General features: G+C 37.5%; 1 protein-coding gene across 7 annotated transcripts; it reads left to right on the top strand.

Moving 5' to 3' along the window:
• The first annotated feature begins 99,418 nt into the window (after window positions 1-99,418).
• On the top strand, window positions 99,419-250,989 carry PLA2G4A (phospholipase A2 group IVA). 7 transcript variants are annotated; one of them, XM_072733147.1, is made up of 20 exons: window positions 99,433-99,539; window positions 115,713-115,772; window positions 119,006-119,260; window positions 128,052-128,154; window positions 140,146-140,227; window positions 162,173-162,321; window positions 163,040-163,153; window positions 176,254-176,291; window positions 180,847-180,988; window positions 196,202-196,338; window positions 204,046-204,268; window positions 205,018-205,132; window positions 211,236-211,373; window positions 211,462-211,554; window positions 215,395-215,466; window positions 221,149-221,391; window positions 229,037-229,221; window positions 240,177-240,372; window positions 241,853-242,010; window positions 250,377-250,989. In XM_072733147.1, the coding sequence occupies exons 4-20, from the start codon at window positions 128,122-128,124 to the stop codon at window positions 250,506-250,508; spliced, it is 2,250 nt and encodes a 749-aa protein (XP_072589248.1). In that variant the 5' UTR covers window positions 99,433-99,539; window positions 115,713-115,772; window positions 119,006-119,260; window positions 128,052-128,121; the 3' UTR covers window positions 250,509-250,989. The 7 variants fall into 7 exon arrangements, with proteins under 7 accessions (XP_025856994.1, XP_072589248.1, XP_025856995.1 ...); XM_072733148.1 differs by having other exon boundaries at window positions 99,449-99,711; XM_026001209.2 differs by lacking the exon at window positions 115,713-115,772 and having other exon boundaries at window positions 99,419-99,539.
• The last annotated feature ends 37,369 nt before the right edge of the window (window positions 250,990-288,358 follow it).

The following is a 288,358-nucleotide window of genomic DNA, read 5'->3' as shown; positions in this document are numbered from 1 at the left end:
GCTTTCATTTTTAAGACTTGTGGAGGCCCATACATGAAATATAAACTTCAAAAGAAACCTTGAAGTGACAAGTCACTGCCCTGGTGACTTGCTACAGGAACTTACACATCATCTTTTTAACCTCCAATGTCCACACAACCCTGATTCTTGTTTTCACCTATACTTAAGATTTATTCTGTTTTTCCACTATCAGAAATGGGCTTGTGCCATACTCTACCTTCAATCCATAGAAAAGGTTTTGACACTTGATCTACCCCTTCTATTTCTTCAAGCTGAATCCATTCCTCTTTCTGGAATTCCTGTCACCTCTCTATTTCTTGGACAGAAGTTGACAGAATGGGTTAAGATCTCCCCAATTTTCCCCAAACCCTTGGCACATGCCTAGGACCTATACAGGAAAGCACTCCACACAGCTCATGTTAGGCTGCATTCTGAAGGGCCACTGGAAGGCCATTTTCTAGGACATTATTGTTCCAACATGAAGAGCCATTTGGGAAATTTGTTCAGCACTAAGTTCTAGGAAAACACAGTCTAAAAATGCTACTATGTTTTCCCCATTTAATGCAAAAGACCTAAAATGTAGGCTATATCCCTTTCTATTGTGCTACCAGTAGCTTTAAAATCAGATCTGAAAAAGCACCTATGTGTGATCTATGTTTAAACTACGTATTAGGGTTTCTGATTTTTTTTTAAGATTTCATTTGTTTATTCATGAGAGACACACAGAGAGAGGCAGAGACATAGGCAGTAGGAGAAGCAGGCTCCTTGTAGGGAGCCTGATGCAGGACTCGCTCCCAGGACCCAGGATCGTGCCCTGAGCTGAAGGCAGATGCTCAACTGCTAAGCTACCCAGGTGTCCCTGGGTTTCTGATTTTGACACACTAATTCAATTCACATTCACTTGATCTTGATTTTTTAATTTATATTTAAATTTTACTTTTATTCTAAGTTGCTTTTGTTTTTGTCTTTTTCTGAAAACAGCATTTGGTCCCTTACAAGAAGTAGGAGATGACCAAACAAATGAATCCATCCTACTATCATTCTTATTACTCTAATAATAATTTCTAATGTGTTATTTCTTCCACAAGACTTGAATACATCTTTGAGTTAACCTTTACAGTCCCTGAATTACTTATTACAAGTAAATACCAACCACATATTTATTGTATGAAATAATAATAAAGCAGCCCTAATATTGGGAGATGTAGATCCTGGATAGTTATTGCCATTCATTTGTTTATTCATCTAAGCTATTAAGTAACTGCAGTGTATCAGATACTCCTCTAAGTGCTAGAGATATATCAATGTAATGATATATATGAAATGTTATTAGGTGGGGGACCTGGGTGGCTCAGCTGGTTAAGTGTCAGACTCTTGGTTTCAGCTCAGGTCATGATCTCAGGGTCCTGTGATTGAGCTCTGCATCAGGCTCCATGCTCAGTGGGGAGTCTGCTTGAGGTTCTCTCTCTCCCTCTCCCCTTGCCTATCCTTCTGCCCTCTCTCCCTCCTTCTGTGCACTTGTATGCATATTTTCTCTCTCTCTCTCTCAAATAAATAAAAAAATCTTTGTTTTTTAATGTTATTAGGATCTTTAGGACAGGATGAATGTCACTTCATGGTAGGTGACAAATTCATGACAAAAAATTTGGGGAATGGGGGAAAGCCTGATTTAAGCATGTAAAGGTGAGAGTAATCTATCGTTTTTGTGAGAGTGGATCTACTAAGGGATACAGGCAAAATCAAGCCTTCTAGCCTTTTGTATAGAATATAGAATATAGAATATAACTGATAACTAAGGATTACTATCAATAATATACAAAGAATTCCTAAATATCAAAAATAAAAAGACCAACAGCTCAATAAACATATGGATAAACAGACATTTCACAGAAGAAATACAAATGGTTAATAAATATATGAAAATCCCTACCTCTTTAGTTATTAGGTATATGCAAATTATAAACCCAATGCTATACCATTTATATCTACCATGCTGTCAAAAATTTAAAAAGTCAGAGTCTTGAGGGCAAAGACAACCCCTTTCTCTAATTTTGCTAAAAAACTACTGCAACATTGAAAGACAGCAAAGTCTTATGCTTGAAACAATCTTGAAAACATCCTGTTTCTGAGACATTATCCACAAGACTGTTTTTGTCACAAAAATGAGATATAGGTATGTTTTATGTTTGTTTCACTACTTTATCCTTAGCACTTGATATAATCCTTACACATATTGTTGAGTGCTCAATAAATCCTTGTTGAATGATAATGAACAAAAATTAACTTCAAATGAGACAAGTCTAACTTTGTATATTTTCAATGAGAATGCATTGTCTCCAAGAAGAGCCTCTTAATGAATCTGTGTTTTTCCATCCTTATTTGAAGATGGTGAGAACATGGAAAGTGGAAAATTTCAAATCCTCAGAGACAGATTTTTTAAAAATTATTTAATAAAATCATGTGCTTTTAATGATCTCACGATTTACGGCTACCAACATGCTCTAGCAGTTTTTCTTTTTCTTTTTCTTTTTTTTTAAAGATTTTATTTATTTATTCATGAGAGACACACACACACACAGAGAGAAGCAGAGACACAGGGAGAGGGAGAATCAGGCTCCATGCAGGGAGCCTGATGTGGGACTCGATCCCAGGTCTCCAGGACCAGGCCCCAGGCGGGAGGCAGGTGCTAAACCACTCTAGCAGTTTTTCGTTATAAATAGTGCTGGGAAAATTTAAAGCTTAGCACAGTGATTGTAGAAAGAAAATGGTTTTAATGACTCTGCACAATCTTTCCCTCCTGTGATATTTTGATTTATTCAGTCTGGCATGGTAGATGCAACACTGAATTCATGGGCAAGGAAGTGCATCTTAGTAAACATCCCAAGGAAGTGCATCTCACTTCCTTGCCCCTACCACTAAGTCCCGTGCAATTTTATTTATTTAAGTCTTGATGCAAGGTGAGACTCTTGTGACCTTTAAAGTCTCTACAAATGCAAGGAATTGGTTTATCAACAAGGTTGGTTGGTGGAAGGAAACTTATTTATTGTATGGATTGACTTGGGATATTTATAAAAGTCAGGTACAATAAATGTCATTGCAGGAATCAAAAATATCCCAAATCATAATTTAAATAGGAGAATTTTACTGTTAATGGATCCCATTTCTTTCTCAGTCCCCCTCTTCTGGCTTTCTATTCTGTTTTGGATCATTTTTACTTTGGGGCTGTTGGCCAGGCATGTGAGGGATTTTTCTTTCCTAATTTTTCTCTAAAGTCAAAAAAAAATCTGTAATAAAAATCTTACTGGAATCAAAATGTAAATTTCCAGCTTATTATTGGTCTATGATACATCCATGATGCATTTATATGACATCACTCAGTGCCCTTTATCCTATTCCCAACTAATCCCAAACTATTCATCCTTTAAAGCTCAAATGTTATGTTTTGCAAAATACCTGTTTCCTTCTGCTTTCTGCTCTCGTTTTTTCTCTGCCATTCTTTCATGTGCCTCCCTTCTTGTCACCTGACCTGTCAGCTGTCACCTTAGTAGGGTAGATGCCATACATTGTTCACTGTTCAATACCAGATGTGCCCTGACATTCAAAATAGGCTCACAAAATATTGAAACACATTGAGTCTTTATTGTCTGAAGAGGTTTTCCTTCGGTACACTCTCCTTTCCAGATACCCAGCATATCGTTTATTGCTACTAGGCCCTATTACTTATACCTATAGGATAAACAATTCTGCTAAAATTGAAAGGTAAAACTTGTGCTCCGTCCCAGCATGTTTATTGAATGAGTGAATGGTGGAACAATCAGTAAAACCATTTCCTAGATATTTTTGAATCCTTTTAAATTTCTTCTGCATTCTGCTTGTATTTCTGTTACAAGCAAATGATGTTGGGTTGAGAATGGTCTGCTCTAAGTACAATGAAAATTGTGAATTTGTTGTGGTGGATTGCAAGTGTCAATGAATGCTCTGACCTTCAGGAGGGAGTTTAGAGAAACATAAGCTTCTGCTAGGTCTAAAGCTTTTGGTGGGGATAGTAAAGGAATTATAAAGAAAATTTCCCAAATTTCTCTTACACTTCTGTGTCATGAAATTCTTGTGAAATTGTAGGCAACCTATGCATGGGTTCCCATTCAGAGTCACCATTCTTTTTCTTGCAAAACTAGGAAGGGAGGAGTAGTAGAGCTCAAGAGAAATACTGGTTAGATTCATGGTAGTCCAGGTTAACTGGAACAAAACTATATTAGAGTAGAATGAGATTGGGTCTGGGACCCAAGACTTGAGCTAAAAATAAAGAATAAGATACATTTTGTTGCTCTTTATTATATTGTTCTTGCAAGAGAATTAGTCAAGAATTAGTCAAGAATTAGTGGATTTGTCCCTAATTTCCTCTCCCAGAAGATAGAACTATAGTAGGATGTCTTAGTACATTTTTTGGATTAAAGAGTGATGTGATGAGAATGATGTGCTGCAAAAATTAGACTTGTAGCAGTGTTCAGGGACAATTGAATGAAGATGATACTGGAACTGCGAAATTAACCAAGAAGTGGTTGCAGAATGTGGTAATGAGTAATCAAACCAATGAGTTCATGGGAATGGAAATATAAAGTAAATAAAATGGGTCACTTTGATTTCATGAACACAGGAAATAAAGACAAATACTATTTGCTCTAATTTCCCATTATACAACAGACTAGATTATAAGCAGAAAATTCACTTTTGGCTTAAGGAAAAGTTTGAAGAGGTTTTGAAATATATGCCATTTTTAAACCAAATGTATAAAACACACTTTCTTAATTTACCATGTTTCTTAATTTTGCATTCCTTCCATATTTATTTCTTAATTCTTTTATCCAACTTTAAGATAGAGATACATATTAACTTAATTTGAATTTTCAATCAACCATTAGTGAAGATTCACAAAGCTGTAAGCAATCTATCAGAAAATATATATGAAGTACCTGGAATAGAAACTGGTGTAAAGTAGGTGTACAGTAGTAATTGGTAAATGTTAAAAAGCACTATTAAATTGGCACTTGATATGTCTATGTTTAGGCTAAGATTTCAAGCAATAGGAGCCAACTAATCCCAAATTCCAAAATGAGAAGTTAACTTCTTTTATAGGACTTCAAAGAAGATGGTATCAAGTAGTTTTGCTATTCTTAGCTCCTCACCCCCATTCAGATATGAAATGGTGAAAAGTGAAGTGGCTTGGAGTTGCTGGAAATTGAGGGTTTCTCTGAGGAGAATTATTGTGTTATGAGGCCCACCTATGCTAAGAGATAGATGGAGGTCCTTTACTCTCACTTTAAGCACAATAAGAACGAACTTGTGAAGACCATTTGAAGAACTTTCTGTGGATCTCATGGTAAAGGGCCACACAGACTTATATTTGATTTATTCATGAAAAAAAAAAGAAGTTCATAGGATAGAAGCTGGCTAAAACCCTCCATGGCAAAGGAGCCGAGGGGTGTTTGGAAATATATCCTCTTGAGAATGTTAAAGAGTAACAGATATTTTTAGAGATCAGATGTGAAATGTGAAATAGGAATTTTATCCTGGAATTGTTTTGAAAAGGGTCCCATTACAGAATCCACTTATAAGGGGACAGGCAACCTCAGCAGAAAAATCCTAAAGTAAACCTTTGGATGCACAAGGGGGTCACACGTTATTAGCTGAAGACAATTGCCTGAATCAAGGTGCAATATGATAAGTCCTACTACAATGCTCTAGACAGAAGAAACTCTGGCATCAGACAGAAGAAACCAATAGCCACGTATAGTGGTGTGAGTCTAGTAAGACATTTACTACCTCTTATTTCTGCCACCTGTTGATCCCTTCTTCAACCCTGGAGGAATCAGAGGCAGCCTAGTAATGGAAGATGGAAAATGAAAATCCTAGGTGAGATTTCCACTTCCAGTAATGGGACTAGGAAACCAAATCAATCTTCTCATTGACAGCAGGGATAAAGCATGGTAAAAATGTTGTTAAATGATCTGCTTAATAACATGAGAAAGCTGACAAGGCATTGAAGATGTATATGGCCAACACTTGAGGGAAGAAAGCCCATAAAGATATGAGTATATGCATGCTGGGCTATTTGGGGCTGCTCTTTTCTTAGAGATGTCTTCTAATTCCAGAGAAGGCAGCTGAGAGGATGAGAAGATGAAAAGATATTTGGATGGTCTCTCAGAAAGAGCTAGATCTAGATATATAGATAGAGACAGAAGAATAGATATATTGATATATATACCAGCAGACTTCTTAAACAGTATGTCAAGCAGATTCTATCTATCACACATCTATCAATAATTACATTAAATGCAAATCCAGTTAAAGGACAGAGAATGTCAGATAGGATAAAAATACAAAATATAACTATATATTACAATACAAACACGATACAAATATAAACACAAAGATACATAAATATTGGAAGTAAAAGGATGAAATGAAGATAAACTGCAAAAAACCAAAAAGGTCATTAGAGCTGTAGTAATAAATTAAGCTGACTTTAAAGCAAAAATTTACCATAGATGAAGCAGATGATAAAGAAGATAGAGTTACTCTAAGTTTGAATGCACCTCACAACATAACATCAAAAAGTGTAAAGCAATTGGGGCATCAGGGTGGCTTACTCCATTAATGTCCCACTCTTGATTTGGGCTCAGGTCTTGATCCCAGTGTCCTGTGATTGAGCCTCCACATCTGGCTCTATGTTCCCTGCTCAGTGGGGAGTCTACTTATCTCCCTCTCCCTCTTCCCCTCTTCCTACTCATGTACACTCTCTCTAAAATAAATAAATAAATTTACAAAAAAAAATGTATAGAGCCAAAATTTATGGGGGCATAAGGAGAAAAAGGCAAATGTACAATTATAGTTATGACTTTAACACATCTGTATTAATAACCAAAAGAAGAAGTGGACAAAACTGTAGAAATGATATCAAAGATTTGAACAGTTTGATTAAGAAACTCAAACTAATTGACTTTAGGTAGAACACAGTACCTACTGGTTGTAGAATATACATATTTTTTTCTCGTATAGAAAGAACATTTGCAAAAATTGACTTTATCCAGGGCCATTAAACAAATTTCCAGGATTGAAATTATTTATTTTTTTAATTTATTTAAATTTTATTTATTTATTCATGAGAGACACAGAAACAGAGAGAGAGGCAGAGACACAGGCATAGGGAGAAGCAGGCTCCATGCAGGGAGCCCGACATGGGACTCGATCCCAGGTCTCCAGGATCAGGCCCTGGACTGAAGGAAGTGCTAAACCGCTGAGCCACGCGGGCTGCCCCAGGATTGAAATTATTTAGAGAATATTCTCTAAGCACAGTGCAAGTCAGTCAGAAATCAGTAGCACAAAGATAAACTAGAAACACCAGGTAGAGAAACAGAAAGGAAGGGAACCAGCCCCCTCTTCCCTTTTTTTCCCCACTTTCCAGCAGGCTCTTAACAGGAGGCCCAACAGAGGTTAGGGGAAGAAGAAGTCTTAACTTTGAATGCCTTTGGCATCTTATCTGTTCAGTTCTGGACATGTTACTTCAAAAACAAAACCAGTTTAGATGGTAGAAATGACCCTTCTATTTATTAAAAACAAAAAGAAAAATTGTCCTACTTGCTAGATTTCAACTAATGGAGTAGAGCAAAGGAGAGAACAATCTAAAAAGCAAAAATGGGACAAATAGGGGAAAATGAAATGCTGTTTCTTTAACTTAGCACTATTTGAAACCCTCTTGTCCTGACTAACCACCACATTATGGCTCTCTACAGCTTTATCAAAAAATACACTAAGTGGAAAAAAAAGTAATCCAGATATTTTATCTTCCCAGGACTAACAATTCATAGCACTTCGCAAGTAGCCGTCTGATTGCCTAGGTTTAATGCTGTAATCATGGTATTTGGTAATAAACAAAATGTAACAAGTCACATAGAGATTTTAGCAAATCCAACTTTAGCTCAGACAATGGCATATAGAGTTAAGCAGGTAGTGGTTAAGAGGTTGGACTCTTGACTGCCTGTGTCCAGATTCTGGTTCTGCCACTTACTCCATGTGCGACTCTCAGCAAATTTTTTAACCTTTCTGTGCCTCAGTTTCTTAATTTAAAAAGAGATAAATAGCACTAGAATTTGGTTGGGGATTTTAAATAATATATGGAAAACACTGGCAGATACTAAGCTTTTGGTAATTAATTATTAGTATTTGTTACCATATCACTTTGAGGTAATCCCCCTATAGCAATTTGTATAGCTCTAAGTCATTATTTTCAATGGCTGCATAATAGACCATCATATGGATGTACCGTTGTGTAGAACACCCTCTCTTGATGGAAATAATCAGTTATTTGCAATAAAAAATGCACTGATCATGAAATGAGTTGCTATGACTCACGTACTGCATCATTAAGATGAGTCCTATCATGTAGTTACTGCAATGATTTAGGATAATTTTAGTATGAATGTATTCCTGGCGAGAAAAAGAAGACTGATGACAGCCCCTCCCCACCACACCTGCAGCAGCATCTCTTGGGAGATTAGTGACAGTCCTTGTACAGTTGTCTATTGCTTTATAGAATGAAAAGTGGGGGAAGGGATGATGGATTCATAATTAGCTAATAAGAGCAGCTGTATATCTTTAAGGCCAAGACATTGTTTACAAAGTGGAAAAATAACAAAATTCTTGGCATGAAACCCTACTCATTTTCCTTAACTGAATTTGAAGGCTTTTCTCTCTTCAATTACTATTCATTTTCTCTTGCCTAGACCCAGAATTCTATTACTTAGTATTCAGATAATCAATTCTTCAGCTTAACCCTGTCATCCAAATCTTGTATCTTATGTTATGCCCTTGCCAGCCTGGAGTATTTTTTTCCTCTCCCACTATGCTCTTTCCTCAGTTGGGATATCTCTTCACCTACTTCCCTCAGGATCAAGCTCAAAGGCCACTTCTTCAAAGCCTTTTGTTTCCTGCTTCGTTCTCCATAGAGATCTCTTTTCTTGCTGATAAATAAATAAATCTCTCTCATGACTTCTCGTATATTCCATTCGGGCTATGTGGCAATATGGTTGCATGTTATTGCTTCTGTTAAATTATAAGCTTGTTGAAAACAAAGCGTCTCTTACTCTTTAAATTGGATTAGCATCCTGCCTTGCAAATATTTTATTCTCAGTAATGTTTAGTCAAATGAATGAGCTAAAAATGTAAAGTAGTTACACTTTCGGATAAAAAAATAAGTACATAGCCAGGAGGAACATCATCACCCTGCCTAATTGATTGTTAATTCATGGCTAATTAGCTATGCTTACTGGTAACCACAGAAAATATAAATGGTCATTTGAATTTCAGAAGTACAAAAGATACTCAAATTAACTAATTCACTTAGAAAACAAGACATCAAAATAAATGTATTTGATTTAGGTGAGTTAATTGAAATACCTTCCTTTAAATTTAAAAGAGTAAAAAAAAGAAACTTCCAGGAATAGGTTAGAATATTAAGACAATGTGCAGTTGCTTTTAATCTCTGCTGAGAGCATTCTTCTAATGCTTTCTATGTTGCATATTTTAACTGTTTATTAGACATCCTATAGAGATTTGCCTCAATGTATACATTTCTTTTTTAAAAAGAATGTCAATGTCTTTTGATTAATTATACAATTATTGAAAGAGTACCACCCTTTTTTTAAACCTGCTTTCTACATTTGCTTTTTTTAAAGCTGCCTTTGATAAATATTAAAAGATCAGAAAATTTGGAGAATTTTAGTAACCATACAAGGCCAGAGCAATGAATCTTTTAAGTAGAAATTATTTAAATGGCCACTGTCCAGTTGAAATAATTTACACTGGAATGTAAGGCAACCAGACTGGATCGTGAAGAACTTAAAGACAAAGTTCATATCCATATTTATCTGAATTCCCAGTTCCTCGTGTAAAATTGATGTTCAACAAATGTCTGCTGAATCAACAAAGCATGACATGAGTGAATGAGTACATGAATGAATGAATGTCAAGCTTCCTGGCAGCTTTAAAACTGGAAGTGACATATGTGTTAGTAGAAGAAAACAATAAGTTTCATCTTCAATTGTTAGTCAAATGAAGTCCACACTGTGTTAGACCCTGTTTCAATTAATTGTCCAATGACATTTTGTGAAGTATAATGAGTTTTAAGTAGGGAGAATTTCTACTTCATGCTTTATCCATCTTTTAGTCCCACTATGCCAGTTGTTTAGAGACTATTGTTTCTACTTGGGCATAATTTGACTTTTGGTCAATGATGATTCAGATGGGCACCTGAGGTGATTCAGAGATATGTGCTGCACCTAGGTGACCTGGCATTTTCAGAATACCTTTTCCATTTTTGTCTAGAATGGGCAGCTCACTAAGTCACGGGGCTATGGCTATGGGCCAGCAGGAACTTAATCACTGCACATGTAAGATTAATTTATATAATCCTAACCTTTTTGTGGGAACTTCCACAATTGTTAAAAATTTGGAGTGTCAATAATGAGCATTTATTCTCTATTCCTTCATGCATGACACAAAAAATGATGAAGTCTCTCTTATCTTTACTCCAAAACCATCATTATCAAAGTCACTCATTGGTTGACACTTATTGGCCATCAACTATTTATGTAGTCCTGACTTAAAAACCAGCAAAAAGAAATCCCTTCTTTGAGAGGATTCAGATCTAATCAGGAAGGTACAGCACATAATACAAACAAGTGGAAATAGCAATACATTTATTTTTATATTACATTCTAAATGAATGTGTCTCAGGAATTATTCATGAGAAGGTAGTCACTGAGATCTTAGGGGTTCCATTCAACCAGGATCAATCTTGTACATGCTGTGTTCATTTTTATGAGTAGTCTTAATAGGCTGTCACAGTTCTTGTTTCTGGGCCTGTCTAGGAAAGGTCTCACCACCTTGAATTCTGCTACCTGGATGCAAGGGTAATAATTAGATAGGAGCCACTTCAAATTTCTAATATCACACTTATATATATATTTAAATCTACCTACTTTTCCTTTTTCCTTCTCTTTTTTTTTTCTTTTTTAACTTTTCCTTTTTCCCCTTTAGATCAATGGAAGAGAGAACTACCCACATCAATATCCTTCACTGACTGGTACATGAGTCCCAGTCTCTCCGTCCTTCACTGGGAGCTCACTTCTCCACTCCCCTATCGCAGTTCCTTACCATCAACATTTAGGTGTCCTCAAGTCAATGTCTCATCTCTAATAAGAAAATTCCTCTCAGCTTTATAGTGTCATTTATCTATTGCTCGCTTCCTCTTTCTACTCCACTTTAAAGAATAGTTTCATTCTCTTTCTCTTCTTCTCAATAAGCATCTCCTCCCCAACATATACCTTTTTTTTTTTTTAAACAGAATCCCTATTTTTCCCCAAAGATGTGGTGACACTGTATTCAAGGCAAGTTATCCCATTTTCTACTACCAGTGATTGATTTAGGAGAGGACACATTACCTCATTCTGCCGAATAAGGCAGAAAGAGAACTCTGGTGGAGGGCTGTTGGCAAACTCTCCACCCTTGAATGACTTGCTTGAGGAAGTGATGCCTAAAGCTGTGATAGTCATCTCAGGAGTAAGAGGAAAGGCAGTGCAACACAATGGTTGATGGCACGAACTCTGGAATCCAGCATTCAAATTCCAGCTCCTCGGTATGCTGTCTCAGGACTTGGGCAAATTACCGACTGTCTCTGTGCTGACCTTTCCTGTCTGTAAACCAGGAAGGATGATAACTTTAACTACTTGATAGTTAAGGGAGGTTTAAATAAGTTAACCTTTCTAAAACAATGGGACTGGGAGAGGGTTTGTTAGATACACCTGAGAACAAAAGCCAATAGAATGAAGAATGGATAGAGGCGGAAAAATCTGGGTTCTAGAGGCCTCACTGAACCACTGAACTACCTATTTCTGGATAGTTTGTCTGCATTTAGTAAGCTACATTTGGTAAGATATTCTGTTATTTTCAACTAAAAGCATCCTGATGTGTCTCACTCTACTAGTTTGCTTTTTTTTATATATTTCAGGTTTTTTGTTTTGTTTTTATTTTGTCCTGTTTGATGGTGCCAGGAGCACTGTCTATCCCTTTGCTTAAAAAGGGTTTATAGGGCAGCCTGGGTGGCTCAGTGGTTTAGCGCTGCCTTCAGCCCAGGGCGTGATCCTGGAGACCTGGGATCGAGTCCCACATCAGGCTCCCTGCATGGAGCCTGCTTCTCCCTCTACCTGTGTCTCTGCCTCTCTCTCTCCTCTCTGTGTATTCTCATGAATAAATAAATAAAATCTTTTAAAAAAATAAATAAATAAGGTTTGTAACTTCCATTGATTGCTAGGCCCACTCCCCAGTCATCTCATCAAGTTTCATGGCTTCAATTACTATATAAGGACTCCCAAATATAAATATATAATACATATCTCTCTGAGACATTTCAAATATGAAATGATTACTGCATCTCCATAGATATATCAGAGGCAACTCAAATTCACCATTTTCAAAACTATGCTCATTACCTCTCCTCCCATCAACTCTAAAGCAAGTCTTCCATTCATGCTTTCTTCCTTGGTGAATGCATAATCATACCCCTGGTGGCCAAAGCCACATATGTGGATATTATCCTTAATTCCATCTCTCCTGTATCCATTCTATCCAAATTGACCATTAAGTCTTGTCAAAAAAATTCCCACCCCAGAGATCACTAAAGTTGGAGCAAAGTGAGCAAAGGAAAAAGACTAGATGGAGATTAGGTCAGGGAGGTAAAGTATGGCCATAACACAAAGGCTTTCTAGGCCTTTTGCTTTTCACTTGATGAAATGGGAAGCCATGGGAAGAGGAGTGGGTTTTAAATAAAGGCATAATATAATCTGCCTTCTTTTTTGATAATAGACTGAATATTGGCAAAGATTAAAACAGGCAAATTAAAAGGCTATTAAAATAATGCAGATGAGCAATGAAGGTAGTTTGGGCAAGGGTTGCTGTAGATGTTAGTAATAAGTGATTGATTCCATTTTGGATATATTTTAAAGGAAGAGTCAATATGACTTGTTAACAGATTTATGTGAGATGAAAGAAAAAGAGAGGGAGCAGAGATTACATCAAGGTTTTGGTCCTAAGTAGCTGGAAACATGGAGTTATTGTTAACTGAGATTGGGAAAGATTACATAAAGAGCAGATCTGGGGAGGGTGTGTTAGACGTTTATTTTGGAATAGGTTGTTTGAGATGTCTATTAGCAATCTAAGTGGAGTGTTTGAATAGACTATTCAGTAGACAATTCTGGATTCGGGGCTGGAAATATAAATTTGGAAATCATTAGCACATGGACAAAATTTAAGATCATGAACTAGATGCATAATCAAGGCACTGAACATATTAAGAAAAGAGAAATTGTCTAAAGACTGAGCCCAGGAGGATACCAATATTCCTCAGAGCATCTGAGGAACAAAGGAAACTGGGTAAGATAAGACAGGAAAGCTAGGAGAATGCAGTATTCCAGAAGCCAAGTGAGGAAAGCTGCATAAAGATATGGAAGTAAACAACTCTGTAGAGGTTGAAGAAAGGTTAGATAAGGTGATGCTTGAAAATTAACCATCAGAGTTAGCACCATCGAGGACAATGACAATCTGTGCTGGTTATTAAGTCTACTTAAATTAAAATGTCTCATCTAGATCTGTACCTTTTTTTTTTTTTTGGAGATTTTATTTATTCATTCATGAAAGACACAGAGAGAGGCAGAGACATAGGTAGAGGGAGAAGCAGGCTCCCTGTGGAGATTCTGATGCAGGACTCTATCCCAGAACCCCGGGATCATGACCTGAGCCAAAGGCAGATGCCCAACCACTGAGCCAGGCACCCCAGAGTTTTACCCTTTTTTGGGAAGTCCTCTGTGACCCTGCAAAGTTGAGTTAAGAACCCCTCAATGTGCGCCGTATCTCACCTGTCATTTTACACTCATCCCAAGGTTTTGAAATTGCCCTTTTACTTATCCGTCATCACCTCTAAAGCACACATGCCTCAAGGGCAAAGACTTGAGTGTGATCACTGTTGTACCTTGCACAGTAACTGGCAAAAAGAAGGGATAATATTTGCCAAATAAAATTTAATTGCATGGCCTCTCATTTGTGCCAGAGAAGGCCATCCCTGCCAGGTTTAACAAAAAAAAAAAAAAAAAAAAAAAAGGGTGGATAATAGGGAGTAGCCAGATCTAGTAAGTATCAGTGACTCATCCTCGGATGACAAAGACTAAAGTTTTCACCTCATTTGCTTTACTTCCGATTCAGAGATGCTTGTTATGACAATCCAAAATGAGCTTCTAATGGAATATTTAGGTGTGCCGGTTACCTGGGGGCAGGAGAACAGCCCAGAGCCAGCTAAGCAAATTAGTGTCATTAGTCAGCCATGCCTACCTCAAGGATACCTTATCAATGGATGGATAGCTTGTAATTTTCCTAAAGTTTTCATGAAAGAGGGGCTAGCAAAGGGAATGAGATGTGCATAGTTCAATTCTACAGTTTACTAACTGAAAAGTTGGCCAGGGCTTCATTGAAACCAAATGGTTTTGTTGGAATCGAGTATTATGAATTGGTTTCCTTATTATTTCTAGAGATTTATATATTATTTTTCCTATTTCCTTGTAGTGTGGAAATATTCCTAAAAATAGGCTGTAGGACTATTATAATAGTAATTAAATTAGCAATTACATAATAATGTTATTGATAATCAAAGGATTAAATAGTAATTGTAGTAGGTCATTTTGATTTTTAAAAAAGCAAATACAACCCAGCAATTGAATTGCTTGGGATTTACCCCGAAGATACAGATGCAGTGAAACGCCGGGACACCTGCACCCCAATGCTTATAGCAGCAATGTCCACAATAGCCAAACATGAAATGTGCTAAACTAGACAAACTTCTACCTTTCTGATCTCATCTTTGTTACTCTTTTATCTTGCTCATGGTACTCTAGCCACATTATTTCAATCACACTCTTCCTATCCTTTAAACACCCATAGATTTATGCCACAGTACCTTTGCTCTTGCTCCCCCCCCCCGCATAAGAATGCTCGCCTTCCATATTTTTCCTTACCCAGGTCTTAGCTCAACTGTTAGCTCAAGGAGGCCTTCCCTAAATACCATTTTCCTCTACCCTGCCTCCAGGTGTTCTTTGCCACATCATTAAAAATGTTTTATTTATCTTAAAAAAAAATTAATGTTTAAAATTTATTTATTTTTTTGTATGAGTATAGTTGGCACACCATATTACATTAGTTTCAAGTGTAGAACTTAATGATTTGACAAGTTTATGCATTAGGCTATGCTCATCACAAGTGTGGCTAGTACATTGACTATGTGCCTTATACTGTGCCTTTGATTCCTGTGACTTATTTATTCCATAACTGAAAGCCTGTATCTCTCATTCCTCTTCACCCATTTTAGGATTTTTTTTTTTTTAACATCAGCTAATGCTTACTTTTCCCTATCTCCATTCCGAAATACCTCCCCAATTTCATTTTAAGCACTCTAAGTAAAGCATCTCTGGGCACCTGGGTGGCTCAGTGATTGAGCATCTGCCTTTGCCTCAGGTCATGATCCTGGGGTCCTGGTATCAAGTCTTACATCAGACTCCCCACAGGGAACCTGCTTCTCCCTCTGCTTATGTCTCTGTGTCCCTCATGAATAAATAAATAAAATCTTTAAAAGAAAGAAAAAGCATCTCCAACTTACATCAATATCTTACATTATTACATAACTGTGAAAATAAACCAATATCTCAATTTTCTTCTCCTCTTTCTCTTTTTTCTCTCCCTTCCTGAATTCTAACCTCTTCTTGAATCAACCCATCCATCAGTCTGTCTTCTATAGCAGTCAGGAAATTTGTTGTTACAAATGTAATACGGTTATGTAAGATGTTAATAGGGGAAACTGGATATGTTACATATTACTATCTCTGCAACTGTTATATTCATCTAAAACCATTCTAAAATTTTAAGAAAGATTATGTTAATAAAAACTTCTAGGTTCTAGCTTGTTTTCTACAATTTTGCAGAGATATTTGTCAAAATATTATCACCTTTCTTTAACTTGTTTCTATGGTAATCATAATTTAAAAGTCTGCTTCCTGATGCTATAATAACAAATATAAGATATCTGATACACAGGGACACGTGGGTGGCTCAGTGGTTGAGCCTCTGCCTTCAGCTCAGATCATCATCCCGGGGTCCTGGGATCAAGTCCCACATTGGGCTCCCCACAGGGAAGCTGCTTCCCCCTATGCCTGTGTCTCTGCCTCTTTCTGTGTGTCTCTCATGAAGAATAAATTAAAAAAAAAAAAGAATCTGATACACATGGCTCGGTAAATGTCCATGAATAATTAGCAAATTAAAAAAATCTGCAAGGATTAGCATTCATATCATCCCAGGTTTTGCATATTAAGCTAATTGCTGCCCTTTCTCTGGAAACTATTAGAACATTAATAAAATTCCGAGTTAACATGCTATTTTAATATCTTTCTGATACTTTGATATATTAATCCCTAACATGGTTAAGTGAAATATGTTTACTGATGGAAAGCGAATAAGGAGAGCATTGTTAGCTTTCCTATAATTCACTTCTGTGATTTGCTACATGAACTTGTATTCTTAATTGAATATTTTTAATTCAAAAGTTAGTAAAGAATGATTACAGAAATATCAATCTGGACAAAAATGACTCATCATTGATAGATATAATCCTGTTGATGGATGTTAACTATAGTGTGTGACTTAGAGAATTACATATGGAATAAATATTAGAGATGGAAAAAAGACAATTACTGAAAGTTAACATTTATAAAGCTTCATCTGTTAATTAACTGAATAGATTAATATAGTGTCTTGGGATGGGACAAGTTAGTAAGATTTTGAACTTCAATTTTGGCCTTCTTTCATAAGTAATTTTTTGCTATGATAGTTCTTTTTCATTATTTTTTTTCCATTAGTCGGAGCTTTCGGAGGAACAATTATTTATGGTTCTAAAATTGCTGGCTTGCTGCTATTTATATTCATTAACTGCTAAACTCTCAGGGAATATGTGCCTCAGGGAACTGGGTAATGGTCCATGCTAACCAAGAACAGTGATAAAATGTTTGACAAATAAAACTTTCCACTTCTACTTCCCTTGTAGGAAGTTTATTAGCATTTACAACCACCATGATGTTAGGAACCAACACTTATTAGAAACCACTTTGTGTAGAAATACTACTGGCTTCATGCCAACTCTTGAGACTGAAGGGACCAGTTGGCACTAAGCACAAATGGACTTTATTCTCATCTGCTAGAGTCACTTAGAGTAATATAGGAGCGACTAAAGCAGTTACTAGTTCATGAGAAGGCTAAGGCAGCCAATATTTTGTAAACATTTCAGGAGTGTTTGAAAATCTTGGTGAAAGACTTTGCTCATCACAAATTTGTTAAAAAATGAAAGGTATTAATAATATAATAAAGTAGCCAGGCTTTGATCTGAAAGTAAATAGTAATTTGTTTTTGTTGTTATGGAAGGGAAATTAAAACATGTTACCTTCACCCATATATTAAAGCATCTGTTTAAATAATAAATATAAAATTGATTACTATTGAGTTTAAAGTCTGTGGAAGTTTAATCATAATGGCTTTCTGAGTCTCCTTTACTTTATTTCTAGTAAATGGTGAAAAACAAGAGAAGTCTCATAGATCAGTATAAGGAAAATTTCAAAAACAATGCATGTTGAAATGCTTTAAAAAATGTAAAGCACGTGTTGGATTTTCTTCATGATATATTATCTAGTAGATACAGGAGAAGGATGAGGAAATTGGTTTTCATCTTTTTTTTTTCTTGACTACTTTTGCCACCTAACCCATATGAGTAAAATACCAATAAAAAAGATTGCTAAATTGCTTTAATCATGAACAAAACCTCCCATTGTTAGTCTCTTTCAAGAAAACTGAAACAAATGACTCAGTAGAAACCTCTGTGTTTTCATTATTTTCTTTGGTATATACAAGCTGTGGGTTTGCAAAAATATTGGGTACTAAATATTTAGCTTAATACAGGGCATTTGAAATAGTATTTCCTTTCAAACACTTCTGCATAATTAGTGCCAAATTAGGCTTTTTTACATATTCCTTTCTCCATTTGGATTTTAGTATAAAAACTAAAACTCTTCTTTTGGGTGTGTTTTTGTGTGTCTGTGTATGCCCATGTGGGTTTGAGTATTTTACAAATATCCTTGTTTTGCAGATTTCTTTTCCAAGCACATGATCATCAACTACTTTCAAGAATTTGTACTTATCACAATTAAACTAACTTTAAGAACAACATTTAGGGATGAAAAACAGGTATCTTACTGTAAAAAATGTCTCACTAAATTCTTCTTGAAAAATCATAATTTATTTAGTCCTCATGAGAACTTATAGACTCCATAGAAGTTTATGAAAGTCACCGTTTCTGGCATTTATTTAGCAAGAGTTTCAGGTAAGTATAGTTTTTGAATGCTAATTAACTGTATTATGCAATTATAAATGTCCAACTTTTTTCCCCTCAAGTGTTGAATACTGTCCATTCATCAGCCATAGACTGACCAAATCCCTATATTCATTTTGTCTACCTTTTGCCCATCTAATAAGGCATGGGCATTTTTCCTGACTGAGAAACCACCTATTTGTTAGATATTCTAAATTTAAAAATAGGGAAGAGAAATTTCAAAACATCAGAGTCCTACAAAATATATAGCTGAAATATGTATATAAAATCCATCACTAAAATTGTTGTTATTAATAAACACATATCCATTAACTGCTAAGTTACCAAATTCATACTACTCAGCAGCACAGTAATGCTGACTAATAAAAAAAATCAGCATTTTTAATAAGCATTATGGAATTCTATGATCTGGTCGTGAAAATAATCAGGTGTTCACATGCCCAAGGTGAGTGCTAATAGGTGCCTCCCAAATTCTTGCACCACCTTTACTTCTCCTAGGACAATATGAGTTAAGGGTTAGAAAGACAGGACAACAATGCAATCTGAATTTTTAATCTCTTTGCCTTGTCCCTTCATAAACTGAAATCAGCCTGTTGATCTTCCTTTGATAAGTAAGTTGAATTATGCCTTTCAAGGAGCTGGCCATCGTCCATGTGATGTCAGACTCAAGTTCTAGTTTAGGTCAAAGCTTTTAAAACTAGGAAATGGTTGAGAAAATTGGTTACTACAACCCATTGAAACTTTCACAGCAATTTGTTGATCACCTAAGTTCTATTGACTAGTATGTGGCAGGTCTGGATGGAGAAACATGACATTTCAACAAACTCCTATCACTGCCTTTAGTTCCTACCTACGTGGTGTTAGAATTCAGGCCTAGCTGTGTCCTCACCTCTCCCAGGAAGGCAAAGCTATGGAAAGCATAAATCCTGCCCTCAAACACTAGCTTCACAGAGAAAAGCATACACATGGAGGCAAAAAAGAAAATAACTGGGACTAAAATTACTTCTTTCTCTCTTAAGAACAATCAGAATTTAAGAAACTGAATGATCAATGTGGGGAGACCATCAAAGTTCATTGAAAAAAACTGGATTTTAAAGGCTTTAAAGAGTGAGTAAAAATTAGTCAATGATTCTCAACTCTGGCTGTGCATTTGAATTGCCTAAGGATCTTTTTAAAAAACTACCTGGGCCCCACCCTCAAAATTTCTGATTTAACTGGCCTGGGGTGTGGCCCAGGAGAGCTTTACAAAGCTCTCAGGTGATTTTAATGTGCAGGCAGGGTTCAGAACTTTAGACAAAGAAGAAACAAAGGAAGAGGGAAAGTAGAGTGTAAGAACATGTGCCAATCCATTCACCCATTTACTCATTCAATAAAAACATTTATGGAGTGTCTACTCCATGCTAGTCATTGAACTAGGTGGTGGGTCAAAGTCAAATGATTGAGAAATGATGCTTGGAGTTTTCCATCTAGTAAAGAGTTTCATGTATAAACGAGTTATTACAATGTACTGTGACACTTCACAGAACATTACAGGACCATGATTATCTTTTTTTGTTGTTGTTGCTTGGCATGTTGGTTCTCAAACTCGTAGGCAAATCAGAATTGCCTGAGGAGTGTTAAAAGTAATGTTTTCTGCGTCCCACACCCAATCTGACTTGATTGGCTTGGGAATCCAGATTTAAAACAAAACAAAACTAAACTAAACAATACAAAATACTTCCCTGGGTTATTTAAATACACAGTATCAGACGAGAGGAATTGGCCTCTCATTGATACGACTCTCAACATCTTGGCTTATTCACTCCCATGTTCTTATGCTAGAGCATCATTCCTAACGTACAACAGGTACTCCCAAATATCTGTTCGTTAACATAGTAGGATCAATATATTATTAAATGTCATACTCCACAAATTTGAACCATTCTTTGGAGAAAAGTTAGGTCAATGAAGTAAAATTCTGAATAGCCACATTGTTTTAATGAAATTAAATTACTTCTCAAAGAATTCATACTTCCTATAGGTTAAGATACAGATAGGTAAAGACCTTGCAGTTCTTGATAGATCTCAAAGAATTTTCATTACTTTATTCATTCATAATTGACAGTTCCAAAATAGAAATGCCTCAGCAAAAAAACCCCCACATTTCTTGAACTTTGCATTATGAACAAGATTTTGGACATTACAGCATATGCTGTACTTCTCTTTCTGCCAGAGTTGGAAGATATATAAACCCACATTGGCTACACATCTAAAGAAACTTGAAGAATGTAAACTAATCATTCTAAAATCTATGATAACCTTTCTCATAAACTTTTTTTTTAACAGATCCATCTGTTCACATTTAAAATACACTTCCTTTATCTTAAGTATGATCAAACTGAAGATCTGGCTGTTCATTTGTATTTTCCAGGAAGTCCCAAGTTCCAAAGTGCTATTTCAGCTGGGACACTTGTATAAAACCTGTTTCTATTCAAGAAAGAGGAGTATTTGAATTACTTTCAATCTATGAGCTAGTTATTTTTAATTTAGTCCCTAAAGAGGAAGTATATTCACTGTAAAATGGCCCACCACACTTGAATCTTAAAATCAATTGGGCTAGTTTTGCATGTCCAGAAAGTATGCTATTCCTTTTACCAGGATAGCTTTAGGTAAAAGATCATCTCCTCAAAAGAGAAGTTATTAAACTGAGATTGAGAAGGAGAATTTGCTTACTTGAGTTGAGAGTCTTATGGGTCGCTATGGAAAGGTTTGGTGGGGGTGAGGGAATGGATAATGGAAAAATGGATCAGGTGGAAAGACATTGTAAGAAAAAGAGAGGAAGAAAATAGGAAAGATTTGGATGATCCCAAAAAACTACACTTGAACCTTCAGTGTGGCAGGCATGCATGTCATCATGTAATTAATGGATCCTTAGCCTCCAGTGGAAATTTGGTGTCACATCACATCTAGCTGTGAGAAGAGCAAGGTTTTTAAGGCAGAGTTGGAAGAGAGGTTCCAGAGTATTTTCTGAACTGAACTCCAGAGAAGGGAAAGAAGTCCATGACCACAAGAGGCTTCCAGTCTTCTGATAGTGACTACAAGTAAAAATTACCGTGTAGTATGAGGAATGACTCCAACAGAGGCAAGGGAGAGAGTAGGGGCACAGTTTTGTAGTATGAGAAATTAGAGCATTTTTGATGTTAAAGGAAATTATTAACCTTTTGTGTAGGGAATGAAATAGACTCAGAGGGAAGACTTAGAGCTAAGAGACCTTGGAGATCATAATGCCAGCCATCTGATTTTTAGGTGAAAAAAGCAGCATGGTACAGTAATTAAGAATGTTGGCTCTGGAGAGAGTAAAACTGCCTGGGTTCAAATTTTATTTCTACCACTTATTACTTACCCCTTCTGTGTCCAGTTTCTCTAATAGTAGAGCAGAAGTGATACATAGTGTTACTCCTCTGCTGTGAGAACTGATGAACACAACTAAAATGCTTAGGACAGTGGCTGACATGTAATAACTGCTCATTAAATGCTAGCTATAAGGACATAGCAGTTGCATATTTGCAGTTGCAAAAACTTGGCTAGGCATCGGCCAATAGAGACTGGCTTACATCCAGATTTCCATTGTTTTCCCATCTGGCCTTGTTGGTGTTTATACGTTAGGTAGCAGAACTTTATTTTTTATTTTTATTTATTTTATTTTATTTTTTTAAAATATTTTATTTATTTATTCATGAGAGACACAGAGAGAAAGGCAGAGACACAGGCAGAGGGAGAAGTAGGCTCCATGCGGGGAGCCCAACGTGGGACTCGATCCAGGGTCTCCAGGATCAGGCCCTGGGCTGAAGGCGGCTGAGCCATCCGGACTGCCCGGTAACAGAACTTTAACACTTGCTCCTTTTTTTTTTTCTTTTTTGTTTGGTTTAGATATTTTGGTTTGGATGGTTTTCTGATTACTTGTATAACTTTATTAACCCACTTATTAGAGAAGGAATTAATCTTTTATTCAATAAAGTATTTTCCTCTGAAGATTATAAAAGATTATGCTGGTATCAGTGACAAAACTGACTCAAGCCAGCAATGTACTGAAATCTGCATGTTGAAAGGCCATGACTGCTAAGCCTTATTTTGAGACCTCCCAGCAACTGGCAGCTGTAGATCTCCCTGTGGGGCAGCCTGGGCTCAAAAGACCCTCTGCCGAGGCAGAGTCTGGCTGAGAGCAGTTGGCCTGTCAGCTTTTCCCTCAGGCGTCAGAATCTCCTGCCCTTTTAGAAAATGAAGTAGTCAACTGTTGATCTCAAACCCAGGGCCACACACATTTACGTGCATGCACACATACTCCAAAACACACACATACTCACTCTGACACGTGTGAGCTGAACGCTCTGTAGGAATTGTACTAAAGGGCACAATGTCATAATTTGATATTAGCTGGATCCCAGTTAAAAAAAAAAAACTGCACAAAGTGAGTAAGGAGAGCTTCATAAAGGGACTGTTTACAAACATGTGTGCCTTTCTAGGCACAAACAGTTGGTGTAGTACTTTGCCGGAAGTCGCCATCCTTAGGTCTGAAGCGAGGGGTCAAGGCTGGAAGGCATTATCAGGACCCAGAGAGAGTGCTCCATAGGGCAGGCCACACAAGAGAAGCTGTGGCCTTCACTAAAAGAATGCAGTCATCTTAAAATGCAGGAAGGAAAGCTAGAATATTGCAGTAGCTTCCCTTTCCTCATGCTCCTCAAATTGCTGCCAGCATCTCCCATGGGCTCAACCCAGCCAATCCTCAGAGGTCAGATTCCTTGGGCAAAAAAGTAGGGTGGAGATTGTATCTGTAGCGGTGCATTACAACTTCTTGTTGCTCATCATCGATCCTTACATGGGTGAAAAAAACTGCATCCTCAAAACATAGGGAAGGGAAAATCTATTTACTCTCATATCAATTTTATCATATTCTCATTTCAAACCTAAAATGTTAGCCAGGATCAGTGGTGTTCAAATAAAGTCTTAGGAAGGAAAGGAGGGGTATGACAAAATAATTTTCAGATGTCAGGTTGGAAATGTTTTCAGATACAATGAGAGCTAGGAGTGGCAATCTTACAGATTTTCCTTGTTATAGTTCAAATATTCATCATCTTTTTGAGTGGCCAATAGACAACAGACATTCAGATCTATATGTGAGCTATTACAGTGATTTCTCGAAGTTTACATCAAGTCGTTCATATTTAGTTTGTCCTTTATGAAAAGGGGCAGTTTTAGTTCTGAAATGATTCCAACTCAGAAAGATGAGAAAAAAATGGACTCACACCCAAACACTGGAGAAAACTAGAAGAAATAAGGATCTAGTTCAGTTTAAAATGAACAATATTAGAATCTATGGGGTGCCTGGGTGACTCAGTCCATTAAGCATCTGTCTTCCTTTCAGGTCATGATTGCAGAGGGAGATTGAGCCTTGAGCCCTGCCATGTCCCATTAACTGCTCAGTGAAGAGTCTGCTTCTCCCTCACCTTTTCCCTCTTCCCCTTCCCCTGCTCACGCATACACTCTCCCTCTCTCTTTATCTCTCAAATAAATGAAATCCTAAAAAAAACCAATCTAATAACTACACAGATATGTTACTGAAACATAAGTTTTCTCTATATAATCACTCTAATTTCTACAGAAGATAGCTAAATTAATACTGATTTATCTGCAAAGTAAGCCTCGTTATAAAATAACTTGGCCTGATTATTTACATAAATGCAACAAGAATAGCAGTTGACCATGTAGGCTCTTTAAAACCTGTTTTGTTGGGACAATTCTTAACAAAATATTAGCAAGTGGAATCCAATAATACATTAAAAACCATTTACCACAATCAAGTGGGATTTGTTCCTGGGATACAAGGGTGATTCAGTATTCACAAATCAATCAATGTGATACTGACATCAACAACAGAAAGGATAAAAAATATATACTCATTTCAAAAGATACAGAAGAGAGGTGATTTATTTTGCCAACAACTCCATTTTCCATTTCACTGATGAAGAAACTGAGTCATACTGATGAAATGACTTGTACAACAGGCTATTGGAAACTCAGCTGGCAAGTTGCAGAGTTGGATTTGAATATGAGTTTATCTGATGCCAAATCCCTTGATCTCTGCCAATACACTCCCCTGCCTCTCATGGGCAATAGATACTGCTATTTAAAAGGGGGATAGTGGAAAGTTACTACCTTCAGGGTAAATAGATAGATTTACCTTCTAGTTATATATCTTGTATGAGTCTTGATGGTTTTTGTGCTGTACCCTCTGTGGAAGCTTCAAGTGGAAAAAAGAAAATTAAAAATCCTGTATTATGCATTCATAGTTGGTATGATTTATAATTGTTATTAATAGAATGCTTAAATGTTTGCCTACTAAATACTAGACATTATTCTTCATTTTGAGTAAGAAACAATCCACAGATGGTTTTATTTTTACATTGTCTGCTACCTAGATCTGACATTATGTCTAAAAGTACCTGTTGCCAGGTACTAGGAATCAATCACTGATCTGGTCTTTGGTATCTTAAAGTGAAATAATTAATTCTATCAGAACCACAAAACACTAAGACAACTTTGAATGAAACATACAACATGTACATAAATCTACACTTGCTTTGGTTTTGATCATCTCATTTTACTCAAATATGAAATTTCTTATAACCCTAACAACAAACTCTCTTTTATCCTGATGCTTTCTTGGTGTTGTTCTTGCTAGATCAAGTATCAAAATTGGTAGCAGATAATTCTTCATAAACAAATTTTATTACTCCAATATTCTGAAAGTTACTGGACAATATGGTCCATTAATTTTTTTTAAACTATGACTAATACTTAACCTTGTGCTGTTTTCATAGAACTCTTGGTATCTTATTCTGTTTGGATTTGGAAATTTGATCAGTGTTGTCTCCCTCTTGCTGTGAGATGTGACTGTATTTTGAATATTCTATGAACTGCTTGAAAATAGATCCTGTATACCAGGGTTTGACATTTGTCTTGCAGTATCTTTTAAAAGAGTTGATATGCCACGAAATATAAATAGAAAGGTGATGGTTGAGATATGAATTCAGTAAATTATTGAAATTTCTGCTTTATTTTATTTCTTCCATGTTATGGATTCAAATTTAGGCTATCTGTAGTTAGATCTGGAAACAAAGCCTATTTATTCAACCTGTCTGCCACCAGTAGTCACGGAATTTCCTACTGTCCAGACTCATGGTCTAGTGGGGCAACAGTAATATCGTCAAAGGAAATAAGTACAATACAGATTGATAACCTTTAATCTGACAATTTTGCTGAAGTGACCACTTTTAACCCTTTACTATTTTTATTCTATTCTCTCTGCTGAGTGCTTGTGTACTCAATTGTATGTTTGTTTCCTCTTTCGTAAAATAGCTCACAGGTAGAAAAAATGTGGCACTATATTATTCATTCACATTTAATCATATTTAAAACCACTTTAGACTATCTTGTATATCAAGGAAATTCAATTATTTATATGATTCCATAGCAACCCAACATTAAGGAAAATATTGAACTGAGAAGCTTGCACACACAAATAACCTTGCCTCCACAGTGGGAATTCTACAAATTTCCAAACAGGAGTTGATATTTTAGTAACTACAACAATGTTATCAAACACAAACATACAAGGCGTTCTTTTCCAAAGTAAGTCTACAAACATTGGGATTTCCTACCTAAGGCTGTTTTCATTGGAGAGAGCTTTCATAGGGTGAAAAGTTTAAACAGTAGGAAGGGATGCAAAATAAGAGTTTCAAGTCTCAGAATCATATCCTTTGTTTTTCTTTTCTTAGTGTGAGTGACTTCTATAATAAGTCACTTTTCTTACTGTGAGTGACATTATTTTATGACTTAGTGACTCATTTGGCCTCTTCGTGCCTCAGTTTACAAACCCAACTTAGAAGATGATACTGCTATTATTTAGACTTATGCCTTTATTTATTTTTGAGATTCACCCATGGAGAGTAAGTACTAAAAAGCTGTATTTAAAAAAGATGTGGATTTGTTGCTGTAAACGAGTTCCACTTATAAGAAATCCTTAGAGGATTTCTCCACGAATGTCTCCTGAGAAAGAAATCCAAAGGATGAGGTGAAAGAAGAAGAAATGGCCAGTTCTCAGGGACTGCTGACATTCAGGAATGTGGCCCTAGAATACTCTCAGGAGGAGGAGGAGTGGGGATGCCTGACCCTCCTTCAGTGGGGATTGTACAGGGATGTGATGTTAGAGCTACAGAAACCTCTTCTGCTTGGGTCTCATGTCCAAGCCAGACCTGGTTATCTTTTTGGAGCAAAATAAGGAGCTTTGGGATGCAAAGAGAAAAGATGAGAAGCACCCAGGGCTTGCTGTCTCTAAGCTGCATCTGGTCACTTTCTTTGGAAAAGGAAATGACCCTGGCACATGGAGAGAAAGGAGACGTTAGGCGCACACCCAGGTGAAGTGAGGACTGCATTGTCACCAGGAGTTGAGATCACAAAATCACAAACCCAAAGTCTTCAAAAGTGCCGAACGTGGAAAACTGCCAACCAAGAATACCCTATCTGGCATAGTTGTCTTTCAAAATGGAAGGAGAGTGCTTCCTGGACAAGCAGAGGCTGAAGGAGTTCACCAAGATTGGCCTTTTAAGAAATGGTAAAAGGACTTCTTCAAGCTGAAATGAAAGGACACCTGATTAGATTTATAATTCGAGGATGCCTGGGTGCCTCAGTGGTTGAGCCTCTGCCTTCAGCTCAAATCATGATCCTGGTGTCCTGGGATCGTGTCCCACATCACGATCCCTCTGCCTATGTCTCCCTCTGCCTATGTCTCTACCTCTCTCTGTGTGTCTCTCATGAATAAATAAATAAATAAATCTGAAAAAAAGATTTACACTTTCGCATGTTTTCCTGTTACTAACCAGGATATGTCAATATATAGGTTAAATCCAGGATACTTTAATGTTGTGCTGGCGGTGGGTAAATCACATAACTCCAGTATGGAAGTTAAAAGTACTAAAAACAACTATAACTGAAATAATTTGTTAACAGGTCCATAAAATAAAAGTATATAAAGTATGACATCAAACACAAAACATGGTGGGGGAGGGTAATAATGTAAAGCATTCTAGTATGCGTTCGGAGTTGTTTTCTCAGCTTAAAACAAATTAAATAAAACACCTGATATTGAAGAAATCCTTAGAAAAGGCAAAACTATAGAGACAAGAAGCACTTTAATGGTCGCCTGGGGCTCCAGGTGTGAGTGGCAAGGTACTGCCAAAGGGAATAAGAGAACTTTCTGAGGGGATGGAAGTGTTCTCAGACACATCTCAGACAGGGTTGGGATGGTTGCACAGCACACCTGCATAGATTAACTGAAAGCCATTGAACTCCGTACTGCCCGTGGTATCCAAGTTATACCTCCATAAGAGGTAATTTCTTTGTGACTCCCACTTCCCTTGGAGTGAAGGCAGAGTTTTCACTATGCCCCAAAGGGCTGGCCTTAGCTGGCCTCTCTTTGCCTCTCTGATCTTACTTATTTTCCCTCACTTCATCTACTCCAATCATATGGACCTCATTACTGCTCCTTCACCACACCAGACCTCTCCCACCTCAGGGCCTTTGCACTGACTGTTCCTTTAATGTCAAATACTCTTTCCCATGTACCAGTGTGAATTTCACACATCCTTCAGGTCCTTGTTCACATGTTACTTTCTCAGAGAAGTCTTCCTAGACCACCCTTTGTAAATTGCAACCCTCCTACCCATTGGCCTTCACTTCCTATCCTCTTCCTCAACTTTCTTTCTTGCCATGGCACTCATTGCCATCTGACCTGCTATATATTTTTCTTATTCATCTTGTTCATTGTTCATTCCTGTTCCTCCCCCCTACTGTACCTTTGCCTTTTATTAGAACGGAGCTCCACGAGGACAGGGCCTCTGTTCTTTCATAACTGTACTCCAGCCATAACACAGGCCTAAGAGGTAGAGGGCCTCAATACACATTAGTTGAAGGAATGAAGGTCAAGGTGTGGCCTCATGTCTGAGCCGCTGGGTGGGTAATCTGGCTAATGGAGGAGCAAGCTGGCTGGACATGAGATTGGGCCAAGGGTCCTGCTCTGTGCCAGGTCTCTCTCATGTGCAATCCCCAGAAACATCTGTTAAGAGGACTATGAGGGCTGGGCAGGGGCTAGAAAAAGCAAGATTTAACAGCAGAACCTTAATCACTGCTGGCATCCACCATCCACATCAGGGAAGTCCACAGCCTAACCTCTGTTTCAAGATCCATTCATTCCACAAACACTGAGCTCTTGTTTTGTACTTGACCCTGAGCTGGGTAGTGCTGGGAACACTGTGATGAACACTCTATCCTCCTGGGACTCCCAGTCTTGTGGGGAAAACAAGCTGGTCCCCACATAGTGACAATCCCAAGTGTGCAGAGCTGGAATAGAGGAGCCCAAAGGGCTATGGGAGACCAAAGCGGGTACCTGGCCCAGTCTAAGAAAGTCAGAGAGGAGTTTCTGGGGGGAGAGAACTCTGAGATCTATAGGGCTAATAAGGATCAACGAAGTGAAGAAGGGAGAAAAGGTTACATGAGGAAAGAGTAAGGTACATTCCTGGAAATGAAAGAAGTTCAGAATAGCTGCTTCTCCTCTAGTCCAATGGATCTGAAGCAGGGATGATTTGGCCCCCCAGGGGGCAGACCTTTGGCAATGCCTGGAGACATTTTCTGTTGTCACAACTGGAGAGAGGTATGTGTGCTATTGACATCTGGTATGCAGAGGCCAGGGGAGCTGCCTCACATCTGATAGTACATAAGACAACCCCCTCTCCCAATGGAGAATTATCCAACTCCAAATGCCAATAGTACCAAAATTGAGAAATTTCATTCTGACTGTAAAGAGTCAGATCACACAGGCCTTTATCTGCTAAAGAATCTCTACTTTATCCTAAGGACACGGGATGAGCTTGAAATGTTTAAAGCAGAGATGGGTGTGTTTAAAAGCTCAGGGTCATCAGGTCAGCCTGACTCCTAGTCACCCCAATACCCTCCCACACCCTGCCCCAACACATGATAATTTAATAATCAACAGAAACTCGGAGGGAGAAATACTTCCTTTCAGCAAAACTGTGAGACCTCTGAAGACATTTCTTCTTTTTTTTTTTTTTTAAAGATTTTATTTATTTATTCATGAGAAACAGAGAGACAGAGACACAGACAGAGGGAGAAGCAAGCTCCACGCAGGGAGTCCGACATGGGACTCGATCCCAGGTCTCCAGGATCATGCCCTGGGCCAAAGGTGGTGCTAAACCGCTGAGCCACCCAGGCTGCCCTCTGAAGACATTTCTTGAGCTGTCTCCAGGCCAGGCCCAGGTTGGGGTGGTAAAAAGGTTCAGACTGGTTCTATCAAACCAATCTCATCCAAGTGTCCTCCTCAGGTGACATAATTTGCCCCTCGTCTGGGCTCCTTCAGTCGTTGGCACAGACTTTTGCCACCATCCCAGTTACCTAGGATTGTAACTCTGTTTGCACATCAATCTCCTGTTCCACTCCACTGAAGGCAGGGACCAGGCTGGAGTCACGTTTGTGACCCACCCCAGGGCTGGCCCTCCTGGCCAAGCCCTCCAGTTACCACTGGAGAAATCATACCCCAAAGAGAAAAAGAAGGTGCCCAAAGTCTCACGAAGAGAGACTCCCTACCCCCCTCTTCTCCCCTGTACTGGCTCCCACATGGCAGTGACATCCCAGGGAAATGGCTCCACCACATTCCTCTCACTCTATCAACTGCCTGAAACATGGCCATCTGAACTGCCTGGCATGCCCTGCAGCTGCAGTTCAGTGGAGGGGGCAGTGGGTCAGAAGTCATCAGCACTGGACTAACTGCCCCGGAAGACTAGTTTATGCTAAAAGCATGCCCATTCCAGTTTTGACCACCCTGCGTCAGCAATGTCTGGCAACTTCTACATGAGATGGACCTCAGACCTACCTGGGGTGACCTTCTGGAAGCACTTTGCTGTAGTCTCCCAGTTCCTTGACTTCCATCCATCCATCAGCCTCCACAGGCCATGCCCTTAATTACGACAACTGCCTGACTTTTCCAGAGCCAGAAAACCCTAGTTAATCATTGCCTTCACTGCAGGCACTGTGAGAGAGACCTAAGAATGGTCTCTAGAACTGGAATCCTAGAGTCAGGAACCGGGACATTTGGGCACAAGTCTGCGCCCCTCTGAACCACTGTCTCCCAGGCTCAGCAAAGAGCCTGGTGGTCTCAGGCACGAAGGTGCCCTTCTTGTGACAGCATGAGCAACTAGGGCTAGCTGTCAGTATGAAAAGTCTCTCTGGGCAAGGGCCCCCAGTACCCTGGATTCTTCAAAAGGAGGCAGGATACCTATCCTGGGAGGTCATGCCTTCTCATCCCCCGACCCCCAGGAGGGAAGAACCCCCCAGGTCCACCTCTTTCTTGGCACCTGCCCAGAGCTGTTTCTCTGGGTGCCTCCTGCACCACCACTGTCCTCTAGATTTTTCGATATAACACTTTTAATGAAGCTGAGACCCTCACTGTCCCTTGAAACATCACAGAACGGTGGGCAATGCCGTTCTAATTTTTCAAATCTCTCAAAATCAATAGAAAACCACACATAAGACTAAATCTCTGGATAATAACATTAAACATTAACTTTCTTGGTTGGACACTTTTCCATATTATCTACTAAAAACAATCCACATTAAAAATAATTTTTTTCATTTATTAAACTTGTGAGACACAATTCATTAAAAATGAACTCTAAACTTAAAAGCGACTCCTTGAAGCATAGATTTGGCAATATATAACTTTTTAGAAGGTCCTGGCCAGTATCCTGATCTAAAATGTAATTCTCTCTTTGTCATCTACTATTAATAAAGCACCTGATAAATCATTCCCATTTGAACCCCACACTGCCACACAAAAAATCAAAATAGACTTTTTTTTCATTTGAAAAACTGAGAAATTGAGATTATGAAGAAAATGACACCTGTTCAGTCAAGTCATAATGATGGAGCTAGAAGTTCAATCTAGTTTTCTCAGCTTTAGGTTTTATTAACAAAATAAAATAGATAAGATCTTAGTTCTGCAGCTGGAAGAAAATGGGTTAAAATACTGGCTGTGCCATTACATGCTGGAGGGTACTCGACAAGTTAGGTAATCCCTTTATCAGTCATTTTCTTTATCTTTAAAATGGGGATAGCAATCGTGTCCATGTCAGTATTGGTATAAGAATTAAATAATGACCGAAGCAAAGTACTTAATATAGTCCCTGGCTTGTAATAAGCACTCAGTAAATGTTTGCAAATGTAATCAGCCTTGTCTTTTCTCCTCAATAGAGGGAGCCTCAGGGAAGTGGTAAAAGCTTGGCTTTGGTAACAAACAGATGCTACCTGATTTCTGTTTTATCACATGACCTGTAAAGGCATTACTTTAACCCGTTGGCCAGTTTTGTTATGTGTGGAGCCTTAAGGAATATTCTGAAGATTAAAGCTCTGATCTACAGAAGGGAGCATTTAATAAATGTGCAATTTCTTTTATTCTACCTTGAAACTTCTGAAAAAAAAAGTTTATGTACTAAGTACTTATTTCATCCTATGCATTTTGCCCTAGTGCTTACATTAACCATCGTATTGAACACTGTATCACCAGCACCTAGGACAGTGCCTGCATCTTAGTAGGCACCCAACAGATATATGTTGAACTATGTATTTCATGCAATGGGAGACAGAATTTTCTGCAGCTTAGGATGGCCAGAGAAGACTCCATGAAGGAGATAGAATTTAAGTGAGTCTTGAGTAATATTTGGAAAAGATGGTTACCATATAAGAACAGAGAGTGATAGTTGGGTGACTTGCTCCTGAGATCAGCAGCCCACAAAACCTAAACTTCAATTACGGGGAGGAATGATGACCCTTGTAGAAGTCCTAGAGATGATATCTTTCTCTCTCTATTTTTTTTAAAGATTTTATTTATTTATTCATGACAGATGCAGAGAGAGAGACAGAGGCAGAGACACAGGCAAAGGGAGAAGCAGGCTCCATGCAGGGAGCCCGACGCCGGACTCGATCCAGGGATCTCCAAGATCATACCTCAGGGTTAAAGGCAGCACCAAACCACTGGGCCATCGGGGCTGCCCATCTCTCTCTCTCTCTCTCTCTCTCTCTCTCTCAGATTTATGTTTTTATTTGTGTGTGTATGAGAAAGGGGGCTGAGGGGCAGAGGAAGAGGGAGAGAGAGAATCTCAAGCAGACTCCCCGCTGAGCATGGAGCCAGATGTGAGGCTCAATCGTAGGACTCTGAGATCATGACCTGTGCTGAAATCAAGAGTTGGACGCTTAACCAACTGAGCCACCCAGGCACCCGAGAGATAGTATCTTTCAAATCCAAAACAGGAGTCATTCAGCATTCCAAGGCAGGAGCGATACAAATCCTAGAAAGAGCATAGGGAAAAATGAGTGCAGATTGGTAATTTTGGAAACGGAAAAAAGTTAAAGTTATCTTTTCCATCTTTCAAAAGTAGTGGTAGAATGGTTCGTTAGGCTGTGTTCACAATTCTGATTTAATGAAATTTCAAAAAAACAGTTTCTCCTTCATATACTTTCCTTTGACTCTAATTTTTTTTTAAAGATTGTATTTATTTATTCACGATAGACACAGAGAGAGAGAGAGGCAGAGACACAGGCAGAGGGAGAAGCAGGCTCCACGCAGGGAGCTGATGTGGGACTCGATCCCCGGTCTCCAGGAGCACACCCCGGGCCAAAGGCAGGCGCCATACCGCTGCGCCACCCAGGGATCCCCACCTCTAATTTTTCTATATGACTATAATCATCCCATTAATGTTAATGAATATTCTAGGCATACGTAAAAAGGAGCTCTGGGAGCATTGCTATCTTGTAACTATGGGTTGCAACTTTGTTAGGAGGTAAAGTTTTGTTTTAATAATTGGAAAATATTCAAAGGCATTGGGCTCCTACCTGAGGTGGGGGAAAGACAGCTTCAGAAAGTTCATTGAGTTTTCTTCTGCATGGCACCCTCGATTTTGGGTGCAAAGTTATCTCACTGCGAGAGGTAGGCTGTGTTAGGTAAGAGTTCAAAGTGCTAAGGACATGCAAACTATATCAACAGAGGTTTTTGAGAGGCATAGGTACATGCATCTTGGTTTTGAAATTTCCTTTTGAGGCAACCCTGGACTGTGTTAGAAGACTGTCACTGATTTCTCTGTTGAGGTTGGAGGCTCATGCTCTTTTGCCCCTTTCTGAGTCTCCTGGACACACTCCATCTGTATCTGTATCTGCTCTTTCTGTAGCTTTGATAAACTCTGCTTTCACCTCCACCTCCACCCCCTCAAAGAAAAGAACAGAATAATGAGGTTAATCTGAGAACTTCACATTACATTTTGACTGCGTACTCGAAAGACCTTTACCTATTCATTAACTTGTTCATGTCTTTATTTCATTTGTAAAAAACATCTCATTCCCATTCCTATTGACCATAATCTGGAGCTTGTCACCATCCAGAACTGCTATACTTAAAGTCTTCAGTTTTGTCAACTTACTCCCTGGCCCTGTAATTACCCCTCATCATCTGTTCTACAAAGCCCACACAGTTTATAATTCCAGGACACTTCTCCTTTATCTTCACCTATCAATGTTGTCAATAACTCACAGCCTTCCCCTCCAGCCATGATTCCATGCTTCACATTCTAACCTCTCCTCTCCCCAACAATCTAGATTCCAATCTGCTGCCACCACTGCCTCGTAAAACACCAGACATAGAAGAATCTAGTGTTTCCAGCACTGCACCAACAAAGTAAACTTCTACCCAGTGCCTCCCCAATTTCTCCTCTATTCTTAAAACACTTAGTCCTTAAGAAAATGTAGCTATTAGGGACGTCTGGGTGGCTCAGTGTTTGAGCGCCTGCCTTTGGCTCAGGGCGTGATCCTGGGGTTCCAGGATCGAGTCCCATATCGGGCTCCCTGCATGGAGCCTGCTTCTCTCTCTGCCTGTGTCTCTGCCTCTCTCTGTGAGTCTCTCATGAATAAATAAATAAAATCTTAAAAAAGAAAAAAAGAAAATGTAGCCATCAAATAAAAGTCCTCTCTCCACATCTGTCTCTCAATCTAAAGATCCACTTGCTTCCAAACTCACTATTCTCTTATTTCTCCTCTTTTAAAAGAAGGGGTGTCCCTGCTCCTAAAGTTAATCTCTGCCTGAGCTCTTGTGTTTCTATCTCAGCCAATCTCTCAAGGCCTTTACCTATTAGTAAGCCCATCTCCCTCCCGTATTCTCAAACCTATATTTTCCCCCCTTCCTATCAGCATTAAGGTTGCTTGAGTCTCTCCTATCCTAACAACAAAAATTCCCCCCAACTCCACATTGGCCTCCTTCTACTATCATCTTCCTTTCCCATCCGGAATACCTACTCAAAAGGGTTATCTACTCTCACTTCCTTTCCAACAACCCCTTACTCTTCATACTTTTCTATATTGTTTCTGCCTTTACAAGTCTATTACAATAGACATTCTCACTAATTATTACAGTGATTTCTTAGAGTTAAATCCAATGGATCATTATTAGTCCTTGTAATTCTCTGTAGAACTTGACATCATTCTTCTGTTCCTATCTCCCAGAATCTTTCTTTCCTTGGCCTCTGTGACATCATACTCCTCTGCTTTCTTTTGGTACTTTTTCTATTTTTCCTTGCTAAACCCTTTTACTCCGATTTTTCTTGCTAGCTTGTCTTCCTTTGTCTGTTTCTTAAACATTGATGTCTCTATGGGCCTGATTCATCGTCAGCCCTTCTCTTTATTACAGACACTCTTGCCAGTCAATCCCATTAGTTTCCATGGTTCAACTTTCTACCCATAGGTTGATAACTCCCAAATGTATATTTCCATTTCAGTGGCTCTTCTGAGTAACAGGTTCATACTTGCAACTCCTCTTGGACAGGTATGTCTGCCTTAGTTTGCAGAGCTATTGAAAACTATTTTGTAGTTGTTATGGTGATGGTAGAAAGGGACTGTGGAGACCGTGGTGTTGGTGTGGTAATCTGTAATTGAGAACATTTAGTAAATTAGACCTTTTGAGCTAGTGCGCCCTAGATGAATTGCTGTGATATGAAAGAGTTATAGACCTATTAAATCTTGATCCCCTACCCCTAGGGATGTTAGGTGTGATATTAGGCCAATTTCTCTAAACCTAACAAAATACTATATACTGGTTGGTTTAAATTACAGAATTTATTTTTTCACAGTTATGGAGGCTAGAAGTAGTGGAGGCTCCTCCAGATCAGGGTGCCAGTGTGGTTGGGTTCTGATGAGGCCCTCTTGCTGATTTACTGAAGGTCATGTATCTTTTTTTTTCTCTTTTTTTAAATAAATTTATTTTTTATTGGTGTTCAATTTGTCAACATACAGAATAACACCCAGTGCTCATCCCGTCAAGTGCCCATCTCAGTGCCTGCCACCCAGTCCCCCCACCCCCTGCCTCCCTCCCCTTCCACCACCCCTAGTTCGTTTCTCAGGGTTAGGAGTCTTTCATGTTCTGTCTCCCTTTCTGATATTTCCCACTTATTTTTTCTCCTTTCCCCTTTATTCCCTTTCACTATTTTTTATATTCCCCACTGAATGAGACCATATAATTTTTGTCCTTCTCTGATTGATTTATTTCACTCAGCATAATACCCTCCAGTTCCATCCACGTCGAAGCAAATGGTGGGTATTTGTCGTTTCTAATGGCTGAGTAATATTCCATTGTATACATAAACCACATCTTCTTTATCCATTCATCTTTCGATGAAGGTCATGTATCTATCCTCACATGATGGTGGGCTGGGGCGGGGTGAGGAGAGACAGTTTTTTTCTTCCTCTTCCTATAAGGCTACAGTCCTATCAGATAGGACCCTACCCCTTATGATCTCATTTAACTTTAAATATCTTCACAAAATCTCTATCCCCAGAAACAGTCATGTCAGAGGTTAGAGCTTCAACAGGGACATAATTCGGTCCAAGATTGAACTCAACTTCATACTAAAACCAGCTCCATTTGCTGTGTTCTCAATTTTAGGGAGTAGCACCTGAGACAGTGTAACGCACCCAAGTACTAGTAAAGAAAACAGATGCTACAGCCAATCTTCTTCGGCTCAATTCCAGGTTCTAATCTTTGATAATTTGTCCTTGGGATCCACTTCTGTCATCTGTAGATGGGTTTATTATGTAGTATCTATCTCATAGAAATGTTGTTAGAATTAAATGAGTTGATACAATTCTTGAGATGGTGGCATGCCCATAGATAAGAGTATTAAAACAGTGTTTAATAAACATCAGCTGTTCTTATTATCATCCACCTAATTGATTAAACCAAATGCCTGCAAGCCATCCTTGACCCTTACCTTTTGCCCTCCTTACCTTTTAAGTAAAGTTATTTACTTAATTTCCAGGTTCTACATTCCTCCATTCCTTAATCTTTTCCCCAAGCCAGTAACCATAATTCTGAATTGCTAGAATATGTTAACCAATCTCCCTTGCTGTTTGTCTGCCTTCCTTCTGATTTATTCTGTCCCCACATCTAATAGTGGTTTTCCAAAGATGTGAATTTCATTCCAGTTCTATGCCTAAATCCATTCAATGGCTACCTATCATTTTTATAATGGTTTACAAGGCCCTTTGTGATCTTTCCATGGTCGCTTTGTATCCTCATTTTCCTCCCTCACAAATTTTCACTCCGTGTGATAGCCACACCAGCTCTGTGCTTCAAGGTGGTGCTTTCCAAGAAACTTTTCTACTTCATAACACACACAAAGTCATAATACATATACTGCACATGAGGAGAAATCAACAAAGTTGCTTATGTTGAAAAAAACTTGCAATGCCTGGATGGCTCAGTGGTTGAGCATACACCTCCTGCTCAGGGTGTGATCCCAGGATCTGAAATGAAGTCCCACATCGGGCTCCCTGCCTGGAGCCTGCTTCTCCCTCTGCCTATGTCTCTGCCTCTCTCTGTCTCTTGTGAATAAATAAATATATCTTAAAAAAAAAAAAAAAAAAGAACAAAAACTCAACTGAAGAAATTTGGAGATATAATTGGCTTTTACTAAGCAATTCGTGAATCAGGCAGCATTTTGTCTAGCAAGTAGAGGGGAGCTCCAAGGAGTTGTAAAAATGGAAGGGTATTGGGGATCCCTGGGTGGCTCAGCGGTTTAGCGCCTGCCTTTGGCCCAGGGGCGGTCCTGGAGACTACGGATCGAGACCCGCATCGGGCTCCGGGCATGGAGCCTGCTTATGTCTCTGCCTGCGTCTCTGCCTCTCTATCATAAATAAATTTTAAAAATCTTAAAGAAAAAAAAAAAAAAAGGAAGGTTCTTGTATGAAGGACTTTGAGGCAAGAAAGATATGAGCCAATAAAGCAAGGCCCCCTTCCCCTAGGGGGAAGGATAGAAGATTTTATAAGATGGATTATGTCATCTTCCTTGGAGGAATAGAAAGGGTGCCTATGACGGATTACTTTACTGGTGCTGATCAGAAAATTCCTGACTGACTGATTAAGACTTACATTTCTGGAGGAGCTTGACAAGACAATTGGGTTAGGTATTAAGCCCTGGTGTGATGACTTGGCCTAAGAATGACATTTTGGGCCTGTAATTTTCTTTTTAATATTGTGTCTAGGGGCAATTGGCCCCGATTGCATCTAGCCCCCTCTCCCATCAAGAGTTGGTAAATCAAGATTCAAATATATCTGTAACTCACATCATAACACTAGATCTAGGGCACATTAGCTTGAAACCTCCGAATAACAGACCAGATGTTCTGAATTACCAATTATCACACCAGTATCATGATCTCTTCCGCCCGTTTCTACAGTCAGCATAACCATGACCAAAGCTCCTCTAAAATTCAAGCCAATCCTTCACATTTCAGTTTATAGATCACTTACTCTAGAAGACTTCACGTTATTACCCATTGGTCCAGGTCCAATGTTTTTCTTATGTATTCCAAATAGCAGCTTGGGGGCAGCCTGGGTGGCTCGGCGGTTTAGCGCCGCCTTCGGCCCAGACTGTGATCCTAGAGACCCGGGATCGAGTCCCATGTCGGGCTCCTTGCATGGAGCCTGCTTCTCCCTCTGCCTCTCTCTCTCTCTCTCTCTCTCTCTGTGTGTGTGTGTCTCTCACGAATAAATAAAATTTTAAAAAATGTGCAAATAGCAGCTTGTAACTCCCCTTTTGTAGCTTACATAAAAATATGCTCTTGGGGAACATGCTGCGTATATCTATAATGCAGTAATAGATAAATGCCTAGGATCTAGTGGGAGCATAGAAAAATCTGCAAAGTGTACAAGAATCCAGTGTTAATGTAAAGTTAATTCTCAATAGTACCTAAAAATTCTGACCAGTGTTGTCACTTCCTGTACTTAATTAGGTAGATTCTTCATTGACATACTTAAACACTTTTTACATAGTAAACCAACTTCATTTTTTAGCTAATGCAATTGCCTACCTTAAGTACCAGTATAAACTAGCAAGATAATCACTTTCCTTTAATAATCAGGAAGATGTAGCTTGGGATATGCCTGGCTTTTGGCAGCAGCACCAGAGTAAATCTAACTAAATGGTAGATATTTACATGCAGGTTCATTTTGGGAGAAAATCTTTAAATGCTCTCAAACATCAGAATCTCCACATATACATGGAAATTCCACTAAACCTTCCAGAAACAATGTGAATTAAATGCATGATTAATTTATCCTTTTGGATTTTTGACTCAAGTCTATTTCCAGCTGTGTGAATAATTGAGAATTAACTTGACATTTTACCATCTATTCTTGGAAATAACAACAGTTCCACTAATTCCTTAGTGCTTATTAAAGATAAACTAAAAAAAAAAATTAAACTCAGTTTATTTCACTTTTAATATCCTGTTAACATCTTTGGGACTGATTATATATATATATATATATATATATATATACACAGAAACACAAATTAATCCCTGTTCTTCCTTTAAGATAATTTATCTGATTTTGGATTATTATGTATTTTTAAGCAAAACTTTTACATAAGAAAAACATAGCAGATATGAGAAAAGTGGCTAGGGGTTTTGGGGTTTTCTACTAATACAAATCAAAACCATATCATTAACTGACCTACTCATTACACAAATAATGCAAAGGGAAATTTAGGAAAATTGATTAGGTAAGAAATTAAAGCCAGCTGACTAGTTAACAATGTAGCTTTGAAACCCATTATTATGTTTGTGTGTGATCCTTTAAAGAAGAGGGGGTTAACCACATGACATTTTGAGGTTCTCCCAAAATTGTATTGCTATTCATCTCCTGTTAGCTGCCTTTTTGCTAACACATTCATAGCACCCCAATCATCAAGTGAAAAACAATATCCCTTGGCTCTACTTCCTTCTCTGGCCACCAGCTTATTTTCCTTTTTGCCTTAGCCAACCTTAGTTAGATGCCAACATTTCCTTTCCTTGTATATTTCCTTAACTTCTCTTTACTCTTCCACATTGAAGTCTGCCTTCCATTTATCTTTCTGCTGAAACTATGTTCACTGATATAACTGATAACCTTTTATTAGTATTATCTAGGGAGATTATCTCAACCCTCTGTGTGCCCTAGGCAGTACTTGATAACTACTGAGTACATGACAGCATCTCTTCTTCCTTCTTTTGCTCATGAAATGGTAAAACCAAGACAGCGCATCTGGGTTCAGGCCCATCCCAGGATGATGGGATAAACAGTTGCTGGCCAAACAGCACATGAATGGACCGAGGACTGAAGGTCAGTCTGTGGTCAGTGTAGCTGTGCCAGCCACAGCCATAGTCTCTTTCTCAGATTGAGCTCAAGTTCCCAAAGAGAGCTGAAAAAAAAAGAAAGAGGACTTGACAAAGGGAAAGGGATTGAAAAAAACTGAACATGTATGTATAATTTGTAAGGTCATTCTCTACTCTATTTGTAAGACTAGACTGTGAGCCAGGGTATGCTCATGCTTCTGAGGAACGCCACCAGGCTACAGTAGAAGCCCCCATAGTAGCCATTAGAAAATCATTGGAATCATCGAGAAGTTATACTAACTATGGCTGAAAACATCTATTATCTTATGGGCTCCAGAAGCAATAATGAAACTTGATCCAGGGAGGTCTTGGAAAAAGACTGAAAGAGTATCAGGACTGCAGCCAATTGGCAGGTATCCACAATTGACCTTTATCTTGTTTGGCCTCTCCTCAAGAGAACTCTTCCCTCACCTCCAATCTACATGGTATTCCCTGTCTTAATGTTGCAATAGTGTATAGTTGCTTTCCCTCCAGTATGATATCATTCATAAATAGCTTCAGCATATAAGTATTTTATTTTCTATCTTATCTTAATTCCAATATAGTTAACACAGTGTTATATTAGTTTCAGGTGTACAATATAGTGATTCAACACTTCCATACAACACCCAGAGTTAATCATGACAAATGCCTTCCTTGATACCCATCACCTGCATCTACCCTACCACCACCTGGCTCCCGTCTGGTAGCTATCAGTTTGTTCCTTATAGTTAAGAATCTGCTTCTTGGTTTGTCTTTCTTTTTTTATTTTTTTTCTTTTGCTCATTTATTTTATTTCTAAGTTCCATATATGGTAAGCCCACAGTGCCATTGGAAATGTGGTATAGAGTACTGGTATAGAGTCTAATTCTGGACCCATGACACTAGAGTTCAAATCCCAGCTGTACCTTTTATTGTCTGCGTGTCCTTGGGCAAATTACTCAAATTCTCTGTGCTTTAGTTTCCCCGTCTGTTTAAAATTAGGGCCACAGAGGGATGCCTGGGCAGCTCAGTCAGTTGAGCATCTGAGTCTTAATCTCAGGGTCCTGAGTTCAAGCCCCACGTCGACTCCATGCTGGGCATGGGGTCTCCTTAAAAATAAATAAATAAAATTGGAGCCATAGAATTGTTGTGCAGGATAAATAAGCTAATTCTTAGAGAATGCCAGTAGAGATGTTAATTAAAAATTGCTCCCTGATAGGAGACACTCTCAAGATTTTTTCCAGTGTTGAATACTCAGCATAGGTAAGTCTGACTAATGTTGTTTTCTTCGCAGTTGGCAAGTTGATATGTATGTATTTAAATAAACGCTGACATTCCCAATTAAATTGATCATTTTTATTGTTGGAATTTATTAAATTCCAATTAAAGTTATTAAGCTTACTCTAAACAAAGAGAAGCAGCAGAAGGAAATCACCTAATGATTAAACTAGCATTGCATGTATATCTACTCACCCACTCATGAGGAGGCTAGTCTTTGCTTCTAGCAACTGATGTTTTTTTTTTCCTATTCTTGAAATTGATATTTTGGTCTTTGGGGAATTGGATACTTGTAGGTTCTTGCATCCCAGTTTCATTCAGACTGCTCCAGATCTGGTGGTTTTGTTGTTTTTATGATCTCCTCTAATGTGCCAGGTGGGTGAACAGGTCTCTGTTACCTTGAGGGACTAAACATAGATGATAGATAGATAGATAGATAGATAGATAGATAGATAGATAGATAGATAGATGATAGGGTTTCAGCTCTATTATTGAACTAACCTATTTATGACAGTTAAATGCATTCCCCCTTTTCCCTTTCCCACATAGTTTTCCAACCTAAATGTCGAGGGCAAAAATTCTCCTTAGACCCCCTGTTGACTGGGTTGTTCCTACCCTTGGGTCTTCTGTGTAATTTCTCCCTGCTATATGTGTGCTGCAGTGGCTGGTCCCTGCACCTCAGTACAGGCAGAGTTTCTAGGGGTCATCTGGGAATGCAGTGAAGACCTCCTCTGACGTGTAAAAGGTGAGGATGGGGTGACCCGCTATTCCCCATATTTCCCCTTATGATGATCTCTGACTTAACACATGTGCATGAGTCATCCATGGCCCACAATATGTGTTTTCTCCAAAGCTGCTTCATGTATTTTAGAGCATGACACTTACTCTATCTTTTGTAATTGCCTTAAAATGTTATTTACATTACAATCTCATAGGAGAATTGCCACAAAACACAAAACCAAAAATAGAATAGAGGTGACACAATGACAATCCCTTTACATGAGAAAGGGAGGGTATGCTCACCAATGCCATTCCTAACTCAGAGAGGCACCAGAAGTTGGTAGTTAGGAATTTCTTGCTGATTACTTAAGGCTGGTTGCAGCCAGAACTCCGACCTGATGAACTGCATCTTGTCCTATCTTGCTTTTCATGGCTGTGGATAAACATTCTATCCTGAAGACTCTTAGAAACCATATAACTGGGGTGCCTTGGTGGTTCAGTTCGTTGACCGTCTGTCTTTGGCTCAGGTCATGATCCTACGGTCCTGAGATCAAGCCCTGCATTGGGCTCCCTGCTCAGCAAGGAGTCTGCTTTTCCCTTTCCCACTCCTTCTGTGCTCTGTCTCTCTCCCTCTCAAATAAATAAATAAAATCTTAAAAAAAAAAAAAAAAAGAAACCATATAACATACTGGAAAGCAGGCTGAGCCTTCATGGTAAAGAACAAGTACAGTGAGGTTCTGCATTTAGGAGCTAGAAAGGAATCTTAACAGTCATCTAATCAAAGTTCTGATTTTTTCAGATACAGAAACAGATCCAGAGCAGATGGAGAGCTACCCAAGAAAAGCATGTAGCCAGCCGGGGACTAGAGGCCTGCTTTCTTCACTGGAAGCTAGAATTTCTCCCACTTTGCCATCTTGCTTCCCCCATCCTTTGGAAGAATTCATCATCTGGCTTCACGGTTCTGAGAGGCTGAGTTCTAGGATCAGCAGTCAGGAAACTCAGATTTGCAGCCAGGCTGGCATAGTATAATCTACATGGGTTCTAGAGTAAAACCCCAGCTGCTACTTCTCAGCTGCATCAGCTTTACTAAGTCACTTTCTCACTTTTTAGTTTCATTATATATCAAACATAGGAATCAGAGAGTTACTATGTTATACCCAGCCTTGTATACTCAGTATATCTTTTTGCTCCTTCCCTACATTTATTTCCCTCCAAGGGCTCCATGTCTTTGTCATGGCTTTGAAGGAAGGAAGGAAGGAAGGAAGGAAGGAAGGAAGGAAGGAAGGAAGGAAAGAAGGAAACTAGCTAAGTATTATGAATACATCATTTTAAAGGTTGCCCTTGAGTGTAAATCTAAGGAGAATTACTTATAATAATTATTCAATAATTACTGCCCGTTGCAACTTTAGGCTGGCAGGGCTGAAAGAAAGCATTTCAGCTTTCTGTTTTACTCAAGATTATAGTATTAGTAACCCCAGTCTATTTACAAAAGGCAACTGGAATGGCGCAATTATTCAGATAAAAAACCAAGATAAAGACTAAGTTATTTTTCTAATTCTTTTAACTAGAGTCTTTCTTTTGGAAGACCCTATTTCTGTTCTCAGAAAAAAAAGCCAACAGTAAACAAGTTGAAACTAGTCTCTCCTTTCTCTCACATGAAAGCATAGAGCACTTGGTCTCTCCTAGTTCTCAGTTTGAAAGGAACTTACAGAATGCAACCTTTACCTTTTCCTGCCCTGTTTCTGCTTTTTACAAGCCCAGCCCACTCCCTGTGCCCTTGAGGTCTTCCTCCCTCTTGCTCAATGAACTGACCTTTCTGTTTTCATCTCCTTTCTTGTCCTTCATCCATAAACATGTTAATCTTTCTTTCAATCTAAAAAAATAAGATAAAATTAGACCCTGCTTTTTCAGTCACACATCCTTTATACATTATCCCTCTCGTGTCCTTCACAGACAATTTTTAAAAATACCTGTTTCTACCACTCTGAAGTCCATTATATTCTAATTTCAGCTTCAAAGCCTCTACTAAACTATTCCTGTTAAAATACCAGACACATCACTATTGCCCAAGTCAGTAATTCTCCCCAGTCCACAGGTAACTTGGTTTCTGTTAATGCATTTGATACTGTTCCCTTTTCCTTAATACTTTAAAAAAGCTTAAAAAACAAAACAAAACAAGAAATAGACTCCCATTTTGGAAAATTAGAAAGTACAAAGAAGCAAAAAGAAACAAAAATCACCAAGATTTCATGACCTAGGAGGAACAAAAACAGCTGGGTGTGCATCTTTACACTAATAGGTATGCTTAATATGAGCATGCAGGCGTGCACACACACACACACCCCAAGAATATGCTATTTATTGTATTTGAATTTGGTCATAAATGTAGTGTGAACTTTGTCACACTATGTCAAAAGGCATTTTGTCAGTGTTTAGAACTTATTTTTAACTTAACAAGTCCAAGGATATTTCTTTCTTCTTTTTATTTAGATTTTGTTTACTTACTTGAGAGAGAGAGAGAGAGAGAGCACATGAGCAGGAGGCAAGGCAGAGCCACTGAGCAGGGAGCCCAATAGGGGACTCAATCCCAGGACCCTGGGACCATGACCTGAGCCAAAGGCAGATGCTTAACTGACTGAGCCACCCAGGCACCCCTCTGAGGAATATTTCTTATAGATCTTTTCTAACAGTTGAGTATTATGCAAGCAACAAACAAAGCACATATAGCTATATTAATATTACAATAAGTAAAAATTTAAGCTGAAACATTGCTAGAGATTAAAGAACATCATTTTATAATGATTACAGTGAATTTCCTGGTTTAATTCACCAGAAAAACTTAACAATTCTTTATTTGCATGCAAGTAAAATTATAGCCTTAAAATAGATCAAGCAAGCACTGCCAACTCCCAATGCAGAGACATTTTCATTGCTTTGGTTCTCCAAAGATGAAATATTTCCTTCCTCTTTTCCAAACGTGCTCACCAAAGTTTCCTGGTTTCTCTGTCTAGTTGAAATTTCCATATATTACCATAATAATTTCTAATACCGGTATTTTCTATGGATATTGAATAATACAATTAAGAGTTTTCCAGTCCTTTATTACACCCTCAGAGATAATTTTCAAAAGTGAGGGTCTTAAATAATCTGTGTGTATGTGTGTGTGTTTGCATGTGTATGACTGCTTTCATATTTATAGAAGTAGTTAGAATTTCACCTAAATGTGAAATACATACATACACACACAGACACCCCCTTCAAATAAAAGAGAAACAGGGACAACTGGGTGGCTCAGCAGTTGAGCGTCTTCAGCTCAGGTCGTGATCCTGGGGTCCTGTGATCGAGTCCAGCATCGGGTTCCCTGCACAGAGCCTGCTTCTCTCTCCGCCTATATCTCTGCCTCTTTCTCTGTGTCTCTCATGAATAAATAAGTAAAATCTCAAAAAAAAGAAAAGAGAAACAAATTCCTTTTTTAAAGATTTTGTTTATTTTTTAAAGGATTTTATTTAATTTGAGGGAAAAGAGAGCACAAGCAGTGGAGAGAGGTAGAGGGAGAATCAGCCTCCCTGCTCAGCAGGGAGCCCGACTCAGGACTCGATCCCAGGACACCAGGATCATGGTCTGAACCAAAAGCAGATACTTAACTGACTGAGACAGGTGCCCAACAACCTCCTTTTAAAAACATGTGGCAAGACAGAATTTTGTTCCTTCTTACAGCCCAAAGACCCATTGCCAACATCCAGAGCTAGAGTTCTTAGTTTTAAAAGTAGGGGGCTTTTTGTAAAACAGGAAAGGTGAAAATCAAAAAGAAAAAAAATAGAAATTATCATTACTAATGTTATACAAATTCTTGCAGATAATATAATAGAGATACTATTTCCCAGCTCATTTTGTAAAGTCTGTATAATCCTGATACCAAAAGAGCTGGAGACATTACCAAAAAAAAAAAAAAAAAAAGGAAAAGAAAAATTACAAATTAATCTTTCTTATAAATGTGCATACAAAAATCCTTAAGATATAAGCAAATCAAATATTACAACACCAAAAAAGCATAACCCATTGTTGGTTTAATTTGAAAGTTCAACATGATTTAAATATTAAAGAGAAAAGTTATATGATAATTAAGTAGGTGCAGAAAACGCAGTTATCAAATTTAAGCTCCAGATCATGATCAAAAACTCTCTGCAAAATAAGAATGGAAGGAAAAAAATCCCAGTCTAATGAAAAGCATCTATAAAAATACCCGAGTTAGTATCATTCCTCTGCTGAAATACTGAATGCTCTTCCTCAAAGACAGGCAAAAGGCATGACTGTCTACATTTCTTTAATAGATTTACTTTTTAAAACAGTTTTAGGGTAACAGCAGCATTGAGAGGAAAGTAGAGAGTTCCTGTACATCCCTGGCTCTCTCATATGCAGTTTCCCCCTTAGCTACAGAAGGTGGTACATGTGTTATAATCCATGAACCTACATGTACACATCGTCATCATCCAGAGTCCAAAGTTGACATCAGGGTTGGTTCTTGATATTGCACATTCTATAGATTGTGACAAAAGTATAATAACATGTATCCACAGTTGTAGCATCGTCCAGAATGGTTACACTGCATTACATTACATCCTTTGTGTTCTACCTATTGCATCTCTCTCTCTCCCTCCAGTCCCTGGCAACCACTGGTCCTTTAACGTATAATCTTGCTCTTTCTAGAATATCATATAGTTGGAATGATCAAGCCTTTTCAGATTGGCTTCTTTCATTTAATAACATGCATATAAAGTTTTTCCCAGGTCTTTTCGTGGTTTGATAGCTTATGTCTTGTTAGCACTGAATAATACCCAACTGCCTGGAAGTTCTACAGTTTATTTGCTTATTCACCTATGGAGGGTATTTTGGTTGCTTCCAAGTTTTGGCAATAATGAATTAAGGTGCTATAAACATTCCTGTGCTGATTTGCAAAGGGACATAAGTTTTTTATTATTTTGGTAAGTACCGAAGGATGTGATTGCTGGATCATATTAATTTTTAAGAACTTCCCAAATCATATTCCAAAGAGGCTATGCCATTTTGCATTTCTACCAGCAATGAATGAGAGTTCCACTGATACCGCATTCTCATAAACATTTGGAATTGACAGTGTCTTGTATTTTGGCCTTTCTAACGAGTATGTACTGATATCTCATTGTTTTAGTTTGCACTTCCCTAATGACATTTGATGTTGAACATCTTTTTATTTTTTGTATATTTTTTTATTGGAGTTCAATTTGCCAATATATAGCATAACATTAACCCAGTGCTTATCCTGTCAAGTCCTCCCCTCAGTGCCTGTCACCCAGTCACCCCATCCCCCTGCCCACCTCCCCTTCCACCACCCCTTGTTCGTTTCCCAGAGTTAGGAGTCTATCCTATTCTGTCACCCTTTCTGATATTTCCCACTCAGTTTTCTCTCCTTTCCCTTCATTCCCTTTCACTATTATTTATATTCCCCAAATGAATGAGAACATACATTGTTTGTCCTTCTCTGATTGACTTACTTCACTCAGCATAATACCTTCCAGTTCCATCCACGTTGAAGCAAATGGTGGGTATTTGTCATTTCTAATGGCTGAGTAATATTCCATTGTATACATAAACGACATCTTCTTGATCCATTCATCTTTCGATGGACACCGAGGCTCCTTCCACAGTTTCGCTATTGTGGACATTGCTGCTAGAAACATCGGGGTGCAGGTGTCCCAGCATTTCACTGCATCTGTATCTTTGGGGTAAATCCCCAGCAGGCCAATTGCTGGGTCGTAGGGCAGATCTATTTTTAACTCTTTGAGGAACCTCCACACAGTTTTCAGAGTGGCTGCACCAGTTCACATTCCCACCAACAGTGCAAGAGGGTTCCCCTTCCTCCACATCCTCTCCAACATTTGTCATTTCCTGTCTTGTTAATTTTCCCCATTCTCACTGGTATGAGGTGGTATCTCATTGTGGTTTTGTTTTGTTTTGTTTTTTTTTTTAATTTTTTTTATTTATTTATGACAGCCACACAGAGAGAGAGAGAGAGGCAGAGACACAGGCAGAGGGAGAAGCAGGCTCCATGCACCGGGAGCCCGACGTGGGATTCGATCCCGGGTCTCCAGGATCGCGCCCTGGGCCAAAGGCAGGCGCCAAACCGCTGCGCCACCCAGGGATCCCTCATTGTGGTTTTGATTTGTATTTCCCTGATGGCAAGTGATGTGGAGCATTTTCTCATGTGCATGTTGGCCATGTCTATGTCTTCCTCTGTGAGATTTCTGTTCCTGTCTTTTGCCCATTTCACGATTGGATTGTTTGTTTCTTGGGTGTTGAGCTTAATAAGTTCTTTATAGATCTTGGAAACTAGCCCTTTATCTGATTTGTCATTTGCAAATATCTTCTCCCATTCTGTAGGTTGTCTTTTAGTTTTGTTGACTGTTTCTTTTGCTGTGCAGAAGCTTTTGATCCTGATTAAGTCCCAATAATTCATTTTTGCTTTTGTTTCCCTTGCCTTCATGGATGTGTCTTGCAAGAAGTTGCTGTGGCCAAGTTCAAAAAGGGTGTTGCCTGTGTTCTCCTCTAGGATTTTGATGGATTCTTGTCTCACATTTAGATCTTTCATCCATTTTGAGTTTATCTTTGTGTATGGTGCAAGGGAGTGGTCTAGTTTCATTCTTCTGCATGTGGCTGTCCAATTTTCCCAGCACGTTTATTGAAGAGATTGTCCTTTTTCCAGTGGGTAGCCTTTCCTGCTTTGTCAAATATTAGTTGACCATAGAGTGAGGGCTCATCTCTGGATTCTCTATTCTTTTCCATTGATCTATGTGTCTGTTTTTGTGCCAGTACCACACTGTCTTGATAATCACAACTTTGTAGTACAACCTGAAATCTGGCATTATGATGTCCCCGGCTCTGGTTTTCTTTTTTATTTTATTTTTTTTTTTTTTTGGTTTTTTTTTTGGTTTTCTTTTTTAATATTCCCCTGGCTATTTGGGGTCTTTTCTGATTCCACACAGATCTTAAGATGATTTGTTCCAAATCTCTGAAGAAAGTCCATGGTATTTTGATAGGGATTGCATTAAATGTGTAAATTGCCCTGGATAGCATTCACATTTTCACAATATTAATTCTTCCAATCCATGAACATGGAATATTTTTCCATCTCCTTGTGTCTTCCTCAATTTCCTTTAGAAGTGTTCTGTATTTTTTAGGGTATAGATCCTTTACCTCTTTGGTTAGGTTTATTCCTAGGTATCTTATGCTTTTGGGTGTAATTGTAAATGGGATTGACTCCTTAATTTCTCTTTCTTCAGTGTAATTATTAGTGTATAGAAATGCCACTGATTTCTGGGCATTGATTTTTGTATCCTGCCACACTACCGAATTGCTGTATGAGTTCTAGCAATCTTGGGGTGGAGTCTTTTAGGTTTTCTATGTACAGTATCATGTCATCTGTGAAGAGGGAGAGTTTGACTTCTTCTTTGCCAATTTGAATGCCTTTTATTTTTGTTGTTGTTGTTGTTGCCTGGTTGCTGAGGTTAGGACTTCTAGTACTATGTTGAATAGCAGTGGTGAGAGTGGACATCCCTGTCATGTTCCTGATCTTAGGGGAAAGGCTCCCAGTGTTTCCCCATTGAGAATGATATTTGCTGTGGGATTTTTGTAGATGGCTTTTAAGATGCTGAGGAATATTCCCTCTATCCCTACACTCTGAAGAGTTTTGATCAGGAATGGATGCTGTATTTTGTCAAATGCTTTCTCTGCATCTATTGAGAAGATCATATGGTTCTTGTTTTTTCTCTTGTTGATATGATCTATCACATTGATTGTTTTACAAGTGTTGAGCCAGCCTTGCATCCCAGGGATAAATCCAGTTGGTCATGGTGAATAATCTTAATGTATTGTTGGATCCTATTTGCTAGTATCTTGTTGAGAATTTTTGCATCTGTTTTCATCGGGGATATTGGTCTATAATTCTCCTTTTTGGTGGGGTCTTTGTCTGGTTTTGGAATTAAGGTGATGCTGGCCTCATCGAACGAGTTTGGAAGTATTCCATCCCTTTCTATCTTTCAGAACAGCTTTAGTAGAATAGGTGGTGTTTCTTCTTTAAATGTTTGATAGAATTCCCCTGGGAAGCCATCTGGCCCTGGACTTTTGTGTCTTGGGAGGTTTTTGATGACTGCTTCAATTTCCTCCCTGGTTATTGGCCTGTTCAGGTTTTCTATTTCTTCCTGTTCCAGTTTTGGTAGTTTGTGGTCTTCCAGAAATGCGTCCATTTCTTCTAGATTGCCTAATTTATTGGCGTATAGCTGCTCATAATATGTTTTTAAAATCGTTTGTATTTCCTTGGTGTTGGTGGTGATCTCTCCTTTTTCATTCATGATTTTATTAATTAGACTCTTTTTTGTTTTTAATAAGGCTGGCTAATGTTTCATCTACCTTATTAATTCTTGCAAAGAACCAAATCCTGGTTTTGTTGATCTGTTCTACGGTTCTTCTGGTCTCTATTTCATTGAGTTTTGCTCAAATCTTCATTAACTCTCTTCTTCTGCTTGGTGTAGGTTTTATTTGCGGTTCTTTCTTCAGTTCCTTTAGGTGCAAGGTTAGCTTGTGTGTTTGAGTTTTTTCCAGTTTTTTGAGGGATGCTTGTATTGCGATGTATTTCTCTCTTAGGACTGCTTTTGCTGTATCCCAAAGGTTTTGAATAGTTGTATCTTCATTCTCATTAGTTTCCATGAATCTTTTTAATTCTTATCTAATTTCCAGGTTGACCCTTTCATCTTTTAGCAGATGCTCTTTAGCCTCCACATATTTTTCTTCCAAATTTCTTCTTGTGATTGAGTTCAAGTTTCAAAGCATTATGATCTGAAAATATGCAGGGGACAATCCCAATCTTTTGGTATCGGCTAAGACCTAATTTGTGACCCAGTACATGGTCTGTTCTGGAGAAAGTTCCATGTGCACTTGAGAAGAATGTATTTTCAGTTGCATTTGGATGTAAAGTTCTGTAAATATATGCAAAATCCGTCTTGTCAAATGCAAATTTAAAGCTCTTATTTCTTTGGAGATGTTGTGCTTAGAAGATCTGTCATTTGCAGAAAGAGCCCTGTTGAAGTCTCCCAGTATTAGTGTATTATTATCTAAGTATGTCTTTACTTTGGTTATTAATTGATTGATATACTTGGCAGCTCTCACATTAGGGGCATAATTATTCATGATTGTTAGGTACTCTTGTTGAATAGATCCTTTAAGTATGATATAGTGTCCCTCTTTATTTCTTACTGCAGTCTTTGGGATAAACTTTAATTTATCTGATATGAGGATGCTGTATTTTCTCAAATGCATCTATTGTGAGGATTAGATTTAAAAGAGGAAACAATAATGCTGCCTTTCTTTGCAGATGACATATGGTTGTACTTGTAAAAATTCCTAAGTAATCAATATAAAATCTACTAGAACTTCTAGGTAAATTTAGCCATGTTATAATATCAAAGTGACCTTGCAAAAATAAACTATTTTTACTTCCCCAGATTTGAATATAAGATTAAGATAAGGTAGCATTTATAATAACACCCAAAACAAGATACTTAGGAATAAATTTAGGAGGATTTGTGTTAAAACTCTATATTTAAAATTATTAAATATTTTGAGAGAAATTAAAGAAGACCTTGAATATGTGGAGAGACATATCATATTTGTGAATTATGAGACTCAGCACTACTAAATGTTCAGTTGTCCCCAAATTGGGCTATTGATTTTTTGCAATCCCAATCTTAGCAGACTTTTTAAAAGTAGAAGTTGACAATATTATTTTAAAATTTATATAGAAACTCAAAGAACCTAAAAGGAGCAAATTATTTTTTAAGTAATTTTTTCCCCAATAAGTGGTGCTAGAAACAGTAGACCTCTGTATGAGAAAAGAAAAAGATGCTGACCTCTGCCTCAAGTCACACCCAAGTACTAATTTGAGAAGAATAATACACTTAAATGCAAAAGCCAAAACGATAAAGCTTCTAGAAGAAAATATAGAAGACTATATTTGCAAGTTTGTGTTGGGCAAATGTTTCTTAGAAATGAGAAATAAAGGTAAACTTTAAAAAATGAAAAATTGAATGTTAAAATTTAAAACTACTCATCAAGAGACATTACTAAGAAAATGAACACACAGCCGTAGAAAGAGAAGAATATTTGCAACATAAATTTGAGACTAGGAATGGTATTCAGAATATAGAAACAATTTCTACATTTCAATTATAAAAAGATAGCTAGCCCAATATAGACGTGAGTCAGACACTTAACCGACTATGCCACCCAGGCACCCCTCGATGTTGCTAATCATTAGAAAAATGAAAATTAAAACTACCATACAAAATAACTACATAGGCACTAGAGAGGCTGAAATAAAAGCATAGTCAAATGTTGATGAAGGTGTAATGCAAAAAATCAACACCATTGTTGATGGGTGTGTAAATGCTATTTTGGAAAACTTGTAATATTTGAAAGATTTAAATGTATTTCTACCCTATATATACCATATATATATATATATATATAGTTATTGTTATATTTTATATATATATATATATATATATATATCCACAGCAGGTCCATTTTTAGATTTTCATTCAGGACAAATAAAAATATATATCAAAAATAACTTTTACAAGGACATCCACAAGCAGCTTTACTTATAATAGCATACTGAACCTGGAAACATTGTGGGTTTCCATTAACTGAAGAATGAATTCAAAAATATACAATGGAATGACATTCAGCTATAAAATGGAATAAATTACAGCTGCATACAACAGCATTATACAGAGTGAAAGGATCATGGCATAAAGAAATACATACTTAGGGGCACCTGGGTGGCTCAGTCGGTAAAGTGTCTGCCTTTGGCTCAGGTCATGATCTCAGGGTCCTGAGATGGAGTCCCATGTTCCACTGAGAGTCTGCTTCTCCCTCTGCCTCTGTGCTCTCTCTCTCTTTCTCTCTCTCTCTCAAATAAATAAAATCTTTTAAAAAGATACATACTTATATGAATTCCTAGGAAGCCTAATTTATGATGGTGATGAAAATCAGAACAGAGCTATTTCTGGGTGAGAAGAGACTAACTAGAAAGAAGCATAAGAAAATTTTCTGGGACCATAAAAAACGTGCTATATTTTAATAGGGTATAGGTTATATATCCATTTGTCAAAACTGATGATACTGTACCTTTAAGGTCTGTCTACTTCACTGCCATAAAATAGACTTCAAATTCTTTTAAATGGGACAAAGCAAATACTGATAGGAAACTAAAATTCACAACACAAGATACTTAATTTCCTGTGGATATTCTACAAGGCAGGCAGACTGCTATAAAGGCCCGCTTGCACCTCCCCACCCTAAAACCTTCAGGATCTTGTTTTCCTCTTTTCTAATTCAGCAAATGTGTGTAGAGCAGAGGATGACTGACATGCTCACTGGAGGTCCAGATATGGTCTACCTTAGTGAGTCAGTGGAAATGTGGGAATCTCCTCCTTTATACATGTTGCTTTCTGATTCTAAAGTCTACCATTATAGGTTAACCTTGACTCTGACTCAGTACACTTCTATTATATTACAAAATATGATTTCCCAATATTATCCACAGATTGGTCACTCAGTCTGCTAAGATACATTGCTTCCTGGTCCATAGATTACTACTCTTTTCTGGTCACAGGAATCTCTGATGGGACATTTTTTTTCTCCCAGAAATCATAAGACTGATGTATAATTTGTGGTGCAGGTTTTTGTTACAGTTCATTATTGTCACTTTCTCTTTGATTTGGTGGTACACAAGGAGAAATGACAAGCTTTTCATTTTCTAGGTTACAGTAAAAATTCTACTTTGTATCCCATTGCGTTTTGCAAGTTATTGTTTACTCATTGTGTGAGATTGACGAAATAGTACTAATCAGTAACCCGTGGGAGCATAAAAACTGTGCCCCGGCTAATGGTGTATAGGAATTCTGGGATGTACAGTCTAAAACATTTTTTCTTTCGTTTTACACAGATACACTCTATAAGAAAAAATAAAGAATTTTTAAATTTTTTGTTATCATTTCTGAGTATATGCATTGATGAAAGAGACATTTTTTTTTCCCTCACTTGGGAAACTTGAATATAATCACAGAGTGCTGACAACAATTTCCAGAAGGCATTTCTGTTCTGCTTAATGTTATTTAGGTTTGGGTATGTGAGCAAATATTTGGTGACCTGAATCGTATTGTTTACACAGTGAACAACCAAATGAGTGATGTGGGTTTTGCTATCTACTCATTCAATATCCTGTGAGTATAAAACGTTTGAGGGGGTTTTTGTCTCCTGGGCAGTTCTTGTGCTTATGAGTCTTTGTAGAGAGAAAAATACGTCATTGAGTAAACTCAGGTGTAGCCAAAGTGTAGTAATGACCTTCATTAGTGATCTGGCTGTGTAGATTGGATTTGCCTGAAGCTTCGTCCCTTGGGATTTATGTGCTTGAGCGTTTTGAAACATATTTTCCATTCAAAACTAAATGCAATTATTATTCTTTAATATTTATGTATCTGGGCAGCCAAAGCCTGATGGAACTGACCTCCAGTGTGTTGACAGGGAAGGTTGGGTGAAAGACAAGTAATTCAGATTTCACCTCTTCTCGCCTATGAAGCCTTCTTTGTTCCACTCCTTTCCTCCTCATTCGTCATCCCCTTACATTCTGTGTATAGTATTAGATTTGCACTTATTGATATGTATGTTTATTTTTTAACTGTTGAGATGTGATTCATATACCATAAAATTCACTACTTTAATGTGTACACATTGGTGGTTTTCAATACATTCCCAGAGATAGGCAACCACTGTTACAACCTAATTTTCAAACATTTTAAACAGCCCTGAAAGAAACCCCATATCCATTAGCAATTACTCCCCATTTCTCCCTGACCCGAGCCTTTAGAACCACTCAGCTAATTTTGGTCTCTATGGACTTACCTATTTGGACATTTCTTACAAGTAGAACCAAATAATATGTGGTATTTTGCAGTTGGCTTCTTTCATGTAACATAGTATTTTAAAGAATCATCCATATTGTAGCATGTGTCAGCACTGCAGTCCTTTTTATTATCATATAATATTCCATTGTGTTGATATACTACATTTTATTTATCTAAGTATCAGCTGATGGACATCTGTTTTTTTCCCCCACAGTTCCAAGTGTTTATTTTTAAATTTTATTTAAATTCAGTTAATTAACATATAGTGTATTATTTGTTTCAGAAGTAGAGGTCAGTGATTCATCAGTCTTATATAACACCCAGGGCTCATTACATCCTGAGCCCTCCTTTTAATGTCCATCACCCAGTTAGCCCATCCCTCCTCATCGCCAGTGACTCTCAGTTTGTTTCCTATGATTAAGAGTCTCTTATAGCTTGTTTCCCTCTCTGAATTAATCTTGTTTCATTTTCTCCTCTCTTCCCCTATGAGTGTCTCTTTTGTTTCTTAAATTCTATATGAGTGATATGATAATTGTCTTTCTCTAATTAACTTATTCCACTTAGTATAATATCCTCTAGTTCCAGTTGATGGGCATTTGAGTTATTTTCGCTTTTGACTATAATGAATAATACTACTATGGATATCTGTGTACCAGTCTTCTTGTGAACATATGTTCACGTATGTTTTTATTTCTCTTGGATAGACACCTAGGAATGAAATCGGTGAGTAATATAGCTCCATTTAACATTTTGAGTAACTGCCAAACTGTTCTCCAAAGTCACTGCATCATTTAACATTTCTACCAGCAGTGTATGAGAGGTGTGGATTTTTGCACATCCTTGTCAACTCTTATTATTGTCTGTCATTTTGAATAGAGTCATCCTATTGTGTGTGAAGTGGTATGTCATTTCATTTTGATTTGCATTGCCCTAATGACTAATGATTTTGAGCCTCTTTACATGAACCTATTGTCTGTCTAGCTTCTCTGGAGAAATGTCTATTCAAATCCTTTGCCCATTTTTAATTTGAGTTATTTATTTATTTATTTTTGTTATTGAATTGAAAGATATACACGCCCACAAAACCATACTATGGAGGAAAAATATATCCCCCCTGCCCCCTGCAAAAGAGGATGCCCTTTTATGAAAGGGAACAAATTCCAAATAGCAAAAGTAACTGTAAATATGCTCTGTTATTCACTTCTCATTCTCTATCCCATTGCATTAAATGCCATTCTCTTGGGATCTCTCTTCCAGGAAGATGATAAAACTCTACAATAAATTGATTTAAAAAATAATAAATTGAAAAAAAAATAAAAAAAATAAAAAATAATAAATTGGTTTAATGATTTTAGGTATTTGACATCTGAAGATAGTGATCTTTCAGCCATCTATTCATCCATTCATCCATCCATCAGTTCAGCCATTTACACATTCATTCATTCCACAATACTTGAGAACCCAGTACTTGCTCATTGTTGGGCTGAGTAGTCAGAAAAGGGCCAGTGAAAACAGACATGGTCCCTGCCTCATGAAGCTCATTGCGTGGGAGGTAGACAGTGATCATCTAAGTACACAAATCAAAAATAGTGATAAGTAGCTGCACCTGGTTGGTTCAGTTTGTTAAGCATCTGCCTCTTGATCTTGGCTCAGGTCATGATCTCAGCGTGGTGAGATCGAGTCCTGTGACAAGGCTTTATGCTGGGCTTGGAGCCTGCTTAAGATTCTTTTTCTCCTTCTCCCTCTGCCCTTTCTAGCCCCCTCTAAAATAAAAAATAGTGATAAGTGCCATGAAAGATGTAGGGATCTGATCCAATTTGTCAAATTAGAGCAGGATTTCCTGAGGAAGATATTTGGGTAATTTGAAGGAAAAGAAAAAATTATTAAGTGAAAGTACATGTGAGAGGTGTTTCAGGGAGAGGAAATGGTAAGTGGAATGGCTGTGCAGTGAGGACAGGGTACATCCAGAATTGGAAAGAAGCCAGGAAGTTTGAATAAAGAGTGAGAAAGAAAGCAGCAGGTGAGGAGGCTGGGGCTGAGGTGATCTGGGATTTAAGCAGTCAGAGCATCATAGGACATGTTAAGGAGCCTCTTATTTATCTTAAGAGCACTGTGTTACTTTTGAAGAGTCTTAAGAAGGAAGAGAATATGGTGAGACCTATTTTAGTCAGCTCACACAGTCTCTTGTATGGGAGAATCAACTGGAAGAGGCAAGTGTTGTACCAGAAAACCAGGCCAAGAGCTTACTATAGGAGACCTTGTTATTTGAATTAGGAGTGGCAACAAAGGAGAGAAAGAGAGAGGGATATGCATAGATTTGAAGATACTTTAAAGATGGTATCAGTGGAACTGGTGATGGGCCACTGTCCTTATAAAGGGATAAGATGTCAAGGATGACAATGATATGTATATACTATTTACAGGAAGAGGTGACACCAGGAGAGGACCAGATATGAGATAAAGGTGACAAGTTTTAAGTGTTGGTCATGTTGAGTTTGAGGTCTCTTTAAGACATGTAGGCAGAGATGTCAGATAGAGAGATGGATACATATGTCTAGAGCTTGGAATTTTAGGTAACCTGAAAAGTTAATGAGGGGAAAGACTTTTAGCCTACTACATCCCATGAAGAGAAAAAAAAAAAAATCTGTCTATTACAATGAGTAATTATCAATGTTAAATACAAGATTAACTATAAACACTTACATATAATAAGCATCCCAGACTTTCCCATAAAAATGTTAGAATAACATTGTATCCTGAATTAGTATCCACCTCCTTCATGAAGCCTGGTCAGACCCATCCCTCTGCTCAGTACTTTCAGGCACTAGAGCAAAGGACTCTCTCAGCTTCCGTTCCAAGTCTACTAGTCTTTTCCTTTTCTGATCAGAAGGTCTTTTTATGGTGCACTTCAGAGCTTTATCTATTCACAAGTTTATACTTCGGTAGGATGTGTTTCTATATTTTTGTGTTTTTCTACACTTTTTCCCTATAAACTTTTTATAGAGCAGCAGAGGTTGTCATTATTTACTAAAGAAATTGCATAATTGTAAGTAGATAACAAACCCCTGAGTAAAAAATTAGAGTTCTGCAAGCAGAGTAAAACAAGCAAACAAAATCCAATAAGTCATGTATCTCAAAAGCCTTAATAGTCACATTACGATCAATATGCTTATGCTAAGTCTACCCACTCACTAGGCTGTTTGTTTCCTGGTTTCCAAAACATCAGTAAATATTTACTTATCTTATTCATCTTTGTTAGGCTGTAAATCCTGTGGAAGGAGGAATAGCCCCTTTCAAGCCATTCTTTATCAGTGCAGAGCTCTTGAGGGAGTTTGCACAGGAAATCATAACTCATTTTAAATAATGACATTTGGATTTACAAATGGAACTCTTGACAGCGTTCGAGAAGGTTAGTCTCAGAAGCCAACGTTTTAATTCAAATAAGAGGTACAAGCCTAGTGTTCTGTTAAATTTGGATATTTGGTCTTTTGGAAGGATCCCTTTATTTTATTGCAGCACACTCTACCTGAATTTCTACAGGCTTTTTGTTTTTGTTTCTGTTTACACAGTTAAAAGAACTCACAGGTGCTATGGGAATGAAGTAATAAATAACCTGGTCTGGATCACACAAATATGGCCAGAGCTAGAACTGCATGCCGGGTCTCCTCACTCTTAATCTAAAGCTCTTTGTGGGTTTGATCATGAGGAAGAATGTGGTAGAAGGACTAGGGGCTGTGTATACACGTGTTAGTTGTCATCTCCATGCAGTGCATCAGGAGACCCCACTTAGAATCTTCTCTTCCCCCCTGCCCCTGCTTCTCCCTGCTTCCAAACCCTTTTCCCCAATGATGCTGATGTTGCACTATTAGTATTTCCTTTCTTTATTTTAAAGGTTATATTTCTTGACACAAATACCTCTAGGAATGGTAGTTAGTAAAACATAATCCCTCAGGTACACTTTAGTGAGAGAGTCTGTGAACCAGATAATTTACTAATAGGTGTGTTTGACTACTAGATGATAAAAAGGAGCCTACTGGGGTGGTGAGGAAGCCAGGTCAGAGAGGGCACCAAGGATGAGGAAAAGGAAAAAGAGGCTCCCAGTGACTGGAGATAAGCTTTATATCTGATAGAAGCTTTGTATCAAACCAGACTTCCGCTTTCTCATTCAAAACACTCATCACAAGTGTTTTCATCATTTTTTTTTCACTTACAGATTCCAGTAATCCGGGACCTCCAATTCAAGACCAGTGTCACTGATAACTCAATTGATAAAACAGAGGCAGATACACTCTGTACAAACATTTCTCAGTATGACCTTGTAGATAATTAGGGGTGAAACATATTTTCCATTTTAAAAATACAGGACATTTTGAACATATTGTTTATTATGAGGGGAAATCATAGAGAACCAGAGTTCTTACCCTTTGTTCTGTTTCCATAACTGATTTGATAATGGTAGAAATGTCTTTTCAGCTAGTGAGATTTTGTATGCTTGTACTATGATTTAGCTCTGCTTCCACGACAGGACAAACACTGTTAGAAGAAGGATGAAATAGAATGGAAAGTGGAACAAATAAAAAATATTAATCTGGAATCATTGATTATATTACTTGTAAATAATTAAAATAATGCCAAACGATACCAATAATTCCTGAGCTGGAATATTCAGGAGTTGCCTAATTCCTTTTCAGTTCTCAAAGTTTATCTTAGTCCCTGAGTAAATAATACATTTTTATTTATTAGTGTTATAAAGTTAATAACACTGTAATTTGTAGTATTAGGAAGTTACTGCCCTTTTAAAATGATCCTTGTTGATTGTTTCTGGATTGTTTGATTCTTCTTTTCCTCACTTTTCCTCCTTCTCTTCCCGTCTTTCCCTCCACCCCCATCTCCTGAACCGATTTACAATCACCATAAGTCAAGTTATTTGTCTACTCATAGACACCTGTTCAGGTTTTCTGCCTACATTTTCCCTTCCCATACTTAGAAAATATCATGTGTGAAAGACACTAAAGATTTTTTTTTTGTATTCCAGCTTTTCCCTTAGTAAAAAAAAAAATCACAAATATTCTTATTTGATGTGTCTTCATGTTATAATGCAAGCAAGAACATTATCACCTAATGAGCTTATCAGTTAGCATAATCTATATATATATATATATTAGGTATTTTATAAATAGTACGTGATTGATGAAGAATATATTTTTTAAATTATAGGACTACTGTGATTGTAATATTATGTAATCTTGATATGTAAAGCATAGCAACGTACATCATCATGGACACATACCTGCAAATCTCTGTCACATATCAAAGCATGGCAAAGGCTGTTTCACTGCAATTGCTGCCACTATTACCAAGTTACTGCTTTGAAGACAATTAGAATGCAGGAAAAGTGTAGAAACTTATGGTGCAAATGAGATGCCATTGTTGTGTTCCTCCAATCTTTATTCATATCCTTCAGCTCTCCTTCATGTTGGTTTTAGGATTGCAGGCATCCACATTACTAATTGACACTGTTGGCTCCAAACTGATGTTTGAAAATGTTAACACACTGTGTTCAGTTAAACCTATTTTTTAAATGATATCTCTCATATTTTTCTTGTTCCTGCCAGACAAGATTTTATTACTTGCTGACTGTTAACTTGTACTTTTTTGGCTGATGGCATTTTGATGGGGGGAGATCTGGGTAAACAGCTTTAACGTGGTGGCCTTACAACAAGATGCTATGTCCTACCTTCCTCTACCTTACAAACTCCTTTCCTCCTTAACTCTGGGTGAAAGCAGACAATATTTCAGGGTAGGATTAGAAGCAGATAGCAAAGAATGAGCTCCTAAAATCACAGTTGCATTAACTTTGGTCTTGTAGAGATTTAGAAAGATATTTGATTTTTGAATTAGTTGCATGGATACTCCAGACCTTGAAGATTATTGCATTAATTTTGTTTAATCAGCATTTTAAAATATCTCATTTTTATAAGATGTAAAGGTGATTTTATTAAACTCTATAAAAATAATAAATATCTATTATCGTGTATAAAGATATATGTTACATATATATGTGACAAGTACATATCAGATACTTGCATCTGAGATAACCAAAGCAAAATTTGGGATTAAAACACCAGTATTGCGATGCCTGCATGGCTCAGTGCTTGATCATCTGCCTCTGGCTCAGGGTGTGATCCCAGGGTCCCGGATCGAGTCCCACATCAGGCTCCTTGCAGGGAGACTGCTTCTCCCTCTGCCTGTGTCTCTGCTTCTCCCTCTCTGTGTCTCTCATGAATAGATAAAGTCTTAAAAAAAAAACAGTATTATATTTTAATATAAAAATCAATATACTATAAAACATTAAAATTATCTGTTGCAACTTATTCTTTGGTCACCTTTCTGGAGTTTGACCAAGCCCATTGTTGAACAATGGCATAAAACACAAAAGAATATAAATAAATGAGAAAATTTTAATTAATAGTTTCCAAAGTTAAAAATTAAAAATATATCAGTGATCAGTGACCAATGAGGTTGGATCCACATTGTCAATCAATTTTGTTTTCTTCCTTTTACTACTGTGCTACTCACAGGATAAAAAATTTGAATGGGTAAATTATTAGAGGCAAAACAGAGACACAAACAAGAAATGCCTAAATCAGGTAACCTCATGACCTTGATTTCAAAATGCCAAAAGTTACTGATGATGCATTTTCTTTTGATTCTTCACTTGGCTTAGTAGATCAAAAGCAAACTTGTGACGCATTCTAAACTTGCTTTTAAATGCAATATTTGGTGAAAGATCAGGAGAGAATCCCATCTCCTAACTGAAACCAAGGGAACTTATTTGCTTTTTTAAGATAACAAAATATTAAGAACATCAAGGAAAAGATATTAAACAAAAATACTTTTCACCATTGTGAAAATAGTCTATAAATTGAAGTACTTGTGAAAGCACATCAGAGACCCCACTCAGAATAATGAAGCTGCATGCACAGCAATTACTCTGAGTGAGTGAGGCTTTAATATCCAGTATGTGTGTCAGAGGCCTGGGTCTCCCTGACAGGATATTGCAATTTGGTAATTCCCTTGGGGAAAGGGAAATAATCATGTTGTTACTCTTTAACCATAGACAAGGTTTGAAATGATTGAATAGGGTATTCAGAAACCTAATGAACTATGATGTTTCGAGGCAGGACACGGTTATTACGCATTTTCTGAAGGGCATACAAGGTTATTCATACTACTCCCTCTTGATTACCAACCACCCCAACCCCTAAATATTATTTTTAACCAGTTTCCACATTGAAGATGCATAACAGGGGAGATACTTAGGGCAATATCAATGCTTTGGAATAACTATGTTCCAGCAATGCAGACATCAATGGCTTACTCTTGGAGCCTACTCTGGCAGCACAGAATATTGAAATGTCTCCAAGTACCCGATATTTATACTTCACTGTCTTTCAGATCTTTATGTATATTACTTACATAGGCCATATGCATATAGGTGAATTATTGGATGCAGAACTAGCTTAAACAAACAGAAACTCCTACTTTCTTTCCATACTTAGATTCCTTTCCTTTAGAAAATTGACCTTTATTCAAAAGTTTATTAACTGTCCTAACCTGTCACCCAGATCCAGATTGCCTGACCCACTTGATGAGTAAAATAACCAAGCTGATGAAAACTACTTCCGTGCTCATGATAGGTCACGAATGGGTCAGAGCTCTGTTTACCTATTAATGCAAAAGGCCTTATATAATTAGTTTATTTTCTACAACCTCTTAAACACACGAGTTGCTGAAATCAATTGAGTTGTAATCATCTGCGGAATCAGTAGTAGGGGAGGACAAGTCTCTAGATCTGAGGTATGAGAGCTTCCTAGTTTCCATTGTATACAAAGAGAATGAGAAGAATGCAGGCTTTCCCTCTCTTATGCTCCTTGGAGTAAGGTTTGTTTGTTTTCCTCCACAGTGTAGTCCTCCATTATCAGCAGATTTCGCTTTTCAGGTTTTAATTACCAGCGCCACTGTAGTCTGGAAGCAGGTGATTCTCCTTCTGATGTATAATCAGAAGGTCAATAGTAACCTAAGGCTACATCACAAAACCTGTGTCATTCACCTCACTTCGTCTCATCACCTAAGCATTTTATCAGCTCACATCCACACAAGAAGGGTGAGTACAGTAAGATAATTTGAGAGAGAAAGCAAGATCACAATCACATGACTTTTATTACAGAATATTGGTATCATTGTGCTAGTCTGTTATTGTTTATGAACAATAGTTCATTTCTTATTGTGCCTAGTGTAGAAATTAAACTCTTACAGGCATGTGTGTTTAAGAAAAACACAGTCTCTAGAGGGTTCAGCGCTATCCACAGTTTCAGGCTTCCACTGGGGGTCTTGGAACGTATCCCTCATGAGTAAGGGGGGGACTACCGTCATTTTTTTCAGCTTTTAAAAAAATGAACTGCCAGTTGTTTTATCTTTTTCTCCAGCTAAGCATTTTTCATTTGTTCTTAATTTTGTTTTACAGTTAAGATGAAAAAAGTTCCTACAGCCTTAGTTAGTTTCTTTCTCTTCCCTCGCCACCACCTCTGTTGTCTCCGCATACCTGGATTTTCTTGGTATACTTGCCCTGATTGTGTGAGACCTTGCCAGCATCCCATATGTCATGCCAGGGATCCTGGGTGGCTCAGCCATTGAGCATCTGCCTTTGGCTCAGGTCATGATCCCAGAGTCTTGGGATCAAGTCCCACGTTGTACTCCCCATTGGGAGCTTGCTTCTCCTTCCGTCTATGTCTCTGCCTCTGTGTGTCTCTCATGAATAAATAAATAAAATCTTAAAAAAATATGTCATGCCAAGAGGCAACTGCAGAGTATCAATTGTATTTCTTACTACATGATTTGAGTTTCATAGAGGAAAACCTTTCCTATTTGTTAGTACTATAACGCCTTTTCTTAAAGTTCATATTATCATTACACTCTGCAGTGCTCAGAAACTAGATTCAATCATATTTTTAAATGAGTTGATTTTTTTCTGACAGTGATAAACAAATAAGGACATGTTTGTAAAATATAAGCTAAGCAGTTTTACTATATTTATTACAATATTGTGCTTTATTAAGAAATATATATTTAAGTTTTTGTTTTATCAAGAAATATATATACTTGGTCTGCATCACAGCTCAGAGCTCCCCAAACTCTTGGAATTTCCTGAGCCACAGGAGCTGTGGAAGCCCCTTTTGTCATAATATTTGGTCTCTTGTCCTCAGTTGCTTTAGAACCATAAAGGTAAAATGAGTGTCTTGTTATTCACAACATTCAAGCCCTTTCCAACACAGCTGCCTTTATGTTAATGAAGATGACTTTTGCAAAACACCTAAGGTTGGAGGGTGGTTGCCAAAGGAACCAACCAGAAATAGAGGGTTGAAACTTCCAATCTTACCTTCTGATTTCTAGGGAGGTGAGGGAGACTTAAGGTTGAATCAATGGCAAATGAGTCAATAACCATAATGAAGCCTTCATTAAGAATCCAAAACTATGAGGTTGGGTTGGGGGGTTTTTATTTTGGGGTACCAGAATGCTTCCACATGCCACAATGCTGGGCCTCAAGCTCCATGAGGGCAGAGGCTCCTTTGTTCTGGACCTTGACTTATGTATTTCTTCATTTGGTTGTTGATTTGTATCTTTTGAGATAAGTCAGTAATCTAGTGAGTAAATGGGTTTTCCTTAGTTCTGTGAGCAATTCTAGCAAATTAATCAACCCCCGCAGGAGGCATTGTTGGAGCCTCAATCTGTAGCCTATAGATCCGAAGCATGGCTAACAACCTGGTGTGTGTGTGGGGGGGGGGATCTTGTGGGACTGGGTTCTTTACAAGTAGAGTCTGATTCTGTCTCCAGGTAGATAATGTCAGAATTGAGTTGAATTCTCAGACACCCTGACAGTGTCCTAGACTTGCTTGTTGGTGTGGGGAAGTCTACACACATGCGCGTGCGCGCGCGCGCACAGACACACACACACACCAGAATTGAGTCCAGGAACCTAATTCATTTATGTGGCAATGTATTAATTTTCTACAGATGTCTAGGAAAGTAGCTCTGGAAATCAAAACAAAACATGAAATAAATGGAAGGAAATGAAGTCAGAGTCACAGTTGTCATGGAACAATTTCATTTGAATGCTTGGTTCATTTAAAGATTTCTTCTGCAAGTGCAATTTATGATTAGAGCAAGACTGGTGGCCTGACACCCCCTGCTGACCTGTGAGAGAATGCTGTGTCGTCGCCCTTCAACATTTACTGAAGGGACACATTCTCTAGGCCTTTTTCCGTTGGTCATTATAATGACTGCTGACACATTATATTACTTCATCCCAGATTACAGTAAAAATTGGTAATTTGGAGTGATCTTAGAAGCTGATTTGAGGCCCTTGCGTATTCTCATCCTTTGCTTTTAGATTTGGTGACACCAAAACTGTCCTGTAAATTAACTAGTTGTAGCCATGAGCATGCTATCTTTGAACTATACCATAAGCTAGGTCTGGATAATCCTAAATTATTAGGCCAATTTTATCTGACCAACTTTACCGATATGAAAACTGAGTTTAGTAAACAAGGGAGATAAGATGATATAGTGCTAAGTCTGGAGAAACTAGTGTTTCATTTGTTGGTTTTTAGTTCATTGGTTAGACCATTCAGATCAGTGTGACTGGCGCACATAGATGTCTCCATAGTGTCTAAAAGTTTTTTCTATATTCCAATGCCTATCACTTGGTACCAAAGGCCTACTTACTAGCTATTTCCACAAAAGAAACATCTAACCCAACAGGCCTTCCAAATAACTCTTGGCTTAGAATTTGAGCCAGCTTTAGGTTTTCTTTTAATGGACACTGACTGGAGGTCATTTTGTGCATGTGAAAATTCTTTAATTCTTTAGAGCCCCCAAAAGTTAGTGGTTTATATTATGCAGCAACACTTAAAGAAAATAGCAATGCTGGGATTAGAATTTGATTCTAAGGGCAGCCCCGGTGGCTCAGCGGTTTAGCGCCGCCTTCAGCCCGGGCATGATCCTGGAGACCCAGGATCGAGTCCCACATCGGGCTCCCTGCATGGAGCCTGCTCCTCCCTCAGCTTGTGTCTCTGCCTCTCTCTCTCTCTCTCTCTCTCTCTGTCTCTCATGAATAAATAAATAAAATCTTAAAAAAAAAAAAGAATTTGATTCTAAGCTTGTATAATCTTCTGGAAGATAGAAACTACATTCTCCTAAAATGGCTATACCACCAAGTAGGCATTATATCCTCTAAGGCCTTTCCAATTGGAACAATTAGTATTAAGAATTGGGGAAATCTTTTTCTGTTTACAGTCCCATAGAAATGTTGACTTTTTCATAGTTTACCACTGCATATCATTTAAAATACATACAGTTGAACTTTGAACAACATGAGTTTGAACTGTGTAGGTCCACTTAATATGTGGATTTTTTCAATAAATACAGTGCAGTACTATAAATATATTTTGTTTCTTAAGATTTTCTTTTTTTACGATTTTATTTTTTGGCAGAGAGAGAGCACATGAGCACAAGCAGGGGATTAGCAGAGGGAGAAGGAGAAGCAGGCTTTCCACTGAGAAGGGAACCTGATGTGGGGCTCAATCCCAGCCCCCTGGGATCATGACCCAAACAAAGGCAGACGCTTACCTGGCTGAGTCACCTAGGTGCCTCCTATAATTTGCTTAATAGCATTTTTTCTCTAGCTTACTTTATTGTAAGAATACAGTATGTAATGCATATAACTTACAAAATAGATGTTAACTGACTATGTTATCAGTAAGGCTTCCAGTCAACAATAGGCTATTAGGTTAAGTTTTTGGGGAGTCAAAGTCATCCATGGCTAGAGTTATAAAGTGCCCCCATTCAACCTGTCCTACTCAGCAGGACAAAGCAGTGCCTGATGTATCTCATTCTGCAACAGTGGACAGCACTGCTCTAAAGTTACTCTTGGGGACGCTCAGTGATTGAGTGTCTGCCTTCAGCTCAGGGCATGATCCTAGTCTAAGGATCTAGTCACTCATCAGGCTCCCTGCAAGGAACCTGCTTTTTCCTCTGCTTATGTCTCTGCCTCTCTCTCTGTGTGTCTCTCATGAATATCATGAATAAATAAATAAAATCTTAAAAAATAAAAGTTACTCTTGCCCTGGGGAAAAGGGTCTATAACCATATATACCAGTTAGACTGCAGCCCCATCAGGTGCCTGGGTGGCCAATAGGTTAAGCATCCATCTTTCACTCAGGTCATGATCTCAGGGTCCTGGGATCAAGCCCCACATTGGGCTCCCTGCTCAGCAGAGAGTCCACTTCTCCTTCTTTCCTGCCCCTCCTCATGTTCTCTCTCACTATCTCTCTCTCTATCTCAAATAAATAAATGAAATCTTAAAAAAAAAAAAAAAAAAAAAAGACTTCAGCACCAGCAGTGGGCTGCGGACAGACATCTACTCTGACTGTTGGTCCCACCCACCATCAAAAACTGACAAGAGGCAGCATAGAGAGCCCTCTTGTTCAAGGTCATTGCAACCCAAAAGACAGACTGGGGACAGACATCTGCTCTGACTGCCCGCCCTGCCCATGAAAGTCTCTTAACGGACAATGCAGGGAGACTGCCCTACACTTTCATGTAACCATAGTTCCAGTAAACAGGCTGAAGGCAGGCATCTGATCTAACCCAACTACAAGCACAAGGTGGCCCCAGACCAGCCCCTTAATACACAGGGACCAAACCCTGCTCACAACAGGCAAAGAGGGCCATTGCTGCTGGCTGGACTGAAGGTATGTGGGGCTCATTTGCAACAGTAGGGCACACAATATAGATAGGGGACACTACTGAAGCTCCAGGTTCTAGGAAACAGGGGACATTGCACTACAAGGCACTACAGGACCTATTCTTCATAAGGCCACTACTTTCAAGATCAAGAGATATAGCTGACTTTCCTAATACAGAAAAACAGAGAGTTAGACAAAATTGGGGGACAGAGGAATATGTCCCAAATAAAAGAAGAGTAAAAAAGTCACAACAAAAGAACTAAATAAAATGGAGATAAGCAATATACCTGCTGGAGAATTCAAAGTAATGGTCATAAAGATACTTACTGTATTTGAGAAAAGAGTGAAGGATCTCAGTGAAATGTTCAGTGAAAAGAGAGAAAATATTAAAAAGAAACAATCAAAGATGAAGAGCTTAATAACCAAAATTTAAAATACACAAGAGGGGATAAGTAGTAGTTTAAGAGAAAGCAGAAGAACAAATCAGCAAGCTGGAAAGCAACAAGCTAAATAGCAAAAAGAAAAGAGAATATTAAAAAATGAGAGTAGGTTAAAGGAACTCAGTGACATCATGCAACATAATAACACTCACATTATAGGAATTCTGGAAGGAGAAGAGATAGAAAAGAGAGGGAAAAATTGTTGGAATAAATAAAAACTTCCCTAATAGGAAAGATACAGACCTCAGATCCAGATGGCACAGAGTGCCCCAAGAAAACCAACCAAGGAGGTCCACACTAAGACACATAACAATGAAAATGACAAAAAGTAGTGATAAAGAGAATTTTAAAAGCAGCAAAAGAAAATAGTTATAGGGTGAAAATAGTTATATACAAGGGAAATAAGGCTGTCAGCTGATTTTTCAGCAGAAACTTTTCAGGCAAGAAAGAGTGCATATATTCCAAGTACTGAAAGGAAAAAAACCTACAGTCAAGAATACCCAGCAAGGTTACCATTCAGAATAGAAGGAGAGATAGAGTTTCTCAGACAAACAAAGGTTAAAGAAACTCATCACCAATAAAAGCCCTAAAAGAAATGTTAAAGAAATTCTTTAGGTGTAAAGAAAAGGCCATAATTAGGAGGAAGAAAATTAGGAAAGGAAAAAAATTCACAAATACATACATAGTAAAGGTAATGCCTTAATACATATAAAACCAGCAGAGAGTTTAAAGCACAAAAGCAGTAAAATCAATTTTATCTATAAAAATTAGTCAAAGAATTCACAAAATAAAACGATGTCAGTTATGACATCATGTATATATAAAACCTGGGAGGTAGGGAGAGTAAAAATATAGTGCTTTAAAAATGAGTTCAAACTTAAGTAACCACCAATCTAATATAGACTGCTAGATGCCTAAGCTAATTATATATGAGTCTAATGGTGAACCACACTAAAGGTAGCCACAAATCAAAAACCCGTAAAATATATGCAAAATATAAAGAAAAAGGAATCCAAGTATATCCTAAAGAAAACCCTCAAACCACAAGGGAAGAGACCAAAAATAGAAAGGGATGGAGAAGAACTACCAAAACACCTGGAAAACAAGGAATAAAATGGCAATAAACACATATCTTTCAATAATTACTTTGAATGCAAATGGACTAAATGCTCCAATCAAAAGACATAGGATGACTGATTGGATAAAAAGGTTAAGACCCATCTATGTAGTGCCTGCAAGCGACCCAATTTAGACCTACAGACACACGCAGATTGAAAGTGAAGGAATGGAAAAACGTTTATAGCGCAACTAGAAAAGAAAACCAGGGTAGCAATAATTACATTGGACAAAATAGACTCTGAAAGAAAGACTGTAACAAGAGACAAAGACACTACATAATCGAAAGGGAATAATTCAACAAGAAGATATAATAACAATTGTAAATATTTATACACTCCACATGGGAGCACCCAAATACATAAAACAACTATTAACAAACATAAAGGAAGTAATCAATAATAATACAATAATAGTAGGGGACTGTAACATTCCTCTGACATCAATGGATAGACCACTCAGAAAATTGACAAGAAAACAGTGGCTTTGAATGACACATTGGCCCAAATGGATCTAATACACATATTCAGAACATTCTACGCAAAAGTAGCAGAATGCACATTATTTCAGGTGTACATGGAACATTCTCCAGAATAGATCACATGTCAGGCCACAAAACAAGTTTCAACAAATGTAAAAAGATTGCAATCAGATCATGCAACTTTTCTGATCACAACAATATGAAACTAAAAATCAACTACAAGAAAAAATCTGGGAAGACCACAAACATGTGGAAGTTAAATATCATGCTACTAAACAATGAATGAGTCAACCAGAAATCAAATAGGAAATTAAAAAATACATGGAGACAAATGAACATGAGAACACAACAGTCTGAAATCTTTGGGATGCAGCAAAAATCTTTCCTCTTAGGAAAGAGGAAAGATTATAGAAATACAGGCCTACCTCAAGAAGCAGGAAAAAATCTCAAACAACCAAACTTAAACCTAAATGAGAGAGAAAAAGAACAAACAAAACCAGCAGAAGGAAGGAAATAGTAAAGATTAGAGCAGAAAAAAAATGATATAGAAACTAAAAGAAAAAAAAGCACAATACAACAGATCAATGGAACCAGGAGCTTGTTCTTTGAAAGAGCAACAAAATTGATAAAACTCCAGCAAGGATTATTAAAGAGAGAGAAAGAGAGAGAACCCAAATAAATGAAATCACAAATGAAAGAGAAGAAATAACAACCAACACCACCGAAATACAAACAATTATAAGAGAATATTATGAAAAATTATATGCCAGTATGTTGGACAACCTAGAAGAATGGATAAATTTCTGGAAACATAACTTCTCAAAGTTGAATCAGGAAGAAATAGAAAGTTTGAACAATCTGAGTACCAGCAATTGAAATCAATGAGATTGAATCAGTAATCAAAAAGCTCCCAACAAACAAAAGTCCAGGACCAGATGGCTTCACAGGTGAATTCTATCAAACATTTAAAGGGGAGTCTTTGAATGCAAAGGGGAGACCAAAAGTGATAAAGTACCAGAGAAAATCTCCAGAAGCAAAGAGAAAACAAGTAATAAAATAACAATAAATACATATCCATCAATAATTCTTTGAATGTAAATGAACTAAACACTCTAATCAAGACACAGCATGTCAGAATGAATTAAAAAAAAAAAAAAAAAAGACCCACCTCTATGCAGCCTACAAGAGACTCATTTTAGATCTAAAGACATCTTTAGGTTGAAAGTGAAGGGATAGACTAACATTTATCATGGAAATTAATGTCAAGAGAAAGTTCGAGTAGCAATATTTATATCAGACAAACTAGACTTTTTTGTTCTTGTATTGTTTTCATCCTGTTTCAGTGTCACGATAGTACTGGCCTCATGGAATGATTTTAAATGTTCCTTCTACTTTATTATAAGATTTTGATAAAAGCATTCATTAACTTTTTTTTAAAGATTTTATTTAATTCCTGAGAGACACAGAGAGAGAGGCAGAGACACAGGCAGAGGGAGAAGCAGGTTCCATGCAGGAAGCCCGATGCGGAACTCCATCCCAGGACTCTTGGATCAGGCCCTGAGCCAAAGGCAGAGGCTCAACTGCTAAGCCACTCAGATGTCCCTGTTTTTTTTGTTTTTTTGTTTTTTTGTCTTTTTTTTTAATTTAAATGTTTGGTCGAATTCACCAGTGAAACCATGTGGACTTAGCTTTCTTGTGCTGGAAGATTTTTGATTTCTAATTTAACTTTCATTCTTGTTATTGTCTAAGAAGATTTCCTGTTTCTTGAATTTAAGATTCATGATTCAGTCTTGGTAACTTCTGTATTTTTAGTAATTATCTGGGTTTTTTTTTTTTTCTAAGTTATCCTACTTGTTAGTGTATAATTGTTTATAATCTATTATCACACTATGGATTTCTGTGGTTATCTGTTGTATTGTTTTCTCTTCCGTTTCTCATTTTGGGTTTTGAAACTTTTCTTTTTTTCTCAGTTAATGTAGTTAAAGCATTACCAATTTTGTTTACTTTTTGGGAAAACCTGTTCATTACTTTCAATGTTATGTTCTTGTTTATTCTGGGCTCCATTTTACTTATTGTTTTTCTTTGTACAAATTTCCTTCCTCTACTACATTTTAGCTAAGCCTCTTCTTTTCCTAGTTCCTTGTAATGTTGTTTGTTTGAACTTTTTTCTTAATATAAACATTTATAGCATAAATTTCACTCTAACATCTGCTTTTGCTGCATCCCATAAGTTTTAGAACATCATGTTTTTCTATTGTTTTGAGCCATACATTGCTTGTGTGGTAGTGTGTCATTTAATATTTATATATTAAGTATTTAATATTTACATTATAGATTCTTCCAGCTTTGTTTTACTGTTGATTTTTAGTTTTGCACCATTGTGGTTGGAAATATATTTGGTATGTCTTCTTAAACTTGTAATATTTGTTATATTATATTACATTTTTTATCTGACTAAACCAGGGGACTCTTCTGTGTGTACTTGAAGAAAATGTGTATTCTATTTTTTCTTGGATGGAATGTTTTGTATACATCTTTTAGAACCAGGTATTCTGAGGTATGCTTCAATTAAAAAATGTTCTTGTTGAAAAAAATTACTTTTACTGAAGGTACTCATTTAACATAAAACATATTAGAGGGGAGGTGGGTGGGAGGATGGGTGAAATTACCAAAGGAGATGAAGGGTACACTTCTCATAATGAGCAATGTGTCACGTATAGAATTGTTGACTCATTAGACTATACACCTAAAATGAATATAATACTGTATGTTAACTATACTGGAATTAAAGTTTTAAAGCTTAATAAAAAATAGTTAATACTTATTTTTTCCAAACCGTTCCAAAAGATGGAAGAGGAAAGAAAGCTTCCAAATCCATTCTACAAGACCAGCATTATTCTGATACCACAACCAGATGAAGACAAGCAAAAGCTTGAAGAAAAAAAGCAAAGAACTACAGGCCAATATCCCTGATGAACATAGATGTGAAAAACCTCCACAAACTGTTAACAAACCAAATCCAACAATACATTGAAAAAAATCATTCACCATGATCAAGTGAGATTTATTCCAGGGATGCAAGTGGGGTACAATATTTGCTAATCAATCAATGTGATACATCACATCAAAAAAAAAAAACTACACCTGAATGTTCAACTCTGTGGAGGGTCAGCACCCCAAACCCTTAATTTTTTAAGGGTCAACTGTACTTTAGATTTCAAGTTACTTAGAGCATTTACTCAATGTATTCTGTTGGAAAGTACCATGTTATAGTCTACCTCTTCTTCCACTATGGTACGTTTACATTTCTTCTCATTAAAGTAAAAAAGACGTTCAATTCAGATTTTAAATAATTCAGTGTTTAGAATAAGATCTGGCACATAGGAAGAGACCATCAGCATTAACTATTACCAGAATGCTCTAGAGCAACGGTAGCAGGAATGTTATACATGGATACCCAAGGGTCCCTAAGATCCTATCAGGAGATCTACAAGCAAAATATACTCATAACAGTCCTGAGGTATTATTTGTATATTATTTATGTAACCATTACTATAAGTCATTGTCCTCTTCACTATTAGTACTGGTGCTAGTGCTACCGTCGCTGAATACTTTGCCACCATGCAATCTCAGTCAAAACAAAACAAAAAAAAGTCAGTGTAACTTAAGAATGCCCTTTATGAAGTATTAAGACTTAGTAATTTTATTAAATCTCAACTCTTGAGTATATATCTTTTTATTATTTTGCATGATGCAAAGAGAAGTATACATATACATAAAAGACTTCTACACCCTGCATGAAGTATGACGGTCCTGAGAAAAATCACACGTGCAATTATTTGAGTTTTGAGTTAAACTACCCACATTTTCTATGATATACCATTCATACAGAAATTTTAAAAAAAGATTTTATTTATTTGACAGAGAAAGAGAGCTAGCACACAAGCAGGAGGAGTGGCAGGCAGAGGGAGAGGAAGAAGCAGGCTCCCCACAGAGTAGGACCAGGGACTCGATCCCAGGACTCCAGAATCATAACTTGAGCTGAAGGCAGATACTTAATGGACTGAGCAACCCAGGTGCCCCACGAAATACCATTTTTAATTCAAAGACCTAATTACAGATTAATTATGGTTATTTAGACTTTAATATTTGACATTCATTTTCTTAAAAATGAATGGAGTGAGCCTGTCACTTCAGAAAATATAACCAAATGTTTGTTACCAATAGTAGCATTTGAATTTTCACATGAAAATTAGAATTTGGAAAAAATTCACCATGAGCTTCCAAATACTTAAAGACTCTTCTGCTGAGATTGGTAATAATAGTAACAAATGTGCTGTTTTATTTTCTGTAATGAAATGTGTTGGCATTTTAACGAGCTGCATAATTTCAATGAGCCTATATTTTCCAAATGACAAACAAGTATGCTACAAAGTCCTGCATAGATTTAAAAAAATCTGGGTAGGACAGACCAATGGGTTTATTTGAAGATAAAAGAGTAGGTTTATTGATATTTGGTTTCAGCTTTCACATTTCAGCTCACCTTTAAGAAATTACCACTTGTTATCAATACCATGGGTGGTATCAAAGGTAATTTTTTAGAAGACTATTGAAATAGCTCTTTTTTTCCGGTAGCACACTTGCTTGTGGCTGTATTTTCCTCATAAACTTTAGCTGAAATGTATATTTCAATAGACTTATGATAGAAGTAGTATGAGAATCCAGCTACTTCTCTTCAGCCAGACATAAAAGAAATCTGCAAAAGTGTCCAATAATCGCACTTTTCTCTCTAAAATTTTTTGGTTGGGGAATGTTATTTTTCATTTCAATATATATTTACCTTAATTTATAATGAATTTATTATTATTTAATTTTTTATAAGATTTTATTTATTTATGATAGAGAGAGAGAGGCAGAGAGAGAAGCAGGCTCCATGCTGGGAGCCCAACGCGGGACTCGATCCTGAGTCTCCAGGATCATGTCCTGGGCTGAAGGCAGGTGCTAAACCGCTGAGCCACCCAGGGATCCCTTATTATTTAACTTTTTATAAAGATTTATCTATTTATTTTTAGAGAGAGAAAGAGTACACGAGCAGGAGGGGCCGAGAGAGAGAGACAGAATCCTAAGCAGCCTCTGCCCTGACATGGGGCTCAACCCTGAGATAACCACCTGAGCTGAAACCAAGAGTCCAACGCTTAGCCAACTCTTATTCTCCCACCCAGGCACCTCTATTATTATCATTTTAAAATGAATATATAGATAATTGTTCCAAACATTTCTTTTTGATTTCAAGTGCAGTAGATATTAGTAAGCCATTTCATCAAAAACTTTCTTGGGTCCTCAATTATTTTTAAGAATATAAAGAATTCCTGAGACAAAAAAGTTTAAGAAACACTAGTGTAGAATAAATGTCTGTTGTGTGGCATCTTCACACCATAGAATCCCTTCAGTCAAGGGCTTTAGAAGATAGAATAAGGACTATAATTCTGTACATAAAATAAACTGGAATAAAGCAATAATATGTAATCAGGCATGACTCTAGAAATTCCTTTAAGATAAAGAGAAAGGAACACATTTTTGTGACTAAAGGTATACCACAATTAATGAATAAAATGTTTTTTGAGAAGTTATTTATGAATTGAGAGATTTATGAATTGATTGCAACTGGAAAGTTTTCAGGCTGCTGTTTATTATTCTTGTCAATACGAGGGTAGTAATAATATTACCAAATGCCCAAGATGAAATTCTTATTATCTGGTGACTTGGAGATACCGATAGAGGGACAGTGGACTTCAGTAAGTTTGTACTTTTTTTTTTTTTTTAATGTGCTTGAAAGCATGTGCTTGATTCCTGCTAGTTTCATAATGATTATTTCTTAGATTTCCTTCTTCACTCTACAAGTGAGAGTGGCTTTACGGTAGTCTTTCTGTGTAATGAGAGACTTTACCCGACTTGAAAGCTCAGTGAGGTCTTTGACTATTTTTCTACTTTATTTGTAACCAGCTGCCAAATTGTACTGTCTCTTCTCTTCAAATCCATCCCCATTGTCCTCTTCTAATCCAGATGATCATTACCAAGACCTGGCTTTTTAGAGGGAGATCTTAGCTGATCTCTCTGCTGCTAGGAGCATTAAATATCTGACTAGAGCAGTGATTTGATCTTGTCACTTTTGAGCATAAAACGCTCCAGAGGCTCATGATTGCCTATAAAATACTTCCTCAGCCCAGCATTCAAGGGCATGCAATACTATTAATTGTCTCCAGACATTTGTATTCAGAATGTCTTTCACTATAGCTCATCAGGGAAGGAAGATTTCCCAATGTCCTGCATAAGACATGCCTACAATTGAAACCAGAGCTTGACTTTTGTAACCCTACAGACAAAAATGTCCCCCTCCTCTTCCAGTTACAGATCCCATTGTCCAGAGTCCAGGTCCCAACTTTTCCAGAAATACTCTTCCCTTTCTTGTAGAATTTAGAAATAAAAATATTAATAATACAATTACAGTGCTTCCTCTGTGCCTCAAATCCTAATGCTACATGATATGGGTGACCTACAGCAGGGAACGATGTCCTATTTTTTTATCATTGGCAAGGTGGTGAGCCATACTCTTTGGAGTTAGAAGATCAACTTCAAACTCTAATTATGGTTAAAGAAATTTGGACAAGTCATATCAACCTTTTGTACTTGGTTTTCTCACGTGTAAAATGGGGATGATAATAATATATACTTTACAGGATCATTAAAGAATCAAATCAGAGAATGTCTCTTGAAAATGACAAGGCTCCATAAAGTTTATTATTACTATTACTGCTGCTATTATTACTACTCTGATTATTGTTATTATTGTTGCTATTATTGCTTTTTTATGTATGTAGGTATTTTCTTTATTTTTTTAGAAGATTCTATTTATTTATTTATTTGAGAGAGAAAGAGAGAGGTAAAGAGAGCAGGGAGAGGAACAAGCAGACTTCATGCTGAACACAGAGCCCCACTTGTGGCTCGATCTCATAACCCTGAGATCACCACCCGAGTGAAAACCAAGAAGCAGAGGCTTAACTGACTGAGCCAACCAGATACCCCTAATGTGTGTATGTGTTTTTATGCCCTTAATTAGGATATAGTTTTGAAAGGGAAGTATTGAGCCATTCTTTACTTTTTAATCCCCCCTTGGTAACTAAAGTTCTGAATATAAGAATGAATGTTTACAAAAAGAGAAGTAGACTGTGGTAACCCACAAATAAATTTTTTGTTTTGCTAAGAAAAAAAAATATGAACTGGGAGATTAGCAACGTGGAGCTTAATTCTGCTTTTATTGAGGGATTGTCTCATAGTGATGAGAATAGTCTTACTACTAAAAAATTTTGAACCGCAAGAATTTTTAAAAGATTCCAAGATAAATAATTTATAGCTTCTCAAGGGAGAATGAGGTTAAAATTCTGTAGGGAAGGAATGAACCAAAACAGAGGAGACTTAAGCATGAATCAACATGAAAAATAAAACTGTAATAGAATATATGGTTGGCTAAATTCTGGGAAGGTGGCTTACCTCTTACACACAATAACTTATTACAGAGATTAAAGCTTAAGTCATCTACATAGTTCAATTTCTAGTGTTCAATCAGCTCAGTGGTCGGCAACCTATATGATAGATTATGGTGTCATAAGGAAACTAATGTAAAATTAATAAATTTTCAGTGCTTCCAGAATTATAAGAAATGCTATTAAACTTTTAATAACCACATGCTGATTTGAGAGTTACCACATACTATAACTTAAATGAAATCCTGAGCCAATGAGAATGTTCAAGGTTAGGAATAGCTGGTAAGAAGAGGTGTGGAGCACCATGCAAGTGCATATATGCAAATATGAAGCAAATAGCTTCATAAACAGAGGGATCAGCGAGTATGATAAAGGTAGGAGGGCATGTAAGGGATAACATCCTGCTTGTCTTCTGCTCACTGCTCTTCTCCAGCCTTTATAGGGTAGGTCAGCACCTACCTGTCCCCTCTGTGCAGTGCTCAGCTCTGCGTTAGACTCTGGAACCAAATCAAGGGAAATTGGCTTCAAATAAATGATGTTACTAATCCCTCTGATTTTGAGTCTTGCCTGCTTCTCACCTTCTGCCTCTTATGTGATCAAAGAAATTCCCCCTTTTGCTTCCTTTGTTCCCAAGCCCTGGTTAAATTGGCATCTACTCAGTAATGCACTACTTTTCATCACCTCTCTTTGTCACCAACACCAATTGCTTCTTCTTAGTTTGGCGCCCTTGTTGCCTTTTCTACACAATGGGGGTGAATAAAATTTAGGACTATAAAGCAGATAGTTTGAAGAAGTACCTAAAATATGATAAATTTAATTTTCTTCCCATTGAAGAAAGAAAGGACTTTCCGTAGTAACAAGTGAAAGAAAATTAAGAGTAAAAGAAGCTAACAAGTAAAAGAAAGTTACATATTGGCACTGAAGCACAGGTCCCACAGACAGCCATTTGCACTCAACCCATTGAGCAAGTGGAGTCAAACTCTGTGATGACCCCCATGGAAGCCACAGCAGTAGAGTTTGTATTTCAGGATCATGTTCTGAGCTATTGGTGGAGTGAAGGATCTGAACGATGCTTCACAACAACGTCTGGAAATATGATTACTTTACTTTGGTCTTCAGTGAAGTTTTCTTGAACTTCTATTATATGCCAAACAATATGCTAGCTAGTAGGGGTTCATAGATGAAAGAGACTGGTTTTTGCCTTCAAGAAACTCACTGTTTTGATAGATGAGGCAAGAGGTTGTGATACATTAAAAAGAAAATCATTGGGGATGCCTGGGTGGTTTCGGCTCAGGGCGTGTTCCCGGGGTCCTGGGATCAAGTTCCACATTGGGCTCCCCACAGGGAGCCTGCTTCTCCCTCTCCCTATGTCTCTGCCTCTCTCTGTGTGTCTCTCATGAATAAATAAATGAAATCTTTAAAAAATCAATAAAAAGAAAAATCACTGAGGTGAGAAGATTTGGGATTTGGTGAAATTGAGCCATACCGAAGAGTCACCACAACAAACAAAATTGTGTGGTGTCAGTAATAATTAGGACACAATTTTATTTGAAATTCTTTACTTTTTATCTCCTGAGGAGAAATCAAGAAACTGTGATGGGACACAAACACAAGGATTGAAAAAGAGAGATAAATGACAACTAGTTTAAAACACTTCAAGTGTAGCAAGGGAAAAATACATGTGAATGTTCAGTGATACAAAAAATTAACATCAACACTAAAAATTGCAATGTGGTACAGCTTGAATAAACTAATAATGAACATGATTATAGGGAGATCTCATCTGAAGGTGATTGGAGAAGACTTTGAGAGTAGTTTTTGGGCACCCCGGGTGGATCAGCGGTTTAGCACCACCTTCAGCCCAGGGCATGATCCTGGAGACTCTGTATAGAGTCCCGCGTTGGGCTCCCTGCATGGAGCCTGCTTCTCCCTCTGCCTGTGTCTCTGCCTCTCTCTGTCTCTCATGAATAAATAAATAAATAACCTTAAAAGAGAGAGAGAGAGAGTAGTTTTCAACCAGAACCTGAAGATAATGATAGAAACTCTTATCCCATGGCTAAGTCTAGGTAATGACTTGTCCCAAAGCACAAGGACAAACATTAGCAAGTTTGGTTGAAGGATAACAATGAAATGTTGTTGGCCAAAGTAGAGGGTTCAAATTGCTAATTAATAAAATATGAGTTAAGGGTTGAGCTGAGGAAGAAAATGGGTGACCCTGAATTATAGACTCATGTGGACACATGTGAACTTAGGTAGATCTATAATATCTCAAGAGTTTAGAACTAACAATTTGCTGAAAACAAAGGAATCCAGTGGGTCTGAGAGTCTGGGGAGCAGGAATTTATAGTCACCTGGCAGAGTAGAGATATCCATTCATTCATTTACTCATTCATTAATCTAATATTTATTGACAACTTACTGTGTTCCAAGAAATGTTCTAAGCATTTGGAGGAGCTCTGAAGCTTTATGAAACTTACGTCCTTATGGAAGAAGTCAGAAACAAACAGATAAACAAACAAATGAAGAAATTGCCAGATAATAATTGCAATTATTATTGCAAATTATTGGAAATTAAAAGGAATCATATGAAGAGAGACTCATTTTTCTCTTAAATTTGGGCACAGGGAAGGAATGGTAGTAAAGGAGAGCTCTTTGAAAATGTGACATTTAAACAATGACCTGGAGTCAAGAAGGAGATACACATTTACACAGGGATGTGTGGCTGCGATGAGCATAGTCTGATGGAGCAATTCCCAGCAGACAGACTAAATTCAAAACCCTGGGAGGCCAATGTGGTCAAGAAGGAGTAGTCAAGGAACAAATGGCTTAAGTAAGCAAGCTGGGTAAGGGAGGATGAGGATCCTGTGAGGAAGGATCTCAGGAACTTAAACCACAATTCTGAGGTATAGAGAAGCCAAGAGCTAGTTCAAAGAGGAGAGGTCCAAGGGCTGGGTGTGGGCATGTGTGCGAGATTCAGTCATGGATAAACTGAGCAATGTTAGAATTCGGTACAGTTGGGGCATCTAGGTGGCTCAGTCAGTTAAGCATCTGAGTCTTGATTTTGTCTCAGGTCATGATCTCAGGGTCCTGGGATTGAGCCCCATGTCAGGCTCTGTGCTCAGCGTGGTAGTCTGCTTATCCTTCTCCCTTTGCTCCTCCCCTCACTCACATTCTTTCTCTCTCAAATAAATAAATAAATAAAATCTAAAAAAAAAAAAAAAAAGAATATAGTACAGTTTGCTGTAGTAAGGAACCAGAAATTAGCTTGGGTCTGAGGCAGTGTTTTCTCATGAAAGACTTTGTAATAATAATAATAAAAATAATAACCACAGTAATTGTTCTAGTGCTCTACCACCTACTTGTGACAACCTTCTGTTTCCTCTTTGCCTTTATAACTTTTACTCATTTTTGCCTCTTGGTTGAAATCAGGTGTCTCATTCTCCTTGATCCAACTCCCCAGTCTTGGTAGAGTTTAGAAGTTCTTACTCAGGGATCTGTGAATACCCTATTACTATTTCCATATAGGTACATTACTTTATGTTTGCATTTCTGCTACTATGTGAGGGTTTTCAGGGCAAAGGACTAAATCTTATTCTTCACATCTCAAGTTATTAACATAGTGCCTCGCACCAGGATGTATTCAATATATATTTTTGATTGAATAAATTAATGAAAAAAATGAGTAAATGATAGCTTATTAAAATCCTTTTAGAAATTAAGGCAAAAATATAAAATAAGAGTAAACTATATGAGTATGTCTCATACACACTGGGTTCTTTACTTAAACCATGTCTGTTAGTTCTCACAGCAAGAAGTCAGTGTGGTGGAGAGTGAAATCATCCATCCTTTAGAGTCAAAGAAACTGCACTTCAGAATCCATAAAGCCCAGCAACAAAGTGGAATATCTAGTGATGGGCAAGGCTGGGAAACGACGCGGGGCTCTTTCTAGTTTGCCTAGGATCACAGCATGGATGGTGTTGAACTCACAGATATGTGCACAAGAAGGAAAGTTTTCTGCCAGAGGGCACATAGTTCCTGATGGCTGTGTTGCTGTGAACTTTTTTGACTATTAGGCAATGGAGAACAATTTAAGTTTCTGAGTGAGTAATAGGATAAAATGTATTATGCTATCTATGATGGACATGGTCTTTGAGATAATTATTCTCACTACTCTGGGTACTCTGTATAGGCTGAATTACAGAGAGACCAGTTAGGGGTTAATTATAGTCCCCGGCTGTGGAGTTGTGAAGAATGACAATTGTGTGTGTCCCTAGAACTAGAAAAGAAAGAAAAAATAAATTAGGAGATATTGGATAGGAAAAAAATAACAGGACTTAAAAATCTCATTAGATGTGAGATAACAAGGAGAGAGTTCATTTAAGTATGGGGTTTCAAGTCCACAGATCTTAAGAGCATCCTGGAGTTTTGGATGGCATCTCATTTAAGGGATGTGCTGGATGCTGCTTGAATGAAATTCATTACATTTTTAAAATATCCAATGTTCCACTAAAAAATCATGGAGTGGGTGGATGCAAATCAGTGTGCAATTCATGTCTCATTGTTCCTCATCTAAAAACTAGTAAGAGATTTCTTAGATGATTTTAAGGGTCAATGTCCTCTCTAAATTTATAAAATTCTTGAATTGGAACAGTTTCTTTCTTTTATGTGCCCTTCCTTTTCCTTCCCTCTTCTTATTTCAAAATGATGGCCCTGAAAGTGATCATTATCTGGATGAACAAATATGTTTAAAACAAGCATATAATTAGAAATCTTTCCCAGGTTTTGTACACACGAAGTACATTTTTTGGTTTGCCAGTGCTGGAAATGTTTGTGATGGCTTCTTGGCTTTTAGTAAGGATTACTCAGCACAACCACCTGCTTTTTTCTTTCTTTTCTTTTTTAATTGCTTGGGATGAAGCTGACTGTTTTCTATCATGGTGTTTTCCATTTGATAAAACTCTTCTGTTTACCTTACTTTCAAACATTTCTCTGTAGCACACCCTTGGAGATGGCTAAGAAATCCTGCTGTCATCAGTCATCTACGTTAAGTATGTTGCAGAGTCTTAAACATTTCTAGAATTTCAATATGGGCAGTAGCAGCAAACAGTTTGTGTCAATCATGCCTCAGGATTCACTGTACCTTACCAAAAAAAAAAAAGCTGAACCAGAATTTGAGAAGCATGATTTGGTAGCACAAAGGAGAAACATAGGAAAAACACATTATTATTATATATTAAATCCAGAGCAGTGGGGCCTTGGAAATTGGAATGTTGATTTGCAACATCATCTTCTGAAATAATTAAGATGTGTTGCTGAAACTAATAGCCAGAATAAAGAAAGTAACAAGAGAAAAGGGCTCAGAAGACAAAGCAGAAGGAATTCATTAATTTGAAAATATTTATCGAATACCAATTATTAAGATATGGAGGCATCATGTTAGACATTGGTCATACAGCAGAACACAAAAGAGACAGTCCCTGCCTTTCCAGAGCTTACAGCACATAGAGTGTGAAGCTATAGGGAATGTAGGTATTGCATAAACTATTAGAAATTTTAAAATGAAGAACTCCAAGTGAAATGGAAGGAAAAGGAACTTGACTTTGGGCAGAGAAAGAGGGGATATTGTTGGCCTGGTAAGATCTTTTTAGGAAAAGGCAATCTTTAAGATTAAAATTAAAGGTTAGGTAAGTGTTAGCAAGGCAGAAATGTTGGGAAAGGAATGGGATGGGATAAGTATGAAGGCTAATTAGACCCTCAGGAGCTGAGATATTCTTGGAATTGAAAAAAATCCATTTCTTCGTTCAGAACAGATAAGATTTGGTCAAGATTCTTTGAGACCATATCAAAAAGAATAGGTAGCAAACCAAAGGAAGTGGGGAACCATTGAAGGGAGGTGACAAAAGATCTGTGTATTGAAATGATCATGTTAACAGCTGTTGGAAGTACAAGTAAGTAATACTTATGTGTCTAAGTGTGGCTCACAGAAAATAATGTCTATTTGCTCTAAATCTAGGCAGTAAGGAAATGCTATTTGTCATATTGCATTAACTGAAGGAAGAGCAAGAAGTTTAGGATAATGGTTTATCACATTATTAGGCAGCCTAGTTAAGTTTTCCTTTTTGATGGCAACCCTTGCTATAAGATTACAAACATTTGTACTGCTGGAACAGTGTCAAGAGCCAGGTTCCCTAGCCTTTCTTAAAAAGCTTTCTAAATATCACAGATCAGGAAATCACTCCACTCTTTCCTTAAAAATCAAAACAAAACCCAAACAAACCCAAAAACCTAAATATAAATTTGGAATGCCGTTTTAACATCATGATTTAAAAAGAATATAATTTCACAATAAATGGTAAGCCTTCTAATTCCTCTGTAAGAATAGTTAAAATTTTTTGTGCATATGATTCTTTATTTTTCTAGTTTGTCCACAAAGCTATAACATTTTGTCACATCCACGATGTCCCAGAGCTTGAATTTTGTAAACCTTAATTCTACCTTTCACAGAGACAGGATAAAAACTGGTGCCACCTTTACCCTTGAACCAATTATATCCAAGGTCACTTAAGAGTTGAAATACACTTTAATTCCACAGCTGTGCCTTTTAGGATAGACCAGAAGGAGGCTTAACCTCTCTTACTGACAAAGCATGATTAGTTGCTTATTCATTGAAGGGGAGCAAAAGTTTCTCAGAATATTCCTTTTGCTTGATGGGTACTAGCTTTGTAAATATACCCCTGGAAGAGACAACACAATTGTGATGAGTCATCATGGTTTCATATAAGGATGCTGAAATGTAACCTCAGAATAGGAATAGAAACTGAAAACTTATTTTAAGACTTCTCTGATTTGTAACATTTTTTAAAGGAACAAACACAGGAAATAAATTCGATGCATATATATTAATTTAAATTGAATATATTTAGAAAATAAAGACCCAGTGAACAACCCTAAAAATGTTTCAAATCATGGACATTATGTTTTTAGTTTTACAATTAAGAGGGTGAAGTAATAAGCAATGAAAAACGCTGATGGGTAATGAGTTCTTTTTTATTTTATTCTTAATAATAATAGGTCTTCTGGTGGAAGAGAGCTTTGGTAAGAGGAAAATGTAATTTCCACTCTGGATAAAGTAGGCATAAGGAAGTTTGTGAGTGAGTTGAGTTAAAAATAGATCTGGCCTACGACCCAGCAATTGCACTGCTGGGGATTTATCCCAAAGATACAGATGCAATGAAACACCGGGACACCTGCACCCCGATATTTACAGCAGCAATGTCCACAATAGCCAGACTGTGGAAGGAGCCTCGGTGTCCATCGAAAGATGAATGGATAAAGAAGATGTGGTTTATGTATACAATGGAATATTACTCAGCAATTAGAAACGACAAATACCCACCATTTGCTTCAACGTGGATGGAACTGGAGGGTATTATGCTGAGTGAATAAATCAATCCGAGAAGGACAAACATTATATGGTCTCATTCATTTGGGGAACATAAAAAATAGTGAAAGGGAATAAAGGGGAAAGAAGAAAAAATGAGTGGGAAAAATCAGAAAGGGAGACAGAACATGAGAGACTCCTAACTCTGGGAAACAACTAGGGGTGGTGGAAGGGGAGGGTGCGGGGGTTGGGGGTGACTGGGTGACGGGCAATGAGGTGGACACTTGAGGGGATGAGCACTGGGTGTTATTCTATATGTTAGCAAATTGAACACCAATAAAATATAAATTTATATTTTTTTAAAAAAAAAGTAGGCATAAGGAAGTTGTGAGTGAGTTTGTGAGTTTGTGAGTGCCTGGGTGGCTTAGTTGGTTAAGCAACTGCCTTTCTGCTCAGGTCATGATCTCAGGGTCCTGGAATTGAGTCCTGCATGGGGTTCCCTGCTTGGCAGGTAGTCTGCTTCTCCCTCAATCCCTCCCCCTTGCTTGTGATCTCTCTCTCTTTCTCTGTCTCTCAAATAAATAAATAAGATCTTAGAGAAAAAAAAAGTTTGTGAGTTTAGTCTTAACCTGCAGAGGAGTGACACTGCATACCTACTAGCATATCAAGAAGATTTTTTCCAAAATACACAAATGGAAATGCATCAAATTAAAAGCTGCAGGGGGCGGGGGTCCCTGGGTGGCTCAGCGGTTTAGCGCCTGCCTTTGGCCCAGGGCGCGATCCTGGAGTCCCGGGATCAAGTCCCACGTCAGTCTCCTGCATGGAGCCTGCTTCTCCCTCCTCCTGTGTCTCTGCCTCTCTCTCTCTCTCTATGTCTATCATAAATAAATCTTTAAAAAAATAAAAATAAAAAAAAAGCTGCACAACAAAAGAAATGAGTAGCAAAATGAAAAGACAACTTATGGTTTATTTGCAAATCACATATCTGATAAGGGCTTAATATATAAAGAATTCATATAACTTGATAGCAAAAAATTCTAGTTAAAAAATGGACCAAGGACCTGAATAAACCAAGAAGGCATGCAAATGGCCAATAGGTCAATGAAAAAGTGCTCAGCATCACTAATCATTAGAGAAATGCCAGTCAAAATCGCAATGAGCTATCACCTCTCGTCTGTTAGAATGGCTACCAACAAAAAGACAAGCAATAACAAATGTTGGTGAGAATGTGGAGAAAAGAGAACCCTTGTGCACTGTTCATGGGATTTTAAATTGGTCTAGCCACTATGGAAAACAGTAAGGAAGTTCCTGAAAAAAAAAAAAAAAAAGAATGACCCTATGATCCAGTAAATTCTGAGTCTGAGTATTTATCTGAAGGAAACAGAAATACTATGTCAAAGAAATATCTGTACTTCCATGTTTGTAGCAACATTATCCTCACTAGTCAAGATAGAGAACCTAGGTTGTCTATCAACAGATGAATGGATAAACAAGTTGTGAATTTTATGTATATAATGGAATATGTTTCAGTTATAAAAAATGAAACCCTGCCATTTGTGACAACACAGATGGAACTTGAGAGCATTATGCTCAGTGAAATAAGTCAGAGAAACACAAATACTGTGTATTCTCACTTATATGTGAAATCAAAAAATCCCCCGGAACCCAATTCATAGGAAAAGAGATCAGATTTGTGGTTACTGGAGGCAAGGGGTGGAGGGAATTGGATGAAAGGAGTCAAAAGGTGTAAAATTCCAGCTATAAGAGAAATAAGTGCTGGGGATGTAAGTACAACATGATGACTAGAGTTAACACTGCTGTATGCCGTATGTGCAAGTTGCTAAGAGAGTAAGTCCTAGAAGTTCTCATCCAAAGGAAAAAACAGCATAATCTTGTCTTGCTTGTTTGATATCTGTCTGAGATGATTATGGATGTTAACTAAATTTATTGTGGTAATGTCACATTTTAGAAAAATCAAGTCATGATTGCTATACGCACAAGCTTATACACTGCTGTACGTGAATTATAGCCCCATAAAACTGGAAAACAAACAAACGAAAACAAATAAACAAAACAAAACAAAAGATGTTTCTCCAGAAACTTGAATGCCTTGCTTTCTTTCTCATTCCTTACATATTTGAGAGCAGAATAAATGCTATTATCATTGGGTGGTTTTGCTTATGCAAAATGGTAATGTCAGCTAAACTTGTTTTAAATTATGTATGAAAAAAAAAAACCTTGTAAAAAAGCCATGGTCCTTAAAATCAGGAAGACTTGAGTTTGCTCTCTGCTCTAACACTTAGTAATTTACCTTGGGCAATTTAATCATATGTCTTAGTTTCCCATTTATAAAATGTAGATAATGCCCTTCGATAGTGTAGCTGAAAAAAAATTTTTTAATAATAAATTTATTTTTTATTGGTGTTCAATTTGCCAACATACAGAATAACACCCAGTGAGTGTAGCTGAAAATTAAATGAAACAGTATAACTGTTTTTCTGGACCCTTGCTAAATGGTCACTGTTCTCCTCCTATGTTCATTCTTCTGTGCCAGGATCCAGTCTTTTCTGTGTACTTACCTCCCTTTGGGTGAGGATACTTTCTATCCATCTGCCTGGTCCAGACTGTTTTCCCCAAGGAAACATACAAATGTTAACTTTCCCATTACTTCTCATATCAAAATGCGCCTCTTCAATTAATTGTATATTTGAGCCAAGATTTATTTACAAAAATGTTTATCAAAGTTTGTTTATAATAGTAAAGAAATTGGAAACAGCATAATATCTTGAAATAAGTTATCCTTTAATAATAAATTATAGTGTCCCAATACATTGTAATATTATACCATTATTAAAATATCTTATTGATATGGAAAAATATTTCCAGCATACTTCAGCAAGTAAAAATAAAGATTACGAAGTAGTTATATTACAAAGGAATTAAAAAATACGTATAGAGTACATATACATGTACAAAATAAAAAATAGTGATATACAACAAAATGCTAGCCAGTGTTATTTGTAGGTGGTGATTTTTATTCTCTTTCTTCTATAGAATTAGGTACGGTGGCTACAAATTCTGTAACACAGGATCTAAGTCATTTATTTTCCTAAGTCAAACTTGAACTGTTCCTAGCCCCTATCTGGCTAGAACATTTAATTTCAAGCATTATTGAAACTTCTTTGCACTTAAAATTGTCCAAGTTTATGCAAGTGTTCTGTGGATCTCGTAAAATTCAAGACATACATTTATTTTAAAGATTTTATTTATTTATTTATTCATGGGGGGGGGGTGGGGAGGCAGACAGAGACACAGGCGGAGGGAGAAGCAGGCTTCTCACAGAGAGCCTGATGTGGAACCTGATCCTTGGACCCCGGGATCATGCCCTGAGTTGAAGGCAGAGGCTCAACTGCTGAGCCACCCAGGCATCCTAAGTTCCAGACAGTTAAATAGAATCCCCTGATTTTGATATATTCTGATTACTAGTGATAAGCCCATGCCCAAGCTGCATCATGTTTTGAAATTTAAGAGCTGTTTTCCTGGGGATCCCTGGATGGCTCAGTGGTTTGGAGCCTGCCTTTGGCCCAGGGCGCCATCCTGGAGTCCTAGGATTGAGTCTCACGTCAGGCTCCCTGCATGGAGCCTGCTTCTCCCTCCGCCTGTGTCTCTGCCTCTCTCTTTCTCTATGTCTATCATAAATAAATAAATATTAAAAAAAAAAAAAAAAAAGAAAGAGCTGTTTTCCTGCCTCTGCACCAAACTTGAGTTCTGGGAACTCCTACCAATCTTGTAATCCCAATCCTTTACTTTCTTCTTCAACTTGTTTTTCAATTTTTCATATAGCAAGGCTGTTTCCTACAAAGAATAAACTGGTTTTCTTTTTCCATGTATTAATTCTTGAAGTAAAAGGCAATTAGAAGATTAATTTTTTTTAATTTGGACTTTATTTTTTTTAAGATTTTATTTATTCATGAGAGAGAGAGAGAGAGAGAGAGAGAGAGAGGCAGAGACACAGGCAGAGGGAGGAGCAGGCTCCATGCAGGGAGCCCGATGTGGGATTTGATCCTGGGACTCCAGGATCATGCCCTGAGCCCAAGGCAGACGCTTAACCACTGAGCCACCCAGGCATCCCAGAAGATTAAATTTTAATAAGTATTCTTAAGTACTTAATATGTATCTCCCTGTATTACTTATGTATTACTACATAGTACTATGTATCACATACTATGTATAAGGCACAGAAGTCCCTAATTTTAAATGGAGTCCCGGAATCATCAATCTTTTTTATGCATTTAGTAATTTTTTAAAAGATTGAAGTACAACTGTCACACAATGTTGCATTAGTTTTAGGTGTACAACATAGTGATATGAAATTCTATGTGTTATGCTGTGCTCACCACAAGGGAAGCTACCATCTGTCACCATACAACGCTATTACAACACCCACTGACAACATTCCCAATTGTGAATTTTGGGATGGAGCCTGGTGTGGGGCTCTGCGCTCAGCACAGAGTCGGCTTACCCCCTCCCTCAGCTCCTCCCCCTGCTCTCTCTCAAATAAATAAAATCTTTAAAAAAGAAAAAAAAGTAGGATTTGGGCTTTGCAAGCATACCTGGGAGGGGAGATGGAAGTAAGTAAGGAGTTGAGGTTAGCAATCTTTTCCATACTTTGTACCGGCTGCTTTAGTAGTCCTACAACTTAAAATATTCTTTGTGAATGGAAGACAAAGTCATGATTTGGAGTGGAGAAGAGAAAAATACCTACAGCAGGAGAACAAAACACACCAGAATGACATGTACATTATCAGAATGTTTAACAATGAGTTTGTTACTTACCTCATATAAATTAAAAAAAAACCCCACAATAATTTAGCAGGAAAGAAAACAAAGCATGTGTATATTAAAACTCCAAACTTTCTCATTTCCTATTTACTTGGGAACTTTTTCTCTGACTTCTCAGGCTCAATTAATTTATCTGTGAATAAGCAAAGCAAAGGGAAATGACTATAAAAAGATGTACATATTTTGAGGTTAAAGGTTTGGTTTAAACTCTTTTTTTTTTTAAGATTTGTTTATTTATTCATGAGAGACACAAAGAGAGAGGCAGAGACATAGGCAGAGGGAGAAGCAGGCTCCCTGCAGAGAGCCTGATGAGGGACTCAATCCCAGGACCCTGGGATCATGACCTGAGCCTAAGACAGATGCTCAACCACTGAGCCACCCAGGTGCCCCTAAACTCTGACTTTGCTGTTCAATTGTGGGTAAATCACCTACTCTCCAAGAGTCTTTGATGTTCTATTCTTTCAGTGGAATGATAACAAGAAAGTTGGGGGCAAGGCTGTCAGGACCCCAGTTCATCCCAGAGGTCACTTGCAGCTCCCATATGCTGGGAAGACTTTCTTCCTTAAGCACTCATGTCTGCCTCTCTAGGGATTTAGAAACAGAGGACATGTTTTGTAATCCCAATCTCTTTGTTTCCCAAGTTGTTTTTCCCAACTTTCAGATGGCAAAACTGATTCCAACTAAGAATAAACTGATTTGTTCAGATGTAAGTTCAGGAGGTAAGCAGCAGTTTGAAGATTAACTCTTAAATTTCAATTCAACATTATCAAATACATACTATGTATAAAACATTGAGTCTCTAACTTTGAATTGAGTCTCTGAATCATCAATCTTATATAAATTATTTTGCCCTACCATGTGTCATGGGCTGGTTTATTCATGCCGTTGACTTTTGTCAATTTTTTTCAACCTTCCACTTCCATCCTTTCCATCTTGACAGGCCTCCTCTTGTTCAGGGAGTACACCACATCTTCTTGGCACAGTAATCACTTTGGCTTCCCCTTCCCCACATCAACACCTCTATTCTTCAGTCTATCCTGCTATCTTCCAGAATATTAGTTTAACAGTGTCATTCCCCGACTAAGATTCAAAAAACCAACACCCATCTGTGACAAAGAACCAACTACCAAAATTAAAATAAAATGGCACAACTAACCACTGCCATCTCTGATACCTGGGAAGTTTCTTATTCACTGCAGGAAAATGTCTAAATTTCCCTATTATTAAGGAACTGTGAAAGCCAGACCCCCAATGTACATTTCTAAGTTTACCTTCTACTGCTCTCCCCACAAACTCTCCTCATCTAGAATTGCCTTTGTACTTCCTCCCAACCATGAATGCTGGCCTTTGCCTTTTCTACTCAAATTTATGATGATCCATCAAATTATAATCCAAGTTTCATGGCCCAATTTGGATTTTCAGATTTAATTTTGTACTCCCTTGTTGCTATTTCCTCCCTCCAGGACTTCTTGTTCAAGACATTTGTAATGGCTTTCAGTCATACATATCTTTTATATTTCATGCGTCAATACAGGTTTCTGAGCTTGTACATTTCTCCTACACTCAGTTTCATGGCTGATTGGCTTATTTTCACCCTTCAAGTCTCAGTTGACATGTATCCTCAGAGAGGCCTTCCCTGGACATGTTGAATTATTAAGTCATTATCTTATTTATTCTGTTCCTTGCCTCTCCTGTCCAAGGAGGATATAGTCTCCATGCAAATATGAACCTTGTCTATCCCTTTTGTTCTCTCTGGTTGCTAACAACATGCTAGGCACATGATGAGTAGGCAAGACTGCAGGAGAATGGCTACATTAAGTCCTTGGTAAAGCTAGATTATGTTTTAAGGTCTTCCCAGGAGCCAATCTTATCACAAAAGCAACAGATAGACTTCTTACTTTCAAAGGATGAAGGCACTTGGCCAATGGATTTATCAGTTAGTAACCTGTGCTTTCTGAGTTTGACTTTTGCCTCCCCAAGTAAATTATGGATTTTTAAAAGGATCTCTCAGTATAAGTATTTAAAAATCATAAATGAGTGATCAAATGAATGAATCATATTATTGGGTGAATGAATGCTATTTATTAAATATATATTACACCCAAAGAGAATGCTGTGTAATATTTGGTAGAACATTCCAAAATGAAACGACCCCATATAACTTAAACTATGAATTTATAACAAATATCAGAATGGGTGTTAAGGAAAATAGAAATATCTATAGAACCAAATGAAAGGGAAATTGGTTTTTCTAGAACTACTAGTTTTTTAAAGTTTTTATTTATTTATTCATGAGAAACAGAGAGAGAGAGAGAGAGAGAGAGGCAGAGACACAGGCAGAGAGAGAAGCAGGTTCCCGAGCCCAATGCGGGACTCGATCCCAGGACTCCAGGATCATGCCCTGGGCTGAAGGCAGACACTTAACCACTGAGCAACCCAAGTGCCCCTAGAACTACTATTTACAATAAAATAGTCCCACCCTTTTCTTCTTATTTTAGTGATATATGAAAATATTATTTGATATTATGGTGCTTTCTTTAACTGTAGCAAATGATAAACAAGAATGGACATACAATTAGTTAGGGTACTAATTTTTTTTTATTCAGATTTTGGACCAGTCTATTTTCAGGACAGTTAAAATACCTCAATAGGATATTAATTAAGAAATACTTAATTTTTGTGTGTCAGCAATATTTTCCTCAATGGTCCTATCTATATAAGTAAAACAGTTGGATCATTTTGCTAACTTGGAATGGATTTGATTATTATGAGTGTTTTGGGTTTTTTTCATAGCAGTTTTTGGATTTTTGCCTTAGTTGTTGTGAGTTATCTTAAATTTCATCCTATCCTAAAAAACAGATTTGGGACAAACTGAGATTAGAGGCTAGATTAAATGTAATGAAATTAAATTCTAGTATGTGATTCTCTTTGTTAGCTGGATGAAGGTTAAGAGTTACTTGCTTTTCTTTGCTGTGCTTTCAGTCAGACAACAATGACCTATATATATTGGGAATGAAGAAAGACAGATTTTCCAATGAGAAATTGTTGGGCCTGACAACATATTTGGACAATCAGATAACAAAAGTGCTTTTGAAGATGTTTAGTCACTGGTTTTACAGACATAAATACGGGAAAGCTATTACTCTTATAAAAACAGGACTCACATCTATCAGAGCTCAGTCACTTGATGAACTCTGGACATTCACTTAGCCGTAATTCTTCCCACTCAAATGAAAATGTCAGAGAGGGTGGCAAAACATGAGAGACTCCTCACTCTGGGAAACAAACAAGGGGTAGTGGAAGGGGAGGTGGGCGGGAGGTTGGGGTGACTGGGTGACGGGCACTGAGGGGGGCACTTGACGGGATGAGCACTGGGTGTTATGCTAAATGTTGGCAAATTGAACTCCAATAAAAAAAATAAAAAATAAATTCTTCCCATTCAGAATTACTTTCAAAGAAAAGGACAGATTCTCTCATGGTCATCAGCACAGCTAAATTCCAGGAGTACAAATATTTAAAAAATTCTATCAAGTGCCGGCAAGTCAGTTTCTGAGCTGTGTAATTGGGCTGGTGCCTATTCTGACAAAATTCCTAAAACTAGACATGCACTTGCTTTACCAAATTTAGAGGGATCTTGGAGAGTAGAAAACAACTAGCTAAATTATTTCCATGAGTAGGTAAAATGCACGAGGACAATTCAGCTTCCTCAAAAGTTCCTGAACATGGTTTGTCTATAGTCAAGATTTTTTACTGTGTATAAAGTCATATTAATTGCTGACTGTAGGGATCCCTGGGTGGCTCAGTGGTTTGGCGCCTGCCTTCCACCTGGGGCCTGATCCTGGAGATCCGGGATCGAGTCCCATGTTGGGTTCCCTGCGTGGAGCCTGCTTCTCCCTCTGCCTGTGTCTCTGCCTCTCTCTCTCTCCCTGTGTCTCTCATGAATAAATAAATGGGGTCTTTAAAAAAAATAAAAAAATAATTGCTGACTGTATGACCTGTTCCACTTGTACAATATAAACGTGCAATTTGTGATAGAATCTGAAGGGATCCTGATTTGATTTTCACCTCTACTTTATCTACAAAAGAAGAAGAAATGTTTTTAAGGTACAGTAATATAAGTTGAGGGGCAGTGTAGAAAACTTCATGGTATAAGTCTGATAGTAAAATGATCTGACTTGTAGGAAAGTTTTTCTGGGAATGAAATCTAGGATGAGTTTATGAGGGGAAAGGAGATGAAAGAGTGAATCCCATATGATAGCACATGTAACAGTAATAAAAGGGTGTAAATTAATATTTTCAAGGCAAAATGAAAAGGAAAATGTAGATATAAAAATTTTGAATCTAGAAACCTAAAGATGAACGAAGGACTTGGGGTAGGAAGGATAGGCAAGAAAGTAAGCATTGCTGATGAGGAAGAGAATGATGGAAGTTTCTAACCTGAAACTAGAAATTAGGAGCCTAATTTCATGATTGTAGTGATTAATTATACCACAAATGTAGTAAGATATAAACAACCTGGCTCCTTACAGACTCTATCTAAAGAATAACCGTGATATTGCCAGTGCTTTATTTGCTATAATCCTCTTACTGTATTTAAAAAGAAATTAACAAGGAAAACATTTTAAAAATGTAGTGATAATCTGCCTAATACGCTCAATTAGAAAGCAATAATTAAGAAAAAATTATTGTTTCCACTTATCAAGTTAAAGTATTGATGTAAATGTATGGGTGTGGTAAATGTATATGAAGAGTACAGGTGATTACTAGTAGATATTTAACGATTAAAATATAGTTCTTATTGTTCATAAATACTCTTCTTAAATCTGTGCTTTCATCATGACATTTAATTTTTAAATGCATTATAAATATATCTTTTAAAAATAATTTATTTATTTAAAAAGAGAGAGTGCGTGAGCAGGGGAAGGAGCAGAGGGAAAGGAGCAGAGGGAGAGAGAATCTCAAGCAGACTCTCAGCTGAGACCGAACCTCATGTCCAGATCAATCTCAGGACTCCAGGATCATGACCTGAGCCTAAATCAAGAGTCCAACATTCAACCAGCTTAGCCACCCAGGAGCCCCACATTATAAATATATCTTAATTAGAGTTCACTCCACCCTAAATCTCTGATTAGCTTTATATCACCAAGAATTTTACCAGTAGAGGGGAGGGGAGTAGAAAAACTAAACTTTCTCCTCTTCTTCTTCTTTTTCTTCTTCTTCTTCTTCTTCTTCTTCTTCTTCTTCTTCTTCTTCTTCTTTTTAAGATTATTTGCTTAAGAGAGGGATAGTGAGAGAGAGCATGAGCAGGGGGTAGTGGCAGAGGAGATGGAGAAGCAGGCTCCCCAGTGAGCAGAAAGCCAGATGGAATGCAGGGCTCTATCCCATGACCCTCGGATCATGACCTGAGCCAAAGGCAGACACTTAACCCACTGAGCTACTCAGGTACCCCAAACATTCTCTTCTTTAATAATGATGAAAATAGCAGTTGGCAAGCAGAATGTTACCAGGTTTAAGATACCTCTGAACCCACTATCATAGAAAACAAATTCAACAAATATCCTTTGAGTTCCTGGTGTAATATACATTTGGGGAGTGGGTTGACTAGAATGAAGAAGGCTTGCTTCCTGTCATCGTAAAGCATAACATATATTTCCTTTTACAACCAAATATAATACAAGTTGATTAGTGCTTGAATGAATTGTTTTATGCTGAAAAGGGGATTGGGTGTAAAAATTTTCCAGACAAAGTGGTAATTGAGTTAACCCTTTCAGGATGAAGATTATTTCAGTGGCACTTAAGGGCGAGGTGTACAGGAAGAATTAGTTTCTGTGTTGAAAGAAAGGTGAGGGTCTATTAGTTGGAGGCCAAAAATTTCACAGGCAAGAATGACTTTGATTTTCTTTGATTAATATTTGGAAGAAAGGGATGACTGGGGGCCCCTGGGTGGCTCAGATGGTTAAGCATCCAACTCTTGATTTTGGCTCAGGTCATGATCTTAGGGTTGTGGGATGGAGCTCCACATGGGGCTCCACACTCAGTGCAAACTCTCCTTGAGATTCTCTCTCTCTCCCTCTGCTCCTTCCTCGCTCGTGTGCCCTCTAAATAAATAAAATCTTAAAAAAGAGAAATGAATAACTCATATGAATGATATTCACACACAGATAAATAGTAAGAATACCAACTCATTATTTTACTATAAACATGGTCACAATATGGACCAGAATACTCAAGCATGGCAGTGCATAAAAGGGACATATTATTACAAGCAAATTTGTTACTGGTGGACATTTAGAATCTTCTCTGTGTCTATCTGCAGTATGAACTGGATTTTCCTATTCAACTCTGTTAGTGTTCTTTTTTTAATAGTAAAAAATTTTAATAAGAAATAGGTACACATAACTCTAGTATTCCCACTCCTCCCCTGTAGTGAAGTTCAGGAAGAAGGTGAAGAAGGTGGCCTGATGTTGGCAGGACCAGGTTTTTATCTCTGAAGCCATCTCTGATCATAAAACTGACTGATCGGATCTAACTTGAAATTTGCAATGGACAATTTTGCCTTTACGTTTTCCACGGTAATTATTACACTGGTATTTTAAGTTCATCATAATAGTGACATGCAATGTTAGGCACACAGAAATATGTCCAAGCATACAATTAGAACTTCTGGAGCAATACATGGACATTGTGACTCCCTCTAAGTAGCACAAAGCATATCCACCTGTATCAAATGTGGAGAAAAGGACTTCTTTACAGATGACTTGGTCTCAACTTTGACCAAAAGGCCAGTTTCACTGAATTTGTTTCTTGGTTGAGAAACACAAATCAGGCCAGAAGAAGACCTAGACTATGAGAAATATCTTTGAAATAAAGAAGGCAAGTTTGAAAATTTTTGAAGGCATACCTGTGTTTATCTATCATCTATCTATCATCTATCTATCTATCTATCTATCTATCTATCTATCTATCTATCATCTATCTAACTATTTAAAGAAGGTATCCATTGGCATACTGGCTAATTGTTTTCATTGAATGTATAGATTTTACTACAAATAGTATCTCATTCCTCATGCCCAAGTTTCCAGGAGGCAAATCACTTTCATGCAGTTAGAGCACAGGATAGGTGAAGCAGAAGTTGTAAAAAGAGAACGGAAAGCAACTTCATGTAAAAGAAGAAAAATCCATCAAAAACATCAAGTTCTTCTTTTCCATTTTTTGAGCCATGGATTTTGACAAGTATGTACTTCCTTCTTAATTAATTCAGCCACTTTTAGGACTGTTCTATTTGCTTGCTTATCCAATGCTAATTATTATTAGGGCTCATCATTCTCAGTCTAAAATGTTCAGGTGTTGATAAGTAACAAATGGTATGAAACTCATTGACTAGTAATAATGCAAAAGGAGGGACTGTGTTTAAGGAGGCAGCTACCATACCACTCAGTTTCAGATGGGTTTTACCAGTAGTCCTCCTAAAAGACCTTCACTGATCACCAGCCCAGGAAGAGGAGTCTTCAGATGTAATTGATAGCACAGCCTGAAGCAGGCTCTGAAAGCAGTGTCTCTCTTAACCTAAGGTGCAGGCAGAGGTCCTTGGAGCCAGTAGATATAATTTTGGAGAAAATGGGATAAAGATAGTAAATCTGAATGTGTACTATCCATTTAAAGGTCTATCTGAATAGTGAAATCGGGTAGGGAGCCAAAATGGATGCGGACATGGAAGCCATGGAATAGGGCAATGAGAGGTAGTCTACATCAATTATAGATAATTGATATCTATATTAATATATAGCAGTATTGAAAGCTACAATTTTTTATTATCAAACTAGAACACTACGAAGCTCATGAAAAGGAAATCTTTGTCAGAGTCTTAGGATGAGCATACCTTGCAAAACATAATCTTTGACCATTTGTACCTAGGGAAGGGGAGAAAATAGTAGTATGCTCTCAGTTTTTCTCTTCCACACACATTGCCTCTCAAGAAATTTGGGGCCTCCAAAGATACAGATGCAATGAAATGCCGGGACACTTGCACCCCGATGTTTATAGCAGCAATGCCCACAATAGCCAAACTGTGGAAGGAGCCTCGGTGTCCATCGAAAGATGAATGGATCAAGAAGATGTGGTTTATGTATACAGTGGAATATTACTCAGCCATTAGAAATGACAAATATCCACCATTTGCTTTGACGTGGATGGAACTGGAGTGAAATCAGTCAATCGGAGAAGGACAAACATTATATGGTCTCATTCATTTGGGGAATATAAAAAATAGTGAAAGGGAATAAAGGGGAAAGGAGAAAAAATGAGTGGGAAATATCAGAAAGGGAGATAGAACATGAAAGACTCCTAACTCTGGGAAACGAACTAGGGGTGGTGGAAGGGGAGGTGGGTGGATGGTGGGAGTGACTGGGTGACGGGCACTGAGGTGGGCACTTGATGGGATGAGCACTGGGCGTTATTCTATATGTTAGCAAATTGAACACCAATAAAAAATAAATTTATAAAAATTTTTTAAAAAGAAATTTGGGGTCTTCTTGATAACTAAAAAGATCTTGATCTTATGAGACACTACAGGCCTTTTTTAGGAAGGAGAGATTTATAATATGCCATGTTGAATTTATGGGAAAAAATAAAAACAAAAAGGAGTTGATATTTGGGCTGCAGAAGGCAGATAATCCAGCAGACTTAATGATGGAGTCTGCAGAAAATATATTCTTTGACAATGCTAAAAGAGAGCTAGGAGAGTGTGCCCCCTATTTGATTAGGGCCAAAACTAGAAGATCCTGTGTTTGAAAACAAGCTATACAAAATGAACCTCTCAATCTTTAAAGACAGGGATCCATTCTTGTGGGCTTTGGATAAACTTAAACAGTACACTTTCTTTATTACAGTGACAGAGGGTATTTAAATTTGTATTACCCATTTGTGATTCTACGTGATGAGATTTTTTCCCCTCTATATCTCAAAATATACATTAGAGTCTTTGGTATGTCTTTAATATTAAATTTCCAAACAGTCGGGTAGGTTATCAACTCAGGTGTTTTGAGTTTGGGGAGGAACTATTTGAATAGATCATTTAAAGTGGGCTTACATCGTTCATCTCCTAAAGGTACACATTTGATATTTTGGGTCTGTCTTAAACTTTCCTTGTATAAAGAATGCAGATGCTATTTAGCTCTTCAATTTTGTTCTGACTTGTTTGGGCACTTGGGAGGTGGGAAGAGGAAGCAGTAACTGCTTGAGCAAATAGGTGCTTCCAGACACACACACACACACACACACACACACACACACATCCATGAGGTTTAGGACCAGGTAACTTACGCATTATTTTAAGCACGTTTTGTGACTTCAGCCTGGCAAGTAAACATTTACGTTTAAGATATCTGCTTCTGCGAGAACACAGCTTTCCCTCTCTTCCTCTTTCATTCCACCTTAAACAGCTTGCAGAAGCTAAAGGAAACCAGCCCACATTTTAGCTCCTCCTACCAAGGATCAGACTTGAACTTCACCGCAGTCCCCGCCGAAAAAGGATCCTGACTGAAAGCTAGAGGCCAAAAGGAGCCAGAAGAATCTCATGTAACTCGGGGAACAGTAAGCAATATATTTACTCTCGCCCCGCTCCACTTCCCCCCCTCCCCTCCACCTCCTTAGCTTGAGGTCTGTATCTTACTCGGAAGGGAGAAAGGACGGAGGCAAACCTGGGATCCACTGCCTTACAAAGTCTGCGTCTTCTCTCTCTCTGCCTTTTGGAAACCAGACACAGGTCAGGGAATTTAATTTCTTTCTAACAAGTGCCAGCTTGCTTCCCGGGGTCTGAAAGGTGCAGGGGAGTGGGACCAGGAGGGGATTCCCTCATCCAGAGCCCGGACGGAAAGCGCACGTTCCCCTGGGCAGAGGTGGCTCTGGTTGGGCTCCACGTGACGCTGCGCCCTGGCGCCCCATCCTCGCTGTGCTCCTAAGCGGGGAGACTTGGGGGGCTCCGTCTCGTTGCAGTGAAAAAAAGAAAAGAAAAGAAAACAAGTCATTGCCATAACTTAAGCAAAAGCATCCCTGGGGTTTTCATATGCTGCGGGGTTAGGCGAAAAGAAAGACGATGTTGAAAAAGAGAATCGTCTGCAAGACGCCTGGTACTCTAACTCGCCCTTCCTAAGTTATTGGACCTGCCAGGAGAACCAAGCTCAAACCTAGATGCTGGGAAAGACTTGACAGAACAAGAAGTAAGGTTAAGTTTTGAGCGCGAAAACTCTTTTGGTCATTTCGTTTTAGACAAAGAAGTTTAAAAGGGCATTTGGATCTGAAAGAAGAGTGGCTTAACATATCTAAAGCTCTTACAACTCATAATGGTAGCTGTAAAAATAATGATTTTCATCTCAAAAACTAGAACAGGACATGCTCTTCACATTAGTTGATGATGTAAGCATTTATTCAGCTAAGGTGGATGGATGAAGTCTACACTCAGAAGCATCTCTTTTGGATGGGTGTCAATTCTCATTTATGATATTTGCATATATGACCCTTTGAGCTCGAGGAGGATTTGTGTTGTGTTTTGTTTCTGTTTGTTGCAGGAATTTGGAATCGTAGCCCAAGAGATATTTGCAGGGAATTTAGTGATGCAAACCCTGTTAAGAATTTTTAAATTTTACTCCAGAAGTCCTTAGACCCTGACAATCAAGTTTGATGGTGGGATAAGAAACAAGTATTTACTTCTTTCATTGAGCCAAGGAAGAGTTAAATTTTAAATTAAGCAATAATTGTGAAATGCACAGAGAAGTGTGTATTCTGCCTTTGCTCAAAGCAGCTTTACAAACTTCCTGAAAAGGCAGCACAATTTGTGGGTCAAGAAACTAAGAAAACTATTTAATAATTTTCCTTTTCCTACTTAAACACAAATGCAAAATATCCCATTAGGGACTTACAATGATACATTTTAACATTTTAAGTCCTTATTGGGGTATTTTGCATTTATGTTTAATTAGGGAAGGAAAATTGTTTAATAGGTTTCCTAGGACCTGATAAAGTTCATTCCATAGAAATAATTTGGCCTGATGGTTTTTAACCCATCAATATCTTTCTTTCCTGGTGTCACTGCTTAGAAAGCAAAATCATGAGACCAAATCATTTTCATATTAAAACATATGTTCCAGGAATAAAAAAGAGGAAGACACAGTTGCTGTGGTTCCTTTTCCTCTCTCATAAGCCTTTCATTTGCCTTCAGTTTATTTCCCTCCTCTTGCTTGTAGACTTTATAGCTTTAATTATTCTCAACTTTTTTTTTTAACCCACAGAACCTTTTGCACATCTTATGAAAGCTATAGACTCCCCTCCCCAGAATAATGTGTGTGTGCTTCTCCAACATGCACAAATTTGGAGACACCATTAGGATGATCACAAACCCTTCAAAACAATTCATGTCACATGAACATGTAGTAGTTTTTTGAACTTTGGAGTTTTCTACTAATATTAAATAATAAATCATTTAACTTATAGGAACTATTGAACAATGAATATTGCAGTGCCCTTGTTGCCATTTATTCAATTAGCATTCTGGAACTTCTCTAAGCAATTTGGTGTAATGGAAAAAAACTACTTGCCTGAAAACCAAGTGACCTAGATTCTTGACTCAACCCTTAGAACTAACTGTATGATGTTGAGCTTGCCTTTTTCTGTAGCATCTGATATTTTTTATTGCTGAATGCAGTAAGTAAAACAAACAGGAAAATAAGATACAAGTTATATTTTATTGGATTATGGGATGTCTGTATTTCTTGCTTTTATTCCAAAATTCCTGACAATGTTTCCCAGGAGGATTCTTTTATGATATCCTTGTTTTTTACAAAGGTAACTCCTGGTCACTTTAAATTTCATTAGATACAGAAAATTGCAAAGGAAGAAAGGAAAAAATGACCTATAATCTCCTCAAGGGATAACTCTTAAAAATGTCATTCATTCATTTATTCAGTCAACAGATTTATGGACTATTATACATAAGTACAGAGACAAAGAGACACAAATTCATGAATATACATCTGTTTTTACTTCTAGACATTTTTCTATACATACTTTCACATGTAAATTTTACAGAATTGTTATTACATTTTTAAAAGGTAAAGTGAGGCATGTCAAAAATTTTAAGAGTTTGTTTGAATAAAACTTGATTGGATAGGGACAGTACCAAAGGGAAGTGGATAGAAGCGCTTTCCCAACAGGATCTCCAAGGAGAGACTTCTAATAAGAAAGAGTGGAGTCAACATAACAAAATTATTGATTGCCCATAGTTTAAAGCCTACTTGGCTGTTTGTGATTGGTTGTCCTTACGTTTCAATTCTGTAGGTTTAGTTTTTAGAGCAGTTTAGATTTTGGTTTGCTTATGTAGGCCATCGAGGCATTAGAGCCACCTCGTCTAATGGCCTCCTTGTTTCATTAGTTTAACACACAGTTGCTATTTTATAACATGCTTAGTCCTCAGTCATGAAGTTTTCTGTTAACATATGATTTTTTTATACTCGTGTATAATTTTGTATTCATTCGTATCTGAAACAAATATTATTGAGTCCCTACTATGTGTTAGGTGCTGTGCAAGTAATGGCAGTCTATCCATGAGCAAGAGTGGTTCCCACCGTGATTTAGTTTGTAGCCTGTGGAAATATTATATTGGTTGATTATAAATTGTTGGATATTTAGGTGGATTAGTTTTCTATTCTAAATAATGTTTCAGCTCTTTTTATAAGTGTTTGTACACATCTTTGTACTTCCTTTGGATAGATTTTTAAAAGTGCATACCAGGTTTTAACTTACAAAGTTGTGAGATCATAAGCCATTTTTTTAATCAAAACACTCTTTTTCAACTGTGAAATCAGAATAATCATAACAACAATTGAGTGTTTGGAGGATTCTCAAAAATATTTAACAAAATATCATGGAATTATTTTTGCCATTTTGCTCTTGGGAAAAATTATATCAATTTATAAGCAGTATAGAAGAGTAGAATTCTATATGCTAACACGGTGTAATCACTCAAACAGAACAAACAACTACAGATTCAAAAACTTAGTCAATGGTTGTATAAAAGGGTATCTTGTTTAAATTTATACTTTTTTTCAGAAATAAGGTTGGCTAATTTTATAGTGGCCACTCATGTCTATATTTATGAATTGCCTCTTTCAATGTGATTTTTAAATATTTTATTTTTCAGTTTTAATTCCTAAGATGGTAAATTTCAATAGAAATAACTCATATAATCCAAGTCCCTTTAAGGTCCTCAATAATTTTGAAGTGTTTGGGGGCCTTAATATCAAAAGCTAAATGTTAAACTGGAAGTAGAAAATTCTCTACTGCTTTTCTCAATTTTGGAAGATAGTTCTTATTTTAATGAATTCAAATGACTTCAGTGAGACTCAGCAAGCTGTTAAGTGATCCTTATCTGAGTTTGACAGCTGCTGGGATAAAGAGGAGAGATTGCACCATTTTCTTCTTTATTCCTTCTCAGCACACACATTTGTGAAGCCCTGGTCCCTCTTTCTTAATCTACTTAATCTACCCCATTTTCTTGACTTCTGGAGTGTGCAGGGAAATTTAGGCATTTCAGGTAATGGTAGATTTTGAATGAGAAAGCAAATGTCCATCATATGGGTAATTTCATGATCTTATAATACATAAAACTCATATATATATATAATATAAAACTCATATATATACATATATAATAATGAGCTTATCTTGCTTAGGTTTTGATTTTACTATTTAATTTATAATTTGTTTTTTTGATTACTCAGTTGGAAAAAATATCAGGGGGCCAATAATACCTTTCATTTGCATAGCATTTTGTGGCTTATAAAGGGGTTGCTTAATAACTTCATTCCCACAATAACCATGTAAGTTAGCAGAGTACATATTCCCATTTCAAAGATGTGAAAAGAGAGAGATTGAAAAGTCAAATCATTTGTTTAATGCCCAAGCCTTACAATTTCTGTTTTCATGCATTTTATGTTCCAAGTGATTGAGTTATATTTCCAATTTTGATGCATACTATTAAGGCTGTCAACTTCTTCCAATTTTTATTAACATCAGAAAAATTATAGGAGAAGAACCAGAAAATATGCATCCTAATTCTGTATTAACTCCATTGTTCTGTGCTTATATCTGGGCTACTGATTAACATAATAGGGAAGTTACACAAGCATTTAAAAATTGATTGAAAAAGTAGTGTATGATTTAGAATTTTTTTGTCTTAGAGGTATGTAGTATTTTACATAGATATATGCCACTTGGAGAAAACAAAGAATATGAAGTTTTAGCCAAAAGTACAAAAATAGACACATTATGAGTTATATAAGTACCAATTTTACCAAAGATTTTACTTCCATGTGGTAGTGGAGCATTCTCTTAGAATGTTCTAAGTATAACCTACAGAGCCTATTGCTCTTTTTAGTTCTTATTAATCCTGGAAGTTGACCTAAAGTGTTTGTGTCAAAATGGTTACTCTGACCTTGGATTTATCATTATTGACCTTTCCGAACAATCCAGGAGCTTATGGTAAACCAGATACTCCTTTTCAGCAGTGAAAACCAACTTTTGTTCCAAGATGGTGTATCATGCCTATGTGTAACTTCTTAGGAACTGATGTAGAGTGGGTCAGGTTTGGTTGCTGGATGCCGCTATGCCACTAGAAACCAAGGTCAGTGAACAGCTTCTGCATTTTAGTCAGTAAATTGACATACTTTCAATTTGCTCCATACTCTACTGCCCATAGCATTACAAGATAAGCAGGTTGAGTGCAATACATGGACTGTAAACTGTGATGTTAGACCCCTTATGGAAGGAGGTATTCTTGCTGGATTCTGGATTCATAGTTGTAGAAGAGATCATGTCTGTCTGGGATAGGCTGGGGGCAAATAAATAAATGGTATCTTTTGTTTTCTTTGGGTTCTCACTTTTAATTTATTGAAATGAAAGAGTAATCCATCTTGTAGACTTTTTTTTACGTGTTTTTGGTTCCATATTATGAAAGTATTGAGAAAAGTAATTTAAAGCAATTATGTAAGAATTTATAGAAAAGCAGTTTGGGGAACAGTGCCTAAAGGTGCATGTAGTTATGAGAACCTGCCATATAGACACCTGCATCTGTAATTCAGATTTCTTAATATCCGTCAGTCCCTTGTTATATATATCACAAACATCAAACAGGTATTAAATTCCTTTCCATTCAACTGTCAAGAAGAAAAGGCAGATGAATTTAAAATTGATTGAGGTCATGGACTTCGGCCTTAATGAGATAACACTAGAACAATTCCATCATTCACAACACAGTCTTCTAAATCACTACTTTTTTTTTTTATTACTTTCAATTTTTCAATTTATGATGGGAATTCATGTTCAGTTAAAGACTTCAAAGTCTTTGTTGGGTCCTTGATCCTTAGAAAAAGATACTAATAACATATTTTAGGAAGATTTCACATAACAAAAATTTTAATTTAAAGAGATTTCCTGGTTAAAAATTGCACACTCTTAAGATGGTTACTTATAGTCTAATACTTGGTACTTATTTTTTTTTAAGATTCTTTATTTAGAGGGAGAGAGAGTGTGTGTGTATGTGTTTGTGCACGCACACATGCATGAGCGGGGAGTTGGGGGGAAGGGGCAGAGAGAGATCCTAAGTAGACTTTGTGTAGGCTGGACACAGGACTCGCTCCCATGACCCTGAGATTCTGACCTAAGCTGAAACCAAGAGTCAGAGTCGGAGGCTGAACTGATTGAACCCACCAGGTGCCCCTACTTAGTTTTCTTTCTTTCTTTTCTTTTCTTTTTTCTTTTCTTTTTTTTTTTTTTTTTGGTGATGATCTCCAAGGAAGGATTTTTTTATATTTAAAATACATAAAAGTTCACAATAGTTACCTGGGATTTTTTTCCTTATCTGCATCACAAACAATGCCCCTGCTGTCAAGGAAAAGCAATAAAAGAATCCATTTTGTGAGACTCATTCAGTGTTTGCAAAAGCTCTTACTGTTTAAATTATGTTTTAGATTGACAGATTGATTAGGTTGAGTAATACCTTGTGAATTACTGTCAGAGTAAAAACACTCTTGTATAAATTATGATTTTCCGTGAGTAAAATAATTTCCAGCTTTTTATTAATATACTACATAGTGTGCCTAGGAAAACAGTAGGAAAAAATGTATCTTTTTAATACTTGGAAAAAGAATAGGTTTTATAGGAAGCAATTTAGAAAATCTGTGCTCTCTCACTTAAGAATCTTACCTGTTGGATTAAAAAAAAAATCTGGGTCTTAACCAGGAATGGTTGATCACAGGGCTGGGTGCATATATATTCCTTCACCAGTTCAGGAAGTTTTCATTCATACATACATACTGCTAGGCACAGTGCTACCTTTCAGCATACCTGGGTGAATAAAACAGGTATGATTAATTCCCTCTCGGAAGAGAGAAGCAATAGTTAAGCAGATGGTAAACAGATAATAAAGGAAGCAACCAGGTTGCAACAGCTGAGAATAACCTGGGGAGGGGAAGGATGGAAGGCTTTTGCTGAGGTGAAAGGTAAATGGAGCTGCTGAAAGATGGGAAGCCATGAGTGGGAGGTGAATGAGTGAGTGGGAGTGAGCAAGGTGTGGCTCAAGCTGGGTCTCTAGGCAGAGCATCTATACCTGAGCCAGAAAAAACAAAACAAAACAAACAAAACAAAACAAAAAACCAAGGGAGCTGGGTGGAAAACCAGGGATTTGGGAGATGTCATGGCTGCAAAGAACTTGGTTCCAGGGAAACAGAAGATAGAAAAGTGACTTCGTTTGAATACTGCAAGGTTATTAGTGATCTTAATAGCAGTTTCAGTGGAGTGGTGGGGACAGAGTGTGAAGGAAGTGCAAATGAGGTGGCACAGGGATGGGAGGTGAGGGCCCCCCCATGGCGCGGGTGGGGGGGTGGGAAGGGGACATGGATACCCTGTGAACACTGGCCCTCTAGCGATGTCTGTCAGTAAACTGGGCAGAAACATGGAAGCATGGCAGGGGAAAAAGAATGTGGAGAGCGACTTTCGTGGGGTGGCCAGTCAGGTCATCCAGGAGAAAGTCCTTTTGACTGTTCAGAAAAGAAAAGCATGACTGTCTTGTACTTTCAGAGGAAGAGAGGGAATTTGTGTCCTAAGAGCCACATGTGCGGCCAGGTCTCTAACAAGAGGAGAACCCAAAAGTACAGGGTGTTTGCTGATTTGGTGGTAGAAAGGTAGGAAACTTCCCTCTGGTGCAGTTTTCTCAGTGAAGGGAGGTGTGGTCCCCAGCTCAGACAGGGTTTGGGGGATGGTGAGAGATGAGCAGGAGAAGGAAGCGATTTTCTAGAATGGGAATGCAAGCGCAGAGAAACTTAGAAAGATGCTGTGGAGTGTCCAGGGCCTCTTCTGAGTGTTGAGAGCTTGAAGCGAAAATAAAACCAGTCTGCCAGGTTATGTGGTTGTTCTCTAGCTACAGGCTAGGAGCAAACCAGAGAAGCTAGAATGGCTGGGTTCTTCTGGAGTGGAAGTTTTGCAAGCAAGCGAGTCTGGAAATCTTTAAGATGAACAACCAATGTCCTAAGCAAAAATCACAAAAGAAAAACAAAACACCTAAAACAAGAATACGTAGAAATTTGTGAGCTTATAGAATACAGATATATAAAGATATATAAATACCTTTTATCTAAGGTAATTATTAACTAGCAGGGAGTAGTTACAAGTTGGCTTGATTTCCATCAGGTGGTAGGAAGGGATTTGGTCTTTGTTGCTTTCACTCCTGTTGGATTTTTACCATACTGGTTCCTGCCCTCGTTCTATATATCAGTGAACCTGCTCTAGGAGCCATTGTGCTGGTTTTTTGTTTGTTTTTTCCTTCTTGTCCTACTTGCTAGAATTGTTGTCCTTCTGAGCTTGGATTAAGAGTGCGCCTGCCTTTATTGGGTGCCTAGCTAAATCCAGTGTCTGCCTTCTATCACCTCTGCCTCTGCTCTTCTTAACATTTGCTTACTTCTCCAGGCTCCTGGAAGCCATCAGTACTCCCTCAAGATAACGCTGGCTAGAATTTGAAGCATTGTAGCTCTAGAGTAGAGAGATAGCTAAAACATGTAGTTGTAGGGGTAGAAAATGACTATCAGAAGAGAAGGTTTTTCTTTTATAGCCTTGCTTTCAGGATGTTCTTTCTTTAACCTGACATAAACCCTTCATTTTGCAATGAAAAGTCATTTCCTTCTCTTTTCTTTTCAATCCTTCGAGCTTTGGAGAACAGCTGGTTACTATAATTGAAATGGTTTTCTTCAGGAATGAAAATAATATTCTTGAAATATTGACTCTTAACATTTTTTCGAGGTTTAAAAGAAAATCTTGTTGTTGCTTCGATTCGTTAGACATTTTTCATAAATCCTCTTAACATCAAAGTGCTTTAGTTTTATTCAAAGGATGGCCAGGCACTTTCATGAGTGGAAGCAATGAGCCTGTGTGGGTCAAGCCAGGCAGTATGGTGAGGAGGGAAAGCTCTTTGTGGCCTGATCCTGATTTAGGTTCACTTCTGGCAAACCTTTCCCAGTTGCGCTACCTGGCACTCAAGTTTCTTTTCTGTCCTCCTTTCCTCCTACCTCTGTGAGACATGCCATGAATTAGAAAGTCATTCTGTACTTTATTCCTGCTTTTGCCCATATCTGTTCGGCTACGGTTTAGATATAGTTCTCTAACTTTTTCCTGTCCAAAATGAAGGAAACATTTGCAAACTGAATGGGAGAGTATGGCACTGTTTTCGTTAATTTCATATTTTTACAAACCCACTGGAACACTTTTTTTTTTAAAGCTTTTATTTATTTATTTGATGGAGAGAGAGTGAGCATAAGCATAGCAAGTGGTCAACAGAGGGAGAGGGAGAAGCAGGCTTCCTGCAGAGCAGGGAGCCCGGTGTGGAGCTCAATGATTCCAGGATCTGGGATTATGACCTGAGTATAAGGCAGATGTTTAACCAACTGAGCCACCCAGGTGTCACCCCTGGGACATTTTATTATGTCACCAGCAGAAGTGCAACATAGGCATTCTTATAGATTTTATTAATATCCTTGGTACTGTTCTCTAGCTGGCTGATCAAAGGTGGAGAAAATGTAAATTTCATATTTTGAAGCAAATGACAATGTTTCTAATTTATTCCAACCTGTATTTATTTCATGTAACATCTAAATATTCACATTGGGCTTACACGTTCATCCTGGTGCTGGCAGAGGTGGATAGTACAAAAAAAGCGCTTAGTTTTGTATCATTTTACCTTTTATTGTGCTGTTAGTTCTTTCGTCCTCAAAAATGTCACACTGAACTTGAAAACTATATAGCTACACTCCACAGACGTAGAGAAAACGTGCTTGCAAGGCTCTAAAGCATATATAAATATCGTATAAGGGGTTTTCTAGACCGAATGGTCTTCATGTATTTCAACATAATGGGTTTTCTTTACAATCCGATGTTTCTATTTCATGAATTTTATAACGTCCTACTGTATCAGGGGGTCCCTGCAGCTTTCCCAGACTTCCAGACTGGTCTGGTCGTGACACAAAAAGAATTCCTGAGGCTATTCCTTTCAAATGCTTACTTGCACAGCTCTTAATCCTGCAAAAGGCAGGGTTTCCTGTTTAGTTCAAAAGTGAATTGCCATTCACAGTATCTAGAAACACATTTCGAAAGCTTCTTACAACCTGAGAAAAGAACAGGGAGATGAGCATTCTACACGTCCTGGATTGTGTTACACGGGACTGGAGTGGAAATTCACTGTTCTTTTCTTTTTTTGTCATTTAATTTCCGATAATGCTTGGAATGGGTGGGTGTACAGCTCCTCTGATCCTCCACAATCCTGCTATATTGATTTGTCCTCTTTTTCCACTTTTAAGATCATAGTCAATGTCCATATTTTAACTGCAAGGTCAATCTCACTAGCTGCCTGAAATAGTTATTGTGTTAGTTGAAAAAAAAAGTAAAACAAACCCAAAATGTTGATAATTTCATTCAGTAATAAAAGGGTTCTCATGAAATGTTTAAGTCAGTATGACGATTTTCCTGGGGGTTTTCCCTGGACTGTTTAGAAGAAAAGATATGGCTTTCCCTCCTGTGGCAATCTTGAGTACGTCATGAGAAAAAAGCAGCAATTAAGGAGGGAGTGGAACCCTCGACAAAACGCAAATACTCCCTAGGGGAGGATTTTTGCAAACTGTCTGGGCTAGAGAGAGAAAGCTGTAGAAGTAAATACGCCTCTCAAAACATTCTCTTTTTTTCTAGCATTTTGTGTCACATCGTTAGGTATATTAAAAAAGTAACACCAAGTCATCATTGTTATCCTTTTTTTTTTTTTAAAGTAAAAGAACATTATTCTACATTTTCTGAAAATGAACATGGTATTAGTTAATACTTGGGGTGCCTGGATGGCTCAGTTGGTTGAGCATCTGCCTTCAGCTCAGGTCACCATCCCAGGATTCTGGGATCAAAGAGCCCTGCATGGGGTTCTTTGGAGCTGCTTCTCCCTCCCCTTCAGCCCCTCCCCACTGCTTGTGCATGCTTTCTCAATCTATTTCTCTCTCTCTTTCAAATAAATAACATCTTTGAAAAAATTTTTAAAATATAGTTAACACTTGTCAATGTAGTGGTATTCCACAATTGCCTATGTGGGAAGAGGAATTTTTAAAACAGTCCATCTACTATTTGTGAGTAAACATCTTACAAGTATAATTCAAACCTAGAAAAGGGTGAAAGATGAAAATGACTCTTTTAAAGTTTGATTTGAGCAAACATAAATTCAGTTTTTCATTTCTCTCTAATTTTTATCTTGAATCTACTCTGTACCACCAAACAATAACTTTGCAACTTCAAATTTTGGTCAAACTAATATATATATATATATATATATATATATATATATATATCCTTTTTATTTTGGCTTTATTTCCTTTTTAGCTTGAGTATGTAAGGGGCAGGAGAGAGGAAGACATGTGGTAGGATAAAGAGAAAGAGTACCTGGTTCAGCCCTTTCTCCTACAGGGTGAACTTGGCTATTGTAGGAAAGGAAAAATTTCTTTCTACCCTTCAAGGTTCTTCCAGCTAGCCTAAGAATTAAATTATCATGAGGCAGATTAACAGGAGAAAAAACCCAGAGTTTAACTCTGTGTACATGGAAGCAAGACCTAAAGAAATGACCAAGACAGGCAATTTTTGTATTTTTTTGGACAGAGACAATAAGTCTGTGAGGAATTGACAAGACAGATAAATTACTGTTTGGTGCTTCATTTAGTAGGGAATCCTAAACTAACTTGGGCTGGGGTACTAATTTAGTAAAAGTAACAAGGGTCATTCATACAGCCTTTTCAGCTTTGAATTCCCTATCTTTGGTGATAAGGATGTCTCTTTAACTTCTGGTACAGGGAGGGTACCTTTTGCATGGGAGATTTATTTTCTCCTTTGTGGAGACAAAGGTGGGCTGGGAGGGTGGGATGTGGGGGGTGGTCAGAGTGTTCTTTTTGCACTGGCTGTTTCTTAAGTAACTTTTATTTAAAATAATCAGCATGCCAAAGGGGCACATTTTGGAGCAGTCTGTCCTTGGCCCCTACACTATGTTTGTTAACATCTTTTGGCTCAGCTTATATATTTGCACAATGAAGTTCTGCCTGGGTGATGGTTGTGAATATTTCTTCCAATTTCAAATTTTGTGAACTTAAAATAGTGAGGATGGTGGCTTGGTTTTGGCCACCAAGGAAACAATGGAAAATAGCAGCTAACTAGATAGTCAAGGAAAGAAAAGCCAAAAACTGGCTCAGGGATGAGGAGACATTCTTGCTTTGTTTATAATGCAGCATGTGAAACTGGGCCAGCCAGTTTCCTAGCCCTTAAAATAGACAGGTTCACCTGGATTAGTACTTCCCAATTGTGAAGGGGTTGAATAAACTGTTATGTATTGTGTTTTATTTATAGAGTGTGTGTGTGTGTGCACACATATGCATGCTCTTTTTAAATAACCCGACAAAGGAGACTAGCCCATCTAAAAGATGCTGTAGTCTATCCTCTTTATCTTATCCACAATTCTAGTTTAGACGCATTTCCTATCACATTTGAACCTCTCTGGCTGGTTGTGTCCCTTCCTTCTAAAGCACCGCATTTCTCCATGAACAATTGTATGCTTCTTTGTTTGACTGCTATGTTTATATTACTGATGTGTTTTAGGCAGAATTGTGCTCGCCCTGCATCATATGTTGAAGCTCTATCCTCCGTATCTTAGAATATGTCTGCATTCAGAAATGGGGCCATTAAAGAGGTGATAAAGCTAAAATGATGCCCTTAAGATGGTTCTTAATCTAATCTGACTGGGTTCATTATAAGAAGAAGAAATTTGGACACAGAGACACCAGGGATGAGTGGGCACAGAGGAAAGACTGTGAGGCCATGGAGAGAAGGGGACCATCTGTAAGCCAATGAGAGGCCTTAGAAAAAAAAGCAAATCTGCCATTGCATGCATTTTAGACTTCCAGCCTCTAGAACAATAAGAAAATAGTGTCTGTTTAAGTCACCTACTCTGTTTTTTTTTTTTTTAATTCAAATTCAATTAACCAACATATAGTGCATCGTTAGTTTGGCGTTTTATTATAGCAGCCCTAGCAAACTAATACAAAGTGTCACTTCCATCATGCCATCTCTATGCTGAGATCCTCTCATATGCTGTTGCTCAGTGTATAATGTCTCTGAATCTCTGCCTGTCCTTCAGGGTCTCATGTGACAGGACACTAGAGAAAAAAAGAATTTGGTATGAGGCCGAGGGTCAGGATTCCAGGGCCTTCTCAACCCCTGTTAACCCAGATGACCTGGGAAAGTTTCTTAGTCTTCCTGGAAGACAGTGCTTCCTCCTAGAACGTGGTAAGGGAGACTTTGCCAATTAGGCAAATCACTTAACCTTTCTAAAGGTTAAGTTTTTTTTTTTAATCTCTAAAATGGTAATAATCTCTCTCATTATGAACATGAAATGAGGTGGTATGTATAAATCACTTAGCACGGTACTTGGCACCTAGGAAATGTTTAATGAAGGTGAACTTTTAAAGTTAAGTAATCAAATTAGCAATTGCTAAGATATCTTCCAGTTTGTCATTCTAGAGTCTATTAATAGGCTTTGCTTCCCCTTGATTATTTCTCAATACAAGACCTCATCTGTGGTTTTCCCCCTGGCACACCATACAAATTCCCAAGTTTGTTCATTCATCTTTTCAGTTAATAGTAATTGAGTGATCATCTGGGGCCCAACAGGAATACAGGGAGAAGGAGATGGAACTTGCCTCATGTTGCACACAGTGAGGGGAAGCATACACTGTGTATAATGAGATTGTAATGTGTGACAGTGTGGCAAGAGATATCAAGAAGATATATGAGGGTCCTAACCTAGTAGATAAAGAGATAGTTTGAGTTTACAGTGGAACCCTGCAGGACAGGTAAAGACTGTCCTGTAGAGAAGGTGTGAGGACAGGAGAACAGCACCAGGGAAGCTGGAGGTTGGACAAAGCATCTTCAGTGAGAGTGTGGCTCACTGCTCCTGTCTTTTTTTAGAGGAAGTGTTTTTCATTTCCCCTCTCTATATATTTAAGCTTGATCATGATTTCAAATATCAGCTTAGTTATTCTCCTTTTCTATCAAGCCTTTTTCCTATTTGAAACCACCTGACTCTTACTTCTCTGAAACTCTAGTAGATACTCTATATACTTGTCTGTTTAAATAACAAACTCTCAATAATAGAAATTTGAGAGATAAAGAAGCAGTGCCAGAGACCTAAGAATAAAAACAGCAGGACAAGCCAAAAGAAGTAGCATGGACATTAGCCACAGGGATGGGGTATCTGCCTGCAGGATATGGAAGGCAAGTTCCATTCCATTGGGTTCCTGGCTTGGGAAACACACTTAGTTAATTGATGTGCATCTTTGGTGGCATGCCTTTAGATTTCCTTGGGAATAGGGAAGTTCTCTTAACAGGTTTTCCATACTAAACTGAGACTACGGCTTGAGAGACATTTCTAATAAAGAGCAGCTCATTTGCCTATCTTAATTCCTGTTGTTCATTTCTCTCTTCTGTTGATGATAGCAAACTCTTTGCTTAGCCCAGTTTTAAAAAAATGTCCAGCAAAATAATCCAAGAATTAAAAACAGTTGCGCCATTATGACTATATACCTATGCAAGGATGAAGATGGTGGGAACAAAAGTGCACTGCTTTTTGCCTTTGGAACATCTTTCTATCTCCAGCATAATGGAGAAAGTTTTGAGTTTGGAAGCAGACAAGTCAGTGGCCCAGGATTTTTTTATTTTTAAAATCTCAACAAATCAGAAACAGGAGAATTTCTTCATTTCTGTTACAACTCATTGTTGAGTATGGAAAAAGTACACAGTCTTTAAAAGAGGTGCTTAGCAAATTTGCCTACTTGAATTTCTTAGAAATTTCCAAAGAGCCAAATAAATCTCAGGAAATTGGAGCAATCTGGGGGAAAAGCACCAGTTTCATAAGCAACCACAATAACAACAAATGATAATTTTGTGTATTTATGACTGGCTAGGTACTGTGCTTGATGATAGACATATTTTCTTTCATTTCATCATCCCACTGCCTCTGTGATGTGTGGGGGCCATTTCCTCCATTTTACAGATAAGGAGACTGAGGATCAGGCTCCTATAGTCAGAGAAAGGAAGAGACAAGCTTGAACTGAGGTCTGGCTCCAGCAGGGAGCTTTTGTGTTGAGCCCCTTATTAAACTAATCTGTTCTGTTATACAGTGAAATGAAAGGAAAGAGGGGCACCTGGGTGGTTCAGTGGTTGAGCATCTGCATTTGGCTCAGGTCGTGATCTCAGGGTTCTGGGATTGAGTCCTGCATTGGGCTCCCCATAGGGAGCCTGCTTCTCCCTCTGCCTATGTCTTTGCCTCTCTCTGTCTCTCTCATGAATAAATATATAAAATCTAAAAAAAAAAGAAAAAAAAAAAAAAGGAAAGAGGAATGCATCCTTGGCTTACCTATCTTTCTTTCTTCCTGATGCCACAGCCCCTTCTCTTCCTGTTGTCCTATCGCTCTATGCAGGGAAAGAGAATTGACAAAGCAGCCCACTCTATGTTTCTGGTTCTTGTTCACTTTTCCCAGAGAAGCCTGTCTTGCTCTGACAACATGACTAAAAGGGTTTTGGATAGACCATACACTATTCAGCATTCATGGAAAGCCAAAAGTTACATTGCACGGGCAAGTATGTTACAAAGCGTATCCAAATTTCCCCTCTCATTAGTGTTCAGAAAGTTTCTAATGACAGGGCAGCCAAAAGAAAAAAAAAAAGTAAAGAAATTAAAGAAAATCTGAGCTTTCTATCTCTTGCTTCAGACTTAAAAGACTGTATACTCACCAAGGCTGGTCATTCAGCTTAGTTATAAGAAAACAAAACACAAAACCCCCCAAACTCGTGTCTTATGAGCATTCATGACAATGGTTGTGCAACCTAGTTGCAGTAAGATTTCCAGGACTGAGCCAGTTGTGGGGAAAAAAACATTTTCCCAGTGTTTAATGTGGCTAGCTGGACAGAATGCCTTAATTTCATAAAAACCTAAAATATCTACTACTACTAGGGGGGGAAAAAGGATAAAAGGATGCCTATTTGTAACTGGAATTGAAAATGCTGTCACTGTCTTGACAATAATGACCAGTAATTTTACCCTGAAGAACATAAACCTTAGTCAGATCCCATATGACTGTTTTCTTTCTTCTTCAGAACTTACTTTGGAATGGAAATTGCACATGTAAATTAGACCCATACACATGTATTGGATTTGTAAGTAACTTTTTAATTTTGAAATAATTTAAGATAAGAAACTGCAGAAATATCACTGAGTTCCCATATCCCTTTAGCTAGATTTCCCCAGTGTAACAGTTTACATAATCATTAGGATATTATCAACATCAGGAAATTGACAACAGCATAAGTCTATTAACTAAACTACAAATCTTATTTGGATTTCATTGTTATTTTGTATATATTAGATTTTACCCAGTCTGACAATCTCTGCCTTTTGACTGGAGTATTAAATCCGCTCACATTTAATGTTGTTATAGTTATGGCTGTATTTCCAACTGCCGTTTTGCTTTCAGTTTTCTCTATGTCTCACGTCTTTGTTGTTCCTCTATTCCTGTGTTCAGTTCATAGTTTCCAGTGGACCATTTCAGTTCCTTTGTTGATGTGTTAACTATATTTTTGAGTGATTTTTATAGTGCTTTCTTTCTAGGAATTATTTCTAGATATGCCTTCATTTACTATAATCTACTCTATGTAAATAATAACTTAATTTGAGTAAAATATGGAAACTTTGCTCTAGTGTAGTTCCAGTCCTCCTTTGTGCAATTACTGTTATACCTATTAAGTCTATATATGTTATAAATCTAATAATTCAGTACTGTAACTGATTGTTTTAGGCTTTCAGTGTCTTTTAAAGAAGCTGTGAGAAAAAAAGAAAAACTATATAGAATATTTTATATCAAATACCATCTGGTATTATATCCTTACTCCATTACAGCTCCATATCCTTCCTATCTTTTGGACTATTATTTTCATATCTATGATATCTTTAAGTAAGCCCCAAAATACAATTTTATAATTATTATTTGAATGCAATTGACTTCTAAATCTGTAAGAGAAGAAAGTAGAAAGCTATATTTTTGCTATCTTATAAAATTGTTTTTATATAATCTATTGGCTCTCGGTTTCTTTGTATGGCTTTGAGTTACTGTTTGGTGTCACTTCCTCCCAGCCAAAGCTTTCCTCATTATTCCAGTGAATGCTTCTCTCCTGGCAAAAAATTCTTTCAGGCTTTATTGATGTGAGAATGTCTTTATTTCTCCTTCACTTGGAGGATAATTTGTTGGATATAATATTCTTGGTTAATAGTTTTGTTCTTTCAGCATTTTGAATATGTCCTCCCACTACCTTCAAGCCTCTGTTCTGACGAGAGGTGAGATTTTAATCTTATTGTGGTTACCTTACACAGAATGAACTTTTTTTTCTCTTGTGACTTCCAAGACTTGGTCTTGGATTTTCAGCAGATGGACTATGATGTGTATAGATTTGAATCTCTTTGTATTTATCCCACTTGAAATTGGTTGAGCTTTTTGATATGGTTTTAATCAAATTTGGGGAATCTTTAGACATTGTTTCTTCAAATATTCGTTCTTTCCTTTTTTTCCTCTCTTTTCTGCTGAGATTCCATTTACACAGCCTATTAGTATACTTGATGTTGTCTCCCGGGCCTTAAGGCTTAGTTAAATTTTCTTCATTCTTTTTATTTTTCTTTCTGTTCTTCAGATTGAATCATCTCTATTCCCATATATAAATCCACTGATTTTTCTGAAAGTTTAAATGTGCTGTTATCCTCTGTAGCAAATTTTTCATTTCAATTATGGTTTAACGCCAGAATTTCCATTTGGTTATTTTTTCTATTGTCTATACCTCTTTATTGCTATGTTACTGTGTCATACTTTCCTCCAATTCTTTCTGGTTTTCTTTAGTTCTGTGACCATGTGTATAACAGATGCTATGAAATATTTGTCTGTTATGTTCATAATCAGGAGTCCTGCAGAGATAGTTATTATTGGTTGCCTTTCCTTCCTGTGTCTGGCTTACATTTTCCTGGGTTTGTTTATTTTGTTTCTATTGTTGAACAGTGAAACTTTTAAGTTAGGTATTGTAGCAACCATAGAATCTCATCCTTCTCCCGGGAGGGTTACTCTTTGCTCTTTGTCTTAGTGGCTTCTTCTGCTTGTTCTATGGAGTCTTAACCCACAGTGTTCAGACTCTGACACTCTGATGTGTCAGCACAGTTTTCACTTTTCATTCTTATTTTGAAGCCTAGTTCCCCTAGGTGCTGCCCTTGGGTCAGCATATTTCTGTTGTTAGCTAGTGATTGGCAAATGTTTGCTTAGACATCTTGAGCAAGTAAGTCTACCTTGTGCTGTTTAATCAGCATGTGGCCTGGAGAATTTCAAATACAAGGAAATTATGAGTTCTCCCTGGTTTTTACTTTCTGCATTTGCAAGGCCTCACTCTTAGTGGGTATTTTGCTAAGTCCTCTGAGCTTTCTTCATAGGGGGTATAGTATTGCATATACACACAGCCTTCCAGACTAGGAATAAGTGGGCTTTAGCAACCGTGCTCTTTGCTTATCTCCTCCTCCGAAACTTGCTATTAAATTTCTAAAATGGTCTGCAGTTTTTGTAGTTCTTCCAACCAATATGGACTCGATGCTAGTATTAAACTTCCCACATTGTTTGCTGCTGTGTCTCTATTTTTTTTAAGATTTTATTCATTTATTCATGAGAGACACACACACAGACACACACACAGAGAGAGAGAGAGAGAGAGAGAGAGAGAGAGAGAGGCAGAGACACAGGCAGAGGGAGAAGCAGGCCCCATTCAAGGAGCCCGATGCCGGACTCAATCCCGGGACCCCAGGATCATGCCCTGGGCCGAAGGCAGGCACTAAACCACTGAGCCACCCAAGGATCCCCTCTCTATTGCTTTCGATAATATCCCTGGGCATGGAACTTTCTATACTTTGTTCCAAATACAGTTATTTCCTTCACCCTCAAACAGAAAGGCAACAAAGCTGTAAATCCACAGGACTGCTCTATCTTCCCAGCTAGAACTTCTATGCTGAAGAACTGGAGGATGGTAGATGCAGTTTCTTGCTAAAATATCATAGATTCTCATTGCTCTTACTGAAATTTAATAGATTTAAAAAAAAAATTGAAGTGTGGTTGATACACAATGTTATATTAGTCTCAGGTATATAACATAGTGATTCAACAAGTTTATATGTTATGGTATATGCTATGCTCACCACCATGTGGCTACCACCTGTCCTAATATATCACCATTACAATGTATAATTATAAGGCACAATTATATGCCTTAGCAGACTTCTAAAAAATAAGTGCTTTTGAGGTGTTCCATGCCCTTTGATTAGTTTCCAGAATTGATGTTTATAACTCTGACCAATTTTATCTGCTTTTTAGAAAGAAGATTTCCTAAGTTCCTCATTCTGCCATTTTGGAAGTTGGCACACCTACATGTTAAATTTCAAAGTGAAACTTGAAAGTGGAAGCTTTGGTCAAGACTCTATGATAAAAGAACGACGAAATCAAATACTAAAGTAGTTTGTGATACAGCCTGTCCTTTTACATTTTGAGTAAAGCAGGTGGACAAGAACAGTATTTAACTCTCAAATTACATGCCACCTACTTCACCAGTCTTAAGGCTCAGAATAGCAGGTATGTGGGGAGGACTTTAAGAGGGTTTTGTGTTGTTGTTTGTTCATTTGGGAGATAACTGATTGGAGTAGAATCCTTTTGGAATCCTTCCTTGGTGAGGAGATCTGGAAGAAATATACCTCCTAACCCCTAATCAAGAGAGGGGCCTTTAAAGAGACTACTCAGGGGATCCCTGGGTGGCGCAGCGGTTTAGCGCCTGCCTTTGGCCCAGGGCGCGATCCTGGAGACCCGGGATCGAATCCCACGTCGGGCTCCCGGCGCATGGAGCCTGCTTCTCCCTCTGCCTATGTCTCTGCCTCTCTCTCTCTCTGTGACTATCATAAATAAATAAAAAAAATTAAAAAAATAAATAAATAAAGAGACTACTCAGAGTCTATCAGAGAGTTTAATATGCATGTCCTACATAGGCTGGTGTCTAGTTGGGCCTGAGAAACATAAAGGGCACAAGTAGCTGAATGGAGAGTTTCATTTGGGAAGCAGTTGTACTCTCTCTGTTGAGTATTCTCTGCAGACTGAAGAGAACTGAGTGAAAGGATCTTAAATCCTATACAGAGGTTTTGCCTGGTAGGGTGAAAGAACCACAGAAGAAGACCTGTGGACATAGACCACAGGGTGCATGGGGGCTTAGAAGAAAGTATAAGCCTCCAGCTATAATAGAGATGCATTGCTACATTCCAGAAAATACAAGGAAGAGATCTCAAAAGTAGAGTGTCCTAGAATAATTTGCAAAAGCATCTATTTATGAGAAAAAGAATCAGCTTTAATATATACCAGGCCCAGGGTTCACAAAACCTGCTTATGATAGTATAGTGAAGTAGTAACTTTCTTGCTCCTGTATCTTTCTCCAGCTCGGAGGTGTTAAAAACCAGAGTTCATGAGTTAGAAGGGTTAGGCTGTAGACAGAGGCAGAGAGAAGGGTTAGGCTGTAGACAGAGGCAGAGAGAAGGGTTAGGCTGTAGACAGAGGCAGAGAGAAGGGTTAGGCTGTAGACAGAGGCAGAGAGAAGCCAATGACCTTATCTTTCCCTGCTATAGTTGCAGAGGAGAAAAATTTCAACTCTAAATCAAGTTGAATTTTGGATGAATACATGGGCCTAGCATTTTAATTTCTAAATAGGCATATTTAGAAATTATATATATTAGAAATCAAATTAGAGATTAAATATATGTATATATATAAATTAAATATATATAAATATATATGTGTGTGTATATGTATATATATCTCCAATTTTTTAGAAACATTCTGAGGCTGACCAAGGTTTCACCAAAGTAGGAGAAGACATAGCCTTGAGTGGATTTAAAGAGCAAAAGAATGTTTCTCTAGGATTAAATGCCATGAATTATATATGTTTACTATCTACCTTTTATTTTATTTTTTAAGATTTTATTTATTTATTCATGAGAGAGAAGGCAGAGGCATTGGCAGAGGGAGACGCAGGCTCCTCGCAGGGAGCCCGACGTGGGACTCGATCCCAGAACTAACTCCGGGATGATGCCCTGAGCCAAAGGCAGACGCTCAACTGCTGAGCCACCCAGGCGTCCCTGTCTATTTACCTTTTCATTTCTAACCTAATAGACATGGACAGTTAGCTATCATAAACATATCTCCTGCTTTTAGCTTAATATTTGGGCTGTCTCTGTTCAGATCTTCCTGCAGGATACAGTAGTAACCGTGGTGGTGAATAGGTAGGTGGTGAGCGCAGTGATTATGAATGGGGTTGCTGGAAATAAGAAGAGGAAATAAAGCTGCTGACACCAAACTTTGGGTGCTAGCAACACATTTCCTCTAAACATTTTGAGTACTAGTCTCATCTCTTCTGAAATATATCAGTTCTGCTTTTTTAAGAGAGAGAGAGAGAGAGAGATTTAACATCCATGGACATTAGGAATGAAAGAGAGAGACCTCAAAAGAGAGTGCCAGTACTATTTTCTAAATTTCCTTCATACAGAAACCTGACCGTGTGTAATATTCATCCATTCATCCATCCATCCAACAATATTTATTCTGAACCTACTACATTTTAGGCTCTGGGCATTAGGGATAACTCTATGAATAAGACAAATGTGATCCCTGACTTTATGCATCCCTTAGTTCTCTCAGGAAAGGCAGACCTTATGTAAGTTGAGTGAAAGACTTGAGCCGGAGTGCAAAGTGCAAATGGAATCAGTAATAGGCAGATCAGACATACTTTGAAGATCATGGAAGGTTTCTCTGTGGAAATGACACTTAAGCTGAGTCCTGAAGAAAGGGTGATTGGGCTTCTCCTCTATTTCCAACCTCACCATTCATGAGTCCCTCATCTCTCAGTTTTTCAAACAACCTGCCTGGAACACAACATTCTGAACCCACTCCCTCCTGTCCCTCCAAAGCTAGCTATTTTCCAGAGCCCAGACCTCAGATTACTCTGTAGTTCTGCTTTTTTGCTCACTTCTCCCATTTTATATATCTCTATTTCTAATTGTTTTCTTTATTTCTCAGATTACTTGTTGTCTGACTGCCCTCTAGAAATGAGGAAAGGGAATGTATCTAACTTATTTCACTTTTGCCTCTCCAGACACTGGAATAGTTTTTGATACATAGGAGTTATGCCTTAAATATTTGTTGAATAAATGGATGGAGAGAAGTGGTAGGTTACAGCCGTGAGTGAGCAAGAGTATGGCACCACTGAAGAAAGAAAACAGTATGGCCATAACATAGAAAGAAAAGGGAAGGATGGAGGGATAAGACTGAGGGAGTTGATAGAAATCATCTTGAAGTCATGAGACCATTAATTTCAAACTTCCATTGGCGGGCCATGAAATGAATTTAGTGAGCTACTATCATATTTAAACACATGAAATAGAATAGATAGATATAATAGAATAGATAAACACATGAATAGAACTGGATATACTCTTAGGATATACTTTCTTAGGATATACAGTTCTTTGTAAAACTGTCAAATCAAATTTGTTTCATTATTTTGTTTATGTGTGTGTGTGTTGTGATATGAAAAGGTTTTCCTACTTTGGATGGCATAAATAGGTATGAAAGCCACACAATAGATATGAAATAGAAAGATTTCTAATTTTAGAATAAAGGAATAAGAAACCACTGGAAATATTTTTGTAGGGGAGTGAGTTTCAAGATTCCTTTCCAACTCTCGACATTAATTATAGTGTTGTTGCTTTTGCAACATGTGAGTGTGAAGTACCAGGCTAGGCTGTAGTTATTGCCACCTCAAGGTTACTTTATGCTTATCCTACATGTATCCTTTCTGACCACAACACTAGGATACTAGAAGTCAACCACAAGAAAAAAAATCTGAAAAGACCACAAATACATGGAAGTTAAATAACATGCTATTAAACAATGAATGGGTCAACCAGGAAATAAAAGAAGAAATTAAAAAAGTACATGGAAACAAATGAAAATAAAAGCACAATGTTTCAAAACTTTTGGGATGCAGCAAGAGTGGTTCTAAGAGAGAAGTTTATAGCAATTCAGGCCTACCTCAAGAAGCAAGAAAAATCTCAAGCAACCTAACCTTGTACCTAAAAAGCTAGAATAAAGAGCAACAAACCAAATCTAAAACTAACAGAAGGAAGTACATAGTAAAGATTAGAGCAGAAATCAATGATACAGAAACTAAGAAAACAATAGAACAGATCAATGAAACCAGGAGATGGTTCTCTGAAAAAAATCAATAAAATTGATAAACCTCATCAAGGTTTACACAGACACCAGACTCATCAAGGAGAAAAGAGAAGGGACCCAAATAAACAAAAAGCACAAATGAGAGGAGAAATAACCAGCACCACAGAATTATAAACAATTAGCATACAGTTTTTCATAATATTGTAACATATTGGACAACCTAAAAGAAATGGATGAATACCTAGAAACATAAATGACCAAAACTGAACCAGGAAGAAACAGAAAATTTGAAAAGACTGATAGCCAGCAAGGAAACTTAATCAGTAATCAAAAACTCCCAACAAACAAAAGTCTAGGATCAGATGGCTTCACAGGCAAATTTTACCAAAAATTTCACCTAACTTTTAAAGAATTAATACTTATTTTCAAACTATTCCAAAAAATAGAAGAGGAAGGAAAACTTCCAAACATTATCCTGCCAACATTATCCTAATAGAAAAACCAGATACAATTTTTTAGTACAAGGCAATATCCCCATGGAGCAAAAATACAAAAATCCTCAACAAAATACTAACAGACCAAATCCAACATTATATTAAACATTATATTAACATTATATTAAACATTATATTAAAATATTAAAATATTAATATTAATATAAAATATTAAAATAAATAAAAAACATTATATTAAAAAATTTACCACAAGGAAAGGATAATCTCAAATCAATCAGTGTGATCACATCAATAAGGAAAGGATAAGAATCATGTGATCATTTCAATAGCTACAGAAAAAGTACAAAATCCATTCGTAATAAAAACCCTCAACAAAGTAGGTTTAGGGATCCCTGGGTGGCGCAGCGGTTTAGTGCCTGCCTTTGGCCCAGGGCACGATCCTGGAGACCCGGGATCAGATCCCACGTTGGGCTCCCAGTGCATGGAGCCTGCTTCTCCCTCTGCCTGTGTCTCTGCCTCTCTCTCTCTGTGTGTGACTATCATAAATAAATTTAAAAAAATTTTTTTTAAAAAACAAAGTAGGTTTAGAGGGAACATACCACAACATAATAAAGGCCATATATGAAAAACCCACAGGAAGGAGTATCCCATAGGAAAAGGATAGTAAATGGTGCTGGGAAAACTGGACCACTTTCTTACACCAGACACAAAAATAAATTCAAAATGGATTAAGGGCCTAAATGTGAGACCTGAAACCATAAAAATCCCAGAGAAGAACACATGCAATAACTCTTTGACCTTGGCCATAGCAACTTCTTTCTAGATAAGTCTCCTGAGGCAAGGGAAACAAAAGCAAAAACTACTGGGACTTCATCAAAATAAAAAGCTTGTACATAGCTCAGCAAACAATCAACAAAACTAAAAGGTACCCTACAGAATGGGAGAAGAAATTTGCAAATGACATATGCTACAAAGGGTTAGTATCCAAAATACATAAAGAACTTCTCAGGGTGCCTGAGTGGCTCAATTGGTTAAGCATCTGACTTTAGATCTTGGCTCAAGTCATGATCTTAGGGAAGGGGCAGAGAGACAAGGAGAGAGAGAATCTTAAGAAGGCTCCATACCTAGAGCAGAACCCACTGTGGGGCTTCATCTCATGCCCTGAGAAGGGATGCATGTGCCCCCATTTTTATTGCATTTACAATAGCCAAGATATGGAAGCAGCCCATGTGTCCATCAATTTTTGAATGGATAAAGAAGTTGGTGTGTGTGTGTGTGTGTGTGTATACACACATACACACAATGGAATATTCAGCTATGAAAAAGGATGAAATAATTTGCAATTACATGGATGGAGCTAGAGGGTATAATGCTAAGCAAAATAAGTCAGAGACAAATACCGTATGATTTCACTCATATGTGGAATTTGAGAAATAAAACAAATGAGTAAAGGGGAGAAAGAGGGAGAGGAAGACAATCCAAAAAACAGACTTAACTATAGAAAACAAACTGTTGGTCCCCAAAGGGGAGGTGGGGTAGTGGATGGGTAAAATAGGTGATGGAGATTAAGGTGTAGACTTGTGGTGATGAGGACCTGGTGATGTATGGAATTGCCAAATCACTTTGTTGTAAACTTGAAACTAATATAACACTGCATGTTAACCAACTGAAATTAAAACAGAACTTAAAAAAATTTTTAAAGAAGGAAGGCCTGCATGCATTGAGTATTTACTATGTTACAGGCACCTTTCACCATAATTAATTCATTAGTCCTCACTACAACATACAGTACATTCATAGTACTATTCCCATTTATGGTGGAATACACTGGATCTTAAAATGTGAAACTGAAGTTTGAATTGAGGTCTTTCTAATCCCATATCCAGTGGTATTTTGACCAAATTATACTGCTTCGATGAAGAAAATAATATGATTTTCCCTCAGGCATTGTATCCCTGATAGTATCTTGGCATTACTGTACAAGCATATGGACTTTTCAGCTTCTGGAAAGGGAATTCTCAGGAATCACCAGTGATGCAGCAACATAAAGGCTTCCTGCTCTTGGGTCTAGGAGTTTCATATGGCCTATCATGTACTTGAAAGAAGAATTCTGTTAAGAAATTGCTTCACTTCTAAAGGGTGGTAATATAGGGGAAATGTACATTTTCATCAAGATGGAACAGTACATTATAAGAAGATAGAAATCAACTTTTAGTAATTACAAAGTAAGTGATTAAAAGAAATGTTTTATTTAAAAAATATTTTTTTCTAGTAAAATTAATGATTCTTGATGAACCAGAACAAGGAAGAAAGGAGATTTTCATTTTATACAATTTTTAAATAGAGAACTATGAGTGATTTTTATCTTTCTTATAATATAGCTTCATGGTTTTCATATTACAAATAATGAAGCCAGAGTGGTAGAAAAAATGCAAAAGACACATGTGAAAAAGGACTATTATCCAAAATATACAGAACTCTTAATATTTAACAGAAGACAAACAGCCTGATTTTTAAAATGGACAAAAGACCTTAACAGACACTTCACCAAAGAAGATAGATAGGTGGCAAATAAACATATGAAAAGGAAATCACATCATATGTCATCAGGGAAATGCAAATTAAAACAACAGTGAGATTCCACTGTATACCTATTAGAATGGCCAAAATCTAGACTGCTGACAACATACACTGTAGGTGAGGATGTGAGCAACAGAACTGCTGAGTATTGCCGGTGGGAATGCAAAATGGTACAGACACCCTGAAAGATAGTTTGGTGGTTTCTTATAAAATGAAACATATTCTTCTATTTGATTCAGCATATAGAAGAATATATTTGGCACTTGATATTTACCCAAAGGAAATGAAATCAATCTTATGTCCACAGAAAAAGTTGTACATAGATGTTTATAGCAGATTCATTCACAATTGCTAAAATTTGGAAACATCCAAGATGTTCTTCAGTAGGTGAATGGATAAACTGTGGTACATCCAGACCATGTAATATTATGCAGATCTAAAAAAAAAAGAGAGTTATCAAGCCATGAAAAGACATGGAGAAAATGTATTAAATACATATTACTAAGTGAAAGAACCCAATCTGAAAATCTGAAAAAGCCAATGTGAAAAATCACATACTATGTGATTGCCACTATGTGACATTCTGAAAAAAAGCAAAACAATGGAGACAAGTAGAAAGATAGGTGATTGCCAGGGGTTGAAAGATAAGGAGGAAAGAATAGACAAAGATTTTTCACGGTGTGAAAATACTCTTATGATACCATAATAATGGATACATGTCATTATATATTTGTCAAAACCCATAGAATGTAGAACAGGAAGAGTGAACTCTAAGATAAACTATGGTCTCTGTGTGATGATGATGTATTAGTGCAGGTTTATCAGTTGTAACAAACGTCCCACTATAGTAGGGGATGTTGGTAAGGAGAGAGACACTGCATGTGGGGCTGAAGGGCAGAGAGTATATGGGGAGATCTCTGTACCTTCCTCTCAATTTTGCTGTGAATTTAAAATTGCTCTAAAAAATATTAAGCCTTTAAAAATAAAGGCAGGAATAAATAAATAGATGCTATTCTTTTTGCTTAGAAAATGATGAAGTGAATTTAAAAATTCAAAGGCACTTCATGAGATCGCATTTGTGTAAAAACAAAATTCAAATCCTTTCTTTTCCTTTTTACTTTAAATATATGAATATGCATTGGATAGTCTGGAAAGCTACACATCAAAATAAAATCGTGATTATATTTTATTCTTGATTTGTTTCCATGGTTCATATTTGTAAAATTAACCATGAGTTATTTTATATAACTTTAGAAATGTGATGTTTAAAAAGAAAAGAAACATTTGAAAAATTTTTAATACATTTTATTCTGAAATAAAAATGTTTTAGAATTTATGTATTTATCATAAACAACAAAGACATTTGAAAAGGTGTTCCAAATTAGATGTGACACATATAGAATACTAACATTTAGGTATATGTTGGGGGGGAAATATCTATGATGGAAGAACAAAATGTTTATTGAATATTTTTTAAAAATTTTAAATACTATAGAATAATTGTAGAAGAAAGCAAAGTATATAAAGTATTTTTTCATATTTTTCATTCCTTTTTAACTGCTTCCAGATTAAACTGGTATTTTAGAATGAGTAAACTTTTTAAAATATATCAGCGCTGAAGTGGAAATTCAACATGAATGTATCTTTAAAGTTCTTAACAAATAGCTAAGGTAAAAAATGTTCCTTTCTTATGAATTTGTGTAACACTGGCCCAATTGAGAAAACAATGACATGTGGCTTTTTAATGAGAAACAGTACAAAAAAAAAAAAAAAAAAAAAAGAAACAGTACAAAAATAATTTTAATTTTTTTGTAAGTTCAAGGAATGTCTCATGAAATACTTGGCCAATGCAAAAAAAAAAAAATCTGGAGTTTCCTAATAACTACTAACAGAATAAATTTGAACAAATAAATATGGAAATTTAGCTGTACTATCAAAATATGTTTACCCTTTCCCTAAGTTATGTGTGTATACTCGGTCATGTAAACAATTGGGAACTCAGTCTATCTGGTTCCCTTGGGTGGACTTTTACTTCCTAAGATTCATATTTATCATAATTTAAATCTTAGAACTGCATCCAAGAGGAAGCTTAACAATAGTGATTGTTTATTTTGTAGGTTTTAAAGAAGCTTGAGTGCCAGAGAAGACCTTTGAAGTGTGAAGAGATTTCCTGTAATTAAAACCAAAATGTCATTTATAGATCCTTATCAGCACATTATAGTAAGTCACTTACTGTTTATATGTCCTTTCTGGGAGGGAGGGAGATATACTTCTGTGCATGAGTATTGGTAGCATTGGCTAATAAAGTAAAAGTCTATGACAAATCCAGAACCAGAGATACTTGGAGGGGAAAAAAATGCCAAAACATGTGTAACAATACAGAACTTCCATGGAACGATAAAAAACGAGGTTACCACTTAGCAATGATCTGTCTATGGATGTTCTACCCTTACTACTAATAAAAGAATTATTGAATTGAAGGCTATATTTTGATATGTGTTGCCAGGGTAAAGCATTCTGTAAACTTTCTCTTTGCTATGCTTAAACCAATAGATGGTTAGTTTATAGTCAAGAGTAACTTCAAATTTTAGTATGTATTTTTCAAAACTTAATTGGAAGTATACACCTTCTTTTCTGATTGAAAAAGCAGGGATTTCTCTGCTGAATTCGACTTGAGATCTAGTTAGATTTTTGGACTGGAAATAGTTTTTATGGATATTAAGGAACAATCCAGAGTCTTATTATTACTTAAAATGAAGCACTTGTTCTCTTACCCTACATCCTCCTCTAGCTACCATCCTTTCTCTGTCCCTGCATGGAGAGCAAGGATTAACATACTACAGTTGTTTTCTAGTGTTTTCTTGTGCTCTATTCATAACTCATATCATTAAAAACTGGACTCAGCTTTTCCAATTCACAAAAATAGCCTCCTCAGGGGCCTCTTTTGGTGCTGAATTCAAAGGACCCTTCAGTAACCACCACAACCCGCCCATCAACACCCCACCCCAACCTTCCCCAACCTCCACTGGTCATTCTCTTCTTAAAACTCTTCTCAATTTTCAGATTTCTCTGTTTCTGTTTCCTGTTTTCTTGCAATTGGTTCCTTCTCAAGAACTTTTCTTTGTAAGCTGCTCTTTCTTTTGGACCTTTTTTTTTTTTTTAATTGAGGTATAACATATATAAAGTGCATAAATCTTAGTTGTTCAGCTTGATGGATGAACCTATGTATTCCGCTCATGAAACCATCATCCAGATAAAAATACACAGCATTAAAAGTAACCCAGAAGAGTTGCTTATGTCCTTTCCAATCAATAGATTCCACAAGGTAACCAATATTTGACTTCTTTTACCATAGATAAGCGCTGCCTGTTTTTGGCCTTCATGTAGATAATCCATGAGATTCATTCATGTTGTTATAAAGCAGCAGAATTCTACCCTTTTACATTGCCATGTGATATTTCCTTATCCGAATATACTACAAGCTATCTAGTCCCCTGATAACTTATCATCTCCTCACTGAATGGCAGTGGTGCCCCTACTGTAAATCAAGCAGCCTTATGTGTGTAGCTTGATTTCTATACTGTTCTGTTGGTCTTTTAGGCTTTGTTATATAATGTCGATTGTATAATAGGTCTACCTTAATTTCTGTAGCTTTGAGATGTATCATATATTTCATAATCAGTTTGTCAATTTACACACACACATACACAAAACTACTGAAATTTTTATTGGCACTATAATGATTTTATAGACCAACTGAGGGAGAGATGATATGATAATGTTGAATCTTCCCACCCATTAATATCCCATGAATCTAATCCAAAACTAATGTTATTTAGATTATCTTTAATTCTCTTAGGAGTGTAATGTAGTTTTCAGTATGAAATCTTTTATAGTATTCCCCACCCCCACCCCCACACCTGCAATTTCAGTGACTCGTGGTCAGACTTTATACAGAAGCAGATGATCCTCCTTCTGACATATCTTCAGAAGGTCAATAGTAACCTAACACTACTACCTCACAAAGCCTGTGTCGTTCACTCACTTCATCTCATCACCTAGGCATTTTATCATCTCATATCACCACAAGAAGGAGTGTGAGTACAATACAAGATACTTTGAGAGAGAGAGCACATTCACTTAACCTTTATCACAGTATATTGTTATAGTTGTTCTATTTTATTATTAGTTATTTAATTTCTTACTGTGTCTAATATAGAAATTAAATTTTATCATAGGTATGCGTGTATAGGAAAAAAACAGTATACAGGGAGTTTGTACTATCCACAGTTTCAGGCATTCAGGCATTCATGGTGGGGTGGCAGGGAGGTTACTTGGAATGTATCCCCTGAGGCTAAAGAGGGATTACTATATATCTTTTTTTAACTGTATTTCCTGATAGTTGATGTTTTAGTGTCATTATTTATAGATTTTATTTTCCAATTAGTTTGCATTCATATCAAGATACAATTGATTTTTGTAGATCCAGTAAATTTACTGAATTTCTTTATTAATTTTAATAGTTTGAGAATAGAATAGATTCTTTTGGATTTTCAACTTATACATTACTGTTATCTGTGAATAATGCCAATTTTATTTCTTCCTTTTAAATTTTTAAATATTTATCTTTCAAGCTTTATTAATTGTAGACCATCTATTTTAGGTGTAGCACATAGGTTTGGAAATACCATATTTTCATAATTGCTAACTGAAAAATATTTTTATTTCATCTGTCTTTTGACTCATGGGATACTTAGACACGTTGTATATTAATTTTCAAACAATTGTCTTTGATTTCTAATCTAATACCAGTACATTCAGAAAACATACTCTGCATGATTTTCTGTTGTTTGTAATATATTTATACATAATTTTGGCCTAGCATATTGTCTATTTTGCTAAGTGTTCCATGTACAACAATATGTTTCATTTTCAACCTTTGCTTTATGGATTTTGAAGATATGTTATTAGTTCATATAACTTCTGGATGATATATTTTTCTGTCTAATTGATGTTTTATCATTGTAAGTCCTTTTTTTATCTCTAATAACAACTTTTGTTACTAGATTAAATTTTACTTTGTCTTTTATTATTTTGACCCTTTCCAATTTCTTTGATTAGTGTGAGCATCTTTTTATGTTCAAATTTATACTTTTCCTTATATTTAAGGTGTGATGTTTGTGAAAAGCATATAATCAGAGTTTAAAATGAGATGATCTTTGTTTTTTGAAACAATATCCTACTTTCCACAATTATGGTTTTCTATACATGCATTTAAACAATGAAATAAAATTGTTTTTTGATATAAATGAAGTTTCTATATGTTATGTGCAGATTAATTTCTTTCTCACCCCACCACCTCAAGACAAGTTATGAATTTCTATAACTCTCAGAGAATTTAATCAATGTGTGCATTCTTAAACTTTAGCATGAAATTCAGCACTAAGAACTGAAAAGGAAGAAGAAGGTAAGGTTAAGGTCTATAACCCTGAGCTTAAGACAAAGACCAACAATAATTTTGAATGCTAACATTTGGACTTTCAATTCATTCTGCCTATAAAAATATTTTATTTTATTTTTTCCCTGAGCACTTAAAATTATTCATTGTTTGCCCATTGTGTACCACTCCCTGTCAGTTGTGAATAGGTACTGGGGTTGCAAAATTGTGTCAGACATATTCCCTGAACTGACCTTATGGCTAGCAGAAAAACCATTTATCTAACACTAACCATACTTTTAGAAAGGGCTCTGATTAGAGACAATGAAGATTATTCTGGGAATATACAACATGAATAATTAATAATAGGAATCCTCCTGAAATTCCTAGTGGGAGTGACGTATAAGCATAGACCTGACGATTTAGTACAAGTTAAGTGGAGAGGGAGAACATTACTTCTTTTCTGGATTGGAAAAAAGCAAATGTGAGGTAGTCTGGAGATGAGAAAGCTCACTTAAGAAAATGAAAGAAGTTCAGTATGGTTGGAGTATAATACACTTCAAAGAATATCCTCATTTCAAATGTCCTTCACTCTCCTACCTAAATCTGACCAGGTCTTATTAGTGACCACTGTACAGTCCCCACACATCACTTGTCAGATGACCTTGTGAACTGGCCATTTAATTTCTCCTTTTAACATGGCAGAGTTTATTTAAAAATCAAACTGCTTCTGGATATGTTAAAACTCATTGCTGTCACCTTTTCTATCAAATTTGAGCTAGAGCTAAATATTTAGGACATAGTAATTGCCTATGTGGCATCGTGATATGATGAAGCATGCAAACCACAGATCTGTATCACAGGTTTTGTTACCTTTCCCAGCGTCAGAGTGGGACATTTATAGCACTTTTAATTGGGGATCCCTAAGAGTTTGTTTTTTTTTTTGTGCCTCAAGGCACACAAGATAGGCCTTATTTTCACTACACCTGCGATGCAGTGACATGTTGGGGAATCCCATGGGCTGATGCAGCAATTGACAGCCAGCAGGTTCTCTTTCTTCCAGGGCTGGCTTTTAGGAACTTGGTACAAAATGGAGTGATAAACATATCTCAGAATTCAGTTTCCATATGATTAGAGTCACTGTGAATAACTTCTTAGCCTGGAGGATGTTTATGTCTCCAGGATTTATTGAAATTCTCTTGGACCAATTTTACAAGGATAGGTCAAGTATAAATCATTTATAAAAATTTCCATCTTTTTGCTCTGCAAATGAGTCACTTCCCTGGAGTGAAAAAGAATCCACACCTCTTCCCACCACTTATTAGCAATGGAGGGCCACTGTCCCACATCCACAGAAACTAAGGTTGTCTTCACATTAGACAGCCAACCACATGGGTAGGCTAACATGAATGCCTGCTAAAATACAGGAGCCTTTTGAAAAAACATCTTTGTGGGGTGACTGGAAATTTTACCAAGAAGGTAGAAATATACTATTCTTGATTATTACAGTAACATAGTGGGGGGTGAGCAACACTGGGTAAGTAATCAAAGAACTAGTATTCTAGTGGTAGTTCCTGTCTTCAGTTACGTGCTCATGAGCACTTAAACTGAGTTTTAGCTCCTTCTTGTGGAAAACAGGGTATGAATAGTACCTGCTGTGTCTGCTTCACAAGGTTCTTAGAAATAATAAGTTATTATGTGTATAAAGTATTCTCTAGACACAGTAAAGAAAGTTGTTTCCAGCCAAGGGACATCTGCTATTGAGAAATAAACAACAACAACAACAACAACAACAACAACAACAAAAAACATAAAGGTGGCAAACTCCTATAGCAAAAGCCTAGCACTGTGCAAAACTAATAATGAGTTTTTATGGCAAATAGCGTATTTGTTGTTGTTTTGTACAAAAGTGGAAAAGAGGATGGTTAGTGATAAGCTTCTAACCTTTCCCTGATACCAGTTATTCTTTAAGGTGCAGTCTATGGAATTTTCGACTTAAAACAGGAGGGTGGTTTACTAGGATCCTAATCCTTAGAAGGCTCACACTCTCTCAAGGCTGCTCAGTCTCAGCTACCTCGTCTCTGGATCACGAAATGCTCCTGCAGCAAAACTGTGCTTACCACTCTAGGTTTTTTGTGCTTTCTTTGGCTTTTTGATCTCTTCCCTGGTACTTAAGGCCTTTCTATTGTGTTAGTTCTTTGCTGCTATGTTATTCTGTGTTCTCTAGGGACACAGAATCAAGAGGAAATAGAGAGGGAGATAGACAGAATCTTAATTTAGCTTCTAAACAACAGAAATTTATTGCTCAGAGTTCTGGAGGCTGGGAAGTCCAAGATCAAGGCACCAGCATAGTTGCATTTGGTGAGGGCTTTCTTCCCTGGTTTGCAGCCACTCTGTCCTCACAAGGTAGAAGAGGCAAGGAGTCTGTCTAGATTCTCTTTAATAAAGGCACTAATCCATTCCTGAGAGTTCCTTACACTTACCAGAGCTCTCATCTTGTAATCTTTGAGGGGTGAGGATTCCGACATACGAATTTAGAAGAACACAAACATTCAGACCATAGCAGGTCAATCTAGACATGGAGATTTATTTTGAAGACTTGTCTCAAATGGTTATGAAGGCTGCAAAGTCATACAGTCTTCCATCTGCAGACTGGAGACCCAGGAAAGACAGGGGTATAATTCAGTCCACTACAGGAAGCTTGAGAACCCAGGGGGCTAATGGTATAAATAGAATAGCCATCCAACATCAGAAGGTGAAATGAGGCAGTTCAGTTTGAGCAGTAAGACTGGAAGAAAAGAGGCAAATCCCTCTTGTTCTATTCAGGCCCTAGACAAATTGGAGGGTGCCAGTCCACACTGGGGAATGCCATCTGCTTTTCTGAGTCACTGATTCAAATTTAATCTCGTTGGGAAAGACCCTCACAGACTCACACCCAGAAGTAATGTTTGATCTGAGCACCCTGAGGTCAGTCATAGTCACTTTTTAGAAAATCTTTATTTATTTTGTAAAAACTTACTCAGTTTTTAGTTACTTTTTGTGAGAAGTATTTATGTAGGAAGTATCTTATGACTGTTTAATCTACCATTATTACAAGTGGAATTCCCCCTGGGATGCCTGCCTTTGGCTTAGGTCATCATCCCAGGGTCCAGGGATCAAGCCCCACATCAGGCTCCCGGCTCAGCAGAGTGTCTGCTTCTTCTTCTTCCTCTGCATGTCTGCCTCCCCCTGCTTGTGTTCTGTCTTTCAAATAATAAAATATTTTTAGAAAATAAGATTTAGGTGCTAAAAATTTGAGTGACTTGAATTTTAGGTATCTTGGAGATGTTGTAGTCACTATAAGTTTATGGTGAATATGCCATTAAGTGACTATTTTAGATGCAAACTATGTCACTATCAAATTTTTTCTGTACTAGTTTTCTGCTAAAGCAGTCTCAGTAATCATTTATTATGATATGTTATTACTGTATTTGATATATATTTGTTGTGTAAGTGGGGAAAGCTTCCTGTTCACTAGAGAGAAGAAACCCAAGTCTTATTTCTGATTATGATTTTCTTTTAATAAAGAAAAATCTAGGAATCCCTGGGTGGCGCAGCGGTTGGCGCCTGCCTTTGGCCCAGGGCGCGATCCTGGGGACCCGGGATCGAATCCCATGTCCGGCTCCCTGTGCATGGAGCCTGCTTCTCCCTCTGCCTGTGTCTCTGCCTCTCTCTCTCTCTCTCACTGTGTGCCTATCATAAATAAAAAAAAAAAGAAAGAAAGAAAGAAAGAAAAATCTAGCTCTGCTAGAGCTAACAAATTCTGTTGACAAATTACGTGTTTGGGACATTAGGATAATTTGTGCTTATGGCAATCCATGACTGAGAATTCTCAAAGCAAGTTTAGGTAGCATTATAGATTTTTAGTAGATAAATTGGACGCTCTTAAAAAAAAAAAAAAAAGAGTAACACAATACCTGTGCCTCTCAAAGTTTTAGAATGAAACTCCACACCAGGAAATGAAACTAAAAATAGGTATCTTATCTAAAAAAAACCAAAAAAACCAAAAAAAACAAAAAACTATCCTAACTCTTAGATGACATCCGTGCAGCAATTCTTTTAAAAACATTTCTGAGATCTGTCTGAAATTGTCTGTTGCTGATAGTGATGATTGCAATCTCTGGGTTCAGTAAATGAGATTCTCCAGTCTTTATCATACTAACAGACTGGTTTTAGTTTGAGTTAAAGTTAGGCAATGGCAGTTAAGAAGAGAAAGAAAGATATTTATTTGCATGCAGAATCTTCCTCCTCTTCCATCAGATTTATTTTATGATTGTTTCTTTGGTTCTTCTTTGTAACAGCAGAACTTTCAACAGGTTAGAACAATCATCAAATTGATTTTGTACAAGCTGACTGGTTCTTTTTGCCAAAGCCCAATCATTTTAGTTATAGATGGTAATATAATTCTCCAGAATGAATTTAATGCAGTAGCTATTTTCCTAATGACTGGGAAATTGTAATTGTGAAAAGAAAAAGGGTTGTGATTTTCACTGTGGAAAAGATTAGGGATGAAAAAAAGACACTCAAAGAAAGGTAATCCAAGACCTGAAGGCAAAGCTTAATCTTGTGGCTGAGTCAGTGTATTGAGCTAATATTTGACATCTCAATTGAAATATGGCATCTCTTTTTTGCCAGCTACCATTGTGCTGAGTCATTAGTTTCCTCAGAGAACAATGGTTGTGGAGTCAATAATATCATTTCCTTTGGTACCACCTCTGAGACATAACCAAAAGTCTCCTATCCAAGTTGAAAGCTAGCCTCATCCATGCTAGTTTGAATTTATATGTGATACTGGCCCCAGGAAACAAGAGAATTATCAAAAGATATTTGTATAGTTCTTGATTAACACTAAATATTTTACTCCAAGAGTTTGTACTTACTTTATAGATACTATGATCTTAACAGCTCTTAGAGCGTGATTTTGACGCTCCTGTTCTGAAAAATAATTTACAGATAATCTGAAGATTTATGGTTTCCAAAATTAACTTATAAAAACCAAGAAGGTTGAATTGCCAGTTATTTCCTGTGAAGAGTATGCAAGTATTTCATTCATTATAGTTAAGACAGGGTTGAGGCTAATGGAAATAAAAGCAGATTAAAACAGAGCTGAATGATAGAGGAAGTAACTCAGTTACCAGAGGAACTTCAGATCAACTACAGATATAATAGACTGATTATAACTACTCACTTTGATAAATGGAAACAACTTTTTTTCACTATTAAGGTATTGATGTTTGGTGTTAGTCTCTGTGTAAGTAAAGGAATATACAGAGTAAGGACAATGACGACAAGAATGGATTCTAATATAACTTTAATTTTTACTATCTATGAGATGCTGGGAAATTATTTAACCTCTCAGAATCTCACTTTAGTCTTATATAACTACAAATAATGCCTACTATATAGGATTGTTGCAAAAATTAAATGAGAATTCGCATCTAGAAGAATATGTAACATACTCAGTGAATCCTTATGACATTATCATCTCTCTGTATGTTATTTTTTTTTATAGTGTGGACATTTTTTAAAGGATTTTATTTTAATTAATCACTCCACTCAGTGTGGGGCTCAAATCCACAACCCCAGAGATCAAGAGTTGCATGCTCCACTGACTGAGCAAGCCAGGCACCCCTCGGTATATGTTATAAATAAACATTTGACATAAATACACTTGCAGTAATTTAAAAAATCATGTTAAATAATAGTGAATATTATTGCTAATAATTTTTTGTCATTAGGGAATTTGTAGGCCTTTGAAAACTCATGTGGTATTAGAAGTTCTAGGATATGAAAAGAAGAGTATAGATGATTTGGGGAGGATGTGTACATATAATATTTATTACTGAAGAGTTCACTTTAGTAGAGAAAGCTAAGCTCTAAGTTGGTTTTTCAAGAGCACTTATTCTCTTTTTAGGGGCAAGTATCATTTTGTCTAGAATTTATTATTTTATTTATTTCTTTGCAGGTGAATGTCTAGTTCTAGCACCATTTGTTAAAAGATTATCTTTTTTCCGTCATATTGCCTCTTTGCTCCTTTGTTAAAGATCAGTTGACTATATTTGTGTTAGTCTATTTCTAGGGTCTTTATTCTGTGTTGTTGATCTACTTGTCTATTTTTTCACCAATACTATACTGTTTTGTTTACTGTAGCTTTATAGTAAATCTTAAAGTCAGGTAGCATCAGTTTTCCCATTTGGTTCTTCAGTATTGTGTTGGCTCTTTTGGGTCTTTTGACTGTCCATATAAACTTTAGAATTAGTATATTGATATGCACGAAATAACTTGCTGGGATTTGGATTGGAATTGTACTGAATTTATATATCAATTTGTGAAGAACTGACATTTTGACAATATTTTGTCTTCTATCCATCAACATAGGATATCTCTCTATTTCTTCATTGCTTTCCATTCATCAGGGTTTTATAGTCTTCCTCATGTAGATTTTGTACATTTAACAAAATTTATACCTAAATTTTCATTTCATCAAATAAGTTAGGTACTATTTCTTCTGCTTCTCTCTTCTAGGAGAGATTGGAGAGTATTGGTGTAATTTCTTTCTTAAGTAGTAGAATTTAGCAGTGAATCCATCTGGGCCTGGTGCTTTCTGTTTTGGAAGGTTAAGTATTGACTCAGTTTCTTTATAGGCCTATTCAGATTGCCTGTTTCCACTAGTGTGAGTTTTGGCAGATAATGTCTTTCAAGGAATTGGCCCATTCCATCTAGATTATTAAATATGGGCTTAGAGTTGCTCATAGTATTTCTTTATTATCCCTTTGCTGTCCAGAAGCTGGAGTGAGCTTCTCACATTTATTTATGATATTTATAATTTGTGCTCTCTTTATCCTTATTTAGTCTGGTTAGAGGCTTATCAATTTTGTTGTTCTATTCAAATAACTAATTTTTAGTGTCATTGATTTTCTCTATTGATTTTCCACTTTCATTTTTATTCATTCCTGCTCTAATTTTTACTATTTTTCTTCTGCTTATTTTGAATTTAATTTGCTTTTATTTTTCTAGTAGACACTTAGATGATTGATTTTAGATCTTCTTTGGATAAATGCATATAACGAAATAATATATGAAACATCCATATGTATGAAATAATATGTCAGCATATGTATTACTTAATTTCCTTCTAAGCACTACTTTCACTGCATCCCTCAAATTTTGGTAGGTTATAGTTTCATTTCCATTTAGTTGCAGATATTTAAAAATTTCTCCTGAGACTTCTTCATTGAATATGTGTTATTTAAAAGTGTGTTATTGGGCAGCTGGGGTGGCTCAGCAGTTTAGCGCCACCTTCAGCCCAAGGCCTGATCCTGTTGACCCAGGATCGAATCCCACTTCGGGCTCCCTGCATGGAGCCCGCTTCTCCCTCTGCCTGTGTCTCTGCCTCTCTGTGTGTCTCTCATGAGTGAATAAACACAATCTTGAAAAGAAAAAAAGAAAAAAAAAAAAAAGAAATAAACCATTTCATTCTCATGGTACCTCGTGTTAATTTACTGGTATATGTGTGTATGTCCTTTAAAGGGAAAGTCCAGGGCAGCCCTGGTGGCCCAGCAGTTTAGTGCCGCCTTCAGCCCAGGGTGTGATCCTGGAGACCTGGGATGGAGTCCCACGTCGGGCTCCCTGCATGGAGCCTGCTTCTCCCTCTGCCTGTGTCTCTGCCTCTCTCTCTCTCTCTCTGTGTGTGTGTGTGTGTGTGTGTGACTATCATAAAAAAAAAATAATAATAATAATAAACTTGAATAAGAATTATCTTGAAACATTTTACATGCTTCTCTGCCTTTTTAAACAAAGTATGCTCATCTTTCGTGACCCCACTTCCTGATGTTGTGTTATAAATCTGAACATAAATTATTCTATTGACAGAGTAATAGCTTCAGAAACTGTTGAATGCTGTACAACTGTTGAGCCTGTATCTCACTACTCATTTGTCAGTATTGCCAGTATCTTAGCTCTTTAAAATCAATTATGGACTTCTAAATCAGTTAAGCAAGTCTGTTGAAGTTAGGAAAGGTAGGAGTAATCTCTTCTAAGATTAAACAGGTTTGAGCTTTAGATAAGGACTTTGTAATTTTCACTTGCTCAGAGAACTTTGTGAGTTCCTGCTTCCTTATTCTGTTTTGGTTGATAGGGTTGTTTGGTAACTACTTTCTCCTTTAGGTGAAGTATTTAATAGTCTTCTAGAATCTTTTAACATTGCTGCATATGACTTATAACAAATGCATTACAATTAATGTAAGTAGTTCACCGGTTATTGCCTTAGGTCCAAAGGATTTTGGATACTGCTCTGGAACTGTCTTGCCAAAGAAAACTTTCATTGAACAGTAACAATAAAAACAAACAAATCTGAATAATGCAAACATCTTTCTCTCTGACTTTGCCTTTCTAAGCCAGGGCTTCCTTGTCATTCAATACAAAGCCTGATTGTCTTCCTAGAAGGCCTGCAGTCCTGATTTACATTTTCCCTCAAGCTTGGTAAACCTGTCAGCAAAGAAGTTGCCGGTAGTTGTAGTAACATTTTAAAGCATGATCTAAACTTCTCAATAATTCCGTGGTGGGAGCGAGGAGAGACTCAAATAAGAAGCAGCCCTAGGATCAAAGGATGTTTCTGGTATGAATGTTACTTCCCTTCAACTGAATATTTAACTAGTCTCAAGGAAACAAGGAGAACAGTTTGCCTGGATTCTATATTGGAAGCTTGGTTTTAATTTACTGTTATTTATTTCCAGGTGGAGCACCAGTATTCCCACAAATTCACGGTAGTGGTGTTACGTGCCACCAAAGTGACAAAAGGTGCTTTCGGTGATATGCGTAAGTATCCTTATTTGCCTTTCTGTTGAAAATGAATAATAATAGTTCACTCTTTAGTTGCTCTAATTCTCAGATATAAGGGGGGGGGGGCTGTCCCTCTTTCAAATGTGGTTATCTTTCTCTAGATCTTTAAATGATAACGTTTTGAACGATTCCCTGATTCTCTGTTATCTGTTGGAATAGTGTTTTATATTGACTTTACATTAATTGAGAGTACTTGGAGTCAGGCAAAATTACAGTCTCATGACATACAGATTTTTGGAGTTAAAATAAATTCTATTTAATTCTATTTTGGAAAGAGTGCTGAGTCAAGACTTCAAACAAGCTGCCTCCAAGGCACTGTGCCTACAGGATTAAAAAATGCAGTTTCTCTAGTTCTTATGCCTTTAAGTGTGTTTACTGTGTATGGAAATAGCTATAGAAACTGGTGTAGCACAGCTCGACAGGACCTGAACCACACACAGCCTGAGGAATTTGAATTAACTTGCTGGCAGTATCCTTCTCCATGCTTTGAAAAGCAGTGTTTCTGGCTCATCTCCCTACTCAAATGGCTGGATGTCACCAAGGTGGGAATAGAAAGAATGATAAGGATTTTGATGAGGAGTTTGACAAAGTTTTAGATTATTGCTAAAACATGGGCATGGGCAATTGAGCCCTCGGCACAGGTTTTCAAGAAAGTACAGAGATTGCAGTTAATGGGGCTGGGGAACTAGGACGAGTGCCCTGACTTTGAAACTGGTGCTCAGAGGAAGGAAATGTCAGCCATGAGAGTGCAGAGCGGTCCCAGGCTGAGCAAACTGCATATTCAAGAGTGAGAGAAGAACAAGAGGAGAGGAGTGCTCATGAGGACTTAGCACAGGTTCAGCAATATTAGAAAACAGATAGCAAAGGACAAGGGGGACAGGTACTGATAGGACAAAGGCCAGGACTGAGATTTCATCAGCAATGCAATGGGAAAACTTGATGGCCTTTGAGTTACAAGGCACATGGTTGGATTTACATTTTTAAAAATGTTTGTCCTGGCCATAATAGGTTAAAAATATTAGAGAGAAATGTGGGATATACTTTTTATTTTTGAGAATAAAAATTAATAGTGAATAGAGAAATAAAAATAATACTGAACACAAGAATAAAACTCATGCTGAAAATGGGCCAACATAGAAAAGTTAAATACTTAGAAAAGAAAAATGCAAGCTCAGTGTTCAAGCCTTCAATGAATGAAAAAGAGTATGTGGGAAGTGGTTAAAAGAAGTAAAATGGGAAACAGGGCGGAGAATCTAATGGCAAGAGTTTTGGATGAGCAAAGAGGTTTTCATGAAAGGTGGAGGAACAAGGACCATTTCTTCAACTCTTCTCTGGACCAGGAATTTATATATATTAAATTTTATCCCCTACCTCAGCCCAACCCATTTAGTCACTCTCTGGTCAATGTTCTTCTGAAGTGATTCTTATTTTGCTTTTTAAAAAATAATTCTTCGCATTTTCATCATTTAAATAAGAGTTCCCTGGGAGAAAGAGAAGTCAGATCAGAAGCTATATTTAAGAACTGGTATAGTCCCCATGCCCTGGAGAAAAGGCACAGGCTCTCCAGTTCAAGAGGTTGACTCTTAGAAAAGCTGTTCTCAATTCACCCGAAGCCTATGTCAGGAACTTGCCAGGCATGCAAGTTACAGACCTAATTTGACTTTTAAAAACATATAGTTATATACAAAGCAGCAGCAACTCTTTCCCATAGTGCTGGACTCTGCCAAGCAGAGACAATGGGTGTCACTGTGTTTAAGATGAGCCCAAGAGCAGTTCAAACCCCATACTCTGTGAGTCGTCTTCAACTGCTGTGGATTTGATTTCCTAGCTGCTTCCCCCAAAGGCACAGGCACTTGGAATTTATTTAGAATTAAGGCAGGGGAGGGGTGCCTGAGTGGCACAGTCAGTTAAGTGTCTGCCTTCTGCTCAGGTCATGATCCCAGGGTCCTGGAATCCAGTCCTGAGTCAGGCTCCCTGCCCATTGGGGGGTCCTGTTTCTCCCTCTGCCTCTGCCCCTCCCCCACCCACTGTGTTCTTTGTCTTTCTCACTCAAATAAATAAAATTTTTTTAAAAAGAAAAGAATTAAGGCAGGGGAGACAGTGGTGCAGCAAATGTTATTTGAAACCTACATAAGTGACACTGATAATATACGAATGAACGGGAGGTAGTAACTTGTCTCATGAAACAAGGAAAAAGGTGCATTTTGGGTTCCCCACAGTGTGTATAGCACAGGTTAGACCCATGGTCTTTAGAAGTTTTCTTTGGAAAATGAAGGACCCATGGAAGGAATAATCACTGGCGATTAGTCACTAGAGGAGATAGGGCAGTGTTACAACATTCTGCTAATGTTTTTATTCAGCATTTGTAATTTGATTTTATTTCACTTGAATTATTACATGATTTTTGGGGGAGTGTGGAGGAGGGAATTGTTGCCAAGTCTTTGTATCAACTTATTGAGTTTATAGAAAGTCAGGAGCAGGAAAGAAGGAAAAACAAGAGAAAGTCTTAGAGAAATGAGTTTAGCAAGAACGTTAGTATGAAAAAGTGAAGGGATGATACATAGTGCCAAGCACTTTATTTTTGAGCAGTTGTAGGAGATTATCACAGTGAGGAAAGGTATTGGCATTAATTGTCACTTTTCTAAGAGGGATTTTGATGATATTGGTTGGTGAGCTGGATCAATATGAATTACCAAGTAAACTGAATTTGGGATCTTTATATGTGGAAGTTCTTTCAATATGGACAAGGATAAAGCTACAAAAAATATTGTAAGGTCTGTGAAGACCATCATAACAGAAACTTACACTCTCTTCTGCTCTTGATAGTATCTGTATTTATTTAAAAAGGCAAATTTCCATAAAGTTTTACATGTTGGTAAAGAGAAATGACAGATTACTATTGGGTTTTTTGGTTTTCTTTGTATGTGGGGGCTTTCTCAAGGGTGCCACACAAATCAAATAAAGTATTGATTCCTGGTAAAATGTCTGTATCTACCTTTTTCTTTTTATGAGATAATACTAAGATGATATCAATTTTTTATTTTGTCCCTTGATAAATCATCTAGTTCTAATTATCACCACTTAAAAATAATGTATTAAATTGCTAAACCAGCATAATAAAATTAGCAGCACCCCATGAACTGTCTTCTGAGGGGTCGGAGCTGACCTTGTAATCATAACATCTGACATATTTCCTTGTTTTCACCTGAGGGCCTTGGGCCAGCCAAGAACAGGACAGCTGCTTCCCAGACCTGGTTGCTAATCTTACTTGTGTGCTCAAATGTATCATTTATACCTGTATCCCCAGGCTAACCCTTCCTTGTATTCTTATGCTCATGTCATATGAAAAGGTAGTTTGAAGTTCATATTTGCACTTGATTCACCATAGTCTAATTTTTAAAATAAGTACTTTGCATTAATTTGACAATATTAACATAACTCTTTTAAAGCTATAGGAAGGCAGTCCCGGTGGCTCAGGGGTTTAGCGCCGCCTTCAGCCTGGGGTGTGATCCTGGAGGCCCTGGATCGAGTCCCACATCAGGTTCCCTGCATGGAGCCTGCTTCTCTCTCTCTGTCTCTCTCTTTCTCTGTCTCTCATGCATAAATAAATAAAATCTTTTTTAAAAAAAATAGCTCTGCCTTATTAAAAAAATAATAATAAAAATAAATAAATAAATAAAGCTGTAGGAAGTTGTAGTTAGATCTAACATGTAGCCAGGAGCATATTAACATTGCACCAGGTGCAAGTGTTGGATGGATATCTGATTAAACTTTGCATTAGTTATTGTTCCTTTCTTCTTCTAATAGAAGTTACATATTTGAAAATGACTACAGTGACCATAAAATTTCAGTTGGTAATACACTTTGTGCATATGTGAAACAAAAAGCATACACCCCTGGCCTCAAACCTGATTTTAAAATGGAATGAGAGAGCTGGCAAAAATGTTTTAGCTACCTCACTGAGTTTCTGCTCCTTTTAAAAAGTGTTGAGGAAAACACTGATCATATATCATAAGGGAGGCTAGTCTCAGAATCCAGAACTAGTCATGTTTCATTCTCTAAGATGAAATCAGAAAATGGATACCATAGTGTTTTTGTTTACCTCTTTTTTATTTTATTTTATTTTTTTTTTAAAGATTATTATTTTTTTTTTATTTTTTTTTTATTTATTTATGATAGTCACAGAGAGAGAGAGAGAGGCAGAGATACAGGCAGAGGGAGAAGCAGGCTCCATGCACCGGGAGCCTGACGTGGGATTCGATCCCGGGTCTCCAGGATCGCGCCCTGGGCCAAAGGCAGGCGCCAAACCGCTGCGCCACCCAGGGATCCCGTTTACCTCTTTTTTAAAGATGTATTTACTTGCAGGAGAAAGAGAGAGCGAGCAGGGGGTGGTGAGGGGAGGAACAGAGAGAGAGAATCTCCAGCAGACTTCCCGCTGAGTGAAGGGCCCAACCCAGAGTGCCATCCCCCTACCCTGAGATCATGACCTGAGCCAAGAACTAGAGTTGGACGCTCAACCTACTAAGCCACGCAGGAGCCCCACCAGTGTTAAATATTTTTAATATCCTAATTAAGCATATATACTAAAGATTCCTGTCTGGTCTTAATGGACACTGAACTCTTTCTCTTTACAGAACTATCATCATCAACATTAGGGTTTTCAAGGACAGTTGTAGGATTGCGGATGGATCGACTTGCCTTAAGTATTTAGGAGAACACAGAGCTTAATTCCAACATTTAAACTTTAAGAAAAAATAAATATACTCGGGAGAATTATGAACTCATTGTATTGAAACCAATTTTTATAAAGTTGTATTGCTTAATATCCTAAGGTACTCTTTGAAGGTTTTCTTAAGAACCTCAAGCTTTTGTTTTCCATAATGTCTGTGTCTATGGGTAAATGGTGTTTTATTGGAGAGAAACTCATAGCAAGATCTAGACGAAGTTCCTGATTTTTAAACAGCTGTGCCATTTGCAGGTCCAAGGCTGACCTAATCTCCCCAAGTAGTGCTTTTCAAAAATTAATGTTTTTATGAATCACCAGGGGTTCTCAGTCAAAGTGCAGATTCTATTCAGTAGATATGGGAAAGGTCTCCCTGGTTCCTCCAGTCTTGCTCTCACAAGGAGTAGCCTTGACCCCTCACATCAAGAAACACCGAGAGGATTTAGCCTCTTCAAGGGACATGACTCTCAACACATAGTGTCAATAATTCCCTGGGAAAGGAGCTTAGAATTCAACCTTTCTATTTGTAAATGTTAGCCTGGGAGACAGGGTGTTGGGTGTGTATGTGCAGAAACATTACTTAATTTTTTGAGAATCTTCATCAGCACCAAGAGCAATGTAGAAGTTACTTTGAAAATATATTATTGGGGCACCTGGATGGCTCAGTTGGTTAAGTGTCTGCCTTCATCTCAGGTCATGATCCCGGGGTCCTGGGATGGAGCCCCACATCGGGCTCCATGCTCAGTGAGGAGTCTGCTTCTCCCTTTCCGTCTGCCCCTCCTCCCCACTCATGCTTGCTCTCTCTCTCTCTCTCTCTCTCTCTCTCTCTCTCAAATAAATAAATAATTAAAATCTTTTTTTTTTTTTTTTAAGAAAATATATTATCCCTCCTGGTAGACACTCTTGATTATCACAGTGATCAAATTTCTAAGGAGGAGGCAGAGTGTATGTATGAAAGAACATGGTCTCCAGAGGCAAAACACTACTCACTAGTCCCATGTCCTAGCGCAAATTTTCTGTCTCCTTTTTTCAGCATAGAAATGTTATGAGAATTCAATGATTGAATTCTTAGCACTCACATACCTGAAGCATAGTACACCCTCAATAATTACCTATTGTTGTTAAAATTATTTCAGATACCAACATCAGAAGACTTTCTTTATTTCTTTCTTTTTAATGGTTTTATATTATTTATTCATGAGAGACACAGAGAGAGGCAGGGACATAGGCAGAGGGAGAAGCAGGCTCCCTGTGGGGAGCCTGATACGGGACTTGATCCCAGGACCCTGGGATCACGCCTTGAGCCGAAGGCAGATGCTCAACCACTGAACCAATGAGGTATCCCAGAAGACATTTATTTCTTAAATAAAATCCATAAATTCCACTGTGAATTTTTGTGTTGAGCATGTTGCTGGATCTTTGTTTTTTTCAGCTTGAAAGAAATAGATGGAGGAATGGTACTTCGGTTATCTTTTCTGATACACTTTGGCACAGTTCATTCCTGTGCTCCTCTGATAGCTGTTCAGACTTCTGTTTAACACCTGTCACATAGGTATCTAATCGTGCATTTGTAAAACTGTGGCCTGTGTCTTACTCACTTTTTAGAAAATCAGTGCTTAACTTTAAGTCTGGCATAGTAGTAAGATGTCAGAGAATTTTGGATTAACGAATAGAATACACAAATGGGTGTAATTTTACCTTTCTTCTTGGATATTGCTTCCTTTTTGCCTCACTCAAGAGAATTTTAAAAATGATTTTAGGGGCACTTGGGTGGCTTAGTCGGTTGAGCATCTGTCTCTTGATTTTGGCTCAGGTCATGATCTTAGGGTCATGAGATCGACCCCCTTGTCAGGCTCTACAGTGAGCATCGGGCCTACTTGGGATTCTTTCTCTCCCTCTGCCCTTCCCCCCTAAAATATAATAATTTTATACTCCATCTTTTTTTGGAAATTATAAGTACTGCTGTTATCTCTATAGTAATCTAGAATTTTCCTGGGTTTCAGTGTACAGAAGCTCTATAACACTTTTTGGATTACTATAATCAATCTTTTCTTAGATTATGGTGTTTCAAATATATATTTATAAATTATAAATGGCACTGTTGTTGGCCTATAGCAGCCTGCTACCCTTAAATATATTTTTCCAGAATCAAACATTTCCCTAGCATTAGTCCTTAAGTTAATGATGAACATGAGTTCTGGTTTGCTAATATTTTTGGAATGTTTTTGAGTATCCACCCAGGATTTAAAAAATTTTATGTATAATGAAACTGTTTCCCAGTGGAATTTTTATGAAAGATAATTTCAAGATGAATAAAGTGTTCCAGAACATGCCTGTCTCTGATCTCTTATCTTGTCTTTTCTGTGAAGTTGGGAAATACGTTGTGTTAGGAGGGCACTACTGTTGTTCTTTCATTTAGAATGTCATGTAGTTTATTAAATGACCAAATGTTTTAGGAGTACAGTTAGTCCTTCTTATCTTTATTTAAATGTCATAAGATTTCGTGTGTGTGTGTGTGTGTGTGTGTCTTATATGTATATATTTGTGTGTCTAGGTCTGATGAGTACAGTAAATAATGTCCTATGATATTTTGATAATATCAATCGGTCCTTCTGTGGATTTTCACCATATTTATTCAATAAGATTAACAGCTATACTTCGGTTGTATATTTGGTAACGATGCTTTTGAGAGATAATAAAAGCAGGTTCCAGGCAGCCTGGGTGGCTCAGTGATTTAGCACTGCCTTCAGCCCAGGGCCTGATCCTGGAGACCTGGGATTGAGTCCCATGTTGAGTTCCCTGCATGGAGCCTGCTTCTCCCTCTGCCTGTGTCTCTGCCTCTCTCTCTGTGTGTCTCTCATGAATAATAAATAAAATCCTTTAAAAAATAAAATAAAATAAAGCAGGTCCCCATCAAAATGAAGAGTATGTTACCAGTACTAATAGGGACAAAATCCACATGCTCCCTCCCTCTCTCCCTACTTTTAAAGACATCACTAATAGAGCCTACTTAGTCTTTTTTTTTTTTTTATCATATATGTCTTGTACCTGAGCTTCTTTGTATTAAAATACTTCATACACTTTTCATGTGTATACTTTAACATGTTAATGTTCTACCAAGTGAAAGAAAGCCTTCATTCTAAAAACTTTTTAAAAACTGAATGATATGCAACCTTCTTTACATATGCTAAGTAAATTCTCCTTGCCAAAAATCTATATCACTTCTGTATTGAAAAGGTGTGATATAATATCTTTTGGAATTAAATTTAAAAATAGTTAAACGTTTCTTAAATTTCCTCAGAAAAGCTTACTCCTAAACTTTTTATATCAAAGAGAATAACTTTGCTGCTCTCAGTTTAAACATTTATGTGAAAACATTTATCATATGTTATTTTAGTATATTTTCGTATTTTAAAATTTTTCTTAAAAATAAAAATTATATAACATAGATAGAAATTGAAATGAATAGTGACCTTAGCCAAAGGATAGTATGGGGATTTTTGTAAATCTTACTCCTTAGAAATACTCTTCTATTCTTGCTCCTCTGGATGCATCAATACATATTTTATGAAATATTTTAGATAAAATTCTAGACAAAATTATTTTAAGTTGACATACAAGGTTAACCCAAATCTGCAGATGCAAAATGAAAGAACAGCCTTGAACTTTTACCTTTGCAAAAGAAATGTTAAAGAAATATATAACCCATTATTAATGTCCATTATTAACATCTTCATCAATAAATGCTGAGCATCTGCTGTTTATATTTCATACTCACCCAGTGCCTCGAGAAGTACAAAAATAATAAACATAATACTTGTGGTAGATAACTTTATTGAGTGCCTGTCCCATACCCAAAGGGAAGCATGGGTTAGACATTGGAGCAAGCATTCTGGAACTGGCTTGCCTGGATTCACATCTCCTTTCTATTTATTAACTCCATGATTTTGGGTAAGTTACTTAACTTTTCTAAGCCTCAATTGCCTCAGTGGTTAGATGGGGCATAATAATAATACTTTCCTCATAGGCTTTTAAAAATGAGGTTTAAATAAGATTACAGAGTGTTTAGAAAGGTTCTTGATGAATAGTATACACAATATGTGTTAAATAAACAAAAATGCTGAGTAGCGTTCTTAGAACTTAACATTCTTCATTTATTCAGTTTAGTAATATGAGAAGTTATATGCTGTTTTTATTTTAATTTTACATTTTTAAAAAGACATTAAGTAAATAATCCAAAAATCACACAGCTATTATATTTTATGACTTGAACCTAAACTTATCTCACTGTGATCCTTATTTGTACAGCAGCTTTGCCTTTGACCTGTTTGTTGCCTAAATGAAAAGATGAAGTAGGTCTGAATAACTGTGGAAACCCAACCAAACCAAAAAGGTGTACTCTCACTAATTGTGTATTTTGGCCATATGATGTTACTGATTTTGAAAAGTGTTGGCAGGAAGCTTCACAGAAGACTTCACAGCTTGAATGGAGATTGAGATAGGTTTGATAAGGAAGTAGAATTTTAATATGTTATTATTACATCATTTTGACATTTCAATTTAGAAAAAAAATCATAAAAGGTTTCAAACATGGGACTGACATAATATGTATAGTATACACTATTAGGGAATCTGGCCATTTTTTAACAGTTTATGCTAGTGAAAAAATGTCAGGTAGCAAGGATGATGCCTTGTTTGAGTTTAGTGGTTCTAAACAGGGGCAGGAGAGTGGTTTTGCTGCACAGGGTACATTAGGCAATAACATCTAGAGACATTTTTAATTGTTACAATTGGAGGGGGGGTCCTACCGACATCAAAAGCAGTTGGTGGGTAGAGCCCAGGGACAGCATCCCAGAGCAAAGAATGATCTGACCCAAAATGTCAGTAATGTCAAGATTGAGAACTCCTTCTTTGATGAAAAATAAAATTATTCTTATGTAGGATAGAATGCATATATACAGCTAAATCCATATAGCTAGCATTAATAATATAAATAAATATATTTTATAATAATTTTTTGCAGAACTACACTTTCTCTCCAAACTAAGCAGATGCCAAGAAACATTCCTAGATTCTAAATGTTTAAAAACATTCCAAACATAGATACTGATAACAAAGGTATTTTTGTTTCCTTCCAAAGAAGTATCACAGAGATTTAAGTAAAAAGGCAATGCAAGTAACAACAAAAATTTCAGTTCTGTTATAGATTGACATTTCACTGGCTTTGGGTTGTTTTGAGTTTATCTTCCTGTTTTCTCTCGTGAATATCAACTTTCTTTACAGTAATGTATTGTTTTTGTTTGTTTTGTTTTTTACTATATGCCAGATGGTAGCCCATTTCATTAATGTACTAAGTCAATTGTCAGTTCAAGCTGTACCAAGTCAGTTGTGCATAGATGCTGCTGGGCTTTCTTCCTGGTATCCATTTGGCTGATGCTCCATTCTGATGGTTTCGTGTCCCTTTACAAAAGGAAACATGTGACCTGAGAAAGTACTTTTATAGATCTGAGGGTGTGAGAAGAAGATGAAAAAATAGAGTTCAAATTGGAGACCCTGCCTGATAAAGGGATTTAAAAATTGTGTTAATAAAACTGCTTTGTAATTTCAAATGAAGGAAAGGTAGTCTATGATTATTTTGAGTTAGACAATGTTGGTCTTGTTGGAAGTTCTTTGCTCTTCTTTCTCCAGTGTATCCAGAATCACTACCAAAGTTCAGTTTGTAAAACTACATTGAATTCTTCACTAACATTTCCAGCTTCTGCATTTCCAGCAATTTGCAGGGACTGCCCTTCAGCATCTACAGCTGTAACAACTCCCACTTTGAGCCTGTGCTAGAGGAAGCAGGGGCTACTAGCTATAAATAAGTCCTCTGACACTCTACCTTATTCCTTGGAGTTGTTAAGGGAAACATGCTGGGATTCACAGGTTTAATATTATTTTTGCATTCGGAACTTGAAAATAAAGGTTAAATGCAAATATACTTGGAAGAAATAACTGGCAGTGACTTATATTAAAATACAAATGAATGGGGGACACCTGGGTGGCTCAGTGGTTGAGCATCTGCCTTCATTCGGCTCAAGGCATGATCCCAGGGTTCTGGGATCGAGTCCCGTGGCAGGGTCCCTGTGGGGAGCCTGCTTCTCCCTCTGCCTATATCTCTGCCCACCCTTGTCTCTCATGAATAAATAAATAAAATCTTAAAAATATATATATAAAATATATATGTGGGGCAGAGCTCCAGGAAGGTTGAGACATGTTAGCCAAGAGTAGAGAGAAGTTAGAAATGGAAGACAGTTGCACCTTTTCTGCAGTATTGCTTGGGGCTAGTCCATCATCCAGTACTCCAATATTTATATGTTCCTATAATGTTTCAGACTTTATGCTGGACTTTTAGACATAGTAGTGAATAGAAAGGCTGTGATTCCTGCCATGATGGAGCTTGCAGTTTAATAGAGGCAAAAATAGGTAAGAGTTATTAGTGTTGGTATATTTGAAAGAGCAAGGAGCTTGGCTTCAGAAAGTCTAGGTTAAAATCTAGTTTCTGAATGACCTCGCTCAACTTACTAAATATCTTGGAGCTTCAGTTTCCTCATTTCAAGATGGAAATAATGCCTAAGTCAGCAAGTTGAAACTTTATGTGGAATTATTTTTATTTTATGCAGATGTGTGTAGATGCAGCCTCTAGGAACATGATTTATAGTGGCCAATTTTACCTGAAAAGAAAACAGAACAATTGACTTAGGGATGTGTGAGATGGATAAGGGAAAAACAGAGAGAACATCTCATTCCACTCATCCTTTATGTGTACAGTATTTGGACCCTTGAATATTCTTGAGACAAAGACAACAACATAATAATGTTTAGTTATTAGCTAAAATGCCCAAAGAGAGCTTAAGACTATGCACAAATAAAAGAGAAGCTCTGTTTTCTTACTCAGAACAGATGCTTTTGCTATCAATGTGACTGTGTGGAATGTGCGAAGGAAATGTGTGGATTCCAGAGATGCCTCATGGCCTAAATGTTGACTCATGAGGGTGATGCTGCAGTGCATGGTGGAGGAGAATCATTGACTGGAAGGAGAACCTGCGGTCCAGTGTGTGTGTGTGGGGGGCCCTACAGGCCTTTCTCACCACACTTAGGCCTGCCCCTGCAGTCTTAGTTAGTGAAGGACAAAAGTGTGGTTTACAAAGAAAATTGTGGCATTATAGTGGAGGTGTTATGAAGAGTGGTTTGGACGTGGGGAAAATAAACAACTATGGGATTATATGAATAGTCCAGGTGAAGGTATTGGGGCAGTGATATTTTGAGTGGGCTTGAGGAACACGAAGTGGTAGCCACATTAGGGATGGAATAGCTGGAACTCTGAGAGAGATTAGATACAGGAGCTGTGAGGAAAAAAGAATGACTCTTGTGTTTCCAGTGCTAATGGCTGTAAATGATGGCTCCTGGTAAAATAGGAAAGTCAGAAAAAATACCAAGTTTTTATTATTAGGTTTTTGGTTTATTTTGGTTTGTTTTTCTTTTGCCTTGCAGGTAAGGAAAGAAAGATGGAAAGAAAATAAATTTGCGTTGTACATGTGGGGTTTGAGGTATTTTCAAGGCATTTAAGAACAGTTTCAAAATCTCAGAGTGGAGAGAGCTCAGAAATGTAGATTATGGAGAAGACCCTATTTATATACAAGGTAGAGTCAAGAGAGGATGGAAGGACTTCCAGAATGGATTCAGAATGGTTTTTAAAAAAATGGAAGCCTTTAAAAATATGTTACTCAGCAATAGGACATGTGATGAAGATACTCACATTTGTCATGTTTATACCACTTCCTCCTTGCAGCCTTGAGGAAGTGAATGAATGCATCATGACCACCATTTAAACCTTGAAGACAATCAACATAAAGGATCTGAGATTAATCAAACTGCAGGATTCATGTGTGTTCTCATGATCTGAGGGGTTCATACTGACTGTTTTTTTAAGACTGTATCTATAAGATAATTCCTTTACAAGTTGGTTGTGACTATGTGAGCATTAATTTTTTTGAGGGAGGTCACCTCATTTTGAAGGACTTTTTTGAAGGATTTGTAAGAGATGTGAAATGAAAGCCCACAATTTAGTGGTGAGCTGAGGGGGAAAATGTTGGAGACAGATATACTGAGAGAATATTTACAGAACTAGGTAGGAAATCACAAATAATGATATCTTTTATTTGCACAAAAAGCATTGCATTAAGAAAAGTTCATTGAGTTATATACTGAAGCTATAATAGGGGCAGATAGTTGCCAGGACCTAGGGGATGGGAGGCAGGACTAGAGAGATGTCTATCAAAGGATACAAACTTCTAGTTATTTTTTTTTAATTATTATTATTTATTTTTTTTTTTTTACAAACTTCTAGTTATAAGATGAATAAGTTCCGGGGATCTTATAACAACATGGTAATTATAGTTAACAATACTGTATTATATATTTGGAAGTTACTAAGAAAGTATATCTTTAATGTTTTCATCACAAAAAGAAATGCCATTTATGTGAGATGATAGAGGTGTTAACTAACCCTACTGTGATAGTCATTTGGGAATATGTGCATCAAATCATCATGTTGTCTACCTTAAACTTACACAGTGTTATATGTCAATAACATCTTGATACAGCCAAGAAAAAAGCTACAATAAGGAGAATAACTGATTATGTAATAGAACAAGGTGGAGCACGATAGGTCGGAATTTTATAAGATATGGGATTGGAAGCAGTAAGTATAGACTACATTTTTTTAAAAGATGTAAATGTATTTATTTATTTGAGAGAGAGAGCACAGTGGGAAGGGCAGGAAGAGGGAGAGAGAGAAGCTCAAGTGGGCTCCATGTTGATCACAGAGCCTGACACAGGGCTCCATCTCAGGACATGACCTGAGCCAAGACCAAGAGTTAGACTCTTAACTCATTGTGCCACTCAGGTGCCCCCATGTAGACTACATTGATTTTTCTAAACTCTTTGCTAAGGATAGGAAAGATCTTGAGGAATTGGCAAAATTAATGAAGTTGTTTTTGTTTATAGGTTGGGAAGATGTGGCCAGGGCAAAGCAAATATTTAGAGATTAAATTTGGGGCTAGGGTAGGTGACTTGAGAACTGCAGGAAATTTTTGGATAGTCATATGAAGAGTGGAAATAAAAGGAATAGGGATTAGTATATATTTGGTCAAGTTAATGACTCAATGGTCATTGGACTATGCTGAAGTAAATTACAGAAGAGAATTCATTTCCCCTAAGTGCAACTTAGAAAACACAGAGTCAATTAATTTAAAAAAATATCTGAAGGATTGAAAAGCCACTGAGTCAACTAGGATTTGAAGGACCAATATCCCAGAGAAGAGAAGTCATTGAAGTAAGCCCAGGATTCTGTAAGCCATTTCCTCTATCAATCCACTGCTGGATCTAGGTGGTTTGGGGGTGACAGGGAGATAGGGATATAGGAAGTAGCCAAGCAGTGAAGAGGCAGAGAATCCAACAGAGCTTTGGCAATCCTGAAGGACTCGGGGATGAAAAAACTGTATTTCACAACTAAGCCAGTTAGAATTTGAGGGTCAAGATCTCTGATAGAAGGGAAGCACAGAGAAGCTGAAAAGAGAGTGCCTTCACCATATGCACTAACTAAAGTCAATTTGTGTAGGGCGACAGGCTGAGAAACAGAGATATTGGCAGCCTCACAGTGCTAATAGGGAAAAAATTGAAGATCAGAACTTCCAAACATAAGCCTACTAAGCAGTGGGAATGAACAAGAGGTAGGCTGAACCTTATCAAGATTTGAATCCATTCCATTTTTGATTAAATTGAGGAGATCCATCCTATTCTCACTGCCTGCCAGAAGATAAAATGTGTCCTCTGTGGAGATAGGTCTATCTCCCATGCAAATTTTCATTAAAAAAATCTGGCATTCAGCCAAGAATTGCCAGACATATCAAAAAACAAGCTCAAGAAAAATAAGTAGATCTACACATAATATTTAAAATAGCTAAGATTAACATGTTCAAGAAAATAGATGGCAAGATGGAGAATTTTTACCAGAGAACCAGATATATAAGAAAGAATCAAATGGAAAAATTACAACTAAAACCACGGTAAGTAAAATTAAAGACTCTGGGGATCCCTGGGTGGCTCAGCGGTTTAGTGCCTGCCTTTGGCCCAAGGCACAATCTGGGAGTCCCAGGATTGAGTCCCGTGTCGGGCTCCCTGCAGGGAGCCTGCTTCTCTCTCTGCCTCTCTCTCTCTCTCTATGTCTATCATGAATATATAAATAAAATCTTTCAAAAAATAAAAAAAAAATTAAAGACTCTGTAGACAGGTGGAATGTAGTTTGGACACAGTTGAAGAGAGGAAATTAATTAACTGAGTAGGTTAGTGGAAAATATCCAGACTGAAACATGTAGAACAAAAAGGGAAATAAACTATAGAACAAAAGCAGAAGGAACATCCAGGGCATGATAAAAAGCACTGGGAAGGAGAAAGTACGTGTGTGTGTGTGTGTGTGTGTGTGTGTGATGAACCAAGGATAAATACAAAGAATACCAATCTTAGGTGTATTGCAGTAAAATTTCTGGAAACTAAAGAGAAAGAAAAAAAATTCTAAAGGCATCCAGAGGGGAAAAAAAGACATTCAAAAAAGCAAAAGAATGAGAATGGATTCCTCAACAGAGTATATAGAAACCACAAGCTAACAGAATGACATCTTTGAAGTGTTGAAATAAAATGCTTGCCAAAATAATCATGAAGAAGCTGAAGAAAGATGATTTATACTACCTGACATCAAGATCTCTTATAAAACTCTGGTAATTAAGACTGTGGCATTAGTGTAAGTTTCAATGAATAAACTAATGGACTGGTAGACCAATAAAAGTCCAGAAACAGACTTGCATTCATAAGACCACTTCATTAGTGCAAAAGTTATATTGCAATGCAAGGATTAAAGGTGGTATTTCCAGTAAATGCTGCCGAGTCCATTGGTTGTACATATGAAAAAAATAATAATGCCCTCCTCACACAACACACAGAAATTAATTCTAATTGGATTTTAAATCTAAAAAGTAAAACAACTGAGATTTTTTGAAGAAATCCGTGCAAACACTGGTATAGCTAAAGTTTTCTTAAAAGACAAAAAGCATGAATAATAACAAAACAGATGAACATGCTTGACTCTTAGGCATTTATTTTGATCAAAAGACATCATTAAAGAAAAGAAAAGATAAACCCTAAATCAGGAAAATATATTTGCAATGTATGTCTGTCAAAGGACTCATATCTAGAATATGTAAGGTAATCTATAAATCAATACAAAAAGGCAACCCAATAGAAAAAAAATTGACAAAGGATTTGAGTATGGCCTTCATTCAAAAGACTATCCAGCTGACCAATAAAAACATATGAATAAGTATCAACCTCATAGTCATCAAAGATGTGTGAAATAAATCCATATTGAGATATCCTTATACAGCCGCAAGATGTTTAAAATTACAAGACCGACAATATTAAGTACTGGAAGGATGTGCTGCCGTGTGACTCTTAACATTAGGGTGTACATACTGTGGCATAACAATTTCATACCTAAGTAATTCCATTCTTAGGAATCTTGCAAAAGAAACATACATATGTATGTAAACATGTATTCAACAAAAGCCATGTCCAAGGATATCCATGGCAGCACCATTGGTAATATCCCAAATTGGAAACAATCCAAATGTCCATCAACAGTGAAATGGATAAACATATTATGGAATATGCATTCGATGGAGAAGTTTACATCAATAATAATATTGTACATGTGTCAATGTGAATGAATCTCACAAACTTAATGGTGAACATAAGAAGCCAGACCCAGTAGTACATATTGTATCTATTTATATAAATATAAAAAGTGGATAAAAATATTCTCTGGTGATAGAAGGTAGGGTAGTGGTCACTTTTCTGGAGGGAGTTGAGCGAGGTTTCTGGAGTCCTGCTAATGTTCTATATCTTGATCTGAAAACTCAACAGACTACAGTTGTAATCTTCTAACTCTTTGGCCTGTATAGTATCCTTCAACAAAAAACTATACATTAAAAAAAGAACCAACTGCATTTACAATTTTTACATTTATCATTAGGCTAATAATCTCTTTCCTGGCCAGCCACTTGGCCAGTATAGTATGGAGAAAGTGAAGAGGTTGTCAATCACTCTAAGTTTTTAAACCTTTAAGTCAAAAAGCTTTAAGTTCTCCACATAATTAGCATTATCACAAAATCATAAATATTTCAAAGGAGGGACATTTGAGGACAGTATTCAGAGGCATTTACTTAAATTATTTTTTTATTTTTTGGTCTTACTGCAGTATTCCTATTTTGGTGGCAATAGAAGCAGAATGCTTCCATATCAGCCTGTAGCCTTATATAGATTGCCAACTGACCTACCTCATGTACTTTATTCTTGGATTTGTTTTCATGTGGCCACTTGGAAATGTCTTTAAAGACTGGAAAGAAATGGAAGTGAATTACTGGATTGTCCTTAATATAGTCTATGGGCAGAATAAGTCCATGACCAAAGGCCAGTAAGCCTGTTGACTTTTCAATGCCAAACGTTTCTACTTTGCTGTGGGTGTGTTATTTGTATCATTGTTCGTCAATTCTAAGAATATATGCTTTAAACCATGTTTTTCAAACTTGTGGACCTAAGGATCACCTGGTCAAGTGTTAAAAAGGCAGATTTCCAAGCCTAGGCTCTGACTGAAGATGCAAGGTGTTTGCATTTTTGACACTCCAGATGATTCTATGAAGATACTGTAAAGGACTGCATTTTGAGAAACCTACTTTAAATTTACCATTAGCGGTAATAGCTATTTGAAAAGTGATATTTTAGCTGTGAATTTGGGAGGACTATTCCTTCTGGGATTTTTTTTTTTTTTTTTGCTGTTCATTGCAAGAATTATAATAGGTTATGGGTCATCTTTATTTAAAGCAGGGTTTATTTAAAGAGGGTTTAAGTTGCTGAGCACAGTGGATATGAGAAAGCAAATGGAGGACATCTAAATAGAACTTACAGAGTATAGAAGCTGCCATCAGCCTCTATCATGAATCACATAATATTTTGCTCAGACAAAGCCGAAATGACAGATGGACCTGTTATTAATTTAGACAGGCACTCCTTAAACTACTAAAGTTTATGAGAGGTTTTACAACCCGGGAATTCTGAAGCTATTTCGGGTGCATGTAGTTTCATGCCATCTTTATGGGAGCAAAAGAGATCTGTATCCCACACCCCCAACATTTTTGTTTGTCAAGATTTAGATAAAAGGATGAGATGGAAGAAAGTCTTTGCCCACACATTACATCTTGGCTTTACCACCTGTTTGGCTGGAACTAATCAAGGTGAAGCTGAATCAGTGAGCCAACATCCAGTTACCCCCTAGGCATTAATTGACAAAACCATGAAATAAATATACAGGAGAAAAAAGCCCCAAACATTTCTTTTCCTGCATTTGCCTTTTTTCCCCCTTCATGCATATCTCTAAAGCACTGGGCTTAGTTTTGCTGTCAAAATGGACTGCTTTCTCTTTTCAAAGCTTCCAAGAAGCTTTCCCTTTCCAAAGCCAAAGAAGATTATAGATTATGTAAAGAAAGTGAGCTATGTGATTATCGTAATCTGATTTTAAACTTGTGTCCCCAAACTCCCTTTTCATCCTGCAGTGTCTACCACTGCTACAGATGTTTCTCGGCTTGCAAAGATTAGCCGTGATGCTGATTGCAGTATCAGAGTTTGCAGCTGTCAGTGGTTTTCCACTGTCCAGCACCCTTTGACATCTTAACGTTGAGGTCTCTTGCTCATGAAGCAAGGGAAGAAGCTAAATCAACGACCACTCTTGACAGGAGTTGTAGAATATTGATTGTATTTAAAAGTGAAAAGAAGAACCCAAAATGACAGCATTGAACTGGATTCTAATTTTCTTTTAAAAGTCCGTTGATGTTTTGATGTATAAGTGTAGTGTTGGTATCTTGTTGCATGCTCTTTTCTTTATCATTTTTGTCAGAGTTAGAATTTGCTAAAGTGTATAACCTGGATTGAGCATCCAGAATGGCTTAGAAGATGCTTATCTCCCTTCAGCTTACTGCTTCTTTTCCTACATGGTTTCTTCCAAGGAACTTAGCTTTCTGCTTCCTCCTCCTTGTTTGGCCCAAGAAAACCTTTCCCTCCTTTCCTCAGATTCAAATGAGAACCAAGCCTTAAAGGCAACTTCTCCACCTACGATTTGACTTTATTTGTGTGTAATAATCTGAGTGACTGAGTTACTAGTCACTGGCGTGGTGTATCTGCTTGTCTCCTATTTACCCTGGCCTCTAAAATTAGGCCGTTAGCATTTGACTCACTTCCATAGTTCAAATCTGCAGTTTCGTGTTCGGCTGCCTGTTAAAGCCAAACTGCTTCTTGACAGGTAGTTCCTGGCATAGAGCAGGTGTTCAAATATTTGTTGAATGAATGAGTGATATTTAACATTTGCATGTCTCCTCTTCCCAGGCACTTTTTGTTTTCTAGATTGCTTTTTTTTTTTCTTGGTTTGGGGTTTTCTAGTGTTTGGGGGAAACAGAAAAAAAGCATTAGCCCCATGAGAAAGAACCTACCCTATGGGATGACGGGCTACATTTTTATACATTTAATGTGAAGTACAATTGAATCTCTTCCTTTAAATCACATGTTGACTTCTACTCAAAAGAGGAAAAATACTTTTCTTTATGATCTTCCATCACTCACTATTCTAAATATGAAGTTTTATTTCTGATTTGCAGTTTTGAGCTCTGGCGTCATGGCAGAAACGCAGTTAAGGAAAAGGAACATTTGGTTGAGGAGATGGGAAGAGTCACCATGTAGAATGCCCTTCTCTTCTTTGGCCCATTTCCCCTTACCTTCCTTCCTGTTCAGCCTTTTTGTTTTCTAGTTTGTCTTCCATGGTCCTGTTGAGAGAGATCAGCATTGAGTTGGAGATTGCAATATGTAAATATATCAAGTCAACACACTGGGTGCCTTACACAATTCTATATACCAATTATATTTCCATAAAAATAAATAATAAGTAAAATTCCAATAGCTGCCTATTTCCTTTTCTCTAAAATAGGGTATCAAAAATGTGAACAGAAGATGACCTACATCAGTATCAGCTAGAATATTTGTTTAAAAATGCATATTCCTTGGGCCGCTGCAGATCTACTGATCATGGGTCTTAGGCAAGGAGGGTCAAGGGTCTGCATTTTTAATCCAAACCCCAGGCATTTATGTTGTACCTCTTTTGAGACTCAGCTGCCTTTGACCAATGATGCATAAAGTACACGTGAGAAAATTTAATAAAAGACAATTCCAAATGCTTATACTTCATTTGTAGATCTTTCCACTTTACAATAAAAAGGCACACTTAAAAATATATATATATATATATTTTTTAATTTTTCTTTGAAAAACAATCATTTGAGAACTATTATTTTTGCTTTTCCTTTATTTTCAATTCTTATATCTTTTTTAAAAAAATATTTTATTTTATTTATTCATGAGAGACACAGAGAGAGACAGAGACATAGGCAGAGAGAGAAGCAGGCTCCCTCCGGGGAGCCTGATGCAGGACTCAATCCCAGGACCCTGAGATCATGACTGGAGCCAAAGGCAGCCACTCAACCATTGAGCCACCCAGGCGTCCCAATTTTAAATCTTTTTGTATGGATCTCTGCGCCACCTCTCTCTCTCTTTCTCTCCCCCGTCCCTCCCTCTTTACCTCTTCTCCCTCTCTCCCTCTCTCTCTCTCTCTCTCTCTCCCTTCCTCCCTCTATCCTTTCCTCCTCTTTTCCATAACTCTAAGTCCCAACTCCTCTTTCAATAGCAATGCTTACCTTATGATTTTGTTTTTAGCACTTAAGAGCATGATGTCATTAAAACAATGTGGCAGCCAGATCTTCCTCTGAGACTTACTAGCTGGATATTAGATTGCTTAACATCTCTCAGTTCCTGATACCTCAACACCAAAACAGAGCACCTACCTTGGAGTGCCTTTAGGAGATTTGAACGTGACTAAAGTGTATAAAGTGCTTGACAGAGATCCTAGCAGTCATTGCTCAACTGTTGGTTTTTGTGGTTATGAATTACAATGGTCACATGGGAGAGGATGTGTTAAAGAGAAAAACTGACTCCTTACATTAGGAGACCTTTAAATATTGTGATAGTTGTTAGGTTCTGAAGAGATAAAAAATGAGTAAGACTTGATCACTCCCCTCAAGTTGTTGAATCTTGTAGGAAAAGACAGATAAATGTGTAATTACATCTATAAAATGTAGTGTGTGGAATGTTGTAAGATGGTGAAGGGTTCAATGGAACCACTAAGGAGGGACTGATGAGTGTTTCTACTGCTTAGTGTCAGTTGCCTTATTGATATGTGTATATATATATATATATATATATATATATATATATATATATAGAAGAAATTTAAATACTTCCTTTATTTGCAATTGATTATTTCTATTTAAAATGGCACCCACGTCATGCCCTGACTCCAGCAGGCCTTTATGTACAAGAAAAAGCTGTTACATTCCTTAAGATGTCCACTTCCATCTGATTGAATACTTCTATAATAAATACAGAAACATATGTGGATTACTAATATAAATACCAGCCCTTAAGAGCTGTTCAGTGCACAACCTGTACAGCTACCCAAGGCAACCCCATAACTACAATATTTATCTCACACTGAGTTTCATGATTTTGTTTGGCAAAGAAAGTAATTAGGATCATTTTTCTAATGTAGACAAGCACCGTGATCCTGAACCCATTATCTTGTCACCATCATAGTCCCGGAGTGAAGGTTATACTGTAGTTTGCTGGGTAAGATTGTTCTCATTGTTAAGCAGTTCCACTGAAGTGTTGACTGAACATGTCCTTTAGGTGGATAGAGGAATTCTGAGTAAATTCATAGGAATTCATAGGAATTCATAGTCACCTCATAAATGATTCCTTATGTTAGGACTGTTAGGGTGGGCAAGAAGTATCAAACCTATGATGTTCTTCCATTCTGGAGTATGTTGTCTCAGACATTGTAAATATGTTACTGCATATTCATTAAAAATAATCTGAAAACACATATTAATAAAAATAGGAATTATGAATCACATTTTTGCCTCCTTCTCACCTGTGTTTACTGTCTACAGTTGATACTCCAGATCCGTATGTGGAACTTTTTATCTCCTCAACTCCTGACAGCAGGAAGAGAACAAGACACTTCAATAATGACATAAACCCTGTGTGGAATGAGACGTTCGAATTTATTTTGGATCCTAATCAAGAAAATGTTTTGGAGGTCAGTGAATCATTTGTGGACTGTTAGATGGTCATCATCCATGTGGAAGTTGCTGCTTGAGCTTGTCCCTTTCATGCCTTCTTTCTCCTTGGTTAGGTGTAGTTGGAGTCCAGCTGGGCAGCCTGCTACACTGGGTGCTAGCTGGTGTACAACAAGTGATGTGAATATCCAGTGGGAAACACAAGAGTCTGATAGAGCTGGGAAGTATCTTTTATCTTCCTCATGTGTTTTAGAGAAAACATATTTTCTATTATGAAGAGGAGGGTTCAAGGACAACAGAATAACAGTATCATCAAGGGATTATGACTTTAAAACAAGTTAACTTTATTCACTTAAAGTTTCTAACTGAAAATAATTAACTTTAAAAGGAATTAAAATAGATCTTTCCCAAAATGGTTGCATGGATTTTCTACATTAATTTACTTCTCATACTCCAAAATAGCATTTCCTCTGAGGGAGTGGTTAAGGTTCCATTTTTGAAAACATGATAATGAATAAGTCAATCAGGAAAATGAAAAAGTTTTTAATGATCATTTTAGTAGCAAATGTGTCAGAAAGAAAAGAGAAGACAAAGTATAACCCTTTGAGTATTGAGGTCTCAAGCTATTAAATATCATTCAAGAGCTTTCATTTTTTTAATGTGGTAGAAACTTTAGATATAATTTCCAAAAATTCAAGAGAAACCGTTTTCTCATAGTCTACCTTTTAATCTATACAGGTCACATTAATGGATGCTAATTATGTCATGGATGAAACTCTAGGGACAGCAACGTTTCCCATATCATCTATGAGAGTGGGAGACAAGAAAGAGGTTCCTTTTATTTTCAACCAGGTAAGCAACACAACAGGATTATTTCTCAACCTTATGTCAGATAAAAATCTATTCTGGAATTTATTTTATTTATTTGTTTACTTGAATGTTGGGCTTTTTAAAATAAGATTTTACTTTTTTTTTTGAGAGAATGAGCATGAGAAGGAGGAGGGTCAGAGGGAGAAGCAGACACCCCACTGAGCAGGGAGCTTGATGCAAAGCTTGATCCCAAGACCCTGGGATCATGAACTGAGTTGAAGCCATATGCTTAACTGGACTGGGCCACCCAAGTGCCCTTAAGTGTTTGTTTTAAAGAGAAAATTTTGTTTGCCCTTTTACTTCTTGTCCAAATCTTTTTTTTTTTTTTAAGATTTTATTTATTCATGAGAGACACACACACACAGAGAGAGAGAGGGAGAGAGAGAGAGAGAGAGAGAGGCAGAGACACAGGCAGAGGGAGAAGCCGGTTCCATGCAGGGAGCCTCACGTGGGACTTGATCCCGGGTCTCCAGGGTCACGCCCTGTGCTGAAGTCAGCGCTAAACCACTGAGCCACCTGGGCTGCCCTTGTCCAAATCTTTTTATTGTTCTGATATTTATAAACTTTGGTTGAGGTAATACACTAAATAATACAGAGACATTAATCTCTGTGGTTGTTTCAAGTGAGGCAATGGCTTTAACTTCCCCCCTCCCCCCACAACCTCCACCCAAGCAGGTCTAGCAAAACTTTTGGGAGGATAAAGGAATATGTAAAATTTGAGAGAAATGGCAGAGAGAGAGAGAGAGAGAGAGAGAGAGAGAGAATGAATGAGTGAGCTCAAAAAGAAAACTGTTGGAGGGCGCTCGGGCAGTTAAGCATCTGATTCTTCATTTCAGGGCTCAGGTCATGATCTCAGGGTCATGGGATCAATACCTGCATCAGGCTCCTCTCTCAGTGGGGAATCTGCTTTGGATTCGCCCTCTCCTTTTGGCCCTCCTCCTGCTCACATGCTCGTGTTCTCTCTTTCTCTCAAATAAATACTTCTTTAAAGAAAACTGTTGGAACATCCAAAGTGTTCCAGGGTTACATGTTTAGAAATAGATTAAGCCTCTGTGGAGGGATATTTCTACCTCAGATAATCCTCAAATAATTAGGGCTGCATCAGTGAAAGGTGAGCAGGAATTGTTGTGTTTGTTTTCTTTACACTTCTAGGTTTGCTATATGTATGAAATTTCAAAAATTAAGAAACAACAAAGCCCTAGAAAAATTATTCATGCAGCACAAACAATGAAGTTTGAATTTTATAAGAAACTACTTTAGTAGTTTACAATAAGAAATGTAGGTAACTGATGGATCAGTATCCAGAAGGCTGGTTAATGTATTAATTTCTTGTTGGGAGAGGCTCTGTATTTTTGCTCATCCTTGGAATGACTTCAGATTGCTGTCTTCACCCAAACTGCCTATTCCTTAACTCTCACCTCCTTTCTTAACTGTTATTATCTCAGGTGACCTCCTTTTTCTCTGAAGCCCTAAGGTAATGTCTGTGCTATTCATTGGGCATGAGTCATTTAAATCGTTCGATTTCTTATCTCCCTCCTTTTGCCCATAAACTAAAATCCTATAGGTCAGGAATACTGGTTATGCATACCTAATTACAGAGTTAATTCATAGCTTATATTTATTAAAAGGTTATATATACCTATTCAGGAACCAACTTAACCCCAAAGGGCTACCTGACCAGTTCATGCAAGCAGAGCTGCCCGGGTGCCTTGAGGACACTCTAGTCACACACTCTCTGCTGACTCCTTCGGCTGCTCCGGGAAGCCTGTCTTCTACATGTCTTACTCCGGTGCCAAGAGATACACTCCCATAGTCCTCTTAACTTTTTTAAAAGTTATTTCATTCATCCCTCTTGCATATGTTTATTGAAGTCCACCATGTACCCTCCACTGTGTTTTGTGTAAGGAATATAAAGAATAAGACACAGGAAGCTCTTCCCTCGGTTACCTATATGTGGGGTAGAGGTGAGGTAGGGACTGGAAGAGGAAGTGGGCATAGGAGATATAAACATGTGAGAAATGAAACCACCACACGGTGAGATAAGCAGCAATCAGGAATGTGTGGTAGGAAGACAGAATAAAGACAGACTGTGTTGTAAGAGGAAGCCAGGGACCACTGTATATGGGTAATGTCAGTTCCGTCCCTCGCTATCTATTTCATCCTGATGAATAGCTCTTCTGTGCCTTGATTTACTCATCTGTAAAATGGAGATAATATCTCATAGGAGAGTTTATGATAACTCATTTATAATTGAGTTAATTTTATTTATATATAATATATCCATGTAAAAATATATAGTATAATGTATATTACCTCTACATACATTATAAATATATTAGGTGTAATTATTTAATTATACTTTAATGCAGTTTATTATAGAAGATATAGATTCTATGTTAATTTATATATTAAGTATAAAATGTATTACATATGAAATATATAATGATGCTTGGTTGTAGAAATACATACAATACTGTATGCACAGTTGGGCTCTGTGCAGCGTCTATGAAGGTTTCTCTCTTTCTCTCCCTTTGAACCCTCCCCGCTCTCTCTCTCTCAAATAAATTAATTAATTAAAAAATATTGTATGCACATGGACGTATACATACATAATTATACTTTTATATATGCTTTTTAAAAAAAGATTTTATTTATTTATTTGAGAGACAGTGAGAAAGAGAAAGAGAGCACAAGTGAGGGGGAGGGTCGGGGGAGAGGAAGAAGCAGACTCCGATGCAGGGCTCGATCGCAGGACCCTGGGATCATGACCTGAGCCAAAGGCACTTAACGAACTGAGCCACTCAGACACCCCTAGATAGACTTTTATGTCTTATTACATAAGATACAATGTATTGCTTTGTTTATGTATTTATTATGTAATTTATTACATATTAAACATATAACAATGCTTTGTTATAGAAATATATATCACTCCTATATGCACATGGATGTATACATCCATACATATAGTACTTAGAACATCTTAAGCACTATATAAATGCAAAGGCATGGAGTCTTGAAAGAAGAAAGCAAGTTGGGGCCTGGCAAGTTACTAGGCTTTGTTGGTACAAGTTGATGAGCGGAGGGTGGGGGTAAAGTTTAGAGATGGTCGAAGGCTAACATTCTGCAGCCTTCCGAAGACATGCTGCTAGGATTGGTTCTCCATCAATGGTTGTTGAGAGCTTTGTAAGCATGGATTGGCCTTTCCAAAATATGTTTTTCTCCCTCTTCAGTCTGATGATAAAGAAGATATTGTAGGGAAACATGCATTTCCTCTCTTCCTGTCATTTCCTATGGTTAGCTGTGTAACCTCCGGGCTCTAAAAAAGATGTTCTACATTCCTGAATTTAAAGTAGCTTACATAATTAGTTTCTTTAGTGTGCCTGAGAAAACAGTTGGCCAAACAGCATTTTTTTCTTCCCTGTGTTCTTAAGAGTCCTATCTGAAGGACAATTGTTTGTTTTGGTGACCTGTGATGGTAGAGGGGAGGAAGGTGCATACAGCTGGGTGGAGAGCCCCTGGCATTCCCCAGATCACGTGGTGGGCCCTATGCAAGCTCTCCAGGCTTGCCTCACCCTTGAACCCCATCTTTCAGAGGAGTATGGGCTTCTTTCCACAGTGTTCACAGAGATGAGAGAGAACAGACTGTGAGGGAATAATGTGAGAAAAGAAGTTTTTAAACTATTCTTGAAGATGATTATAGCAGTCTGAAACAGTAAAAAAAAAAAAAAAAAAAAAAAAAGCACTCGGATTTGGCAAAGAGAGAACACGTTGCCAGCCAAGACATTATTAGCAAAAAATTCATCAAAATTTTGTCATCCAAAAGTCAATACTGAGTCAACATAGAGTGATTTCTGTGGCCAGCAGCCAGATAGAGAAAGAACAGGAGTCTCCAACTGGAGATTGCCAGATTCCCACGGGGCTTGCTCTACCCACTCAGAGAATTGGGAATTGGGAGATCCATTCTCTCATTTTGTCTGGGTCACTAATCTCCCTCTTGAATGTTTGATTTATCGCTCTTTCTGTCTTATTTTATCTCTAAAATAAAAGTTTTGGGATCCCTGGGTGGCGCAGCGGTTTGGCGCCTGCCTTTGGCCCAGGGCGCGATCCTGGAGACCCAAGATCGAATCCCACGTCAGGCTCCCGGTGCATGGAGCCTGCTTCTCCCTCTGCCTGTGTCTCTGCCTCTCTCTCTCTCTGTGTGACTATCATAATTTAAAAAAATAAAAAAATAAATAAAAAATAAAATAAAAGTTTTGATGAACTTATTTCTAAGATCCTTTCTAATTTATAAAATTCCATGATTTAGAAAAAATATATTTTTTCATATGACCATTTTCATTCAAAAAAAGTTTAATTCTTTCCATTTTACAGATATGGAAACAAAAATAATAATAATGCAATAATAAAAATATTTCATTTTGTGCCCACCCAGGGACTCAAAAAAAAAAATTCTTTATTATGTGATTTTAAAATACTGACCTAGGGGATCCCTGGGTGGCTCAGCGGTTTAGCGCCTGCCTTTGGCCCAGGGCATGATTCTGGAGTCCCGGACTGAGTTCCACATCAGGCTCCTGCATGGAAGCCTGCTTCTCGTTCTGCCTGTGTTTCTGCCTCTGTCTCTCTCTCTCTCTCTCTCTGTCTCTCATGAATAAATAAATAAAATCAAATAAATAAATAAAATACTGACCTATTATTTTTTAATATGAGAATTTGAGCAACTAAATTTTTGCAGCTAAAACTTTGCAAAATGTTAAGAAAGCTACAAAAAGTTCATTTTCAAGGAACTAATAATCTGTTTGGAAAGGAGTAGGCATTCATGTGTAAGCCAATAAGTAATACAATAAGCAGTGTCATGAGGCATGTTCATTAATTTACTTAGGAGTTATTAAACACTTGTTATGTTCTAGGCAGTATTCTAGGTGATTAGCAAAAAAGTAGAGGATATGATAGATGATGTTCTGGTTCCCAGAGAGCTTGCATTCTAATGGGTAGGGTAAATAGGAACAGAAAACAAAGGATAATCAATACAACATGAGCTATAGATAACTACTGTGAAGAAAATACAACAGAGGGATGTGATAGGTAATAGTTGGTGGGCAACTAAAGTTTACGTAGTCAGGGAAGCATTATAAAGCATTATATTTTTCTCTAAATTTTATTATAAAAATTTTCAAGCATAAAAAAACTTGAAGGATTTGTATTACTGCCATAGAGATTCTACAATTAAAATTTTTACTATATTTTACTTTGCCACACATTTCTCCATCTACCTATCCATCAGACCATCTTACTTTTGAAATATTTATTTATTTATTTTAGAGAAAGAGAGGGAGAGAACATAAGCGGGAGGGGTAGGAAGAGAGAATCTCAAGCAGACTCCTCGCTGAGCACGGAGCCTGACTCTGGGCTTGATCTCACGACCCTAAGATCAGATCTGAGCTGAAACCAAGGGTTGGCTGCCTAACCAACCATACCCCCCCAGGCGCCCCAAACTGTGTTACTTTTTTTATGCATTTAAAAACAAATTGGGAGGGGGCACCTGGGTGGCTCAGTGGTTGAGCATCTGCCTTTGGCTCAGGTCATCATCCCAGGGTCCTGGGATCGAGTCCCACATTGGGTTCCCCGCAGGAAGCCTGCTTCTCCCTCTGCCTATGTCTCTGCCTCTCTCTCTCTGTGTCTCTCATGAATTAATAAATAAAATCTTTAAAGAAAATAAATAAATAAATAAATAAATAAATAAATAAATAATAAAATAAAAACAAATTGCAGGGGCACCTGGGTGGCTCAGTCAGTTGGGTATCTGACTCTTGGTTTCTGCAAGGGTAGTGATGTCGAGGTCATCCAGCCCTTCCTTGGGCTCCACATGCAGCAGGGAGTCTGCTTAAGATTAGCTCTCTTCCTCTCCCTCTGCCCTTCTCCCCGCTCATGTGCTTTCTCTAAGTAAGTAAGTAAATAAATAAATAAAATCTTTAAAAAAAACAAAAACAAAAACAAATTGCAGACAACACTGTGCTTCATACCTAAACCCTTTAACATATCGTTCACTAGAGTTTAGTACTTATATAGTATAATTTTAAGTGCCAAATAGTGTAGATAATATATACAATGAGAGTTATAAGAAGGAATTATTCATTCATTCATTTCACAAATAAGTATTGAACACCTACTGCGTGACAGACAGCCTTCAGGAACTACCTGTTTAGCAGTGAACAAAACAATAAGAATCCTTATCCTCATGGAACTTATATTTTATTTAGTAAGAGACAAGAAGCAAGATAAATAAGTAAAGCTTACTTATGTTAGTTAGTGATAGCAATAAGTGCCAAATAAACCAGGGAAGGAGGAAAGAGGTGTTTGTATATGTATGTAAAGGGGTTGCAAATGCAATTCCAAAAATGTGGCTAGGAGCATCTCCAATGATGGGGGAGGGGCAGAAGTCTCTCTGAGTAGGAAAGTCCTGAAATGGAAGTTTGCCTGGCATGTTGAGTGACAGCATATGGCTGGAACACACAGAGAAAGAGTAGTAGGGATTGTGGTAGGAGATGAGGACAGGACGGTGAAGGGGGATGGGGTTTCAGGGAGTTAGAGTGGCTATCAATGGTTTAGGCTTGTCCTTAAAGGAAGGATGTGGTTGGATCACTAATGGGGTGGAAGGCCATTCTGGTGAAGAGAATAGCCGGAGCCTTTGCTCATAGTCATGGGACTTGGAAGGGCAAGTGTGTTCAGGAAACGGGCCTAGAGCAGTGTGATGGGAGCAGAGCACGGGCATAAAGGAAGGTTGGGTACACTGGGATCAAACTACAGCAGAGCTCAAATTTCAGATGTTAGAATTTAGATGTTTTCTTACCGATAGCAGTGAATCATGGAAGATTTTTGCCTGGGTAACAGGGAATTTTGAGCAAACAGGATCTGGCTTCTTCCTCAGGTGTATTTATTAGTAAGCAACAAGTTAGTAGGCAAAGAAACAGTGTTTCCTAGTGAAAACCAAAAGGTTGATGCAGCTTTAGCAGACCACTTCTGTGGCAAGGGACAAGGATGAGGAGCTCAGGGTGACTTGAGCTAAGTCAGTGTGGCAGCAGCTTTCCTGTGTCTGCTGTGTGAGAGCTGAGTGGAATGATTGCTGGTGGCAGCGAGGACCAGCTGGAGCTGCAGAGTGGGAATTTACAGTAGACCTGGCTCTTTCTGAGACTGCGAGTGATCATTCAGTTTTTGAACTTTTTTTGTTGTTTATCATTATTTGTTGTTTTTAGGAGAAAGCCATTCTTAGGGCTGGATCCACATTTTTTTTTTTTCTAGCTGACATTTAAGGTTAGGTTGTGTTTATTGCAGTCACAAAGTGAGAGAGCTTCAGAGTTGTCATTTGAAAGAAATAGGCAGGACCTGCTATTTTGGACTCCAGGCTCAGAGTCAGCCAGCCAACTGCCTGGGTTGGAATCATGATTCTGCTACTTATTCCCCATGTTAATGTTGAACAGATTATTTTTTTCTTTTCCTCTTTGCCGTGCATCCTCATTTGTGAAACAAGGTTGTATATAGTACTACCTCTTAACGTTGTGGTTTAGTTAAATTAGTCAATAAATGGAAAGTTTTAGAACAGTGCCTGGCCCAGTAAGCACTAAATAAATATTAGATATTCTCATTCTAATTGTAACTGGCCAGATTTAACTATTTGCCATGCTTCATGAAACGGACTTAACTATTAAACTTAGTTATTTGTTGGAACTTACCAGAGTGAAGTTAGATGTAGAGCCTATAAGGTTAGTGATCGTTTAGCACACTCCAAAAATATTTCAGTCATCCATCACTGAATATATCACATGTGGCTGTGGCTTATAGAATAAGATATGGAGAGATAACAGCTTTCGAATTTGGCGTGTTTTGGGTAAACAAAGTGACCCACTTCAGAGAATCTTAAAAATGCAGAGGTTTTAAAGTACGATAAGTAAGAGTACACTTCTTTATTCTTTAGATGAAATTAGTTTGTTTTGGCCAATTCTTTGAGGGAGGTATAGCCTCTAAAGTTTACATGGCACAGTGCTTTTATTTGCCCTCTTTATTTAGATGTTGGTGGTATTGGTTAAAAATAGCCTTGTCTCATGGCTTCTGTGACATCTGATTCTGGCTGATTGCTTTCTTTGGTTATTGCTTATCCATGACTGCAAATTTGAAAATTAATGAGGTTCTATAGAAGAGAGAGTGGCAAAGCTTTAAAAAGATGGTAGTTTTGATGCTGAATTCAGAATGTGAAGTGTCAGGATGATTTTCTTTGGGAAACTGTATTGACCTATGAAGACTAAGGCTACAATTTAGTTAAGTGAATGAGACAAAACAGAGCTTGGAAGGGAAACAAGAGAACTGTATACTTTTATGAGAATTCTGGGGGATGTTTGGCTAAGATGTGAGTGCCAGCAGATGGATGCAGGTCAGAGTTCAGACATAGGTCAGGCATTCCTGGCTTTAAGAGAGAACACATTTTTATTTGGGGGTGCCAGCAATGAAAACCTAAGTGAGTCTTTTTTTGACACTTTCCTAATTTATAACTTTTAAATTATAGGGCATTTTAGAATGTTATGTCTCCTTGGGTCCTCTACTAGACCTAACGCCCATCAAGGAACAGAATATGTTCACTTTAATTACTATTGCATACCTAGCCTGATACACCTGAGGTGCTTGAATCGTTTTTGGATAAATGGATAAATGACTACACTTATGGGAAATACAAAAAACCTGGGAAGTGCTCAGACAGGAGTAATGAAGGTAAATTAAGAGGAGAAACTAGAGTCTGAGAACTTCCCATTTGTAGAAAAAGAAGTAGCATTTTGGTTTGATAATATTGCTCTAGGAAATCTGGTTTAGAATTTCCAATGTCTACATACGGAAAAGGGACCTTATGTCAAGGAGAAAGAGATCATCCTCAAATGTAAGAAGGAAACCTGCATGAGAGAGTGGAACATGACTATAGGGCAAATAATGTATTTTTTTAATCTTTCAAATCTTTTAAGACCATTTGGGATATTTAGGGGGCCACAATTCTTGGATGAATGGATTAGATGATTCCTGGTAGTAAATACAAATTTTTTTTTAATTAACAAATCATACATGTTGACTAGAGTTACTGTGGTGATCATTTTGCAATGTATAAAAAAGTTAAATCATTGTGTTATATACCTGAAATTAATATAATGTTAAATGTTACGTCTCAATTAAAAAAAAATAAACATCATATATATTTTAAAAAGTGACTTTAGCAGTATCTCATTGAATTTTAAACTTGCAAAATTTGCCTAGATGTGATCTGGTTTGTCTTGGTGGAATTGTGATTTCCACCCTACACTTGAATTGCCTCTTGTTCAGATCCATCTCCACTTCCTTCTTCACTGGATAGAGTTGCAGTGTATGGAAACATGATTTTTAGTAAAAGTGGCCCTTATTTTTAAATACAACTTTAATTTTATCATGTACAGGTCAGGTATATACAAATAAAGCAGAAAATATTCTGTAATTCACTCAAAAGATATAAATGATTATTGAACCTGCATGGTGATAAGTTTCTCTTTTTGTCCATCAAGGAGGGGAAAAGAGGACATTAAGTCAGGAGGGATCAGAATTCAAAATAATGTTTTATTGATGGTAAAGTTTGTAAATGCTGGAGTATACTGATCAGCAAAGGCATAACATACTTGAAGAGCTCTTTACTAATAGGACAGGTTCTCAAGTTTAAAATCATTTGTGTGCTTCTTTTTGTAATAATAATTTTAAATGACCTCCTCAATGCCAGTCACTATGCTTGTTGCTTTATCTTTATCATTTCAAAATGATCTTGAAAAGTTTGCGAGAGAATTAGTGGATTAAATACTTTAAAAATTATTTTTAAATCTAAAGTGGCTTCTTTTATATAGTTTCTTTCTTCTAGGTCCTCACCTTCTCCCTTCCAGGTGTACAGCTTCCATTGTAAGCATCTCAAATTGCTTTCCGCTGTGGAATTCAAAGATGAGATTGTTGTTTTTCGCAAGAATGTACAATGAGTACAGTCTGCTTCTCACATTTATAATTCCTAGAAGAGGTGGAGTTCTTCTCATTTGTCTGGCTTCTAGCTAAGCATTATGGGGGTGGGGGAGAGAGCCAGAGAGACTTGGTCACCTTTCCTTCAAACTGCTTTGATACTGCAAGCAATGTGGAAGACCATGATGCCGTGTGTGGGAAGGAATTTACAATACTTGTTTAATGCCTCACAGGAAGTACATATTTTTGTGGCTATTGTATCTGAACTACAAGTTTCGGGTCAAAGGGTGTGGAGGGATTGTAAATGTCAATCTTCATCGCATGTCTAAGTATAGCACATCAAGTGGGAGAATTTAAAATTTCCTCCAGATGGTGGGTGATCCACTTGGGCAACACGTGGAAGTGAGGATCCCGTCTGACAAGTCCCATCACAACACATTCTGTAGTGCTCCACATGGTGGGGAAATCCCGTGTCTTCCCTTCTCTTATCCTGCCTTCATTTAGAAAGTCTTATCAATCAGTGTAGGATTATGAATGTCTTAGCCAAGAAGCACTGTGGGTAGATGTAGACATTCTATGCAGAAGGCAAATATGACCACGAACATAGCACAGTTGCTTTTCCTTTTATTTATTAAGTTGTCAGGACAGGTAGACATTAGATATATCTAGACATTGAATATCTTAAGATCTAAATTGTTTAGGGACCTGCCAGTTGGGGGAGCCATCTTTTTCTCAAGTGTGTCACGACGCAGTACCTTGGACTAGGAAGCCCATTTCAGCCTTGAATCTTTCCATTTGTTAGAAAACTTCACAAAGGGTTGCAACATTGTTCTTTTAGTTTCCATTCTTCTGTGATATGTTTGCCCTCTGGAGATAGAAACAATAAATCTAGTCTCATTTAACCCCAGCTTTTATATATATATTTTTTGGGAAAAAAACAGACCATGTTTTACCCATGTCTTGTTTTTCTCCCTAAATATCCAAAGCAACCTCATTCACTATAAAGTTTTCCGAGCCCTCTTTGGGAAAGATTCTATTTGAAATTTAGAAATAGGGAGTAGACATGATATTCTGGGACATGGTCTGAGCAGTGCTGCACTGGTAGAAAGCAGTTATGTTAATTGTTTAGAAGCCAGTCACCTTTTTGACTTAAAACTGAACTCTGATTCATCTGGGCATGTGTAATTCTATTTGTACCAGGATTCTTGAATATTTTGTTAACTTAAAAGTAATTTGATATGCTGCCTTGATACATAAAGGTCATAGGATTTCATTGGAACCGCCGTCTGTGTTAGACCAACCCATGATTTTATATTTAGCAGCAATGAAATGTTTCTTGACAAGGAAATATTGCCTTGTGTGCTCCCCTCATGCACACATGCGCAGTAATTCAATAGGTATTTATTGATTATGTGTTATTTACCAAACTGTGTAGTGAACTATTAATAGAGATTTGTGTAAGATAAAGTTTACAGTTTAGTGGGAGAGGCAAATTCTTGTACAGATGATTTCAGTACCTTTTTCTTACTCATAAAATGCAGTCCTGAGAATTAGCCATGAACTTACTTTAACCTTTTGGAAAGCTTCTAATTTGTTTTTTTCCATCCTCTGAAACTAAAAAGAACACAAAGCCAATAATCTATACCATTTTGTGTTGCTTCTAAAAACATCCTCTTCACCTTTTAAGAGGCATGTCTGAGTTCCATCTGAAGGTATTGGACAGATTCACTCTAACTATATTCTATGCTAACTGATAAAATAAAAATTATAGCACCTTTTTACAATTAGGCAGCAGCCTTTAAAACATTTTCTCATTTGGTTCTCATAACAATCTAAAATTACAACAGCCAAACTATGGAAAGATCCCAGATGTCCATCAACAGATGAGTGGATACAGAAGATGTGGTATATACATACAGTGGAATACTACTCAGCCATTAAAAATGAAATCTTGCTATTTGCAACAACGTGGATGGAACTAGAGGATATTAGCTAAGCAAAATAGGTCAATCAGAGAAAGACAATTATCATGTGATCTCACTCATGTGTGGAATTTAAGAAACAAAATAGAGGATCATGGGGAAGAGAGGAAAAAATAAAATAAGACGAAATCAGAGAAGGAGACAAACCAGAAGAGATTCTTAATCATAGGAAACAAACTGATGGTTCCTGGAGGGGAGGTGAGTGGGGGAATGGGCTAACTGGGTGATAGACATTAAGAAGGGCACAGGATGTAATGAGCACTGGGTATTATATAAGACTGATTAATCACTGAATTCTACTTCTGAAATCAATAATATATTATATGTTAATTGCATTTAAATAATTTTTTTAAAAAATATAAAATTATATTATTCCTAACTAATGACAGGGATAATACTGAGAGGATCTTTCCATACAACAGATATATAGTCTCTGGAAAGACACCGTTTAATACACCTTTTTCTCTGTAGATATTAATCACTGTCTTTTCCATTAATCCAAAATTGGCCTGTTGGCAGAACTGGGTACTCCCATAAACTTGGGTGGCTCACACAGTGTTGAAAAATAAAAACCTGAGACCCACCTCCCATTTGAAGATGCTTCCTGAGCTGGCCACAGGAGCTGGCTTCTGGTCCTGCTGCCACTTTGGATAGGTGTTCTGTCTCCAGTTTATTACAGCCCACACTTGTCATAAATGCACAAATGCTAGGCTTTCTTGACCCACGGGGAGTTCCTGAAAAATAGGCACAACATCTTCATAGTTTTTAGCATTCAGGCAGTTTTTATGTTTCATGCATAATGATTGTAGAACTCAACTACTTCATTTTAACAAAGGAGGAAAAACTAACCAGAGGCAATTCTTATGTTTACTAAAATGACCAATTAAATAGATTTATATCACAAAATATAGCTATATATATATTTATTGAAATGCATTCATAATTTAGGGTCTTCATGAAACTTTATTACTTTTAATTTTAGGATTCTTTTAGGTTAAAAATAACCTGGCACTCAAAAATTGTTTTGACCTTGTTTGCATTATATGTAACACACATCCATTTTATGACCTAATCTGATTAATACATCTGTTCTAGGTCACTGAAATGTTTCTGGAAATGTCTCTTGAAGTTTGGTAAGTGCATTATATTTCATTGGGTGGAAAATACTGTGAGTGATCTGCTGACTTATTTTAATTGTTAAAGGGTAAAGTTTGAAAATATGAAATAATTCTGACAGCTTTGAACATAAAAAACACATTATACTTTTCTTTAACTCCTCCCTAATGATTACTGCACTAAAAACTAAAAAATTGAATATCTTTACTTAATTTTCCTGTAGTTTGGTCTTTAAATAATAAAGTTTAGGGCTTAGAAGGTCAATAATAAGGGCTTTTAGAAAGAGTCCTCCTTCAGGTTCATTTCCCGTAGAAATGAACAGATATGGTTATTTAAGCCTATTCTTCATTGTTGTTTCAGATATATATTCAAAAACATGAAAGTAAACTAAACAGGAAGCTATAAAAATGAAAAACTGAAAATTGAAACTGTTTTTGTTCATGGAGATCAGTAGGACTACAAATAGTAAAGTTCCATGAAGCATGTTGCTCTTTCAAAGTGGTCTCCAAAACAAATGTTGGAAAATTGTTTATTTATTTTCAAATGGTGCATCTTAGGAGAGTCAAGCCTGCCTGGAAAATTAGCAGGATCTAACACTGAGTTCATTACATCTCACCTCCCTCAAACTCTCTGAGTCTCCTTGAACTTCCCCTGTTGAAGTGGGTTTTACCAAAGTAAATAGTACACATTTATTTTACCCTAATACATAACATTCTTCTTTCATGTGATTTGCCAAATGAATGAAGATGGCTGCATTGATATTGGTTAGTATTTCTTTCTCTTATTTTGTTTCTAGTAACATGTTGATTCAACTTAGTAAATTATTACATAAGTTACCACTGTCCCTCAAGATATGTCAGGAAGTATCAAAAGGCAGTCCTAGTAATTGAGTTGTGTTAGTCTGCATTGTATTGATTCTTGCTTAAAAGTGGTATATTTTAGGGATCCCTGGGTGGCGCAGCGGTTTAGCGCCTGCCTTTGGCCCAGGGCACGATCCTGGAGACCCGGGATCGAATCCCACGTCGGGCTCCCGGTGCATGGAGCCTGCTTCTCCCTCTGCCTGTGTCTCTGCTTCTCTCTCTGCCTGTGTCTCTGCTTCTCTCTCTCACTGTGTGCCTATCATAAATAAATAAAATTTAAAAAAAAAATTAAAAAAAAAGTGGTATATTTTAGCATGAGATTAGAAAAAATTTTTATCTGACAAGGAAGTCATGCTGTTTGTCTTAATGGAAAATTATCTTCATTGCTGTAATTAGGACTAATTATGTAAAAGAAATTTGCTGTAACAAAGCATAGTTATCAAAAAATGTAGGAAAAAACTCAACTAAATAAGGTACATGTGTCCAGAAGCAATTTACTGTATGTTTATAATGAATTTTAATCAAACTCTATTTTTATGTGTTTGTCTTGACGCTGAAATGGAAATGTTCTTTAAAGAAAAAACTTTCAATGGAATGTCTTCCATTAGATATAAAATAATCAAGAAAGAAAATTAGATAAAGGGAAAAGCAGAGAAAATGAGTGGGAAATATCAGTGAGGGTGACAGAATAAGAGGGACTCCTAACTCTGGGAAACAAATAAGGAGTGGTGGAAGGGGAGGTGGGCGGGGGGATGGGGTGACTGGGTGATGGGCACTGAGGGGGGCACTTGATGGGATGAGCTCTGGGTGTTATGCTATATATTGGCAAATACAAAAAAAAAAAAAGAAAATTAGAGATAATACACAAAAGAAGAAATAAATGAACCAAACTTCTCTTACTATATTTATAAAATTACTCAACATTTTAAAATTTTCTTTTACATATTTTTGCTAATATCTTTAAACATCTTTGTTCATTGCTCTGTTCACAGATTCTTTTTTAAATCATACTCCTTGTGCTTAATATAAGAGAGTGATCATCATAGTATATTATAAGGAGCATGAGTTCCAGAATAAGAATCCCTGGTTTTAAATCTGCCTCTTGCTAATTATGTTAACAGTTGAAACATTTTTAATCACTTTTTTACTCATTTGTAAAATAAGAAAACAGTGCATTATAAGCATATGGTGATGATTTAATGAGATCTCCTTTAGAAAAAGTATTATTTTATTTAATACGAAACAGAAAAATTTTCCACATGTGTAACACATATTCATAGTAAAACTGTTTGTAATAGTTTACAGAAATTAGAAGCAACCTCAATATGCATGGATAAATAAATTATACTATAATCATATAATGGAAATACTCCACAGTAGTAAAAATGTTTGAATTATTTCTATTTCTTTTTAATTTAATTTATTTATTCATGAGAGACACATAGAGAGAGGCAGAGACAGGAAGAGGGAGGAGAAGCAGGCTCCATGCAGAGAGCCTGATACGATACGGGACTCAATCCCAGGACTCATGGAACACGCCTGAGCCAAAGGCAGATGCTCAACACTGAGCCACTCAGGCATCTCAGAATTTTTTCTATTTCTATATCTATTTATATGAATCTCAAAAACAAAATGTTCCATGGAAAAGAAATTGCAGAATACATACAGTTGATAGCATTTATAAAAAAATTAGAAACATGTAAAATGACTCTATATATTACTTAGCGATGTAAATATATACTATAAAATTATAAATAAACACACTGGAATAGTAAAGAGCAAGTCTAAGGTAATGGTTACTCTAAGGAGCAGAAAAGGAAACACAATTGAGGTAGATTAACAGAGACAACTGTGCTAATGAGATTTTTATTTCTTAAAGTGGTTAGAAGGTACTCAATCTAATATATTATAATAAATAATGGAGAGTTTACCCTAAGACTTGACTTAAAAAATGCTCATTCACTCTTACCTCTTTTCCTCCTTGTTACCTAAGCCTCAATAATCAAATTTAATAACTGTGTAATCCAATGTTTTAATATATACTGACCATGTTTTTAATTATTGGATGATATGGTTAAATGATCTTTTCAAAATTTACAGTTAATTTTTTAAAGATTTTTATTTATTTATTTACTTGAGAGAGACATAGAGAGAAAGAGAGAGCATGAGCAGGAGAAGCAGAGAGAGAAGCAGACTCCTCTCTGAGCAGGAAGCCCAACACGGGGGCTCAATCCAGAGCCTCAGAATCACAAACTGAGTGGAAGGCAGATGCTTGACTGACTGAGCCACCCAGGAGCCCTACAGTTAATTTTTTTAAAGTAGATGTCCAAAAATAGAGTTACTTAGTCAAAAGGAATACACATTTTTATTATTTTTGGTGCTCATCACAAAAGCACTTCCAAAGTGTTTTTGCAGATTTATATTCCCAAATGAACTTATGATAACATTGTTACTTTGCCTTTCACCCAAGTACTGGAAAATAGATACTTCAAATATTTCATAAAAATTATTAATAATACATTTGAAACTAATGATGTACTATTATTGGCTAATTGAGTTTAAATTTAAAAATTATTAACAATAGCAGTATTTTTAAAATTTGCTAATGAAGCTAAATATTCTACTGGTTTTCATTTTTAATCATATATGCTCTTTTGTGAGTTACCCATATTTGTCCTTTGAGAATTAAAATATTATTTGTAATGATCAAATATCATTACAGAGTACATAGCCCAGAGGCAATGAAGTCTCTTCTTTTGGTCTACATTTCACAAGGAAGAAATACACTGAATTAATAGAAATGATGCTTCAACTTAATTGATTCTGAAGGGAAGGACTTTTATGAATAGTAAGGAGGCAGTATTCTATTAGTGAAATTCTTGCTTCCTATGTTTGGATTTATCACATTACAACATAGATTTCTAGGTTTTCTTGTTCTGGTTTGTTTTTTTTACTATTTTTAAATTCAGTAGCTGATTTTAGAGTTCAGTATTGGACCTGTCTCATTTGTGAGGCATTGCTGCTGCATTGTGGAAAATACATCACGTATTTGCTCTGTGCTCCTAATCAATAAGAACTTCAGTGTTTTTGATCTGTAATATGGAGTCATAAAAATAATGTATTGTATAATAATGTATAAGATCCATTCCCATAATTTCTGCAGTGATACATAACTATATATCTAATGTGGTTTCTGGCATAGTATAGGTTTCTGAGAAGTTGCTGCTGCCATTCTTAGAAAGGAAGGGTTATATATACATGTAAGGGTTCTGAAATCCTCCAGCCATAACTTATTTGGGGGGGGGGCATCTTGTTGACAAGGCAATTCATTAAGATTGGAATGTTAGTGTTTTGTCATGAAGAAGTGAGGGATGAAGGGCCCAGGGAAGGAATTCTTGGTCAAGGAAATGTGGGAAATACTGTGCCAAACAGATCTAAAAGATAAAGTCTTTACCATGATAAGATGAATTTATTGGGGGCTGTTTGCTTGTTTTTTTGTTTGTTTTTTAAACATCTCATACTCTATTTTTGGGAAACATGCCTTGGAACATGAGGCTTAAGACTGCCATGATTTTATCCCCTTATTTCGGGTCCCTTTCTAGGAAATGGCTTGAGGGGAGCAATGAGCATGTATCAGTAGCTACTTGGGACTGATTGATTTATAACAGGGTTACTGGGGATGTTGGCTCATGACTGTCTGTTTTATGTACAGTTCATCCCCAGACCTCCGATTCAGTATGGCTCTGTGTGATCAGGAGAAAGCTTTCAGACAACAGAGAAAAGAAAACATAAAGGAAAACATGAAGAAACTCTTGGGTCCAGAGAATAGTGAAGGCTTATGTTCTACACGCGATGTGAGTTGGAAACATTTCAAATGTTATTATAATTTAATAATAATGTTGTTTGTACTCTCTCCCAAATTTCACCCAAATATGGACATATTAAGATGGATTGAGCATTGTATCTTCAGTTTTTTTTTAATTTATATTTATTTATGATAGTCACACACAGAGAGAGAGAGAGGCAGAGACATAGGCAGAGGGAGAAGCAGGCTCCATGCACCGGGAGCCCAACGTGGGATTCGATCCCGGGTCTCCAGGATCGCGCCCTGGGCCAAAGGCAGGCGCCAAACCGCTGCGCCACCCAGGGATCCCAGTATCTTCAGTTTTTTAAGATAAGATGTTTCATAAATACAAATTCTTTGAGGAAGATCATCACAAATGCTGCCTGTATTTAGTAATATTAATCAGATCCAGTTTTAAAAAGTTGCAGAGACATACTTATGCACAAACAAGATACTTATTAGTTTGAAAAGTTTAGCCTCAGATGGAAAAGTCTCATTGAATTTATTTTATTTTTATTATTTTTTAATTGAAGTATAGCTGGCAGTGTTACATTAGTTTCTGCTGTACAGGATAGTGATTCAGCGAGTCTGTTGGTTATGCTGTGCTTATCGTAAGTGTGGCTACTATGTGTTACCATACAACGTATCACAATACCATTGACGATATTCCCTGTGCTGTACCTTTCATTTCTGTGATTTATTCATTCCATAACTGGAAACTTATATCTCCTACCCCCTTCATCCCTTTTGCCCCAACCTCTTCCTTTCTGGGATCATTGAATTAACTTTAATATAGACTAAGATGAAACAATTGTGGGGATGGTCATTACCAAGCCAGAAGAAAGTGTTACCAAACTTGTCAATGATAAAAAAATTAACAAAAATAGGTAGATGTGAATAAGGAAGATGAAATGTTTCAGACTCTTAATATTTCATAGCAGGGAGTTAAAAGCTATCATCTCGGATTGACCAAATAATTAAGAATAATGACCTCCACATTTAATGTTTTTTGTAATCCTAATTATAAGGAAATCTTAAAATATTTTTGTGAACAAATTATGGAAGTACAATCCTTCATTTGTACTTCTTTTTCTTCCCTTAAGTACCAGTAAAATAAATACCATTTATTATTCAATATCTTGTAACATAAAAAACATTTTTGGCTACTTATCTGTTCATTTGTGCCTTCACTGATCACCTATCTACCTACTTATACATCCATCCAACCATCCATCCATCCATCCATCCATCCATCCATCCATCCGTTTATCCATTGGTCTATCCTTCTGTCTGAAATCTATAAAAATAAATTGCTGCTATAGTTAATACTACTGTATTACATATTTGTAAGTTGCCAACAGAGTAGATCTTTAAGTATCACAAAATATAACCATGTATGAGGATGGATGTCAAGTAGACTTATTGTGGTGATCATTTCACTATACATAATCATTATATTGTACACACCAAAACTAATGAAATGTTATATGCCAATTATACCTAAAAAAATTTTTTTAATTGGTGCAGTGATGCTCAACAGATGATAATGATGAAATTTCTTCTTAGTGCCATGTTGTGTAATTTTTTACTTACTTTTTTGAGCTTCTCTGTTAACTAAATATTTTAAATAAATTATTTTAGAAAGATAATATTTTTATTAAATGCATAAGTAAATATATGCATTAATACATGCATGTAAATGGACATACACATATATTTACATGTATATGTATATGTACACACTCCATACATGCACATATAAACCAGGGATTCAAGATTCTTGTAATTTAAGGGCAAAATATAATTGGAAATGAGACATAAAGTATGAGTGAGGGAGCCAGTTGGCCACCCCTATCCCATATGTGACTGTGAATTTCCAATTGTGTTATTAGGTGGGTACAGAGGTGTTTGAAAGCCAATCTGCTACTGCTGGAATTGCTTTTTTTTTTGTTACAAGAGCAGACTTTATGATAAAGGGTTGCCTATAGGGAAATTTTGCTAAAAGGAAGCTTGGAGGAGATGCAAAACCTCTATTGAAATTTCTATTTTAAAAAAACCAGACTTACAGATTTCATATCAGCTATCCATCTTGCTTGCCACTATACAGATCCCTCATAGCACTTGTGGTTGATTATTTATTGTCTCAGGTTAATTTGAAGACACTTCCTTCTCTACATATTATTCAGAAGTTTCTAGCTCCCTGGAAAATGTCTGCTTTTTGTTGTTAATGTAAAGTAAACCTTTCAGCAACACTTATATATCCTTCTTTTTATCCCCATCATTGTTTGATATTGTTAATACCCTTGGAACAGAGAAATGACATTTCAATTTTTTTTTTTCATTGCTGCCATTTGTCATTTGTTGAGATACTGCTAAAATCTGGCAATGAGCAAAGCTGAGCAGTTACTTTCCTTGGTGAGTTTAAAGCCTAGCTGAGGAGAAAAACACTTGAGCAGATAACACAGTGATGTGTTAAGTTCTTTTTTTTTTTTTTTTTCTTAAGAGTCATGAATGGAAGGATATAAGAGCTTACAATAGAGTGACCCACTCTTTCTTTGTGGTAGAGAGATGGTGATGGGGTTCAGGACTCACCTGCCCAGTATATGGCACCCCAGCATATTGAATATCTCAAGCTGAAGGAGTTTGAGAAGACTGCAGAAGCAGGAAGCTCTCTCCGACCTCCCACTCTTCTCCCCTGCAGCAGGTCTTAAGACCCTCATGCAAGAGGTGCTCTCCCCAAACCTGTACAAAAAGAGCATCCTTATCTCCAAAGATATAGAGATTCCAAGAAGAATCTGAACAGACAGGTCTTGCTAAATATCCTCCAGTTCTCTACACTTAAATTCATACACTGACTTATCTGATTTCTATATGATCACCCATTCTTCATCAAACCTAGCTTTAAAAATACTCAGATGTAACTATTTCTTTTGGGTATTCATTCCCTTAACTTACCTTAAATAAATATGTATGCTTTTCTCCCATTAATGTCTCCTGTTAGTTTAATTTTCAGACCCAGCCAGGGACCTAAAGAGAGTCGAGGAAAACCTTTTCTTCCCCTACAATGGCAAGTCCTCCTAGAATGAAAGACTATTGGTCAAGCCTTGAGGAATGAGTTTGCTAGAAAAGAAAAAAAAGCAGGAAATGGATACATCTGTTAATTCCCAGATGTCAGCTTCATTTGAGAGACTCTGTCTTGCAATCTCAGTTTTTCCTTGCCTAGCTGCTTTTCAGTTGTTTCCAACAATTATTTCTTTCACTCCCAGCCACTGATTTACCCTCTGTTCCCCTCACACCTGTTTGACTTGCTTCCTAATCAAAGAGAGATCAACAGACGTTAAATGACCAAGCCTTCCTTTCTTGCCAGAAGATTGCCATATTCCACAAGCTATGCTATCCTTTGTTTCTTCCCTCTTGAATTCCATGGAGCGAACGGCCCCTTGTCTTTCAAATGCAGATCCACATCAGAAATGGATTGCCAGCCCCAACTAGGAGCCCTAGTATGTCAATCATCCAGTCTTCCCAGGACCACTCTTGTCCCCTGAACTTCTCTGCCTCTATCTCTATATGAAGTTTTACTGTAAAAATATAAACTCTGACATGAAGGAGAAAAAAGGAACAATCACAAAATCTCCCTGGAATGTACCTTCCCATCTCTCCTGCCTCTCCACTTCTCAATCCTTATGTTCACAGACTTCTCCAAGTTTCCTACACCATCTTATCCTCTTCCCTTCCTTTCTCAGGCTTCTGACCTCGTTATTCTAATGTAGCTACCCCACCAATCGCTCATACTAATAAGTGCAAAAGATCTGGCTCTGTCTCCCCCAGCTCTGTGGGTGCCAACCACATATTTCCCTACTTTGTGAAACATTCTCTATCCTTCACCTACTGCTTTGCCACCTGCCTCCCTGGTGCCCTGTGGCAGATCTCCCCTTGTGCATTCTTTAAATATACAAGTTCTTCACCATAGGCCCTCTTCCTCTTCATTATGCGTTCTTCTTAAGAATTTTCTCTCCCTTCCATGATGTCACCCAGCACCCACGTCCAAAGAACTTTCTGTGTCTATCAACAACTTAGAACCCCCTTCTGAGCTTCGGGCCTGAATGTCTGTGCACCTACTTGATTTCTTCACTGGTATCCCTCACATCTCAAACTCTGCATGTCTAGAGCTGGACACAGCACCTTGGTTTCTGTCAGTCCACTTATGCCTGTCCCTCTAACCCCCACCTTCTGTTCACTCTCAAACCAGAGCTTAAAACCCTTCCACTGCTCACCAGCATCTGTCTCAACTCAGTTTTTGCCAGATCATTCCCAGGTCACCACACTCCTTCAGTGGGTGCCTCTTAGCTCCATATCTCCTCAGAACCCTTGCCCAGTTGGTGCCTTTCCCCACACTGTTTCTCCTCCCTGTAGCATGCTTCCCCTGTGCTCACCCTCTCCCCATTCCACCTGCTTTTCAGGTAACCAGCACCCTCCCTCCTATGCTTTGAGCAGTACATATGTAGCTGCTTCTGAGACTGTCACCCTGACCAACTGCTCCCTCTTCTCCCCCCCATGTCTGTTAAGTCTCAGTTATATTCTCTGTGGCATAAATATGCACATTATCTTCTCAGCATTGACAACACTAGTACTTAAAAAAACTTGGCCAGGTATTCATTTAATATCGGTTTTCTGCAGCAGATTATAAGCTTCATGAAGATCAGGACAGTGTCTGGTTTTTTACTTTTATATCCCTGGCAGCTGGCATAGCTGCTGGCACATGGTAGACCCTCAGTAGATCTTGTGTTGAGTGAGTCAGGGCACAGATTCGGGTGGGGGCTTGGCGCTGCTTCCAGGGAATGAATTAGCTAGAGAGAGGGATGAGGAACTCAGAACTGAGAAATACAGTATCGGGTTGGTAGGGAGAAGACACAGGTTGAGGAGAAAAGTTTGGATGAAAAGATCCCAGTTTGAACTGTTCCACTCGAAATGTCTGTGTGGGTACCCGAGTGGCTTAGTAGGTAAAACATCTGCCTTCAGCTCAGGTTATGATCTCAAGGTCCTGAGACAGGACCTTGGCTCAGCAAGCAGCCCACTACTCCCTGTCCCTCTGCCTGCTGCTCCTCCTCTTGTGCTTTCTTTCTCTCTGTCAAATAATTGAAATCTTAAAAAAAAAAAAAAAAAAAAAGAACTGTATGTGGGATACATTGATGTAGATGTCCAGTTGGCCTTTGTCCTTAGGTTCTCCTTTTGCAAAGGGAAAGTTGCTGCTGCAACACGCCCACCCCTCCAGCCCCCCACAATGCACTCCTTGTTTTGTGGAAAAAGGAGTCTTCCTGGGAAAATGAAACTTGGCCTAATAGTCATACAAATTGGCTTTTCTGCACTAGATGAAAGATGAAGTAATTATGTTTCTATCTGGAATATTCTTCAAAAATATTAAATTCATGTTTTTGGAAGTCATTCTTGGAATTAAAACTTTCACTGTAGTTGTTTTAGTTTGGTCTAGAGTTTTTCTGTCTTGTCCAAAATAGTTTAGATATATTCAGAACCACCCATTCCCACAACACAAGTGACTTTTTTAAAAAGTTTTTTTTGTTATTCCTCAGTCAAGGGTCTCTTAAGCTCTCAAGTCCCTTGCTCTCTGATGAGACTTCACTTTCTAGTTAGTTCTGGCTAATCATCCTCCTTAAGGAATGCAGGACAGGCTGTCATGGCGGCTCGACAAAGAAGAACAGTCCTATTTAATTCTCAATGCACAGACTGTCTTTCTCTTGTTCCCAGTGTTCAACCAACAGACAGCATCCAGCCTAGGACTTCAGTGTACAATTAAAATGTTGCATACAGGGATGCTTGCATGGCTCAGTGGTTGAGCGTCTGCCTTTGGCTCAGGTCATGATGCCTGGGTCCTGGGATCTAGTTCCTCATTGGGCTCCCCACAGGGAGCCTGTTTCTCCCTCTATCTATATATATCCCTCTGTGTGTGTGTGTCTTTCATGAGTAAACAAATAAAATCTTTTAAAAAATAAAATAATGTCGAATACATTTGGGCAGCATAAACTTGGACTCCTTCACTTCTGTGCTTCACTTGTAAAATGGAGACTGTGTCTCTTATTATGTAAAAGAATAAGTACTAGTGCTTGTAAGCATCCAGCTCAATGTGTAAGAGCATGTAGTAGTTGCCCGAAAGAGTAGGAACTATTCTACTTGAGTGTTGCTGTTCTACTGCATAATACCTGAGGGTAATCATTGTCAAATGTAATAAAACCTTGCCTAATAGCCCAAGACCTTATTCTCTTAGGTCCTAAGACTTTTAAAAAATGTATTCTCCATAATAAAAAAAAAAAAGTTTTAAGAATTTATCAATTTGAATCATTTGGAGGGAGGTGTTTCTAAAATATGTCATTCCTTGCTCAGATTGAACTGATTTGAGTGTTCTCATGTCTGTTTCATTTGTGATCAACTGCCATTTCCCCATGCTTTACATGTTTCCTTGAAGTAATTTCTTCAAACCACTCCTTTCTCTTTCAGCTTTATTGTTGTGGAATTCAAATCTGATAAGCAAGATTGTTGTTAGAACAGTGTCTCTGATTAGTGTAATTTCTCTATGAATAAAGGCCTGGAATCTTTCCCATAAGTAAGATCTGTAAGACTGTGTACATGGGGATTTTTGGCATAGCTGGATTGTTCAGAGGCCATTCTTATAAATTTTCTGGTCTGAAAATAGTTTTGGTCAGACGAAACTTCCAGATTATAGTCTTATGGGAAGGGAAGTGCTACTCTATGGTTTTTGTGTTCCCTAGTAACTGACCATAACAAACCAAAACTGGCTGGGGTGTGTGTGTGGGGGTGTGTGTCCAAAATATGGACTTGGAATAGTGGGGAAGCAAGAGAAGAGAATTCCACTGTAGCCTTCATCTGAGACTAAAAGAGAAAGTGTTTCCTCTCAAGTCAGGATATATTACATAACTTCAGTTTAAACAGATAGATGGCTTTGGGTAAAGTATAAAGTGGATCATAAATAATACATTCTGTGAGTGCTATTCTGTACTGAAGTCTGTCGTATAAATTCAGTGAAAGACTAGAGAAAACAGAGCCATCTGGTGACAGAGGAGGAGGCAAATCAAAATAGTTTGTGGAGGAGATGTGATAGAAGTCAGCCTTGAGTTATCAATAAGAATTTGTATTCCTTGGGTATGGTGTTTCCATCATCTGGAATATTCTCCCTCTTGCTTCTTACCTTCATGGTGATGGCAGCACTGTGTACTATCAGTTCTTATTCGCGTCTTAGATTGTGAAGATGGCAGGGCAGACTGTGTGGAATTCCCAATAGTGGAGGCCAGGGAGATGTACTGCACAGATGTGAGTTTCCAAGGATCCAGTTTCAGGATTCAGGAGGTGGACTCGGAGTTTTTCTCATCTGACATAGTGTTGGGATGTGAACAGCCAAGAAATAAGAGAGCTGGAGTCGGTCTAGGAAGTACTTGTCCAAGAGGCCCAGACTCTACTATGAGGCGGGTGACAACTGAAGACTGCAGAGCTCCTGAGGAGACAGGCTCAGGGGGAGGCATGCACCAACACATGTGTCCAAGCAAGGAGGGAGGAGGTAGATGGGGACAGGTGCTGGGTGTGCTGCAGGTTTCAATTTGTTTTATAAATCACATGGGCATTATGTGAGGAAGCTTCCAGGGTTTAAAGGACCAGGGGCTGGATGAAAACCAAGTTTCAATTTCATGTAAACTCACTTTTAAAATTTTGCATGTGAAATTATGGCTATGCTGGAAAAAATTGTACATAGATTAAAATGAGATCATATATACTACTTTTTGTATATTTTGTGATGCAAACCAAGTCAGTGACTTCATTCCCTTTATATACAAAGGTGTTGCCTAAGTTTCTGACTAGAAATGGCCTGGACATCACTTTGGGAGGACTGGTACTGGGCACAGGATGTTGGGGAGGCAAAGCCCACTGTGGGAATTACCATTTACCAAGTACCGACAGCCATGTCCGCTCCTACCATTGCTAATACTGTGGAGGTGCACTGGTAAATCAGATTCAGTAATTGTCATCTTTGCTTCTATCCTCTAATTAATAATAATAACAACAACAAATAAGTAAAGACCTAGGATGCACAGTCTAAAGCCTGAACAATTTTAATATTGTAATAATCACTGTGATATGCTCGTTCAGTCTTTAAAAAAAAAAATCAATGCTATTTTTAAAAAATTTTCCTTTATGCTTGTAGGGTTGGCTTTCTCATTTTCAATACAGCTTCTTTGACCCCTTTTATAAGTTGGTGGGGAGTCATCAGTTGAAGGTTACAAAACTAGGGCGTGGCTACCTCCTTGAATGTATGTTCAAGCGTCTTGACTTGTGCTTTGGGGAACTGGGGGCTCAGGTGGTGGTTGACACTTTGGAAAATTGACTTTCAGCGAAAGCAGAGGAAGAAAGTGTTCTGATTTGACATTCATACCATATTTTTCTCCAAACTGGCCAGAACAGAGAGATGATTTGGGGCAAATCAGAGGGTAAGGAAACAAGTTTCAATAGTGTGGAGTTTGTGGCATCTTCAGGCATCTTTGCCTGATTTTACCTGCAAAAAAAGAAAAAGGAATAATTTGTGAATGATCATTACTAACAAATACCAAACCCAAATACATAACAGTTCAAATGGTTATAACTATTTATGATTCTAGTAAGAAACTGGCATAGGAAATTCTAATACTTAAATTTTTTGACTTATAGTCCTCTTTCATACTATTCAGTAAAATATAAACTCTCTTAGAAATTAAAAAATATTTAATCAACTGGACTGCGTGTTTTAAAAGGTACTATCAGAAAAATATCTTAAGTCTCTATTTTACTAAACATAATGAACTGAATTTTCATATAATATCACTAGTTATATATTAAAACACCTTCTTCCCACTTAACACGTGAAAAGTGTCTTAAATAATTTACCAAGGGGCAGCCAGGGTGGCTCAGCGGTTTAGCGCCACCTTCAGCCCACGGCGTGATCCTGGAGACCTGGGATCGAGTCCCCCGTCGGGCTCCCTGTGTGGAGCCTGCTTCTCCCTCTGCCTGTGTCTCTGCCTCTCTCTATCTCTGTGTCTCTCATGAATGAATAAATAAGATCTTTAAAAAAAAATAAGATAAATAAAAAATAAATTAAAAAAATAATTTACCAAGGAAAAGATTTTTTCTTTGAGTTTTTCATAATTTTGAGTATCCAAATTAACAATTTTGTTAAGACCTGATAGTTTTGGTACAGAGGTGGTTACTTTTCTTTAAGACATGAAATGGGGTGATTTTAGATGAGATTAGCACTCAGTTGAGTGAACTTTGAATAAATTAATTGCCCTCTGTAATGTGGGTGGGCCCTCTGTCCAATCATTTGAAGGCCTGAATAGGACAAAAAAGATCAGCTTCCTTGAGCAAGAGAGAATTCTCCAGCAGACCGCCTTTCTCTCCATCTGCACCATTGGCTCTCCTGGGTCTCTGCATGCTGGTCTTCAGACTAGAACTGCATTATTGACTCTCCTGGTTTTGGAGCCTTCATTCTAATTTCATGATCCAATTCTATATCAAAAATCTCTTTCTTGATAGGTAGACAGATAAATACATCTTGTTGATTCTGTGTCTCTGTAGAACTCTGACTAATACAGGAGCCAGGGAGGAAAAAGCCCTTAGATAATTTTCAGACCTTAAAAATCTATGAAAATATAAACCAAAAAAATCTTTAAACACTTGAGAATTTTCTTTTGCAAGAGAAGAAATTAATAACATCCATAAGCCTGTGCATCAAGGTAATTTAATCACAACCACAGGATTTTTGGTAAATGAAAATTCATTTCCTGTTATCATATGAGAGAAGCATGAGAAATATTCATTGATATCATTTATGCACAAATACTGATGCTATAAGGTCTAAATATAACCTAAAACCTGTCAACAATATTTATCTCTTTGCTTCTTTTAGATTTTAAGCCAGGACTAACAGCTGCTTCTTGTAACTCCTCAGTTATTTCTTTGAAAGTTATTTCAGTATGACCAAGGCTATTAAAACATCCAAAGTTAGCCTTCATTTATTACGTAAAATTGGGCTGAAATCATCGAAGTGACACATGAATCTGAAATGCAAATTAGCTAAATATCAAATGGTTTCTTTTACTAAAGTTTTCTCTTTCTTTCTGAAGATGAGTAAAAAGAGTGACTTATGATGTCGGTGAGACCTTAGGTCACGTCATGGTTTTATGACCAATTAGCCGCGTCTGTACGCAGACAGGGTGTTCGCATACATTGAATATGTTTTCATGTGAATAATGGAAATGACACTCTCCTTTCGAGAGCTGGGAAAATTAGATGAAATAAATTGAATGCAAGTGCCCATACTTGTGCCAGACACACAGTATTTTCTTGATAAAGCCTAATCTCCCCTTTTTTATGTTAATAAAAATTTAGATTTTTGTAGTTTTTATAATTCCTATTCTGTATGAGTTATAGGATCTAGTGTGTTCTAGGAGCTAAAGGCCTCAAGGTTATTAATTCTACGCAGTATTTCTACATGTAAGGAAACGGAGTCCAAGGATTTTTTTTTGCCTCAGGTCACAAAGTTAGTTGTAGGGAAAGCTTTCAGAGACAGTGGACCATAAAAGCTTTAGAAAAAGGGGATCCCTGGGTGGCTCAGTGGTTTAGTGCCTGCCTTTGGCCTAGGGCATGATCCTGGAGTCCCGGGATTGAGTCCCCACATCGGGCTCCCTGCATGGAGCCTCCTTCTCCCTCTGCCTGTGTCTCTGCCTCTCGCTCTCTCTCTGTGTCTCTCATGAATAAATAAATAAAATCTTAAAAAAAAAAAAAAGCTTTAGAAAAAGAAAAATAAAATAAATAAGTAAAAGCTTTAGAGTCTGACAGATCCACTTTTAAGTCCACAAGACATCACTTTCTAGCATTGTAATATGGAAAAATCAACTTCTTTGTATTTCAATTATTTTATCTTTAACATGTAGGTTATATCTCAGAGTTGTGAAATTTAAATGAGATACATAAAAACATTAATTCATGTGTAGTAAATGAAGATGGGAATTATAATCTCCATAGTCATTCAATTATTTGATCATTCAATTTTCATGTACAAATATCTGACATTTGTTTCATCTGATAGCACCTCAGATACTTGACTTTAAAATCTTACCTGAAAACTCTAAGAATTTACTGTAAAGCAGTAATGAAAACAGCGGGTTATATAACAACCAATTCCAGTTTAATAAGTGACTACTTCCAGAAAATTCCTAACAACATAAAATAAACATCCCTAAGTATGTGTTGGTTACTGGCTTATGAAGAAGGACATATGGAGAGCTGTTTTCTCAGGATTAGAGAAAGTCTTATATTCAGTTTTCCAACTTTTCATATTAATCTGACCCTGAAAAACAGTTCAGGTTGTGTGTTTTGTGTTGAACGGTATAACTTCTTACTAAGAATTTTCTTTCTCTAAACTATCTGATTTGTATTAGGTTTAATGTTATTTTCAATAATGCAGTGTTACAAGTAACCAAAAGGCTCAAAGGCCTCTAAATGATTTTTGAATATAAACAATCTTCCTTCTTCTACAATATCAACTCTAGTACTTTTTTTTTTCCTTAAAGGCCTTCTTAATCTTATTTTTCCCGACTCTCTCGTAAACTCCTGCTACAATAAGAAGACTGGTCCTTTGGTCCTCAAATCACGTACCTTTCCTGCTTATGACTGTCTTGGCTTGACCTTGGAACCTGTGCTTGGCACATGGCAACAGTAACTGTTCACTGTTATTATTACATTGCCCATAAACTCAACTCTTTTTTCAAGGCCTAATTCCAATCCTTCCTCCTAACTTCTTATCTGGTCTGCTTACAAATACTGTATTGTGCTCCATTCACTCACTTTATATAACCCACTTTTGTTTCCTATCTTAGCTTTCTTTTCCCTCCACAAAGTTTTTAAGAACTTACATATTTTGCTTTATTTACAATTTAAACATTTATATTTGAAAGCATTCTGTGAATCTAAACATACGCAGGTTCAGGGCAGCCCGGATGGCTCAGCGCTCTAGCGCCACCTTCAGCCCAGGGTGTGATCCTGGAGACCTGGGATCGAGTCCCCTGTCGGGTTCCCTGCCTGGAGCCTGCTTCTCCCTTTGCCTGTGTCTCTGCCTCTCTCTGTGTGTTTCTCATGAATAAATAAAATCTTAAAAAATAATAAATAAACATACACAGGTTTAGAGTCATTTAAATTGCTCCATTTCACCAAACTAGTGAAGTGTATTTTCATGAATGAGGTCTCGAACCTGCACCTAATTAGGATGACTAGAGTCTTTCAGTTTAGGGCCACTTGGTATCAGAAAAGAGCCCTGGATTGGGAAATTAGTCCTGGGTGTCCTGCTCTTAATTGTCCTACGTCGACTAAGACCTAACCTCTACAGACTTCCCATTCCATATGCAAGAATTCCATAATCTTTTTGGTCCTTCTGGTTCTAAAACAATAATTCCATGAATATATGTATTTGTCACATTGGTCAGTAAATACCCAAGAATCAGGATCCAGGTGCTCAGAACACAATGCATTCGTGTCATATATTCTGTATTTCTGAGATTGAGTGCAGTATTTCCCCTTCAGCTGGCCCCATGCCCTGGAATTTTCCTCCTGGGTCATGACAACATCATCTGCTGCAAGCAAAGCTAGAAACCCTAATGGTCTGACCACGTTCCTTCCCCTCTTATGCCCGACAGCAGATTGGTCATCAGATTTTCTTTGTAAATATGCCTTGATTCTATTTCTCTCCTAAGCTTCACTCTAGAGATTGAAGAAAGGAGGATTGCTGTCTCCCATTCATGCCTCAGAAGAAAAGAAAACCATGACTATTAGAGATAAGATGGAACTATCAAAAGTGGAGCATCTGGGTGGCTCAGTTGGTTGAGCATCTGACTCATGATCTCGGGGTCATGAGTTCAAGCCCCACATTAGGCTCCACACTGGGTGTGGAGGACACTTAAAAAAAGAGCTGGCACAAGTACATGAGCTCATCTCTGCACATGCACTCCATGATGTGTACATTTATTCTGCAAATGAGACTTCATCACAAATATAGAAAATAAAACCTGAGAACAGTATGACAAATTTGATTTCACTCCAGTCAGATACTCCAATCAGAACATCCCTACTCACTTATGTTCTGTTCTTCCACCCACTGGGATTTCATCCTTCACTTCATTTCTTATAAAGCTTTGAATTCCTTCATGATCTAATATCTCTGCTCCATGAATTGCTCAGTCTTCTATCTATAATTTTTCTCTGATAATAGTTATTATTGGGAAACAATGTCAAGCAAAAGACAGCCCTTTCCCCAGTAAATATTTCCATCCATTCCCTCTTCCCTTGTCTGTCTCGCCCCACCCCTACCTTCTCCTGCACCCTACCTTATCCTCAGTAGGCTCAGAATTTTCCTGGAAGATGTTGGATTATACTCACCATGTGCCTGATATTCTGGAGCAGTGGTTGTTAAATTTTTTTGGTCTCAGAAATCCATTATACTCAAAAAATATCAAAAGCTTCTAGGAGACTTATTTATATGGGTTATACCTATGAATATTTACCATACAAAAAAACTAAAACTGAGAAAACTTATTAGAATATGTATTTTAGATAAGTCCTTGTCTTGTTAATATAAATGACATTTTATGAAAATAACCATATTTTCAAGAACAAAAAAAAGTGAGAAGAGCAGCATTGTTTTACATTTTTACAAGTATCTTTATTGTATGATTTAACAGAAAACAGCTGGATTCTCATATCTGCTCTCGAATTTAATGTCTCTATATCACACATCCTGTAATTTCTAGAAAACTCCATCATACATTCATGAAGTCATGAGAATGAAAAAAGGCAAATAACATATTACTGTTTTCATGAAAATAGTTTTGGCCTTGTGGACACCCTGACAGCTGTGTATACTTTGAGAACTGTGCCCGAGGGTAAAGAGAAACCACCAGCTCTCTTAAGCAGTAAGGGTTCAGATCACAAAGAAAATGACAATCTCTCCCTCTCCAAAGACTTGTAATTCAATCATGTTGCAGACAGCCTTTGCTTCTCTATTGCAAAAACTCATGGTTGACTCATGCTGCTTCCATTTTCGGAACAGCCTCCCCTCCTTTTCTGCCCTCATACCTCCCATAGCGAAGAACTGTGCATCTTTAAAATGAACCTCAGGTTTCTTTTTTATTTATGAAGCTTTCTCCACCACTTCAATTTCTCTGATTGGCATTGACCACACTTTCAGGACCTCATGTCCTCCTAGCCTGTAGCACTTTATTTTAGTAAGGCATATTAGCATGAGCCTGGAAACAGGAGTTTGGGATTTAACTTCTGACTGTATTTGCTGGTTGCATGATCCTGAATGAGTCTTCAAGATCTTGTTTCCAAGTGCTTTGGTTCCTGACCTATAAAACAGATGCTTCATATGGATTTTGTGAAGATTAAATGAGATAATTTCTATAAAGTGCTAAGAACAGTTCCTACCACATACTAAGAGCTCAATAAATGTCAATCTATCCCTATTTTTATTATCATAATTGTTATTACATTTATGCCTCACTTAAATAAATGATATTCCTATATCTACATGTAATGACCAAGAGATAGAGATCGCTCAATCAGATTTATTTAATAAATAGATTTAATATATAGATTTTGTAGACCTTGTCTTTTTTTAATCATTTGAATAATAGCATATATTTTGAAATGAGTCAGCATAAAGGAGCAGTAAGAATTCTGGACCAAGAGGGCACAGTGCTTACTTAACTACACATTACCAGCTAATAGATCTTACACAGGAAATCAGCATTTTAGAACTTCCATCTACAAAATGAGCAAAGATGTTTTTGCTCACTTCCCAGGATTTTTGAGAGGATCATAAGAAAAAAAAGTGCACTCAAAGCAAGCCAAAAACTGCAAAGGGTCAAGCAAATACAGAGACTTACGGTTGCTATTATTTTTTAATAGAATTAGTTGATAGTTTAGTAATGTCTACTTTCTAATAGACATTCTTAATTTTCTTACGTGAAGCATTTGCTTTATTAAAAAATTAGATATATCAAGGTATGAGTGAACTTAAAATTCTTTATTACCAAATGTGGAACATAAAAAAAATTGAAACCAAAAGGGAGTGTGTTTTATGATTTGCAAATGATCTGTGTTTCATCCCTTGCAGGTGCCTGTGGTGGCCATATTGGGCTCAGGTGGAGGGTTCCGAGCCATGGTCGGCTTCTCAGGTGTGATCAAGGCGCTGTATGAATCAGGGATTTTAGATTGTGCTACCTACGTTGCTGGTCTTTCTGGCTCCACATGGTTAGTATACATTTTAAATCTTAGTTATATTGTGCTAAGTGCTTACCATTTATCTACTGAAACTTTAGAAAAGAAAGGAAGACTTAGAAAATTGAATGTTAACTTCAAATTACTGAAGTGTTCCAGCTGAATGCAATAATTTGCTTCTTAAAAATGTTTTTTGGGGTGTCTGGGTGATTCATTCAGTTAAGTGGCTGTCTTCAGCTCAGGTCATGATCTTGGGGTCCTGAGATTGAGCCCTGTGTTGGCTCTGCTCAGCAGGAAGGCTGCTTTTTCCTCTCCCTCTCTGCTGTCTCTTTCTCAAATAAATAAGTTAATTTTTTTAAAAAAATGGTTTTTTTAAGGCGAATTCACAACTAATGATGACTTTCTTCATAAATTTACTCCTTTTAAGCCTCTTTGTAACTTAAAATGTAGTTAAACATAAAATTAGAAAATAGATCAATTGAAATTCTATATAAAGATCACAGAGGTGGAATAACATGCTCCACCCATAATTAATTTAATCTTCCTATAATTTGCTGATTTGTAATCTTTCAGCAATCATGTCTAAGTCTACATGATTCACTAGGTATTCATTTTCTTCTCTAGGGCAAATAGAATGAAATGCAAGATGTCTTAGTATATAGAAGAATAAAAACAACTTTTGAATGCAAAAACGGAATAAGTTTCACTGATTGGCATCTAATTATGAAATTAATCCTTTAAATGTATTTAAGCTCAGTTAAATTTGGATAGAGATGTAAAACGTCTGTACATATAATATTTGTACACTGTAGATTTGCCTTTTTACAAACATTTGTAAAACATGTTCAAAGAACCTCCTATGTACTTTTTGGTTTGCCTAACCCACAGATGCACATTGAAAATCAAATATTAGTTCTTCCTCTGATGTCTCAACTATGAGTGTCACCTTATTACAAAATGTCTGACTTTGACTTACAAGGCTTTTTAATCATTCAGCCATAGTAAAGTTCATCTAGCATACTATACTATATGTGTCTAGCATTTTAAGATTTCTGTACCTTCTCATCCTGAGATGGATCTGAGTTTTTTCTTTTTTAACTAAAAAAAATTTGACTTAGAAGCCAAGGGATTTGTCTAATATTGCTAGCAGAATCAACACATAGAGTCAGGCTTTTGATCTTTTAGTCTAGGATTCTTGAACTTAAACCATAGCCTTCTCTTGGACAGCCCTATGTTTTGCATAGAGGTTCATATATAAAGAATCTATAGTTTCTTAAATATTTTTAATCAAATTCTTTAGCTAAGAAACAAAAATTAAAAAAAAGAAACAAAAATTTACAACTATATTTGCCACCTTCTTTGTATGTACCCTCAAAATGATTTATCTCTTTTGAAAGAAGGGTGTAGCCCATCATTATTCTTTCCCTTGAAGGAAAGAGCAGGCACCTGCCTGTTTAATGAGTAATATGATGGAAAAACTTGGACCCTTAGATTAATTGGCCTCCTCAAACATTTCATTATTACTCTCTGAGTGGTTTTCTTTCTCCGAATTCACATTTGTTAGATCCCTGTGGTCATTCACTGACTAGTACATTGCAAGAAGCTTGCTTTCTTAAACTCATCTAATAAAGACAGAGCAGGTATGATTTGGGTTGCTGATCTGAGGATATAAAAGTGTGTTTTTAGGCTTAATTAGAGCTGCACTCATTGCTTTGGTTATGAATTGGGGGCAGCATCTTATATTCTCCTGTCAGAGTTCTAAAAACAAGTCCTGCAAAATGTAATTAAGAGCATTTGAAATGTTACAGGCCAATCATTTAACTATCAGAGGCCACATGTTGATATGTACATAAACTTCTGCTCTATCCTTCACTGTCTAATTTCCTCAAGTTAGCCTTCTCTTATTTATTCCATTTCCTTGAAAGCCACTCTATCCTAAAATCCTTTCAATTGATTTTCACCTAGCAACCACCTAATTTCCAAATATAATGATGTATTTTGAAGTTCTTTTCCTCCTTGACGTTTTGGTGAAGTCAGGGAAGATGAGGTTGGGGGTTGAGACATTACACACGGTACCTGTCCCTCTTTCAAATCCCCCTCCTATGCTTCTTGGTTTGTATTTCATCCTCTCTAATTGCTCTGTCCGCCATACTGTCTTTACTACTTTCACGTCTTTACTCCTTAATGTGAGCTTTCCTCCAGGACCTCCCTTTTGTTCTGTTCTAGCTACACACCTCTCCCTTGGGAATTTCACCAACTTCTACCATTTCAGTTATTACCACCAATAATTTAGTTCATGGGACTCTAGAACATCCCAAAAGCCAATGAACCAGAAAAGGAAAGAAATCTCTTCTGGACAAGACAAATAGCTGTCAGAGAATCGATTAAAAGATGACCCAGAGGTCAAGGATGGAGAGAAGTAGTGGATCTTTTAATAGGGTGAAACATCTGTGAACAGCTTAGCTTAGAACTGGGTTTGGAAATCTTTAGTGATTTTGGCAAGAATCACTGAGGTAAATAAAGAGCACTTTTGAACATGAAATTGCAAATAGAAGTGAATAGAAAATGAAAAAGGGTAGGTGGGTAAACCTATTGGAAACTGTTATTTCAAGAAAGGGAATATAGGATTCATATAACTAAGTGTCTTAGTTTTGTTTTCAGAATTTAAGAAACGTATATTTTTGTAGAAGTCTGAGTTAAAGGAAACAGTCTTGAAGGTTGGATGGAAGATAAAGAAATAGAGGGTTCATGGATAGAAAGAGATTCAGACAGAGGACAAGACAAGATAAAAAGCACAGGTGAAAGCTCTTCATCATGGAGAGAAGAGATATTTCCTGAGACAGAAGAAAAGATGGTCAGGATGATTCATGTTAGTTTTCTCTTGAAAAGTATAGGTGAGATGGTAAAAAAGTTCAAAGGAAGGAATTCGGAAGGACTTGGATAAACAAATTACACTCTTGTGTTGTGTAAGTTTTTATATTCTACTGACACATGACCATTAGTTGGCACAAATGAGGTAATACGGAAATATTTGGAGAAACCCTGGACCTCCCAAAAAGTTTTCTGTGATCACAAAAGAGAATTTTATGTAGGACAAAGGCTTCCCTTGTAATGACCACTACCTTTATGGTGATTACCTCTTAAATTATTTTTGGATGATACTTGTTATTCATTGCATGTAAGTATTAGCCAACTAGTCAACACAACTTCTCCAGTACAGGTCCCCCAATACAGCTTCATTTGCAGAATCATAAGGTACTATGGGATCTTAACTGCCACTGTGCTCAAATGGTGTTGCCATCCAAAGAGAAATAAGAGCAGCTCTACATCTATAACAGGGTTCAATTCATTAAACTGACTAAAATGGAATTCAATAATGAGAACTTCCAGTTCAATGGTCTGAAGAATTCCTGCAGCACTGAAAAATGAAACAATTTTAGGAGACATTGCCACTTTAGAGGTGATAGACCAAAAGATCAAGATGTAAGTTAGAGAAAATCTGTTGTTTGAGGTGGGAACTGTGTTTGTCTTGTTCACTAGGGAGTATCACACATCTAATGACTAAATGAGGATTTGTATAAGTATCTGCATTTTGAGGAGAAAATTAATCTAGAGATTTCTTTAGCCTTATAGGCTCTTCGCCTCACAAATGTCAAGGGTCTTCTCAAGTCATTCCAAATTTTAGTTGCTTTTGAGACTTGCTTTTGACACTTTTTTAAGCATAGAACTTCTATATGTTTACCCCTAAGGATGCTGAGTTGCCAAGGCCTTGGAAGTCAGGCACCAGATATTTTAAAATATTGGCTATGTGATTTGGAAGAAGGGATTGCACTGAGAATTCCTTGTGGAATTTTTTAAAGATTTTATTTATTTGAGAGCATGCATGAGAGAGTGACCGCATGAGTTGGGGGAAGGACAAGAGAAGTGGGTGGAGAGGGACAAGCAGACCCTGTACTGAGCATGGAACCGACACAGGCCCTCAATTTCATGATCCTGAGATCATGATCTGAGCCGAAACCAAGAGTCAGATGTTGCTCAACCACCTGAGCCACCCAGGCACCCCTCCTGGTGGGCTTTTTTTTTTTTTTAAGATTTATTTATTTATTCATGAAAGACAGAGAGAAAGACAAAGAGAGAGAGAGACAGAGACACAGGCAGAGGGAGAAGCAGGCTCCTCACAGGGAGCCTGATATGGGACTCAGTCCTGGATCCTGGGATCAGACCCTGAGCTGAAGGCAGATGCTCAACCACTGAGCCACCCAGGCATCCCTCTCCTTGTGGACTTTTGATATGATTTAGCTGTTAAAATTTCACACTTAGCCTAACATGCATCATATGGAGAGAATGATGTGTCCCATCATATAAATATGTTGAAAAATTAGAGCCAGATATTTTCTGATTTATAGAGAAATAATGTTGAGGACCCTTTCATTTAACTACCTATAGAGACTCTGGTATGTCTAAGACCCTTCATTTTAGCAACTTAATTGGTATAATTAGTAGTCATGTATTGGTAAAGAGATGAAAATTAAGGCTTAACTACAGAGTTGCAAATTGGAGTGATGTTTGCGTGCTTTAGAAGATAGTGTGTCCACAGAAACCAGTCATAGCTGAATCTTTCCTTGGTGAAACCAAGGTAATGAAGAAAGTTATTTGGGGAAAACTGGCCACTGCCTACCACTCCATCTTTAGCTTCACCAAAGCTAAAACTCAGATATTAGATGTCACCACAATGACATCATAAAAGGTCTGTCCAACTCACACTCGCGAATTCTAAGGAATATGGTGTCATTAAATGCTAAGCAAGTGGAGAACATTAGGCTAGTGCCAATGGCTGAAGTATTCTAGGTCTTTCTGTCTCTGACTAGGGCTTGTATCCTCGAACCAGCCAATTGCTTCATGATAGGGAAAGGATGAGAGAGGGAAAATGGGAGAAAAAGATTCCCCAAAATTAATGAGTTCACTTAAACCTTTAGAGGGCAGAAATGGACTGGCATCCATATACATTTTGACCACTTAAAAAAATCTACCTCTGAAACTGTGGCACAAGTCTTAGCTTTTGAGCAATCCTCCAACCCCAGAGAGAGGATTTGCTTGATCTAAAGCTGATGGCTAACATTGGGAGGAAGGGAAGAGAGGGGAAGGGACTTCAGATCTTGCTGGAGGCAATTCATGGGGTATAGGTAGTTAGTAGAATCATAAATTAATTCATTTAAAGACCAGCTAAATATAGATAAGAAAGGAAGTCTTAAATAATGTCTGTGGGATTTGAGTAATTGCATTATTCTGCTGAATATTTGGAAATGACAGCTTCCAAAAGCAGAATGATCATATTATTTCCTTTTTACCTACCTTTTAAAAAAATCATTCTGCAGCTAAATTGATTTCTACTGACATAGTTTGGTTCTTTTCCTTATTTTTTCTAGCTTCTTTAAGGAAGGGATTTAATATATCTTATTATAAAGTAAAACTGGAATGAATCCGATAAAGTAAGTATATATGTAACTAGAAATTCAATTAAAAATTCTTGCTATAACTTATAGCTCTGAGAAGTGTGAAACAGAGGATTGGGTTTAAGCTTTCCAAAATCCAAGACAAAATCCAAATTATATACAATGACATAATACAATTTTTAATAAGTTAAGGACAGGTCAATGGCCCATGCAGGTAGAAATTATTCTTGTTAGTAAGACCAGTAAAGAACTTCTTAATGTTCTCAAAGAATGAAGCATATCCTGAAGAGTTCCAGAACCAGCCACTCAGAGGCTCAAAATGATGTTTTATTTTCGTACTTTTATTATGTTCCTAAGTGTAAAGCAATACATTCCATCAATGTGTACAATTATTGAATAGTATAATGAGGTCCAGAAAATCAAGTCTTTGTTGTCTATCTGGATGAATCATGTGATAGACCTTGGAATAACTACAGGAATGGACAAACCATGTATTTCTCAAACATCCTAAGCTATATTTTTTTATAGATATTTGGTGATTATGCCACACTCAAGTTCAGAGTAAATATTTTTGATTTCTCTTTATCACATGTTTCTGGGAAATATTAGGAATCTAATTTATGTATAAAGATCTTCTAAGAATTTTTATTACAGGCAGCCTGGGTGGCTCAGTGGTTTAGCGCCGCCTTCAGCCCAGGGCATGATCCTGGAGTCCCAGGATCGAGTCCCACGTCGGGCTCTCTGCATGGAGCCTGCTGTTCCCTCTGCCTGTGCCTCTGTCTCTTTCTGTGTCTCTCATGAATAAATAAAAATCTTTTTTAAAAGAAAGAATTTTTATTAAAAAAATTTTTTTCAGAGCATGTGTTCCATTTTAGGTCTCTCATCATCCTCCATCTGTTAACTTATAATTATTTTCAATTTGTCTCTAAAGAACTCTGAATCCAATACAAAATTCTAATTTAATGTAAAGAGGAAGTTGTTTGGTGTCTAAGAACTGAAATCTTATTTAGAAGATTTTTTAAAATAAGAAAACCTATCAGAGGAGAGGGCATATTTTAAATTCTAATTCTGTTATTAATTGGAGAACTGTGAACATTATTTATTTAGATTCATCAATCCTCTCTTCATCTTTAAAATAGAAGAATTGAAAGCTATTGTAGGTCTTCAAGGCAACAACTTATGTACAGTTAAGCAGCACATGTCTTGAGCATGGCAGGGACTCATCAAGGGTTACTTGTTTCCCCCTCCATGAAGGAAAGATAAATCATTATAGTAGGCATTTTGATTTGAATGTCAAGGAAACAAGAGATTAAATTATGTGCTATTTTCTCTTTGGTTGGATGATGTGATAGATATTTATTTTTTATTCTGTTCTCTCAGTTCAATAGTTCAAAAAACCGTGCTTTCCAAGTGCCAGGCATTGAGGCCAGAAAAAGAGGAATAAGTAAAGTTTTCCCTGCAGGAGTTGATAACTTAGTAAGTGAGGCAGATGAGTAAGGCATACTTCATATTCGGTATGGAGAGCTATAATACTAGAGATATTGGCACACAGGAAGGAGAGTGGTAACTGAATGTTTACTATCTAAATATCAAACACCAAGGTAGTATCTACTGATTTCCAGTATTACTAGAAGTGGTCAGATGGCTGGTGACCAAGAATTTCCATAAGAAAGCATTTACCTTAAAGACTCATTTCTCTCTAGGATTTCACCATCAGATTTGGATGCTCAGAAATTCTGGGATCTAAAATTGGCAAAGCTTAGGATTCTGTCCAAATCACAGTGGACAAAACAAACAAACACACAAAAACACATTTGTCAGGAAAACTAGGCATTCATAATAGGTTAGAAAGCACATTTTCTGCCTGTAGATAATCATTAGGGAAAATCAAATTTTCAGATTACTTGAGTAGGATTATATAGTAAATCAGTTTATTTACGTGACTCAAATGTGTTCACCAGTCTCTGATAGTCTAATAGGTATTACCCATTTCCAGAGGCTATACAGTGAACAGTAAGCCCAGTGTGGCATCCTCCTCAGTGGACTGGGCATGGGAAATCCACTGTTTCCTCTGAGACCTCTCTTTTACTTTGCTTCCATTGTAGACCAACTCCTTTCTGATTGATACATTCTTTCCTTTAACGGATTAATATCTTCAATCAGATAATTAACCAACTCTCTCTTCCTTCCTTCCTTTATGTATTTATGACAGAGAGTACCTGCCTTCTTTGGAGACCACTATGTAATGTCCTTTCTCTTCATGAATCATCTTTTGTTTTCTTTACAGGTACATGTCAACCTTATATTCTCACCCTGATTTTCCAGAGAAAGGGCCAGAGGAGATTAATGAAGAGCTAATGAAAAATGTTAGCCACAACCCCCTTTTGCTTCTCACACCACAGAAAGTTAAAAGATATGTTGAGTCTCTATGGAAGAAGAAAAGTTCTGGACAACCTGTCACCTTTACCGATATCTTTGGGATGTTAATAGGAGAAACATTAATTCACAATGTAAGCTATGATTCAACCTTCAGTCCTTCTGATACAAATAGACTTTGTATATCATAATATTTTAATAAAACAAAATGATACATCTTATAAAAGTCACTTGACTCACCTGATCCTATCAACAATGTGTAGTGAGCACATACTCCCTGCCAGACATAACATTTCTACATTTCCAACTAGTTCTTACTCATTCTGTGTAATAGTTTTGATGTAGTGAGGTACTTTTGTGTTCTTTTTCTTTGGAAAAATACACATTTTAACCCTTAACTGCCCACCCCCACGCCCAATGGCAGTCTTTTTAAATAAGGAGATGAAAACAAGTAATAATGGTAGAGGAAAAATAGAGGTTGCTGAAAAGAGAGTCAGAAAAGGGAGTGAGTCACAAGAAACAAGCCCATTTGACATATGACGACAGTGTGACCCTTCAACTGAAGATAAAGTTGGGGGAGATAAAGTCTGTGCCAGAGAATCTGGGGTCCAGACTCTTTCTTCTTCATAGCTTCATAGCTGCCAAGTTGTTCTTCATTTCAAATGTAGACATAGCCTTTAAACTTGTGGTTGTTTTTAGAGTGAAGATAATTACCTCCCTAGAGCATACTTTTGTTGTATATTAGGACCCAGAGATTTCTAGAAAAAAATAAGACTTATTTTTATTATAAAAGTTTTAAGTGTCTTGATTGCAAGTACTATTTTAAGTAGCTTCCTATCTGTATCTGTTACTATTTAAAACCATGTATTTCTTCTGTGGACAGAGAATGAACACTACTTTGAGTAGTCTGAAGGAAAAAGTCAGTTCTGGTCAGTGTCCTCTACCTCTCTTCACCTGTCTCCATGTCAAACCTGATGTTTCAGAGCTAATGTTTGCAGGTACGAAATCTCCTCTTTCAAAACGTTTCCTCGAACCTTTGAACTGTTGGTTTGTCATGATTGTCATTAGAGGAAGCTCATAAGCAATTTTAGTTGTCTGTTTTTGTATATTATCTGTACCATAAAAACAGTCAAAGATACAAGAAAATATTAAGCTAGATGATTTTCTGATGGTAGAGAATATTCCATGAAATTAGGTACTACTATATCTTCATTTAAATTAGTGAAATAGAAATTATAAAAAAAAGTCCTGACTGTAATCTCAATTTTCATTACTCAGTTCTCAAGTACTTTTAACAAAATAGTGTGTCTCGTGCTTTTAGGCAATGCATATTCTTTTGCTTACTGCTTATATTTTCATTAAATTGGATAACATATGTGATTATCATTAAAAGCACTTTTATAATTTTTGTAATACAGTACTTAAAAAGTACAACTCTACTTGTGGCAGATGAGGAACAAAATGCCCCATTTTGTTAATTCTCAAATGTAAATATTTGTTTCTTCTACAGAAGCTTTGCCTCTTGCTGGGTGCTCTAAAACATGTAACATCATGTTTCTGGGGGCTTTGGCAGTCCTAGTCTGCAGTATGGAAGCATTTCTGACTATAGCTAGTAGGGTTCGTTGTAATTTTAGGAAAAGTACCTCAAGAAAACCAGTCACACCATAAGAAAAAAAAAAGTCGTTGTGAATGGCATGAAATTAACAGATTTATTTCCAGAAACATTTTGCAATTTTACAAAGTCTTACTTTCTTCAACTGACTACTCTGAGGCAAGAATTTTGAATTATTTATAAAAAGCAGTGCACCCGCAATTCATTCATTCAAATGTTTACCAGTTACATTGACTAAAATATTCATTACGCTTATGGCTCAGAAATCACTTATCATATTTATTATCCTATTCAATTTTGCTACAACTCAGGAAGTGAGGTCTTTTCAGCTGTGCTTCATAGAAGAAAAAAACAAAACCTCAGAAAGATCAAATGATTTGTACATTGCCACACAGAAGTAAGTAGCAGAGCTGAGACTTGTTTTCAAAAATCCTTTGTGTTTTTTTTTAACATTTTATTTATTTATTTATTTGACAGAGAGAGAGAGAGAGAGAGAGAGAGAGCCTGCACATGCGCACAAGCAGGGAGAGTAGCAAACAGAGGGAGAGGGAGCAGGGAGCCCAATGCTGGGCTCGATCCCAAGAACCAGGTATCATCACCTGAGCCAAAGGCAGGCACTTAACTGACTGAGCCACCCAGGCACCCTTCCTTTGTTCTTTTTATTAAAATATTGGCTTCTCTGGTTACTGACTATCGAAAATATAGTATGCCAGGTGCTAAGCATGAACTCCCCTCCCCCACCACAGTATATTGCCTCTGTTCTATCAGACCTTATAATCTAGGAAATTTACCATAATTATTAAAGAAGTTAAGGCACAAGGAAGAAGTTACTATGCATTATTCCTGTGACTAAGTTACATGACATCTGTTAGTCCGTTTCCACATCTGTTAAATAAGGATGAGACTGTCATAGTGTTTCTATAGTGTTTCTATAGATAAATGATATGAAGTATGCAAAGTACATAAAACACTGGCAGGCCCGAATTAAGGTTAAGTAAATCTTAAAAATTTAGTGCTCTATGAAATCTATATGAGAAATCAGAGGTCTGGATCTTAACTACAAATAGGTTTCCTATATAAAAGGCAAATTTAATTATTGGATGAGGATAAGGCGTAGATTAGGAGTCTAGGATAACCATGGCATGCTCAGCAGTAATAAAGAGCAAGATCTTGATTGTAATGTTTTTAGAGAGAATTGAAATTTTTGCATACAAGAAAAGTAAGTGCCATGAGGAAATTGACTTTGTTTTGTTTTTGCTTTCCTATAGCTATTGTTTTGTGAGGTCTTGGAATGTTTGCAGATAGGTTGATAAATCCTACTAGTATGCTTGTCAAATATGTGCATAGCCAAATAAGCCATTTTACCCCAAAAGCATTATGATATGGTCAAACAAGCCCTAGACTAATTTGAAAGTCTTGTTTTAAAGCTGAAATACCTTAGGTAGGCCATTTAATCTCTCTGATTTTTATTTTCTTCGTTATTTAAAAAAAAAGATGGTATTAGTAAATATCAGATTTATCTTACAAAACTATTAAGACAATCACATGAAGTAGGCAGAAGGTGGCACATCATAAAGAGACAAAATATGATAGTGTCACTACTATCGTTAAGATTGTTAGGACATTTTCATAGTCACCTTTTTTTATTCTTTATTCTGAACTTTGAGGCCAGTAGCCTATTCTCAATGGAAAATCTGATCATAATCATTAAGGAACAAGTCATTTTAGATTCCCCTAGAGTGGGAAAGGCTGTTTTATGTTTAGCTAGTAACCTTCTGACCTCGATGTGTCTGATTTGGGCCATCTGCCTAACTACGATATTGTTACTGAGATGAGAGATACACCATTAACCTTCATTGTGAAGCTTTTACGATAAGGAGGTTCAAAGCTCTGTCTTCCAACAGAGTTGGACAAAGCCATCAAGCATTAGTTATATGGATCTTGTACCCAGATAAGATATTCAAAGGTGTTATGTTATGAAGGTTCAAGTAGCTTGGGTTATTGAGGGGAGGTGGGGGAAGAGCCATGTCTATACTTCATTCCTTTAAAGTTTGCTCAGATTAAAAATAGATATTCAGGGGGAAAATAGCTGCAATATTATCTGAATAATATTTTTAAATGTCAAAGAACCAAATTATCTTAGCTTACAGAAGTTTTATCAACTTTGTTTCACAATATCAGAGAATGTTTTTCTTCCCTTCAGAATAGTTTTAAACATTTTCTTCTTTTGAAGATTTTAAACAAATAAACATTAGATGTTTAAACTGTCAAATTTTTGCCTCCTTCACTTACTACATTGCTTTCATTTTTACGTTTCCATTGGTCTGTAAATTGCATTTACTGAGCCCAACTTAGAGAACTCCACATCATGTTAAATTCTTTGACATCCTATAAGAGTAGATATATAGTATTATATAGTATTGTATACATAGTATTCAGGAAAGTTATAATCCCATTAACAAGACAAAAATAAAACATGAAAAATGAATGAGCCATACACATAGCATATTATGATCTATTAAAGTGTGTAGAACCGACATGAGAGTAAGATATCATAGACATTTAGTCCAGTCATAAAGACTTCACATGGATAATGGAACTCAGATTTCATTTGAACATACACGGGTCTATCAAGAGAGATGAATAGTTCTTGTTGTGTGAAATACCATGAGAAAATACTCAGAAGGGGAGCCCAAAGTATGTTTTTGAGAACAGTAAAAAGAAACTGGCCTTATTATGAGTGGGTGAAGGTGGATGGTGCATTTGGGAAAATTATTAGTGCCAAGTTATAAAAAGATCTGAATTCCAGGGAGAAATCTTTTTATTCAGTTATAATGAAAATGGGAAATATTTTGATATTTGGGGGCAGGACAATAAATTTTTTAAGTAGTGTTTTGGGAGGAAAAAAAAGCACTTTGGTGATTCATATGGGTAGATTAGCAAGGAAAGAAGCTGGAAGCACCGCTATAACTCTGCTTTTGTTAGTGAGGGAGTGATGTGATGTCAGTTTTAAAAATTCCTTTTTGGGGCTCTAATAGTGTGGCTTACGGAAATAGGTAAGATAGACTGGGAGGAAGGGTGAGGAGTTCCTTTCCAGATAAGCATAGTGGGATGTGATGACATTGTGTCTAAGCTTAAATGCGCAACAGGAAGTTGGAAATGAGTAGATGGAGGTACAGGAGAGAGGTTCAAGTTTGAAATGTACGAGTCAACAGCAAAAGGAATAGTCACATACTCGTATGGTGAGTCCTTCAGTAAAGACTAGAGAGCAATCTCACCTTGAGAATGTCTGTAATTACTGTGTGCACGCACCATAGCATTAATAAGGAAGAGATTACTAGAGAAATTATTGTTTCAGTACCCAAGATAAGGGGATGAAATTCAGAGATGGGAAATTACTTGTAGTGATACAGAAATTTTCCTAGCAGCCTCTGATTCATTGCTAGTCATGTCTCACTACCTCCATGTAAATTATTATAAAGCATACCACTTTCCGATGAAAGGTATGTGTGCCACTTGGCTTTGATTTGAAATGAATTATAATGTGTTCTCATCCCAACTGTGATTTCATAACTTCCTTCACGAAAGTAGAATGTTATGATCTGCCACTGAGTAAACAATAAATAGACACCCACAATCCCTTTTCTAAAACGTTGGGGATAGGTGTTTTGGAATTCAGAATATTTTAGATTTTAAAGCTTTGTTATATATTATATAATACCCTCCCGCTCAGATTTCATAGTCAAATAGAGTAATTTCCTTAATAGAATGTGTCAATATTCATATTTAGTGAGATAAATAAAACCTAAGTCTTGCATCATTTCAAGACTCTTTCTTTTCCTGCTGAATGAAGTCAGGTCAGATTTTACCGCCAAATGAATAGCACAAAAAAGCTAGGGGAATTTCAAGTCATTTGGATTTTGGATTGTTTGGATAGACATGCAGTAATTTCAGAAGGGAAGGGGGGGGATAAAGGAGAGCAGAGAGTTATGGGTTAGGCAAGAGTGGATGGTGGTGAGACTTTACAGAGGGTGGCCAACAAAACTGGATCTTGAACTAAAGGTTGAGAAGGAGCAAGCCTTGTGATCACATAAGGTAATAGAGAGCATAAAAGCATGGAGGTATCGTTGAACTTTCTCTTTGAGGAACATTAAGAAGACTTGTGTGGCTCAAGGGGAAAGAAGAGCAAGACCAACATTATGGGAGATTGGTTAGGATGTGAGGCCAGGGAGCACCAGCCGGACCATCTTGAAGCCTTGTTGACCATATTTTTATGTTCAGTGTAATGGGAAGTCATCAGAAATCTTTCAGCTGGCATTAGTGTGCTGTGATTTCTATTTTTAAAAATTCATTCTTTCTCCGAGTATCAAAAATATAGGGAAATAGAGAAAAGATGTTTTAGAAGACTATGGCGGAGATCCAGGGAAGAAAGTATGGCACTTGTGCCAGTAGGGTACAAATGGCTGGTTGGTCCATGGTGGAGAAATGGGTAAGCAGCCTGTTTCTAACCATATCTGCTAAGAAAGTCTATAGAACTTGAGTTTTTGTATGGAGGATAAAAAGGGAAAAGAACTGTCAAGAATAAAGTCTGAATAGGGGTATAACTATCTGCAAAGTAGTACCATTTATGAGGCAAGGGGGACTGAGAGTAGCAAGTGTAGGACGTGGGAATCAGAAACTGGGAATTCTTTTTGGATGCCTAATTAGATGTAGTGATAGCCATGGATATACATGAAATCTAATAGTAGCTACCATTTGTAGACTGATTAAAATGTGCTATGCCCTCTTCTGAGTTGTTTACATTTCTTAACTCATTAGATTTTCAAAACAATTCTACAATCTCCTGATTTTATTCATACTCTGTAGATTAGAGGACTAAAACTTGGAGAACACAAGTAATCTAACGAAGGTTGCATAGTTGGTAAGCAGCAAAATGGGATTTGAACCCAGGGCTCTGGCTCTATAGCCTCTACTTCTAGAACGTATGCCTTTTGACCCTATTGCAGGTAGTTCTTAAGACACTCAGCATACGAACTTTGCATTATAATCTTGAGTCAGGATAATGGTTAATAAGCAAAATTAAAGAAAGATGAAGAAAAGGCAAATGTTGGAGAACACTTTCTTCCATTTTCATAGTCTGCTTGCATTATCATAGTTTAACTTCTATCTCCTTCATGGATTTTACAATTGAATTAGCAGTTTTCTGTTTTCCATTCTTTAGAATTAAGATGGACTTCATGAAAGAAGCTTTTAAATGCAAAAGATGTTCAGTTTGTACAAATTGGAAGGGATCCTTTTGCATTTTCATCTCAATAAGCTCTTTTCCCCCAGCCTCTATACAGTGCTATATACATAAAAGACATTTGGTTAATTTTTTAAAAATATTTTAAATAAATGAAAATAATCAAGGCATTGTTGGAAGTGATCTTTGGGTGCATTTCTGTAGTATTTTCCTACTAATGGATTGCACTTTTTAAAAATGTTTTCAGATTGGGTTGAATTCAGTCCGTATGAGATCGGCATGGCTAAATATGGTACTTTTATGGCTCCTGACTTATTTGGAAGCAAATTTTTTATGGGAACAGTTGTGAAGAAATATGAAGAAAACCCCTTGCATTTCTTAATGGGTAAGTCATCAAAAACTACCATTTGTTTGCTTGACTGTTTTAAATCTTGGTGCAGTCTAAGTTATTCTCCATTCTTGCTTGGTTTTAGGTGTGTGGGGCAGTGCCTTTTCTATATTGTTCAACAGAGTCTTGGGAGTGTCTGGCTCACAAAATAAAGGTTCTACAATGGAAGAAGAATTAGGTATTGTAAAAACATGTTTCTATTGATCATATTTGTGCTAAACTGATAAATTTTAACATGCCTGATTTTAATTAGTAAATTAAATCATCATTAAGATTGCAATTGTACTAAAGTTACCAATAACTTGGTTAAGTCAACTTAAATATTTCCTAGGAATCATCTGTATATTACTTCTTAAGTATTATTCTGACACTGAGGTTTTGAAATTCATAAAAACTATTGATTCCTAAGAATTTTTAACTAGAGCATCTTCATTCCCCTTAGTCATCATATATATAAACATGCTATCTGTATTCAAGAATATTCCTTTTATCAAATAGAATTTGCTTTTCAAAGATTAGATTCATCAGCAGTTGAACACAGGATGACACCTAAATTCATGCTTGCCTGCTCATTTACCCCTTAAATACTAGCTTGTTAGAATTCTGTTGGCTTCCTATAGCTAAGTCATACCAAAAAGGAGGAAAGAGTATTTCAAATTCCATCTAGTAAATGAACACTAATGATTTTCTTTAAGTCAAACTCAATGGCCCATAATAAATTAAAAAATAATATTTACAAAACTTGAAAAAGTAGACAGACTGAACTGAGGACCAGCAGTTTTCATTCATTGTAAGATGAATGACAGGAACGTCAGTTTTCATGGTTGAGTAAATTTGACTCAAAGCAAACAAAATGAAACACATGTTCGGTGTCTTCCAAATGCCTTGCCAGCTGCTTCCTTATGGCTATTTTGACTGGCTGTGGGAAGAAGCAGTGATTGCTAAATCTGAATTTGGAACCAACCCAGCAGTGACTGAGGACAGGTCCTGTAGATAATCAGCACATGACCTACCAACTACCTCCCGTCTGTCTGTGAAGCATCACACGTCTGTGTGAGGAGAGTTCACAGAATAGTATCAGTGACATTTTCAACAATCAATTCAGTTGAAGAATACTTGCATGTAAAAAACTTAATGTAGACTTTTCTTTCTGACAAGGTGCCCTTAGTTTTTTCAGGAAGTGACAATTGATTTAAGTAAGCTTTATATGAAAAAAAAAACACACACAATTGTAACATTAATTAATACACTACAAAGTGGCTATAAGTAGTGTTATCATTCCTCCTTTAAAAGCCATTTTAGCTATTGCACATTAAGCAAACAGCAGTTTTCCATAGTCCTTAATATTTTCTTCAATAGTATCAATTGTATTTTGGGGGGGTTGTTCTTCATAAAGTAGTGAAGAAGTGATCTTCCGAATGCCTTAGAGCCAAAGATTTTAAAATAAAAATAAAAACAGTAAAGAAAGCACTTTGTGCTTGAAATTTCTCCTGTCCTCTGAGTGGCACCTCCGTTAACAAGCAGCCAAGGCAGATGGAACTCTGGAGCCTGCTCCAGCCGGAGCTACAGAGCCCCATTCTCAGGAGGAGCTATGAGGCCAAGAGTATATTGCTGAAATGCTCTGACTTGACCTTTTGTAATGAACGTTACACCCCACATGAATAAATACCCTGTTCTCCATTCTAATTTTATGGAAATCACTAACTCTTCTCAAAATTTTGTAAAGATTTCAGAAGAAAAGGGATAAAGAACAGACGGAGCACTTGTTACGGGACTTGTTTCTCTGTGATTCCTCTCTGTTGAATAATCCAGATAAACCTGGGGCTTGTTATTTTTTCCTCCTATGGCAGGAAGAGAATAGGGCTGAAATAACAGATCTGAGGTGGGCGAGACAATGGCCGAAGGCCAAGGAAAAGGAGAGTGTTTATACTAAATAATCTTCAGAATATTCTTTGTTGTGAGATGTTTCCTTTGGGGCCCGTGGTTTGGCAGCTTATTCACTTGTCCTGTGTGTCAGACTAAGGGGGAATATTGTGCACTTGAGACCCAGCAGCCAGAAGGATCCATGTTACCTCAGATGAGGTAAGGGTTTCCAGAAATGAGACCAGAGAGGTGACTGAGGGGAATGTGAAGATGCCTGGTGACTCTTTTCATCCATCAGCTCCCCAAAGTCTACCTTTTAAAGGGAGGCTCAAAGGTGGTTTCTGTATGTGCTTCCTCCCTTCTGAAGAAAGACATTATAGTATATTGGACCATAATCCGATAACTCTAAATGAAATTCTTTACATTCTCAAGGAATTCTGAATATGAGCAATCTGTGCTCTTGAACAGATGAAGTCAAATGTTATACCATAGGGATGGAAAATAAATACATTCAAATGTTTAGCTATCTCTTGAAAATATCTTTATAAAAGAATATTTTGGTGAACCTTGTTTTTTGTGAACCATTTTCTTAAATGATAGTATCAAAAATGACCCAAAAAGAGAGAGAGAAGAAAAACTTACTTGCAGAAAGAGAATTTTGTTCTGCTAAATACATACAGGACCAGACACATCTACTGTATAGGAAACCTAGAGCAGATCATTTCTTAACACCACCCCTCTTCTACACAACAAAACTACTTTCTGTAATAGTCATGAAATTAAATGAAGATTAAGCCAAGAACATGATCTTTTATTGAATTTCATACGTGTAACCATGCCAGTAAAATTAAATAAATCTAAAAATTAAAATGACTACCTCAAGCATTTAAAACCCTTTCATAAAAAAAATAAAAATAAAAATAAAACCCTTTCATTATATACCCTCAGTCATTCATATATATGACATTTACGCAAGTATGATAAATATATGCAGAGTAATATGGGGGAACTAAGTGTTATACATGTATTTCTCTAAGTTTGGAGCCCTCAAATTACTGTGTCACTGAAAATTATAAATTTAGAGTCCGTTTCTCTGAGTTCAGAGCCTTAAAATGACTCTATCAGTGAAAATTATAAATTTAGAGTCAGTGTTTTTAAGACCAAAATAAATTCTATTGCCTAATCAAAGAAAAAATTCATTGTAGAGAAAGTGGTTTCATGTAAGTATCCAAAGAAAGTTTGATTTTTCTACAAATGCTGATGTTAAGAATGATCTGTATGCTCCTTAGTTTAGGTAATTTTTACTTGAAAAAAAAAAACGAGTTATTATGTGGATTTTACTCTTATCTTTGTTTTAAGTGTTAAGGATCTGTGGTTTCTATTTTGGTTTTTGTAGTTACCCTTTTAATATATTCTGAGGAAGTACAAATTCTTTTTTTTTTTTTAAGATTTATTTATTTATTTATGATAGACACAGAGAGAGAGAGAGAGAGACAGACAGAGAGAGAGAGAGAGAGAGAGAGACAGGCAGAGGGAGAAGCAGGCTCCATGCTGGGAGCCTGACGTGGGACTCGATCCCGGGACTCCAGGATCGCGCCCTGGGCCAAAGGCAGGCGCTAAACTGCTGAGCCACCCAGGGATCCCCGGAAGTACAAATTCTTGATTCCAATAGGCACATTTCAACAACTTTCAGGATTATTGAAAATCAAAAGATACCTTATATTAGTAGCTTTCATTCATTTTGAAGGAATTGTTCTGTAGTTCCCCTATGGATTTTGGTTTTACCCTACATTTACCCTCCTAAACACCACTTAAACATATTTAATTGAAGAAATATATACCTTTTTGATATAAAAAGGAGCCTCCTATAATCAAGTTATTTTGTCAGGATTAAGATAAACATTTTTTCCCTTTAAATCATGAATGAATAGCTTTAAACTAATTTTTCCTGTCCTAAGACATTTTGTTTTTCAATGAGAAATTTGAAAATACTAGTGAAACTATGAATTTCGGGACTAAATTGTTCAAAATTAACACTAGTGAACTTGGTAGATCTCACTTGGTGGTTTTTTCTGAGATTACTTCCTTACAGTAAATTTAATTGTGAGTCTTGACACCTGAAATCCTTCAACTGTTTTGATTTTTTTCCCCACAGAAAATATTACCGCAGAGCATATTGTGAGTAATGACAGCTCAGATAGCGATGATGAAACACAAGAACCCAAAGGTAAGAGGATCTGCTCTGGCAGAAGTCCATTTGTGTAGAAATGCATGTTGTGTCTGATTCTCTCACTCAAGGTGCTAATGGTAATCTCTGCTCTCCGAGCAATATAGAACTGTAGCTTTCTGTTCACTGAAAGAATTGATACTATGTGTGTAATAAAATATGCAACACATAAATATCCCTTATGTTTTTCTTTTTAAGACCTCAAACTATTATCCGTGGAACAAATGGAGAATAAACTGGAATGGTAGCAATAACGAATTCTAAGTCCAGTTAGAGCGCCAGGCTTCTTGGCATGAAAATTGTGACATGGGAGCATTTTTCTTTGGCTTTAAAACTTAAAATCTCATCCTTAAAAATCCTATTATTGATGAAGTATCATGTGAAAAATTATTCTCACTTCATTACTGAGCCTTATCCCATTGTCAGCAATCCACCTCTTAGGAAGAGATCAGTGATGAAGTGGGGTAGAATTATGAAGAACTTTTATTGTATATGTTATTTATAAGTGTGAATGAGTTCTTTCACATTCTGACAAGGCAGTTTTTGGCTTGGTGTGGATCACCGTATCAGGGATGAAGCCTGGGCAGGGATAAGGTGAGGATCAGGGGGATATTTGTAGCAAATGTTAGGTGGTCAAATTAACCCCTGGGTAAACATCCTGTGACAGTTTGAATATGATTATCTAGATTTTAGAAGACACTAGATGCTTTCTTGCTCTAAATTTCATGAATCCCTCCAGCCATGGTGTAGATATTGGAAAAGCCTGTTTTATCCTTGCTGAATCAACATTAAAATTAAAATTCTCTTTTCACAGCTGGGCTGTGACTCCCTCACAAGATAAGTTTGTATAAACTAGAGGGAAGGTACCTTCTCTGGGAAATGCAGCTACACAAGCTCACAGCATGGCTAGCGTGTAGTTTCTTGTAAAATTAATAATAGTAATAATAATAACCCTTCCCTGGGCACAAAATTTTCGACCAGGCACAAGATTTGAGCATTGCTCATGGTCTCCTCTTCAGTCCCTGTTGGCCCACTGTCCTGCTGTTTCATGCTGGAAAGTCAGTCCTAATTCTGGCTCCTTCTTATTTTTAACTTTAATTTTTTTAGTTATTCAGGTCTTTTTTTTTTTTTAATTTCCTTTTAATGAAGGGTGCCAGCCAGTACAAAGGGGATAGACAGTATATGCCTAACATTTCTAGAATTAATATGTGTTGACATAGGGACTGTCAAGTGGGTATAATAATGGCTTGTTAATTATTAAGGAAATTGCTATAGATGGTCAGTACATTTGATCACTTCTGGTTATCTTAAGGCTAAGAAATTCAAAGGCCCTTTGAACATACATACCTATTTTGGTTTTAATACCACCCTAGATTGGAAAATTATATTTAGGATGTTCTTGGGATTTCTTATTAGCTCTTAATATTCTTTTTTTTTTTCTCTTAAATAAAAATTTTTGGAGTAGTTTTAGATTCTCAACAAAATTGAGCAAAAAGACCAGAGAGTTCCCGTAGATTTCCTGCACACTCCCACCCACACTCAGAGCCTCCTCCACCTCAACATCTTATATCAGAATTGTGCGTTTATTATAATCCATGAAACTACATCGACACATCCTTGTCACCCAAGGTCCAAACTTTAGGGTTTACTCTTGGCATCATATATTCTATAGGTTTTCACAAATGTAGAGTAACCTTTATCTACCATTATAGCTTCATACAGAGTAGTTTCACTGCCAGAAGCATCCCTCTGTGCTGTTTATTTATTCCTCTATCCCTCCCATCCCAAACTCTAGCAACCACTGATCTTTTTACTGTCTCCACAGTTTTGTCTTTTCCAGAATGTCAGATTGTTGGTATCATACGGTATATATAGCATTATCAGATTGGCTTCTTTTACTTAGTAATATGCATTTGAGTTTCCTCCATGTCTTTTCATGGCTTGATAGCCACCCCCTCCTTTTTTTTCTTCTTCTTCTTTTTTTTTTTTTTTAGCATTGAATAACATTCCATTGTCTAAATGTACCAATTTATTTATCCGTTCACCTATTGAAGGGCATCTTATTTGCTTCCAAGTTTTGTCAATTATGAATAAAGCTGCTATTGGTAAAAACTAAAAAACATGATTGTTGGATCATATGATGGAAGTAAAATTTAGTTTTGCAAGAAACTTCCAAAGTGGCTGTACTATTTTGCATTCCCATGAGCATGTATGAATATTTTTGTTGCTTCATATCCGCACCAGCATTCAGTGATGTCATTGCTTAGGATTTGGCATTTCTAATTGGTGTGTAGTGTTATCTCATTGTTGTTCTAATTTCTATTTCCCTGGTGACACATGATGTGGAGCATCTTTGCTTACTTGCCATTGCTATGTCCTCTTTGGTGAGATATCTGTTAAGTTCTTTTGCCCATTTTTTAATTGGTTTGTTTGTTGTCTTATTGTTGAATTCTGAGGGGTCTTTGTATATTTTGGATGACAGTCTTTTATTGGATGTGTCTTTTACAAATATTTTCTCCCAGTTTGTGGCTTGTCTCCTCATTCTCTTTTGAAGCTTCTTCATTTTTCATCATATGATTTTGAGCAAGGTCTTTAGGAATTTTTAACTTTAGCTTTTTTCAAATCTATGCTGGCATCATTTTACCTGCTCTCACAAAATTGTTATAATTATCAACTTGCAAATGCATACAAAGGGCTTTAAGTTGTAAAAATCTATGCAAATGGAAATGTACTTATATTATTACTAAAAAAGAATCAATTATCATTTATCTATTGACTGCTGGGTTTGTCCCACAAATGGTGCCATTTCCAAATATCTTGTAAGGAAAGATCTCTGTCTAGGACAGAAGTGGGGTTTATTTAATAATAATAACAAAAATTATGATGATAATGGTAATTATGTTGGTGATAAAGAAGGAAGAGGAGGAAGAGGAAGAAGAAAGAAAAAGAAGAGGAGAGGGAGTTGGAGGAATAGGAGGAAGCTCCAAATTTTTGGAAAATAATTGGTATCTTTGTATCCTTTGTGACTGGAGGATATAAATCATTCACTTTATTTTTTTAAAAAGATTTATTTATTAATATATAGAGAGAGTGCATGGGTGCGCACACATCTGGGGAGGACCAGAGGGCGAGAAAGGAAGAGTCCCACGCAGGGGCTATGTTAAGTGTGGAACTTGATGCTAGGCTCAATCTCATGACCCTGACATTACAACCTGAGCTGAAACCAAGAATCAGCCACTTAACCAAATGAGCTCCCCTGGTGCCCCCAAATCATTCACTTTAAAGCCCAACTTGTCCTTTGAGAGTTTTTCTTTGTCATATTTGGCTTTAGAGAAGTGTGAGGTAGAAAAATGTATGTTTTTTTTGTGAGTATGTAGTCACCTGAATTGGTTACTGAAAGGTCCATTCATTTCCTCAGCTCATTAAGCTAATCCTTATGAAGCTAAAAAAATCAGTATTTAGTATGATTTTATGTATGTCTAGTTAATATTTATGAGAAATTATGAAGTTTGAACATAGACTTTCTTTTTCTCAGATGCATATATATATATATACATATCTATTTATATAGAGTTGCCAGAAATCTGAAGAGAGGGATGCAGGCAAGTGGAATTATACTATACCACACAACCTTCCTCAACTTGGATTATGAATGAATAGTATTGATCATGATGATACAGCTATCACTGCCACCACCATCTCTACTGTTACCTGGTTTTTATTATGAATTTAATACAGGCCAGGCATTTTTGTAAGAGATAGACGTGAATGCATTATCTCGATTAATCTTCACAACAGCACCATGAGGTGTCCATGAAAGCTGAGAAGAGTTACTAAGAAGCAGTGGAAAGAGGATTGAAATCCAGGCAGTCTGATTCTGGAGCCAGTGTTCTAAAAAACTGCACGATGCCGCTTCCCAGTGGTCATGATGTGTGCACAGGTTTTAGGGGAGAAGTCATTTAAAACTGCTTCTTTTGGAAGATTGTTGGATTTCAAGACATTTTAAAGCATGTGTTTAAATTACACGGTTTTAAATTCCAAACTTTATAAGCAAGGATGAAATGACTGTTTCTAGAGTGTTTACTGAGCAGCAAATATGTGTGTTGAGCCCTTCAGTTGTCTGTTCTCAGTTTGCATGATTTCTGATGTTTACTAAACAGGAGAGGGAAGAAAACTTAGTAATAAAGAAGGAAGGATTAGCTACTGTGGAATTTCCCTGTGTGTGTGTGTGTGTGTGTGTGTGTGGCCAGAGAAAAAAAAGAAAAGGTCTAGGAAAGGACAGAAAGGGGAAAGTAGTTTGCCTGGAAATGTAAGAATAGACCAAGTAACACATCAAGAACACAACCTGTAGGGGTGCCTGTGTGGCTCAGTCGATTAAGTGTCTGTCTTGGGCTCAGATCATGATCCTGGGGTCCTGGGATCAAGCCCCACATCCGGCTTCCTGCTCAGCAAGGAGTCTGCTTCTCCCTCTCCCTCTGCCTTCCACTACCCCTGCTTCTGCACTCAATCTGTGTCAAATAAATAAATAAAATCTTAAAAAAAAAAAAAAGAACACAACCTGTAGACTGATGGTGGGTAAAGGATAAAGTAATAACGATTTAAGAAAAAAAATGATTAACTGAAATATTACTGTATTAATTTATACAAATATTTGTTAAATCAAAAGACATAGAGCGTCACTATTAACCTTAATATTCAATTACCTAGAGATTTTTTAAAAATTTTTTTATTTAAATTCAATTTAGTTAACATATAGTGTATTATTAGTTTCAGAGGTAGAATTAGTGATTCATCAGTTGCAAATAACACCCAGTGCTCATTACATCACATGCTCTCCTTAATGCCCATCCCCCAGTTACCCCATCCCCAATTGCCTCTCCCCTCCAGTGACCCTCAGTTTGTTTCCTGTAGTTAAGAGTCACTTATTATTTGCGTCCCTCTGTATCTTATTTTATTTTTTCCTTCCTTTCCCCTATGTTCCTCTGTTTCACTTCTTAAATTCCACATATGAGTGAAATCATATGGTATTTGTCTTTCTCTGACTTGTCTTTCTCTGACTTATTTTGCTTAGCATAATACCCTCTAGTTCCATCCACGTTGTTGCAAATGGCAAGATTTCATTCTTTTGATGACTGAGTAATATTGTATTGTGTATGTGTATACACACACACACACACACACACACACACATACTCAGACACATCTTCTTTATCCATTCATCTGTCAGTGGACATCTGGACTCTTTCTGTAGTTCACCTATTGCGAACATTGCTGCTATAAACATTGGTAAACATTGGGGTGCAGCTGCCCCTTAGAGTGGCCAACAGACACATGAAAAAATGCTTAACATTTTTCATCATCAGGGAAATACAAATCAAAACCATAATGAGATAGCACCTCATACCGGTCAGAATGGCCAAAATTAACAATTCGGGAAACAATAGGTGTTGGCGAAGATGCGGGGAAAGGGGAACCATCTTATACCATCAGTGGGAATGCAAAGTGGTGCAGCCACTCTGGAAAACAGTATGGAGGTTCCTTAAAAAGTTAAAAATAGAGCTACCCTACGATCCAGCAATTGCACTACTAGGTATTTATCCAAAGTTTTTGTTGTTGTTGTTGTTGTTGTTGTTGTTTTTTAATGGATTTGGGAATCTATATGCTCTGGTTCTTTTTCCTTAGGCACTGAAAATGAAGATGCTAAAAGGGAATATCACAATGATAATCAAGCAAGTTGGGTCCATCGTATGATAATGGCTTTGGTGAGTGATTCAACTTTATTCAATACCAGAGAAGGACGTGCTGGGAAGGTGCACAACTTCATGTTGGGCTTGAATCTCAATACATCCTATCCAATGTCTCCTCTGAAAGACTTGATGACACAGGAATCGTTGGATGAAGATGAATTGGATATGGCTGTAGCAGGTAAGCACATAAAACATAATCCATGGAAGCTAATTCAGGAGATCTTTATTCCTTTCGAGTGAGAAGCCTTTTGATTCTTAGCAATGCTTATCCATTTATGCTCAGGTACGGCAACATCTATTTAGTGTGTGAAGGGCTTCAAATTACTGGGAGTTTTTTTGGGGAAGAAAAACATTCATTGGACAGGAAATGGCATAGTTATGTCAGCATAGAAATTTTTCACTGAACCACTAAGGGGGGATGTTAGATCTTCTCTGTATTGGACAAGGTTCACTCAGAAAACAGGAAGCCTTCTCCCTTGCTTAACTGAGAGGGATTCGAAGTAGGGAATCAGGTGTTGACAAAGTTGTTCCAAGGCTTGGAAGAGCAAGCTCTGGGCTGATCTTCCAGGAAGGATTCCAAAAACACTTCAGAATCACCCCCACAAACGCCCCCACAACCGTGCCTGGCAGTGGAAATGGCAGAAATGTAGCCTCTGTCTCATTTCCTCCTTTGAATTTTCTGTGGGCGTTTCTCCTCTTGGCAGAGGGCAGGTCTTAGCAGACCCAGCACTTTTCAGAATCCTGGTTGATGTGGTCCTCAGCCCGACTCTCTGCCACAGCACAGGAGTTGTCTGCATTCCAGGGTTCCGAGGGGAGGTGACTTCACCAGCCTCAGAGTCTGTGAGGCTACTGAGTCTGTCCCTCTAGCTCTCAGAAAGGTTAGGTCACTTTCTTAAGGCCAGCTGGTAGGAGCCCACTCACTGCTGTGTCTGTTACGTTGCCAAATTCCAACGAATCATTCCCTTTCCTCTTCAGTTCCCTGCATATTTCAAATTAAAAGTTAAATTTGCCATGGTGACTAATCAATACATAATAATCTTTCTTATAATGATCCTACATTTTTTTACATCTAAATCTTTCTACTTCATCATACCATCATTTTTATGTTCACTGCCCAGATATCATTTCTCATTTATTTCTGCTTCAGCGCATCAAAAGCAGGATGCTCTAGAAATGTAAGTGGGATTTTTCCAAAAACCTTTCTTCTACTTTTTGGTGGAGCATCGTGCCTCTAAAATATTTGGAAAAATTAGGACGTGGCTTTAGGTTTGGTGGTGTTTCTGGTAGTGCTGTTCCCATTCGTTGTCTGAACTTAGGGGACATTGCAAAAACAGGTTACCTTGTTTAAACAAGAGGAGTAGAAACTCACTATACTTTGCATTATGTTTATGGCATCCAAGTCTAGGATATGAGGTATGGTATGATTATTTACCTGCAAATGACACCCTTTCATATTAGCAGTGATAAAAGTCCATTTGTGATAAAGTCAATATCTGTTTTAAAATTCATCCAAAATTTAAAAAAAAAAAAGACAAAACACTTGCCCATTAATCAATGACCTTATTTGTCTTGTGTCACGTGATTATACTTACTGCGATTAGAATATGCATTAAATGTATATTCCTTAGAAACTGAGCCTTCATTGATGAATGATGATGGCTGTTAAAAAAACTTGGTCTCAAAGATCATTTAGAACTGAAAAGAATCTTTAGTTATTTTACTTTAGAAAAAAGAATGATCAAAGAGAGTCATTCTCACTGCCTACAATTTCTTAGCTGAGCTAGAATGGGGTCACAGACCTCAGTGTTGCTCCGAAGCTTTTCCTTTCTGCTACACTCCCTTCCCCAAAGCTTTGTTAGTCATTGTTTTGCTGATGTCAAATGGAAGTTTCCTTTCTGTGTACTATATTACATCTGTTTTATGTTATTACTTTGATCGAATTACCCAGCATAGCTCCTGTGATTTGCACAGCATGCATTCTGCACTCCACAGTTTAACAACTCCCTGGTGGTTTTGCAATACTTTATGTAGGTTCAGAGGTGTTTGAGTTGCTAGATCAAATACAGCAGGCCTAGTTAAATTTGAATTCTAAGCCATATACATGTGAGTATATATGTAGTGTGAGAAGACTCATGGACAGTTCTCATAAAGTAAAATGAGCAAGTAGAAAATGTAATCGTCTCAAAATACGGTATTACATCAATTAAAAATTCTTTTGTTGACCTATTTCAGAATGCATGAACTTAAAATTGTTGGAAAGAACCTTAAATTTTATTTCCTAGTGTTATAGCTCATAAAAATTCTATTTCACTCACTCTGTATTTATCTAGTTGAAAAAAATGTATATGGGATATTGATTTTAGTCAAGAATTTACTAAAATCGATTTAGTCAAGAATCCAGCCAGGTCAGTGATGAGTTCATTCAGATATATAATTTACAAACTAACATTGCCAAAAATGACTGCATCTTAGACCAGATTTACTAAATCAATTAGTGCTCTCTCAGACAGTTGTTTACTTAGACGCTGTCTCCTGATTATTTCCAAGTTTTAGATTAACCATGTATATGTAGTTAAAAGTTAAAAGATTTATCATAAACTTTAATCATTATGGTTCATAAAATCTTCATCAAAACTGTTTATTATAAAGGGGTGCCTAGGTGGCTCAGTCGGTTGAGCCAGGTCACAATCTCAGGGTCCTGGGGTAGACCCCCCACATCAGGTTCCACACTGAGCAGAGAGTCAGCCTCTCTCCCTCTGCTTCTGCCCCACCCCCTACTTGTGTGCTCTTTCTCTTTCTCTCTCTCACTAAAATAAATAAATAAATAAATAAATAAATAAATAAATAAATAAATAATCTGTTTTAAAAACTTGATTTATTATACAGTTGAAAATACTGCAATTTAATTAAAATGTTAAGGTTATATCTCTTATTTTGGTACCCCCATTGAAAATAGAAATAGAGATTTTTATCTTATCTAGATATTAAGAAAATCTTACATTTTAGTGTAGGAAAATCTTACATTTTAGTTGACCCTATGGTGATTTCATTTGTACCAAGTAAAATTTGAGTATTTTAGAATTAAAACAATCTCTCAACCTAAAATGAGAAAAAAATAGTGCAGTCATTGTGCCTACTATGCACACCTTGCAGACAATCGTTTGAAAATAAGAAGAATAGTAAGATGAGGGAATTCCTCTTGTTTGTTTATTTCAAAATAGTTGTATACCTTTAGAAACTAGGAGGCGCTGTCTATTATTTATGTGACTTCTTTCCTGTTTACTTTTGTGTTTACGTTACTTACTGTGACACATAACATCTGGAATTTTAAAAATCGAGGCATGCGTTGATTTAGGCCAGAGTTCAATACACAAACATCCAAACATTTTGTACATCATATATTGAATCTGTGTGAGGTATTTATATAAAATGACCATTGCAAATGCCCACAGGGGAGCTGCTTTAAGGAGATGGTACATCATTATAAAACACAACATGTTTCCACACCTACCAAAGAACCTGATTAACTCATTTACAGGTTTAGAAACCCTGTATGTTTTGAGCTATGGGAGGATGTTCTTCCGTAGTGTCATTTATCAAACTCTCTCTGACATTCTAGTAGATGTTCAATTGGGTTCAAGTTCAAATAAATTTGGAAAAACTAACAACTCCATCTCCCTCTTCACAATCGATGGGATACTCTAATGAATTTAAGGAGCCCTACTCAATGTGCCTACTTGAAAAGCAGACTGGCTTACATTCAAATCCTAACTGGGCCACTATTAATGAGATGGTCTTAAATAGTTATTCTGTATGTTGGCAAATTGAACACCAATAAAAAATAAATTTATTATTAAAAAAATAAATAAATAAATAGTTACTTAGCATAATCCTCAGTTAACAGTGTTAGAAAAACTAGAGCCAAAAAAAAAAAAAAAAGAAAAGAAAAGAAAAACTAGAGCCAAACTAAAAACCAACACCCCTGATCCCCATGCAACCTGCAACCTCAGGGCAGCGAGGTTGCAACAATGCTCACTGTTTTCCCCAAATAGAAAGAATAGTACCTGTCTTATACACTTCCTGGGAAGATTAAATAGGAAACCCACAATCTAACATGGTCATTACATTAAGCTGTCGATCTATTTCTCAAACCCATTTGATCATGAAACTTTTATTTTGTGTAGAGAACATCTGTTAATATCTTGCAAAACTACTGTGTTTGCAACACAATTAAGAAACACTGCTTCCTTTCAATTTATTTGGAAGGGTGGAACCATGGTGTTTAGCTACATGCCAGAGCTGGAACTTGGTCACATAATGACCTCTCAGACATCATCTTGGATATAAAAGAGGAAAAGAGAGACTACCATTTTTGCGACAAGAAGGAGCATATCAAACAGAATATGAGAGAAGTGATCTGTCTTGGTTAATCTTTTAGCTGAAATTCAGAAGAGCACTAAGTATATGAAGCCAAAGAAAAATATTTGTAAACTATCATTTTACTTTATTATATTAGGGGAAATCACTGCACTGTAAAAAACATTGCCCACTAATGTGTTTTGCAAACATTTGTATTTACTTGTGATTAAAGACACATATTAGTGTGGTTTTAATGATTGACAGATGCATGTGTAGTTAGCCTCTCTACATTGTAATTACTGCTTTTTAAGCCATTTCAGTTTTATGGCCAGCCACCTACTGAAGTAGCAATGTGACACACTGGGTCTAACAAGGGGACTAAGCAGAGGGCTGAGACCTGGGCCTGCCTTGGAATCCTATCACTGTGTGAAACCGGACCTCTTGGGCCTTAGTTTCCTTATCTTTATGTATTTTTTAAGATTTTATTTATTTATTCATGAGAGACACACGGAGAGAGGCAGAGACATAGGTAGAGGGAGAAGCAGGCTCCCTGTGGGGATCCTGATGCAGGACTCGATCCCAGGATCCCAGGATCACGGCCTGAGCCAAAGGCAGATGCTCAACCACTGAGCCACCCAGGTGCCCCAGTTTCCTGATCTTTAAAATGACACTAATAATGGCTTTTCTGTAAGAGTCTCAAAGGATGATAAATCTCATATATGAAATTTCTAATGCATTAGAGAAACTCAAAATAAATGAAGCTATTTTGAAGAGAAACAAAAGTACCCAAATACTGAACTTCCAGCCTCTTAGGAAAATATTTTAAAACGAATATAAGACAAGGACCCACAATTGTTCACCTTTAAAAAGCTTAAGCAGGGGATCCCTGGGTGGCGCAGCGGTTTGGCGCCTGCCTTTGGCCCAGGGCGCGATCCTGGAGACCGGGATTGAATCCCACATCGGGCTCCCGGTGCATGGAGCCTGCTTCTCCCTCTGCCTGTGTCTCTGCCTCTCTCTCTCTCTCTCTGTGACTATCATAAATAAATAAAAAAAAATAATTAAAAAAAAATAAAATAAAAAGCTTAAGCAAAAGTTTTTAAGCAATAAAAATTTCAGAGAAAAAATATTAAAATCGTGTTTGATGATATATGTATTTTTCAATGTTACAATTCTTAGGTTCGTGTTTCTGTGACAGAATTTTAGAATTTTGGCTAGTAGCAAAGTACTTTGTCACTACAAACCATAAGTACTTGATAGGAAAGGAGACTTCATCTGGAGGTAATTATTTACAGAATAATTTCTCTTTTCTCTCCTTGTTGGCCTAGTATTCAACTCAGACATAGCAAGACTTTTTTTGTTGTTGTTTTTAACTTGGCCTGCCTTTTCATTTAGTCACATGACCTTATTCTTATCTAAAACCCTCTCCCTATTGCTTTTTTTTTTTTTTTTTTTTTTTTTAGCATTTTTATTTTTTTGTTTAAGACCATTCATTCACACCTTGTCTCATTCACCAGTTCTGGACAGTACAAATCACCTCAGCTGTAAACTCTTTTTCTCTTCATTCATAAGCACACTAGTATATGTTTATAGCATTTGCTTGTTAGTATTCTAGGGATGAGAAATTTTAATAAATAGGAGAGAAGAAAACACATGACTCTCTGTTACCTGTAGAAACTTAGAACAAGGGGGTGCCTGGGTGGCTCAGTGGTTGAGTGTCTGCCTTCGGCTCAAGGCATGATCCTGAGGTCCTGGGATCAAGTCCCACATTGGGCTCCACATAGGGAGCCTGCTTCTCCTTCTGCCTATGCCTCTGCCTCTCTCTGTGTGTCTCTCATGAATAAATAAAGTCTTAAGAAAAATAAAAAGAAACTTAGAAGAATAATTATGTTTTCTTGAGTAACTAAGTCCAAACCTAATTTAGAACTGTTTCAATTCACATTGAATAAACCTCAAACCTAATTGTGTTCACTGGTGCTCTTCAGATTTTAATGATGATGAAGATTGTGGATTTAATGGGACAGTAAGAATTTAAAGATTTGCCTTTCTCTGGGATCCCTTGCTCTTGAAACATAATGATAAAATTCACCATGAGAGGGTTATAGTCAGTATCATTCTTATTTAGAAAAGAGGGAGGAAACGAACATGCAGTGGGTTCCCACCACGTGAATATTTTTCTGGATAATAGGTAGTAACTACCTTGGATAGGTGATTCTATAAACACAGGTCAGTCTGACCCTCTAGGTTTTATTGTTACCTCTTTGAAAAGACTTGCCAAGTGGAAGTTACAAGCTTTCTCAGAGATCATAATCCCTGTCTAGTATGAACATCCTCATGCTGTTCTGGAGCTTTCCAGCCTTCTTCTTAATAGAACAAGTGTGAGGATTTGGAGACAGACCAAAACAATTGCATGTCATTTCATTCAACTCAAATCAGTTCAATTCTGATCACATCTCTTTTCCTGGGAAATGAATGAGGAGCCCCATGCGTAAATGTGAAATGACATGCTCATGTCACCATTTTTTCTTAAAAACAAATGATTTCTAGATCCTCTCATCACCCCATACTACTCTCCTCCAGTACTGTAGCTACAGTGGGCTTCTTGCTGTTCCTCAGATATACTGAGTCAGATTCCGTCTCAGGGCTCTTTCCTCTCCCTGGAAAAAGTAACCCCCCAAATATTTGGATGGACTGTTCCAGATTCTTAATCTGGCCTCAGCTCAAGGCCTTCTTCTCAAAGAGGTCTCTCCTGATTATCCAACTGAAGTTACTCCCCATTCTATGACCCCCTATCATTTTCTACCATGTATTTAATACTGCCTGAACTGTTTACTGATTTGTCAGTCACGTACTCTGTTAGAGCAGAGTTTGCGTCTTGTTTAGCACCTAGAATAGAGCCCAAATAGTAACAGACAACAACACGTCTGCTGAATGTGTTGGCTGGATTATTTCCTTGGACTCCCCTCACTTTGGGAGATGCAGCGTGGGATCCATTCAGACTCTGCTGCTGCCTCATTCTGTCACTGCAGGGATTAATTTATTTCATCCTCCACTAACAGATATGGTCGTACCTCACATGTCTGTTATGACAAAACAAGATAATGTGTGAGGAAATGTTTTTAAGCCAGTAAAGACCTCCTAGATGAGGTGAGGTAAGGCTGATAAAGCCATCATGATCGCAGTTAGACTTCATGCCAGGGCCTAAGCTAAGTACTTTCCATACATTGTCCCACTTAACTTTCACAGAACCCTTATTTCATTCTTTTACCCAGACAGCACAGAAATTGAAACTGAGTCAAAGACAATGACTCATTTACAGAATCCATGCCCAGCTCTGTTTGATTTCAAAGCCTGAGGCCCTAATCCTAAGAAATTCTACTTACAAATTTACATGAAAAATATCTTTATGTTCTAGATAATGTTAAGTGGTCATTTAATTCATTCTTTTGTCTCTTTCCTTTTTAAAGATCCTGATGAATTTGAGCAAATATATGAGCCCCTGGATGTCAAAAGTAAAAAGATTCATGTAGTGGACAGTGGCCTCACATTTAACCTGCCATACCCCTTGATCCTGAGACCCCAGAGGGGAGTTGATCTGATTATCTCCTTTGACTTTTCTGCACGACCAAGTGACTCTAGTCCTCCGTTCAAGGTAAGGAGAACTTACATAGCATTCCATTATCTAGCATGTTCTTTCTCATGCCTGGATATATCTTAGTCCTCTTTGCTCCAGTTTCTCATCCCTTGAGCCTATTTTTCTACGTGATTATGAGTCCTATTTTAAAAACACAGATGTGATTCAGTTGCTTCCCTTCTTAAAGAAGCTTATGAAAAGAAAATGAGAAAAATAGAAAAAGGAGAAACTTGTAAATGGTTCCCATGGCCCACATTAATAAAGTTCACAGTCTTAGGCAGAACAAGAATGATGCAACATATCTGAAGTTCAAGGAAATTAGGCTGAGATTTGGATGTTAGCAAGAAAAAGATAATTAAAACCATGCATGGGAAGGGATACTCAGAGAAGAGGACATAAAATGCTATTTTGAAGATCCAACAGCAATCATCAGGGGAAAATAACGAGAATCAAGGAAGTGTACAGTGTTGTAAAAAACAATTGAAGGTATTTAACAACAAGGAAGTCTTTGGTAAACTGGAGAAAGCAGTTTCAATAATGTTGTGAGGGCAGAAATTATACTGCAAAGACTTGAAGGAGGAGTGGAAGATAAGAAAATGGAGATAGGGCACCTGGGTGGCTCAGTCAGTTAAGTGTCTGCCTTCGGTTCAGGTCATGATCCCAGGGTACTGGGATTGAGCCCTGTGTCGTGCTCCCTGCTCAGCAGGGAATCTTCTCCTCCCTCTCCCTCTGCCGCTCCCCACTGCTCATGCTCTCTCTCTTGCTCTCTCTCTCTCAAATAAATAAACAAAATCTTTTTTAAAATTGAGATAATCCTGTAGACTGTCCAGGAAAGAAGGAGATGTGCCGTGTCTGTAAGAGGAGGTGAGGAACAGGAAAACCGTGTACGTGGAGAGGTGGGTTGTTAATAGAAGAGATTTGAACGTGTTTAAATGCTGATGTCTGGGGGTCATTAACGAAGATGTTATTGGAGAATGGAGAGATGACATATCTGATAGGGTCACAGCCCTGGGAAGGTTACAGGGGTGAGGAGTGCAAAGGAGATATAAAAATACAGGTGGAGAGTAGTATAGAAACATCTATATTAGGGCAAGAGAGGAGGGAGAAGATGATGGCTGCGGGTGGAAGTTCACTGTTTACCTAACAGTGAGAGGAGAAGTTAACAAAGTACTCATCTGATGACTTTTCACCCTTGTAGAAATTAGAAGTCATTATTATCTTTTGAGGGTGAGAAGGTAGAGGTGGTGAAGCCAGGATTGTGGGGAGAATAAAAGTCTGCCTCTGAAGAAATAAGAACAAATTCAGAATAGGCCAATATATTGCTTAGCAGCACTGTGGCCTCACCCATGTGAGACCGTAAATGTTACTCTTTCCTCCTCCTGGAACACCTCAAACTTTCTTTAGATCATCTCAACTGTTACCTTTCCTGACCTCCACAGCTAGAGTTTCAGTACAAAGGACTTAGTAGATTCTTCTAACATGGCAATGTTCGTGGTGTATGGTCTATATTTGTTTACAATACATATATCTCTTCCACTGTCTGCGAGCTCCTTGGGCACTAGGACACTATTCTGAATGTATGTTTTGTTTTAATCACTTGGTTTTAATTGTATTATAAGTGCCAGCCGAAGTATGAGTAAGTCATGTTTTGTGAGTGAATGAATGAAATGCTGTAAGAGTGATAGAGTTATTAACCCTATTTCATAGAGTAAGAAATGGAAATTCATAGAGATTAAGTGAAACTGTCCATGATCTCCCAACCAGGAAGAGCCAGTGATAACCCAGGACCTCTGACACCTCCTTTCCTTCCCATTATACTGTGATCAAACTGCTCTCAAGATTAAGAGTGGCTATCACAACAACTCTTTAATATATATAAAGTCTCATATTTTAAAAATGCTTTCATGTTTGATTTTTTTTTTTTGAGGCAGTTAATCACTAGAAAACAAGGATTGGTGAAATAGGCAATTTCATCATATCAACAACTTAAGTAAGATAATGGGTGAACAGAACATAGCCCAGGACCTGGCTGGGAAAGTGCTAGCTATGAAGTGGTCAAGCTGGACCAGATTCGAAGACTCCAGAATGGCAATCTAAGGATCTTTCCCCTTCACTAGCTGCCTCCTTTGAATACATTGTACATGTACTTTTTTTCTGTGCAGTGTGCTGTGTACAGCAGTTAATGATAAACCATGGTTCTTGATCTCCATAACATTTTAGCTTTCTTAGGGGAAAGACTTTTATATACAAGAGTCGTTTGGAAGGAAAATAAGAAAAATATTGATAAATAGTTACTTGACTTTATATAAGCATGTGTATTATGGGCAATCCATATAAGAATAGATTGGTGTGTCCTGGAGCAGATGAGCAGGGAAATAATTAGAATAGGATGAAAATGGCACATGGATGGCAGTAGACCAATCTGAAGAAATGGAGCAATCTGGTTAGAAGTGATAAATACTAAGCTCCCATCAGGAGGGCTTTAGGGCTGGATGATGGGAAATAGAGAATCAGTGATGGGTTTGCAGCTGACAAATGACTTCATGAAATTGGAATTTTAGGATGATTAATCCCACAGTGGAAAGTAGGATGAATTGGAGAATGAAGAGCAAAGATTAAAATTAAGAAGGATTATACTGCAGAGCACCTGAGTGGCTTGGTCAGCAAAGCATCCGACTCTTGATCTTGGCTCAGGTCCTGATCTCCACATCGTGAGCTTAATCCCTGCATTTTTTTTATTTTTTAAAGATTTTATTTATTTATTCATGAGAGACACAGAGAGAGAGGCAGAGACACAGGCAGAGAGAGAAGCAGACTCCACACAGGGAGCCCCATGTGGAACTCTATCCTGGGACTCCAGGTTGCACTCTGGGCCAAAGGCAGGCACGAAACTGCTGAGCCACCCAGGCATCCCACAAGCCCTGCATTAAAAGAAAAGTTAAGGGATCCCTGGGTGGCGCAGCGGTTTGGCGCCTGCCTTTGGCCCAGGGCGCGATCCTGGAGACCCGGGATCGAATCCCACATCAGGCTCCCAGTGCCTGCTTCTCCCTCTGCCTGTGTCTCTGCCTCTCTCTCTCTCCCTCTCTCTCTCTCTCTCTCTCACTGTGTGCCTATCATAAGTAAATAAAAAAAAAATTTAAAAAAAAAGAAAAGTTAATTTTTTTTTAAAAAAAAGAGGGATTTACTATAATCCAAGCATAGGATAATGAAGTACTGTCCAGGTGAGGTGACCAAGAAAGCCAAAAGCAGGATTTGATGACCCATGAGCAGCAGTGGGGAGGTGAGTTCCAGTGGATGACTCTAAGATGATATCTTAGAAACTGGTTCTGGAGGTGGAAGAAACTGTATTATTCATTTCACCAATGGGAGTGTAAAATGTCAAAGCCATCATTTTATATATGAATCACAGCTCTACTACTTCATGAGTTAACATTGGGAAGGTTTTAGAATATCACTTTGTACCTCTCAAAAGAACCATTGTATTTTGTCGTGGTTTTTAAATGCACTCTCATTCATTATTTCTAATTAAGAATATGTACTTACTGTAAAAAAATTTGGAAATTTGGAATATATATCATTTCTATTATTCATAGACAACAGCTGCTGGTATTTTACTGTTTTCCTTTAGTCTTTCTTGTGTGTGTGTGTGTATGTGTGTGTGTATGTGTGTGTGTGTGTGTGTGTGAACACCAGGATCATACTGCTTTGCATTCTGCTTCTTTCTACTTAAAATTATATTATGAGCATCTTCCCATATTGTTAAATATTTTTAAACATAATTATAAATACAGCATGGTATGTAAATATCCAAGAATGTTTTAACAATGCTCTGTTTTCGACTTTCAGATTATTGCTATCTTGTCATTTTCTTTCTAGTGATCATCCTCACATGTGAATCTTTAATCACACTTTTTATTAATTGCTTGGCTTCTTAGATATGGATTAGTTTAGGATTTTAATAAATATTTTAAGATTGCTTTCTCATAGAGTTGCACCAAATTACATTACTATATCAGATTGTATATGCAAGTCCTTGTTTTACATTGCTGTGCTGGCTGAAAAATATTAAAGACAAAGTTAAAAAAAATTTACAATATGACAGAAAGAAAAATACATTTTGCTTCAATTTTTCTGCTTTGCCTGTGAGAGTAAATAGTTTGCCATGACTATTATATGCTCATGTTTTTAAACTATTTTTAATTAAATAATTAGTATTACTGCTATTAAGTATTATTTTATAGCTTAAGGATATTAAAGTTTATTTTATTTTTGCAAATATGATCAATGAGTCTTTTGTATAGGGTTTTTTATTTCTGATGATTTTAACATTTTAAATATTTATGTAGTCACTTCTCTCACTGGTTTTATTCTTGAAATTCATATTTAACAAGACCAGTTGCATACAGATTGATATTTTTCCTTTTATGATATACTTTTAAAGTATTCTAACTCATTAATGCATTTTTCAAGCTCATTTGGAATATTAAAAATGATTTTTTCAACTTATGAACGTTATAATTGTCATTATAAAATATGCATTTCTTTGTGGATCTAAAAGATTACCCAAATATAATAATAATTATTATTATATTATTTTTTAGAGAGAGGAGGGGGTGGAGGGGCAGTGAGAGGGAGAGATAAAAAGAATTTTAAGCAGGCTTCATGCCCAACCCAGAGCCTGATGCAGGGCTCTATCTGATAACCCTGAGATCATGACCTGAGCCAAAACCAAGAGTCAGACACTTAACTGACTGAGCCACTTAGGTGCCCCTGAAAGATAATTTTTAAATTGATATAAATACTACACTATTAATGCTGAAGTAGGACACTTATTTTTTTTATTATTTTCAGGATATTATTTTAGATATAATATAGTAAGTTTTAAAAATTGATGAGGAATCTACATGAAGGTTTTTGACAGGAGGGGGAAAGAAGCTCCAGTGTAATAACAGGATTTTATTATATCAGTTAAATAGTGAGTAGTTTTCTGTTTTTGAGATTGAAATATGAATGCCATTTATAATAAATAGCAGAGCAAAAATACTGAGGCAGGAATTAAAATTGTAAACTTTATTTCACAATTATTGATAAAAGCATTTCATACGTATAGTTAAGTGTCAGATTTTGTGAGGGAGATATGAATGGTAGATATCACGGCTTTTGATAGAGGCAATCACAGTTATTTTATCTATGTTGTAACTGGCCTTGGAAACTGATGATGTCAGTATCAGTAATAGTAGAGGCTTTTTTTTTAAGATTTGTAGTCACACACCCTAATGGTCTGGTTATAAAAAGCCTCATGATTCTAAATAAGATTCTTATCAATGGATTTAAGAAAAGCAGCTCTAGGTTTCATTTTCATCAAGTTTTTTTTTTGTTGTTGTTGTTGTTAACCCTTTAATAGCTTAGATAAATGCCATGCAAATTTATTTCACCATTAGGGCCAATCCAAGGAGAATTCTAATAGCATTTGTCTTTAATATTGGTCATGAAAATAAGCCAGGGTCTTCCTATTCAAGTCTGCAAAAGAAACACACTGTGACATTAGAAAAAAAAAATTTTTTTTTAAGAAAGTTTGGCTTGAGGAGAAAGCAAGGAGTATAAGAAAATTCAGTTTGCTCCTAGAGATTTTTTTTTTGCCTTACTAATTTTTTTAGAGACTACTAGATTAGAATTACTATGCCATAAATTATGTTATTTTATATTATGCTGCTATATATTGGACATAAATCTAACTCAGTTTTTCAGTGCCCTTTGAAATGCTTAGTGAACAGAAACCAGAACAATGGATTCATTTTCTTAAAAATAAAGGAAAGAAGGAAGGAGAAAAGGAAGGAGGAGGCAATAGGGAAGGCAAAGAGGAGGAGGGAAAGAAGGAAAATTGGAGATAAGCCAGTCTCCACAAATGACAGAAGTAATGTATCTAAACTGACTTTATCTTTCTGTTTTTCACTCAAGGCCAAAATTCCATCAAACTCCCCCCCCACACACACACACACAAATAAAACAAAAACAGAAAAAGAATTGTATTTTTCCATACTAACCTGATTTATTTGTTAACATTAAGGAATGATCCTTGTTTTAGAACCTCTGCATATGATTTACTTAAGACTTGTATTTTGGGTTGCAACGTCATGGCAACATCATGGTCCAAGTGTTAGCTTTCCGGGCATTGATCCACTGTGGCTGATAAAAAGAACTGCCTGTTGTTAAATGTACCATTTATGGTTTTACCTTAACTATTAGTTTCTAAGGGCTACCATCATAAATGACCACAAATGCATGCTTAAAAACACAGAAATGTATTCTCTCACAGTTCGGAGGACAGAAATTGAAATCAAAGTTTCCCTCTGGGCCACACTCCCTCCAAAGGCTCCAGTGGAGAATCTGTCCTTGCCTTTTCCAGCTTCTGGAAGCACTAGACTTTCCTTGGCTTGTGTCTGCATAATTTCAGTGACAGCCTCCACCTCCAATGGCCCCTCCTGTATGTTGTGTCTTCTTAAAAGGACATTTGTCATTGGCTCTATGGCCCACTCAGAACCCATGATGATCTTATCTTCAGGCCCTTAGCTTAATTACCTTTGCGAAAACCCCCATCATTCAAATAAGGTCACATTCACATGTCCTGGGGCTGGATGGAGGGTTAGAGAATGGACTTATCTTTTGGAGGGCCACCACTGAACCCGCCACGTCTGTTTTGGTCATTAAGGATCAGATGCCTTGGGATGAGTAGATACACCCAACATTAAGTTCTCTACATATTTTTGTGAAGTTATAGTGACATCTTGATGAAGAACTAATGAGAACTGTAAAGTACTACACATGATTAAATGTACGAAATTATTTTCATGCTATTATAAAGCTCTTGGATCTTAAATACCAGCATGCTTTTTATTGGAAGTGTTGATGACCATACCCACAAAATATTGAATTCTAAATTGTAGCTTCTGTCCATTGTATCTTCTATTACTTACTTCATTCATCTTTTTAAGATTCAACTTATTTACATATTTACATGCATATTTATACTTCTACCTCTTCCCAATCCAAAAATAGATTTTAAATATTGAGAATCATCATAGAAAGCACATGTCTTAGGTGTGTGCAGAGAAAAAGCTCATTTCCTCTTGAGAGAAGCTAATTTATTATATATAAATATGTATTTATATATTTAAGAATACATAAAAATATATATTTATCCACATATAAAAATAAATAAAATGGCATATATATGCCACTCATGCTCTAGTTTGAATATATTTCTGTGTTAGACTGTATTTCTTATCCTTCATGTCTTAATACTCAAAATTAGAATATCTTACAAGTATCACTTTGAAGGGTACTGTCAAATTTTTATCTCCATAGAAAATCATTTTATTTTATTTTATTTATAAAGATTTTATTTATTCATGAGAGACGCAGAAACATAGGCAGAGGGAGAAGTAGGCTCCCTGCTGGGTGCCCACTGCAGTACTCGATCCCAGGACCCTGGAGCCCCTGATCATGACCTGAGCTGAAGGCAGATGCTCAACCACTGAGCCACCCAGGTCCCCTGAAAAATCATTTTAGTACTATGTAAATTACCATGAATTAGTCTATGGAAATCTGAAGCATATGAGGGGTCCAACAAACAAAATGGATACTTACTATAGAAAACACTTCTGGCATGTTGCCTAATTTATGAAGCAGCAATATTCTGGCTCATGGCATTCTTCTAAAATACTCTTTTCAAACTCTGCTCTACTCATAGTCTGGGTCATTGTTTCTCAGTCTTTACAAACAGGGGAACGAGACATCAGAGAGGAGATCATTTTTCCATCCTGTAATCACCGTCTTTATAGTCATCAGTTTTTAACCTTTTCCACAGAAGGATCATATCAGGAAAGGGAAAGTTTCAATTGCTTCCCGATTCCAGCATGAAATATCTATCTAAAAATAGCTTGGTCTTTTACCTCACGCAGTTCCCTTTTCCTCTTTCTCCACACATCCACACACATCATTAGTCATCCTGAGTCATGTTTGTAAACACTAGAAAGCTGCTCTTTTTTGCCTCATTCTCACGCAATTGATCCACAGTATGAACTTCTGGTTTTATTTTGGTGTTGAATAGTCTTGAATGAATAATTGTGAAAGTGCCAGACAAGAAATAAACTGAGTAATTCAACTGAACAGAGGGTAAAAAGGCTGGTGATAAACGTTCCCTCAAATTTCAAACTATATATATATAGTTTGAAGAAAAATATACACACACACACATACTATATATATATATAGGATTTTCAGTAAAATATCATATTTTGTCTGTGAGTTTATGCAACAACTGCTTTAATATACATGAAATCCTGTGTTCGCCCAGGTGTTATTGTAAATGGCATTGAGAGTTGATCAGCTTAAAATTCACAACATTTCAGAAATATCAAGAACAGTGAAAGTTCAGGGCACCTGGGTAGCTCAGTCAGTTAAGCATCTGCCTTCAGCTTAGATCATGGTTGTAGGGTCCTGGGATCAAGCCCCACATTGGGCTCCATGCTCAGCAGGGAGTCTGTTCTTCCTCTCCCTCTGTGTGCTTGCTCTTGCTCTCTCTCTCAAATAAATTAATCTTAAAAAAAAAAGAAAAGAAAAGAACAGTAGAAGTTCAATGTATATTTTTCTATAAATTTAAGGTACTATTTCAAATGTAAATATAAATATTTTAAATATAAATTATATTGTTAAATATAAATTACTGAGTTTTTGAAAATACATTATCTCGTTTAATCCTCAGCAATCTTGAGGAAGATAATGGTATTAACTTTACATACAATGTTAGAAAATGAGTTGCTGAGAAATAAGAAACAGGTGGAATGTAAGTGAAATCAGATTGGGAACCTACTAATTCAGTGATAGTGAACAACCTGTTTGTTTGGATGATTGATTGGTTCTTATGATTCCAATGGTGCCATTAGCGGTATATCACTACATATACACCACAAAATAATTTCTTCCCTGTTGACTTTGTGGTGGCTACAGAGTATGTCTCAGACTACCTGGCTAGCAAATTAAGGTGCCTGTGTTTGAGGTGGGCTTTTTAGACTGCACAGCCCAGGCATGAAGCCATCCATCATATCCTCTGTCTCTGTTATACTGCACTATAACATCTATTATTTATCTTTCCCATTATTTATGATCTTCAAGGATTCAAAGACAGCCAAGTTATGCCTAGAACATTAGCAGGTGCTCAATAATAATTGTTGAGTGAATTAATGTAACACTCTGAGAAAATAGTCCACATACCCTGCAAATCCCATGGTGAATACTTTTTACATGGAATTTACTACAGTTTTAAACCAAAGGAGTTATTTGATTATTATCTCTCACTCACCAGGCTATAAATCCCATAATGACAAGAGTTTCACTCACTATGATGTCCCCACCTCCTAGCATGGACCTTTGATTTGTAGCTAATAGTTATTGATGAATAAATTGATGCGATGACAAAGAATAGTTTAAATAACTTAATATTGTAATGGTCATTTCCATAAAACCTCATCTCCATGGGGAATTTCTCTAATATTGTACCTCTCTTTTTCTTTTTCTTTCCTTACTTTCCTCCTTCCACCCCTTTTCCTCTCTTTATTGACATTTATTTATCAAACTTTTGTCAGGCACTTCTAAATACTATACACACATTCTTTTATTCTTTTTTTTTTAAGATTTTATTTATTTATTCATGAGAGACACACACACACAGAGAGGCAGAGACACAGGCAGAGGGAAGAAACAGGCTCCATGCAGGGAGCCCGACATGGGACTCAATCCTGGGTCCCCAGGATCACACCCTGGGCTGAAGGCGGCGCTAAACCACCAAGCCACCCAGGCTGCCTGACATTCTTTTATTCTAATGCAATCATGAGATATATATTTTTATTATCATATTTATTTTATATTTGGGGATATTGAGTGTGGAGACATTAGGAAACATGCCCATGGGCCCAGAGCTTGCACTTGACCTTAGGCAATTGGGTCCCAAAGTCTGAGCTGTTGACACTGAGAGTCTGCTGCTTATTTTCCCACTACACCTCAAGCTGTGTATAAATATAACTAAGCTGTATTTATGGCATCTCTCCATATTGATTTATACTTTCTAGTTTAAATCTAATACTGCACATGTCTGCTTACCCACTCCATTAGTCAGCCTTGATGCAGAAACAAACCTAAAATCTCAGTGGCCAACAATAAACGTGTATTTCTTGGTCATGTTTCATGTCAGCAGCTACAATTCAACTGCTGTGGCTCTGTCTACATGTCTTCTCATTCTGATGGGGATGTTTAATTCTCTTACCGGGAAGGAAGCTAATATGTGGAAACAGTCACACAATCTGCCATGTCCATTAACTAAACTCTTGGTTTCCCTGTCTGGCCCCTTCTTGGCCACTACACTTATAACATTCTGAGTCCAGAAGTTAAATTCTTTTTATAAACAGAAGAAGAAAAAAAAAAAGCTGACTCAAAGTAACTCAAATATGTTTGCATACATAAAATTTATTAATTTTAGTTGACTGTTTTGAGAAGGTACAGGTAAAAATTCAGTACCAGAGTGTTCCTCATTTTGCTTCATTGGATTCTTTGACTCTGAAGGGTTTAAAAATGTTCACATGGCTTATAAATAACCAGAGCCCTAATGTTTTTTTTTTCCTATAGTCATTACATCACTATAGTTTCATTCATTTCACTTCATCAGTAAATTTTTAAAAGCCTCCTATGGAGCTAGCCCTATGCCAAAAATTAACCTAATAGCGAGCTTGTTTATAGAGTGCTTTAGTATTTTGTTTTTAGATTAATGAGCTTCTTGAGAACAGGGTCATTATTCATCTTAGCAAGGAGCACATTGCAAGCACACAGTTAACACCTGATGGATATTGAATGGCCAGACCAACATTCTGAATAAGTGAAAACTGAAAATCTCTAAATGCATCTTTACTTTTCCTCCATAGGAACTCCTCCTTGCAGAAAAGTGGGCCAAAATGAACAAGCTCCCCTTTCCGAAGATTGATCCTCATGTGTTTGATCGAGAAGGACTGAAGGAGTGCTATGTCTTTAAACCAAAGAATCCTGATATGGAGAAAGATTGCCCAACTATCATCCACTTTGTTCTGGCCAACATCAACTTCAGAAAGTACAAGGCTCCTGGTATGTTGAGAATAAATTATATTCTGTAAAGTAGAAATCTGGTAACAGAACAAGACTGGTATTAAGCAGGTTTATAGTGGCACTTGCAATACTAGCTATTACAATTTTGAATGCTTCCCTTACCTTGATAGAGAACTATTATCCTGAGACTCCAAGTACTTCCCCTCTTTCTCACTCCAAGATTCCCTGAGTTCCTCATAATTCAGAAACTGATGTGTTAACAACTCCCTTGATAAAAATCTCTGGGGCTTTACCCAAAACCTGGACTTATGTTGGTTCTGATTGATTGACACCTTTGTTATAGGGATTATTAAATATTCTGAAAATCATTCTTGCAAGGGAGCTCTTGTTTCAAAACAAATCATGCAAAAACTCTGGGAACTCTAAGTGACCACAGGACTAGTATAATCTAGCAGTACAGCATAGATAGTTATTTCAGGTTGCTTTTATTATATGCCATAGAAAAAGAGAATCAAGTTCAAGGCACAGTTGTCCTGTTTTACTACATCCAGAATCTATAGCCTCTTCTATATCCTGGAAAATATTGATTAACAAAAGGAGAGCTAGAGATTGGCATGCAGGATGCTCAAGGCCTAAGAACATATTACCCTTGGACCAGAAAGTGCAGTTGGTATAGGAAAGATATAAGAGATAATCATGGAAGATTTGGCACAGGATGACAGAGAAGAGATGGTGGAGGGAGACAAAGAAAGGATCAGTAGGGAGGGAAGTTATTACAAGTCATACTTCAAAACAAGAGAAGGAAGAATTGGCTGATATTTTTAGTTATTGGGAGTAGAGTACTTGAAACCTTCTATGACTGTTATTTCTCAAGGAGAAACTACGTAGGGGATTCCTGTGGCATGGACACACTTAGTTAATGTTTTGGTTTGGATTTCCCCAGAAGCAGATTCTAAGAAAAGAATTCAAGTGCAGATGGTTTATTTGAGTGGACTAGGGAACTTTAGTAAGGACGTAGGGAAGTAATAAAGGTAGACAACAAAAGATGTGTCAGTAAGCCAAATACCATGAAGAGAACTTGACCCTGTTGGGAAAGTCTAGGAAATGGAATAGAACCTATTCTCCAGAATCATCCTTCATATTCATACAACAAGAGGCAAGGGAACTGGGGTATTTTATAGCCTAACTTCCTAGAGTCTCTGGTTGACTGATGCCTGGGGCAGAGTGTTATTTATCAGAATTTACATTCTGCTGCTAGAGAGCAAAGCAGCCTTCCTCTGTTGCAGGATGGTGTAGAAAGAGGCAGATGCGGGCAATTGGAAGTTACCTAAAGCAGAACGCTTAGATATCCCAACCCAAGAAATCTGGGTGGGAGCATAAAGGTGTGTACTACAGATTCCATGACCCCACTGGGGGCTCCCAATGTTATGTTTACAGGTATTTGTATGTTTTCTTTCTTCAGTTTTAGAGATATTTTGCTGTTTTCAAAATTACCATTTGAGACCCTTCCAATATTTAGGTGTTCCAAGAGAAACTAAGGAAGAGAAAGAAATAGCTGATTTTGATATTTTTGATGACCCTGAATCACCATTTTCAACCTTCAACTTTCAATATCCAAATCAAGCGTTCAAAAGGCTGCATGATCTCATGCACTTCAATACCCTGAACAACATTGATGTAAGTATCTCCTGTGATCACTGACAGTGTCACACACTTCCCTATCACATGAACACAGAAACACCTTTTTAATTCATTAAAAATAAAAATAAGGTTCATGAATGATACCACCCAAATTGTACCATTCTGTTTTTTGTAAATCATTTTATTGTTCTTATTTGTGAATTATAAAATTCACAAATAAGAAAAAGTAATCCCTCTAAATTGGCAGGGCCCATATTTTATACTATTATTTGATCAAAGGATTGGTTAATACTCAGCTGCTTTCCCAAAGCATTGTCATCTGATAAAATAAATTATAAGTAGGGAGAAAAGTGTTAAAAAGGAAAATATAAGAGTAGGAAAGTGAATGCAACCAAAAGTGTAGTTAATCTGCTAAAATATCACGACTTTTCGTAGATAGACTCATGCTTTTAAATGTCTTTATTTTTGTAGATCTCGAGAATGTTGCCAAAAGTAGCAGCCTTCCCATTTTTAGCCCATGAGATATCAAGTACACTTTGCGTTAGGAACTTCAAAAATGACTCATTCTCTTCACTTTGGTCATCTCTAACCCCAGTATATCTGCAGCTAGGATTCTGTGATGATGTGAGATTCTGTAATCTCTAACTTATGGTTTAAGAGCGCTGTTGTGTAACTGGAATCATGTTTGCTTGTAGTTACAAATCATAGTGTCTGTCAAATTATTATCTGTTGTGAAAGCCCAAGTTCATTAGCCTGGCTGGATTTTGCACATTAAAAAGAAGAAGAAGAAGAAAAGAAAAGGAAATTCATTGGAAAGGGAAAGGTGTCGTATCTGATTTGCCAGTCTTTTTGGATACCTTGCAAATGGTACCAAAGAGAGCACAGTATGTGGATGAGGGTTCTGGGTACGTAGGATTTAGTTAGATTTTGTGCTACAAGATTTCTGACACACACAGCTCACTTGTTAGTTTAGTTTGGCCTGAGACTAGTAGTGATCAACTGTGTGCGGTTATAACAATTATACTGTATTATGTTTTAATCAGTATCTCTCATTTTTGTAAACACATATGAAAATTTTCCCTAATAAGCTTCAGTTCCTGAAACTCTAAGATGCTTTCTTGTTATCCTTTATCTGAATATGTGATAACTCATGAAAAACATGCTTAGCAAAGTTATGGCAGGTGTCATTTCCTAAATATGTTCATTTTCTTTGTTATGTTACAATCACTGGTCATCTGAAATCCCTATGCTATTGCTGAAAATTTAAAGAATATTAAGAGAAAATCAGTATTTTTAATCTATGATTTATAGGGAGTGAACAGACGCTCTCAGGATAGACTTGTGTTTTATAAAACCTCATCCGGTCAAAAGAGAAGAGAAACTAAGGGATAGTGTCAGAACAATCCTATTCCTAGCATGAAACTAACAAACTCAAAACTGTATTCCTTGAGATAGAATGTATTAAACTTGATCTGTTGTTCTCAAATGGGAAAAAGAAAATAGACTGTAGGAATACATAAATACCCTCTCGGACTTGGAAAAAATAAAAGGATACCGACACAAACATACATATTTATATCTGTCTATATTATAGATATGTGTGAGTGGATAGATATCTGTAACTTAAAAAACTATATTTCTCTCATTGTTTTCCAGTTCTGGTTTATATAAAACCTGCTAAGCTGTTTGCTATAAAGAATGATATGGCTCTATTTTTATATATGCTTCAAAGTAGTTTGACACATAGATGAAACTGCAAAAGCCTAAACAAATTGGACTGAATTCCAAAATTATTTTCCCGACATGCCGCTCATCAAACATCACTTAATAAAGCAGGATTTCATTGCTTCCAAGAACTTCTCTGGCATAGTGTGCAGAAGCAAGGTCATGGGCTTTATATTTCATTTAGATCTCCGTGAGCCACCTGACTTGCCTATATGACATTGAATAAGTTAATTAAACTTTTTGGGCCTCAGTTTCCTCATCTCTAGAACAGGTGTAACAGTACCTTGTCATAATAGCAAGAGTGAAACGTTGGGTAGCACATGAACAGTCAGAAGCTGCTCGATAAATGGGAAGCTTACCTATGTGTGTCTATATCCTATACCAGGATGGATACACCCCCAGACCTTTGCAAATGCCCAGAATTAATAATATAGACAAGTCTATAGACGTAATAGCAGCCTGGCAATAAATTTTTGAGTAGGGGGTGGCACGAATGAATGTAAGCTTCCTCTTAAATCATATGACCATTGAGATTTGTGCTCAAGGGATTCATGTGTGTGAGTGTTCATGCTCGCGCGTGTGTGTGTGTACATTTCATACCCAGGTAGGAATTCCAATGTTCACTGACATTTTGTCTCTTTTTCGATTACCCTCCCTGACTCTTCACTTTTAACCAAGAGAACGTATCTTATTAGAATCAAAGCTTCTTGATAAGTGATGATAAATGAAGACCAACCAAACTGCTGAGGTAGCATGCTGGAGAGATCGTTAGGCTCAGTCATTAGCTAACTCACCGCTTCCCATGCCATTTGGATAGAGTAGCTTGCTAATTCATACTTCAGCAACACAGCACATAATAACTTGCCATAGGCTGTCAGAGTTGCTTGCAAATTGTGAACACGGGGAACATAAACTCTTCTAATGCAGACCCCGACTGCCAACTCCCAAGAAGATGGTTTTCAAGTTTGTGGCCATGACCACTGTGGCTTAAGGCACATTTTCATCTTCAATTAACATTCTGGCTTCAGTGTTTATTCTAAAAAGCCCACGCTGTCTCCGATAGCTGGATGCTTCTATTGGTTTCTTTTCCCCAGAGATCTCAGCTGGCCTGCTTTGCTGAACCTAATTCTAGATCATCTTTAGAGAACTTTGGCTGTTTCTGCTCTCGTCATCACAGCAGCCTGGGTTTCTCATTAGCATCAGGTTTCTGCAGTTACTCAATCCTCCCAAATTCCTTCTCACTGAGCATTGCCTCAGTGCTTTAACAATGGCAGTATTTAAGGGGGAGAGTTGCTAGTGGGGGTTTTTTTGGGGGGGGGGGGTTGGTTTTGGATTTTTTTTTTTTAAAGAAACTTAACATAGAGTGACTTATACCGACAGACATGTGGTATGTAGGAAATGCAGAGACTTTGGAATCAGACCAAAGTGCGTTCAAATCCTTGCTCTTGGCTGAGTGACCTTGGACACATTGGTTAGCTTTTCCAAATTTTACCTTCCTCATTTGTAAGGGGAAACAATGATGCATATTTTATAGGACAGGGTGAGGATTAAGTAAAATAATATAATTAAAGGCTTGGCATGTAAGAGACTCTCAATAAATTGAAGCAGGTAATATAATAATGATAATATTATCAGTATTCATATTGTCTTCTGTTTTTGCTTATATATTTTAAAACCTTTAAAAACACTAACTTGCCTTATCTATCTTTCGTATCCTCCAGAGACACTGATCACAATGCCTGGCACCTAAAATAAATATACAATGAGATTGTCATGAATGATTTTTAAAATGTCATTGACTTACTGGCTGAAGTGTTGAAGAGTTTCATGTGATGGGAAGAAGGTATTGCAAGTGTCAGGATGCAGGTCTGTTGGTTGGAGGCAGAATTCCTGACCATGCAGAATCTCTACGCCACGTATGCCTGGGCATGGAGTGTGGCTACATGCTCTACTCATAAAGCACCAGTTTGCTCTAGAGAGAATATAACCCAGGACTTGTTGATTCAGACCTCACAGGAAAACGTACTGTTAGGCAGTCTCAGTCATTCAATTTATTAAATCAGTAGGTATATTCTAAGAACAGATTATGTGTCAACTTACTCAATATATACCATTGGTGCATAGTAAATAATGAACTTTTAAAATTCTTTCTCAAACAGTTCTATAAAGTATTAAATACCAGATACTAATTACAGTGAGGAAGCAGGATACCTGGATGACTCTGGTTAAGCATCTGACTCTTGATTTCAAATCTGGTCGGGATTTCAGGGTCCTGAGATTGAGCCCCGCAGCAGACTCTGCACTGGGCGTGGAGCCTGCTTCAGATTCTCTCTTTCTTGACTCCAAACTCTGGGAAACGAACAAGGAGTAGTAGAAGGGGAGATGGGGGATGGGGTGACTGGGTGACAGGCATTGAGGGGGGCACTTGACGGGATGAGCACGGTGTTATACTATATGTTGGAAAATCGAACTCCAATAAAAAATTTAAAAAAAGAAAAGATTCTTTCTCTCCCTCTGCCCTTCCCCCATCCCTGCTTGTGCTCTTTCCCTCTCGAAGAATTAATTAATTAATTAATTGAATGAGGAAAAGCATATATCCAGAAGTACTGGTACTAATTCTTAGTTTATTGATATTTCATCATCATAATAGCATTTAGGTACAAGTTAAAGTTTTTATCTTTTAAAAGTAATTTAGAAACTTATTATAATCATGGCTTAATATGTGAGGCCCAAATCCATCTACCTTTAATGCTTCCTATAATCTCTTTCCATCTTATTTATTCATTAATTCAACACGTTTATTGAGTCTACTGTGGCAAGCACTGTTTTAGTAACTAAAGGTATAACAGTGCACAGAAGAAAAAGAATGAAAAAAGTATTGAGTGTTTCATATAAGCTATTTTTCTCTCACATATTTAACACTCAAACTTGCCTATGAGGTGGGAATCTTTATTTATATGTGAAGAAACTGAGGCAAGGGTAATGGAGGCAGATTGCTGGAAGTCACACAGTTACATGGGGAGCCAATATGGGGCTGCAGGGTTGTTTTTTTTTCTTCTCACTCTCTCCTATTTTTGAACCATCTGCTTCTCAAGCAGCCTTCTTTCTTCCTATTTCCCAAACACAGGCGAGTTTCCAGATGCTTCCTACACGTGCCATGACCTCCCATCTTCAGCCTTTCTACAGGATGGTCTTTCTACTGAGAACACTCCATCCGTCCACTGCACTTAACAGAATCCACCTGTCCTTCCATGCATCTCATTGTCTCCCTGGTTGAACTTTGTTTAACTCAGCCTTCTGTGCATTCATTAGTTGTACAAATATTTATGGTTTCTCTTCTGTGTTGTAAGTGCTGTGATTAAAAATGACAAGATTCATAAGGCCCCTGCTTTCATGACACTTTAGTTCTTATTGGAAAGGCAGACATTTGCTGGCAGAGTCATAGTAATTTAAACCAGAATGTCTTCTTGTATTCTTCTAGATCTGTAATTTTTACTTCTCTTTCAAAATATATGATAATTTCGGGATCCCTGGGTGGCGCCTCGGTTTGGCGCCTGCCTTTGGCCCAGGGCGCGATCCTGGAGACCCGGGATCGAATCCCACGTCGGGCTCCCGGTGCATGGAGCCTGCTTCTCCCTCTGTCTGTCTCTGCCTCTCTCTCTCTCTCCCTGTGTGACTATCATAAAAATAAAAAAAATTAAAAACAAAAAACAAAAACAAAATATATGATAATTTCTTCTTTGGGATCATTTCTAATTTTCCACTGTGGGAATTCAGTGTTTGCTTGTAGACTGCTTCCGGTCTTCTGTCTCTAAATTTGTTCCTTTTTGAAAGAAGATCCCATTTTGTATGTTTCCTTTTCTTATTCTCTGCCTTTCTGGCCATAGATTTAAAGAGTCTGGATCAACAATTAGGAGGCTTTTGAAGAGCACAAGTGAAGGATGACTTGGGTCAGTCACACTACTTAGGGAAGGGCAGAGGCTTCCATCCTTAGGGGATGGAGAGGCTTGAGAGATGAGGGCTGTCGTAGGAGGGCTTCCCACGGAAGGGAAGGATTTGAAATCTCAATTTCAGCGGGGAATAAAAGAGGAAATGATATGAACATGATATGAAAGGATATGAACAATATGAAGAGATATGAATACTACTGAAGATTACTTCTAATATTTTAAAAATAGGAAGATTCAAAGATAGCATATTGCTTCTTTGGATACATGTAATTGTACCATGTATCATGCCAGAAGGTTTGGATTTATCACTGATGTAAGATTGAGTTTAGTCTCTTCTGTTTATATTATTGAATTATTAATCACACCAAATGGCTATGTTCTGCAACAATCTGAAAAAATCTGGGCAATGATTTCACAATGTTAATATGCCACCTAGTGGTTCATCTTGTACACTCTAGTTGCATATGATTAGAGTTTTTCAATTAATACATGTAAATATTAGTTTTCCTTTATAAGAATGGCCTATTAGAAATACCTGCCAAGGTCCACTTATGGTAAATCCACTAGCTCATGGTAATGATATTGCTGATTTTTTTGTACTTATGAATTAGTTATAAAGGAATTGACAACAGTTATTAATATAATTTCCCTATGTTTTTTGATATTTTAAAGCTTTTTAGGTATTTGGAAAATAAGTGGTTGATTTTTATTTTACTTGGGTTTTTCTCTGCAATGAGAGTTCCTGTGTCCTGGGCTGGTATGGTGAAAGAGAAATCAACTGAAAACTTGCTGACATAGTATCTAGAAAGCAGAGAGATTATTAAAAGAAGATGTAGTAGGACACAGTTGATAGCAGAATTGATTTGCTGACTTTTACCATTTAATAAGCCCATAATTGGATACACATTGTGTGTTTCTTTCTAGTAAACTTTATAGCCTTATATCCAAATTAAAGCGCCTACATTTTCACACATATGATTAATTTAAAAATAACAATAAATAGATGCCAGTTATGGAATGTTTCCTAGGTGCCAGGTATTGTGCAAAGTACTTTATATAAATGAACTTCAATCCCCACAAAAACTAAGATAAGTATTATTATTCCTGCTGTGAAGAAGAGGGAATGAGTTCAAGGATTTCAGTTAATTCCCTTTGATCTCACATAGCCAAGAAGTGATTATACCTCGAGGTCCTTAGTCAAGGTCTCCTTCATAGGCCTGAAGCCTCTTCTGTCACCATAGAATTAATGATGTTTCCCTTACTCATGAGAAAAATGGGCTCAGCATATACTTGCTTTACTTAAAAGACACAATAACATTTGAGTCCATAAGATAACTACATATACATATATATTATGCTTTATTATATATATTCTTTATATATAATTTAAAAATCATAAAGCAAATAAAGGTGTCACATTTCTATGATAAAGCCCTGTTTCCAGAATGCAACTGTTTGTATTTGTACAACTGTTTAAAATTACCATTAGAGAATTAGACGGGCCTACCCATCGAGAACAGCATAAAGTCACAGAATATTTGTCATGTATTAGCACCACCCAGGTCATGTATCTCTCTCCTCTAGGCATTGAACTTGGCTTGTTCAGTGACGCTGGATGTGGACATGGGAAAAACCCCTGTGCCAAGTGGGCCACTCTAGTTCTGGGTTGGAGGGGGCCCTAAATCCTAAGCTGCTCGGGCTTGCCAAGTATGGCAGGAGCTGAAACACATGCAGATAATACCTAAATGTTGTTTAACAATCTTTGAGGTAGAGAATAAAGGGAATTGTAAAATGATCCCTGTGATATTTTTCTTTGCCTTCAAACTTCTATCTCATTGGTTAAGATGAAATCCTATAGTCCTGTCAGGACTGGAGTCCTGGGAATGGAGGGAAGGGAATGGAGTCTTCCTGATTTGGGCAGGGTTCCAAATAAGCGGCAGAACCAAGATTAATATACAGGCCTCTCTTCCAAAGCCCATTCCCATTGCTCTGCAACAACTGTTTCAACTAAATTCCAAATCTTATCTTCTTTCCAGAAGTTCTTAACTAGGTTAACTTCAGACCAGAAGAGAATATAATTGGAATAGCTTAGAGGTTGGATATAATTGGAATTCTTAGAGGTTGTAGTCACCATTAATTTGAGTGTATATGAAAATTATCCCGAACAAAAAATAGTCATCATCAATAAAATCACAGAGTATGTTATTTCCTTGAGAGAGGACAGCCACGTTTTATAACTATATTTATTTAGCTGAGAAAGCAGGGCAATTCTTCAGCAATGCTTTCTTTTCTCATTAGGCTTAAAGAAAGTCTTCTACTTCCTTGTGGTCTCTCATTTATGCTTGTCCACTAACAGTAAAGAACATAAATTTTACATTTAGTAGTGACTTGTTTCTACCCTCTTATCAATTCCCCATTGAAAGCTAGAATAAAGATCAATTTACCAGGTTACAAATACTTTACTCACAATTTTATCAGCACAAAATCTGGAACACTCCTGGAGTAGTTCTTTCTCTAGTTGGGGAAGGAAGATTATCTTGGTATGAGCTTAACAAGAATATAACGGTGGGATGTTAGATTTAAATATACACATGCATGACTCAGAGATTTCTCTATTTCAAAAAGAAAACTATAATAAAAAGATCAATTAGATTTTTTTTGACCAAACAAATGTTTACATGAGTTTAGAGCAATACTAATTACACATCTTTCCCCCTCTATTTGCAGGTGATAAAGAATGCCATAGTTGAAAGCATTGAATACAGAAGACAGAATCCATCTCGCTGCTCTGTTTCTCTTAGTAATGTTGAAGCAAGACGATTCTTCAACAAAGAGTTTCTAAGCAAACCCGCAGCATAGTTTGTATAGTGGAAAGGGCAGCAATTTCTGATGTTGAAGCAGTTTGAAATTCCATTACAACTGGATTTAAAAGCATAGTACAGATATTAGTACTGATCACAAGAGACTGGCTAATACTCAAAGCTGCAGTTATTTAGCTGCACAGAAATAATACCGTTATAAATTTGTTAGATTGACAGATGATGTGATTATGTAAAAATATACTCAGCTACATTTTCTGTCAGTATGTATTTCCTGATGCAAATGTAAAGACATAGACTGTACTTTTAGACATTCCTCACCAACTATCTTATATGTCCTCTTTTTTAAGAAATTTTCTTTTTAGAATATTTAACAGTTCAGTTTCAATAAGTAAGACTTTGCATTGTGTGTAAATGTTATTCACTGACTGGATTTATTCATACCATAAGACAACACTATTTTTTATTTATATACACATGTATGCATATATGAAATAAATCAATATGCAATTAGCATGAGATAACTGAGTTTTTGTTTATTTTTAATGGAGTATTGCTCTGTAGCTATGAAGGATTCTCAGATTCATAGCTTTCAAACAGAAAATTTGTTAATCCTAAATGGTAAGATGAAACTTATTATTTAAAATCATGATTATTTTTCATAAAGGAGAAAGTATGTATAATTTGCTGAACAAATGGTATATATTTACTCAGCAAGTAGAAAGAAAGTGTAACCTCTTCTAGTTTAATATTTTACTTTGAGATTATCTTAGACTGTCCACCAGAGAACAAGTGGCCTCAGCAAAAAAATCCAGAAGAGTGGCAAAAAATCTATAAGACGTGTTTTAGGGACAGTCTGTATTGTATGACTCTGGTTTCAGGTACTATTGAACTGCTAAGGTTCAGGGTTGGTGTAAAAGTAAGGAGAAAATAACATAGTAAGGAAACTTATTCATCTATTTATTGTTGGTCACCTCCACTGGAATGTAAGGTCCTTGAGGGCAGATCTTTTCTCACTTTTCTGCCACTACATCCCCAGATCTTACAGCATGCCTGATGATCTGGGCACTAATTTGTTCTATGCATAAATCAACCAAAGAAAGAATGAACTTTCAATTGTCCCCTGCTTTATTATTGTTTTTGCTTTTCCTCATAGATATAAATGTGAATAAAAACTGAGAGAAAAAAAGACAACTGAATGGAGAGGTTAAAGAAAAGTAATTCAAAGAAAGAAGAATGAATATCCAATTAACTTAGCACCATTTATTGAAGAGACTGTCTTTTCTCCATTGAGTGTTCTCAGCCTTGTCAAATATTAGTTGATAGTATATGCTTAGGCTCTTAATTCTGTTCCATTGGTCTATTTGTCAATTTTTATGCCAGTATCCTACTGTATTGATGACTATAGCTCAATGGGATAGCTTGAAATCAGGAAGTGTGATGCCTCCTGCCTTGATCTCTGGATTTCTTTGGCTATTTGGGGTCTTTTGTGGCTCCATATAAATTTTAGGAGTGTGTTTTCTACTTCTGTAAAAATGCCACTGAATTCTTAATATGGATTGCATTGAATCTATAGATGTAGATTTTGGTAGTATCAACATTTTAACAATACAAACACGAGATACCTTTCTACTTATTTATATCTTCAATTTTTTTCATCAGTGTCTTACAGTTTTCAGAGTAGAGATTTTTTGCCTCCTTAATTTATTTCTAAGTATTTTATTATTTCTGATACTATTGTAAATGTATTTCTGAATTTCAGAAAGTTTGTTTACTGTGTAGAAAAGCTACTGATTTTTGTATGTTAATTTTGTATTCTGAAACTTTATTTTATATACTGCAATAGAATTCATTGATTACAGCTTTTCTTTTTTTGGTTGTATCTTTAGGATTTTCTATACATAAAATCATGTCATCTGCAAAGAGACAATTTTACTTTTTCCTTTCTAATTCTGATAACTTCTATTTCTTTTTCTTGCCTGATTGTTCTCGCTAAAACTTCTAGTAATAGGTTGAATAGAAGTGGTGAGAGTAGACACACTTGTCTTGTTCCTGATGGTAGAGGAAAAGCATTCAACCTTTTTACCATTCAGTATTTTGGCTGTTGAGTTTGTCATATCCAGCCTTTATTATGTTGATATATTCCTTCTATGCCTAATTTGTTAAGAGTTTTTATCATGAATGAATGTTCAGTTTATCAAGTGCTTTTTCCAGTTGTCAAGATGATCATATGATTTTTTTCTTTCATTCTATTAACGTGATATATCACATTGATTGACTTGCATATGTTATGTTCAACCATCCTTGCATCCCAGGGATAAATCCCAATTGATCATGGTGAATGATCTTTTGTATGTGATGCTAAGTTCAGTTTTGCTAGTATTTTATTGAGAATTTTTGCATTTACATTCATCAGGTTATTAGCCTGTAGTTTTATTTTATTTTTATTATTATTATTTTTTGTAGTTTTCTTTTCTACTAGGTGTTCTTTTCTGGTTCTCTGTCAAGATAGTGCTGGCCTCAGAAAATGAGTTTGGGAATGTTTCTGACTCTGATTTTTTGGAAGAGTTTGAGAAGAATTGGTATTAATCCTTCTTTGATGTTTGGTAAAATTCACCAGTGATGTCATCTGGTTTTGGGCTTTTCTTCCTTGGGAAATTTTGGATCACTGATTCAATCCCCTTACTAGTAATTGATCTATTTAAATTTTTTATCTCTTCCTGATTCAGACTTGGTAAGTTGTATGTTTTTAAGTTTGTCCACTTTTTCACAGATGTCCAGTTTGTTGGCATATAGTTGTTCATAGTAGCCTCTTATGATCACTTGAATTTCCGTGTTATCATTTGTAATGTCTCCTTTTTCAGTTATAATTTGGTTGATTTGGGCCTTTTCCCTTTTTTCCTTGGTTAGTCTAGTTAAGAGTTTGTCAATTTGGTTTATCTTTTCAAAGAACTAACTCCTAATTTGGTTAATCTTTTCAATTGTTTTTTGCTCTGTATTTCATTTATGTCTGCTCTAGTCTTTATTATTTCCTTTCTTCTAACTTTGCTGTTCTTTTCCTAGTTCCTTAAGGAGTAGAATTAAGATATTTAAGATTTTTGTTATTTATTATATTTCTTTATTGCTATAAACTTCTCTTTTAGAACTGCCTTTGCTGTATCCCACAAATTCCGGTATGTTGTTTCCATTTTTATCTGTTTCAATCTTTATTTTTCTATTATTTCCCCTTTTAATTACATCTTTGATCCATTTCCACTAAGTGTTGTTTAATTTCCATGTGTTCATGAATTTCCAGTTTTCTTCTTGTTAATTTCTAGTTTCATACCATTGTAGTCAGAGAAGATACCTGATATAATTTCAATCTTCTTGAATTTACAAAGACTTGTCTTATGGCCTAACATATAGTCTACCCTACAAAATGTTCCATGTGCGCTTGAGAAGAATGTAAATTCTGCTATTGTTGAATAGAATATCCTGTATATGTCTGTTAGGTCCAATTGGTCAATAGTGTTATTCAAATCTGCATTTCTTTATTGATTCTCTGTCTGGGTGATCTATCCATTATTGAGAGTAGAACTTTTACTTCTATTAGTTTTTGCTTCATATATTTAAGTGCTCCAGTGTTAGATGCATAAATGTTTATAATTGTTATATCTTTTTGATATATTGACTCCTTGATAATTATATAATTACCTTCTTTGTCTCTTTTTACTATTTTTAGTTTAAAGTCTATTTTGTCTGACATAAGTATAGCTACCCCTGAATTGTTGTTGTTGTTGTTGTTGTTACTATTTGCTTGAAATGTTTTTTTCCACCCCTTCTTTCACTCTTAGTCTATGTGTGTCTTTTTTTTATTACAAACTTATTATAAAACTTTATTGAAATATATTAAGGAAGACTGAAATTTACGATAAGCTAAAGCATGTCTTGGTTAGGAAAATTCTAGTGAATATGTTGGAAATAAAAGTTGGATTTATACAGATCCTGTAACCCATGAGTTCTGTTCCTAGATATGTAGGTCAGGCATACAAAGAGATACCATCATTCTCATCATCATTACTATCATCACAGTTAACATTTACTGAGTATTTGCCATATAGTTACAACATTAAATGTGTGTATTCACTCATTTATTAGCTTATACCATATGAAAATCCTGATATATGACTCTGTTTGGACAACAAAAATCACAATTACACATGCTTCAAGCTAATATCCATCTCAATATTCTGTGTGTGTCTTTAAGGCTAATGTGAGTCTCTTACAGTCAGCATATGGTTTGATACTGGTTTTTTAAAATCTATTCAGCCACTCTATGTCTTTTAATTGAAGAAATTAATCAGTTTATGTTTAAAGTAATTATTAATAGTTAAGGACTTACTGTTGCCATTTTATAGTTTTCTGGCTGGTTTGTAGATCCATTATTCCTTGTTTCATGTCCTGCCATCTTTTTTTTGTATTTTGATGTCTTTTGGTATTAGTGAGCTTTGACCTTATTAATTGTGCTTTTTTTGTGTGTTGGGGTGATTAAGTTTTCCTTTGTGGTTATCATGAGGTTTACATAAAATATTGTAAACTGATAATGCCCTATTTTAAACTGATAAAACAACTTCAATAGAATTCATAAATTTTGCACATTTACTTATCCTCCCCCCCCCTTTTAGGTTATTTCTTTTATAACATACATGTTTTTCCTACATCATATAATAGATTGTTATTGTTATGGTTATTTTTAGTACTATGGTTCTTTTTCTTTTTTTTTTTTTTAACTTCTAAACTAGAGTCTTAGGTCAATTTTGCACCACTATTACCATATTGCAGAATCTAACTATGGCTATATATTTCCCATTACCAGTGAGATTTACACTACCTTTTTATGTTTTTGTGATGTTAAATTGCATTCTTTTCCTTCCACTCAAAGAGCTCTCTTCAGCATGTCTTCTAAGGTCCAGTGGTAAGAAACTCCCTTAGCTTTTTCTGGTTGGGAAAGTCTTTATCTCTCTTCTGTTTCTGAAGGACAGCTTCATTAAGTTTAGAATTCTTGGTTGACAGTTTCAATATTTGAATATGTCATCCTATTCTCTCTTGGCCCCACAGATTCCCCTGTAATCCCTGTAGTGTGAAGTTAGAGTAGGGGATCTTGCAAAACAACTCACAATGCTTGGGGGTGAGGGTGGGGGCTATGGCTACTCATCTCCCTAGATTCTCTTTTCCTACCAGAGGAACCAGAAACTCAGGAAACACCTTCTGCATAGTGCTGCACTGGCCTGGGGAAGGAGCAATTCAGTCCCTAAGTAGCTGCTGCTCTTACCCTTCTAATGTGATCTTAGTCTCTGTGGTGCAGGGGTGGGGTGCATGTATATTGGTGGTGGTACTTTAGCACTAACCCTGGTGTTCTAGGATTCTTAGTGGTGCCTTAGTTGTCCTTCTTATGAGGGGGAGCAAAGTCAAGAGCAACCTATGTTGCCACATTGGTGACATCACTCAATCTTGGCCTTTAAATCCCATTATTTACAAAAAGAAACCTAGGCTTCTTAGAGAAGTGGCTGATTTCAGGGCTGGGCTGAGACAAAAAAACAAAAAGTATAAAATAAAATAATTTTAGATCACTTTAGTTTGCCAGAAAGCAAGGAAGTGCTCAAGGAATAACAAAGGCATGTCAAAAAGACACAGAATCCAGCTTGAAGGGATACCCACTGGCTCTATTTGGGAAAATTGAGCATTACAATAAATAATAATAGTAACATCATAATCTGTTATGCAACAGATCGTATAATCCCATTGAATAATATAAGAAATCATTATTTTGTTGAATAAATATGCAGATAGTTAAATAAGGAATCATCTCAAGTCATCTCAAAGATAAATGTTAATAGTTAAGAAATCATTTCAAAGTAATAGGCATCTTTTATAAAATGCCTATGAATTATAAAAGGGGAAAAAGTAACTTTACAGTGGAAAAACCTTGCAGAATAATCGAAATTATCATCAGTAATTCAACAAATCAAAATCTTGCACACTTAATAGGATGCAATGGGATGAGTGTAGCATCACTCATGTGCTGTGTGATAGTCTTACAAAGATGCACCACCCAAATCTGTTCATGAATAAATATCAAGCAAGCCCAAAGTGAGGGAAATTCCAAGCATAATTTTCTGTAATAGTCAAAATTATCAAGGAAAGACTAAAGAACTGTTCTGGACTGAAGAAGACTAAAGAGACATGACAACTGAAGACAATGTATGATTCTGACCTGAATTCTTATTGTTATTAAAGATGTCATCAGGACAATTATTGGAACTTAAATGGGTTCTGAGGATTTGGTCATAGAAATGTATCAATGTTAATATCCTGGTTTTGATTGTTGTATTGTGATTAAATAGATTATCCTTTTTTCTGGTAAATACAAATTAAAATTTTCTGGGTGATAAGACGTTATGTTGGCAGCCTACTTTCAAATGGCTCAAAAAATAAAAAAAAATCTCTTCAATTTCTACCTGCAACTTTTCTGTAAGATTAAAACTTTTTCAAACAATTATAATTACCTGAAGCTTTAGCAATAGGATCTCAGAAGATTTTCAAATAATTAAAGAGGTTCACATGAGTGGCTCCCTTTTCATATCCACATTTTCTTCTTTTAACTCTTCCTACAGCTGATGAGTGCAAATTTTACTTATCTATATTGAATAAAACACAAAGAGGTAACCATAGGCTAAAAATTCTATAGAATTACTTTCACTGAATATTTTAAGGAATAGTTTTACAGCATCCTAATGATTTTGTAATGCCTTCTTACTATAATACCAAGTGACAGATCCAGTTGGTGCCATCATTGGCTGCATAAATATAAGAGCAAAGTTAGCAATAGCCAATAAAAAAAGTTTTGTTGTATAGAAAAGTTGTTCTTTTGGTTGAATGCTTTAAACAGTGCAGATAAGTAGACATTTATTATGTCCCAGTACGTGTAAGATGCCATGCTTGGAAATGAAGAGAAACTGTAGCAAGGAACTGGTTGGTGGTAGCCCAGATCCCCTTTGCCTCCTCTGGGCACCCATCGCCCAGCTGCGGCGAGGATTGGCTTTTAAAAGCCCACAGCCTGGGGATCCCTGGGTGGCGCAGTGGTTTGGCGCCTGCCTTTGGCCCAGGGCGCGATCCTGGAGACCCGGGATCGAATCCCACATCAGGCTCCCGGTGCATGGAGCCTGCTTCTCCCTCCGCCTGTGTCTCTGCCTCTCTCTCTCTCTGTGACTATCATAAATAAATTTAAAAAAAATTAAAAAAAAATAAAAAATAAAAAAAATAAAAGCCCACAGCTTGCAGCCTTCTTCTGAGAGCTGCCTTCAACTGAGGAAATGTGCTTGTGGTGTTAGGACTTCCCCCTGGAAGAAGCCTGCAACCAGTCACTAACTGATACAGGGCTATAAAAGGCACCTTATCTAAAGATGGGCTCTTCTCTGATGCTTTTCCTGCCTTTGGGATCTGTCTGGGATCAGGCTGAGGTAAGACTACAGTTAAATCCACTTTTTTTTAAAGATATGATTTATTTATTCATGAGAGACACAGAGAGAGGCAAAGACATAGGCAGAGGGAGAAGCAGGCTCCTCGCAGGGAGCCCGATGTGGAACTCGATCCTGGGACCCGGATCTTGACTGAGCCAAAGGCAGACGCTCAACCACTGAGCCACCCAGGTGTCCCAAAACCCACTTTTTAAATCTAGCTTCACTATTCTTCATCTAAGAGTACTTCTTCAACATATTGCTTACACAAGAACCTTCATCTCAGCCTCTTTCTCTAAAGAACCTGATCTAAGATAGATGCCAAAGTACCTGGGACTGGATTGTTTGAGTTTACAAGTTAGTAAAAGAAAAAAAAAATAAAATAACACCTGAAAAGGCCAAAAATTATATATATGTAATATATATATATTATATAACAATACATAGCGAGATATATATATCGTTAAAAGTGGGATAATGTGATAATTAGGGATTTTTTTTTTAATTAGGGAAATTTTCATTAAGAATTGGCATTTAGGTGAATTCTTAAAAAATAAGTAGAATTTCAAATTGGCTGTAGGAGACAGTGATTTCCCTACTGGAATAAGCTAAATAACGCCTTGGGGATTCTGTATTCCTCAATACTTTTTTTTTTTTTTTTTAAGATTTATTTTAGAGAGAGAGTGTATAGGGTTAGGGAGTGGGCAGAGGGAGAGGGGAAAGAGAATCCCAAGCAGACTCCACATTGAGCAAAGAGTCTGACACAGGGTTCAATTCCAAGACCCTTGAAATCACGACTTGAGCTGAAACCAAAAGTCGGTTGCTTAACTGACTACACCAGGTGCTCCACCTTCAACACATTTTAATACCACTTTAGGATTTGTTTTGGCATCAATCTTAGTACCTCAATACATCAATCTTAGTACACTTAACACATCAATCTTGTATTAAGTTTATGAACCCCCAAATCCTTAAGATATTTTTCAAGGCAATTTTATATGTTGCAACAAATTAAATCTAATCAGGTGAAATTTAATGGAAATGAATGAAGAACACTGTACTGAAATCCAATAAACCAATAATGCAGTGGAAAGAGAGAAATACGACATCAAGGTTTAGGGTATACATCCAGAATATCCAAGGAAGAATGACTTGGGTGGGGGGGAGTGGTTAGAAACAATGTCTTGAATCCATTGATAAGACATTTATTCAGATTCTTCTATATACTAGGTGTTTGAGACCCACTTAACACACAGGTAGTAGAGCTGTTTAAATCTATTGGCTTCAAATCTCAGTTTGGAATGAAAATATAAATCCTCTACGTTGGGGCACCTAGGTGGCTTAGTCACGTAAGTGTCTGCCTTCGGCTCAGGTCAGAATCCCGGGGTTCTGGGATCCAGTTCCACGTTGGGCTCTCTGCTCAGCGAGGAGTCTCCTTCTCCCTCTCTCTTTATCCCTTCCCTCTCCACTCATGTGTGTGTTCTCTCTCTCTCAAATAAATAAATAAAATCTTAAAAAAATTAAATAAATCCTGTACGTTGCCACTCTCCCTTCCAGAATACCTAACAGACATAGCCATTGAACTATCATTCTTCCTGATGAGTCTGGAGGCAACTTTAGATTTCTGCTGGGTACCTGCCCCAGGTCAGTCATACCAGTTGATTAGATTTGGCATAAGAGGGGGATCCCTGGGTTGCTCAGCGGTTTAGCACCTGCCTTCGGCCCAGGGCATGATCCTGGATTCCAAGGATCGAGTTCCACGTTGGGCTCCCTGCATGGAGCCTGCTTCTCCCTCTGCCTGTGTCTCTGCCTCTCTCTCTCCCTCTCTCTTGAATAAATAAATAAGTAAAATCTTAAAAAAAAAAAAATATTTGGCATAAGAATTGAAAACCACTACTAAGTTTCTTTGGAAGAGAAATTAAATACCATTCAATTGCAAAGAGGGAAAAGTTTCTACCAATTACATTTTTCAAAAAAAAAAATGGAATAAAATTCATGAGGTGAATAAATTCCTTGTCACCAGAGTTATTCACATATTCACAGAGCACAAATTCAAAAGATTCATTTGCTAGGTGTGCAGTGAGGGATAGTGTAGATGACTTCATGGTATATAATTCTGTAGCTCTGTTTGCATTTTAATGAGGATGCTTATTTATCTACGAAAAGAAATCTATGATGCTGAAATTTTAGTCCAAGAAACTGGTTGGAGAGAGATTTTAGGCAGAATTCTAACCATTACCATGTCCTGAAACCCATTATGTACATTATTGTCTGCAGCTCCCAACGAAGCAACTTTAATACAAATCCCTTTCTCTAACGTTTTAGCCTGAGCTGATTTCCTCTATTTCTCCACACTATGCTGAGTGAAGATACAAAGTAGTGGTAAATATAATGACTTAATGTCAAAAATACTGTCAAAAAAAGAAGCTAAATGCAGCATGGCTTATGAGGCTCTTCACATCCACAACCACACAAACTTAGCCTGATTTCCCACTATTCTTTCTTTGCGCCAACTGAACCAGGTGTGCTTTCTCATGCTCTGGTCATTAATTGCATTTTTCCTATTAACAATTCCTTTGTACAACTTGTTTCTTTTGGATTTTTCTTGTAGATCCAGTGGAAATATTCTTTTCAGTGAAGCCTCAAACACCCCTTTGCAGACTTTAGCACGTTCCTCTGTGCTCCCACCACTGTGCCTCTAGAAGAGCATTGTGTTCTGTTTCCACCAAAGAAATAGCAAACCCATCCCAGGCTGAGTTTCTGATTTTCACCAGCTAATCTCTTGTTTAAGTACTTTGTGGTTTAGGTATTAGCATTTATGTTATGCTTACTAGAGGCAAGGTGCTCTGCTAAACATTGTAAAGCATCAAGGGAAATAGTGATAACATTAATCAGCTCTAGGAAATCATCATGGAATGAGATTAATAGAATAATTGTATACTTATATTAAAAACACCCCTAGAAAAAAAAAGGAAAAGTCTCTAACAGAAGCTACACTAGAATTCTCTCAGTTGACTAGCACACAGGAGGCCAGAGGCTCAGTGTCCTCACAAGTCTCACGGAAGCAAGTTTCATCATCCCCTAATCTAGCCTTCATACTGCTCTCAGAACCTCCTTTCAAAAATGCAAATGTGATTGTCATTTTCCCCCTGAAAATTGTTCAGTGCTTCCTCATTCAACCCAGGAAAGTAGTCAAAACACTGAGGAGACAACTATAGGTTAGGGCTGTCTGGTTTCTACCTACATAATGAGCCTTTCTTCTGGCTACCACCCCCCCACCGGACCCAATCACAATCCTATCCTTGCAATCTACATTCAGCTCACCAGTCTGCATTATTCTATCCACAAATCCTTGTGTTTATATTTACTGGCCACTCCATTAGCAATGCCCAACTCATGCCTGTCCTATTTACTATAAAACATATCTTCCTTGGGAGTCCTAGAAACATCACCTCCTCTGTTATGTTCCTTCCTTACTTCTTAAGCTGGATTGAAGAGTTCATTCTTCTATGTTATCATTTGCATTACTCAGTTCCTGAGATAAATCTGTAGGAGTCTGCCCTGCCTGGCTGGCACAGGGCCTGGTGGGCTGACAAGGTATCCTTCACTGAGAGACAAATGGGAGACATGATCACTGGGAAGCCCAGAACCCCATCAGGCAGTAAGTCTAGAAGACTGACTCATTTCAAATAGAGCCTCAGATATTTGACCTGTGTGGGTCCCCTCCACCCTGATTACTTTCAGGGGGTTGGGTGTCCTCCCAGCTTCAGGAGCCTGAGTGTCCCCTGGCAGCCAAAGCCAATGGACAAGGCAGGGAATGTGCATGTGCAGGCTGTGCAGGTGAGGGTAGCCAGAAACAGGGACTGGATCTGGAAGGAAACAGCCCTTGGGAAAGGCCTGATCTCAGGAGCAAGCTGTTTGGGATATGTGGCATCTCTCTCATTCCAAGCCTCATCCTACAAGAATGCACATATTCCCCCCTGAAGGCAGAGCCAGAGGAAATCATACTGCCTTGCCATCATCTGGCCCAGCAGACTGGCTGCAGCACCCTCCAATAAGACATACAGCGGACCATTGATTGCTGTAGAAGCCAGGGACCCCATCATTAAGCCAGTCCAAATTTGGACTATTACCATTTTAAAGCTACTTCCTCAGAAAGATTTTCAGGGATGGGCTCCATATACCCAAGAGCTATGCTGGTATCTGGGGACAGGAAAGAATTGCCCAGGCCTGAAGGATCCCAGCTGCCCAAGGCTGGCTAATGCCTGCCTACTTACATATGGGTGTGCTGCATAGGTCAGGTGAGCGAGGGACCTGTTCCAGGTGAAGCGCCTGGTGCTAGGAGCAGGCTGACAGGGTATAAGGCATCTGCCTAATTCTAAACCCTAATCTGCACAAATGCCTATGTTTGCCCCTGAAGATAAAGCTAGAGGTGTATGGACTGCCTGGCCAAGACAGGGACTACCAGGCTGCTGGGATAGCCCACACTGAGACTTCTGGGAGTCTAGATTTCAGGTAAGTCCAGGCACACTTATGCAGCTGGTAGAAACAGGGACTGGATTGTTGCCAGTTTAAAGCAGCCACCTCACAAAGATTGGGGGTGGGGGGCGGGGGTGGGCTCTGTTGTGCTGGAGGCTATGCAAGTGACTCGAGACTGACCCCAGCCCAGCAGACCCAGAGGGCTCTGGCTGCCCTTGGAGGGCTGAAGGGGGTACAGCCTGGGCATGGGGGAGCCACGTGGGTCAGGGGAGCCAGGGGCTGGAATAGGGCGACTGTTGGTAGAGGTTGGGTCACAGAGGCAAGCCAATAGGGGTCCCTGGCATCTGCCTTCTACACAAGTGTCGATACTCCCTGCCAAAGGCAAAGCTGGAGGAAGCAGCGCTGCCTTCCCACCTGCAGCCCAGTGGACTGGCCAGGGTACCCCACAATAAGACACACCGGGGGGGCTGTCATTGCTGAGGGATCCCATCCTGCAACCAGTTTTATTTTTTTTTTAAAGGTTTATTTATTTATTCATGAGAGACAGAGAGAGAAAGGCAGAGACACAGGCAGAGGGAGAAGCAGGCTCCATGCAGGGAGCCCGATGCGGGACTCGATCCCAGGTCTCCAGGATCAGGCCCTGGGCTGAAGGTGGAGTCAAACTGCTGAGCCACCTGGGCTGCCCATGCAACCAGTTTTAAATATAGACTATCACCTGTTTAAAACTGCCTCCTCAGGAACATTTTTGGAAGTGGGCTCCACCCACCCAGAAAGCTGTGCAGGTGACTGGGGACAGGCCCAAGCTCCTCAGGCCTGGAGGGCTCTGGCCGCCCAAGGCCGGCTGGTGGGTGCCTGTGGTGCACGCGTGAGCTGCACAAGTCGGGGGAGCCAGGGACCTGAACAGAGAAAGAGTCAGGGGAAGCCTGGTCGCAGCAGTGAGCTGCTGGGGGTGCAAGGCATTTGCCTAATCCTAACCTTCATGAAAGCTCATACGTGGACCGCTGTGCCAGGCGGGGATACACGGACACCCTCCAGTAGGCGATACCTGGATGCCTTGATTACTGGAGGAGCCCAGGATACCACCAGGCAGCCTAGCCAATTGGGGACCAAAATCCCAGTTTAAATCGAACCTCCAGGATATTTTTAGGATGTGGGCTCTCTAAACCCTGAGGCCATGCCGTTGGTTGGGGTCCTGCCAGAGCTGGGCAGGCTCGGGGAGCCCCTTGCAGCCCCAGGCCTGTTAGCAGCGTGGACGGAGTAGAGCAGGGGAACCCGGGTCCTAGAACAGGTCAGTGTCAGACAAGGCCGGCCTGCAGGAGAGGGCTATTTGGCCTGACTCCAAGCTTTCACCGACAGGAATAAGCATATTCTCCCCGAAGGCAGAGCTAGAGGAATCTGAACTGCTTTGCCAGAGTCAGGATACCTTCCAATGACAAGCACCTGGAGCCTCCATTGCAGGAGCAGCCCCGGGGTGCATGAGCCCTGGCGTGCATGAGCCCAAATGGGGGCCGACTGCTGCCAGCTTGAAAGCTTCCACCTCAGGAAGATTTTCAGGGAATAGGCACTCTGCACCCTGGAGGCTCTATGGGTTTTGGAGACCGGCCTGAGCCCAACAGTCCTGGAGGACCCTGGCAGACAGAGGCCAGCTGAGCGCATGCAGACTGCTTGCGTGGGTAGTGCGGGTCAGAGGAGTCAGGGGCTCGAAACAGGGCAGCTGTCTGGAGAGACGTTGTCACAGAGGCAGCTCTGATTCCAAGTTCTAACCTACACAAATGCACATAATCCCCCCGAAGGCAGCGCTGGAGTAATCTGGAGAGCCTTCCAGGTGGGACACAACAGGGTGGGCTAGGTACCCTCCAATAAGAGACTCTTGGGAGATTTGATTGCTAGAAAATCCCATCAGGGATTTTTCAGTCAAATGGGGACTGGCTGTCATCAGTTAAAATCTGACTCAGATTTTCTGGATGTGGGCTCCCTCCACCCCAAGGCCTTTCAGGTGGTTGGGGTCCTCCTAGAACTCCAAAGGCCTCGAGCACCCCTGCAGGCCTGGGCGGACCAAGAGAATGTGGAATGTGGATACCCAGGCTACAGCAGGTCAGGTAGTCCGAGCCCTGGAAGTAAGTAGACGGCTCCAGGAAATGGCCAGGTCACAGGAAAGGCTATTTGGGGTACCTGGCATCTGCCTCATTCCAAGTCTTAGCCTACAAAAGTGCACATATACCCCCTGAAGGCAGAGCTAGAGGAAACTCCCTGCTTGCTGGCAGCCCGCCCTACAGACTGGCCAGGGTGTTCTAATACAGCACACCTGAAAGCCCTGATTTCTGTAGAAGTCAGGAATCCCATCATTGAGCCAGTTCACATGGGGACTGATTGTCACCAGTTAAAGCTGCCACCTCAGAAAGATTTTCAGGGGTGGGATCCCTCCACTCAGGAGGCTGTGCAGGTGGTTGGAGATAGACAAGGACTCCACAAGCCTCGAGGGCCCGGGCTGCCTTCAGAGGGCTGATAGGCTGCATATTCTCCACTTCCAAGCCGCACAGATCAGGACAGCAGGGACCTGGACCAGGGCAAGTATCTGGAGACACCGTGTCCCAGGAGCAAGCCATTTGGGATACCAAAGCATCTGCCTCATTTCAGGCCTTATGCTACACAAATACACATAGTCTTTCTAAAGTTTTGCTGGAAGAGTCTAGACTGCCCTACGAGGACAACGGGGCCTGGTGGGCTGCTGGGGTAGCCCTCACTAAGAAACCCCTAGATTACTGGTATGCCCAGAACCTTATCCGGCAGCCATTCCAAATGGGAATTGGCCACCACTAGTTTAAAGCTGCCACTTGGGATGCCTGGGTGGCTCAGCAGTTGAGCATCTGCCTTTGGCTCAGGGCGTGATTCCAGTTCGGGGATCGAGTCCCACATCAGGCTCCCTGCGAGGAGCCTGCTTCTCCCTCTGCTTGTGTCTCTGCCTCTCTCTGTGTGTCTCTCATGAATAAATAAATAAATAAATAAATAAATAAATAAATAAATAAACTCTATAAATAAATAATAAAGGCTTCTTCAATAAATAAATAAATAAAGCAAGCAAGAGGGCAAACTGCCACTTTAGGAAGATTTTTTAATAGGTGGGCTCCCTCTGCCCTAGAGCTGTGCAGGTGGTTTGGGAATGGCGCGATCACAGGCCTGCAAGGCTCCAACTGTACTTGGGGGGAGGGCAGAGATGATGCATACTGCACATGTGTGAGCTGTGCAGGACACGGTAGCCAGGAAAGTGTCTAGAGAAGCCAGGTCCCCGAGCAGGCTTTTGGAGGTACAAGGTATATAGCTAATTCCAAATGTTACCTACATAAATGTGCATATTCCCCCTGAGTGCAGAGCTAGAGGAATCAGGGGTGATTGCTGGGGTGGGGCCACATGAGATGGTTGGGTTCCCTCCAATAAGAGACACCTGGGAGTCTTGATTAATGGAGAAGCCCAGGACACCATCAGGCAGCTATTCCAAATGGGGACTCACAGTATCCAGTTTGAAATGGAGCCTCAAAAATATTTTCAGCATGTGGATTCTTTATACCCTGAGGCCATTACAGTGGTGGTGTCCTGCAGAAGCTCAGTGGATCTGGAGCACCCTGGGCAGGCCAAGCCCTGATAATAGGGTTTGGACTGCGCATGTGCAGACAACGCAGGTCAGGGTAGCCAGGATTCAGGAACAGGACCATAAAGGTTGAGGTTGGTTGGTAGGAGTGGGCTCTTGCAGGCAGCTGACATTTGCCTAATTCCAAGCCTTAAACTATACAAATACATATATTCCCCCTGAAGGCTACGCTGGAGGAATCTGGGCTGCCTTGCCAGGGCAGGGCAACTTGGAATAGTTGGGGGACTGTCCATAGAGACACCTTGAGCCTTGATTTTTGGAAAATTAGAAGAGCCCATCAGGCAGCCAATCCAAAGGAGACTGACAGTGGTCAGTTTAAGGTGGAGCCATAGAAAGATTTTTGAGAAGTGAGTTCTCTCTACCCCAGAAGCTAGCAAGTAATCTGGGATTGGTCTGAACTTGACAGACCTGGAGGGCCCTGGCAGTCAAGGGGTGAGCTGTCAGGGAACAGACCCTGTGTGCATGGGTCCTACAAGTCAGTAGTCAGGGACTTGGAATAGGGCAATGTCAGGTAAGGCTGGGTCATGAGAGAGGCCTAGGGGGATGCAGCCTAATGGCCGATACCTGCTATTCCTTGTCTCACTGAGGGCAGAGCTGGGGTTTTTTTAAGTTGTCTTCCAGGGAGGGGCTGATTTTGTAGGACAGGATATCCTTCATTTGGAGACATCTGGGAGTCTCTAGAGAACCCTAGTTCCCTAAGGCAGCAAGTCTGCATAAAGGCTGACCTCACCCATTTGCAGCTGTTGGCTCAGAACTGTATTCTGAAGGTGTGATCCCTCCATGCCTGAGGCTCTGCAGGTGTTTGGGGGCCTGGCCAGAGTTTCACAGGGAGTCTTAATCACTGCTGAAGTCTGAGACCCCAGCAGACAGGAGGACTGCTGCCAACTTTGGCTCACTGTGTTGGTCCTAGCCCCACAGGCCTATGGGGCCCTGGTTGCCAAGGGCACCCAACAGGATATGTATGGCTTATGCAAACTGCATGGCTCAGGCCAGCCAGGTCCTGAAACACGGCAAGTGTCACAAGAAGCTGGTTCTTAGGAGTGGACTTTTGGGGGAAAAAAATGTCAGCCAAATTACAAGGTCAAACTACCCATTGTGCAATATTCCCCCTAAAGAGAGAGCTGGAGGTTTTTCCCTTGCCTTGCCTGGGAAGGGCCAAGTGGGCAGGAAAGGATATCCTTCATTAGGAGACACCTAGGAGTCCTAGTTCCTAGAGAAGCCCCAAACCCAACAAACAGCAAGTCCACATGGGAAGTGTTGCCCATTTGCAGCTGCAACCTCAGAGGGATTTTTGAAAGATGGGCTTCCTCCATGCTGGAGGTTATGCGGGTGGTTGGGGCCTGTGGCCAGAGTTTCTAAGGCTTGAAAGGCCCATCTTTTCAAGAAATGGCATATCTTACTGGACATGTGTGAGCCTCACAAGTCCAGGTAGTCAGGCACCTGTAGCAGGGCAATGTTGGGCAAGGATGGGTCACAGGAAGGGGTTCTTGGGGGTACCTGGCATCTGCCTAATTCGAAACATTAGCCACTACAGAGGTGCATATTCCCCTTGAAGGCAGAGCTAGAGGAATTTGGACTAGTGAATTTGATCTAGTGAACCGGTCTGGGTATTCATTACCAAAAGATACCTGGGAGCCTTGACTACTGGTAAACTCAGGACCCCAGCAAGCAGCAAGTCCAAATGAGAACTGATTGTTGTAAGTTTAAAGCTGTTATTTCACAATGATTTGGAGGTGGGGAGGAAGGTTGGGCTCTCTCAGCACTGAAGGCTGTGCATTTGATTGGGGACTCATCTGAGCTCCATAGCACTGGAGTATCCAACCAAGGGTAGATGATGGGCAGCAGCCTGCCCATGTATGGGCTGCTGCAGGTCTGGGAAATCAGGGACCTGAATTGGGTCATGTCTGGAGAATCTAGGTCTCCTGGGTGATTTCTTAGGGGACCACGGCATCTGCCTTTTTCCAAGCCCTAACCTACACAAACATGCATGTGGGGACCAAGAGTAGGCTGCCCCAGAATATGCCACCTTGGCATACTTATTATTTTGAGTTAAAATTACTTAAGAAACAGCCAGTGCAAGAAGGACACCCAAATTTCCCTTTGCCTCCTGAAAACAGGAAATAAATCCCCCATGTCAGTGGTATTCTCCCTGTAACCAGGAAGCAAAGAGGCATCCTTGTCATCAGAGAGATTGTTGGTTTATAGCTCTCCTGAGAGCTTTCCAGGTATAATTTTGAAACCAGGCCCACTTACATATGAGGCTTACCTTGCTTGGGTAGCAGCAAGAGGAAAGGATCCTCGCATTTGCCTGCCAAATCTTAAAAGTTTATAAAGAGGCCCTAACTAGGTTCAGTCACATATACAGTACAGGAGTTCTCAACACCACATCACTATCTCAAGGCTCTCTTGGAGCAGCCTCTGGGAGTGGGAAAGGCAAGTGGAACCCACATTCCGAGGACAGAAGAGCGGGTGAGGAACCTCCAAGAGCTCAGTTCATAGGTCTATTAGCAGTCATGTCTTTTTGATGACCTTACTCAACAGACAGGTAATTCAGTGCTGAAGAAGCTTATATTAAAATAAATAAACAAACAAACAAACAAACAAATAGACCAACCAGTCGACCGACTTTGTTGCTTTTTTAAAAAAGATTTATTTATTTGAGAAAGCGAGAGTGGGGGAGGGGCAGAGGGAGAGAGAATCTCAAGCAGACTCCTTACCAAGTGCCCACTCAACACAGTGTTTAATCTCACCACCCTGAGATCATGATCTGAGTTGAAATCAAGAGTCGGGAGCTTCACTGACTTGAGTCACCCATGCAGCCCCAAAAATCTTGTAATTTTTATGAATTTACTACTCCCGCCCAAATTCTATTTAGAATTCCTTACTAATTAAAGCTCCCAGACAGAAGTTTTCTTACTGTTATTCTACTGTCAGTTCTACTCTCTTTATACAGTCAATTCTTCACAGATTTATTATTTGTCTACAAAGTATAAAGGCTGCTTATCTCTATCATTTCTTTGGGTCTCAATTTTAATATTGAGCTTCTGTCCATAGTTAAACTTTTTTGTTTTTCTCTTGTTAATCTGTCTCATGTCAATTTAATCCTAGGCCAGATGGAAGAACTTTGAAATATAGGGAAATGTTTTTCCTCTCCAAAAGTTGCTGTAATTGGCAGGATAAACCTCCCTGGCTGGACGCTGCTGCAGCTGAGAGACACTGTGACATCTGACAAAAACCAGCAGAAGGTAGGAATCCTTACTATGTCAACAACCCCACCCACCAGCTCTCTGCCTGAAGAATCTAATGGAGCAAGAGTGGGGAGAGTCCTTTTTCTCTCTCTAAATTTAGATCATCAAGAGAAAATATTCGTGGAACTAGTTCCTTGGGCTTAGCAACCTTCATAAATTTGGTAAGGTACTCTTGCGTTGAATGATTCATTTCTTCCCAGAGATGGTCACTGTTTGTCTTTTGTGTCATTTGTCATAAAAAGGAATTACCATGGGGAAAGAACACAGACATAGGCCTCATTAGCCTGCTGTTCCAGCCAGCCTCACAGACTGATGAGCTCAAGGTTCTCATCAGACTAGTGTCTGTTTAAACAAACTTTGCTGGGGGTCCTCTACGTTAAATCTGGATGAGGTTTTCATTTAATTTTGTTCTGTGTCCTAAGAGCTTGGCTTTCTTACCAGGAAGGATATTCTCTGGTCTTCACCATCCACAGGGTACACCTACCTGGGTGCAACTTGGTCAAATAGACTGGGGTTTCAAGATGTGCACTTACTAGCCACACTCTCTTTGTCCAGACATGCCAGCTCTCAGGGGAATTTAAGAGGTCCCAGCCCATGAGGGACCTTTGTCATCTTAACATTTATTGTTTGTTAGCGCTAGAAGAATCCCAATACTGTAGTGACTTCCCTGTGTCACAGATTAGCAAGTCTGTGATTAGAGACATCTTATATTTTCATGGGAAACTGGAGATACTGTTTTCACCACCCTCTCCTTACTACGTGTATGATGAAGGCCTTTGCCTTAGTAAGATTCCACTTGTCAATGGCCAGATGATGGATATTTTAAATTGGCCAAATTTGAAAGAGAAAAGAAATTTCCATAGAGAGTACTCAATAGTCTTATTAATAGAAAGGCTACTAATAAGGAAAGTAAAATTTCATCCAGTTTTTACATATGAGACCGACAGCATAGTTTGTCTAAACAGATGCCAGTCTGACAAGAATCATGAACACACCAGTCTGTGAGGTTGGCTTGAACTGCTGGCTGACAGGGCCTATGCCTACATTCTTTCCGTATAACAATTCCTTTACTAATCTAAATGCTACACTTAGGGACTCCTGTGACAACCTGAAAGAATGGAAATTAGACGTCAGACAGAAATTAATGTCCACCTCTGATAAAAGATCCTTTTCTCACAATCTGGCACCATTTATTTTTTTTCAACTTCCCTTTCCCTACATGATTTACACAGAGCAAATTTTAATTCTTTCTTTTTCCCTTAATGTTATAAATCTTATCATGTCTTTGAACTATAAAAACAGCCCACAGTCACCTGAAACTGAAGGGAAAAAAAAGGAAAGAGACCTTTTTAAAAAAGAAACAATTAAAAGGCCTCTTATTCTAGCACAGCCTCCTTAAGATTATTTCCAGGGACAAATACAAATCTTAGAAATCTTCTCCATGAGTATTAAGAGACTTTAGCCACCTGAGCAAGTAAACGTAACTTATTTCAACTGTTATTTATAAACTAGTGAGTTTTATATTATTTCAGAACAGAAACTATAAGGTCTCTGTATTTGTCTATATGTATTTGCATGCATGTATGTTACAGATACACTATTTTCCTACCTCCAGGTGGTATTGCCATAATTAATTTGTAAAAGAGCTCTTTTTAATTGGCTTAAAGAAAATTAAGTGCTTATATAAATTGGTATTCATAAAAATTCTCCAAAATAAAATGGAAACTTAATCCAAATGAATTTCAGATTTATATGATCTGGAAAATATTTGGCATTAAAGCTTATTTAAGGTTAAAGCTAATTTAAGAGATAAACACATCCTTAGAGTTAGCAACATTAAATATAATACTTTTATCCTACCCAGGTTTCTAATCAAATAACTTTATGTTATCGCTGTTATAAAATTTGTCAGCAAAAACAACAGAATAACTGATTTTGTTTAATGTCTTGTGAAGTTTTCATGAGTGATCTATACATAATTGTTGGGAGCAAATGGTTTAGATAGATGTAAGTGGAATAAGAATTTTTAGATCATCTTTTTAGTAACAACTATGTTTTATGCTATCCATACTTAAGGATAGGTACAAAATCATTTTCGATAACCTGAAACTTTAAAGTTTTGCCAAGTGATGACTTAAGTTACATTCATTGAATAATAATTTCCAAATAAGATAAAATAATGAAACATTAATTATTGAATGTAGGTTTATCTACTTTGGGTTTTTCTACTACAGAGAAACTAAAGCTAAAATGTGGGTCTGTTAGTAAACATGTTTTATGCTTTATTAAAAGGTTGTACTATGAAGATAAACAGTTCTAGAAATTATAAAATGTGTTCATAAATTTGCCATCAAAAAATGCTGGTATAACAGTTCACATCTGCTTACTAGATTTCACTAAAAATTAAAGTTTCTACCAGTTAAGAATTCCAATTAATATATGTGCTTAAAGCTACTAGAAATAAGGAAAACATCATCTCCATGTGCAAGAAAAGTAGAATGTGTGTTTTCAGTAAATGAAGGTATGGGGAATAGAAATATATTTTTATTGGGAGAAAAAGAAAGTAATTTTGTCTTAGAGGTTAGAAAAGGGGGAAAACATAAAATCAAGTGTAAAGAAGAAAGTTGTAAAAGATTTATGAAAAAGGAATCTTTGCAAAGGAATTTTATGGGTGGTCAGGACTGGCTAAGATTGGAATAAATCTGAGTGAGCTTTAATATTTTTTTAAGATTTTATTTTGAGAGAGAGAAAGCAAGCAGGGGAGAAGCAGAGGGAGAAGAACAAGCAGACTCTGCCATGAGCGTGGAGCCTGACATGGGGCTCAATCCCACAACCCTGAGATCATGGTTTAAGGTGAAATCAAGAGTTAGATGCTTCACCGACTGAATCACCCAGGCACCCCAGTAAATGAGTTTTAATATCAAAAGTACACTGGTGTAACATTAAAATTGGGTTTACACTTTGTTAATAATTCTCTTAAATTATTGGTTTGCTCTTGATAAGGGATTTTAAAAGGTTTTTGGATTTTTTTTTTTTACCTTTTTAAGTTATCTGCTTAGAAAACAAAGATTTTATGTTTTATCAAAATAATCTCTTGTGCTTCATGATGTCCTTACCATCAGGTCTTTGATTATTTAAGAAAATTGAGTCCTCTTAAAAATACAAGACCTGAGGCTTTACTTACAACTACATAAATTTTTGCACACGCCTTTGTTTTTTTGTTTTTAAAGATTTAATTTATTTATTCATGAGAGACACAGAGAGAAAGGCAGAGACACAGGCAGAGAGAGAAGCAGGCCATACACACAGGGAGCCCAATGTGGGACCCTAGGATCACACCCTGAGCCGAAGGCAGGCGCTTAACCACTGAGCCACCCAGGCATCCCTGCACATGCCTTTGAAATCTTTTATTTCCACTTTGGTTAAATAAATAATTAGGTAATGTTTCAAAATTGATAGTCTGATTTAATCAAATGTTCAAACCTTTTGATTTGTCAGACTTCCCAAAATCAAACTCTAAGAAGACAACAAACTAAGTTTGAGGTTTTCTAAAGGGTCCCTGGAACAATTGAAATAATTTGTTCTCCTTGTAAAAAAGAGATAGTAAACTAATTAGGCTTATTTGGTATGTTAAATTAAATGGGAAACATTATCATATAAATTATGCTAAACCTTCTTTGATTATATTTGTATAAATATATGTTGTTGAAATATGAGTTCTAGAAAGTATAAAATTCCTAAGACTCTAGTATGTCCTGACATATTATTCTTTTTTGTTTGTTTGTTTATATATTTTATTTATTTGGGGGTATGGATTTTTATTTATTTTTATATATTTTTTAAGTTAAATTCAGTTATTAACATACAGTATGTTATTAGTTTTAGAGGTAGAGTTTAGTGATTCATCAGTTGCATATAATACCCAGGGCTCATTACATCAGATGCCCTCCTTAATGCCCATCATCCAGTGACCCCATCCTCCAGGCCCTTCCCCTCCAGCAAACTCTCAGTTTGTTTTGTAGAGTTAAGAGTCTCTTATGGTTTATCTCCCTCTCTGATTTCATCTTTTCATTTTTGCCTCCCTTCCCCTATGATCCTGTTTTGTTTCTTAAATTCCACATATTAATCCTGGTATACTATTTCTCGTAATTCTAATTATCTAAGTATCTTCTGTTTGTATAACAAAAATAACTAAATTTCCTTGTCAATTGCACTGCAATGAACTTGAATCAGATCTTTAACCATGGCCATTACTAAGTGTTTTATCATTTATAGACAGTGATATATTACTTGGATGCTTTTACAAAGGTATTCCTGCAAAAATGCTTCCTCTTCAAAGAGATTCATAAAGAAGACTCAAGAATACATGTTTGTTATAACTTGAAGGTCACAAAATTGAAGTGGGTAAGAATTTCCAGAATTAACAGGAAGAACAGGATGAGGCACAATAAGAATTACTTGGGATGAAATAAACTAAAGAGGATAATTAAAATTTTTATGACTTTTTGTTTGAAACATTACTGATTTGTTTAAATGCTTTGTTTTTCCAGATTTAAGGGAATGTTTTTTTAAGCTAATTTCTAGTAGTTTGGTAAATTACAACTTTGTGAAGCAGAATTAGAATAATCTTCTTCTCCCTACCTGATCCCTCCGCAATTCAGAAACAGTAATTATTCTTGTGTTTTCATGGCAGTATATTTATTTGCATACATTCAACAAGAATCTGTTCTCCTTGCAACAGGACACAGTTGGAAATGCTGGTTATATTACTGAGGCTTTGACTGGAATGTCATATTTGAGAGAAACACACATGGACTCCAATGTAGCCAGACAGCTCTCAGGAATTAAGTTGACTTTATGGAACCAAGTAAAGCCCCTGGAAAAACAGCCTAATACCTGGGTTACAGGATTCCCAGAAGCCTTATCAGGCAAGTAAAGGAGGCTCTTTCCTGGCAGGTGCAAGATGCCTTGGATATCAGGATATCTTGAGGACCATGAAGAGAGAAGTAACCCAAATCTATAGATATTTCAGGTAAAGACTGATGACAGCTATTTGGTTGCTTAGTCTTGAGAGGCTGTTAAAAGTTTAATCTGAAGTTTCCTTATGAAAAATTCCAGCAAAGATTTTATAAAGCATACATGACCAATTGCTATTCTTGTGGCATTTATGTAAATAATCTGATCACATTTACTAAAACTAAACTGATCTTACAAATTAGTCTTTATCTGACTAATTTTGAAAATAGGGTGACTTCAGAGGGAAAAATTATGTCTCAGTAACACAGCTTTATAGGTATTAGATTATGGTTCTTTTGTCCTTGAGGTTTTGTTTCCTACCTATAAACTAGACTAGATTACAAATTCCAGTTTCCTCCATTGTCTGGTTACAACTCTCCAAAATAAAATTTATTATTTTCTCCCATCCTTGTGACTTGGAATCATTGAAAACTAAAACTTCCCTTTTTCCCAAAGCTCTGCAAATGGAATATGAATGACTTTATGTAAACTTCAGGAAAATCACAACAGCTCATATGTAGACAATCTTCATGCCTGCTGCTCTGTGGGCCACTCCAAAAGATCACCAGAGACCTTCAAACTATAAACCAGAACGAACTGTCAGATTGTCACTGCCTGCTCTCTATCTGAAGATGCTCTGAGCCTAACATCTATACAGGTGCTTGTCCACAGGTGTGGAGGGCCACGGCTTCCCAAAGCTGGCAAGCTAGCTGGCCATGTTGGTCAGGCTAGGTGCAGACCTAAAACAGAGCAAGTATTGGGGGACACTCGGTTATGGGAATGGGCTCTTGGGGAGTTCATGGCAGCTATTTAAGTCCAAGCCCTAACCTACACAAATGTACATATTCCCTCTGAAGATAATGCTGGAGGATTCTGGACTGTCTTGTGAGGACATGGTCAGGCAGGCTGGCTGGGGTATCCTCTACTAAGAGACACATGGAAGCCTCAATTGCAGCAGAAGCTTGGGACATCCTCAGGCAGTCATTCCACATAGGGTTGGACTGTTGCTCATTCAGCTGATGCTTCAGCCATATTGGAGGTTGGGCTTCTTCTATCCATGAAGCAGTATAGATTTGGGGGTGGGCCCTACCCCCATAGCTTGGAAGGACCCAGCTGCGCAAGAGCAGCTGAAGGGGTGCATACTGTTTTTGTGTGGGCTATGCAGGCAAGGGTAGTTAGTAACCTACAACAGGGCAAATGTCAGAAGTGGGTGGGACACAGGAGTGGGCTTTTGGGTATGTAAAATATTGGCCTAATGGCCAGGACTTCTCACCCATTCTGGAATATTCCCCCTGAAGGAAATGGTGTAGGTTTACAGATGCTTTTCCAAGGAGAAGCAAACAAGACAGAGTGTCCTCCCTTAGGAAATGCCTGAAAGTCTCCTTTCCTAGAGAAGCCCTTGACCCATCAGATAGCAAGTCCACTTGGGGAGCGACTATGGCCCATTCATAGCTGTCAGCTTAGATTGATTTGGGGAAGGTGAGGTCCGTCCATGCTGGAGACTATGCAGCTAGTTTGTGTCTGGCTGGAGTTCCATAGGCTTGGAGGGCTGGGTCTGCACGAGTCTGGCTTCTGGGTGATAGGTACTGCCTGTGTACAGGTCATGCAGAACAGGGTAGACTTTGAAATTGAAACAGAGTAAGCATCAAAGGCAGAGTCATAGAAGTGCTCTAATGAGGTTACCTGGTATCTGTCTAATATGAAGTCTTACTCCACACAAATGGGCACATTCCCCCTGATGGCAAACCAGGAAAAAATGGACCATCGTGCCAGGGTGAGGCAGGGTGGGGTGGCCAGGGTACCCTTCAGTAACAAACACCTGGGAACCTTAATTGCTAGAGAAGTTCTGGACCTCAGTAGGCAGCCAGTACAAATGGGGATAATTTGTCAACAGTTTAAAAGCTACTGCCTAAAAAGGCCTGTCCACACTCCCTGCCAAAGTCTGGCTGACAAGGTGCAAACAGTGCATCCATGGGAGGTGCAGTTCAGGGTGCTCGGGGACCTGGAACAGGGCAATGTCCTGCAAGGTTGGAGATGGACCCTAGATCCACAGGCCTGAAGGCCCCCCGCTGGCCAAGAGTAGGTGCTACGGTTCTAACTGCTAGTGCCCAGCACTGGAGGTCAGTGTAGCCAGGGACCTGGGCATTGGTTGGCAAGGCTGGGACATAAACTGGGGCCGGGCGGGGGGGGGGGGCGCAGCTATCGGAGGTACTTGACATCTGCTTAATTCCAAGCCTTAACCTCTACAAACACCCATATTTCCCATGAAGGTAGAGCTCGAGAAATCTGGACTCCTTTTTACTACGGCTGGATGGGGCAGAAGCTGGCCCACATGTTCGCCCCCCCCCCAAAAGACACCTGAGAGCCTTGATTGCTGTAGAAGCCCAGTTTCCCTCAAATAGTAAGTATCTGTGGAGACTGACAGTCACTCATTTTGATGGTCCCCACTAAGTGATTTTTGGAAAGCGGGCTTCCTCCACCATTGAGGCAATGTAGGTGCTTAGAGGTGGACCCTGGATTCATAGGCCCGGACAGCCCCAGCAGGCCAAGAGCAGTTGGTAGGGTTCTAGCTTCTCATGGAGGTCAGGGTGGCCAGGGACCTGGAACAGAGCCACGGCGAGCAAGGCCAGGTCACCGGAGCAGGCTGCTGGTAGTAACTGGCATCTGCCTAGTTTCAGGTCTTGCTGTCAGTGCTAGAGCACGTTGCTAAGGTGTGACAGTGCTGGTGCTGACGGACTGGATGATCCTCTTCACCAGGTGACTGTACAGCTCTTGCCACTGCAACCCAGAGAGTCGTCTTTACCAGGCAGGAGCTAACTGCCCCATGGCCTTCAGAGAGCTATTTTAGATCAGAGAAGTGTGGCCTTGTGCAGACCCAGCACTCTCTCCTCATCCCCAGAGACTCTGCAGTCTGATGTCCCCTTGCATAGGGGACATTTTTTTTTTATTATTTGTCAGAGAATGAGAGGGAGAGGAAGAGAGCATAAGCAGAGCAGCAGGTGGAAGGAGAGGGGGAAGCAGGCTCCCTGCTGAGCAGGGCACCCAGTGCAGAGCTCGATCCCGGGACCCTGGGATCATGACCTAAGTCAAAGGCAGATGCTTAACTGACTGAGCCACCCAGGCGTCTCTTCATAGGTTTTTATTAGCAAATCCCCAGCAAAGCCTGAGCTATGGAGTTCTAAAGGGTGAGAACAGATGAAATGACATCCTGACACAACTTCCTTCATTCTTGTTTTTTCATTTTTTTCATTCTCATATCAAAACAACTTTAGCCAACTATAACCATTCTTCGGTCAAAACAACTGTAACTCATATTAAGCCAATACATGAAATCCAACCTGGGATTTCAGATCTTTCCCACTTTAATTAATACTAAGGGCCTAATGCCCAGTACAAATCTAAGCTCATAAAAATATCACGCCACCTCATGATTCTACACCACTGGCAATCTTAATCGCTTAATCTTTTGGGAGTATTTTTATTTGACACACATTCTTTTATACCATAGTTTAATGACCAGTTTAAGGACCATATTCCAAATATTACAACAAAGAACTCTAACATGATAGCATATCCGGTTGCCAAATGACCACAACTTAACCTCCTTAAGCCACTCTGTTTAACTTTCTTGACAAACATGTTTCTAAATAAAAATCACTTTTATAAAGCTTCAGGGGGTGCAGGCCTGCATCACACTATCAAGTGCATGTTCAATTGCCATAACACGAGAATTCAAGGCAATCATTATTTTAAGGGATACAGGTTTCTGTTCTCTTTTCAATTCCTGCCAAATTATTTATTAATCTCATCTCCCAAGTATGCCTTTACTTAAATGTTCTAATATAGGATTTACATTTATTAGATTTTAGGAAAGTCAATGTGAAATATTTCTCTGGTTATTTCAATAGTTCTTTCGTCTTCCTTTGACCACAAACAATAATTTTTTTCTTCTATGGTCAGATTCACTACCTAGTCTAGTTTTACACATTCCCTCACGCCATGTTCCTTGTTTTTCCCTTGACTCTAATAGGTTGGGGTAAGATTTGGCTGAGAGCAAATATTCTGGTCCAGCTTTCTCCTGGTTGAGGAGGCAGCAGGGCCATAGTCCTAGGTACCTGTACCATAGCTGTGTCCACATCTATACTCTAGTAGTAATAAAGGTATTTTGGTTCTGTTCCAACAACACATCCTTAGGAACATGTCTTCCTTCTAGTAAGGGGGCTATTTGGGCCCTCAACTCTCCTTTTGATATAACAGAACCCAGAAGTGTGGTAGCCCATGTCTTATTTCCTCCTTTAAATAACAATAGTTATTTTATAGTTGCCCAAGGAATCACCATTAGGATGCATGGTATCTACTTGACTTCTGCTTGGGTTGTATATTATCTCAGATGAGATCAGATCTCAGATCAGCATTGCCCTAATTATAGCTATTCTAGGAGTATTTCCCACATCAACCAAATCTTACCTGTAACATTGACCATCTACAATTTTAGAGAAACATGTTTAAAATCCTTTCTTACTATTTCATTATTTTTAGTGTTTTCTCCCAACTTCTACTGCTCTGTCTGCTTCAGTGTGAAATGCATTTATATTGCCTATTATATCCATCTGTACCCAGCTGTAACAAAACTGTCGTTCATTGCATGTGTGTTAAACCGAGGTTCAAAATTTTTCTTAATTTATTTGATCAATTTGGAATTGCAAAAAAAGTGGCTGCCATTGTTCTGCCAATGAAATCCCTACCAGCCTAACATGATCTATAAGGTTTTCCTTTCATTTTAGGGAATCTGTTTTTGGTATAAGTTATAAATTGGGCATAAGTGAAGGTGGATAAAATGGAGTACAATTTGGGGATTTGTATCTGAATTGAAAATCCTGTATATTAAATTTCAAGGTACTGCCTACTATAATAGGTTCCAATATGACCAGGAAAAGTTTTATTAGCAAAGATTCCCATATTTTTAGGGTAGAATTCGGTGATAGAATATAGGAACTCGAAGTATACCATGAAGGATAACAATATGTATTATATACTATGTTTCCTGTGTGTCTTCTTTACCCCTTACATGGTGTTCCTTTTCTTTTAAAGTCTGGGCAGAGTCCATGGATCAATTCATTTCTAATAGATCACAATGGATTAAGTAATGTAAGTTGGGAGTATAGTAAATAATCATTTTTTTGCCTATTTATATTTGAAAATATAATTTGCCCATTCTGTGTATTCAGCAGCTGCTTTTTTTTTTTTTTTCAGCAGCTGCTTTTTGACAAAATGTTAGATCACCAAGTAAATTGGGAATTAAATTAGGGTTATTTTTTTTAAAGATTTTATTTATTTATTCGTAAGAGACACAGAGAGAGAGAGGCAGAGACATAGGCAGAGGGAGAAGCAGGTTCCCTATGGGAAGTCTGATGTTGGACTGGATCTCAGGATCCAGGGATCATGCCCTGAGCCAAAGGCAAATATTCAACCACTGAGCCACTCAGGCATCCCTAAATTAGGGTTATTTTTAACAGAGTCTCTGCCACAGGTCCAATGCTACACTCAATTCAGTAAAACAAGAGAAAAGTACAAAAGCCAGTAGCTAGTTGTCTTGGTATATATGCCGGGCTATACTACCAAGAGCCATTTAGCATTTCAGGCCAATCATCATGTCCCAAGTCTGTGTCTGTGGGGGCATGTTGTTCAGGATCCTTGTTACTTCTTGTAGAGATTGAAGTAGAGGCCTTCACTTCTTCAGCTTCCCTAAGTATTTAGTTTCTCCATTGACTGAAGGTTTCCCAGGGAGTAGATGGTGCTGACAGTGAAGGGTGGGGTGAAAGTTGGGCTAGGGTATGCTAGTGATATGATGATGCTGGTGCGTCCTCAATTGCAAAAAGGTGCCAGGATGGAGGAAGTAGAGAATTTCTGTGGAGTTATATCGGGATCAGGAGGTAACATTCCACTTTGGAATGGTGGTACAGCTGCTATTGCTAAAGCTGTCATGAGCCACAGCTGCAATGAGTATGGTATCCAATAGAGCAATAGACAAACCAGAACAGCCGGCAGGCAGCATGCTGGACTGACCAGTTTAATAACCTTTGTAGGATTAAATATGCATAGCAGATTCATGTCTGCAAACTGTAGTGTCCTATAAATATTTCTTTCTTGTTCTATTTTAAGACATCTATATTTATTATAGACATTATTGCCAGTATTTCCCCAATCAAGCCCTGAATCAAGCTAGACTAAATATTAGGCATCTAGAGTCAATACAATAAAACTTGGAGTCCCTCATGCCTGAAATTTTTATAAAGGCATCTTATTTTCTTTAACTTGGTGTAATATACCTTTTCTTTCAGTCACCTAGTAGATTTTATCATTGTTTAAAGTAATACTTTTCCTTTTAATTTGTATTCTGGGCCATTGCTAGTGCTGATGCTTATTTTTGTGGGTGCTTGAAATATGATTATAATAGGGGTTTTCCCAGCCTTTTCATATATATGGTTTAGATATTTATTTTAGTTTAGTCCAAGTTTTTCTATTTAGATTGTCAGAAGCAACCTAAGCTTTTGCTTGAGCAAGCCATTACACCTTTCAATGAATCCAGAGGCAGTTGGGTTGTAGGGTAAATAGAAGTTCCACATGATGCCTTCTTCCTTAGCACATTTTTTTTATGTTAGCTCTCCTGTGAACTGGGTAATCTAATTTTATGATGGTTGGGATACTATAGGCAACAATCCAGGTTTCTAATGCTGATGGTGGACTTTTGATCATTTTTCCTTCAAGGACTGGGTAATCATATTCCTGACCATGTGCCTACAATTGTGCATGCATGCATAGAGTTTACTCTCTGATATAGGTAAGGGTTTTATCTAATCAACTTATATAATTTGGAAGAGTCTTTTAGCGTTTTTATTAGAGAATTCATTCATGACCTACTCTCTGATATAGGTAAGGGTTTTATCTAATCAACTTATATAATTTGGAAGAGTCTTTTAGCGTTTTTATTAGAGAATTCATTCATGACCTATGCTTTATTTTTTTTTTTTTTTATGATAGTCATACAGAGAGAAAGAGAGAGGCAGAGACACAGGCAGAGGGAGAAGCAGGCTCCATGCACCGGGAGCCTGATGTGGGATTCGATCCCGGGTTTCCAGGATCGCACCCTGGGCCAAAGGCAGGCGCCAAACCGCTGCGCCACCCAGGGATCCCCATGACCTATGCTTTAAACATTTGGCAATTCTTTACATTTCCTAATCTGAAATTGGAGATTTTTTGTAGGTATACACCTACATTTTTCTCTAACCATGTTCTACAGCCATGTGTGCAGCATGATCTGTTTGGTAATGACTCCATACTCTCAACTGACATAGCTGTGGTTTCAAGTTGTATGTTGCATTCCCCTTCCTGTATATGTGTGGTTATGTTTTGAGTTGATGTCTTCATGAGTAAGGAATCATTCTCCCTTTAAAGTTAATATTAGGAATCTTTAGCTCTTTACTTTTTGTAGTGAGTTTGTCTACCTGGTTATTAAATTCGATTACCTCAGCATTGTCCTTTTGATGTGCAGAGACATGTGTGATGAATAGGGAGATGTCAGCCAGTGCTACACTGCCATATATCCTTACCCTATGTTCTTATTTCCCATTTTCTAGTCATTTTCCCAACATGTCCCTGACCAATGAACTCTTCCATTAGCTACTGCCAAAGATATACCTCATTCTGAGTTTCATTAACAAATTATTCAATCACTTATCTAATGACTATTTGTATTTTGTAGGGCCTCATAGATTGCACGCCAGCCAATTGAAAGGCTCATGTGGGCAATCTGTATTCTTAAGAGTGGTTCCGATATTTTTCTGCCTTCAGAGGACCAACTCATGCCTAGAAATTTTACTATAATATGGGGTCCTTGGACATTACTTAGATCAGTGACTATCCTCAGATGGATGGAATTCAATTAACTATTTTGACCCTTTCTGTTCTTTCAACTTATCATACGTAATGAAGTCATTATTATGGGAAATGCTGGTTTATGTATTTTGTGTTTTCATCAAAGGCCTGAATGTTTTGTGTTATATGGTTGTGGGCTATTACTGACCTGTTAAGGTATCTTTGTGATACCCTAGTAAACTAGTATTGTCTGCCTTCCCATGTGAATGCAGTCACGAGTTGGCTATTCTCATCAATTAGAATAGCAAAGAACATGTCAGATAAAACTATCACTATGTAATCAGTTCCAGATTCAGCAGTGATACTGTTTAATGATAGCACCTATATCTAAGAGTGATCCCTCAATTTGGGGAGAGTGGTTTGTTTGTTTGTTTGTTTAATGCATATAAATCTATTGTAAATCTGTGTGACCTGTCTGGCTTTTTAACAGGCCAGATTGGTTAATATATGGCAAAATAGTAAGCATAATAACTTATGTAGGAGTTCCTGAATATTTACTTTGATTTTTGTGTATCCTATTACATCCATTCCAAGACTGTTTTCTAAATTGGGGCCTATAAGGCATTCAGCTTTAGTGGGTAGTCTATCTTCCATTGTTAGGAATATAGATTCTTATGTTCCTGGGATTAATTTTCCTCCTAATTCTCCAATAGTCCCTTTTTATTGTTGAAGAGTTTTCTAAATTAGTAAGATATCTTTGTATCAATGTTACTTGGGAAGCTGTATCTAACAACATCATGGTCTATTGTAGTTATTTTTATTTACAAAAGGCTTTTCTATTGATGTGGGCAGTATAGCTTATGGGTGGCCTGCTGAGTCCTTAGGGGGAGTTCATAGGGTTTACTCTCTCTGGCAATCAGTGGTTTGTCTTAATGGGAGTAGGTTTCATAAAGGGACTCATATGTATTGTAAATGGATTAGTGAGTCCAAATGTGGTTTTATTCTCTGTAGGTCTATTTCCTTAAAGGTTTGGTTGTTTCCATTTCTCTAAGATTATATGTAGTTTTTGAGGTTTCTATTTGGATTTCTATTTATATAACTTGTTTTAAAAAGTGGTGGTCTAAATGTTTTAAGGGGCTAAAAGGGCCTTATAAATGTAGGTCTATAGGATCTATTTGATTGGGTCTATTTACATTAAGTATCAAACTACTTTGTCTGTAGATATGTGTAAAGCCATAGTCTTTATCTTGACTTAGTTCCTCAGTTCTTCTTTATCAAGTCAATGAGTCCTGTGTTTCTGAGACTTGCAAATAGTATAAATAATGCTGCTCTGCCTTGCAGGGGGCAGCTTTTAGACTTTTTAAATTTGTTCTGTTGTTCCCACAAGTAATGGTGAATGTGTCCACCCCCATCATTAATCATAGTTAACAGTCCTAATTTCATTATTATACTAGTAGCTTCCCTTGATGTTTTCCATAGAGATGTTTTAGGAATCATATATATCTATAGGTATAGGCCATATTAACCTCTAGGTTCCTGCTACCCAAACAAAGATCTTTGTAAATTAGTATTATTTTCTCCGAATGCTATAAGGTGTTGATTCAATGTAGCATCAGTGGTAATGAGTTCAAGTTGTACAATCTCTGTTCCTGTAGGGACCATGTTTTTATTTTGGACCATAAATCTAAAAGCCATTGAGTTTCTTAATGGCTAAGAAATTTATTAGAATTTATTAGAATTCCATTCTAATTTTTGTCATTTCTTGTCTGATGTAAGCTTGCTCTTCAGCAACTCTGATTGGTTTCATATTCTCATTTGTTGTAGTCTTGTCTGGTTTCATGAGACTAGCTTTTAATTAAAGTTATCAGGGTCAAAGGGTTAAAATAATCCTTGTCCTGGGGTGTAGAATCATGGCCTTAGGAACAATGGGGTCTGGTTTCTTCTTACTCTGGAGGTTACTTTCAATGCTAGGCTTTCTTCTCTACATCTGTTATTTAATGCTCCTAAGAAGAGCATTGGAATGTTTTCTTTAGTTGTTCTTTTTAATATAGGATATAACTCACTGAATTGAGTGATCAGGCCAACATCCAGAGTTTAAGTTTTTCTGGACTAAGTATTCAGTAGAATTCCAGGGATCTTCAGAAAGATCCACCCTTAAATCATCTCTTGAGTAATTTTGGTACAGTGAGGGAGTTAGGCATATTTACCATTGTCTTCTTGCTGCCTGATGAGGTCTCATGGTTCTCTAGGAATGAGGACCCTAAAGTGTCTTCAAATGGAGGATAGTCTGTCTTGCCATTTTAGCTTCTCCCCTGCAAGTCAACTGAAAAATCTGCAGCTCTGTCTTTGAGTAGAATATGACACAGTGGGTAGTTAGGCCTTTATGCATTAAGGCTGATGCCGTGTATCCCCAGTAACTCCCCTCCTATGATTATCCAACATTGCCTAGTTTTATGTATCTGGCTATGCTGGCCTATGTAGCCTATGCCTACCAAGACCCGTCACCTGGCCTTGGGCTACAAGGGCCACTGCAGACCTAACGGAGCTCTGGTGTTCCCCAACCCCTTGAATGGCCTCAGAGTGAAGGGAGCTCACCCCTTCAGGAAGAATATGCACATTCATGGAGATTAGAATTTGCAATTAGGCAGATGCCTGCTACCCCCCAATACAGCCCATTCCTATGACCCAGCTTCTCCTGACACTTGCCTTTATCAGGTCCCCTGCTCCCCTGACCTGTGTGGCCTGTGCATGTGCAGTGCCCAGCCTCAGTTCTTCAGGGATGTGTAGTACTGGTGGTTCTAAACTAGCTATATGGCCTCCAGAGCAGAGGGAACCCTCTCCCTGAAAATTTTTCAGCAGCATTTAAACTGGCAATAGGATCCATTTGGTTTGGCTACCTAATGGGGTCCCAGGTTTATCAGTGTAGTGGCCCAGAGAAGATTACACAAAAAGTTTCCAAAGTGGCATATTAATTATCTTGAAGTTATTTTAAAAATGGCCAGTGACCTTCCTTTGTCTCCTGAAAGCAGTGAATAAATCTTCTATGTGAAAGGTATCCTCCTTGCATCAGGAAGAGACATCCTTATCCTGAGAAACAGGTAATTTACTCATTTCCTCCAGTGTATCATTTAAAGCTCTCGTTTCTTTGGAGATGTTGTGTTTAGAAGATCTATCAAGTGTAGAAAGCACTAGATTGAAGTCACCAAGTATAAGTGTATTATTATCTAAGTATGTCTTAACTTTAGTATTAATTGATTGATATATTTGGCAGCTCCCACATTCGGGGAATATAAATAATAGTGAAAGGGAATAGAAGGGAAGGGAGAAGAAATGGGTAGGAAATATCAGAAAGGGAGACAGAACATAAAGACTCCTAACTCTGGGAAATGAACTAGGGGTGGTGGAAGGGGAGGAGGGCAGGTGGTGGGGGTGAATGGGTGACGGGCACTGAGGGCGGCACTTGACGGGATGAGCATTGGGTGTTATTCTGTATGTTGGCAAATTGAACACCAATAAAAAAATAAATTTATTATTTAAAAAAAAAAGAAACAGGTAATTTAGGGCTGAAAAAGTCTGCATAAACAAACTGTGTTACTTTTACCAATTTATTACCACAGCCCAAATTTTGTTTAGAACTCTTTACTAACTGAAACTCTTGAATATAAGTTTTGTTTGTCCTGTCCATTCCTCACAGATTTATATTTGTTTGTCTAAAACATTTAAAAACCTCATGCCTTAGTCATTTCTTTGAGTCTCAGTTTCAACATTGGGCCTCTATGCACACATAATTTGATTTTTTTTTTTCTCCTTCTCATGTCAATTTAACCCTTCAGCCAGCTAGAAGAATCATGAAGGGTAGAAAAAAAAATTTCTTCCCCACCAGTTGTCATAGGGGCAGGATAAATTTCCCAGGCTAGACACTGTTTGCTTTGAGGCTGCTATAGCTGAGAGATCCCAGCACATCTGATATACAGCTGGCAGAAGGTAAGAATCTTTACCGCATCAGCCTCCTGGCTCTCTGCCTACAGTATCTAATGGAGCAAGCATGGGGAGAATGCTTTTCTTAATTTAGATTAGCTGAAGAAAATATTTGTGTAAGTAGTTCCTTGGGCTTAGCAACTTCTATAAATTTGATGGACTGCTCTTGATTTGAATAACTCACCTTCTAGAGACAGAATAACTGTTTCATAAAAGGAATTACCATAGGAAAGGAATGCAAGTATAGGCCCTTATAAGTCTGTTGTTTGAGTTAGCCTTACAGACTGGTGAGTTCATAGTACTTACACACTAGCATCTGTTTAAACAAACTTTGCTGTGGGTCTTCTAATGAAAAAAAAATCTATGGGGATTTTCCTTTGGTCTTGTTTTATACCCTTGAGAGTTTGGCTATGTAACTAGTGAGAATACTCTCTAGTCTCTACCATCCATAGGATGCACTTATCTGAGTGGCCAAAAAAGCTGAGGTTTGAAGACATGCAGTTACAAGAAGTATTCTTTTTCTGGCCATTCCAGCTCTCAGGGGAGTTTCCCCATAAAGCATATTTTTCATCTTAAGTTTTGTTGCTTATTATGTCAGTGCTGGAATGTACCATTCCACTAGTGCCTGTTCAGTGTCATGGACTAGCATGTCTGACTGGAGAGGTCTCATTTGCACAGGATAGCAGAGATACTATCTTGACTACATCATTCTTACTGCCTGTGCGATGAAGGCCTTTGCTTTCTTATACTATTTTGGAGAGTAAAATTTTGATTAATGAGGGCCAGTGGTACCTCTTGGTATAAGACTGGAAAGTTGCTGCAGGGTCTTTCCATTAAAAAAATGTTTATTGGTTTCAGTCACTATTAAGATTAATATGATTCTATTCATCGGGGCCAGATGATGGATCCTTTAAAGAATGAAAAAATATTTTTAACAGGTCTGTCTTTCCATCTTAAAGTCTAATTCAGTGTAAATTCCCTTTCTCAAAATCTGGCGTCCAGCTGCATTTTCCTATAAGATTTACACTCTGGTCTAATCTTTAGGCCAAAGTTTACTACTGTTCAGGTAAATGCTAAAAGCCAGAAAATAAATTTAACAGAAACTGGGCTTTATAATTCCTATCACTTTTCAAGGCTCTGTAATCAGGCTCTGCCAGCTTCAGACATTCTCATGCAATTTCCTTTGCAGATATCCTAGACTCCCCTCCACCACCCATAAAAAGAAATTCATCTTTTACCTCCACTTTCAGAAAATCCTACCAAATTTGGAGAAAAATTAGAAAGATTTGTGGCCATTCACAATACTTCCCTAACAGAGAAAGCAGATGACCAAAATTTCTTCTAGGCCCTCCTACAAATAATCAGCTAAAGGCCAATATTCAGGGGGCTGATAGAAGCAAAGGTTGAATTGTGTATTCAGAATGCTTTACACAGATTTACAAAGGCATAAGTCTTTTAAGATTCCTTGATATAATGAAGTTAGAAAGGTGGGTTAGATATAAAGACATTTGAAAGGTTAAGTTAGAAAGGTGGGTTAGTCCCTTGGTATTCAGGTTGTAATCCACTTGCAAATCTTTACAAAACTGGAAATGCAAATCTAGAAAAAAGGTCAAACTCACCTTTCTTCTCTGTCCCTTGAAGTTATAAATTTCATTGTGTCTTTAAAGAGTGAACACAGTCCACAGCCAGCTTGAAAGTGTGTGTGTGTGGGGGGGGGGGAGTGGGGGGTGGAAAAGAGGCCTTGTTAAAAATACAAAGTAAAATTAGTGTTCTTGCCCAAACTCTGGACCACAGTTTCCTTAAGATTACTTCCAAGGACAAATACAAATCTTAAAAGTCCTCTCCAAAAATAGCAAAAACTTCAATCATCTGGGTAAACTTAATTTATTCCAACTACTGCATATAGCAGTACTGAGTTTTATATTGTTTTAAAACCAAAACTGTGATATGTGTTTGTCTATCTGTATATGTGTGCATGTCATTTATATATTTTTCTATCCCTGGATGGTATTACCAAAATTAATTTGTAAAAGAGCTCTATTTAATTGGCTTAAAGAAAACTAAGCATTTATATACATTTAGTATTCATAACTCAAAAATAAAATACATATTTAATCCAAATAAACTTCAGGTTCATATGATCTGAGAAAAT

The sequence above is a fragment of the Vulpes vulpes genome, chromosome 13, assembly GCF_048418805.1.
Source record: "Vulpes vulpes isolate BD-2025 chromosome 13, VulVul3, whole genome shotgun sequence".
Taxonomy (NCBI): Eukaryota; Metazoa; Chordata; class Mammalia; order Carnivora; family Canidae; genus Vulpes; species Vulpes vulpes.
Note: the sequence above shows the minus strand (reverse complement) of the source record. Positions and strands in the feature narration are given on the sequence as shown.

Coding starts and splice junctions, on each gene's coding strand:
- PLA2G4A (XM_026001209.2), top strand. CDS start 128,122: ATGTCATTTATAGATCCTTATCAGCACATTATA. Junction 163,154..176,253: donor TTCCTTTTATTTTCAACCAG/GTAAGCAACACA, acceptor CATCTGTTCTAG/GTCACTGAAATGTTTCTGGA. Junction 215,467..221,148: donor TGAAACACAAGAACCCAAAG/GTAAGAGGATCT, acceptor CTTTTTCCTTAG/GCACTGAAAATGAAGATGCT.